The following is a 288,358-nucleotide window of genomic DNA, read 5'->3' as shown; positions in this document are numbered from 1 at the left end:
AAGACCTGAATTTGTGCCTGTAATTACCAGGATGGTTTTCAGCCTTTCTGGGAGTTCACAATAAGAAGAAAATGAAAGGTATTTCAAACTCAGAATAACTCTAATGCAAGTGCTAAATCAGACTGGAAGCATCTCATTCGTTTTATTTCCACCCCACCCCCGTTATTGGTTAATGCCCACTGGCAGTTTTGTGTTTGTGCCTAAACATGACACTTCTTTCTTCTCACTATAGATAAGGTTTGGAAGATGTCAGGGTTAACAACCTTTAAAGTAAAAAATAAAGCATCACTAGGCTCCCAAACAGGAAATTCTCTTTCATGTGTGTGTGAATGTGTCTATAAGAGAGAGAAGCCAAAAGGAGGTTAGTGATAGTCAATAAGAAGCACTCATGGTTGATGGGCAGATAATTGGAGAATAAGAGGACATGTGCTTATCGGAGTCCAACAGCCTAGAGGAAGGAGCGGCCTTTGCCAGCAGTAGATCTAACACTTGACTGGGTGTGCAGTTAGACACAGAACAATGATCACAGAATTGGGTGCAGTCAGCATTTAATACCCTGCAGCTGTGGAAACAGTAAGATAATCCATTTGGCTGTTGTGGGATTGAGTAACATTATAACTGTTGTACCACTAGACTTCAATGGGGGCTCAGAAATAACAAAACAATGGCAGTTCAAGGGAACTTCCGATAATTCACTAGCACTTTGAGACATTCTCTCTCTCTTTTTTTTTTTAATGAAAGGCATTACCCAAAGGTTAAACATCTCTCACTTCATTCACCAACAGTATATCCTAGTTACAGTACAGTTATATGCACACAATCCATACACTGTGCACAGTACTGTACACTTAATGATTTTGTCTGGAATATAATGAGACTACCAGGTGGGAGTTAAAAATATATAGTAAGTAATTATATATAATAATGTCCATCATTGTTGTGCTGGATTTGTGCTGTTGTATGCTATAAAATAAGGTTATGTGATGAACTAAACAATGTTATTTTTAAATGTCATTCTGCATTACTACATTTTACATTACTATTCACAAGTAATAAAATAAAAGTATGTAGAGCTGGTTGGGAAATGGATTTTCTATTTGGGAGGAAATTCTGCAGTATTAAAGTTTTTCTGTTCCAAAACAGAATGAAAGCAAAATATTTTGAAATTTCCTGTGAAGTGAAATTAAAATATAGATATAGATATATTTCTGGTAGTCTGAAACATTTCACTTCAATAACATTAAAAACTTTCATCCCAACTTTGACTTCTTTATATTATGATATAATTTTTAAAAAAAATTAATGAAATTTTTCAAAATGGAAAAATGAAATATTCTGTTCCAAAAAGGCTGAAATTGAACCTTTTTTCCTTATTGAAATGCTCCATTATGCTTTGGATTTTTTTAAACAATTTTGTCAAAATCAACACATTTCTATTAAATGTTTTGCTTTTCAACAAACTAGCATTGTCTAATGGGGGGGGGGGGGGAAACATTCTGCCAGAAAGTTTCTAGCCAGCTCTAGTTATCAATATAATGTGGGAAACAATTGGTCTGATTCACCACTGCATTATTCCTGCCTGACACTGGTGATACTCCATTGACATCAAAAACAAGACAAGTGAACTAAGCTAAATGGCATAAAATGGGAGTAACGTGGTGGTGAATCAGGATCGATGTTGCAATGATAGTCTTTATTTTACATATGAGTGGGAAATACAGGTTTGATTCACTGTTTGTGCCATGTGCAGTCATTTACACCAGTTCAGAGTGAGTGCAAAGAGACTGTAAGCCACTACCATCCTCATGTGATAGGCTTTTACACCCAGTTTGCACTCTCTTTGCGTGGGTGCAAATGACCTTGCAAGGTACCGACCAATAGCATATTAGACACTAAGGATATGTGTACATTGCAAAAGACTCACAGCATTGAGTCTCAAAGCCTGGGTCAATTGACTGGGGCTCAGGCTCCTGGACTAAAAATAGCAGTGTAGACATTGGGGCTCAGGCTCTGAGACCATTCCCCGTTATCAGGTTTCTGAGCCCTACACTGCTGTTTTTAGCTCCACAGCCTGAGCCCCATGAGACCAAGCTGACTGACTCCGTGCCATGGGTTTTTCTTTCCAGTGTACACATAGCCTATATGTTCAACTTCTCCACCATTAAGGCTAAAACTTGCCTTCTCTTAGTTATTGCCCTAATTTTGTGCCCTTTCCCAAAGAAAATATAACTTCCACTTCTACGTTTGCATATCCAGTCTGTAGGTAGAAGAGATTTTCTCCAATCTGAGGTATTGAGACAAGGTTTACAGGTATGGGATTCCAAAAACAAATAACTAAATAAATAAAAGTCCAATATGTTTTGAATTTTTTTTTGCCACATCGTCTCTAAAACAGCTCGTCCTAGTAACCTCCAGTGAGGTTTATCTGAAAGATCTTGAGTAGATCTAATACAAAGGACCAATTATAAGAATATATATTTGAGATGTTATTCACTGCCAAATTAAAAATGTTGGGATCTTACACACATTTAAAGGGCTCTGGATGACGAGTGTCTATCCTTCCCTATCCCTTTACCTTCAGAATGGAAACCAGATTGCTACATAGTTGTAACAAGATTTTCATGGGGAGGGGGGGGAATTCACAACAAAGCTCTTCCAGTTGTTACCTACCCAGTTGTGTCTTTACTGATACCCCTCAATCTCCAGCAGCCAAAGCTCTAAATTACTTATCTGCTGGTGGCATCTTCTTCCTCCCCACACACAACCCTCCACAGAGAACAGAAAAATCTGGTGACTTTCTCCATGTATTCCTTTCAGATATTTGTTCTTGGCATCCATTTTTGCAGTGTTGAAGCTGCAGAGGTGGTCCCCAGATATGAAAGAGACAAGGTGGATTAGGTAATATCTTTTACTGGCATCAGTGGCTATGTCAGCAGTGAAGCAGATCAAAAAATAAGTTTCACCCAGAATTTTGACTTTTCAAAGTTGTTTTGTTTCTCAGTGTTCAAAACAAACCCAATCTTTAAATTACTCCAAAATTCTTCACGAGATTTTTTAGTCAACATTTATCAAAAACAATTGCACTAAGGTAATTGGAGACGTATGAGTGTTAAGGAAGGCAGCATTTGGCTTTTCATGATTACAAATTTGGAGAAATATTCATTGTTTTGTACATTTTTTGCATTTTTCAATAGCCCTTTAAAAAAATACTATTTTATCACATGTTCATGATCAGTGCATTGTAGAATGGCTATATATCCTTTAACTTATAACAGTAAAATATATATTCAGATCCATGCACTAAACTTAAATAGGGCACCTCATTTAGGGTCCAGTCCTACTCCCACATTGCTTAAGTTGAGGAATCTTTTAAATATGTGAAGGTCATCTGTAACAGTATTGGACTCACCCCTGTGGCGCCTCTTGCTGGTTATCCTGCAAATTAGCTCAATCCAGTCTGGAGCGCTGCCTGCAGGCCGGTGATCCACCTTGCTGCTACTGGCCCCCCATGTCCCTCCCAGGACCCGGGTGCCCCTTTAACTGGGTTTCCCCCTCCCAGGGGAATCCCCACCCACTATCCCCACCTTGCCTATGTACAGGCTACTACCAGTCTTCATCTAGCCCCACGCCCAGGGACAGACTGCAGTATCAGCCTACGCATCACTGGCAAGGTTGGGTTTGGACCTGCTGCCTTGGTCTACCCCTGGGTTGCCCTCTGCAACCCCCAGTATTACTAGGCCGCAGCCTGGGTCTTTCCAGGCTGGAGCTCCTCAGCCTTTCCCCAGCCCTGCTCCACCAGGTACTCTGTCTCAGCTACCTGCAGCCAGGCCCTTCTCTCTCTTTATAGGGCCATCTGGGTCTGTTTGGGGCGTGGCCACAGCTGAGGCTGTTTCCCCAATCAGCCCAGCTTTCCCTGCCTCAGCCTTCTCCCAGGGCTATTTCAGGCCCTTCCAGGCAGGAGCGGGTATCCACCCTGCTACATCACCTTTTCTAATAGCATCAGAGTAATTTCTATGCTTTGCATCATAAATATGACACATTTTAGCAGTGAGGGTACATAACCATTGGAACAAGCTACCATGGGAAGTGACGTATACACCATCTCTTGATCAGGGACTGCTCCAGGCACCAACTTAACAAGCAGGTGCTTGGGGCGGCCAAGGGAGAGGGGCGGCACCTGCGGCAATTTGGGGGTGGCAGGTCCCTCACTCCCTCTAGGAGCGAAGGACCTGCTACCGAACTGCCGCCGCCGATCGTGGCTTTTTTTTTTTGCTTGGGGCGGCAGAAATGCTGGAGCTGGCCCTGCTCGTGATGTTTACAAATGAGGATTGATGCCTTCCTGAAAAGATACATTTTACTCAAACACAAGTTATTGGGCTCAATACAGGGGTAACTGGATGAAATTTAATGGCTTGTTCTATTCAGGAGGTCAGATTATATAATCGAATGGTCCTTTCTAACCTTAAAATCTATGTATGAAAGAGCAGAAACATGAATAAGGAGCTATGAGTTAGGATATCTACACAGAGCCTGCTCAAAAGCCCATTGAAGTCAAACAGAAAGATCTCCAGTCAGGGCTGGCTCCAGCTTTTTTGCCGCCCCAAGCAGGCGAAGCAAAAAAAAAAAAAAAAAAAAAAGATAAAACTGCGATCGGTGGCACTGCGGCGGCAGCTCTACCACGCCACTTCATTCTTCGGCGGCAATTCGGCGGCCAGTCCTTCCCTCTGAGAGGGACTGAGGGACCCACCACTGAATTGCCGCCGAAGACCCAGACATGCCGCCTCTTTCCATTGGCCGCCCCAAGCACCTGCTTGCTTCACTGGTGCCTGGAGCTGGCCCTGTCTCCAGTGGCTTCCCTGGCTTTTGGGCTAGTCCCATACTGAATAAAAATAGTGACTGAGACGTTCTAAAAATAGACTGGGCCCATTTTAAGGTTTCTCTTAGACTAGATTTTGTTGTCCCATAGGAAAAGATTGTGGCACATGTAGTTTTTATAAGAGTCAGTTTCTTCAATTAAGATTTTTTTTGTTTAATTATAGTTTACTTAGATATTAATTTTCCAGCTCTTTACTCCTGAACTGATCTGCCATAACTTGACGTAATATGTTGGAGCATGCTACTGTTTGACTTATTGCCAATATCCAACTCTTTCAAGCACTCCCATTTTTATAGGTTTTGAAAATTAAAGCATAATTTTAAACCAGTGCAGTATATCAAAAATTGCATCAGTGCTAGAGTTTAAATGAATACTCACTGGGTATGTACGGTCTATCACAAATTTAAAAGACTAAAATCCTTGTACTGGGTCACAATGAGTCTGATATCATAAGTATCCTTTATAGTTTAAAGAAACAATTATATTCTTTTCACAGTATTAATTGAGAGGAATGAGCTGGAAGTTGCGCCCATCAATCTTGGAAAATGCTCAACTACATTTGATAACTAAAACACTTGCAGTTTAATTATAAATTAACTGACAACTAAGGAGGAATGGATTTGGAATAAATCAACAAGTCTGGACTTTGTCTCTTTTAAGTGTCCCTAGGATAGTTATGCAAAATTATCAGTTTAGGCAGTGAATATTTGAATGTGTCCAAATGCCAAGCTAAAATGGACATATCCAGCATATACTGTATTGCTACACTTGTGTATTTTAGAGGCATAATTTCTAATATGTTATCCAGTATCCCGATGGGATGGCACAATAAAGACAAATCGAATTCTTGCTTGATATCTTTAGGTGTGGAGGACATGGTGTAAATTATGTAAATAGTCTTGAGAGCCTGCTCCTGCAGCCTCTACTCATGCAGCAGTCAATATGAGAAAGAAAAATTTGAAAGAGGAAGCAATATACTAGCTCTTAAGTGGCAAGGTTCAGGAGTTGCAGCTTCCCATTCATGGTACTGATGAAACATGTAAACAGTTTGGAATTCACAGTCAGATAATTAGATCACAATTACCATATTTGTTTCAAGGATGGGTTGAGAATACATCATTATCTTATACATATCAGTTTTAAATGGGCTTTTTCAAAGATGAGTATTTGTACATACTTTAATGTTCTTCCAAGGCAGTTCCTTACATGGATTAAGATATTAACTCCCACTCACCCCTGCAGTCTGGTATGCAGGTCACTGGTGTACCAAATCAGGCTTAGTGGCATGGATGTGCATTTTTGCCATGGATGGAGTCACATGATGTAAATTAGGCATTCTCCATAAGGAAACTAAGGGGACGCTGCTGTGTGCATGCACCTAATTTGGTTTCTTTAATTAAGACCTGTTTCATCACAAGTGGTACACTATTCAATCTGTGACTCCTTTGAATTCTCAGCTGCTGGGGAAATTCTAAGGGCATGATCTCATTCCTGAGTATATTGCCATTCATTTGGAGGCAGGAAGGTTCCCTTCACAAATGAGTGTATCAGCCCTTTCTGATCTGCAAATTCAAAGTAGGAGTAGTAGCAGCAGCAGCATAACTGTTATCAACTAAAACTCAATTTTTACAATCATAAAATTTGTTTCTTAAATCAGAATCCCCTCCCCCGCTCCCCAAAGCAGGGAGAGTATGACCACAACACTACCAAAAAAGAAAAGAAAAGAGTAAGGAGACATTTTTTCCCTCTCTCTACCATCAAATCCCCCCAAAAAAGGTTTCTTTCAATGTAAGAAACAAACTAAAATCCATCAACAAACACAAGACAGTCACTACGGTCATACAAATAAAAAGATAACATAGATGGGGAGATCCCTTGCCATTACAATCCAGAAATAAAGCAATTGGAGAATACACAGTAGGGCAGACATTTTCACCGATGTTGTGAATTTTTATTGTTTTCCTGCTCATGTGAGTAAAGATTAGAAATGGATCTGGTTCCTTCTTTCAAGATTAGGATCCTTGAGAAATCCTTATATGAGGCCGGTTTGAGAACCCCTCACTTGTAATAGTGAACAGTTAGTCACATGAGTAGTCCCATTAAAGTCAATGTGAATATAAATTAACTAATGTGAGTAACTGATTTATAGACTGGTCCTTCCAGAGTAATCCTATTAACACTTGATCTGTGATTAAGGGTGACAGGTTCAAATTTTGTCATACTCTTAGGGTCAGATGGAAAAAACCTCTACTCTATTAACAAATAGTCCCATTACAGAATAACATGCTCCCCATCTTGAGAAAGGCTGTTGGAACCAGGCTGTTAGCTTGTGAATACATATTGAAGCAAATAGAATTTACATTTTCATGCTCAGTTTCTTGCAGTACTGTGTGACACAAATGTCTTGTTCTTGCAAAGTAAAAAGAGCAGTTGCACTGATGGAAAAGGAGGGGGCCTTTTATTCATGGTAAAAGAGCTAACTAAAAAACACAAAGAGGAACAGTACTTGCTTGCTCTTTTGATCATGCAGTAAATATGGTGAAGGGTAAAAATTACTGTTTTTTATTTCAGTTTAGAACTGTTTATGCAGCTATAGTAGTAAGGGGGGGGGAATCCAAAAGAGCAAATATTCCAATATCTTTTCCCAATTTCTACAACTCTTTTAAATAATTATGTCATTGAAAGGGGAAGAAAGGGCAAGCTTCAATGGATCTTATTGATTAGTGTGACTGTTTTTCCTCAGGTTGGCAGCCAGCATTATATGATGCTGATCTTCTGGTAGAGTTCCTTTGGTGGACAGTACCCAGTGACAATGGTCACAGAAGCAGTAGAGACCATAACTTGCCCTATGAACTCAAGGTTCATTGAAGAACCTGCAAAGACATCAGAGCTACATCCTGTATCACGGCTGTAGCCATTAACCTTCTCTTTTAGGATTCCTTTTTTTGTTTTTCATTTTGTCTTGGATTGATGTCAAACTTTTTTTCCTCTTCATATATGGCAGCTGACTAGGGAAAGGAGACTTCATTGATACCGAGTGTGATGGGTTGGATCACAGAACCCCCCGTTGGGAGCTGCCACCCAATGTGCCAAGACTAGTTCTACCCCTGTCTTTCCTGCCAGCTCGGGGCTCCAGCATCCTGTCCGGCTGAGCCAGACACTCCCGTCTGCTCCAACACAGACCCAGGGTCTGAATTACTTGCCCCAAGAAAGCAGCTAACAGAAGTGTTCTTGTCTTTAACACTCAGATGCCCAGCTCCCAATGAGGTCTAAACCCAAATAAATCTGTTTTACCTTGTATAAAGCTTATGCAGGGTAAACTCATAAATTGTTCGCCCTCTATAACACAGATAGAGAGATATGCATGGCTGTTTGCTCCCCCAGGTATTAATACATACTCTGGGTCAATTCATAGGTAAAAAGTGATTTTATTAAATACAGAAAGTAGGATTTAAGTGGTTCCAAGTAGTAACAGACAGAACAAAGTAAGTCACCAAGCAAAATTAAATAAAAGGCGCAAATCTATGTCTAATCAAACTGAATACAGATAATCTCACCCTCAGACATGCTTCAGTAAGTTTTTTCCTCAGACTGGACGCCTTCCAGGCCTGGGCACAATTCTTTCCCCTGGTAGAGCTCTTGTTCCAGCTCAGGGGGTAGCTAGGGGATTCTTCATAATGGTTCCACCCACTTTGTTCTGTTCCACGCCTTTATATATCTTTTGCATAAGGCGGGAATCCTTTGTCCCTCTCTGGGTTCCCACTCCCTCCTTCTCAATGGAAAGACACCAGGTTAAAGATGGTTTCCAGTTTAGGTGACATGATCACTTGTTAGTGCAAGACTTCATTGCCCACTTGCCAGCACACAGGTGTACAGGAAGACTTACAGGTAAAACACAGCCATGTGCACTCAATAGTCCTGGTTAATGGGAGTCATCAAGATTCCAAACCACCATTAATGGCCCACACTTTGAGTAATTACAATAGGACCTCAGAGTTATATTTCATATTTTTAGTTTCAGATACAAGAGTGGTACATTTATACAAATAGGATGATCACACTCAGATTATAAGCTTTGTAATGATACCTTACAAGAGACCTTTTGCATGAAGTATATTCCAGTTACATTATATTCACTCATTGGCATATTTTTATAAAACCATATAGACTGCAACGTCACACTGAGATCACACAAAGTGGGGGAAATGAAAAGAGTTGTTAAGTTAGCTTGCTATTCAGAATCCACTTTAGAATAAAGTATGTCAGGTACGGTGGCTCTGAGAGATGCCGCAGAATTAAAACAATGCTTCCTGTGATTACAGAGAACTTTCAAAAGCCTGTGGTAAGTTATGGTCATATAGTGGGGGGGAGGGAGGATGGGCAGGACATAAGTATCAGGGAGTCTGTAATTAAGATGAGAGAGGATGGCCTGGATGAAAGTTTTGGCTGGATAGGCAGAAAGAAAACAAACTTTAGAAATGATTTCAGAAGTACTGACAAGACTTAGACACATCCTGTGCATACACAGTGAGAGAGGGAGGAGACCAAGATGTCCCCTATGTTATGGGCTTGGGTGAAAGAGGACAGAAGTGGCCCAACTAAAGCAACCCCTCCCCCAACACCCAAAACTGTTTAGGGGAGATTCCCCACTCTGGGGACATTCAGGACATGTCTACACTACACAGTTTTGTCAACAAAAGTCAGCTTTTGTCAACAGAACAGTGGAGGTGTACGCACTGCAATGCTCCTCCCTCCAATTTAACACTCCTGGTATGCCAACATACTAAAACCACGTGGACGAGAGGCATAGGGCTTTTTGTGACATAGTGTCTACACTGGCACTGTATCACTTTAACTGTGTTGCTTATGTCATCCTAAGATGCCTCCAGGAGGTGTCCCACAATGCATATCATGACCACTCTGGTCACCAGTTTCAACTCCGCTGCCCTTCAGTCACATACACAGGAATGCGCCCTTCCCCCTTTAAAGACCCAGGAAAAAAATTTATTCTCTTCCTGTTTGCTCGGTGTGGACAGCTCACATTGCATCTTTCCAGGTGACCATACTGGTTCCTCGCAGCAAATGCACTCCTGCCTGGAGTACACTGCAGCTCTTAGATCTGCAGGGAGAGAAGGCTGTGCAGTCACAGCTCCACTCCAGCATTAGGAACTTTTATACTTACAGGCAGAATTTTGTGCCCCTTTTTCTTCAGGCCACAAGCAGGGACACACAGCAGTGCCGTGCTGAGATCAAGGAGCTGAGGCAGGTGTATCAGAAGGCAAGGGAGGCCAATCATCAGTGTGGTGCATCACCAAAGACATGCCACTTCTACAAAGAGCTGCATGCCATTCTCAGTGGAGACCCCACCTCCACCGCTAAGAGCCCCATGGATACTTTGGGAGGGGGCTGGAGGCAGTGGCCAAAGGAATCAACCCCAAGGATGAAGTGGTGGCTGAGGAAGTGGAGTTGGAGGAGGATGTGGGACAGACAACAGGGACATCCAATGGCATGGTGAGCCAGGACCTCTTCTAAACTCTGGAAGGGTGGAGCCAGTCTCAGCACTTTGGCTGTGGCACACCTGATGCAGGAGAGGAGAGCCTTGTGAGTACTCGTGCTTTGATACCGCAGGAAGACATGAGGTAGAGCTCTGCTCTTTTTTTGTTCCAGGGTAAAAGAGGGGTAGAAATAACCAACACTAACACGGCTTGAATCAGATTCTCATTCCCCTGTGCAGTTAGGCAGAAGGGGTACTGCTGAAAAGTTTGTTGATATACACTGGGATGTCCTGGGAATCCTCCATAATGATCTCTAGGAAACTTTTCTGGAGGTTCTCTGCAATCCTTTGCAGAAGGTTCCTTGGAAGGGCAGCCCTGTTTCTTTCCCCGTGGTAGGAAACTTTGCTGCACCAATGGGCAATTACCTCTGCAGGCACCAAAGCAGCACAAAGGTGAGCAGCATATGAACCCAGTCTGTAGCTGCACGTATCCAGGAGTTGCGCCCCCAGTTTCCCTCAGGAGTGAGATATCAGCTGCTCTCACCCCCACCTGTGGAAAACGGTGCCAGTATTCAGAATAGTGGCCCTAGGTGCTTGTATTGATAGCCCTGTGAAACCCCCCCACACCCTTTGTCCCATCTTGCCCTTCCCCTTCCCCCACGGGCCAAACTCACCATGGCTAGGGCTCTCACCATGCTGTGTGCCTGCCACAGGAAAGTGAGAAAGTGGTGTATCTAACTTGTATGAATCAAGGCTGAGAGTCCACTGTGTGCAGCTGCTCTGTGAATGCCAAAAGCCGTCTTGAATTGTTTCTTTCCATGGCACACAGCAGGGCAGACACCACGGTGTCATTATCAGATTACCAGCTCATGAAATACTGCAGGATCAGCTGTGTTGTGTTCATAACGCTCGCCACAAGACTGAAGAGCAGTGCAGGATCCATGCTTTCAGACATGACAGGCACGGTTTCCATGGGCTGTTGAAAAGCAGCATGAAACATAGTCGGAAGCCCATAGAATGATGGGATGGAGAAAACTGCATCATGGGATGGTGAGCCTACCCCATGAGGTACTGCGATCCCTTTTCATAACTCCCAGCAGCAGACAGTGGTGAGGTGCACAGTGGGATAGCTACCATGGTGCACTGCTCTCTGTCGATGCAAGAGCACCAACTATGGATGTGCTCCACCATCACAAGGAGCGTTGTATGGACATGCGAAAGCATCCAGAGACTCCAGCCTATAGGAGCAGAAGCAGCCTTTCTACAATTTATAGGGCATTCAGAGAACTTTCTACAATTTTTACTCGACTCAATCTGTCCTGGGATGATTGGCTGTTTGCTGCAGCCCTTCCCCTCTCGCAGTCTATTCACCTCAGCTTCTCTCCACACCTGCCTCCCTTAACCTTCGTCCTCTGCCCTACTTTCCTTCCCATTTAGCTGATCCCCTTCCTAACTAAACCCACTAAAATGTTAATCAATAAATAGTAATAGTGGCACTAACATGACATTTGCTGCCATTTCATTGTTCACTCTGGTGTGTTACACTTCCCCCACAATGTGGGTGTCTCATCTGTTTAGATTGCAAGTTCTTTGGGCCTGTGGCCATCTATTATTCACTGTTTGTACAGTGTCTAGCAAAACTATTCTTGGTTGGCCCTTAGGCGTTACCATAATAAATATGATTAATAAATTATAGTCAATGACAAGGATTAAGAACATTAAATGTAATATGAACATCTCTCCATTATGGTATTATGCTCTCAGATTCTGTCTATATTTGTGGTGGCATGTAGAATATTGCATGCCCAGTAGTTCTCTGCTGCTGGAGTCTTTCCCCACCACCTACCTACCTCCTACAGGAGCCTTTCACTATGTCAGTAAAAGGGGTGGGTAGAGATGCAAAGCACGTTTGAGAAGAAAGATTAAGAACTCCATTTTGGCCATGTTAAATTTAAACTGATGCCAAGACATCCAAGGGGAGATGTAAGAGATTGGATGAGATGCAGGATGGACATAGGGAGACAAATTAATAGCTGAAAGCTTGATTAGTAAGTCATTGGCATGAAGATGGTAGTTGTTGAAACAGTGTCAGCAGAGGAGATCACTCAGAGTGTAGAAGAGGAGGAAAGCAAGGACAGAGCCCACAGGCATACCTACCAATAGAATGTCAGAGAGAAGAAGAGGGTAATCTATAGAAAGACAATAAAAGAATGATCAGAGGTAGAGGCAAACCAAGAAAGTAAAAAATGCCTAAGGAGAGTAAAACCTCAAGAAAGAAGGTGATCACTTAAAAAGCAACAGAGAACTCAAGGAGAAAGAGGAAGGAATATAGACTGGAAGAGGTTGGAGACTTTGGTGAAAGTACTTTAGATGAATGAGGTGACATTGGTGAGCAAAGAAGACAGAAGGCAGACTGGAAGGTATCCAAAATAAAGCTGGTCAAAAGGAATTTGAGGAACCATTGTAAATGGCACATTAATTGAGTTTGGAGTTGAAAAGAGGGACATTGCAATAGAGCTTATGTGTCTTAAAGGCCAAGAAACAGGAGGAAAGATTGTGGGAACAGCTCTGTGCTGAATGAACACTGAACTGGGTAAATTCAGAATTGAAGAAGACTCAAGAAACATTGAATATGCCTTTTTTCTTTGATTTCATCATGGAAGATGAAGAATTGATTTAGGTGAATCATTACTGCATGGTGTGAATGATTTATGAACTGAAAAATCTCTGCTTAGAGGAGAAGAGGAGAGAGAGAGAATGTAAACAGTGCCATCATATTGTGTTAGTGGTATTGCGTTATATTCAGGGTAGTACAGACACAGTAACTGTACAATTATGTGAACTATTAGAAATATTATACACCCCGAGGGCGGATCTAAAGTATCCAATCAGTGGTAACGTGTTATGCTAAACATTAAATACTTGTTCCTTTCTGTATCTGAAAGTAGGAAGATACTTTCACAGTTAGAGATCCCTGAAGCTTTTATGAACAGTACAGTTTGTCTAATTGTATCATTAGTATGTGCTGCAATCTATTGAAGACACACTTTTACAATTAAATTGAAGTGAAATATTGTGTATTTTATTGTGTATTTCTTTAAGTTATTTTGATACTTGGAGCAGAAACAGCCAAAAGCTCCCCCTCCTGCATTGTGTGGAGGGGTGCAGAGGAGCCCAGAAAGAGGTACAAAGGCTTTGGAAACAGTATAAAGGGGGAACAGCGCTCACCTAGCAGGTCACAACCCCATAGGAGCTGTTCTGCATGAACACAGCATGGTTGGCACTCAGTGGATTTGAGGGTTCATCAGCTTGAAGAGGGACCTAGCCACAGCATAGCCAGTTACATCAGTCACAGGAACAACTACTGGCAGCAAAACTCCTGAGTGAATTGTGCTGCTGAGTGCTGAAAAGAAAGGGCAGGATGAGAAATAATCTTTGCACAGATGCTGTGGGATTGGAATTTGATTTCCCATGCATCTCTGAGGCTCAAAGTTTGAGGACTGGCCCCTCCACATGGCCACAAATCTCTTCGCCTTATTAGCGGAAGGACTCCTTCAATGCAGATACTGGAGCTGAAACTCACAAGGTTTTAGGATCATTGGCGGGGAGGGGGGGAGAGAGGAGATAGACAAGTTTCTCCCCAAAGTTTGTGTTAGTTTAGAACAAAACCTTAGGGTAAATTATCTAGCAGAAGTGTCCTCCTGATAGTTAAGTGGAAACCAAACAGATTTTGGGGTAGGAAAGGCAGCGTTGATAGATTTCTAGACTAGAATGTTGTGGAGGAAGTCATCCCATGTAAGTTGTAACATTTTCAGGCTTAGCTATTGCTAGCAGATAATAGTAAATGCAAAAACAATTTTATGAAACCAAAGAGCATTTTAATGTACTAGGGGTCATTTTCTAATTACAAATGCACACCTCCACATTTCTTGAAAAATCCCAACACAACTGCATACCCATATGTTTAGAAATTCAGTGATACCCAACTGAGATTAGAATTTGACCCTTATTACTTTAAGTATGTCAAGCAAACTATTTTCATGGTGGCTAAAGGCCTTATGAAAATAAATATAAGGAAGTGAGGTAAGAATATATACCTAGCAGTATATTGGCTTGTGTAAAAATCTCACATTATGTTATATTTTTAACTACATAAGTGACAACTTTAAAAAACTGCAGTTTCCGGTTCTTGCTATAGCTATGCAAAAGTATCACTTCCTCTGTGTGAGCATGTCATGGTGTGCAGCCCTCATCACCAGACTAGCACCTCCTCCTGGTCATGCTGGAGATTAACTCGAGGTCAACACCCACATCCATGGTCTGCACACTGGCACTCTGCCTCTGCTCTCACCTATGGCTCCTCTCTCATCTCCCAGAACCTAAGAGTCCTCTTCTCAACTCAGCCCCCGGCTGGGTCACCATCTGTGTTTCCCCCTTCCAGGACAGGGGGGATGGAATCTCTCTGTCCAACAGTTCTGCCACTTCCCCAGTGGTGAGGACTCAGGCCCACCAACTACTCTGGGCCCCAACCAAGAGACCCTGTAAATAGCAGCCTCCTGCTACTCCTCTGTAACCTGAGTCAATGCTGCTCTATTTCCCTGGGCCACATCCCCATGGTCCCAGCATCTTCTTTGCCCTTATCTCAGGGCCTCACCTGCTCAGTCCCAGGAGCCAGCCACTGCTCTATCCAAGGTGCTTACAGTTATCTCAGCCCTCCAGGGACGCAGTCCATACTCCCTGGAATCCCAGCAGCAACTGACCTACTCAGCCCTGTTGCTCCTTTTTATATGGAGCTGCTGGGCCCTGATGGACTGTTCCTCACATACCCTCTCCTATTGGCTGTTCCCCACACAGCCCCCCCAGGGCTCTATTAACCCCTTCTTTGCCAGTGTGGGGCAGACACCCTATCACACACCATCTCCCTCAAGGCCAGTACCCTGCAGGGAGAGGTATTACCTCGCAGCTGGGCCCGCAGGGCATCCCTCTCCTGCCTTGCCTCTTTCAATAGGAAACAAACTTTTTCCTTCTCCTCTTTTGCATACCTGACCTAGTCTCTCTGCAACTCTAAATTCGCCTCTGCTATTTGCAGGGCCTCCTCAGCAGCTGCTAATTTCTCCCATAGCTCCTTCACGATCCCCCAATCCCTTTCCCCCCAGGATCTGGATTCCCACAGTAGCCTGCTGCACCACTGGGTTCACCTCTACCTCTTTCTGGGCTCTCTCTGTCCCAATCTTTTTTGGGAATTAGCTTTTTCTTAAACCCTGTCAAGTGCATGGGTGGAGCTTCTGCTCTTTCTGCGGTTATACGCATGTACTCTGTATTCCCAGCATGGGCTTCCTGTCCCCACTTCCTGGGCCCCCAACTCTGCACATGAAAAACATCCCTCCCCCCACTACTCTCTCAGTAGATGGCCACCCTTGCCACTCACACTTTCTGGAGATCTTCCTCATTACAACTCAAATAGGAGCACTGCCTTTTTAGGTGTCCCCTCTAGACATAGACATAGACATAACATAATTTTGGCCAGGCTTCTGGCCTCTGGCCCTTGGGTCTTCCCTCTTGTTCCCAGCCCTTACAGCTTTTCCCTTTTTTCTCCCTCTGGCACCTAAATACGTATCACTGTTGCATCACAATCTCTAAAAAGTACTCCTGCAGGTACCAGTTCACCTCCCGCTGTCTTTGCTGATTTTCAAGCACCTGCACCAGAAGGGCCTGGATCTGCCCTGGCTGCTTGTCTATCCCCTTCATTCGGGAGTGACAAGTCTGGGGCCCAGCCTGGGAGGGTTTTGCTGCCCTCTGCAAAGAGTGCCTCAGCCCAAGGGAACTCTATAGCCTTTTCTCTTCCCCCCTCCTCTCAGGAAGGTCTGTCATACATTGTGCCACATCCTTCCTTTGTATCAGGAGTGACTGTGCTATGTAGTCTCTTTCAGGTCCCTTTCCTCAAGGTCAACTGTCTCATACAATCCTTCACCTGCTGTCCAGTCCTCCACACCATCCCCTTTCCTCAGGGGCAAGGAAATACCCACATTCTCCACCATGTGGTCATGGGATGCAGCCCTCATTGCCAGACTGGCGCCTCCTCCTGGTCGTGCTCAAGGCCAATTCCTATGTCCATGGTCTGCACACCAGCACTCTGGCTCTACTCCCGCCTATAGAATCATAGAATATTAGAGTTGGAAGAGACCTCAGGAGGTCATCTAGTCCAACTTCCTGATCAAAGCAGGACCAACACCAACTAAATCATCCCAGCCAAGGCTTTGTCAAGCTGGGCCTTAAAAACCTGTAAGGATGGAGATTCCACCACCTCACTAGGTAACCCATTCCAGTGCTTCACCACCCTCCTAGTGAAATAGTGTTTCCTAATATCCAACCTAGATCTCCCCCACTGCAACTTGAGACCATTACTCCTTGTTCTGTCCTTCTAGTTTAGCTCCTCTCTCAGCTCCCAGAACCACAGTAACCTCTTCTCAACTCATCCCTCTGACTGAGTCATCATCTTCCAGGGGGTGTGGGAGAAATCTCTCTGTCCAACAGTCATGCCACTTCCGCAGTAGCAAGTTGGGGGAAAACCCGAGCCCACCCCCAGGCCCCAACATAGAGACCCTGTAAGTAGTAGCCTCCTGCTGCTCCTTTGTAACCTTTGCAAGTAATCTTATTGTGGGGTAAGCCACACTCCCTGCCTCATAAGGCTATTTTTTCTAAAGGGGTATTTGGGGGTAGGGTGTGGGAGGGGGAATTTAACCTATCCAACACAAAATTGTCCATTTATTTTTCACCCCCAAACTAGATCTAATAAAAAAATATTTTAAATCCTTCCACTTCCCCTTCTAACTTCAAAATTTAAGAGTTTGTAACAGTTTGACCAGCTCTATCATTGATACAAAAAGGAGGTGGACATTTTTATTTGTTTTTCCATTTATTTTTCAAATTTTGAAGTTTGAAATTTCAATGAACTTCACCCAACCAGTGATTGAAAATCCTGTGCTCTGGAAACTCCATATAAGGCCTGGGTATGGCAGATTTTGTAAGCCTCAAAGCTTTTGAGTTCAGAAGAAAGTCTCATATTGGGATGGAAGGAGGGAAAGGACAGAGGGATTGTGAGCAAAATTGAAACTTTGATAAACAGACAAACAATTAAGCTACTGTGCAACTCTGTATTTCCCGCCCAGTTATTTTAATTTTTTTTTTACCATTCTGCACCAATTGTGATATAGAGAAGAGCAAATGAGCATGTGGCTCAAATATCCCTTAATTTCAAGGGATTTCATTATTGCAGTCCAAAAGTTACCTACGTTCCACAGAAATCTGGAGTCTTTTTACTATGGAACATTATTTACCTCAGAAATAAAGAATCATGAAACTAGAGGACATCATTTCCATGAAAGGATGAATCTCACCGCATTTTAGATTTACTGTGTGAATAATTTTATCTGTCATTTTAAGTCCATGTCACACAAATAGTGTCCTACGTTTGGGCTTTGGCAGGTTGCGTGGCATGCAAAACAAGCCTATGATCTACAGATAATACACAGCATGTATTTTATTCCTCTATAGTTAAATATGCACAGGTACAGTATAGGACTATTTTAATTTAAAAACAATTCTTTAGGAAAAAAAGTTGCAAGGCAGTGTGACTATGAACTGGAGTAGAAGCCTGAATCCTATCTCTACCTCTGTCAGTGGGCAAGTCATGTCACTTCTCTGTACTGCAGTTTCCCTATTGTTAAACTGAGGATGATGAGACCCTCCTTTATAAAGACATTTGAAATCTCCAGATGAAGAGCACCACATAAGAGCTAAGTATTATTACAACCCTATAACAAACTCCATTTCAGTTTTTTAAAAAAGGTGTGTGGGGGGATGTTATTTATTGCTTATATGGAAGGTAGTTAGTTCTTGATGAAACAACCAGAACTGGGTGAACAAGCAGATTGATTTTTGCCTGAGTTTTCTTAGCAGCGAGATTTTTTTCACTATGCCACTAATTGCAATGCATAAAGGTTACTTTTCACTTCATTAGTGTTAATCTCATTAGGCCTCAACTTTAAAATTGTGTGGGATGTGGAATATTAAAATAATTGGTTTAATTTGGTTATCACTCAGAAAACTTTACCTTTTCCCTGTATTTGTATTTTGGTAGCTATAAAATGTTATCATAAACAGTAATAAGAAACACAATGGCACAAAATGCTTTGGCATAGTCTCAGAATATGTATTCACACCCTGACTTCAACAGGAGTTGCATACATTTACCTAAGAGCAGAGTTTAAGGCCTATTCTGGATTCTAGACATAGATGTCCAATATGGGAAAAGAGGCACAAGAAGGTCCTTCTTTGCACAGCTATCATAGAAACCCATTGATTGTGTTTGAGTTAGTATTGTTCTCCACCTGCACTGACTGGTGGGTTGTGGGCCAACAGCACTAGAGTATATTCTAAAGCTTGTGTAAGCCTCAGTGAGGCTCTGGATGACATCACTATGAGAAAGTAAGTCTCAGCCCATCCTGGAGATGAAAATACTAGGGAAGTTTCATAGAAATTGACAGCTATTTCTAATCTCCCTATGTTAAGTTTAGAGTAGATGGAAAACGGATCCATCTTTGGAGATCTACTTCCCCAGTGTCACCAATGACTAAACAGCACAAGAGATGGAATCGGGTCAATCACTGCACTGGTGCCTCTCTAAAACAGTCCAATCAGTCCTTCTAATCCAACACTATGAAGTTTCCCTAGAAAACATAAAAGAGAAATAAATCCCAAAGACTTTACTCATAATGGTGCATTCTACTTGTTTTATAGAAATCACTTGAGATGTCAGTTGTTGAAAGTTGGCCAAATAAGTCTTGGGTAAGTCATTTAGTTATCCAGGTAAGTCACAGAGATCCAGAATTTCCTTCACTCCATATTCCTCAGTGAGCCATGCTGCTATAAGAGGGGGCAAAGTCCTATCAAACCAAGCAGTATACAACGACTGTGGAGGCTCCAGGGTCCTCGGTGAAGTAGCATGGTTTTCTATGGATTCCAGTGATCCGAACTTCTCACACTTAGAGAAAAAAACTGCATTAGGGAAGAATTTTAGCCTTTCTGTACCTTCACACGGTTGTTTTCAGAGGAGGGTATGATATGGCCCCTATTTTTCCTTTAAAAATGTTTATATCCACCTCCTTTCTTCTTCCACTCAAACCATTCTTAATTGATTTATTTTAACTGGTACCAGTAAGAGTTGTATACCTGCTTCTGCAATTAGTAAGCACTAGGGAAGGAATTTTCAAAGTTTAAAGGCAAAACTATCCCACTGAATATTTCCAGGGTCTACTTACTAATTAATCTTTGTTCAATTACAGCACATATTTCAGTACAATTATTGTTGTTCATTATTTCAGGTTCCGGCAAGTTTACAGATAGCAGACATGTGGTCCAAGAATACTTTTCAAAAGTCAATATTTTTAAAAGATTGGGTATTACACCAGTTCTTCTGCAACTATTAATTGTCAAATCACATTGTTGTAAAGGACAACAAGGACAGTTGAAATTTAATCCATTATTTAAGAACAACAGCAAAAAGATCACATAGCTTTGATTTCATGTACTATAGATGCACGCTTGTGCCCTTCTAGACTTGAGTGAGAAGAATAAGCTGCATTGACTATGTAGGAGATTAATTTGAAAGTATGTATGAAAACACAGTCTTTTAGTGACTAAATAATGCAGAGGGAAAAAAATTTTTTTAAGGAATAGGATTTAACAAATGTTAAGGACTGGGAACTGGCTTTTATTTAGAGACATTACCAGTTTTACTTAATCTGTAATTTTGGTTCTGCTCATAAGAGAACATCTTTGGGAAGACAGAAGTATACTTTGGAAGTATGGAATGTATGCTAAGGAAGCAGACAGGATAGCTTAATGTACAGAGGAAGAGACTGGTTTCCAGCAATCCCCAAGCTACAATGCCATATTCTACCACCAATTGGTCTTGTGTAAATCATAAGGTAGACCTCTATTTCTCCATCTGGGAAATGGGAATAATACTTACCAACATCAGAGTTTTGAGGGTTTGTGTTGTAAAATGCTAAGTATTTAGTTCACTTAACATTTTTACTAAACATCTATTAAGCCTTGAATTAAACGTTATGACCCTGATTATTACTGAACCTAATCTGTCTGTGTTTAGGGGAAAGGACTGTGAGAGCTTACCTTCTATATAGCTTCCCCACACTTTTCGTTGTAAAGCACCTTTTTTACATACGTCACTGCAGAGCACCAAACAGCCAGTAGGAATGACTGAGCCCCCTGTTTATCTTTCTGTGCATACAGCTTAAAGCCATTTTTGGGACAGCAATATGGAGAGATGAAAGACAATGAAATAATTATGTTTAATACAATAACACACTTAAGTGAAGGGAGCTGCTCACGGGTGACAACATAAGGTGATCATCAGCTACAGAAAGCTGCACTGTGCACTGTGCCAATGCAGCACTATAAATTGGCTGCAGGCATACAACTTTCCATAAAGAAGGACATCACATGTCAGTTGCAGTGAATGATGTGTTAATGTCTGAAATTATAAGGCAATTATCACATTTTCAATTACATACCACATTTGGCAATTAACATTTTGTTAATCATCCAGTTCCCAATTTGATGTGACTTTCTACAGTAAGTAGCTTACCCTCTACCTGTGAAAAATTATTGTTTCATCAGTGAATACATAATCAGACTCCAAACTTTGCATTTGGTTTAGAGTTGCCTTTTTGGTTGTTAATTCATTCACATCTGCTGAATTGAGAAACTCTTTCCTCACCTTGCTTTAGTAGTTTATAGATATGGGCCCACATTGCCAAGATTTGGTCCTGGTTCTGATTTCAACCAACCCACAAATATGTTGCACCCCGATGCAGAATTTTGGTTCCAGGCCCAGCGCAAGTAGTTTGGGCAGGCAACTGTTGTGGCTGCTTCAAACATTTTGAATGGTTTTCTTCCCTTGTGGTTTTCTTTCACTGTTGGTTGTCTATATTTAATATTATAGCTATTAATAACAACTTACAATCACAGAGTAGTAGTATTATGGACATATCAAAGCATCAAAATATTTCAAAACCCCCAACTAATTAAGCCTCAAAATACTCCTGCAGTAGGTACAGCAAATATCATTTTTCAGACAGGAAAGCTGGTCTTCTCTGTTGACTTAATCAGGGCTGCCGGCCATCTCGTGACAGTCATGGACTTGGCATCCCTTTCACACATTCCCTCAGTCCAGCTGGATTTAGGGATTCATGCATCTAAACTAGGATTGAGGGATTGCTTTTCCCAGCCAGCAGGGCCAATACAGCACCTATTCTGCAAGAAGCCAGGTGGCTTTTCTGCTCCACTCTTGCATGTCCCTCTGCTGGAGCACCAGGAATTAGCAGTCAGAAGGAGGTGGTGCCTGCAGCAGCAGGGACAGAACATCACAATACTGGCCCCATGCTCCCTGCACCCAGATCCACCTCAAGCCAGGTACAGCACACAGACATCCCCATCCAGCCTCCTCCATCCTTCTACCACCCATCAATGCCATCCAGCTCCACTTTGAACACCACAGCACCATCAACACCTGACAACCACTCAGATATGCCCAGAAACTCCAGCTCCCCTAGCAACCTACCTCACTCATCTACTTCAGCCACAGCTGCCAAGTTTTGCCATGTTCTACCCACCGCACTGCTTAGGATAGGATATGTGGGGAAAATCTATTACTCTTACCTGTGACACATGTCTCACATAACTGCTGTTTCACATGGCCCTAAAACCCAGTAACAACATAAATCAATATCAGAGCTGGTTTTATAACCCAGTTCTCATGGTTCTGCACTTCAGCCACAAGAGAATGCTGCCAAATTCCACTTTCACCAAAAAATTTACATTTCATAGTCACCTATGTGACAGATCCTGCAATAAGCAACAGAGGGTCATGTGGCACCTTTAAGACTAACAGAAGTCTGTATTTGTGCAAGTTTCTTCATGAGGTTGATAGATTTCCATTCCATACGGCTAAATGCAGTGCCTTGCATGGTGTCAAGTATCAGAGGGGTAGCTGTGTTAGTCTGAATCTGTAAAAAGCAACAGAGGGTCCTGTGGCACCTTTAAGACTAACAGAAGATTCTGCAATGTCCCTGGTCCCATCTGTTTTACTGTATATGCACCAGTGCGTAGACTAATGCCCACTGGTGATAAGAGGTGTCAGGCTTCTCATCAGTGAAGTCTCCTTTACTACGGTAATATGCAAAAGTCATTTGGGATGAAGCCACCTGAAAATGTATAATTCTGATTCAGAGAGCAAACATAGCGTGGATGTGAAGGCCTAGAAAGAGGTCTGAGTTGAAGATGATGCCCAGCTTATGGGTCTTGCATGATGCTCAGGTTACAGCATCTTGCCCGAGCAACAGGCAGGATAATGGTGTTATCCATAATGATCAAGAAAGGAGGTGGTGGAAGGGATTAGGAGTGGTAGGGGATTAAGAGCTCTGATTTAGCTATATTGTGCTTGAGCTGATAGCTAGACATCCACTAGTAGACTTCAGAGAGACAGGCTGAAATTTTAGTATGACAGGAGACAGGTCTGGAATAGAGATGCATATCTGTGAGTCATCAGCATAGAGATGGTAGTTGAATTTGTGTTTGCAGATGAGATGACCCAGGGATAGGAGGTAGAGGGATAATAAAAAGAGCACCAGTTTTTCAGTAACCATAAAGCATGCCCAGTGGCCCCACATTCTGCTCCTTTTGCCACAATGGTTCCCAATTCTGGGAGAGCCCCGCAATTCAGTTAAACAGCTGGCTCCTGGGACCGGCGGTGCCACGTTCTGCTCCTTTCACCGCTGTGGTTCCCAGGAGAGCCCTTCGGTTCAGTTGCCCCGTGCCAGCAGCTCCTCCAGCACAGCTGTACCGGTAGTGCCCCCAGCCCCACCCCCCCAGCCCTGTCCTCCGGCAGGGCTGTACAGACCCCAGATAGGAGATGCAGCTGTGTGGAAAGGCTGGGGGCAGTACAGCTGTGCCAGAGGAGCTGCCAGTGTGGGCCTTCCTGGTGGCCCCATGTTCTACTCCTGTCTTTTTCCGGTACGGTGTACCAGCAATAAATATCCTAATGGTACGGCGTACCATACTATACCACCCTACTTGCACCATTGTCAACAGCAAATATGTTACGCCTGGGGGCATTCTGCGCCAAAAAAATTAAAAATTCTGCACACAATATTTTAAAATTCCACAAAATTCTGCAAATTTTATTTGTCAAAATAACACTACATAATCATGCCAGTTTCAATTATTTTGGTAATTTATTTCAAAATACCTGTCATCAAGTATGTCTGTAACAATACAGACAGACAGAAAAAATTCCCCGAAGAGTAGAGAGTTAAAAAATCCACTATGACAATCCAATTCCTGTTTCTCTGCCCCCTCCCCACCCCCAAAGTTCAGCCGGGGGGTCAGACATTCACAACCCCTCCTCCCAGAGCCCAGCCACGCCCTCCAGCCAATACACCCAAACCATCTTCCCCCCCAGAGCCCAGCTGCGGGCCTCCCACTTGCCCAGATACCCACCACTCCTCCCCCCAGAGTCCAGGGATCCAGAGGGAGAAATAGCCTGATGTTCAGTCCCAGGCTTGCACAGAGTTTCCTGCACACCGCCCTCTCTTTCCCTCAGGGCATGCTGGGAACTGCAGCTGCCAGGAACCCTCTATCTGCCTCCTCCTCCCCATCTCCCCTGGAAGTGACTTCTATGTGTGAGCTGGGCTCTTCCAGGTCCAGTGACCCCTAGTGGTGGCTAGAAGCACTACAGCCCATTTCTGTGGGGGAAGGAAATTCTGTACACACATTAATTTCTGCAAAATTCTGCATTGCGCAGTTCTGCAGAATTCCCCGAGGAGTAAATATGTGGCAGAGGGAACAGAACTCTTACCTTTTTATTTCAAAACACAATTTCTATATGCAATAAGCTAAAGATACACTGCCACCAACAGAAGTAACTCACACTCAAGTAGATATGACATTACATCCAGGAGAGATCAACTAAAAATAAAATAAATAAATAAATAAATGGAGATATCCTATCTCCAAGAACTGGAAGGGACTTTGAAAGGTCATTGAGTCCAGCCCCCTGCCTTCACTAGCAGGACCAAGTACTGATTTTGCCCCAGATCCCTAAGTGGCCATCTCAAAGATTGAACTCACAATGCGGAGTTTAATAGGCTAATGCTCAAACCACTGAGCTATCCCTTCCCCTACATTGATACACCTACATTGTATTCATAGTCCAGGTCATTACCAGTGGGACACAGTCAAAAGCAAACTGAATGTGGCATGTATGATTACTTGCCTTGTGGGCAGGTGACATGTGTGTGTATTCGGTGCAAGCAATCCATGGCCCTCAGAGATCAAGTGTGGGCTCTTGAGACCAGAGTGCTGAACTGGAGGAGCTAAGGGAGACAGAGGTACATAGATGAGACTTTCTGGAACACAGAGCTGTCCCCGCCAGCCTGACAGACTCTGTGTTGAGGAGGATGAAAGTGTCAGGAAAGGAAAATATCAAGTTGGAGCAGAGGGAAATGATCCCATAGTTTGGACCCTCCCTTCAAATGATGGCATGATATCTTCTCACACTGAGGATATCTCTCCCAGAGAGGGGAGGTAATAGTAATGGGGGATTCAATTATTAGAAATATAAATAGTGGGTTTGTGATGTCCAAAAGAACAGTGTGGTAAATTGCCTGCCTGGTGCAAAGGTTGTGGATGTCTCAAGACATCTAGATATACTTATGTGTAGCGCTGAGGAGGAGCCGGTGGTCATGGTACATGTAGGTACCAATGACATTGGGAAGGATAGAAGAGAGGTCCTGGAGGCCAAATTTAGGCTGCTAGGTAAGAGATTAAAGTCCATGACCTCCATGGTAGCATTCTCTGAAATGTTTCTAGTTCCATGTTCAGGGCTAGTTAGACAGGCAGAACTTTGGGCTCTCAATGTGTGGATGAGACAATGATGCTGGAAGGAGGGATTTAGGTTTATTGGGAACTGGGGAACCTTTGGGGAAAGGAGGAACCTATATAGGAAGAATAGGCTCCACCCAAAAAAAAAAAACAGGACCAGATTTCTGGCATGAAAAATAAAAGGTCACAGAGGAGTTTTTAAACTAAGGGCTGGGGGGAAATGGAGGAGCATACAGTTGCAGATAAACACATCCTTGGGGGAGAACTTATTAAAGTGGATATTCTATATCAACTTCTAGCCTCTCCTCTTTACTAAGATAAAGTACAGGTAGAAATTGAAGAGAAAACCGTCAAATGAAAGCATTCCATTCAATTATATCATATGAAGACAGACAACTAAATATTGATTAATTGTATTATTGCTTGTATACAAATGCTAGAAGTTTAAACACAAAGATGGGTGAACTTGAGTGCCTGGTATTAAATTAGGATATTATACAATAGGCATCGAAGCAACTTGGTGGGATGATGATAACCAATAGGACATGGTAATACCAGAGCACAAAATATATAGGAATGACAGAGTAGGTCACACTGGTGGAGAAGTGTGTGAAAGAAAGCATAGTCAAATATAGTAAAAAGCTTAAATGAATCAAACTCTATCATAGACTCTCTGTGGATAGAAATTCCATGCTTGAATAATAAGAATATAGCAGGAGGAATATACAACTAACCACCTGACCAGGATGATTGTGAAATGCTCAGAGATTAGATTGGCTACAAAAACAGAAAATGCCAATAATAATGGGGGATTTCAGCTATCCCAATATTGACTTAGAATGTGTAGCCTCAGGATATGATGCAGAGATAAAATTTCTAGACACTATTAATGACTGCTTCTAGACTCCATTAAAGACATACACTAGTCCTAGTATACACAAAGGGAGAGGCAATTCTCAGTTTATTCCTAAGTGGAACACAGGATCTAGTCCAAGAGATGACTATAACTGAATCAATCAGTAATAGCAAACATAATATAATTAAATTTTATATCTTTGTAGAGGGGAAAATACCAAAGACCCCTACCAAAGTAGTGTTTAACTTCAAACAGAGGACCTACACAAAAATGTGAAGATTAGTTAAGTGAAAAATAAAAGGAAGAGTCAGAAGGGTGAAATGCCAGCAAGCTTCACAGAAACTTTTTAAAAACACCATAGAGGCTCAAACTACATATACCCCAAGTAAAAAAAATAAATAAAATTGAAAAAAAAAACAGTAAGAGGCCAAAAAAAAGCCACCATGGCTAACCAGAGTAAAAGAGGCGATTACAGACAAAAAGACATCCTTTAAAATTTGGCAGGAAAACAGAAAGAAGCATGAACTTTGTCAAGTCAAGTTTAAAAGTATAGTTAGACAGGCCAAAAGAGAATCTGAAGAGCAACTTGCAAGAGAAACACAAACTATCAGCATTTTTTTTTATTTTAAGTACATTAGAAGCAGGAAGCCTACCCAACAGTGAGTGGGGCCACTACAGAGCTGAGGTGCTAAAGAAGCATTCAAGGAAGACAAAACCACTGCAGAGAAGTTAAATGAATTCTTTGCATCATCTTCGTTGCAGATGATGTGAGAGTGATTCCCACACTTGAGCCATTCTTTTTCTGAGAAACTGTCCAAGATTGAGGTGTCAACAGAGGAAGTTTTAGAACATATTGATAAATTAAACAGTAATAAGTCACCAGGACCAGATGGTATTCACCCAAGAGTTCTGAAGGAACTCAACTATGAAATTGCAGAATTACTAACTAGTATGTAACCTTTCACTTAAATCAGCCTCTGTAACAGATGACTGGAAAATAGCTAATATAATGCCGATTTTTAAAAAAGGCTTCAGAGGTGATCCTGGCAATTACTGGCCAGTAAGTCTAACAGTACCAAGCAAATTGATTGAAACAATAGCAAAAAGCATTATTAGACACATAGATTAACACAAAAAATTGGGGAAGAGTCAAGCTTCACCAATATATTAGAATTCTTTGAAAGAGCCAACAAACATGTGGCCAAGGTTAATTTAATACATATAGTGTACTTGGCCTTTCAGAAAGCCTTTGACAAGATCCCTCACCAAAGGCTCTTAAGCAAAGTAAGCTGTCAAGGGATAAGAAGGGAAGGTCTTCTGATGGATCAGTAGCTGGTTAAAAGACAGGAAACAAAGAATAGGAATAAATGGTCAGTTTTCACAGTGGAGAGAAGTAAATAGCAGGATCCCCCAAGGATCTTTACTGGGACCAGTGCTGTTCAACATATTCATAAATGATCTGGAAAAGGGGGTAAACAATGAGGTGGCAAATTTTGCAGCCAATACAAAATTATCCAAGGTAGTCAAGTCCAAAGCTGACTGAAGAGTGCAAAGGGATGTCAAAACTCGGCGATTGGGCAATAAAATGGCAGATGACATTCAATGTTGATAAATGCAAAATAATGCACATTGGAAAATATAATCCAAACTATATATGCAATGATGGGGTATAAATCAGCTGTTATCACTCAAGAAAGATTTTGGAATCATTGTCAATAGTTCTCTGAAAACATCTGCTCAATGTGCAGAGGTCGCCAAAAAAGCTAACGGAATGTTGAGAATCATTAGGAAAGGGATAGATAATAAAACAGAAAATATCAGAATGCCACTATATAAATCCATGGAACACCCAATCCTTGAATACTGCATGCAGTTCTGGTCACCCATCTCAAAAATATATATTAGAATTGGAAAAAGCACAAGAAAGGCAACAAAAATGATTAGGTATGTGGAACAGCTTCCATATGAGGAGAGATTAAAAAGACTGTGACTAGAAAAGAGACAATTAGGTGGGATATGGTAAGTCTATAAAATCATGAATGGTGTGGAGAAAGTGAATAGTAAAGTGTTATTTACTCCTTCACATAACACAAGGGGTTATGCCCTGGAATGCGGTAAAGGCCAAGAGCCCAAAAAAGTATTAGGTAAGTTCATAGAGAATAGGACCATCAACAGCTATTAACCAAGATGGTCAGGGATGCAACAACATGCATTGGGTGTCCCTAAACCTCTGACTGTCAGAAGCTGGAACTGGATGACAGGGGATGGATGACTTGATAAATTTCCCTATCTTGATCATTCCCTCTGAAACATTAGCTACTGTCGGAAGTCAGGATTCTGGGATAGATGGACCATTGGTCTGACCCAGTATGGCCATTCTTATTTTGTTATTAGAGAAAGTTTATAGTTCAGAAAGAGAGAGAGAGAGAGAGAGCATGAGTGGAAATGGTTCTGCATTTTAAGATATCTTGCCATTTTATGTTTAATTTTATAGTCTATGCACGGCTGTTTAGCTAGTGAAGGGCTGTAGATATCCAGTACAATCCATCAAGATGGTAGGAATAAACTGTCACTCCCAATCTAAGATGTGAACATGTTTATTTATAAGCCATTCTGCTGAAATCGGAAAAGGGGAATCTAAACAGCAATGTAGAGAGGGACATCTGAAATGTTGTATGTTAAAACAGCAGCTAACAGAAAACATGCAACAAAAAAAGACACTCAATCTTTTTTCTATTTACAAAGAGAAGAACAAAACTATCAAGTAGGTTTTTAGGCTTAACATTTGACCAACTTTAAAACTGTTACAATTAGGGTAGGGTAAGAATATCTTCTGAATTCAAAATACTAATTAGGTTTGCTTTGGTTTTATTCAAATCAACAGCACTGTTGCTGTGAAAATTTGTAAAGCCAATACTCATTACACCATGTTTGGTTTATTCTTGCAGAGATAGCAACACAGCACAAGTTACAATCAAGAAAAACTTCCATGTAATATAAAAGATTTTCTAAACTCTACTTCTAATTATAAAGAGTAATGTACTTTTTGTTATGTTAGACACAAGTACAGCCAACATGATTTTAACAGTTGAGTCATTTATAGAAGAACAAATAAAACCTGATGGTTTCTTCTTGGATTGTCAGGGTAAACCCCATTTGGGGTGGGGGGGTCATATTTCCATCAGAATCATAATTGTTTAACTGGGGTCTTTCTTTAAAACGTTATTACCAAGTGTCTAATTCTATTTTCATCTTTTGACTCAGGTTGTAATTTTAGATTGAACTTTAATAAGAAAACCTCCATTTCTTAATTTTTAGGGGGAAATAATGCACATTCTAGGAATCTTTATAGCTTCATAACTTACACAACCATAAGACAAAGCTTATTTTATCCTGTACAAATGAATACCAACCTGTATTTAACTTGGAGTTTGAAGTATAATGAAATTTATCCACTCACAAATTGAAGTAACATTAAAGATTACCTCTTCCAACCACTGAATATTGTTTTAGCTACATGGCTCCCACAGACTTTAAAGGGAGACTTGGGACTAAAATACCACATGATACTCTCAAATTTATCAATAAGCGTTAGACTTTCTGGTGGATAATTCTGCTAGTTAATTCTGAAGCTAGAAAATTCTGTCCTTGATTGTACCCATTTATAGAATTCTTGTGACATCCCAAAAGCAGTTGATTTTACAAGTCCTTGAGAACCATTAAAATTTATTGAGGAAGATATCTACACTTGTATTTTTGAAGACCATTCTGATATAGTGCTACTTAGTTCTGTGCAGTTTATTGTACTGGAATCATTTTATATGGAACCTTAGAAACAAAGGTCCTGTCTGCTTGGGATTTCCAACCATCCACCTTCTGCCAACTCAATTCAAGCCTGGTCTTGGAGTTATCTTTGACTCCTCCCTGTCTCTTGGCCACATCCTTATCTGCTTTAAATCAATGTCACACCATTAAATTCAACAGAGCAACACAGATTTATACCATTTAGGAGTCTTCCCCCTCACATCCAAGCTTGACACAATCCAATTTATGGACCTGAACTTCCCCAAGTTTGAGGTGATTCAGAATGAGTGATTTAATTCTGGACGATCTCTACTTTGTACCTTTTATCCAATAATCTCAAACAGCTTTACAAAATATTATTTAATTAAAGCTCCCCCAAATTCTGTGAAATAAGAATACAAGGGACCACTTAGCCTAGAACTAGCATGATGGTGGTCACCTATAAGATGGGAATAATGTATCTGTTTAATAACACAACACTATCCAACACTTTAAGACAAGAAAGATAATATATGTAATTCAAAAATGGGAACAGAGAGAACATGATTATTAGAGCTGGATGAAAAATGATAAAAATAGAGTTGCAAACATTTTCACCATTCCCCTCCACCGCCACCCCAATTGTTTCATTTACATTTTGACCAGTCCTAATGAAGACTGGATCTTGAATATAGCCGTCATGCAAGCCTTAGCACTCCTACTATTCAAAATATGCCCTCTGATCACTAACAACCATGAGTAGTCAAGACTCTGGCTTTATGTCTCTTCTCCAAGATGGCACCTCTAGCAGCATGGAAGTCACCAGCATGAATTCTTGTAGTGCCTAAATGACCTCTACAGAAGTCTCCCATCAGAGCACAGTTTAACACCCCCTTTTTTTTTTGCAAACTAATTGAATGAGAGCACAAAAGTGATGGGCCTGCATGTACATCCACTAAAGTGCTAGTTCACTATTTCCATCTAGTAAATGCTGGAGTTGCCCATAATGTTTACACTACATATTTTAAAAATATCTGCAAAATGATGTATTCCTCCACTGTATCCTAACTGTACAATAATTTGCTAGTGCATAATACCATGAGACTACAGATAGGAGGATCTAATTGTTGCTAATGTGCCTTATCTGAGCTATGGTTTCACTAACATATGCTTCATTTATCTAAACTGCTGGCTAATAATGCCCTTGGAAAGATTTGTTTTAGCGAGAATTGAATGTAGGCTATAAACAAAACTAATTATATTTTCAATGTTATCCATGTTAGATGATAAAACTAATAAGAAAGCAGCTTTAAAAATATTTTGCAGACCAGGTCTCTAGCACTGAGCAACTCAACAATACACACAATGGTGGTGGGACTCTTTATTCAAGTCCCAAATTGCCCTGTGGGCAACTAGGGCCAGCAACAGTCAACATCTCTTTGGAGGGAGTAGCAGAGGTGAGCGGGAGAAAGGGCGAGCCCTTTCTAATGTTAGCAGCAACACTTGCCAGTTGCTCGCTTCAAAGTTCTGACGTATTTTACATGGCGATCCAATTTAGTCCAGATACATGGGAACATCAATACTACCTTTAGAAAGGAGGTGAGGATTGGAAAAAGGAAAAAATGTCTTCATATAATGATATGAGAGTGCCTCAGATTTCCTCCAAATTTACCTGTGTGGTTTAGTGGTTAGTACAGGGGAATGGAAGTAAGAACTCCTAAGTTCCATTCATGGCTCTTAGGATGTGGGCAAGTCACTTAACTGAGTCTCACTGAGGTTTCCCCATCTGTAAAAAAGGGGATAATCAACCTTATCTACCTCGGATAGGTTTTGTGAGGCTCAACAAATGTTTGTAAAGCACTTGGAGATACTGAGCTCAAAACCAAAGTTTCACAGGTAAAGAGCAAAGTACTACTATTTCAGCTTACCAACAGATGGTTTAAATTGTCTACATGTTAAAACTGCTACTAGTAGGCAAAATAAAACATTTTTAAGATATCTAAAATCAACTGATATTTAGAATGCTAAATAATTTCAGGATTACACCCTGAGACTATAAGTCAATATAACATTTATATAAGGACTTTTATAAGGACTCTTTTATATTTTAGAAAAAAGTACTCAGATATCAGACACTGTCATCCGTTCACAACCCAAACACATTTAAAAAACACAGTTAATCAATCTAAATACCTACATAGTATGTGCCCATACACCCTCTACTGTCCTAGGACATGCCCAAAATGGTAATAATCATAATTATAAACAATTGTGACCAACATCCAACCACCAACTCATTTTCTTTGTTCATCTTTTAGCTTTTCACCTTGTATTCAGATGCCGTAGCTTGATAATGTTGCAATTCTCTGGTAAAGGACACATTTGTCTATGCCCTTGGACCAAGACCAAGATGGGTAGGTAGGTTACAGAAACTCTACTTTTCAATCTCTCCTGAGGAGATACAGGGGTCTTTTGAGATGTTTCCAATAGATTACCCATGCAGTAGTAATCTTAACAAAAAGAAGATTTTACAATCAGAGAAATAATGGAATTAAAACTAAAATTTTCCACATAAGGTAAGTGTAACTGAGTCCTGGTCCAACATAAGTAATTAACATATGGAGGGAGATATGGAGGGAAGATAGAATTAGGGAAGTAAACGAACCATCAGATTGAAAACAGAATGCTTATGTTAAATAAGATAAGTAAATAGGTCAGTAGGCTAAGCCAACTAAGATAAGAGGGAGAACATGCATTGAACTATTTACTATGAACTAGATAACAAAGGAAGTTAGGAATGTAGAAATGAGGAAGTCGAACCTTGGTCAGTCCATGGACAGCTCGTGCTGCACTGGGATTGTTTCCTGCAAAGTAACCAAGTCAATCCAAAAATGTGTGATGCAATGTATAGTAAATGTAATGAGATGTGTAATGTATATAAAAGGGAGAAGGTTTCAGTGTAACTTGGAGCTGTGATGTACCCTGCATCCTCTCCCCTGCGTTTGAATCTGATCAACTCAACATAACACTGCTGTATGCTATATAAAGATACCTGAGTGGTGAAAGCTGGAGTCAAACAGTTCTTGGGAAGCTGAGTGGAAAGAGGTCTCAGAGGGAATCCCAACAGTAAACTATATAAGGCATTTTCAACTTATTTACGGAGTAAAGGAAAGTGAATAGCTTATATATCTGACCACTCTTCTCATCCACCTTTCTCTATCATCTCATCCACCTGTCAGTATCAATTGCTGTCCCCAGAATCCCCTTTTCAAGTCCCCATCCCTGGATCATCTTGCATGTACTGATATGCCTCTCCTGGATGTTCATCCATCTCTCACGTGTTAGAGTCCATTCACGCACCCAGGTGAGATTTTGCTAAATTTTATACAAATGAGTCTTTGAATCAAAAGTCTTACCTGGGAAGAAGGCCACGTGACTATTGCCTCCCAATCACCTCTTGAAGTTTCCCCAAGCCATCCTATCTTCAAGGCTATCATAAGCCCCAGTGAGTTTCATTAGTTTAAATATAGTGATCAACTTTTAGTCTGCCATTGTTCCATTCTAGAGGAGCTAGCTCATGCCTCCAGATGAATACATCCAGTCTCCACCACTGATGATCACAGAGGCAGCTTGGGCATAACCCTTTTAAAAGTTTCTTTTATTCATTTCTCTTACCATAAAACAAATTGACAGACCCTAGATCTTCTGCCATATCTATGAACACAGAAAGATCTGCTATGACACAGATTGACCTAAAATGCAATGGAAAGGCCCATTACAGAAATCCACATCTATGTTCACAGCATTCACAGTTCAGAGTGGCCTGGGGAATAATTTCTCAATATACACATGTACAGTAAGAAATGCATCTCAGTGCTCTACTATCAAAAGTCTCCATATCTAAATTGAATAGATGAGTCACTTTTCACACAGACATATCTATGCCCTCTATAAGAAACCACCAACATTGTACAAGACATCACATTGTGTGCCCCGGGTACATGGCCGAGTGGTTCATAGTGAGTGAGAAACATCTCTTAGCTCTACTGCTTAGGGTGGAAACAACTCAGTTACTATCCTATAGTTGTCACACATATCAGTTCTGAGAGTGGATGCTAATATGTCACAGCAGGAATGCATTTTTGACAGCACGGTTGCAACCATTGTGGAGATATATTCACCAAGTGCTGCACAGGTGCCTTGTCAATCACTACACACAGAGTCCATCACAAATCTTGATGATGCCATGACAACAACACTCATTGAGAGAGGACGTAAAGATTTGCTGTCATCACATATGCTCTTATACGTGAATTACAAGCTGTGAGCTGCCTTGACAGTCATTCACTGTTGTCGGGCAATTCGAGAAGTCTGTTCTTTAGGTCTGATATGTGAAATATAAATATACTATGGGAGTAGCCTATAGAGTACACAATAACATGACTGTCACACACCCTATTCATGAATGCTTATATGTAGTTATGGTAGATAGGAGATGTTCCAATGCAGGTGGAACATGCTATGGCAGACTCCTTGTCGTGACTCTGAAATCTGGTATTATAGGCTCATCTAAGGCTTAGAAGCAAGTTTAGGATCCCACTGGGAAATTAGGAATCTCACCTTTTCCAATAGCATAATACTCCACTTACTACCTCTGTAGGTATTACGTCAGACAAAAAAAGAAAGATCAGGGATGGTATGGGTCTGCTGCTCAATGGAGAAGGTGAGTTGGTAACAGAAGATGATAAGAAGACAGAGCTGCTCAATGCCTACTTTGCTTCAGTCTTCACACAAAAAATAACATGTGACCAAGTGACTAGTGAGGAGATCAGGATAAGTAAAGAACATGTCAGGGATCTTCTGAGCAATTTAAATGAATTCAGTTCAGCAGGGCTTGATGCTATTCACCCCAGGGTGCTGAAGGAATTAGCTGAAAAAATCTTAGAGCCACTGGCAATAATATTTGCAAATTCATGGATGAAAGGAGATGTCCCAGAAGACTGGAGAAGGGTTAATGTAGTGCCCATCTTTAAAAGGGGGGGAAAGGAGTAGCTGGAGAACTATAAACGTGTTAGCCTGATCTTGATATCTGGGAAGCTACTAGAGCAATGTATTAAACATTCAATTTGCAAATATTTGGAGGATGAAGGGGTGATCACTAGCAGTCAGCATGGATTGATTAAGAATCAATTATGCCAAACCATCTTGATTTCTTTATTTGACAAGGTAACTGGTTTGGTGGACAGTGGGAATGTGATGGACATAATATACCTGGACTTTAGCAAGGCTTTTGACACAGTCCCACATGACATTCTCTTAAGTAAGCTGGAGAAATGTGGGCTTGGTAGAACTGCCATTATATGGATACATAATTGGGTAAACAACCTCAAACAAAGAATAAGTATTAATGGAATTATGTCAGATTGGAAGGAGGTCTCAACTGGAGTTCCACAGAGATCTGTTTTGGGTCCAGTGTTTTTTAACATCTTTATTAATGACCTGGATGTAGGAATAGAGACCATACTGATCAAATTTGCAGATGGCACAAACCTAGAGGGTTTGCAAACTGTTATGGGGAGTGCATCACCTGTTGGCTGTTGGGGAATGAGCACTGAGCCCTCTTCTGGTGGTGTCTCACCTGCTGTCACCTCTGTTCCTGAACCCATGTCACTCCTAGGACCGCGGCATCCTCTTCAGTGACACTGCCCTCCAGCTGTACCACACTCCATGCCCCGCCCTTCCAAGGGGACCCGCAGTCTACTGTCCGGCCACTCCCTCCAGTGGCAAACTGCAGTCCACTGTCTAGCCATTTCCTTCAGTGGCTCCATCACCCTCTTTGCCCTTGCATCTGGGCCTCAGTTTGCAGATCCCTTCAGCCTGCCAGGAGCTGCCTTTAGCTCTCTGGGTCTCTGCCTGTAGCACTGCTTGGTCCAGGGTTCTTGCTGCCCTCTGTCTGCAAGGCAGCCAGTCCTCCTACCTTCTCAAGCTCCAGGGAGTCACTCAACTCTGCTCTGCCCTGCAACCCTTCTTATATGAGCCTACCAGGCCATGATTGGCTACTCCTCTCAGACCCTTTCTAATTGGCTGCCTCCAGCGCAGCCTCCCTAGGGCTGCTTTTAATCCCTTTTCTGCCAGTGATGGGCAGCTGCCCCATCACACAAACACATTGGAAGATAGAGCTAATATGCAAAGGGATTTTGATAAACAGGAGAACTGGGCTATAGACAAAAATGAAATTAAAAAAAAGACAAATGTAAGGTATTACACTGTGTGTGGAAACCACATGCACAAATACAGAATGGGGGATAACTGGCTTGGCAGCAGCACTGCTGAGAAGGATCTGGGAGTTGTAGAGGACCACAACCTCAACATGAGTTAACAATACAATGCCTTTGCAAAAAAAAAAAAAAAGCAAATGCAGTTTTGGGTTGCATTAACAAAGGCATAGTATGCAAGTCAGGGGAGGTAATAGTACCACTCTGCTCAGCGCTGGTTAGGCCTGAGCTGGACTATTGTGTCCAATTTTGGATGTAGAGAAACTGGAAAGGATCCAGAGGCAAGTGACAAAGATGATGAAAGGCATGGAATGCAAACCATATGAGAAAAGGTTAACAGAACTGGTTAAGTTTAGTTTGGAAAAGAGGAGATTAAGAGGAATATATGGTAGCGGTCTTCAAATACTTGAAAGGTTGCCATAAAAAAAATGGAGAAAAATTGTTCTCTCTTGCCACAGAGGGAAGGACAAGAGGCAATAGTTTCAAGCTATAGTATAGCAGATTTAGATTAAATCTCAGGAAAAACTTCCTAACTGTAAGAACAAATTGACGAGGGAAGTCGTGAAAGTTCCTTCACTGGAGGTTTTCAAAAAGAGGCTGGATAGCCATCTTTATTGGATGGTTTAGACAAAACAAATATTATATCTTGGCTGGGGGTTAGACTAGATGAGCCTTGCGGTCCGTTCTAACCCTATGGTTCTATGAGTCAATAACTCTATTCTATGATTCTACTTAATACCTAATTTTACCCTTGCTGGTCTCAGGCTGGAACAGACCTATCTACATAGCTCAACTAAAAGCCTGAAAAAAGTCCATCTGTTATATTTAAAATATGCATGCATGCAACATAAAATGGATATCACACTACATAATGTGCTACCCCCAAAACACACATGTGTACACCTCCATTGATTCCCAACAAACCTATCAATTACTTCCTAGCGCACAAGGCATCAATACACTAATTCTTCCTCTCAGTGCATCCATCCCTTTCTCCACACAATACTGTAGAAACTCCTGTCTCCCAGCTTCTCTCTTCTTCTGCAGTAGTAGTTCTCTGCTCATCTTCTCTTAAGCCCCATTAAATGGCACTAAGCAAGTAGCAGCACTATTGCACTCTAATAGACTACCTTTACCAGTATTTCCCCAGCCTCAAAGGCTGTCTTATTGGAGAAAAGGGAGGGGCTGAGGCTGGAGAACAACCTGATTGACAGGAAAACAATAGGAGGGATTCTCAGTGATTGATCCCATCCTTTCTGCCAAAAAAAGCCCAAGACTCAGCAGGGGAACCAAAAAGTCAGGGCATGTTGCTAAAAGTTGGGGAGTTAGACAGATAGGTGTTGGAATAATGTTGCGTGAAATTTCCTACCCGGGAGAAAAAGAAGAAGCATTTCTCTGGTAAGTGATTTTAAAAACAACAAGATGGTGGCTGTTTGAAGCTAATCAGGAGTTTGGAGAGTAAGAATAAAATACAAGACGATGGATTGGCATGCAAAGGGCAGGTGAGGTGGTCAAAAGTATATAATGATTTACTATATAAAATAAACCCTTATTAAGTGGCTCTGAAATCTCTGAAATCTCAGCTACAACTACCACCAGTCTTCTCTCTCTTGACATAGCTATCGAATCTTTCTCTCAATTAGTATCATGCAAATGATTTTGTTTTAGTTAATTTAAACCTCTGCAGCTCCCCTACAACCTGGGAACCTGTTCCTGCAGACACTTCATCATGAAAGTAATTGCTCTGAGTTTGATGGGATTACTGGTATGAGTAAAAGTTTGCAGGATCAGGCCCCAGATTTGTTTTTAAACTATTTTGGAAGTGAAAAACAATACACTTACAGCTAATTCGCTGATTAAGTGTCCTGTCAAGTGCTATGGGGGAAATTTTGCATTGAGGAAGAGCTCCATATTATAACAGATAAACAAATAAGTGTTTAAAAAGATAAAATATAACACTAATGGATCACACACTCATGGAGGCCAAGTGTTGTGTGTTATCCAACTTTTTAACTGAAAATGGCTTTTCAGGTTCAGTGTCCAGGGGTTCGGAATCATAGCTTGCTGCCTTCAGAAACTTAGAATGTATCTGTTGAAGCTGAGGCTGGAAGAGTTGTAACAATAATGAATTCTCCATTAGAAGAGAATGGACAATGTCAATCCTAGCTAACAAACTCCACAGAAACAATAGAAAGCCCACAGGTAAGTGGGGAACATGGAGACCTGGGAGATGGGTTGGAAACAAGAGGGAGTGTGGGCTATATTGGCAGAGAGAAAGGAGGGTCAGGACAAAACTGGGAGGCAAGATCAAACCAGTATCTTAGATGCCTATATACAAATGCGAGAAGTACGGGTAATAAGTAGGAAGAACTGGACGTGCTAATAAATAAACACAACTATGACATTGTTGGCGTCACTGAAACTTGGTGGGATAATACACATGATTGGAATGTTGGTGTGGAGGGGTACAGCTTGCTCAGGAAGGATAGACAGGGGGAAAAGGGAGGAGGTGTTGCCTTATATATTAAAAATGTACACACTTGGACTGAGGTGGAGATGGACATAGGAGACGGAAGTGTTGAGAGTCTCCGGGTTAGGCTAAAAGGGATAAAAAACAAGGGTGATGTCATGCTAGGAGTCTATTACAGGCCACCTAACCAGGTGGAAGAGGTGGATGAGGCTTTTTTTAAACAACTAACAAAATCATCCAAAGCCCAAGATTTGGTGGTGATGGGGGACTTCAACTATCCAAATATATGTTGGGAAAATAACACAGCGGGGCACAGACTATCCAGCAAATTCTTGGACTGCATTGCAGACAACTTTTTATTTCAGAAGGTTGAAAAAGCTACTAGGGGGGACTTGACTTTAACAAAGTTCTAGACTTGATTTTAACAAATAGGGAGGAACTCGTTGAGAATTTGAAAGTAGAAGGCAGCTTGGGTGACAGTGATCATGAAATCATAGAGTTTGCAATTCTAAGGAAGGGTAGAAGGGAGAACAGCAAAATAGAGACAATGGATTTCAGGAAGGCGGATTTTGGTAAGCTCAGAGAGCTGATAGGTAAGGTCCCATGGGAATCAAGACTGAGAGGAAAAACAACTGAGGAGAGTTGGCAGTTTTTCAAAGGGACACTATTAAGGGCCCAAAAGCAAGCTATTCCACTGGTTAGGAAAGAAAATGTGGCAAAAGACCGCTTTGGCTTAACCACGAGATCTTGCATGATCAAAAAAATAAAAAGGAGTCATATAAAAAATGGAAACTAGGACAGATTACAAAGCATGAATATAGGCAAACAACACAGGAATGCAGGGGCAAGATTAGAAAGGCAAAGGCACAAAATGAGCTCAAACTAGCTACGGGAATAAAGGGAAACAAGAAGACTTTTTATCAATACACTAGAAGCAAGAGGAAGACCAAAAACAGGGTAGGCCCACTGCTCAGTGAAGAGGGAGAAACAGTAACAGGAAACTTGGAAATGGCAGAGATGCTTAATGACTTCTTTGTTTCGGTCTTCACCGAGAAGTCTGAAGGAATGCCTAACATAGTGAATGCTAATGGGAAGGGGGTAGGTTTAGCAGATAAAATAAAAAAAGAACAAGTTAAAAATCACTTAGAAAAGTTAGATGCCTGCAAGTCACCAGGGTCTGATGAAATGCATCCTAGAATACTCAAGGAGCTAATAGAGGAGGTATCTGAGTCTCTAGCTATTATCTTTGGAAAATCATGGGAGACGGGAGAGATTCCAGAAGACTGGAAAAGGGCAAATATAGTGCCCATCTATAAAAAGGGAAATAAAAACAACCAGGAAACTACAGACCAGTTAGTTTAACTTCTGTGCCAGGGAAGATAATGGACCAAGTAATTAAGGAAATCATCTGCAAACACTTGGAAGGTGGTAAGGTGATAGGGAATAGCCAGCATGGATTTGTAAAGAACAAATTGTGTCAAACCAATCTGATAGCTTTCTTTGATAGGATAACGAGTCTTGTGGATAAAGGAGAAGCTGTGGATGTGGTATACCTAGACTTTAGTAAGGCATTTAACACGGTCTCGCATGATATTCTTATCGATAAACTAGGCAAATACAATTTAGATGGGGCTACTATAAGGTGGGTGCATAACTGGCTGGATAACCATACTCAGAGATCAGAGGGGTAGCCGTGTTAGTCTGAATCTGTAAAAAGCAACAGAGGGTCCTGTGGCACCTTTAAGACTAACAGAAGTATTGGGAGCATAAGCTTTCGTGGGTAAGAACCTCACTTCTTCAGATGCAAGAAGTGAGGTTCTTACCCACGAAAGCTTATGCTCCCAATACTTCTGTTAGTCTTAAAGGTGTCACAGGACCCTCTGTTGCTTCATACTCAGAGAGTTGTTATTAATGGTTCCCAATCCTGCTGGAAAGGCATAATAAGTGGGGTTCCGCAGGGGTCTGTTTTGGGACCGGCTCTGTTCAATATCTTCATTAACGACTTAGATTTTGGCATAGAAAGTACGCTTATTAAGTTTGCGGATGATACCAAACTGGGAGGGATTGCAACTGCTTTGGAGGACAGGGTCATAATTCAAAATGATCTGGACAAATTGGAGAAATGGTCTGAGGTAAACAGGATGAAGTTTAACAAAGATAAATGCAAAGTGTTCCACTTAGGAAGGAAAAATCAGTTTCACACATACAGAATGGGAAGAGACTGTCTAGGAAGGAGTATGGCAGAAAGGGATCTAGGGGTTATAATGGACCACAAGCTAAATATGAGTCAACAGTGTGATGCTGTTGCAAAAAAAGCAAACGTGATTCTGGGATGTATTCACAGGTGTGTTGTGAGCAAGACACGAGAAGTCATTCTTCCGCTCTACTCTGCTCTGGTTAGGCCTCAGCTGGAGTATTGTGTCCAGTTCTGGGCACCGCATTTCAAGAAACATGTGGAGAAATTGGAGAGGGTCCAGAGAAGAGCAACAAGAGTGATTAAAGGTCTTGAGAACATGACCTATGAATGAAGGGTGAAAGAATTGGGTTTGTTTAGTTTGGAAAAGAGAAGACTGAGAGGGGACATGATAGCAGTTTTCAGGTATCTAAAAGGGTGTCATAAGGAGGAGGGAGAAAACTTGTTCACCTTAGCCTCTAAGGATAGAACAAGAAGCAATGGGCTTAAACTGCAGCAATGGAGGTTTAGGTTGGATGTTAGAAAAAGTTCCTAACTGTCAGGGTGGTTAAACACTGGAATAAATTGCCTAGGGAGGTTGTGGAATCTCCATCTCTGGAGATATTTAAGAGTAGGTTAGATAAATGTCTATCAGAGATGGTCTAGACAGTATTTGGTCCTGCCATGTGGGCAGGGGACTGGACTCGATGACCTCTCGAGGTCCCTTCCAGTCCTAGAATCTATGAATCTATTAATCTATATCATCCCCTCTCAGATGGCTGAAGAGAAATTGAGCAAGGAGGGGAAAGGGCCAAAGAAATTTGGACGGGAGTAAAATTGATTGGGATGGTGACGTGAAAAAGTCCGGTGAGGAGAAAAGACTATATATAAATATGTAAGTAGTTAAGTTTGTGTTAATTGCTGGCATTAATTGCAAACCTAGTTAAAGCTGAGGTGTGTGTCCCCCAATACGTCCTCTCCCTCCCCATACCAGGCCCCCCATTCCTCCTATCTCCCATGCCAGGGGCTCTGTGTATCCACACATTTCCCCCTCCATCCCCGTGCCATGGTTCCCCATTCTTTCTCCTGTGCCATAGACTCCATATCCCCCATCCCAACCCTATTCCCTTTTCCCTCCCATACCAGGACCCCAAAACTACCTTTTTGCCCCTGGAATTGGAAGGGATAGGTAGACAGCTTGAATCCTCTCTCTTCTCTTCTCTCCATCTAGGGTGACTAGATGAGAGACGTGAAATATTGGGACGTTGAGTGTGTGGGGGGGGTGCTAGCGGAGCAAACAAAAAACAAAACAAAAAACCCCAAGAGCCGGCGGCAGAGGAAAAAACAAAAACCAAGAGCGGTTGGAGCATAGGAAAAATTGGTGGGAGCTGAGCATCCACCGGCAGCTCCACGCCCCGCCCCAGCTCACCTCCGCTCCGCCTCCACGTCCCCTGAGCTGGCTGCCACCTCCTGCTTCTCCCCCCTCCCTCCAGCACTTCCGCCACCATACAGCTGATTAGCGCAAGCCTGGAAGGGAGGGCTGAGGAATGCAGCATGCTTGGGGAAGAGGCAGGGCCAGGGCGGGAATTTGGGGAGGGATCCAATGGGGGAGGGAGGGGGCAGAGTCGGGGTGGGGCCGGAGTTGGGGGAGGAGGTGCGAGCCCCCTCCGCCTGTGCGCCGGAGGGCAAAATATCGGGACAATTCGCATCCCGACCGAACATTGGTCGGGACGCAGGACAAACAAACAAATATCGGGACAGTCCCGATAAAATCGGGATGTATGGTCACCCTACATCCAGCCCTCCATCCAGTATGCTTCAGGGACACAGCCCAGTAGGAAATGCAACCTTCTCTTCTTCCTCTACAATCCCCTGCATCCATCCCACAGCAGTTAAACAATTGCCAGACATACAAGCATCCTCAAGTTCAGAGAGACATACAGAGAAGTGTAATTAAGTTGAGTGTCGGACCTCGCTTTACTCAACCACTTAAACAGGTTAAAAAATAAATTCTCCAAATAATTATAAAACAAAGTGAATTGACAAAGTGGCACTGTATTAACACCATGACAAACTGGAAATATTAGTTATGTTTAAAGGATTCATAATCTTATAAGAAATCTATGTAAAATGGAAGGCTTACATTTTGTATATTTACAGAAAATGTATACAAATTATGTAAGCATTATCTTCCAATACTTCTTCAGATCTCATGCCTTCAAAAATACCACACAATCTAACATTAAGACAATATTTAGGATTCTTGTGGGATTCAATCCACACTTATTTTAGAGAATTGTTTTGGAAGGATCTGATCCAAAGCCTATTGAAGTTACTGGAAAGAGTGTTATTGACTAACAGTACTATGTGGATCAAGCTGTAAGGGCAGAAATGCTCTCTGTCTTTGTCTCTTCTGGCCATTGTGGAAGATCACTTTTTGAATGGTACAGTGCTGCTAGGCTGAAAAATATGGAACTTAAGAACTTTATCCTGCAAAACCTTATGCCAGTGAGTAATTGTTACTTACCTGAGGAGTCCCATACTGACTTCAAAGATGACTTATATAATAGTTGAGCTGGAAGGTTTGCAGGATTTAGAATTTTGTTTGTTTTTAATTTGGATGAGGACAGTGAGGTAGTCATTGAGGATTCAGAAATGCCCTTCCTATGGGCTCAATCCTATGGAGGAAATTCTTAGCACTTTCATCGCCCAATGATATTGAAATGAGAGTTAAGTGTGTTCACCATCTCACCCGAAATTATGGTGTCATGGTCATTTTATATATTCAGTAGTAGGCCCACTGTTCTCAGTGTTTCATTCATGTGCTAAACTACCTGCCATCTCCTGTTGCAAAACTCCTTCCACATGGAAGTTCTCTTGGGTCTTTAATTTCAATCCTAGCTGAGACCACTAAACTCACTCCGTGTTATTTAGCACCTCAAGCTAGACAGCAACTTGGCTGTAGAAAGGAACAGCCAGTGTTTTATTCACCATTAAATACAGACACCTTTTAAACTGTTCATCATGTATTTTTATTAAACAAACGGCCTTTTATTGGCATAGAGCCATTTTACATAAATATTTCTTGGTCAAGATCTAATAACGTAGAACATCCTGAATAACATTAAGAGAACTATATAACAAGATTTGTATGTCAGATTATATTAAAGTGAGAAATTTAAGGTAGCTTAGTTTCAAAATTATTGTAGTGTATGAACTGAATCTTGCTTAAATATATAAAAAAAAACCATAAATACACACATGCAGACGTTAGTTATCCATTCCAGATGTATGGTTTTCTTTTCAATGTTCATAATTTCCTTCTGGTAAACCGAGTCACTTTCCCTCTATTATATTCTGGAAGGGGAAAGGAGATATATTCACACACTGACAACCTTGTAACTATTAAATTATCAGTATAATTCAGGATGTCCTTTTGTCACCATTGTGCCCTTTGGTATGAGCTGTTGGAGGCCTGTAGATCTGAAGGAGCAAAACATTGACACCTGATCTACATTACAAACTTAGGTCAACGGAATCCGCCTTATGTCAACCTAATAATGTATGTGTCTACACTACCGAGTCCCATCTGCTGACCCAATTCACCTGTTATGTTTGACTTAATTACTCCACCTCTGCGAGAGGCATAGCACTTAATTCGATGTTGATAGGTCAACGGAGAGGCAGTGTAATGCAGTGTTGTGTAAGTTGACTGAATTGGCCTTCAGGAGGCGAACCATAATGTTCCGCTCTGGTCATTGTTTTCAACTCCCTTGCAGAGCAGCCAGGTACACAGGAAACAGCCCTCCCCTGTTAAAGCCCCAGGCACTCTTGAATTCCCATTTCCTGTTTGATCAGCATGGAGAACTCACCAGCCCACCTGGTCATGGTGACTCAGTGCCCCAAACGTGCTCCAGCCTGGAGTACCCAGGAGGTGGTGGATCTTAGTGGTCTGTGGAGAAAAGAGTCAGTGCAGGTGCAGTTCCAATCCAGCCATAGAAACGTAGACATCAATGCAAAGATCGCACGAGGCATAGGGGAGAAGGGGTACAGAAGGGACATGCAACAGTGCCATGTGAAAATCAGAGAACTTCGGCAGGTGTACCAGAAGACAAGGGAGGCGAACAGTTATTCTGGTTCTGGACCACAGACATTCTGCTTCTACAATGAGCTGCATGCAGTTCTTGGCGGCTATCCCACCACTACCCCCAAATACAGCGTGGACACCTCCCAGGAGTCTGAGTCCTGGGCCACCTCAGGCAACAACGAGGAGGACATTTTGGATGAGGAAGAGGAGTAGGAGGAAAATGGGAGACAAGCGAGCAGGGTATCCTTTCTTCCTGACAGCCAGGAGCTATTTTTAACCCTGGAGCAGTCCAGCTGATCACAGGACAGCATCATGGCCGAGCGTGATGCCAGAAAGGAAACTCTGGTGAGCATGCAATTCCAATCAAACTGTAGGGGTTACATGCTCTTATGTTTTATGTTTAATATGAAGAAAAAGTGAGGTGCAGTGGATATCTGCTTCCCAGTGGCCGCTCCAGCTATGCAGGGGGTGCCCTCTGGAAAAGACTGTTTATGTGCATTGGATGGGCTGGGAATCCTCCATGGAGATCTCTAGGTAACTTTTTTGAAGGTACTCTGCAACCTTGAAGAAGGTTTCTGGGGAGGGATGCCAAATTTCTTCCACCCTGTGGGAAACTTTCCCACCCAGGTTTCAGAGTAGCAGCCGTGTTAGTCTGTATCCTCAAAAAGAAGAACAGGAGTACTTGTGGCACCTTAGAGACTAACAAATTTATTAGAGCATAAGCTTTCATGGACTACAGCCCACTTCTTCGGATGCATATCAGGACGCTGAAGTGGGCTGTAGTCCACGAAAGCTTATGCTCTAATAAATTTGTTAGTCTCTAAGGTGCCACAAGTACTCCTGTTCTTCTTTTTCCCACCCAGATACTTGTAGCATCTGCTCCCTTGCTGCCCTTGTTACTCTCCAGAGACTGATATCACATAGGGTCACCTAGGGGAGATGATAGAAGTTTTCATTACAAGTGCTCGTACCGCAAACAATAGAGGATGTGATCCCCCACACATGGTGATTTTCAGGTTCCTCAACCACAGTTTCCCTAACATGCTGGGGGTTACGGGGAGGGGGCATTGTTCACCTGCCCACCAGTGCTCCCAACACGGATTGCCCACAAGTTGCAGCACAAGGCCTGTTGCGCATGCCGCTGGGCCATGCTCACCATGTCTGGAACAGGAAACCGGTTCATTGAATAGTTAGGGATATTTATTATGTTCTGGCTTGCACTTCTGTGCTTTCACAGACAAGCTGACTTGGTTTCTCCTCTCCCAATTTTATCACACCATTTGCCCAAGATTAAATTATTTTCCTTGTCTTTCAGTTTCTTTATGTTTGTGCTATAAAAGTCACTGTTTGAGAATGAAATATTCTTTATTTATCTGAAGTATGGGAAGGTCGGGAAGGGAAGGGGAGGTACAGGAAAACTGATGCAACCAAGGGGATGGTATGGGAAGGCACAACGCAGATAAGCAGTGAACGTTGCTGTGGCTCATTACTAAAATGGGATTTCAAAGCCTCCTGGAGACACAGAGCTCCTCACTGGGCTTTTCTTATTGCCCTGGTATCTGGCTGCTCAAAATTAGCTGCCAGTCTATCCAGCTCCACACCCCACCCCTGCGGAAATGTGACCAATCTCACTGCTCAGATTTCAAATTCTGAATACTCAATACTTGCAATGAACTGCTTGCAAACAAGCTACATGAATTAGTCACTGAAGTTATTAAGTGAATATTTGAACGATACATTTTTAAAGATGTGATCTGCTCACTAACAATATGTGAACATAAGAAGGTGAAACTCATCCAGTAAATTAATCAGTACTCACTATTCTCCTACTCTAGTAATTAATGACTCATTGTCAAGTTGGCAGGAGATAGTAAGTTGGGACCTATTCTGGCTCCAGTATTATTCAATATTTTCATTAATGACTTAGAAGCTGGAGTGGGAAATATGCTAATTGCATTTGTGGATAAATCCAATGCTGAAAGGAATAAAAAAGTTGGGGTTGTGGGGCAAGGACAGGATTAAACTGTATGTTGATGTTCTTAAATCATAAACTCTTTTTTGTGGTCAAGGACTGTGTTTACCTTTGTGTCTGTACAGTACCTAGCACAATGGGATGCCAACCCTGACTACGAACTCTGGGCAGGATCTTAATATATTAATATTAACAAAAATGATAAATTGGAGAAAGTGATTGAAATAAATAATACTCAATTCAGTAAGTACTTCAGATAAGAAGGAATAATCAAATGCCCACATACAAAATGAGAGAGAACTCCCTAACTTAGCAGTACAGTGGAAGATCTAATCATTTTAGGGTGATAAATTAAATGAGTCAACAATAGGACAGTTTCAAAAATGGTAAATGGTATTGTGGGTTGTAATAAAAGGAATATCATGTAAAACAAGAAGGGCAATTATGCTATATTACATGGCACCTCTGGTTGCAGTACTGTTTTCAGTTCTGGGTACAACTCAGAAAAGCACGTAGAAAAAACTAAGATATTAGAGGAAAGCACCGATTTTATCAAGTTTGGAAAGAAAGACTTAAGGGAAAAGATTTAAGAAGTTGGGCATGTTCAGTGTAGAGAAAAGTTGAGAAACAATAAATGTAACAATAAATAGATGCTATGAACAGGACATGGCTCACAATCCTCATGTTAACCATTATTAAACAAGAAGTTGTTGGATTAAGAGAGAAGTTTAACCTAGGTATTGTGGAAAACTTTAACTGTGTTTAACCACGCACCACCTCTTGGAGTTTGCCAGCCACTGGGGTCTGAGCTTCTAAGGAGCCCTACTGGGGAGAGGGATATCTCAGTGGTTTGAGCATTGGCCTGCTAAACGCAGGGCTGTGAGTTCAATCATTGAGGGGGCCATTTAGGGAACTGGGGTAAAAATCTGTTTGGGGATTGGTCCTCCTTTGAGCAGGGGGTTGGACTAAATGACCTCCTGAGGTCCCTTCTAAACCTGATATTCTAAAACGACTACAATTAAGATGAGTACCAGAGCCCTCTGATACACCCAGCAAGCTTGGAATCAGGAGTAGAGAGAGAAGGAACTAGAAACTCCAGCTGATCTAGACATGCAGTTCACTAGTCCAAAAACAAGCCAGTGTGGGGACAGCCTGATTTTACACAAAGAAAGAGAGTTTTGAATTTTGAGAGACTGTGCTTCTCAGAGAGGCCCTGCTGATTGACCCCATCCTCCAAAGGAGTTCTTGTACTGCTGTGATATTTTAGCTGTGACTTTTCTTTAGGCCAGCCAATGCCACAGTGCTGCAATACTTGATCTCAGGACATGCAACCTCAGCTTACCTTCTGCCTTGGCAACATGTCTGGGATAGAGCTGGGCTTTGGAGAAGTTTCTGAGTCTTAGGAGGCAGGGTGTTATTTTATTTATAAATGTTTATTAATGATCATTTATTCTGAATCCCTTCCTTCCCCAAATTCTGTTCCCAATAAAGTTCCTCCCATTTTGTTTTAGTTATTTTTGATGTGTCATTCCTTTGCTGGGGTTTGTGTTATTTACCTTATTGTCTCCTGTGAGCTGGGCTTTACACTCCTTGCCAGCTTGTAGTATCGATTTTTCTCAAGGGACAGCACCTCTGTGTATCTAGCACAGAGAGGAACCACTTTGAGTGGAGGCACCAGATACCCAGGACCCAACTCACACGAGGAGAAGGGAGAAAGCAAACAGCTGGGAGATAAAAGGGAGAAAGCTTATGCCAACACCTCAGGGGAAGGGCTACATATGAGAAGTGGCAGTGGAAACAGTTGCCAATGGAATATCTTTCAGCTATTCAAGGCTGAACTAAACATGCATTTAGTAAGGGTGGTTTATGAATAGTAGAATCAGTCCAGCTACCATATAGAAAAAAGGATTATGTAATTCACTAGAGGTCTTTTTCCAAACCAAATGATTACATAGTCCATTACAATGCAGACTAATGGACCTGAACTCAGTTTTTTGCATCTTGGCTGAATAATATAAATGTCTAATAAATATTCATACATACTGAAGATGATAATAGGCCAGATTCTCTGTCTTTCGCACTGCTGAACTGGCCAGTTCTTACCACTTGAGAACACCAATTTCTGTAGAGAAGTTATTGGTCCAGATTTGTTGCTACATCCGGTCTTTACTGGATGCAGCAGAGTGGGGTTGTTTGGGGGTCAGAAAGGACCCAGTTATGGATTCCTAATTCTCAGAGTGACTCTACACTAGTCCTGGCATAATGTAGAATGACATGGAACTGCTCAAAACAATGCCAGCTGGTACCAGGCTCCAAGGGCCACCTGACAGCTGAGAATAGACAGTGTATAACTGTGCTCCAGCCATACTCCCTCCTGCCCCAGCATAATTCCTACAGTTCAACAATGACAACCTCCATTGCTATTTGTTTGCCTCACCTACAGACATCTTAATGATTTCTTCCATGCTGTCCTATGCATGGAACAACCTCCACAGCCTTATTATTTGCTACATTGGACGGTTCTCTAATTGACAATATGGGAAAATTCCCACAAAAGTAACTATATTTTTAAATTAATGCTAAGGGGATATCCATATATAATTCCCACATACATTTAGAACTCAGTGTAATGAAGAGATGCAGGGCTGACTGGACATTTCTCTTAATAAAACAAAAGTAACTAGTTTAAGGACAAAAGGGAAGAGAAGTGTGCATTTAATGTTGTTAACAATGTTTACCACACAGTTATTAGATGTATCCCAATAAACTATATAGCAAAGGAATACTCAATGGGAACTCTGAGGGCTCAGCATAGTAGGGTCACGCTGCATCTTTGCATATGTAATGTTTTGTTTGATGTTTATATCCTTAATACAAGTTATAGAAAAGTCTGGGATTTTTTAAGTGAATAAAACATACTCTCTGAAAATTATGTTATCTTTGTCTCACAATGTTTATGATTGAAAAAATCTCATTTTACCAATATTAATATTATAATATTTATTGCACATAGCATTTGGTGAGCTATATGAGAGAAAATCTATTTTTCCCCCTTGGTTTATTTTTATCTCAGTTCCCAGCTCTGCCTGTTTGGGAGTAGATGACAGAAGCATTGACATTTCCACAAGCCAATGGCACTATTCAGTGCCATAGACTGATAGGTGGAATTGATTGCCTAGACAGCACCATTTGATAACCTTGCTGAGTGACTTGCCAACTCTCAATAAACTTAGAATACAAGAAAAAATGCATTTTAAACACTATATGATTAACAATGTAAAATCATGCTGTTAACATTTGCAGTGTAGGAGCATGCTAACACTTTCAGGAGAAAAGTTCTAATATGAACTTATGAAAACTGTGTATTTTTCCAGTCACCAGAATACAGAAGTTGTGTGTTGGAAGTAAAAGTTTTGAGTCTGAAGGATAATTAGAAACAATAGTAATTATATTGAGGTAAATTCAGATGCCTAACTGAAACTGCATGAACAAACTAGAGAGGGGAAAAAATTAATTCCAATTCACAAAGGTTCCAGTAAAACTTCTCCCACCACAAAGCTGTGAAAGAGAAGAAATTCTTATTGATCATTCATGTTGATCGTATCTCAAGATCTTTCACCTAGCAACTACTGAGATTTGCTGGCTTTTACAAAGTAATCCTTTCATGGGTGACACATGCACCAAAGAAAGAATGGTTTGCCTATATCATATAAAGGTCCAGTCCTGCAAACTCATGAGTATATGAGTAACTTTAATTACGCGTAGTAGTCCCATTTAAAGTATTCATATAAATGTTTGGAAGATCTTGCCCCAATAAGGTACTTAAAAATAATACAAGGATTGAAGGAATATGATTTCCAAACACTCAGTCTACATTTCTGTGTATAGTAGCCTGTGGAAACTGCATGTAGTATTTTCTTTTACTGACATGGAAAATCCAGTACTAGTGGAAAAAATATATATTTACTTGGAAAGTAAATTTTTACATTTCTAAAGAGGTGTAAGGGAATTCAGGTACTCAAATATATAGTTGTCTACATCACAGCTACCATTTTGCAAATAAAGACATTAGTAAGAGAAGTGCCTGTGTAAATATCCTATATGTGGATAGGACATAGACCCTCTAAGATTCAAATTTATATGCCAAAATTGTTGATAGTAGCTGCTCTAATAATTAGCAGCAAGTTCCCACAACACTTGAATCATAAACTTTGGGGGTCACCTCATCTAAATCAAAACTGGAGATTGTTCAAGTCATTTTGTATTGCAGAATTATAAGATGGACATATCATAAATTCTGTTATATCCTCAGCTGGCGTTGACAGAACTCTACTGTAACTTTACATGACTTTTGATTTACTTTACAGAAAAAATGAAGTATACATTCTGGAAGTGACAATGATGTAAATTCTCAGAGGGAGGCTTTGTTGTGCTAATAAAGCAATTCACGTGGGTTTAAGCTCTCTATTATTTCATCAACTGCAGAAGTGGAGCCTGAAAGGACACTAAATTTTTTCTTCCAAAGCATAATTTGGTGACTACAACTTGAGGGCCAAATCCTGCTAGCCTTGCTCATGAGCTGGTAAACCAAATCAGTAGAAAAACCACAGAGTCAGCTAGTCGGATCCCTTTTTCCTTTAAAAATAGACAAACCTTTTATATTTTCCATCTCAGGGTTTCCTGCCCAGACACAAAGCCCTGGGCTTAGAGAACATTCTTCTTCCAGGCAGTCTCCTCCCTCTTATAAGCAGAGATGCTGCTTTTATAACACCTCTTTGCAGCACTTCAGTTCCTATCAACTCCTTGTTTGCCAGAGACATGGCATGTCTTTGTACCTACTCATAGTCCCCCTGAAAGATGACTCACATACATAGTAAGGTGACTGCACATTTTATAAACAGAGTAAAAGTAACTCCCACTTCCTGCCCACCAAACGTCTCTTTCCTTCTCCAAACCCACTTCCTCCAGGAATCCTTTCTTCCTTCTTTTCCTCACAATCTCATCTCACTTTTCCTTCCACAACTGTTGTCTCGTGTCTTATCATTGTTGGTCTTGATTAACTTAGGGCCAGATTCTACCACCTTTATTCAAGGTGAGTAGAATGTTACTTCTTAAGTAGTCCTATTAATTTCAATGGCACTACTTTCTGAGTAAGGCACTTCTCATCCTGGGGTGACAGAATCTGGTCCTTACTTTGTAGATGCTTGAGGGCAGGGATGTTTAACTTACTCTATATTAGTAAAGCACTATACGAATTTACAGCACTGAATAAAAAAAAAAATACATACACTTCTACCCCAATATAACATGACCCAATATAAACATGAATTCAGATATAACGCGGTAAAGCAGTACTCTGGGGGGGGGCGGGGCTGCACACTCCGGCGGATCAAAGCAAGTTCGCTATAACGCGGTTTCACCTATAATGCGGTAAGATTTTTTGGCTCCCAAGGACAGTGTTATATTGAGGTAGAGGTACATTATAAAATTTTAATAATAGATTAGAGCATTATAGGAATAAGTATTAAGTTCAACATCATCCTGGCCCCTCATGCTGTAGGGGCCACAGTCACAAAGAAATGTAGACCTGCCAACAATAAGCATCACCATGCCTAACTTTTAGGTGCCTAGAAAATCACTGGGATTCACAAAGCCTGAGTTAAGCACCTAGACTCCCTTTACGATGAAAGGGGAGAGAAAGGTGCCTCCGAATAGATTCACAATAACCAGCATGGCTAGGCAGCTCCCTGCCTAAAGTAGCCAATCGGAGATGCCAAGGAGAGGGGTATGTTCTAAGTCTTGCTTCTCTCAGTGAGGTCAGAACCTAAATCAAGGCTTTAGGGAGGCATCTCACTGCATTTGGGATTCTCAGCTGCTAACCCTCTCTTGGAGTTAGGACACAAATCTGACATCAGGAATCATAACATTCAAAAACCAGTAGGCGAACACTTTAACCTGTCTGGTCATTCAATGACAGACCTGCGGGTGGCAATTTTGCAACAGAAAAGTTTCAAAAACAGACTTCAAGGAGAAACTGCTGAGCTGGAATTGATATGCAAACTAGATACAATCAACTTAGGCTTGAACAGAGACTGGGAATGGCTGAGCCATTACAAACATTGAATCTATCTCCCCTTGTAAGTATTCTCACACTTCTTATCAAACTGTCTGTACTGGGCTATCTTGATTAACACTTCAAAAGTTTTTTTTTCTCTTACTTAATTGGCCTCTCAGAGTTGGTAAGACAACTCCCACCTTTTCATGCTCTCTGTATGTGTATATATATCTCCTCAATATATGTTCCATTATATGCATCTGAAGAAGTGGGCTGTAGCCCACGAAAGCTTATGCTCAAATAAATTTGTTAGTCTCTAAGGTGCCACAAGTACTCCTGTTCCTACACTGTTTATCTTTTTTGTTTGTTTTTTGGTTTGGTTTTTATAAGAGGCCAGGAGAGGCTCATGACTTTGAGCCCAGTGGTTAGGTTACTTACCTGGAATGTGGAAAACACCACTGTTCAAGTCCCCGACTCCCCCACCTGGGGGGCAGGAAGGAGGGAGGAAAGAGAGTTGAACAGGGATCTGCCACCCTCAGCTGAGTGCAGTAAGCAGTGGATTATTGGATATTCTGATGTGGGGCTCCCTCAGTCTCTCCTGTAGAAGCTGTGGATCTGGTAGGCAAGCTCTGAGCATGCTTACTGGATCAGGCCCCACAGGTAAGTTAGAGGAATGCCTGTCTTTTTCCAATTTGGACATTGCTCTGGGGCTTCGTGTGGAGTGCCCACCGCTTGTAGACAGGCAGAAACATAGGTGCCTAGGGAAATTTTACTGCAAAAATTTAGGCGCTGAGCAAGTTTAGGTACCTATGGGGTTTGGCAGCAGCTGAGCAGGGGGATTGTGAATGTCAGTGGGGCCTAATTTGGGGATTTAGGTGCTTAAGGTGGCAGTTAGGTGCCTAAGTCTTTTTGTGAATCTAGTCCTAACTGACTAGAGAGGAGGTGAAGGGCATAAGGGCTCAAAGGGTAGGCCATGGTCCCATTTCCCCTTCCATGGCAGAATGTATGAATCAGTCAAACCACTTAGAGGACTGTAGGAGCATATGCCTTCCTGTGGCGTGGTGCAACTAGTTTTGCCTAAGGGACACAGCTAAGCCCATAATTTTCAGTTACACTAGCAGGAATAAAATTATAAAGGTTCTCAATCCTAAAACATTAAGGGTACAATTTTCAAAAGTGCTTACGTGACTTCAGAACTTATGTCTCATTTTCAAACATGGTTTAGGCACTTAGGAACCTAATTCCTATTGATTTTCCTAAATGCCTAGGGCTTCAATTTTTAAAAGGTATTTAGACATTGTTGTGCTCAGAGTTACAATGACTAACTGATTTAGGAGCCTAAATCTTATTTTCAAAGGGCATTTAGGTTCTTAGGAACCTAAATCTCATTGACCGTCAATGGGAGTTTGGCTCCTAAGTGCCTGAATCCTTTTGAAAATGAGATGTAGGCTCCTAAATCAGTTAGGCATTACAACACTGAGTGCAGCAACTCCTAAATATCTTTAAAATATGGGCCTAAGTCTCTTTTGAAAATGGGACTTAGGAGTGTAAGTCACTTACGCACTTTTGAAAATTTTAGCCAAGATGATTACCAAATGTTGCCAGGCAAAAGACCATCTTCTGCCCAAGGGATAGCATTGCACAATTAGGTGCATGATGGACATTCTTCATCTTCCTTTGAAGCATGCTGACTGCTGGAGACAGGATATTGAAATAGATGAGATACTGATCTGTAGCAATTCCTTAAAAAATGCTAGTCACCGTTTTATGCTTGTCCATGTTATGCACGCTAAAGAAATGACTAGGAAGTTCTTTTGAGGCAGGATAGAGGAATACATCAGAAAGCATATAAATAAAGTCATGTGTGAGTTAAACGCTGACTATGTTTGGCAGTTAATAGGCGTTGTGCATGTAACTCAAGGACAATTTATGGCCCTATGTGTAAATCTTCAAAAAAGTAGAAATAGTCCAGGATTTATTTTCAGTCTCTCACAAACATTAAACCATATGCTGTTCTGTCTATGTGTATAACTCCAATTGATGTCAGTAGGTGTTCCACTGCATATCAGGGCCAGTCTATGGCTCTCTGTGTGTGAAAACCAATGGTTGTCTTTAATTAATTTCTAGTATAAATCCTGTCCCAAGCTCTCTCTGATTTTATGGTCTTAAAACCTGCGTATATTATTCAATAATCATTCTAATAGCATCTACTCTTCAGTGAGTGAGGTAATATCTTTTCGTGGACCAACTTTTAAAGAGTAGAGATTGTTTTTTGTATTTATAAAAGATATTACCTCACTCACCTTGTCTCTCTAATATCCTGGGACCAACATGGCTACAATAACACTGCATATCTACTCCTCAGTGTCATAAGGACCTGTACTGAAATCTGGCATGTAAGGTCTTCATATAGAGGACACCCCTGTTTTTCACTTTCAGTATTTTGTACTAAAATTGATTCTGCAGACTCAAGTTAAAGGAAACCCAAATATGTACATTTCAGATGCTTTCTTTTCTCTTCCAAGCAAATGAAAAAAACCACCACACCCCAAAACAGCTGTCATTTTTATAATGAAATTTTGCAGGCAATTAACTTGTAATGCAGAATAATCTGTTTAGGTAATTTAAATTGGACAAGATATTGAGGTTTTAAAACAGCTACTGCAGACTCTCTGTTTTCTACTGGTGTGTTTACTGTGCATTAAGTATCGCGGGTATACTGTTATTACCACACAGCAAGTCCATGTTTGGAGGGGCAATTACCATTCTGATGCAAAGGAATAATAGTAGAGATTGCTCTTTGTATTTATAAAACATAAAAGATGGTGATGTTGGAAAAGTGTCTACTGAGCTTGCTCAATAACTGCCTTACATAAAGGAGTTTCACTCTGCATTAGGTGATGCAAATCCACCATAACCATTCCATTTTATTGTGCATACACAGTCATAGTATGTGCAATAACCACTCCTGAGACTGAGATTAGGAAAAAAAATCTGCTTGATATTAGACAAAATGGTGCATCTGAAAAAGCCTGCAAACCCAATGCATTTCAACAGGACTTCCCTACACTGACTTTAAAATTCTGAGATAAAAGAAAGGAATGACAAAGAATTACGTGTAAAGTTACAAGTACATTTTCAACACCTGGTGCTGTGCACAAATGCACCAAACCAATGGCTTTTTAAAAAATTATTAAACTCTGTTGTTTCAGATCTAATTCATTGCACCCATGCTAAAAATTTACACCAAAGGCCCAATTTAAACTCGGAGCAGAAGAATTCAGAATTAAGGGCTCCGAGCAGAGCTCAGGACTGGAGTGCTACAAAGGGGCTGGAAAGCAGTTCCCATCCTATGAGTCCCCAGTCAAGTAAAGCAGACACAGTTAGCTCCTACACCACCCGCTCTGCAGCATTGATACAGGGGTTGTACAGAGAAGTGAGGTTGGCTGTGAAGAGAAGATGTGTACAACAATGGATGGCTCTATGAAAGCATAGCCAGTGTTGTATTAATTTAGTATAATAAATATAGAGAGAAGGTTAGCATAAAATCCCTCCTTGGCAGCTGTACTGAATCACTTTACCTGTAAGGGGTTAAGAAGCTCCAATAACCTAGTTGGCACCTGACCAGAAGGACGAATGAAGAAAGAAGATACTTTCAAATTGGGGGGGGGAAAGAGAGGATTTGTATGTAGCTCGCTTTGTTGTTCCCTCTCTGGATGAAGGGAGAGAACAAGCAGGTACAACATCTCCTGAAAATATACCTGGAATAATAGATCTAAAACCACAGAAATTGTAAGTAGGCAAGGAAATGCGTTAGGTTATCTTTTGTTTTAGCTTGTGAATTTTCCTATGCTACAAAGGTAGTTTTATTCCTGTTTTTGTAACTGTGAAGCTGAGCCAAGAGGGGAATCCTCTGTGTTTAAAATCTATTTATTACCCTGTAAAGTTACCTTTGATCCTGATTTTGCAGGTGTGATTCTTTTACTTTTTCTTTATAATAAATTTTTTCTTTTAAGAACCTTATTGATTTTCAGTGTCCTGAAGACAAAAGGGTCTGGTCTGTGCTCACATTGCTAAGGCAATTGGTTGGTATATTATTCTCAAGCCTCCCCAGGAAAGGGGGTGAACGAGCTTGGTGGGATAGGGATTCCAAGTGACCCTTCCCTGAATTTTTGTGTAAATCACTTGGTGGTGGCAGCAATACTGTCCAAGGACAAGGAAAGGAATTTGTGCCTTGGGGAAGTTTTAGCCTAAGCTGGTAAAATATAAACTTGGGGGTCTTTCATGCAGGTCCCCACATCTTACCCCAGAGTTCAAAGCGGGGAGGAACCCTGACAACAGTGTACAACAATGGATGGTTCTATGAAAGCATATCCAGTGTTGTATTAATTTAGATGGAATATATGAGCCCAAAGCATCAAGGTGTTAACATAACTCAGTCACTTGTCCAACATAAAACAGTTTCCAACAAGGTTTGGGGTTTGGTATACAGAGACTTCAGCCTGCTTAGTATCATGGCAAAAACACTGTTTAAAGTCTTTAACCTTTTATTAAAAATATAGACGAGAAGGAAAAACAGTTGAAGTATTTGAAATGTAAATTATTAAATAAACCTTACATTTTAATATTGTTTCCTTTAGCTGGGGAGAGTTTTTAAAAGGAATAACCCCCTTGTTTGGCAGTCTCTTGGATGGTATTAAAGATGGTAATAACTGTCCTTTTTGGGGGGAAAATAAGTTGGTTGAGATGGGCTGGAGCTGTCTTTGTTGCTGCTGTTGTTAAAGTCCAATCTCATTTCCTAAAAGACAAAACAAGATGAACACACACACAAGAGGGGAGAAAAGAATAACAAAGACAGAAAATTGAGCTTCTATGTCTGTTATTGGCTCTCACTCGCAACCTCGCTGCTAGAAAAACACAGGCACAGCACATGGTCTTAGCTGCCACTCGGAGACTGGCAAACTTATACCAGCATTGGACTGCTTACAGCATTAAGAACATAAGGAGAACATAAGATTGGCCACACCAAAGGTCCATCTAGCCCAGTATCCTGTTTTCCAACAGTAGCCAATGCCAGGTGCCCCAGAGGGAATGAACAGAACAGGTAATCATCAAGTGATCCATCCCGTTGCCCATTCCCAGCTTCTGTCAAACAGAGGCTAGGGACATCATTCCTGTCCAGCATTGCATTTCTGGTCACAGGCACACAGCAGTGTTGTAAAATAAACAGCCTTGGCCGCCTAAGACACATACTCATTAGATAGAAAGAAAAAAGGACAGAGATATGAAAGAGAAGAAATAAGGTAAGGAATGAAAAGGATACGTTTTAGGTGGGGGAGACAGTCTCACATTCCAGATGGTGATTGGGATTTAGCCAGAGGCAGTAGTGGTGGCAATGTCATCTGGTACCTGTCTTCTACATGATCAGGACATCTCTCAGGACTAGGGTCATGAAAGCTTGTGGTCCCAGGAGGTAGTGGGGAGGGCAGTCATGAGGTGAAGCTCACTCCACTAGCCAATTTTTCTCCTAAAGTATCTTTCTTTAAAGGACCTCAAAGGGAGTAATGGGTAGAATAGCTCATCCCTTTATTATTTTGTCTGCTAGTTAGGCCTAGTTTCCAAATTTTGATTATCTGATTTCTGGTCTCATACTGTTCTTGTTTACCAGGGATGATCTCAACACAATCCTTGAATTGTATCAGTAGGCCCTTTTGTTTGTACTAATTCAATCTTTCTGTCTCTCTTTTTTGCAACTTTTTCCATCAATATTTGTTATAGCTTATTGTGATATTTTATGAACCTTCATTCACTTTCTACAATTGAGCTCAAGAGTGAATCTGTAGGCCCAATTATTACAACACCAGCGAGGTATATTTTAGAACAGCGTGAGGACGGCTCTAAAATATAGTAGGGGCCAAATCAGCCATACTAGCAAGTAGCCACAAATGGCTCCCCCAATCACCTGGGCCCAGAAAATATTGAGCACAGCTGAGGACTGATGATTAATAACTGGTCTACACAGAAACTTTACATTGGCACAGCTACATCTCTCAGGCGTCTGAAAAATCCATACTCCAGAGACCTAGGTAAGATGACCTAACTCCTGGTTTAGACAGTGTGAGGTTGACTGAATTCTTCTGTATAAGCTATTGCTTCTTGGAGAGGTGGATTAATCTGTTCCCCTCACAATACAATCATATTTTAATCTCTTCCATCTTAAAAAAATACCCACCCATGACCCCATTTGCCTCTTCAACTACAGCCCCATTTCTCTTCCATTTCAAAGCTCACTGAATGTACTGTTTTCAATTGCTGCCTGTAGTTCCTTTCCTCCAATTCTATCCTAGACCCTCTCCAATCTGACGTCCATGCCCTGAACTCCACTGAAACTGCTCTCGCCAAAGTTTCTAATGACCTCTTCCTACCCATGACTCAGAACCAGTACCCCATCTTCATCCTCCTTGATCTGTCAGCCGCCTTCAACATGGCTAACCATGCTCTTTTTCTTGAAATCTTGTCCCCACTTGGCTTCTGTGAATCTCTTTTCCTGGTTCTCCTACCTCTCTAATCCTTCAGCATGTTCTTCAGAGGGTGCTTCTCATCCATATTCCAGCTTTCTGGGGAGTTCCAAAGAGCTCTGGCCTTGGTTCCCTTCTCTTATCCCTCTACACCTTATCTCTGGGTTATCTCATTCACAAACACAATTCAACTACTGTCTCTTTGATGATGACTCACAGGTCTACCGCTCTCTGCTCCAGACCTGTTGCCTCCTATCCAAATTAAAATCTTAGCCTGTCTCTTTGACATCTCATCGAGGATGTTTAGCCGTTGTCTAGAATGTCATCATCTCATGCTCAATATGGCTAAAATAGAAGACTTAATCTCCCCCCCGCCCCCGCTCAAGTCCATTACCACCTTTCTCGATCAATGTGGACAGCATCACCACCCTGCCTGTCACTCAGGTGCATAGCCTGTGTATTATCTTCAAATCAGATATTTCTCTAGATCTTCACATCCTGGGCTATGTCTAAATCTTGCTGATTCTTTCTGTATAATATCTCTAAGACATGGCCTTTCCTATCCATCTACACAACTGAAATTCTCCTCCAGGATCTCATTTCTCTTCTTAATTGCTGTAACACCCTTTTCTCAGGCCTCAACAAATGCAGTCTTGCCCTACTCAACCCCATTCTGAATGCTGCTGCAAAAATCATTCTTCCAGCCCATCACTTTGCCCATTACACCCCATTACATCCCTCCAATGGCTCCCCCTTCTCTACTGAATCAAATATAAGTTGTTTGTCTTCACTTTCAAGGCCTTTCACAGCCTATTCTCACCCTACCGATTATCTCTCATTTGCTATAAATATGTCAGTTCTGGCCTCCAATCAGCCCATGATGCCAGCCTCTCTCGCTCACTTGCTAAATTTTCAAACAAGCACTTTCATGCTTTTTTCCAAGCTTAATATCTGCCAAGCTAACACATTATCCTTCTTCACATCCTTCTTTTAAACTCTTCTTTGCCGTGATGCCTACAAAATATTTGACAGTGGTTAGGCTTCTGGTGTGCTGATATAACTGTCTATCATGCTGACTAATATTGTCTCATTATTTCCTTGTACCGTCTGTCAGTCTCCATCTGTTGTGTCTTATCTTATACTAGATTGCAAGCTCTTTGGGGCAGGGATAATCTATTATTTTTATTTGTGCCGCCCCTACAACAATCGGGCCATGGTCTTAGGGCTCCTAGGCACAACAGTAATACAAATAATTAATATTAATCTCTGGGCTTATTTATTCTGTTATTACTATTTAATGTAGGAGGGCCTTCCAGTTGAAAATTGGGGTCCTGTTGTGCTAAATTCTTTATTCATTTCCATAAATCTCTCTCCCAGATCAGTTTTTTTCCCTTTCTTTAAAACAAGAAGCATCCATTCCCCTTCCCATCAGACTCACAAAAACATAGCCACCCAGGAGAGAGCTGAAATAGCTCTCTTGGGCTGGGCACCCCAAGTTAGAGGACAGGTGTTTCCAAGAAGTAGGGATTTTTAAGTGTGGGGAGAGATGAGCTCATTTCCATTAATTCTCTTTACCCTCAGGCAGTTCTGAGACTCACTGTTGCAGGTTTGGTTTTCTTGGGCACTAGCCATCTGTCTTAGGTTGACCTATACTGTGAATAGGTCAGCCTGCCACAGAGCCATCGTCTGTGGCCTTTGAGGGCCTGCATAGCCCACAAAATTATTGATACATTGGGCTTTTTATTTCTTCTTGCGTGAAACCTGAAATCCTCCCTAACTTCCATAAGTCAAGTTTTGTGCAAATAACTAGAATAGACATCAACGTTTTATACAAAGGAATGTTGTCAAAGTATTCTTGGGGTAAATTAAGTTGCATAAACCTCTTAAGGATCTTCAAGCACTGTATTCTTTATTTAAAAATGTGTACTGTGTTAACCAATTGTGAGTTCAAATGTATGACTATGATATTTTTGTTTTATTACACAATCTTATTTTTAAAATGTCTGGGATATTACTGCAGTGTTTTTATGATTAATCCTATTTACTTTACCAATTATTGGAGGTGAATTAAAGCTAAATTTGGCCAGACCCACAAACACTTCAAGGATCCCACCTGACAGCCTTTTCCCTCTCAGCTCCTCCATCATCCCAGAATATCTCGGCTAATCATTGACTCACTCCCTTTTGAAGTCGGGAACATGGGTGCTGTCTCACGCCTGTTTGGCAGTGTGGTGTGTTTGCTTTAGTTGTCATCTCCTTAATGCAATATGTGCAACACACTGAGTGGGAATTGCTCCCACATTATCATCCAATTGTCACCTGCCTGGGACTACCATTTTCCTGGTTACGGAGGTGGAAGGGGAGTGGGTGAATACTCCCTCCTAGGTACACCTCTACCCCAATATAACGTGACCTGATATAACACGAATTCGGATATAACATGGTAAAGCAGTGCTCCGGGAGGGCGGGGCTGCGTGCTTTGGTGGATCAAAGCAAGTTCGATATAATGCGGTTTCACCTATAACGCAGTAAGATTTTTTGGCTCCCAAGGACAGCGTTATATCAAGGTAGAGGTGTATTTGAAAGCAGGGGGAATGGAAAATTACTTCTTCAATCCCATCCTCCCATTGTCCAGGCTGCTACTTATCTAATTCACTTTGGTATTTCTATAATGCCCATCTCCTTGGTAATAAGTGCCAAAACAGTTATGTAGAAAGCAGAAAGATAATCAACAGGTGTTCTGTCTGGCAATGTTTCCACTCCTGGGACAGTAGGTAGGATACTAACTTTCCTTAACCCAGCCTTTCAGCCCTGGGAGACTCTATCCATTCTCCCCTCCTCAAAAAAATGCTTCCCCATCTGCCAGGTGGGGTGTGGGGGGGGGGTCTTGGTGGCTATTTCTCTCTCATTCCATGTGAGAGTGTTCTTGAAATCTTATGTTCCTCCATCCCAGTTGATTGTGGAGGAGGGGGATGTTGGTGCTTTCCTGCAGCTTCTCATGTGAGCAGAAGTACTCCTGGTGGCTCCAAAACACTGTTAGCACTGTCCAGAAAATTCCGAAAGAAGACCTATCAGGCAGAGAGAGGTGAGCAATGGTCAGCATGTTCAGTATAAGGAGAAACAGCTCCTCAGCATGAGCTACTGCTGAGTGACCATTAGTACTCAGTGCTCAGCATTCCCTATGGCCGAAAGTCCTAAGGATCCTACCTTAATCACCACCGCCAATTATATTAGCTTTCACAATTTCATGGGAAACAGTCTTCCTTATTAAAGGCAAACTTACACAACATATTTCATTATATCCCACTTACTGTAGCAACCAAAGAGATAATCACATTGCTGTCAGCAAATAACAAGAAAACTTGGAAAGTTGTATTTTCCTCTGGCTTTTTTTCCCCTTTGTAATATCCAGTTAATCAAACAGCACTTTCCCTTTCATAGTTAAGAATCCTGGCCAATGACACAACTGAAGCTAAAACTATTTCAAAGGGAGTGCAAGCTTTTGTTGGGATTTGGCTGGAAGTCATAGCTTAGTGGAAGGCGAGAGTGCTCCTTGCATTGTAAAGGAACTTTACAAGGCAAGGAACTTTAAAGAGGGTTGACAGCAAAAACTATTGGAAGATTAATGAGGATCCCCACAGCCTGGTCTTTTATGGATCACCAGTTTCTCTTTCATCAGCTATATGAACTGGGCAAGTAAATCTACTACTAAAAAATATGAAAGGCAACTCCCACAAGCCTGCGTAAAGGTAAGAGTCCCTAAACAAAGGAGTTAATAGCATTCTACCAACAATGAAAGCCCTAATAAAACATAATAAAAATTAACACCTAGGATAATCATTCTGCCTGCCAATTAGTCATTTTGCTATTCACTGCCATGTAGCTCTGGGACTGTCTTTTCTCAAACATAAAGAAGGTAACATAGGATGGTTAATCATATTGCTGTATCGATCTTTTATTAAGTACTATGCTAAACCTCTAAGATTGTTAATAAAATTATAATGTATTTATGACACCGAGCATTTAAGTCCAGAGTTATGACTCAAAGTGCATCTAGGCACTGTCACACATTAATGAGGTGAGGCAAATTCAGACTATTCAAAACATATTTATCATGGTAACAAAATGTGTAATATATATAAAATCTTAGGGCTAGATCCATAAATGGAACTTAGACTCAGCATTGCAGCACCTAATTTTAGGCACCCTGCCACCCAGTGGAATCTATGGCCTTGAGTTAAGCACCGGGGCTCCCTATACAATGCATGGGGAAAGCTAGCCACCTAAGAATGGGATCCAGAAAAGCCAGCATGCTGAGCAGGGAGCTCTGCATAAACTAGCCAACAGGATAGGTCAAGGAGATGGATATAGTTAGTTAACTAATTCTGGGCTGGAGGGAAGCATCTATCTCTGCTCTGGATTCACAGACATGAACCCTCTCCTGTAGTTAGGTGCTTAAGCACTTTTCCCCAATGTAAACAAAGGAGGGGGTGGTGCAGGGCTCTCTACCTCCCCAGAGATTTAAACCCAGGTCTCCCACGTTTCAGGTGAGTATTCTAATCAGTGGGCTATTGGATGTAAGAGTGGGGTGATACCACTACCATGGCTGTATTTTGTGCAGGCTAGGTGTGCTCTGAAAACACCTATTGAATCAGGTCCTGCAGGTCAGATAGCTGGGGGAAAGTCTAGCTTGAGGGACCCTCCAGGGTTTCGGCATGAGTTAGAGGCTGGGCATGAGGAAACTTTGTTCAAGCCCACAGGGAGGGAATCAAGGTGCCTAGGGAATTTGTGCCTATAGGTTTAGTGGGAGACTGCACAGGGATTTTGAGGATGTAGATATTGGATGTAAGCACCTAAAGTGGCAGTTAAACACCTAAATCCCTTGTGGATCCAGACCTTAATGTTTTACCTAGGTCCTGATGTTAACTCATAATAAATTACATTTGTAACTTATTACAACAAATTCAATTCATATTATGTTATGTAATAGCCCATGGAGACATAATTAATTTGCCAGTTTTCTCATCTCTGTATGTTATTTTCTCGATGGTATAGCAATTCACACACTATTTAAAATGATCATGGTGAGCTCAAAGAGCCCTTTCCTCCACCACGGTCCCCACCTGCATACAGACCCACACCAGGGGTGAAAGTAACATTTAACACTTACCGGTACGAGGGCTGGCTCCGGCCCCCAGAAGGGGCGGGGCCTCAGGCAGAAGGGGTGGGTCTGGGGGTCAGAGTCCCCCAGCCAGCCCATCTACGCTGCCTGGCCCGTGCCACCTGGGGCTCTAGCAGGGCCAGCTCCAGGCAACAGCTTGGCAAGCTGGTGCTTGGGGCGGCCACTCCGACAGGGGCGGCAGGTCCAGATATTCAGTGGCAATTCGGCGAACAGTCCCTCACTCCCGCTAGGAGCGAAGGACCTTCCGCCGAATTGCCGCTGCAGATCGCGATCGCAGCTTTTTTTTTTTTTTTTTTTTTGTGCCTGCTTGGGGTGGCCAAAACCCTGGAGCCGGCCCTGGGCTCTAGTGTGGATTTAAAGGGCCCAGGGCTCTGGCCCTCTGGCCACAGCCACAGTAGCAATGGCCAGAGCCCCGGGCCCTTTTAAATTGCGGCCCGGGGAAGCTGCTCCTTTTGCCCCACCGGGGGTGGGGTAGGATGGGAAAGAGACAACAATGAGCACTTTAAGCAGGGTCCTTTGCCACGGCAGCGCTTTAAGGACCCTGTTTAAAGCGCTGCTGTGGCAGCACTTTAATGTCAGCTGAGTACAGGCCAGTACCAGCGGCCACTTTTTACCGGTACACCATACCAGCCTGTACCTGCTTACTTTCACCCCTGACCCACACCCATAGTGAACATGGCTATATTTTTCAGCAACTCATCGAATCGCTGAAGCCCTAATTCAGCAAGGTACTTAAGCATGTGCCTAATATTAAGCACAGGGATAATCCCATTGAAGCCAACATGACTTAAATCTACTTAGAGACCTGAGGTTCTGGAACAGCCTCCCAATAGGATTTTTGGGAGCAAACAACATAATTAGTTTCAAGAGAAAGCTGGACAAATGTATGAGTGGGATCGTATGATAGGGTTGCTATGCTTGTCAGGCAGGTCTTTGTTGACTGAGCCCACCAGCCAGGGCACAGTCCATGTGCAAAACAAACCAACCCCTTCAGAGCTACACAATCCAAGATGTCCCCCAGTATCCCACAGCCCCTCTTGGACATAGTCTTCTAAAACAGTTCAACAGAGCCCATTGCGGTACCCTCAGTTGGTGTGTCCTCCTCTGCAGCCATCCCTGGGCTCAGATTTTAACCAGTCCAACAGGGCCCATCAAGATATCCTCGCTTGGTCTAGCTAGGTTGCAAGACTCCTACTCTGGAATTGAGCAACACCTCCAGGGTTTCTTCCCTGGGGACTCCTTGCCTCTACTTGAGTCCTCAGTGATGCCAGCCTTCCTGCTGAGCCACTCATCTTGGACTCAGTTCACTGACCACAACTCCCCACTGAGTTAGTCCAGTGCAGCCCGCTTCCCTGGGATACCACAGTTATAATTCCCTTCATTAGGGCATAGCTGCTTCCCACCTGTGGCTTGTGGGGGAAAACCTGTCCCACCCACTGCTCTGGGTCCCAAATCAGGGACCCTTTAAGTATAGTGGCCTCATGCTGCATCACTTACTAATTGTTGCTCTAGGCCACTTTTCCATAGCCCATCTTAGTTGAGTCCCAGGGGGCAGCCAGAAGCTCCTTCCTCACTCTCCTGGCCCCTGCCAGTAACTAGTACTTTGGCCCTTACAGCCCCACCAGCCAGTCAGCAGCACCTCTTACTCCCCTGGTTTCTGCTAACAAACTAAAGTGAAGCTGGACCAGCACTTCCTTTTATATGGGTCTGCTGGGCCCTGATTGGCTGTTCTTTGCAGCCACTCTAGCCCACCTGGAGGACCTCTCTACTGCTCCTTTCCTGGAACAGATGAGCCAGGACTCTGAGGCCTCCAGCAGGGGGCCTCTAGTCTTAGTCCACCCCATTACATGTCCCTAACTCAAGCCCTCTCAACATACTAAAACCTTTCATTCAAGTTCAGTGGTGCTTTTAACTCAAGCCAGCTGCCCCAAGAAGGGATATAGGCTAAAACTCCAGTGAGCACAACTCATCAGTTGCTAACAGGAGCACACTGTAGAGTGGATGCAGGCTAGCCCCACTCAAGTGCCTCTAGTTCTCCAATGCCTTCGCATAATTCCAACCAGTTGCCCAGAAAGGACAGACAAGTTATCCTGCAATACACTGTGAAGGAATCAATAAAGTGGCTCTGTGAAGTTGTGCAGTCTATATGGTTTTATAAAAACATGATAATAAGTGAATATAATGTAACTGGAATATGCTTCAAGCAAAAGGTCTCTTGTAAGGTATCGTTACAAAGCTTATAATCCACAGAGTGTGATCATCCTATTTGTATAAATGTACTACTCTTGTATCTAAAACTAGAAATATGAAATATAACTCTGAGGGCCTATTGTAATTATGCAAAGTGTGGGCCATTAATGGTGGTTTGGAATCTTGATGACTCTCATTAACCAGGACCATTGTCTGCAGATGGCTGTGTTTACCTGTGAGTCTTCCTGTATATGTGTGTGCTGGCAAGTGGGTAATGAAGTCTTGCAGTGACATATGATCATGTCACCTGAACTGGAATCCATCTTTAACCTGGTGCTTTTCCAGTGAGGGGGGGTGGAAACGCAGAGGGACAAAGGGTTCCCGCCTTATGCAAAAGATATATAAAGGAGTGGAAGAGAACAAGGAGGGAGAGGAGCCATCATGAAGAATCCCCTACCTATCACCTGAGCTGGAACAAGAGCTGTACCAGGGGAAAGAATTGTGCCCAGGCCTGGATAGCGTCCAGTCTGAGAAAAATCTTACTGAAGCATCTCTGAGGGTGAGATTATCTGTATTCAGTTTGGTTAGACATAGATTTGGGCATTTTATTTTATTTTGCTTGGTGATTTATTTTGTTCTGTCTGTTACTACTTGGAACCACTTAAATCCTACTTTCTGTATTTAATAAAATCACTTTCTACTTAGTAATTAACTCAGAGTATGTATTAATACCTGGGGGAGCAAACAGCTGTGCATATCTCTCTATCAGTGTTATAGAGGGTGAACAATTTATGAGTTTACCCTGCATAAGCTTTATACAGGGTAAAACAGATTTATTTGGGTTTAGACCCCATTAGGAGTTGGGCATCTGAGTGCTATAGACAAGCACACTTCTGTGAGCTGTTTTCAGGTAAACCTGCAGCTTTGGGGCAAGTAATTCAGACCCTGGGTCTGTGTTGGAGCAGACGGGAGTGTCTGGCTCAGCAAGACAGGGTGCTGGAGTCCTGAGCTGGCAGGGAAAATAGGAACGGGGTAGTCTTGGCACATCAGTTGGCAGCTCCCGGGGGGGGGTTCTGTGATCCAACCTGTCACAGGCTCAACTTAGTGCAGCACTAAGATGTGCCCCCAGAAGTCCTAGCATCTCACATGAAGTCAGTGAAGCATCTGTGTGGATGGCACAATGCATGTATTATTTCACAGGGTGACTGCTCTCGCTCAACCTAGCCTAACTCAAGAGGAATAACTCAAGTGCAGCTAATTAGAGTTAAGTCCACAGTGAAGAAAAAAAAAAGAGGAGTCCTTGTGGCACTTTAGAGACTAACAAATTTATTTGGACATAAGACCATGAAAGCTTATGCCCAAATAAATTTGTTAGTCTCTAAGATGCCACAAAGACTCCTCGGTTTTTTTGGCTGATACAGACTAACACAGCTACCACTGAAACCTATCCACTGTGAAGAGTTATCCTACTTTGCCTATCCTTCGATACTAAAGCAGAGGACTTACTCCAGCTGCACTGTTTAGTTGGAGCACAGTACAGCAATTACTTTTTGCTAGAGCTGCTCAAACTATTGGTTAACAATATTCCATACAAATCTAGACCTCCATTTGGTTAATGGATCATTGACTGTTTTTGTATTTGTTACTACTCACTAAATAGTTTGAATAAATAATTTTCAGGCTATGGGTTGCTCGTGAACTGCTCATCTCAGCTAGTCAATATTGATGCCAAGTGGTTGGTTGATTCCATTCCTGACTGTTTGATTGAAACAACAAGAGAATGAAGTACGGGGAATAAACTCACTTATTATGAATAATTGTATGTGTAACCTTTGGGATTGACAAGCATTTCCAGAAATAGCAATTGGTTGTCAACACAATAATATAATCCCAAAATCATAGTGAACTGGGATTAGAAAATATTTCCATGAAAATATTAATGGAACAGAATTTTGGGGAGATTACTATTTGATCAGCTTTGCTTTTAGCTTTCTGCAAGAACACAAAATGGATTTATTGGTCATTGAGACCAAGTAACAATTCCAATTTTGAAAGTTATAGCCAACAACTGGAGCCTCTTTCCACAAATTTTATTTCAGTTAAAACAATCACAGTGTTGAAATGGCTTTATGTGAAGATGACAGTGGTTAATGAAAGTTGTATTAAATAATTTTCTCTATGTTTGCTGGACCCCTTCTTCTGACATCAATAATTTAACAATTTGCATTCTCACATTACCTGCAAGTACACTGCTTTTTCCTCACTCCAGATTATTTTTATATTTTCAGTTTGATTCCAGTTTCCTTTATGCAAATTTTCTACTGCCCCCAGGATGATATATGCTGTATAAAGAAAACATTGCAAGGAATTAAATAGCAAGTAAGAAGAAATTTCTGTGCAATTATATAGTTTGCCCTTCATTTGCAGGAGAGAGCAGGAAGAGTATGATAGTTTCAAAGTCTTATATCAGAACAAAATAGAAAGTTTTAAATCTTTATTCTCCACATCATATTCTGCACCTATAATCCAAGTTTATCCTGTCATCAGACTGAGTTATAGTTTGTAGTTTTCTCTAATACAAAGTCTCCTAAACAGAAGTGCGAATGAGAGATCATGTATTTTGCCATTCACATCCAGTATCTTTTAAGGAAAGACTATAAAATTCATAACTTTCAGCATAACAATAATAATGCCATCAATAATAAAGTCATCTAAAACATCCCATTTTAAACTTTCAGGCAACAAACGTTGTTAATCAAAAAAACAAGCTTTCAGTCTTGCGATGTTCATCAGATTGTACAACCATATTCTCTTCAATAACCAGTAAATAGTTTTCTGAGCACTCTGAATGTTTGTTTTATTTTAGATTGCAGAGTTTGTTGATCCTCTATCTTCATTCTATAAGCTCTCTGAGAACTTTCAATTTCTTCTCATCACCTGTTCATTTCCAACCCCTTCAGCTCCAGTTTTAAGATCCAGGATCATGTTTATGAGCCATCCATGCCTCATGAACATCAAGAAATAAGGTGCATTCATATACTTCCACTAAGTTATACTGTTATACTCATAAGTCAGACTGAGCAGGCAGAAAGGCCATTTTCTGATAGGGACCTCTGCCCCATTATTAGTGTTTGGTTGGCTCATTCACAAAGCCCCTCGTTTTTTAGATGATAGGCCATGGTCTTTAGCTTGTGTCTGCCAAAGAGCACAATTCCTTGAACATCTGTGATTCAAAGGGTATGTATTATACTGGGATCACTTTGATGTGGTAGCCATGGGATTGGACAAAGTCGAGCAGAAGGTTTCTGCAGTTTCCAGTAATAATGTCCTGGAGAGTAAGGCAACCAGGAATTTGATAAAGTGATCCACAATGATAAGGAAGCTGGATATCCTACTCTGTCTTTGTTCTACATTCAAGTGGCTTAAGACTACCAACTTGAAATCTAAGCTGGCCTCCTATCCTCTGACACTGGGTTCCTCCTCTTGGTAAAGGCCTGGCAGTCCTTCCATCCTTCGTGTACATCTCAGTTCCATCTGAACAAGTACAACTGCCTGCAAACATCCACTTGGTCTTTTTCTCCCCAAAGTGGTCAGAAGCATTGTGGAAGGCTTCAAGAATTATGTCGCCGCCAATTTGAAGCAATACAATCTGGGCAATTTCTTCATTCGTTCCAAGATCCATGCTATTACATGTTAGTCTGCCTCCCACCACTCAGTTGTATAGCTTCCTAGGGCAGCCTGTTCTGGTCAGTGGCAGAGAGTGTTGTCATGCCAGATGACCTTCTGAATTATAGGGTTTGGATCTGGACTACAGATTCTAGTACTTCTCATATGCATTTAGAGATTCCTTCCATGCTCATCCTCATAGGAAATGTCAAAAGCCTGAGAATATACCTGTACCACATCAGCTGGGCCTGGGCCAGTGACAAATAGCAGAATCTGAGTTTTTATGCTTATTGGGTGCATCTATACACAAATATTTTTTTTAAATAGGAAAGCTTAGATTCTTGAGCACAAGATGACAACCATAAATGCAAAGTATCAGCCCACTGAATCACAGAAGACTGGACCAATTCACCTCCTACCTTCACACCTGCAGAGATGGTAGAGATTCTGTGTGGTCCTAGATGTAGGGACATATTCTAGGGTGGGGCTTAAGATCAGGGGGTTTGGGTGGCAGGTTTCAGACCCTTGATCAGCTGTGAAACTGTCAGAAATAATCCATGGGGGCTAGCGGAACTACATTATAGGGCTGTAAGTAGCAATGATACAAGTGAAAATTAATGGTGCAAAAAATGCAGCTATTTGGGCGAGAAAAGAAAAGAGCCTGAATCTGACCCCTGGTTATTAAAATATTCTTACACCTAGCTTCTTCCAGTTGCAAATGCCATTAGATTATACTTTAACTAATCCCTTGAATTTTGTTCTTTGTAATCTCAAAATTTTCAGAGTTATACAAGCATAAAAACTCATCTTAAACTTCTCAATTCTGATCTCTTTGCAGTGTTGTAGTTCAAAAAAAGGCAAGTTGGGTTTTTAAAAAAAAGTTTTTTGGGAAAAAAAAAGATTCCAGCCTGAACTCTGAATACCAAATTTCAACTCAGCCTTAATTTTTATGGCCCATTTAAAAACCCCTAAAATGTAGGTTTGAAATGGAAATACTGACATACCCATAGCTATAGTGTTGCTGTAATAAGAAGCTGTATGTCATCTATTATTAATTTGAGACAGTCTTAACACTTCTTTTCTAAAACATCTCCTTCCATCCTACTTTAAATTCTCATAGTACTGTATCATAAAAATAAGTTGCCCAACTTTGTCAAGTGTCAGAGGCATTCTGATTGTTTATCCCTAATGATAATCCAAGTTTCTGACATGTAATAATTTGCTATGTTCCATGTCAATCAAACTGATTTTCCTGAACATCTGCAAAAACCATGGCTGGAAATTTCAGTGTGTTTTTAACAGTGTGTTTCTAACTGCTACAGTATTGTTAATCTGTAAAATATAACTAGACTCAAACTGGATGCATGCTTAATTGCATGATTAAAATAAGAATGCAAAAAATTGATTGTTTAGCTGAAGACTATTTAAAAAAGGTTTCCATTCTAAATGCTACTCTTAGTGTATTACCGCCACTTTGGGAGTGCAGTTAGTTTACTCTAGCGTAATCAAATTTGCTGGTTAATCTGTTTCCAAAAGGTGTTTGGAGATGCATCTGCACAAGCAAATGGGATCTTACAAAAAAATATGAATATTGATTAAGTTCCAGATTTCTTTATTCCCAAGGGAAGTGTGATTTTTTACACTAAATCTTTAAAAATTAATTTGTATTTTGCTTGTTTTATATATTAGTGATGTGGGTTGCTTATTAATCAATATTTAACAATGTAATTACAGCTGTTTTTCGTTTTACCAAATAACACAGATTAATAAATGACCTGAAACTAGTGAAGTGTGTAGAAAGGGTAATGAATTCTTTCCATCAGCACATTAATTTATTAGTAATAAACAAAGAGTATGATGAATTAGAAGAATTCGTAGAGTTTCTGGATATTGCAACAAAAATTTCCAGATGAAAGCATTTAATCATTCAGTTTTCCTTCATTTACTTCTCTTCATGTGTTATAATGGTTTGGGATTTGCCTTTCTGAGCTGCATTAAGCAGCCCATCTAAAACTCTATTTCTATACTTTATGTAGGTTCACGTTGATCCAGCTCATATTGCTACACATCAATTTTACCAACCACTGAAGTTGGTGTAACTTTGATGTGAACCAATTAAATTCTTTCTATTTAGACAAACAGCTTAATGCAGCTCAGCAAAGCACTGCTGAATTAGCCTGTCTTTCTAAACTATCCTTAACTACATTGAATTCCATTTGAAAAGGATACCCAATTGCAGGTAGAAAAAAGCAACTCTAGAAGTAGTCTGATTAATGTGACCTGCCTCTGTCAGGTAAGTGGGTTATCATGCATATCTGCATTTCATAGAGACATAACTGTTAAACCCTAAGCAAATCTCATTTTTTTAAAAAAATTCTTGTTATATCCTTTTTATGAACTCCACAGGCATTCAGATATGGACAGACACCTATTATGTTTAAAATTGCATATGAAAAGTAATGCTCAAAACCAACTAATTTCTACTTACTTTTATCAGGTTTGGGTAAGATAAAATAAAAGCTGAGAAACCCTACTGTATAGGATACTAGGCTGGAACTAAGAAGACCAGGGCTCAATTCCATTGACTCCAGTGGAGCTACGTTGAGTTACACCAGCTGAGGATCTGGCCCCCAATGCTTACTCATTGGACATAGCTGTGGAGAGGAGTTAGTTACCTTACCTCAGGCTCTGCAGTGCTATGACCAACTCCCAGGCCTACAGCAGGTATGCATGCAAAGCTTCTGTTGACTTCTGGGGGACTTACAACAAGTAAATATTACAAATCAGATCCCAAAGGTGCAGTGGCAGATGCAGCACATATTTGGAGGACTTATCAAAAGGAGATACTGGGTTCTTCCCCCTGGGGGCTCGGACAGCACTTACTTACAGGGGCTGCAGAGGCAGTATAACTTAAACATATGTATGAGATTTCAGTAGGTTAGAATGGGGTGAAATCACTGTTACCCTAATGGGCCTAAATACTCAAAATCTAGCATAATCATGAGGTTCATGGACCAAGCATATTTACAGCTGCTAAGGATCTGGCTCTTAGCATTGGCCTGCTAAACCCAGGGTTGTGAGTTCAATCCTTGAGGGGTCCACTTGGGGATCTGGGGCAAAATCAGTACTTGGTTCTGCTAGTGAAGGCAGGGGGCTGGACTCAATGACCTTTCAAGGTCCCTTCCAGTTCTAGGAGATGGGATATCTCCATTAAAATATATATATATATATATATATGGTCATGTATATAGTTTCACTATGTTTAAGTTTCTAATATGAATATGTACACCGTATATAACTAGAGATATTTTTAATTTGCAATTTTTCACAACTGCAATATAGATTTCCCAAATGCTCAGCCAACAGGCCCAAGTATGGATGGCAGTTAGTCCAGCTCAGGATCTGCAGTTGGATAAAAAGCCCCAAACCTTCTTCCTTTATGTAAAACTACTATGAACGTTCTGGGAATTGTGAAAATATACTTTGCATGTTATATACATACTGAAAGATCAGGCCCTAAACAGATATGCTTCAGCATTTTTTCTGGAAGGATAAGATATTGGGTTCTCCTCCAATTTCTGATAAAGCATCCTTCCCTTTAAATCTTTGATCGCAATAATGCACAGGTGCAGTAGAAGCAGTACAGACTTAAAAGATATGTACTGATTTCAGCAGGAAGGAATGTGACCAAATACGTTAATTTGCTGGGCCTGATTAAGCTCCCCAAATCTAGCATAATCATGCTTCAACTGCCTACATGCAATGCCCATTATATGGCAGGATACAAGGGCTGGAGCCACATAAATGGTCCTAAAAATCCTAGTTTTGCCTAGGAGAGGAGTCCTCTTGTGCAGGCACTATGCAAAACAGCCTTCCAAGTATCCTATCACAAGTTTTGGCAAAAAGGGCACGGTGGGAATGGGAAGGGTATGTCAGGGGCAGAGCTTCAGCATGCAGAGATTGCTGCCAGTGTTGCTGCCCTCAGAGCATCCCCAGAAAGCTGCCTTAATTTAGACAAGCTCCCAATGCTTTTCCAGCCCCCAAAGCATCGCAGGATCAGGTGAGCACAGAAGTGGCTGAAAGCTGTCTTAGCCCCCCTTTCCCCTGGGCTGCAAGTTCGGTGCTGTGCCTCTACATATCTCACCTTCTGGGTGAAAACATTCAATATGAACCTTGTTCTTGTTTCATGGGAAGCAAATTCCCCCCTTCCTAATGGGATGATTAGGAGGAAACACATGTTAAAACTGTACAGGGGACAGTCTAGTCTAGACTTTCGCACCAAGTGTTCAGAAAACTAATGTCTAATGACGTGTTCCTGACAGATCCATTGAGCTGTAAAACTACATTAAAACAAAATTAAAAGGTATGAAAAATCGTGGAGGCTCAGTTAGGTTTCAAATATATTCCCTATTGTTAGGATAATTATTGCAACAGACTGGTTAATTTTGCTCAGTGTTTTGGACCCTAATAGACTATAATACATGAACAAAATACTGCAGTTTACTTCAAGGTATCTTAATTCCAAATTTCCTGCTTCTATAGATTTAAATCAGGCAATTCAGATTATATGAATTCATATTTTTGGTTTTATTTCATCTGATTGTTTATGATCATATTTAAAAAGAAAAAACAAAATTAAACTCAAAATGAAACAGGAGAGTCCCTCACAGGAGACTATTCCAGAAACGGAGTTATTGCAGAGTGACAGCTAATGTTCTGACAGATTGCAAATTAGGTAAGAGATAGGAAATAAAGAGTATTAATAAATGGTAAATCTCATCACAGAAGCAGGTAAATTATGGGGTGTGCCAAAGTAACATACTATGACAAACATTGTTTAATATATTTAGTAATGATCTCAAAAAGAGTGAACAACGAAGTAGTAAAAATTGCCAATGACACAAGATTATTTACGGTAGTCAATTTTAGAAAAGACTGTGAGAAAAAGGAAAGGACTCAAAAAGCCCGAGCAAAGCTAGGCAACCAGGCAACACGATGATAGATAAATTCACTGTAGACAACTGCAAGGTTATGCATTTGAAAGAAAAATGTGAACTATTCAAACACATTGATGGGCTTTACATTTATTGCAACCACTCAAGAGAAAGATCTAGACATGACTGTAAACTCTACAGCTCAGGGACAACTGCTCATTGTGTCATCACTGATAAAAAAAAAGACATTGTATTTTAAAAAGTCATATTGAATAATGCTGAAAATATAATATATAAATTCATGGTGCACCCTCACATTGAGTACTATGTTCAATTCCTGCCACCCCTTCCTCAGAAAAGATATAGCTGAAATAGAAAAAAATCTAGAAAAGAGCAATGAAAAGGATAAGTGTAATAGAGTGGGCATTAAAAAAAAAAGATTTGGAGCGTTCTGTTAGGGCCTGATTCTGTCACTCTTATTCAGGTTGACTAGTACCTTACCTGCACTGAACTCAATGCACTACTAATGGAGTAAGGTAATGCCTGAGTAAGGATGATAAAATCTGGTCCTTTGAGGGGGGGGAAAAAAGAGGTGACATGATAGAGGTATATAAAATAATGAATAGCATAGAGGAAGTCAGTCAAGTGCTTCTATTACCCTTTGTCATACTACAAGAACAGGAGAAAAAAGGTCACTCAAAGAAATTAAAGTCAGCACATTTAAAACCAATAAAAGTAAATACATTTTTAAATAAAGCATATCTAATATGTGGAACTCACAGACACAAGATAATTTCCACAGTTACAGCACTTACGATAAAATGTATAGGATATAAAACATCATAGGTTCAAAACAATATATCAACCACTGTCTGGGTGTAAAAAGAAACATCGCAAATGGGCATGTTAGATTAGATAATGCATAATAGTTAGCAATCTATCACATGCTCAGGATCTAACTGATGACCATATGTGGGGTCAGGAAGGAATTTTCCCCCATGTGAGATGGTCAATGTTGGGGGAGGGGGATTGGCCTTTCCATGCAGCATGGAGTGCTGGTCACATGCTGGGATTATCTGGGAATAGCTCATACTCCTGGGTGCATTCTGCACCAAAAATAATAAAAATTCTTCACAAAATATTTTAAAATTCTGCAAATGTTATTTGTCAAAATAACAGTACATAATCATGCCAGTTTAAATTATTTTGATAATTTATTTTAAAATACCTGTTAGCAAGTATGTCTGTAACAAAACAGACACCCACAAAAATTCCTCCAGAAGTAGAGAGTTAAAGAAACCCCTATGACAACCCAGTTCCTGTTTCTCTGCCCCCTTCCTCCCGCACAGAATCCAGCAGATATCCACAACCTATCCCCCTGAGTCCAGCCATAGTGCCCCCCTAGCCAATACACCAAAATCCCTTCTCCCCAAGAGCCCAGCCATGGGGCCCCTAACCCAGATACCTGCACCCCCAGAGCCCAGACACCCTCCCCACCCCCCGCCCCGAACCCAGGGATCCAGAGGGAGAAACAGCTCAGTCCCAGGCTTGCATGATGTTTCCTGCACACCTCCCTCTCCTTCCCTCAGGGCATGCTGGGAACTGCAGCTGCCAGGAACCCTTTAGCTCAGGGATCGACAACCTTTGGCACGTGGCCCGCCAGGGTAAGCACCCTGGTGGGCTGGGCCAGTTTGTTTGCCTGCTGCGTCCGCAGGTTTGGCTGATTGCGGCTCCCACTGGCCGCGGTTCGCCATTCCAGGGCAATGGGGGCTGCGGGAAGCGGTGTGGACCGAGAGATATGCTGCCTGCTGCTTCCCGCAGCCCCCATTGGCCTGGAGCAGTGAACTGTGGCCAGTGGGAGCCGCGATCGGACAAACTTGCGGATGCGGCAGGTAAACAAACCGGCCTGGCCCGCCAGGATGCTTACCCTGTCAAGCTGCATGCCAAAGGTTGCTAATCCCTGCTCTAGCTCTCTCTCCCTCCCCCCAACAGTGTCTTCTATGTGTGAACTGGGCTCTTCCAGGTCCAGGGGCTCCTAGTGGCGGCCAGCAGCACTGCAGCCCATTTCTGTGGGGGAAAGGAAATTCTGCGCACACAGTATTAATTACTGCAAAATTCTGCATTGCACAGTGGTGCAGAATTCCCCCAGGAGTAAATCTCACTTTATCATTTCTCTGCTGTTGCAGGGGCCCTGGTGCACCTCAGTTCCTCCTATTCTCTAACTGTGGCCCATAATAGTTTAGTCTCCTGAGCTGTAATACATTGGTCTAGTTTTGGTTGTTGGGTAGGGTTTAGTGTGCAGCTGCTGGGTGGTGTTGGTGGCCTGTGGCATACAACAAGTCAGACTAGATGATCTGCTGTCCCTTCTGGCCTTAAAACTATCTTTCTAAAAGGTGGGGGAGAAAGATTGATTTTTGGAAGGAGAGAGAACTGATTTTTTGGAGGAAAATAACTGACAGTGTGCAGGGGTGAAGACTTCAGGGATTGTAGGAGTGATCTGGAGGAGGGGAAAGAGGGAGTTATGTAGTGGAAAGTTTTCTTTGGGGGAGCTCATTTATAAATGATAACATTTCTAGAAGAGGATTTACTTTAGCTTGGAGGGCACAGACTTCGCTAAGGAGGTGAGTGATGAGAGGCAGAGGAGGGAGTTAGCTGTGAGTATGCAAAGCTTATACATATCATGTAAACAGCAAAATTAGTTCTCAAGCTTTTCAATGAATTAATGTGGTGAGGGCTGACCCATAGTTGTGGAAAGTGAGAGAGCAAATGGTGAGGGAGGCACAGGTAAGTGGAGTTAGAGTGTCTTGGAAGGGAGCAGGTGTAGGTTCAGTGGACAGACTGGGATGTTGGTGAAAAATGGGACACTTCTGCTAAAAAATTGTCCCCTTTTGCTATGTAAAGTTTTGACTAAAAAAATCATCTAAATTTCAAATTTTGAAATGTTTCAACCATTTCTAGTAAAGATCTGCAGTCAGGGCAGAAGCAACCATTGAAGAAACCAGTTGAAGTACCATAGCCTAGCACACATCAACTCATCCACAGCCCCCCAAACACACACATTGATGAGCCTCCTCCCTAACAACCAATCACTGGAAAAAACAGACTACCATCACACATACGCATCAACCTCCTCCCCGCCCAACCTTCCCTAGCACAAATATTCATTAACCGCACACACACTTACTAACTAGGCAGTGAACCCAACATACCAAATCAACCCCTCTTTTCACCAACATTCAAACCACCTCACCAGTATCCCCACACACCTCTACCCCTCCCAAACCTAGGGAGGAGAGCACTAGAGCACCTACCACTGGTTCCTGCTCTCTCCCTCAGCTAACTAAATAGGGGGCTTCTACCACTTGGATCTTCATATTACCCACCACAGCAGGAGTTCAAGAGCTGAAAAATCATTTCTCTCCCCTCCCCCCAGCCTAGCAGGGCTCCATAGGAACTGTGGGGGGAGGGAGGGGATTGAGGATACCTGCAAGAAGAAACAGTAAGTGGAGCACAGGGCCGGCTATGGTCATTCAATTAGGGTGATCTGCAAAGAACGGGGCAGCCAAACCCGCAAAAGCTGGTGGATATTCCAATACTTAGATTCACCAAGCCACCATAAAACAGCTTCTTTATTACCTTACTGGTTACTCAGAAGTCCAAACAACACAGTTCTCTTAAAGTGATCTAGCCTCAGGCCTCCATCCAGGTACCCACCTCAAATATGATGAAATTTTTTTGTAAATCATATTTCGTCATATAAAAGAAAAGGTTCTACCAATCCCAAAGTATCGGACACATTACCTCCCAGGTTAATGAATGTTTCAGATCTTACCCAAATGCACCCTACAGCCAATTAACTAAACTAAAATTTATTAAAAAACAAAAGAGAGAGAGTATGGTTAAAAGATTAATATACATACAGACATGAGTTCAATTCATTGAGGTTCAGATTCACAGCTGAGATGGTGAGTTTTGTAGTTGCAAAGAGTCCACTGTTCAAATCTCATATTCAGGGCATACCAGTGTAACTGGGATCTCAGTCTTGCGACTCATACATCCCCTGATGAAGACTAAGCAGATCTGAGATGACAGAATCAGGACCCAAGGATCTTCTATACAATTTCATGTCTTTTGACAAGTTGGGATTTCCTCAGGGAACAAAAGGTAATTAGGATGACTTTGAAGGATGTCCATCACCAATATTTAGCTATACAAATTAACATAAGGCCAGAGTCTATGCAAATGCCCCACTCGTTCGGGGTAGTACGGCCTAGTGGCCAAAGTCCATGAAACACGCCCCTACTGTCAGGGCAGTGTGGCCCAATGGCCAGGGGGGCCACCGACAGGGGGGGCCAATGGCCCAGGTAGGGGGGCCTGGACCCACCCGACTCTACTGGGCCCCAACACAAGGCCCTAGGGGAGTCCCACCGAAACATGCCAAGCTTACCTTGGTGGGAGATACACCTCTGACACCACCCGTGGGTCACTTCTTATCGCAGTCTCAGGCGTTGTAGTCCAGGAGGCTTTGGGATCTCTTAGTTCCCTAGCACCAGCCGCTCCCTGAGGCTCTGTGGGCTGCTGGGGTCCGAGGCGGTGGTCCAGATCTCCACTCCCTTCTAGCACAGGCTGGAGGTCGTCCTCAGGAGGAGCTTCTGGCACACATCCTTCCTCATCAGCGTCTCTTCCTGACTGAGCTGGGCTGCTCTCTTTTATACTGATACACCTGGAGAATGCCCAGTAGGGAGAAGGGGGCATGGCTTCCTCAGCCCACAATATGGCATTAACCTCTTCCTGTCCGGTGCGTGGTGAGTGCACCCCATCACAGGATACAAAAATTCTGCCAGTATATATAAACACAGTATGTAAATAGTTTTCTGCACAGAGAAAAGATTATTTGGATTTGGACTAAAATCACAAATAGCCAAACCCTGTTTTCTATCATTTCTATTAATAGAGACTGATTTCTTCTCTCACTCATTGTTTTAAAACAAATATGACTGTCCTTGGAACTGGTTTTGTGGGTAGTGGCTTGTGTGGATGGACCTGTATTCAGAATCATTTTCATAAATCATGCCTGAGGCTGTTTTTGAACATCTTTGTAACCACAGTTTTGAACTTGATTTAGCCCTGAAGTAGCAAACAAAGCTTGTTCAAAATCGGCAGAGAGGGGAGCTGTGTGTGAACTTAATTTTGAAACTATTTGCAAATATAGTTCTTTCTCCAGTGTAAACTGTACAACCTCGGAATTTGGCCCATTTTTTCTACATGGGTGCTTTACTAATTCACAATAAATTATGTGACCAAATGTGCATTTTCACATTTGTCAAGGGGCTGATTCGTTGAACAGTGGTCCAAATTCTGCTGTTGGTGCAATGCTGTCAATCTGTGTAACTCAGTCAGTGCCAACAAAATGAGGCTTCATAAGAATGGCTATACTGGGTCAGACCGAAAGTCCATCTAGCCCAGTATCCTGTATTTTGGCAGTGGTCAATGCCAGGTGCCCCAGAGGGAATGAACAGATCAGGTGATCCAAGCCCTGTTCCATCCTGGCTAATAGTGATCCATCCTCTGTTGCCCATTCCCAGCTTCTGGCAAACAGAGGCTAGGGACACCATCTCTGCCCATCCTGGCTAATAGTCATTGATAGACCTATCCTCCATGAATTTATCTAGTTCTTTTTTGAACCGTGTTATAGTCTTGGCCTTCACAACATCCTCTGGCAAGGAATTCCACAAGTTGACTGTTTGTTTATTTGAAAAAATACTTCCTTTTGTTTGTTTTAAAACTGCTGCCTATTAATTTCATTTGGTGACCCCTAGTTCTTGTGGTATGAGAAGGAGTAAATAACACTTCCTTTTTTACTTTCTCCGCAGTCATGATTTTATAGACTTCTATCACATCTCATGTTAGTCATCTCTTTTCCAAGCTGAAAAGTCCCAGTCTAATAATTGCTCCTTATACGGGTAAGACGTTCCATACGCCTAATCATTTTTGTTGCCCTTTTCTGAACCTTTTCCAATTCCAATATATCTCTTTTGAGATGGGCGACCAGATCTGCATGCAGTATTCAAGGTGTGGGTGTACCATGGATTTATATAGAGGCAATAGGATATTGCTATCTATCTAAATAGATATTATTTATCTATCCCTTTCTTAATGATTCCCGACATTCTGTTCCTTTTTTTGACTGCCGCTGCACATTGAGTGGATGTTTTCAAAGAACTATCCACAGTGACTCCAAGATCTCTTTCTTGAGTGGTAACAACTAATTTAGATGCCATCATTTTATATGTATAGTGAGATTATGTTTTCCAATGTGCATTATTTTGTATTTATCAACTTTGAATTTCATTTGCCATTTTGTTGCCCAGTCACTCAATTTTGTAAGATCCTTTTGTAGCTCTTTGCAGTCTGCTTGGGATTTAACTATCTTGAGTAGTTTTGTATCCTCTGCAAATTTTGGCACCTCTCTGTTTACCCCTTTTCCCAGTTCATTTATGAATATGTTGAATAGGACTGGTCCAAGTACAGACCCCTGGGGGACACCACTATTTACCACTCTCCAACCTGAAAACTGACCATTTATTCCTACCCTTTGTTTCCTATCTTTTAACCAGTTATTGATCCATTGATCTTCCCTCTTATCCCATGACAGCCGACTTTGCTTAAGAGCCTTTGGTGAGGAATCTTGTGAAAGGCTTTCTGAAAATCTAAGTACACTATACTCACTGGATCACCCTTGTTCGCATGCTTGTTGACCACCTCAAAGAATGCTAATGGATTGGTGAGGCATGATTTCCATTTACAAAACCATGTTGACTCTTCCCCAACCAACTATGTTCATCTATGTGTCTGACAATTTTGTTCTTTACTATAGTTTCAACCAGTTTGCCCTGTACTGAAGTCAGGCTTACTGGTTTGTAATTGCCGGGATCACCTCTGGAGCCCTTTTAAAAAATTGGCATCACATTAGCTCGAGATTCACACTACTTTAATTGAGAGCAGAATTTGGCCTAGTAAGTGTAAATTTTCAATCAATAAAAAGGATTATCTTAAAAAAATCCCAGCCTTTTGATTTCATTGTTGCAGTTAACCATTTAATTTGATGGTGTTTGAATGGTAACATACTGAGTTGAATGGAATTTCCAGTTGCTTTTTTCTCGGGGATTTGTATGTGAAAATTGATGGTTATAGTCCATTCCCCTCAGGTATTTCAGTTTACTTGTAAGCAATATTTCTTCTTTTATAATCTGACCTTGTTCACACAAGGTAAATAGCAACCACTCAGCATGATGAAACAAAGTAACTCTGTACCTTCTTACGGAATAAAGTATTAAGAAACATTACCAAGAGGCAGGGGAGAAGGAAAAATCAGATTAATTGAAAAGGATTTCAACTTCTGTGTACATCTCATAAAGATTCCTTGTGGTAGAACCTGAATTCATTAACAATATTTTTTTCCTAGCTATATGACCATAAAAGAGAGGAGGTACAACAAGGGAGCTTTAAGATGTTTTACTATTGTATTTTAAAGTTGCTTCATCTTAACTGTGAATAAATCCATCACTGTCTTTAGGATGCAGTCGGTACTTAAAATGTGTAAAGGATTTTGTAAAACTGCCAAATTTAGCCCAATGTCTGATGGTCAGGCAGGCAGGTCAATTTGAAAATGGTGCTATTGAGGAAAAAATAAGTATTTTAAGAAATACAGTAATTTCATTTGTGTTTGTGAAAGAGAAAATGTGGCAGTGTACCCCATAAGGCTTTATGGGCGGAGTGCTTATAAATTAGGGTTACCATATTTAAAAAATAAAAAAAGAGGACAGTACACGGGGTCCTGGCCCCGCCCCTTTCCCAACCCCGCCCCCGCCCCTTCCCCGCCCCCACTCCACCCCTTCCCCAAAGTCCCTGCCCTAACTCCGCCCCCTCCCCTGAGCGCCCCGCATTCCCCCTCCTCCCTCCCAGCCACGCGAAAAGGGCTGCCCGAGAGCTACCGGCTTCATGGTTTGCCGGGCAGCCCCCAGACCCTGCGCCCCCGGCCGGCGCTTCCCCAGCACATCTGTAGCCCAGGAGGGGAAGCACCCAGCCGGGGGTGCAGGGTCTGGAGGTTGCCCGGCAAACCGTGAAGCCGGTAGCGCTCGGGCTTCGGGCAGCCCCCATGCCTCCGGACCCTGAGCCCCCGGCTGGGCACTTCCCCTCCCGGGCTCCAGCTGCTGTGCTCCTCCCCTGACTCTTTGGCTCTGTTTAAGAGCCGAGCTGCCCGAGCGCTACCGGCTTCAGGCAGCCCCCATGCCTCTGGACCCTGCGCCCCCCAGAACCCGGGAGGGGAAGTGCCTCGCCGGCAGCTCAGGGTCCAGAGGCATGGGGGCTGCCCGAAGCCAGTAGCGCTCGGGCACCTCGGCTTTAAACAGAGCAGAAGAGTCAAGGTAGGGAGCACAGCAGCCGCGGGAGGAGAAGTGCCCGCCTGGCGTAATTTTTTCCGGACATGTTCGGCCTTTTGGCAATTCCCCCCAGACGGGGGTTTGATTACCAAAAAGACGGACATGTCTGGGAAAAACCGGACGTATGGTAACCCTATTATAAATGTATATATGACATAACTGGAATATGTTTTGTGCTGCCTGTGCCATGTAACATATCTCCGTAAAGGTTATGGTCTACTATATCTATTCATCCTATCTATACACATATATCATTTTCTACTTGAGGTTAAGAATATGGGCTATATACTTGCTTGGTTTCTAAGTAAGCTTTGTGAGGCATTTGGTCAGTTTCTTTAGGAAGGAATTCGCAAGGTTAAGTACCTGATCAGGAAGCACTTGGGGAACAATGAATCTTGGAATGCTCTAATCCACATAAGAAGTCTTCCTGGAGACATAAAAGATACCATGTGGACAATGGCTTTGGCCTGTAAAGACTGAGTTATGCAGGGACATGTGACTTATCCAGGTGACTCCAGAACTCCATCTTGGAGCTAGACTTTGCATAGGAGTGAGGAGGGGGTCTCCACCCACAAGAGAAAGTCTATTTAAACCCATGGGAGACCCCTCCATTTTGTCTTCAGCTGGCTAAAGAAGGAGCCTCTCCACCCCCCCCCCCCAGGATACCTGAAGGAAACTGGAACAAAGGACAGTAACTACAGGGGGTGTGAGTGATTGCTTGACACAGGCTAAAAGGAGATTAGCCTGTAAAAGGGAGCATTCTGGAACTGGTGAGGATCTTATCTGTATTTAGTTTGATTAGACATAGATTTGCGCATTTTATTTTATTTTGCTTGGTGACTTACTTTGTTCTGTCTGTTACTACTTGGAACCGCTTAAATCCTACTTTCTGTATTTAATAAAATCACTTTCTACTTAGTAATTAACTCAGAGTATGTATTAATACCTGGGGAGCAAACAACTGTGCACATCTCTCCATCAGTGTTATAGAGGGCGAACAATTTATGAGTTTGCCCTGCATAAGCTTTATGTAGGGTAAAACGGATTTATTTGGGTTTAGACCCCATTGGGAGTTGGGCATCTGAGTGCTAAAGACAAGCACACTTTTGTGAGCTGTTTTCAGGTAAACCTGCAGTTTTGGGGCACGTAATTCAGACCCTGTGTCTGTGTTGGAGCAGACGGGAGTGTCTGGCTCAGCAAGACAGGGTGCTGGAGTCCTGAGCTGGCAGGGAAAACAGAAGCAGGGGTAGTCTTGGTACGTCAGGTGGCAGCTCCCAAGGGGGTTTCTGTGAGCCAACCCATCACAGAAAGTATATACACACACACACACACACATTATTATTTTTGTTGCCACATTTTGAAGGGTTTTATGTGTTCAAATAATTAACATAATATAACATATGCATAACATATAGTATAGAAAATTATAAGAATGTTTGTATACTGCAGGTGAGACAATCAAAACCATTATTTTTTTTATTATACCCAGGACATGTATATATCTCTTTATCACCCTCTTCCCTAGCTTTCCTCTAAAAAAAGCTTTTACGTTTTCTATTCTTAGCCATGAAGGCTGGGGGGGCTGCCGCACCCCCTGGCTTGAAGTGGTTTCCATCATATACAGGCTCTACAGTTTGGTTCAATGGTTCAGTTTGGTTCTCAGCACCCCACCACCAAAAATTGTTCCAGCATCCTTTGCCCCAACTGAAATTCATATATTGTTTTTTTTTTCTTTTTTACAAATGCTATATAGTGAAAATCATATTTATGACTTAGTGATCCTGAATTAAAATGTTACCACTCATCACAGTTATGCTAGAAACTAGAAGACTAGCTGGATTAAGGACTTTTTTCCATCTGGCTTTATTACAGTTATAGTGTGTGACATTTTGATGCTATATGAAAACCAAATTTACCTGTGAAAACCTGCAGGGAAATTACAAAATACCTGTATATATGGATTTAAAATAAAATAGCCTTTTAAAAAAATGTACCAGCAAACTCATTGTTTTTCTCTTTCTCTCTCTGTATGAGTGCGAGAGAGACAGCAAGAGCACCAGAAAGCATGTCACCATATTAATAACAGTATCTACAATAGCTAAAAATGATATGTTCAAGAATTTCTTGAATTTAATGGAAAAGTATTCATACTCTCACCGGTGAGTATTAGTTATTCAGTAGATGAAAGGAATACAGTAAACTTCACATGCTACCTCAGTGTCATTCTCAGAAGTAATGATGAGGCCACTGGGAAAGTGTTGAAAGCCTAGAGGATCTATTCCATTTTGGAGGTTGCTTATCAGACAGTGCTGCATAGATGATTTTTTAAATTCTAATTTTGTTTTATCTATTCAAGGATCCTATAAACAATCTCCCACATTTTAAATTTTTATTTATAACATACTGTTTTGCAGTATCAGTGTCTCCGTTTATATAAGGATTGTTTCAGATTCTCATATAATCTTGGCATTGAATTGTAGTTACATTCCCTGTGTTTCTTTATAATTATCTGCTTCCAAGATATAATCGGTTATTCAGTTTATATCCTTTAAAAGGACACAGCCAAGATATTTTTATATAATTATATAAAAACATTTAACATAATATAAAATAAATCTGTGGGACATATGCATTATAAAAGCAAAAATACCAAGTGAAGAATTTAAGAGAAGGAGAAAGGAAAGGAGAAGATCATTTAATTATTGTTATGGTCCTGCAGTAAACTCATCTGAAGAGTAGAAACTTCACATTCCTTCACAGCACAACTGTGCATCTGGTAGTTGTTGACAAAATTAGGTTGTGTATTCCATTCAGACAAAGGCCATCTGTGGTAACATCCCCATTATAGTTACCAGTAGCACTTCTATTTTCCTCTCACTCCGTCTCCAAGTCCACCCTTCCTTTTTTCATTTTTTAAAGCTTCATTTCAGGAACAGAAACTTTGTTTGATTCACCTTTTAAAAAGCAAGATATAGGTAACAGACATGTAAGGGCAAGGAGGGTGGATCTTCTGCTGGAAAAGCAATATTCAAGTCAGTGGGGGTGAACTTTGACAAAGGGAGATTTGGCAAGTTTCTTTCTTTTTCTTATTATCTCATTGTTACTGGATTACCCCTCGTTTTGGATTACACTGATAGGGTAAAAGCGTCTAATATCAATCAGATTTATGTTATCATTAACTGGTCTCTTCATAGTTTTGGGAAAGTAGGGAAATGAAATGTTAGTGTTATGTCTGGAATAATTTTAATTTTTTTTACAGAGACTTGTTTTAAGAAATGAAACACAAAACGTACAAAAAAGTTCTGAGTTTCATAGCAAAGTGTTTACTTGCTCTGTGTTATGGGTGGCACCACAGAGATCGGAAAATATAGTGAAAGGGTCCCGCAGAGGTCAGAGAAATAAGAAAAACTATCAAGGCGGAATGTTCTGCTGAGTGGTTTCGACTTGTCCAGATTTTACTCAACAAACCTTTGCTTCCTCTTTGGCGATGTTCATCGTGGCGCGGATGCCGCGATCGAAAGGGTTTTTTAAATGCTCACGTTGTTTCGGGGGTTTCATTTCTTTTCCCACTGCTTCCTTGGTCGGGGCTTGTTTAAAACTCTTGCAAACGTGCTATTTCACTGTGACCAGTAAAACACACTGCGTTCAGCACCCACTTCGAGCGGTGCCCACTCGGGGGAACTAATTTGGTGGTGGCGGCGGGGATGCTGCAGGAAAGATAATTAACAAAGTTAGCAGGCGAGGGATGGTCTAAAGAGTCAGTGTCCTGAGAGTGAATCACTTGACTTAGAGGAACGATCAGAAAATCACCGTCTCCTTAAAGACTGGGGCTTGTGCAGCCAGTCTCCTTTACGCCATCCTGAGAGATCTTGTCGTCTTTTTTAACCATTACTCTTGTCTTTGCTTTATTGCAATCCCCAGCAGTAACAAGCCTGCCTGGAGCGCGGCTCCCAGTCCTGCCATGCCCACTCCACATTCACGCCCGGCCCCGGCTACACACTCAACCTGCGGGGAATCCTGTGCCAGCGGCAACCTGACACCTTCCCCCGCTCATTGGACAGCGCCGCCTGCCCCGCCTCCACTGCCGGGGCGATTCGTTCTCCAGCTCAGCCTCCCCGGTCTAGCTTGCCGCTCCTCTTAGGCCGGCTGCGACTGCCAGTCACTTTGAGGGACGGCCCGCTCTCCTGGCTCCGGCCCCGCCCCTTCCCTCCCTAATTGATATTATTGGAGTGTGGCGCTAGCAGCCCGGCTGCAGTCGGAGACTCGCAGGCAGCAAATACGGTGTGCGGAAACGCATAGGCAAGAGGAGCAGGCAGCCGGGGGAGAGAGAGCTCCATGCAAAGGCAAAATAAAACACATAGCAGAACAAACCCTTTAATCCCCAACAAGCGGCGGCAGTAGCAGCAGCAGCGATCGTACAGTACATATAAAAATATCCTGCTCCTGCATCATGGTTTTTCAAACTAGGCTCCCTTCTTGGATTATTTTATGCTCCATCTGGCTGTTTCGCTTTGCACACACGGGGGAGGCACAGGCTGCAAAAGAAGGTAAGGTGATGCAGAAAACAAAGTTTGGGCTTATTTATTTCCGTGCGCACACATTGCAATGTTTTAGTGTTGGGTCTGTTGCACACTGCATGCAGCCCCTTCCCCTAGTTAAACAGCTTCTTACTGAGGTGGAGGAGAGGCATTCATCACGGGCAGTGTGTGTGAATGTGTGTGTGAGAGAGAGAGAGAGAGAGAGAGAGACGGAGGGAGGTCGGGACAAACTGTATTTCATTTAAGGAATTGGGTTTGCAAGGCATTGCACTTGAAGAGCTGATATATTGGGGAGGGGGGTCAATGCAGGGGATACTGTCTATTGAATTGTTAATAGTACTCGTAGTATTAATACTGCTAGTAAGGTGAGGATAAGAATTCCCCCGTCCCCCCTCCGGGTGGAAGCTACTGTAGTTTGTCAGGGGCACGCAACCCGAGTGTCACAGCCAAGACTGCAGCGGAGTTTCACGACTCTGGACGCTCCCCAAAGGGGTTGGGGGGGACTTTTTGTTAGTCCCCCAGGTAATCATAAACGGTCTAATAAAAGTCCGCTTCTCCGTTTCTTGCTGATGCGGGCCTGCAGGTCTCAGAAGCCGGTGGGACTGAGACGCTAAGCGGAAAGATGTGGCATAGATCATGTTGGGGTACAATTAAATGTATCCGAGGGATGTATCTATAGGATGCTATATACATGTATTATATCTGTGTGTCGGTATAAATTGTATATTATCTAATCATCTGTAGGCACCTCTGACTAGATGTATGTAGATAGAGATTTTTGTTCCATCTGCGTATCATAAACAGGGCTTCATAAATCCCATCACTCCAGCATCAGTCTATTTTACATAAAACAAACGCATAATATTTCCTATTAAAAGAGAGCACAGGCAGTTTTCTATCAGAGACTAACATAAAAATCAATTCAGAAAGTCAGTCCGAGCATTTCTTTTCGTATGGGGTGGGGAGGGAGAACTAAAAATGAGACCTTTTAACTCTGATAGTGTGGTATCAGTTTCCATCTTTGGGAGGAGAGGACTTGAGTTTTTTTTTTCTCTCCCAGATATGTCAATATTCGTCTTTGAACCATTGGCTTAAGGTAAAGTACCTTTCTGAGCCTGTAGCTGGAGCTTTAAAACTAAGCTCTCTCTCTCAATTAAGATGTTCTTTGTCCCTAATAGAAAAGGGGGGGAGGGGGAAGAAACACCAAAGGTCCTTCCTGGGCGGCATTTCCAAAGTTTATTTGAAGAGATTTAAAAAATGGAATAATGAACTAACTCCTGGAAGGGCGAGAGAGGCTGAATGGGGGAGGTGAGCGGAAGCGAAGCGCAGAGAGGAGTGGGGAGCTGTGCTTGGAAGCTGCTTTGTGCAGGCTGCATGGGGAGTGCGCTTGGAGCTGTGACATTCTGCTCACCGGCACAGAATCCCACGTACACCTCGAGTTTGTGTTTCCGCTTCGAGCGCTCAGCAGCTCGTGGGCTGTAGGCTGAGCTGGCAGGAGGAGGGGGGAGCAGCAGGGAGGCAGGGATTTCGGATCCCTATGGCTGTTAACCTGCTGCAAATCTCCTGCGCAAAGTAACTTTCGTTGCCACTGGATTTCACCGTCTATGGTGATGAGAGAATCCAGCCCTCTGCAGACACCTCCTTCTCCGTCGGAAACTAGCAAGGCAGAGGGGCTGGGGGTAAGAGAGGAGAGATCCGAAAAGTCCCAAAGTTTTCCCAGCAGGAGCTGGATAAATAGGCGCCTCGAGGGGGAGAGAAGGTGATGGGGGTCTGACTAGGGAGGCGGGAGCTTGCAGGGGCAGAGGTGACCCAGCCAGGCCGGGTCTGAAAAGTTTAGCATAAAGGGATCCTGAGTGTGGGGTGAATTGAGACTGGGTCCCGGGGTTGGGGTGCGCGCAGGCTTACACGGGGCAGTGAGTTCGCTGCCTTCCAGCCCTTGGAGGCATTGATTGGAATCGCAGCGGCATGGCTCGGAGGTTAGACACAGGTTAAACACCACGTTTGACTCAGCTCCCTCCTGCCTCCCGTAGGCTGCGGCTGCTGGGCTCGGGAAGGCTGCTTCAGCCCTGTTGAAGCCAAGGGGAGCCTTTGCCATTGACATGAAGCGGGGGGCGGAGGGGGCTCGATTGCACCCGTGAGCTGGGCACGGAGATGCCTTGCCAGCGCGGACTGGCGGCATTTGAACCCCAGCCCCGAAGTGAGGGCCCCGGCGGTGGTTTAGGGGAAGATCTTAGCTTGGGTCGGGGGTGCGGAGGAGGCGAGAGGCTGCCCGTGGCTCTCCGCAAACAGCGCGCCCCTCTGACTGGGTGCAGAGCCCGTGGGGGAGTCCCCAGCTCGGGGAGCGCACGGGAGCTCAGCGCAAGGGGCACCGGAGGGAGTGAATAATTCAGGCCGAAAAGGGCGGATTAAAGCCTCCCATTGACTTCCCCAGCAACTTTTCCCTCTGTCCCAGCTTTGTCTTGTGTCCGTCGTAACGCAGTGAATGAACCAGGCAGACATGCCTTTCTTCAAAACTGGATAGCATTGCTAGTCAGTTTCTGCAACAACAAGAAGTTCCGAAGCTCAGCTCCTGCTCACTTGGAGCAATGCATAGAAGAACTTAAGGGCTGCCTTGGGAGGTAGATGGAGAATGTTGCCCACCTCTTGGGGAAAGTGTCTTTATCTCAGAAACGGGACATGCTGGATCTAGATTGTAACTGTGTAATAAAAAAGGCTCTGTCACCCACATAACTTTTGAAAACTAAGACAGCACTAGGAAATTAGCATTTCATATTGCATTTTACCTATTCAAGGCATTGTACAAACGTCCGAGTAGGAAAGATATTTCCCAATAACTTTTAGTGCAGTGAAGAGCACGCCATATTATTATGTAAAGGTCATCTATGTGGCACTGCTTTTTAATGAAGAATTACTGCCAGATTACACATGATGTGACCATCCACTATTGCATGGGCATGGTGATGAAGGGGTTAAACTTGCACTGTACCTAAATTTTTAGCTTATCAGCATTGTCCTTGATTAGCAAGCCAACACACACACCATCAACTCTTCTTTACCTAGTATTGCTAGTTAAAGCCCCTTAGATAGCGAGATTAATTAATTAAGAAGATAATCTATGTAAAGAGAGAATAGCAAATTTAATTCATTAGCTCAAGTGTATGTTGTCTTACAGAAATGGAAGTTACAGTTTTGTCTTTAACATGTTTTAGCTATTCCTGTGTCAGCATGAACCTTTATGTAAAAAAAGTGTTGCAATCCTTCTAATAATGTTTTAAAAAACGATTATTCTAAATTATATTTGACATAGGCTATAAACCAAAGGTATTGCTCTACCTGACAAAAAGTTAATTGTACTGAAATCAAGTTTAAGAATTAAAGCAGAAGATCGAAATATATGTAACTACTTACTCATATAAAACCTTTTACATTGGTATTGGTAGAGCTGTAATACTTTTTTATAATTAAAATGTATATTGTGGTTATTTGAAATTGAAATGTGTTTCTCTTTTGTTAAAAATGGAACAATTATTTGTTAAGCAGTAAATATGACTTTTTTTGTTCCAAAAATGTAGCATATATAGACAGATATAACATTAGGATTTATCTCTTTCCAGTTTAAAAGGTTATTTTTTAAAATGCAATCTAAGAAGTTATTTCATAGAGTTACTTAGAAATTTCAAGGTTAACTAATGTAAGTGCTGTTTAGAAATTTTGTGAAAACATATGCAATAATATATTCTGAGGTTTAAGACTATAATTAAATATAATCTCATGCTGATAGTTGTCAAAATATCAATATGATTTTCCCCAATATGTAATAAAGTGGACATTTTATATTTATATTTAATGATTTGTTTATTGGACTAAGATTGAGAAGTCTGCATTAAATACTTTTACCAGCAAGTTACATTTAATTAACAGCTTTGTGTATCAGAACTTCTTTTAGAAGTCTCATTGGATATGTATACACAAATGAAAATATTTATTTAATAAAATGTTGCACAAAAATTAGTTCTAACTAATATGCGCGTTCAGTATTTTGAAAATGGATAATGCTACATAAGTACAAAGCCTTATTTTGTGGAATCTTATTTGTCATATATTGACTTGTTTAAATTAATAGTCTCATAAGTATTAAGGGACCATCTTTTCTTGTGCACTACCCTTGACTTCAGAGTGGGGATCCAAGCAGTATGTAGTGTCCAACAGTGTCCAAATCAGTCTGGAAAATGTTGAAATATTGCTGAATTTCATTTAAAAAAAAATCTTAATTTTAATGAAAAGTACATGGGAAATATCCTTTGTAATAAGGAGCAAGAGGAACACATAGTCACAATTAAACCTTAGAATTTTTATGACACTTAGATAATAAGATGGTAAGTATAAATATGTAGACAGGCATAGAGAAAGATGCAGTAAAAAATAAGATTTAAATATTTCTGCTTAATAAAAAATGTGAATATCATACCTTAAATAATATAAAAACTTTTCTAATTTCAAACATGCATATAATGGTGAACATACATAATATATTTATTCCTTTATTAAATAATATTGACTGATAAAAAGAAGACTTTATATACATTCTTGTTGAATTTCATCACAAAGTTTTTGATTTAGTTTAGTAAAATTCTTAAATTCTTTCTTTAATACATAGTGGAAACTTTTTCTCTTGCAGTAATATTGCTGGACTCTAAAGCACAACAGACCGAGTTGGAGTGGATTTCCTTTCCTCCCAATGGGGTAAGTACTCAAAAAAAGAAAAAGAAAAAACAAACAAACAAAAAACCCCCTCCAAACATTGCTGGGTGTCTCATCTAGACAAAATTTTAAACATGCTTTAAACAAGCTGGTATTTCCCAAATTTCCCTCAGGAATCATAGTGAGTGTTTACGGCTCTTAAGTTTCTGTTGTGAGAAGAAGCATACCTCAGGTTACAGTGTACAAAAGCAAGCCAATTACAAGGAAGAGTCTCTTCAGTAACTCACCTAAACCCCTTTATTAGCTTTATGCTTTGTAGTGTAATTCTTTGTGGTACTTGTGACACTGTATTTTAAATATATTTTCTTTTCTCTTTTTCTTTTTGGAAGCAAATATATTTGTATATGGAAACTGCCTCAGAACATGTTATTTGATATTTTCCAGATAAACAGTGATAAGAAATTTATATACAATATATTTGTTGTAATTGAATAGTGTAGTATGAAGTGCTCTGAAATATAAACATCTGTATTAGAGACTGGTCTAAACCAAAACCCAGACCTGAACATTCCCAAATTTTAAGGAGCTTGAAATCTGGCTCTAAGTCCAAATTTTGGCGCTTGGGCCTAGTTCTCATTTATACACTGCAATACCTTTTAGAACAAATGCATCCAAGATGTTCTATGAAAACTTATCAACATGCAAATAGCTGTGTCTTCAGCTCTTAATTAGAAATTGTGAAAAAACACATCCCTCATCTCTTGAAGAAGAACATTTCAAGAGAGGAGAGTATGGCCAGTTGTGTTTACCATAGAGGTCAATCCTACAAACCTGAAGTCATGTGAGTGGTAATTACTCCTGGAAGCCATTTCATTGCCTTTTTGGGGCTACTCGCATGAATTAGGGCTTGCAGGATCAGGCCCTTAATCTTCAGCGCCTTATGAAATCTGGAGCCAGAAGAGCGCGAGATGTGAGTGAGGTTATAAAAGTGTAACAAATCCTTTAAATAAGAAGAATGAAAATCTGAAAGTGTCTTAGTTTAAAAGCAAGATCGTAAAAACAATACAAGCACAAAACGGAAATGAGTCGGAAGCTTGAGAAACTATGTAATGTGAGCTGAACGCTTAAGATGGATAAATAACTTTGGCATTAGCATTTTGCATTGATTGAAGCCTTTTAATAGAGGTGTCTGAAAGATTAGTTAGAAGAGAATTGCAGTAGTCTAGCCTGGAGGTAATGTAAGTATGAACTTTGCTAATGTATTTGAGGATGAAAGGTGGAAACATAGTTGACTAATATTGTACAAATGGTAAAAAGATGACCTTTTTAGGTTAGAAATATGGATTCAAAGGAGCATTGAGAATCCAAAATAACAGCTAAACGATAGTCAGTGAGGATGGCCAAAAAATAGTTTCCTATAAATTAACAAAAAATTACAATTTATTGATGGTGTTTAAAATTAAAAATATTGTAAATTTTTTTGTTAAATTCAGCTGCATTTAATTCTCCCCTATGTAGTACAAATATCATGAAAACATGCACAAATAGAGGAGAGAAACCAATACATCATCCTATGCTAGTTAAATTTCAAATGTACTCTCTGGCTCTGAGTGGCATGAAACATGTTTTATATAACTAAAGGAATTAACGTGTAATATGGTGTAGGTATACAATATGTATTAGTGGAGGAGGAGAACTTCATGTATTTCACTCATTCATATATATATATATATATATATATATATATATATATATATATATATATATATAAAACAATGGGATAAAGAGAAATAAAAAAAGTTAAGTGTCTGAAAAATCAAATATAGTGTTCAGATCATTCCAAGATGATTTTTTTAAGCAGTAGTTTTCAAATATGGTAGACAAATACAATTATGCTCCGAAGTATCTATAACATGTGCCTATCAAAGGGAGGAAGTTTGAACCCTTTCAGAGGAATGTTTGAGTAGTACAGCTATGACTACTGAAATTTTTTAGATAAACCAACAAACAAATGCATATAAACTATCCTTATGATCTTCCCCGTGGTTTTAGAAAGATGGGGAAGGTGTGACGATGGGTGTTAGCATAAGAGATGATCTCTGCTGGATTTTTTTTTCCATCCAAAGGAGTAATCTGAGCACCTCCAAGATTAATTACATTAATTAACAAGCATGGAATCTCTGGCTCTTCTTCTGGTTTGTGTTACCCTACCCAATGCAGATTTTTGTATTTTTATGATTATTTTGGAGGATTTGGGGGAGGGAAGAAAGGAATTCAGATGATCAGTGGTCTGTATTCTGCTCTTTGAATACGCTAGGGTAACTCATTTGACTTCAAAGATGTTACACTATTGTAACTTTGGAATATCTGAGAGCAGGATCTCGATCATGATGGGAAAACTGCTTACATGAGATAAAATATAACATACTCAAAATGAAACTGAGAATGAGAGCAGCAGAGTGAAACTCTTAGAGTGAACTTAGGCTCTGAGCCCTTTTTGTGAACTGTTTTTTGAACTGCAGTAATGCCAAAAGCCCTGCTCCATGGTCATGTTTGTTTGTTGTTGTTGTTGTTTTTTTGCTAACCTTATCAATACTAGTCCATATAGGAGAAAAAAAAATCTGGTAGTTAAAATCTACTAAATGTATAATGAAGATAAGCTTTCTTCTTTTCTAAAGTGTATTAGGTTTTAAAATGTAATCATTTGTTAACTATAGAAACATTTCATAATATTTTACTGTAAGCTAATACCAGATGTGTGGTACCATATATACCATACCTATAGTAACTGAAATACTTTGAAATGCATTTTGATATGTTCAGCTTCTGCACATTTCAACACTTACAGCCATAATATATTTTGTGGTTAAAAACTTCCAGCATCAGTTCATCAACATTTACTTTTCTTGGAGTAGTAGAGCAACATTAAATTATCTCATTTGCTGTCAAGTAGGCTCATGAAGTATTGCATGCTGCATGACTTTTGGTCTGGGAAACCAGTGTCCGTTAGTGTTTGCCTTTCTTGCCTGATTATCAATAACAGCACATTCTACAGGTGTTCAATCCTGGCAGGTGCTCTGTGCTCTAGCCAATCCAATAAAGCACATGCTTAATGTTAAGCACATGAGTAGTTCCACTGATGTTAAGCATGTGGTTAAGTGCTTTGTTGAAATGGGCACTTGGAGGGATTGAGCTCTAGTTGGCTGTGTTATTAGACACCATTTAACTAATTGAACTCTTTAAATGATTCCCATTTTATTTAAGTTGTAATTTCTGCTATGAATTGAGCACTGCAATACATTTATAAAAAGTGTAAGGGCCAGATTCTGCTTTTAGTTATACCTGGGTAAATCTGGAATAAGGGTCTAACCTTAGCTCAACTGATGTCAGTGGGAGTTTTGATTTTGACTTCAATAGGTCTGAGATTTGTTTCCAACTTTGTAAAAACAGTGGAATTATTGTGCATTTACCATTTTAGCACCTAGATACCACGGTGCCTGAGAAATGAAAAAAGAAGGAAAGCAGGCCCTGACCTTATTCAAATGATTAGCCCCTACTCAAGTGTGTAACCCCATTGACTTCAAATGAAATCCCATTGTAGTGAGGTAAGATTGTTTCACCACTGGTCAGTGAGCCTATTTGTATGAGTAGGGGTTTGCAGGATCAGGTTTGTAGCTTGTAAATGGGAGCGGAAAATAGTCCTAAATGCATAAAGTGATAAAACAGCTGGAAATGTCATCTTCATGACTTCTTTTTTTCTTCATTTTCAGTTTGTTTTCCCTACAAAATGTGATGATGATCACAATAATGGTAATAAATTAAAGTGTAATAATAATTTCAAACGCAGATTACAGTTACTAGTAAAGAATCAGGGCTCATTACTTGTGCACCAAAAAGTGTCACTGAGGTTTAGATGTGCAAGGATTGCAAGATTAAGGGCTCTCAGTTTCTGAGACTTCTTTGTTGGTTGTAGATTTGTTTCTAGCAGCACATCATTGATCACCTTCTTCATTCCTGGCTTACCTAAAGTTATGATTGATGTAAGAAAATGTAGGACTGAACCCCAACTATAAGCTGTATTTGAATATCTTGTACAGTACTTTCTAGAACTTGTAATTAATGTAACTGTAAACTGTTGTAATATGAATTATATATTTTGAAGGTTATTCACATGTTAAAATACATGAAACACAAACTAGAACGCCATTACAATTTGTGATTTTCTTACACAAAACATTAGCATTTTAATAATACTCCACTATTTTTTATGAGGCTTCACTGTTTACAAAGGAGGAAGACCAGACCTGTGTCAGAGTATTTTTATATATGTACTGATTTAGTACAGCAGTAAAATGCTGTCTTGTATTAATAACTGTTTGTTGTTGTTTTAGTGGGAAGAAATTAGTGGACTGGATGAAAATTACACTCCTATACGAACATATCAGGTATGCCAGGTCATGGAACCTAACCAAAATAACTGGCTTCGGACTAACTGGATTGCAAAAGGCAATGCACAAAGGATTTTTGTAGAACTGAAATTCACTCTGAGGGATTGTAACAGTCTTCCTGGAGTACTGGGGACATGTAAAGAAACTTTTAACTTATATTATTATGAAACAGACTACGACACTGGCCGGAATATCCGAGAAAATCAGTATGTAAAAATAGACACCATTGCAGCAGATGAAAGTTTTACCCAAGGTGACCTTGGAGAGAGAAAAATGAAACTTAACACAGAGGTGAGAGAGATTGGACCTTTGTCCAAGAAAGGATTTTATCTTGCATTTCAAGATGTAGGTGCCTGCATTGCTTTGGTTTCTGTCAAAGTCTACTACAAGAAATGCTGGTCTATTATTGAGAACTTAGCTATTTTTCCAGATACAGTGACTGGCTCAGAGTTTTCCTCTCTAGTTGAGGTACGAGGAACTTGTGTCAGCAGCGCAGAAGAGGAGGCTGATAACTCTCCTAGGATGCATTGTAGTGCAGAAGGAGAATGGTTAGTGCCTATTGGAAAGTGTATCTGCAAAGCTGGGTACCAGCAAAAAGGAGACACTTGTGAACGTGAGTAAACCTACACTTTTAATAATATCCTACAATAGCAGTTGGGTTCTACAGTCACATTTCTATTGTCTTTGCATCAAAATATGTTATTAGGCCCATACTAATACTATGAGCATTTGAATCCATACACTTCACATTGGCTAATTTAAAACAATCAGCTCTTTCAGGAATGGAAGTCAGCAGTTGCATATTGCATTTCAAATATAAAACAGGCAATTCAGAGCACAGTTTAATGTAAATACAGTTGCAGAAATTACAGTTCACACAGAAATAAGGTCAGGATGACATTCCGTGTAGTTCTTTGTAATGCTACTGAGCAGATTGTGTGTTGCTAAGAAGACCTTATTAACGTTCTTGCATGTGAGCATTATATAAACCAAGGATCGGCAACCTTTGGCATGCGGCGCGCCAGTTTGTTTACCTGCCGCGTCTGCAGGTTCAGCTGATCGCAGCTCCCACTGGCCGCGGTTCGCCGCTCCAAGCCAATGGGGGTTGCGGGAAGCCGCGCGGGCCGAGGGATGTGCTGGCCGCCACTTCCTGCAGCCTCCATTGGCCTGGAACGGCGAACCGTGGCCAGTGAGAGCCGCGAGTGGCCGAACCTGCGGACGTGACAAGTAAACAAACTGGCCCGGCCCGCCAGGGTGCTTATTCTGGTGGGCCGTGTGCCAAAGGTTGCCGATCCCTGATATAAACTATTTGCTGTTGGTCCATATGTTTTGTGACAGAAAATTATAAGGAAAATAAAACTCAGGATATATGGAATTTGTGCTAAAGTATAGTGCATACTCCAAATGACAACTGAGCTACAGAGTTTTGAATCTGCATTTCATTCTCACTCCTGTGATAATGCAGTAGATTTATTTATTTTAAATCTGTTTCTTTCAAACAGAATATATCAAAATATTGAGTGGCAGAATTTCAGTCAATATTTTTCTACATAAAATTAATTCAGCTAGAATCTTAAAAATAAAACTTTTCGGTTATTTATGGATTACATTGGGTCTAGTTAAATTATCAGCAAATCCAAGACTGTGGAGAGCTTTTTATTTTGTATTTTCAGCATGTAGTTCATCTGGTAGTGTTAGGTTATTGGAAAGCAGTTACACTTCAGAGTAACACACAGGATTAACATTTTCACCCTGGCTAGTGAATAAAAATCTCAAAGTAGTTTGTTTTTTGAAAACAATCTTTTTAGGTCTTGATTCTGTCACCCGTATTCATATACTTACTCTGCAATTAGTGTCCCCACTGACTTAAATGGGGCTACTTGGGTACAAAGGCAATTCTGAACATAAGTGTGACACAATCAGGCTGTTTTGTTTACAGTGAAGGTTCTAGGATACTAGGTACTTTGTATAGTGAGTAATGGTTCCAAATATATTTAACACAGAAACTGATATCCGTCAGACTTTTCTTGTAGCATATGATAGAAACATACTTTTCTGTTTGTAGTGCTGCAGAAATAAATGATATTAAAATAAATGTGAAAGTGAGAAAACACTAAAAAGTAAAACCATTACAGGCATTGAAGAATCAAGGGAGTGACATGTACCTGATTTATTTTGGGGTTTGTCTAAGATTAAACCCTTCAGTCAATGAGTCTAATGAGAGTTTTGCCTGTGCAAGGATTGGAAAAGGACTGCAGGATTTAGCTCATACTGAAAGAAAGAAAGAAAGAAAGAAAGCTGTGTCTCATCCTGAATCCTTAGTCCTCAGGAAACTCACATGATTGCCTTCAGCAGGGGTTACAATGGAAGATTTGGTACATAGTTGGAGTGTGTGGAGTTGATCTGGGATCTTTCCAACACTCTTTCAGCATTGTGGGGGAAAGGGCCGAGTTTGTAGCATGTGGAGGGTGATCTCATTAACAGTTATAATGTGAAAAACTGCTTACACACATCAGTTCAATACGGTGTGTCTAGGTTCTGTTAAAAGTATTAAAATCATTCTGCCCCGTCAAAGCACGTTCTGAAACTTTCAAAGGTATTCTCTAGCGACACTGACTTATTTTTTTTAAAGCATCTTAGTTAACTCTCAGTTGATGATGTGAATCATGGATAGGCCTATAATTATAATACTAATTTTCTTTGACTTTCAGTAAAGGAGAGAAAGTGCCCAGCCAAAGGGAAAGCAGGGGTAATGGGGGAGGGGGAAGGGAATCAGTGTTTGGTAATTGGAATTCAAGGAAATTGTTTAGTAAATAGGCTTCTTAATTTCTAACCACAGCAATGTTGACAAAGGAATTAAATGATAACGTGTACTTGAGTTCATTTGCAAGAACATTGCCCATTTTTGGCCTGCTTCCAGAGCAATTGCTAAGAGAATACGCAACTCTGGAAGCAGTCCAGAGGCACATTGATAGGATTTCTCCTCTTTTCTTTCAGTGATCTTGTTAAGAGTTTGAAAACAAATTCTAGCTCCATATTGAGGCAAGTTAATATACTGAGGCGAGAGAGAGGGTGGGAGGCAGCCACTCGCTGAATGAATGATGTTACCAGCTTGAAGTCAAAATGATCTGGGTGACTCTGTGGCTCTATAGTAGTTGCAGTCTGTGATACTTGTTAGGATTCTCTGCACTTGAAGGTGTTATTAAGTATGATCAACTATATAGTGACTGATAATGCAGCTGACATACTGATACAGTCACTGTTTTTGTGACAGATATTGAAAGAAACTTATCAGAACGTTGACACTAATGCAAGTGGCTATCTGTTACTGTCAAGCTTTATAACAGATCAAGCAGAAGCAAGTTGGTGCATGCTTCCTTAATCCAAAGCTTTTGTGGTCCTTCTTAAGAGCTCAATGCTGCAAAAACTCAGTGCCAGGCATTCTGCATTGACTTCATGCTAGTAAGCACTGGACATAAGACCCTGTCTTGATGGGCGAAAAGGATATGTTTTTTTCTTCAATCATGGTAGCTCAATGGAGTTAATTTAACACCATTGAAAACCCTGCTAAGATACAGGCTAACATGTCTGAAGATGTATTAGCTGGCTGTGTTGTAGCCAAAGGAGAATGGCTGGTGAGAGCGTAGACTACAACATAGCCATCTAATACATAGAATCATAGAATATCAGGGTTGGAAGGGACCTCAGGAGGTCATCTAGTCCAACCCCCTGCTCAAAGCAGGACCAATTCCCAACTAAATCATCCCAGCCAGGGCTTTGTCAAGCCTGACCTTAAAAACCTCTAAGGAAGGAGATTCCACCACCTTCCTAGGTAACCCATTCCAGTGCTTCACCACCCTCCTAGTGAAAAAGTTTTTCCTAATATCCAACCTAAATCTCCCCAACTGCAACTTGAGACCATTACTCCTTGTTCTGTCATCAGGTACCACTGAGAACAGTCTAGATCCATCCTCTTTGGAACCCCCTTTCAGGTAGTTGAAAGCAGCTATCAAATCCCCCCTCATTCTTCTCTTCTGCAGACTAAACAATCCCAGTTCCCTCAGCCTCTCCTCATAAGTCATGTGCTCCAGCCCCCTAATTATTTTTGTTGCCCTCCGCTGGACTCTTTCCAATTTTTCCACATCCTTCTTGTAGTGTGGGGCCCAAAACTGTACACAGTACTCCAGATGAGGCCTCACCAATGTCGAATAGAGGGGAACGATCACGTCCCTCGATCTGCTGGCATCTTCAGATGTGTTAGCCAGCATCCTAACAGAGCTTTTCGATTGTGTTATGCTAACTTATTTGAGCTACACTAGTTGAAAAAGTCATCCTTTTTGTCTCTCATGAAATCCTCTATGAGTAAGTATTTGCAGGACCTTAAGAAATAACGTTTATCTTTTATTTTTAATTTAGACAAATTTCACTCCCAATATGTTGGCAGAGGATATCTGTGTCAGGTAAACAAATACTCTGCAAATAGTAGTAAATGATACTGCTTATCAAAGATTAAATACTGAACTTTGCCACTAGTTTTCCCCTTGTGTTCTATCTCCAGCACCAAATCTTTGAACGTGTATCCATATGTAAATATCCTTATTTTGGTTGTACATTGAATTATTCACATTATAAATTTGCATTCCAGTAGCATCTAGATGCCTAAACCAAGTTAGGGCTACATTTTGCTAGGTACTGCACAGACGTATAATAATAACGGTCTCTGCCCCCAAAGAATTTACAGTCCTAGTTTAAAGCAAGCCATAACAAGTAGGTGAAATGAAGTGTGTGGGGGGAGGGAGGGAAGGAGGAGGGGAGCTTATATTCTAGTGCTTGATCCTGACAGTGCTTAGGAAATGGTAAGCCCCTAAAACATACACAGACATACCATTTCTGTTACTATAAAAACTAATGGAAATGTTAGCACTCAGGAGCACTACATAGGACCCATTCCTGCAATTCGCACATAGCCTATGACCTGTGCAGTGGGAATTTCACCTATTTTGCCTATGCAAGGATCACATTTGGGATAATATTTGAATGACTGTGGTTTGGGGGGAAGGAGGGAAATTCTTTGTAAAGTTCTAGTATAATCCACTTTCCATATGTTTCACATTATTTAAAGAGAAACTATACCCATTCGCTCCTGAGCAGCAGTATGATATTTCAGAAGGTAGGAAGCACCTCTCAACATGAATGAACTGAAAAAATATATACGAAAATTAATTTGGCACCACGTCTGAAAATTTGGATTTCTGGAGTAAGCCAAACAGGTACAGTTTACTCTTAACTGTTTTGTAATACTATGTGCATTAGAAGAACACAACAGAATAAAATTTGCTTATCCAAAAAATGGGAGAGGGCTACAACTAGTTGTGGAATGCATATCACTGAAGTGAAGAATACATGCTTGATTTTTGAGCTGCATTGTATACTGGATGCAGCAACTTGCAACAAGCTACGAACTGCTACAGGAACTACTGATTTCTTTTGGGACATAAACTTTTGGTGCTGTAAATGTGACTTGACAGAGAGGTCCAGCCTACGAGATATATTATATATGACACGTTTGTGATATGGCATTTTTAGTTACATTTTCAGGCATATTCCACTTCTGAATAATTTTTCTGATCAGTCTGAGTTAACACTGAGCTAATGTCCTAACTTACTATTAGGAGGGATTGTACTGCTGGTGGAGTCTGTTTCTGAGACTTAAAGATTGGCCATTAAAGATCTCATGGCACTTCTAATAAGAGTGGGTTGTATGAACTGTAAATCAATGTAGAATTTGGCCCAGGGTGTCTATCTCAAGAGTTGTGGCTAACCTGTAGTTTGGGGTAATTATCTCCTGTCTATCTAAATTCCATGCTGTTTCAGTTTTCCCTGCTCCTCTTCCTTTGCACTGCTGAGAAGGCTCATACAGAGCCAAAATCACCTTCAAGTCCCTTGCTGGAGTAGAGCCAGTAAGGTTGGATCCCGTCTCCCTCCCAGTACTCCCAGGCACAGAGCTGTATTAGGTGGGGCATTTCAGGGTGGGGAGGAGGTGTGCTTGGAACACAATGCACTAGCTGTCCTCACCTGTCTGTGGTGTGATTTCAAGCAAGTTGTAGCTAAGGCAGAGCACAGGCAATTTGTAACTGGCTCTCTGATGGCTTCTCTCCTTTCTGCACTGAGCAAAAGCTGGATGCAGCAGACTGCCCCGTATTCATTTTCCTTTTCTAAAGTGTTCTGTAATGTTTCTGTGCACTGTTAAACAGTTGTTGGTTTGGTCCCCAGATGTGACTCTATTTCAGTGGGGGATGCTTCTGTGTATATCAGTTTGTGAAGAATTTAGGCAGGGTTTAAAAAATGTGGCTGATACCTACTTGCTGGAGGATGAGAAACGTAAATACAGGGCTCTGACCCCCTGCCATCCCCAGCTGTTCAGAGGGGAGGTGGGATTTCCATAGGCTTTCCTGAAGATGCTGCTTAGGGACACCCTGGTTTTTATATTGGTCTTTGGCTAGAAAGTGACTCTAAATTTGAAGCTCCATCCCCTTTCAGTTGCTAGAAAGTAAAAGGATACTGGTTTGTTTTTCTTTCCCAGAGTGTTCTAGCTGCCATTCATGAAGTGGCTGGGTGGAAGAGTGTTTTTCTGCCCTCTATCTCTCCCTCAGCATCCTAGCTGTTATGGAGACAAGGGGTTTTTACTACTCTGCTACATCCTTCTGGTCTAACTGTAGGTGGAATGGGTCTTCAGTACTGTCCTGCTCCTCTAGTCTTTTGGGTGCATTGTGTAGAGAAGGGAAGGGGGAAGAAGTTTATTCTACTTTACTACTTCTCCAGCCTTGTCCCCCTTCTCCTTCAACCCCCTGCAGAACTCCATGCTTTCCTAAGTTAAAGGAGGGAGAGGGAGTCTTGCTTGTGGTCACTGGGTGATAGGTCCCCAACACCACCACCCTTTCAGTCACTCAAGTACTTGCATGTGGGATATCCCAGGCTTGTTAAGCTGCAAGGCATAGACAGGAGGTTCCCTTGAAGCATTTCCCGATGGTATCCTGCCCCTGAAACTGGCTACTCATAGAAATCCCAAACCCTCAGAATCAATGTAGCCGATTTTACCAGTTTTACCTTCAACTACTGATCCTGCATAACACACAACACTTGCAATGAAACAAAAGTAGGTTTATTAAAGAATAGAGATTCCATTAGAAATGAGCGAGTGATGTGAACAAATGGTTACAGTACAAAACAAAATAATAAAACGCAGACTAGGGCCTACACCTATGAATAGTTCTTTCCTGTCTCATAGGAACAGGGGAAAATAGTAGGTTTTTTTCCCCCAAAGTTCAGTCTGTTGCATAGCTCACTGGCTTCACAGGAACCAGGATCCAGCTTTTCACAAAAAATACCTCAGCACAACAAAGAATCTGATCAGTGAATAGATTCGGAGTGCCTCTCCTCGCTGTGTTATACTGAAACAGTCTTTTGTCTCTATTCATAAGCAGGGCGATCCCCTGTCTGTTATAATGTTTCTTTTTTTTTGTTTCCAAGTGGTTTCGATTGTTGGCAGGGGGATTCTGGTGGTTTTCTATTGACTGTTCTGTGGTGGGGCAGTGGTAGACAACATTACGTCACTGGCTAACCAGGAAGGGAGGCAACTCCCTCCTGCCTGAATAGGCCATCACCAAAAAAAATTACTCCATGGGGACTCCTTTTAACTTTGAGACCTTAGGGCCATAAACTACAATATAGTTACATTATTCCTTCAATATTACCCCTACATGCATTATGCCATGATTATGGACAAGCTTTCAACACAGACCTTACATGTTACCCTTTATGGACAATTATCCTGTGAGCAATGTATTTGATGTAGTGAGTTTGTCATATCTGAGATTAGAGTTGTTTGCAAAGAACGGGGGATCCTTTGTCACGGAACCGGTGGCAGAGAAGCCTTCTCTGAGTAATCAAAATCAGGTATAAATCGAGATTTGTGTTTAGTTGTTGATCAAATGCTGGGTATGTGTTTAAGCCGTGAGGATCTCCAAAGTACTCCCATTGCTGTACAGCTCTGAGATCTGCACACTTGGGATACATACTTGTGCTGGTTTCTTGAGCCTTTTCCTGCACTGTTTCTCCTAGGTCCTCCTTCCTTCTCTAATTGAAAAAGTAGCCACATGCTCCCTCATTGCAGCCCTTTCTGGTGCCAGCTTCCTGGCTTTTTACTAGCCCTATCTGTTCCTTCTCAGCTGAGCTCCTTCATAAATCAGGGGTTACTTAGGCTACCTGAGGAGAATCAGGTGTGGCCTATCTGCTTAATTGGCCTTTGTCAGTTTCATTAACCCTTTCCAGGCTAGTGTGGAGTGAATACCCCATCACAGATGCCTAGAAAAATGAGAGTTAAATGTGAGGATTTCCCAGGGTAAAGAATTTTATCTTAAGAGTGAGCAATTATAAACCTGATGCTCACCTGGTATGAATTATAAAATTTAGAATTCTGATTCACTGGATAAAATGATTTCCATTTTCACTTTTTACATTTGTTTAGAGGGATCAAGGAGTGAGCTGGGGTGAGGGAGACAGGGTGTGTGTGGCAGTAATGGGGCTAGAAGGAGTTGCAAGCCAGGAGGAACTAAGGAAGCAGCAGAGAGGCTACAAAAGAGTGGGGGAGCAGATAGTAGTTGTTTTTGTGTTTTCTCAGGAGGGATGGGAGAGCATGTGTGTGTATATATAAGACCTCTGTCACTTTGGAATCTAAGTGCTGATAAACGTGTAAATGTGTTTGGGTAAATTATTTTTGAAATAAATATGGGACAGTGGGGGAGTAATAGGGATTTATTGAAACAAAAAAGAAAAGAGGCAGGAGGTGGCATTTGTTGAAAAAGTGAGTCCATACCTGCCATATGTGGCAAAGGAGTTGAAGGCAACAGAAGTTCCATGCACAAAGTTTTTGCGTGATTGGGCTAGTATTTTAAGAGTTTTGTTGTATTTCAGAGCTTCAACAGTGTATGACAGGAAATCATGTTTTCACTTTGTCCCAGCTGTCAGTTCATCAGTATTGATTAGCTCAGGCATTCTAAGAATACCTGGCTCTTACTACCTGAGAAATCATGGAAGTTGTTCTTTCTTTGATCTTTATCTGGGCCTGCAGTTGCTATTGTTTTATTACCACTGAAGATTGTTAGAGTAAAAAATCAGTCATTGCTCCCTCACTCTAGGCATTAATAATACATTATTTAAATGTTTTCCCTCCATTCTGCAAGCCCTGGACTACAGTGGTAGTCTGGTTGATTTAAAATGCTACGATGTTCATAGAATGTGAATGTATATTCACTTAACCTGAAATAATATGAATTAAACTATTAGAAACTACCGTTTCTGCAAAAGGCAAACTGGAATTTTCTAAGTGGGTTCACTTACTGAAATATTTCAGTAGCTCTTTATAAACTGAATAATTTTGTTTTACATTTTATTCTTCTGTAAATATTAGAACTCATGCTTTTTAAATATACTTTGTTATTCAGAACTAAATTTTTGTTGAGATCAGAACAGAACTAAGAAGAAAACCTGGATTTAAAAAAAAAAAATCTAATGTTGGTTCAAGGGTTCATAATAAATGTGAGAGACCCCATCACTCATGTGATTCGAAAAACTTCATATTTGCCATTGTAAGTCTTCACTAAAATGTGGTGTTGTGATCAGCTTTTTCATGAAGCCTAAGAAACAATGGCCAGCTCCTATTTAATTCAGCGTTACCTGTCATTTAATTCCCTTGCTGTTTGCAAGACTTTCCTTACCAGACAATGAGTGAACTACCCAACTTCTCCTTTGGCCTTGAGCTGGTGTAGTGAAGGTGGAAACAACATGATTAATAGATTCTGTGGCCAGAAGGAACTACTGTGTGACTAGCAACAGAGGGTCCTGTGACGCCTTTAAGACTAACAGAAGTATTGGGAGCATAAGCTTTCGTGGGTAAGAACCTCACTTCTTCAGATGCAAGTAATGGAAATTTCCAGAGGCAGGTATAAATCAGTATGGAGATAACGAGGTTAGTTCAATCAGGGAGGGTGATCTGGCATCGAGGTTTGTTGCATGGGTAACAACTTGTCAGCACAATTTGTTGCTGAGCTCTGTGACTTTATCCTCACGCACAGTTATTTCAAATTTGGTGACAATATATACCTCCAGACCAGTGGCACCAAATCAGCCACAACACCACCGGCTCATTCACCTGCACGTCCACCAATGTTATATATGCCATCATGTGCCAGCAATGCCCCTCTGCTATGTACATTGGCCAGACTGGACAGTCACTACGCAAGAGGATAAATGGACACAAGTCAGATATCAGGAATGGCAATCTACAAAAACCTGTAGGAGAACACTTCAACCTCCCTGGCCACACAATAGCAGATGTAAAGGTAGCCATCTTACAGCAAAAAAACTTCAGGATCAGACTCCAAAGAGAAACTGCTGAGCTCCAGTTCATTTGCAAATTTGACACCATCAGATCAGGATTAAACAAAGACTGTGAATGGCTATCCAATTACAGAAGCAGTTTCTCCTCCCTTGGTGTTCACACCTCAACTGCTAGCAGAACACCTCACCCTCCCTGATTGAACTAACCTCGTTATCTCCATACTGATTTATACTTGCCTCTGGAAATTTCCATTACTTGCATCTGAAGAAGTGAGGGTCTTACCCATGAAAGCATGTGCTCCCAATACTTCTGTTAGTCTTAAAGGTGCCACAGGACCCTCTGTTGCTTTTTACAGATTCAGACTAACACGGCTACCCCTCTGATAATGTGTGACCGTCTAGTGAGTCTGACCACCTGTATAACTCACGCCACAGAATTTCCCCAAAATAATTCCTACAGAATAGCTTTTAGAAAAAAACACCCTATCTTGATTTAAAAATTGTCAGTGATGGAGAATCCGCTATGACCCTTGGTAAATTTTTCAAATGGTTAATTACTCTCACTGTTGCAAATTTATAATTTATTACATAGAGATATTTCCAGGACTGTGTTGTTCTGAGTTTAACATACACTTAGAATTTCATTGATAATTTAACAGCTCACAAATTATTAAAGTTTAAATCTCATTCAGGAGCTTTCATTCCCTCACAATTCAAACTCCTTTAATTGTCCATAACCGTCATTGAAAGCATTTAGTCCCTACAGGCAGTAAAATGATTTTCTTAAAGTGTGTGTGTGACCCTCTCTCTCTCTCTCTGTCTCTTTCTTTCTGTTGTAGTTTATAGCAGAAAAGTGTTCTCAGAACTTTTCCTCTCAGGACCCTCCTCAGACGTGTCAAACATGGCAAAATCTGCCCAGAGCTTAAAGGGGCTCTTTTGATAGGGAAGAAGAGCATTTTTTTAAACCTTTCCAACACCAACTGCATTTGACTCTGCTTGAACCTCTGTAGTACAAAAATGTTGTCCAACACATTGAACAAATGACCAACAGTTGGGAAAATACACTCATGGCTTCTTGATGACATTATGATTCCCTCATGGAGGTAATTTATTATATCCTTTGAGCAATAATTTTCCTCATACAGTAAAAACTTCTGTCTTTGGGCCTCAGTCAAATCTCACTTCTAGTGGACTAAATCAGGAACAGCCCTACTAAAGGCAAAGAAAACTTGTGTAAAACTGGTGTAAGTCAAATCAGAATCTGACTCAATTATTTTACCTTATCAGCCCCTGTTTATTTGTGTGGGTAGCCCCATTGACTTCATTGGAACAACTTATGAGGTTAAAGTTAGGCACATGCATAAATGTTTGCCGGACTGGAGCTTAATATTGTTTTTTTTTGTCTTACATGTACTGCAGCTGTAGTAATCCTCTGCTGCTGATTCTGTTTTAGATTATAGCTTCATGTGATCCTTTTAGATAATAGCAGATCTACTGCAATAATAGCATCAGCCATCTTGAATGAACAGATAACTGTTAATTAACATTATTACCAATTTTTATAGTTTCTGGTGCTTCATATTTACTTCAAAATGTGTTATATGAGAGCCAGATTATTAATTTTTTTGTTTTTAAAAAGAATATTACTGTGCATAGCTCTTGGTGCATAAGAGTACCACAGATGGTGTGCCAAGTGTGAGTAAATGTTAGGTCAAATTTTCAAAAGTTGCTTTTTGAGATTGTGCACTCAAGTAACATTGTGTAATTTTTACTTGCACAGTTTTAGAGAGAAATTTTAAAAAGTAATCCCAAAATATTTCCAATGGAATTTTTTTGCCATATATGATACAGCTACAGTGGGCCATAATGATGATTTTTTCTTTTTGAGGACATTGGAGTTTTGGGTATATAATGCCCAATCTTACAAACTCTCTATTTAAAACAATGGAATGATGGGCCCAATCCTGGTCCATCAAAGTCAATGCCAAGTCTCCTATTGATTTCGGTGAAAGTAGTATCATGCTGAAATCGTATCCTTATTAAGTCCCTTTGACGTCAGTGGAAGTTTAGCATGTGTTTAAATGCTTTCCTGAATAGGTATGTTTTTCGGAATATGGGTAATATGGGTAGGAGAAGACATATACCCGGGAAGTAAATATTTGATGAGTCAAGAGTAACTCCACTTAAGTTATCACATATTATGTTCACACAACACATAGACCAATCTCTGTCATTCATGGCTGCACCACTTGTTATATATTCCTTTCTGATTTACTCATGAATATAAATGCCATCACAGAAACCATCCATTATTTACCTGTAAAATATCAGAAATGGTCTAGATTAAATTAATGTATTTATTTAGCATATTATGACTTGTCTTCACTATCGTGCTAAGTCAATATAAGTTACACTGCTTCAGTATATAAACTACATAACTGAAGTTGACGTAACCTATGTCGATTTACTGCAGTGTCTACACTGTTCTATGTTGATGGGAGAGCTCTCCTGTCGACATAGCTTATGCCTCTCGTTGAGTCAGATTACAGAAGTCAACGGGAGAGCGCTCAGCCATCGACTTAGCATGTCTTAACCAGACCCGCTAAATCTGTTCCGCTGCATCGATGGCAGTGGCACCAATTTAGCGCCATAGTGAAGACAAGCCCTTAACCATTACCCTTCTATCAGTAGTAGTAGATATAGATTGATAGGGTAAAATCCTGACCCCAATGACTGACATTTTTGCCATTGACTTCAGTGGGCCAGGATTTCACCTCTAGATTTTTAGGGCTAGAAGGGACTATTAAGATCTAGTCTGACCTTCTGCATAACACTTGGTCCAGTGTCCTGCATCAAGCCTATAACTTCAGGTTGAGTTAAAGTATATATCTTAGAAAGACATCCCATGATTTAAAGATTTCAAGTGATGTAATATCCCATGTCCTTAGGTAAATTTGTCCAGTGGTTAATTACCTTTACTGTTAAAAGTTTGCACTTTATTTCTAGTGTGAGTTTGTCTGGCTTTAGCTTCCAGCCATTCAATCTTGTTTTCCCTCTCTTTGCTAAAGTAAAGAGCTCTGTACTATTAGAAATGTTATCCAAATGTAGGTATTTATAGATTGTGATCAAGTCACCTCTTAACTTTCTCTTTGATAAACTATATAGTTGAGCTTTCCAGTAAGGCAGGTTTTCCAGACCTTGAATTATTCTGGTAGCTTTTTTCTGAACCCTTTCCAGCATGTTAACTGAGGCACCAGAACTGGCACAGGGTTCCAGTTATTGTCTCTCTAATGTATGACCTTTGCCATGGAAGTCAAAGCTAGCAAAGGTCTTGGCCAGATATTTAGAGGTATTTAGATGCCTAAAGATACAGAAGTCAAAGGGAGTTAGGCACCTAGCCACTTTTGAAAATCCCACTAAGTATCTGTTTTTATCTTTAGTTGCTTAAATTCATTTAAAAATCTGGCCCTAAGTGCACCTGAAGCTGATGTTTTCAATTTGGCCATATACCATCCTATTTGAACAGCTATATAATATTAACAATACTTATTCCTGACTGGATTTTCTCATTTATTTCTTAAAAGATCCCCTCTCTTCTTTGTAAGGCTCTCATGTGCTTTCTGACTTGTTTTAATGTTTCTTTCTTAATTGCTGATGAGATATTTTAGAACATGATCCATCAACCATTTAACTAAAGTTGGCTGTTAGAGCTGGTCATAGTCTTTCAAGTTTCAAAATTTCAACATTTGTTGCTGGATTTTGCCAAAGAATTGGGATTAGACAGCTTTCACATTTTATTTGTTTTGTTTTGACAAGCTATATTGGTTGTGTGTTATTATGCATCTGACCCCTGTACAGTAGAATTAAACACTTATCTTTTTTCACACTGAGCATACTGTCACTAGAAAATATTCTGAGTCTTAACATACTTATTTTCATGTTTGCTGTATATGAGCAATATATTTGTAACATACAAATGGAAAATAAAAATGAGCCTGGCTGCTCTTGGAACGAGGGGAAATTATTTGTTTGTTTTTTGTTTTTGCAAGACTTAGAAAGTGGCATTGCTATTTTAACTGGCAGCAAATTCCAACATTCCATACTGTTAGCTAATAATTAACTTGCCTGTAGAATTTTCAGCCAGACCCAACCTACAGCCTATTGGGAGACCAAAAAGTAACATACGGTATATATTTGAAATCTTAAGGAAGATAGAAAATATTGTCTTGGCTATGAACACAATATTCTATCCATGGACCATGAATATGCCTTTTCATTCCACTCACTTTTGCCTCTCGTTAGTTATATAAGGATGTTATTGGCTGAATGCAAAGGGATACTCTTTGGCCTTCCAGGGATCACGGTCTGTCAGTTGTTTCAATGTGTCAATTAAAGTGAATCTGTTTATCTTTGTGACTAGTCTAATGTGTGTAAAAAAAAAAAAAAGTCTTGTCAGTGAGATTGCTAGTGAATTATGACAAGAAATGAAGAAACTTAGAATAATAATGTTTTTCTAACATGTTTTTTGGAGTGGGAGGGGAGGAGTGACATATTTCCTTTTGATCTTTAGTATAAAGATTTCCTGTCAAAAGTACAGAGTTGCAGAGACACAGTATTGTGTGTTAGAATGGTTTAAAAATGCATATTCAGAAGTCTGAGATTTAAGCTTGTATAACACAAGCTGACACAAGGTTGCCTTGTTAGAAAATAAAAAACATTCATGTTCACAATAGTTCAAATTAAATATGAATCTTTTAACACAGACTTTTCTTTTTTTCTCTCTCCTAATACAGCATGTACATGAAAACACAATCTAAATTTTTCCTGATCAAACCACACGTTTAAAGTCCACCATTTTAAAGAGATGTATGTATATTTAAGCAATGACAAGGGTATTCATCATTCATTAACATTCAGGAGATAGCTGACTGCCAGTTGCCAGTCAAAATGGAGTCTGGGTGAATATTGACATTGATTGATGGACATGCTCTGAGAATATGCACGAACAGGCTGCTTAGGTCATTTTGAACACATAAAAACCACTGTAGCTAGGCTCCACAGACACAAAAAGACTCTTTGCTTGGGCTTTCCTTTCCTTCTAAAGCATCCCAGAGTATCCGAGTTTCACATGATTGATAAGGTAAACCTTAGTTTTCGAACAGCATTGTCATCAATTAAGGAAAGTGTCTAGTTTGATCTGGTAAATATGGGCGAATTGTATTCATGCTGCTTCTAGCTGTGAGCTGAGTGTCTGAGGGGGGAATCTGGTGCTTAATCATTCAGCTTGACACATCTGTTTTTTTTTTTTTTTTGGATGTTGTTTTATAATGTGCATTTTATATGCATACCTAAAGATGATTGGTTCTCTCCAGCGGGTGGGGGAGGGGAGCAACTAGGTAGAACACTAAAAATGCAGAGCTGGAAGAGTTCAAATGTTGATAAGGCACCACCCAGTATTTCACTGAAGCTTTCAGTCTCCCAAATAATGCAGAAATGAACTGTGGTTTTGCTTATCTAGTGAAGTAACTAAGTACTATAAAGGATTGATTGTGATGTTGCCGCAAACCCAAGGTAAAGGGCATTGCGGTGTTGTGCTTCCCCGGGAGCAGACTGTTGACCATATTGTGACTGCAGTTTGGTCCCTGGTTACTTCCGCCTTGGAAGAGGAAAAATTTTGCCCTAGACTTATATCTGACACAATGTTACTTCTCCTCCATGCTGGTTCAGCTGTGCTGGCTGGTGCAGGAGAGGACAGCGTAAACTCTGCCCACGTCTCACTGCTGCCCACCCACACATGTGCACGAGTAGGGACAATGGCCTGATAGAGGCCCTGTGCTGCAATCTGTGATATTGGTAGCCCATGTAGAGGAGTGAGGGGGCACGTTCTATCCTCTTACTCCCTTGTGCTGGTGTACGATATAAGTGACTTGAAGCTGTGGAGAGCTATATAAGCACTAAATATTATTATTTGCATTTTTCTGTATCTTAACACTTAGTAAAGTCCACCGGCAAAGTGATCATATTTAACTTGCATTATGTGACCAAGGTTAAACAGAAAGTAGGTTATTCATTAAGATGGAGCGGGGAAGGAAGGGAATCCCTTGGACTAAATCAGGGGTAGGCTACCTATGGCACACGAGCTGATTTTCAGTGGCACTCACACTGCCTGGGTCCTGGCCACAGGTCCGGGGGACTCTGCATTTTAATTTAATTTTAAATGAAGTGTCTTAAACATTTTAAAAACCTTATTTACTTTACATACAACAATAGTTTAGTTATATATTATAGACTTATAGAAAGAGACCTTCTAAAAACGTTAATATGTATTACTGGCATGTGAAACCTTAAATTAGAGTGAATAAATGAAGACTCGGCACACCACTTCTGAAAGGTTGCCAACCCCTGGACTAAATTATTCCCCATTGATTACCTGTGGGGAATAGACCCTCAATTTAAATCTCCCCTGCCTCAAGTGCTTATTGAATCATAGAGATGTACGGCTGGAAGGGACCTCAAGGGATTGTCAAGTCCAGCCTCCTGTGCTGAGGCAGGACTAGGTATACCTAGACCATCCCTGACAGGTGTTTGTCTAACCTGTTTTTGAAAACGTCTAGTGATGGGGATTCCACAACCTCCCTGGAATCCTATTCCAGAACTTAACTACCAGGGTCAGCTGATGGATCTCTCATTCCATTGAGGGGTCAGGCCTGTCCAAATGAAGACCCTATGTCTCCACCTCTGCTTTGGGTCACCCCCGAGCTAGGGAAGATTCTGCATTGCTGGGCCCCCTTGCCCACTGATATCCCTTTTTGGGGTTTCTGTAGCATGGAGGGGCAATCCAGTGGAAGTTTCCATAACTTCAGGCTTGGATGAGGGAACAAATCTCCCTCTCCCTGGTCTGTTTCCTCTCTTCCCGCTCCAGCTAGGTGGAGGTAAACCCCTTCGAGCTTTCCTCATGGCTGGGTGGAGTTTACTGCAGAGGCACTTCTGCCTCCTTCCATGGGCACAAATTCCCTTTCCCCTATCTCTTGGAGTGAAGCGGGGGACCAAAAGCTTCTTTCTTTCTCACTTTGTTTTAAATATAAAACTGCTTATTTTCCCTTTGGCAAAATCCTGCTTGTGTTAGACCTACAAGTAATTAGTCCACCTGTGGGACCAATTGTGGGAGTAAAAAGAGCAGGAATTGGCCCCCTGTCAGAACCATCTGTTGTTAACACAAAGAGCAAGGGCGCAAACTCGCTGTTCTTACAAAAGCAGAACTTCTACTTCACTTTAATAGGAGTTATCTTGAAAAGGGGTTGCAGGATTAGCCTCCTAAACATGCAGTTTTTCTTATTATTATCATTGTGATATTCCCTGAAGTAGTGTGGTGGTGGTGGTTTTTTTATTATTATTATTTTTTAGTGATTGCCAACAAGCGTGAGTGTTGGCATAAACTCACATGAGCATCGTATATTTTAAGTTGCAGTATGTTGTATTTTAGGCAAATAGATGGAGTTAGCTTCATATGTATTTATGCATGCTGTCATTCACAGTACATCTGTATTAAATTTGTGACTGGAGTTGTGAATAGATTTCTTTTTCTGCTGGTTTTGGGATTGAGGGAAACTTCATTTTAACTGGAGCTAGTTGAGAAATAGGCTTTTTTTCTGTGGGACATTTTGACATTTTTGGCAAAAAAAAAAAGCAAAATATTTTGATGGAACACTGAAATAGTTTGATTTGGAAATGCCATTGCGGTGTTTGATGGGAGTTGTAGTTCAGCTGCCTCATGCTTCCATTCACCTCTATAGGCCAGGGTCCCTGATTGTAGTAGTAATAATAACAACTATAAAAATGCTTTTCTTATCTAGCACTGTTGATCAGTAGACCTCAGAGCACTTTATAGTCATTCTGCGATTTATCCTCACAACTGTCTTGTGAGATAGGGAAGCATTATTTTCCCCATTTTACAGATGGCGATCTCAGGCAAAGAGAGGCTAAACAACATGCCCAAAGTTATACAAAGTCCATGGCAAAGCAGGGAATTGAACTGAAGTAACCCATGTTTTAGGCCAGTGTCCTAACCACTTGACCATTCTGCCTGACTATATCACACCTTGATTCAACATTTCAGAATTGAAATATTTTGGTTTTTGCGCATTCAGGGTTTATTTTTTTTTGGGGGGGGGGAACAAGCATTTAGTAAAAACCCAATTTTCAGTTAAAAATCAGTTTAAATGAAATTTTTTGACCAGCTATACTTCTAACTAATTGGGGAATGCATCACTGAAATAGTTTAAATATGATTCTTAGCTGTGGCCGAGGAGTGCACAGTACAACTCCAGGAGCTCCTGAGAACTGTTCTCACTTGTGCCAATTGCAAATCACATCAAGGTGATGACATGACAGATAGGATCTAGCAAGATGTATGTGGCCATGCCCCTTTGCGCCTGGCTAGGCACCTATGTTGGCCATGGTGGAAATGGCGTAGGGGTTGTTACACTGGCTATATAGCACTGGAGGACCAATCTTTCTATGTCTGGCTACACCGTTTGTAGGATCACTTTGAACCACCAGTTCAGTACAAAACAGATGTAGCACAGCCCAAAATCTGGGGCAATATGTGTAAGTTTTTGTGAGAGGCTGTTTCCACAGCGTGTATAGGAACGTAAGTATTGCTGTATTGGGGCAGACCAGTGGGGCATCTAGTCCATTATCTTTTCTCTGGTAGTGGCCATCTGTGGATGATTCAGAAGAAGGTGCAAGAACCCTGTAAATCTTTCCTCCTCTCTGAAGCGTTCCTTTAACTCTGTTCTTTTCCTGTTCTTGTACCATGCCCATAACTATGGTATCAGAATGCCGGAGGATTTAAATCTCTGATTTTTTTTTTAGCCTATCTAACATAACTGTGGGTAGTCCCATTCATCTAAATGCTTAACCGTTTTTGTGAATCCTACTAAGCTCTTGGCCTCAGTGCTATTTGTGTCAACAAGTTCCACAGGGTAATTATGTGTGTGTGTGTGGGGGGGGTTAAACTAGTTTTTATTTACACATTTGTAGCCTTTCAGTTTGATTGCAAACAGTATAAAAATAGAATTCTACTGTGTGTAGACAGATTTTTATATATATGGTACAGTTATGAGAATTAATAGCAAGTCCTTTACTTTTTGGTATTTTCTGTCAGTGAAATTAATTTGTGTAGCCATTATGTCTGGTATCAAGACAAACATATTGTTCCCTGATGGTCGCAAAATTACAATGGTTGTTTCTCGGCTTATCAGCACTTTATGAGATATGAAAGGGTTAAACTCTCCAGGCAAACCACATATCTCTTTCCTTAAAATGCCATTGGGAAACTGAGATAAACGGTGAAACATTTTCTGTGTTGACATGATGTTCGCCTGTCCAATTGCATCCTTCCCAACAGACAGCAGAGAAGCAATTACAGAAAAAGACATCTGTGCCAAGGTTTGGCTAGCCAAAGAGGGCAAGCTTTCGTGTTTAAAAGGTATAGAATCCAATCGATGAAAATGTCTGGACCTGTTAGCACCAATAAAGCTGAAGGCCACTGGGAAGCTCAGAGAGGGTCTTTTGTTATGGAGAGAGAAAGGAGGCTGAAACTGTGACACTTAGGGAGGAATAGGGTCAGCTAGTATGATCATCCATCTTCCTCTGTGGCAGCTTTTTGTCAGCTTCTAACCCCGCTCAGCAGAGGATCTAAACACCTCTATTGTTGACACCAGCCAATTCTCAGCCAAGTGTAAATGAAGTTAATATTCACTGACCTTATGCATAGCCAATGAAGGCCCTCTGATGACATCTTGGAAATAATGTTATCTGACACTTCAAAAAGAAAATGTTGGCAGTTTTTTTTCCCTTTTTTTCTTTTTTGCTGAGCAAGTAAACAAATATACATTGTTTAGCCACTTCACATTTTAACTGATTTCCATCATAATCACAAACGTCTTTTTGGCCTTAAATCAACTTTGTTATATTTTCAGTTTGTTTATCATTATATCTTACTCTTAGTCTGTGAGAGGTACCTTGGCTTACTTGCATAAGAAATGTAGAGGCCAGTGAGCAAAACTGTGTGTATGTTGATAACTGAATAGGAAATTAAAATAGTTTTCAAGAGAACATATGAGCCAAGAGAATGCCTTTTTCAGAACCCAGTGAGTAAAAAATTCAGACTAGAGTTTATTTGATTTATAGATTTATTCAGAGAAAGTACAGTATTTTAAAACAAGACTATGAAAGTCTTTTTGAGAGACCTTGTTAAAATTAATCGCTAAGATCTTCCTTTGTCTCCGCTACTGTTTGTCATGACCAAGCCTTGTTCATCTGACAGTATTTTAATTACAGAAAGTCCAACAATTTTCACAATCCTGCTTTGCCAGAAAATGTATTTAAGAGAAAAATATCATCATGAGCTTTCACAGAAGGACTTATAGTTCAGTAAAATATTAGCTAATGAAGAGACACAGGAAGGAGCATGTATAAACTGTCTTCTTGAATATGTTCTCTTGAGTGTTGATTATTATGCAGATAGCTGTATTTATATAGTACTTTTCATCCAAATGGATCCCCAAACTACTCACAGACGCACTAACTGAATGCATGTGCACCATCCCTTTATAAAATCGATTGGAAAACAGCTACCATAGTTCAAAAATGAAACACTGCAGCTGTTTTTAAAGCACAACAATGCTGCACAGCAGTGTATGGCCCTGATTCAAAGAAGCACTTGTGCTTAAATGCTTTTCTGAATAGCACCTAGCACTGGAGGTGAAAACTACCTTATCTAACAGAAATGCTTATCACCCCCTCTAGTCTTCCCTGCAGGTATGCCAGCTATCTGCTGTCCCATGTCAGGCATGCTTACCTTATAAGAGATTAGGAGATCACAGTTTGTGGTAGCAAAATATGGCTTCAGGTTGAGCAGTTATTATTAATCAAGTATGTCCAGCTGTATCCATCAGCAAACGTTGCACAGCTGCATTCCCCCTGCCATCCCTGCCATGAACAAAAAACAGCAGTAGATAACAGAATTACCTGTTTCAGAGTGGTAGCTGTGTTAGACTGTATCAGCAAAAACAATGAGGAGTCCTTGTGGCACCTTAGAGACTAACAAATTTATTTGGGCATAAGCTTTCATGGGCTAGAACCCACTTCATCAGATGCATGGAGTGGAAAATACAGGAGCAGGTATAAATACATGAAAGGATGGGAGTTGCCTTACTAAGTGTGAAGTCAGTCTAACGAGACAAATCAATTAACAGCAGGATACCAAGGGAGGAAAAATAACTTTTGAAGTGGTAATGAGAGTGGCTCATTTCAGACACTTGACAAGAAGGTGTGAGTAACAGTAGGGGGAAATTAGTATTGGGGAAATTAGGTTTAGGTTTTGTAATGACCCAACCACTCCCAGTCTTTATTCAGGCTTAATCTGATGTTGTCCAGTTTGCAAATTAATTACAGTTCTGCAGTTTCACGTTGGAGTCTGTTTTTGAAGTTTTGTTGTTGAAGAATTGCTACTTTTAGGTCTGTTATTGAGCGACCAGAGAGATTGAAGTGTTCCCCTACTGGTTTTTGAATGTTATGATTCCTGATGTCAGATTTATGTCCATTTACTCTTTTGCGTAGAGACTGTCCGGTTTGGTCAATGCACATGGCAGAGGGGCATTGCTGGCACATGATGGCACATATCACATTGGTAGAAGGCAACTCCCATCCTTTCACGTATTTATACCTGCTCCTGTATTTTCTTCTCCATGCATCTGATGAAGTGGGTTCTAGCCCACGAAAGCTTATGCTCAGATAAATTTGTTAGTCTCTAAGGTGCCACAAGGACTCCTCATAGAATTATCTATAAGTATACTATAGGTATCAGTCTTTTTGAAAATTCTGTGGAATGATGATTATTAATGTTTGGGCTAGAACCCATACCTGTAAGGAAAAAATCCAAAACTGTGACATTTTTGGGAAAGAGGTTAATGGTTGAAGTGAGTACTGTAATCACAGGGATTGCTGGTAGGGTGATTATCTGACATGCTGGCTATCATGACAATCACCAGAACAGATCTGCATCTAATTGGCATCACTCATATTTGATCAGAAAGTAAACAGTCCTAGAATTTTTTGGAAGCTGTGTATTGATTTTGTTCACCTCACCAGTTTTGTTTATCTGTATCTATTATAGCTGTGAGCATGTTTCCTATAATGACAGATTTACATCTGACATACATACATACAATGACAGCATCTGATTGGCTAGATCAGTGTTTCCCAAACTTGGGATGCTGCTTGTGTATGGAAAGCCCCTGGCGGGCCGGGCTGGTTTGTCTACCTGCTGCGTCCGCAGGTGCGGCCGATCGCGGCTCCCACTGGCCGCGGTTTGCCGCTCCAGGCCAATGGGAGCTGCGGGAAGCGGCGGCCAGTACGTCCCTTGGGCCGGCCCGCCAGGGGCTTTCCCTACACAAGCGGCGTCCCAAGTTTGGACTAGATGTTTTACTTATGGGTTTTGCTTGATACCAACTCAGATCTTCAGATGGGATTTCAAAAGAGAGTGAGTCTGACCATGTTCCTGCATTTATGAAATCACTGACCAGTTTTGTTTAAAATACAGCACTGTGTTGCATTAGCTTTTGGATAGTCACCTACAGACTGAGAGGACACATGCAGTCTATCTCATAGAGCAAATAATTAAAAGGTCCATTTTCTATTTTTGACTGATCATTCTGAAGTGGTCAGCAAAACCAATTTGTACAGACAGATTAATTAAAATAAGATGTTTTCACAGTGATTTTGGGATGGAGAATACACCTCTACCCCGATATAACGCTGTCCTCGGGAGCCAAAAAATCTTACCACGTTATAGGTGAAACCGCGCTATATCGAACTTGCTTTGCTCCACCGGAGTGCACAGCCTTCCCTCCCACCCCCTTTTCCCCCCAGGCACTGCTTTACTGCATTATATCGAATTTGCGTTATATCAGGGTAGAGGTGTATTATTATTATTCTCGAGTTACCCGGAGAAGCAAGAGAATTGCTGAAATATAGTCAACCACTGAACTGTGCAATAGGGGGCCTCATCCAAAGCCCATTGAAGACAATAGGAGTCTTTTCATTAATTTCATTGGGCTTTGGATCAAGCCATAAAATTACTAAACAAGCAAATTACTACCTACGAGACCTTTAAAAGGATCTATTTATTGTGCAGGCAATATCCAGTAATACCTAGATTCTGGGCCAGGTCTTGATTTCCTAAATCCACTGACTTCTGGCTCAGGTCTGACATTCTGTCCCTTTGTCAGGTTTATCCTGGGGAAGGTGTGGAATGCCAAAAACATACTGAAACTTCTTTGTTTTTGTTTTTGCCATTGCTTATAAAATAAACGGATAGTGGAATATGGTGTTTTGTTTAATATTTTTGGCGCAATGCTGTGTTTTGCTTTGAGGGTGAAAAAACTTGTTTCTCTGAATTAAACCATGGGGAAGTTGATTCATTTCCCCTTTTGGTATTGAATATGAGTCCTGTTTTAGTTGAAAGTTTACAAAATCTTAGCTTTCTATAGGCAAAAAACTGAGCAAGTGATCCAAAAATAATGTAAATTGAAAATGTTTGGTTTAATGTACCTTTCTGTTTGTTTGTTTGTTTTTCCCTGTAAAAAGACAGAAGACAGGTTCTTTGTACTAAATGTCAGTGGAAGATTCATTAGGCCAATAGTGAACTGTGGGTGTCTGAGGAGGTGGCTATTTTCTCTTTGTTGCTGTTTGAAGGGAGAAATAAGCCTGATAGTACCAATAGCTGGTTTAACATTGTCACTCTGTCCAGCTGTTCCTGTAGAGGAAACCGGGCAAAAGAGCATGCAGGGACTGGGGATATAACATTCTCATTGGGAGCTAGGATGATTTTACTATGATTAATCTAACTTGTAGGGGGTAAGGACTTCAGTGACAGGCTTTGGTCTGCTTCTGTTATTCCGAATAATGGGTAACTTTCACCTCCTACCTCTGGGTCTCTGTAGAAAAGATCTGTATGGATCGGTGTTCATTCTGAATTGCATTGTCAGCATAGCTGTGATTTTCTTTGACAGTTACATCAGTGGGGATGAGAAGAAAGGAATTAGGCATGAAAAATTGCTTTGTTCTCTTGAGTTCTAGACAAGATTTTGAATGTGTACCATGCAGTCTTCAGCACATCTGCAGATGATTACATTTATAAAGAATAAACATCAAAAAAGTATTTTAAAAACTTAATAGTGCAGGAAAAAGGCAAAAAAAAATCATTTTGAAAGAGGAGACTGAATATTCTATGGTGAGTAGCCTACCCTATACAATAATAATAATAAAAAAAAACAGATTATATGACTAATAAAGAATCACCTTGAAAGCTGAGTTGACCAGATAGCCCATCACTAATTTAACCAAAGTATATAATTTTACAACAAACAAAATTTGGGACATGCAGAAAGGATCTTGGTTAAATCTTAGATATTATTCTTTAATCCTCACATTTATGAAACAGTCCACCTGTTTCTACCAGTAGGGCAATTGCAGCATAATGCCTCCAATTGGTTAAAGGGCTTTTCTTTGTTTTCATACTGTAATATACCTACACTTCAACCATGGAAATATCCATTATGCTGAAGATATGCGCGTGGGGTTAGCCACAGAACAATACAGTTTAGGCCAGGGGTCGGCAACCTTTCAGAAGTGGTGTGCCGAGTCTTCATTTATTCACTCTAATTTAAGGTTTTGCGTGCCAGTGATACATTTTAACATTTTTAGAAGGTCTCTTTCTATAAGTCTATAATATATAACTAAACTATTGTTGTATGTAAAGAAAATAAGGTATTTAAAATGTTTAAGAAGCTTCATTTAAAATTAAACTAAAATGCAGAGCCCCTGAGACCAGTGGCCAGGACCCAGGCAGTGTGAGTATCACTGAAAATCAGCTCACGTGCCACCTTCGGCACACGTGCCATAGGTTGCCTACTCCTGGTTTAGGCAATAGGTTTATTTGAGAGATTCTTAGAAGTACCTTTTGGTTTTGATTAGTGACAGGTTGGTAAAATGAACGCAAGAAAATAAGTTTGGGACCTGATCCTGCTTCTCCTGAAGTCAGTGGGAGTCTTGTCATTGATGTCAGTGGGAACAGGGGCAGGCCCAGTTCCTGTTTGACTGTTTTTTTTCTCCCCTTATACTATTTCCAAAGTACACTTTGTACCTTAAGATAGCAATTTCTTTCCTCTTTTTTTTTTTTTTTTTGAGAGACACATTTTCTGATAGATACAAAGTCGTTAACCTGGAGAACTAATCTTGACAATGAAGGGCTCAATTATGAGCCTTGCTGCGCACCCATACAGTGAAATAAAGAAGCATGAGAAGCTACTTTACTGTACTGTGTGGGCTGTGTGCATCACCATACCCTGCACTGGAGGGTGTAGTAGACACCAGGGTGCTGCTACAGGCCTTCCTGCTCAAATGGGTAGGAATGGACTGGCAGAAGTGGATGAAGCTGAAGGCTTTCCCCACATCCTGCCTGTTGCCAGAACCTTTTCCAGCTGCCAGAGCCTTTCACTGCTAAAAACAGAGTAGATAGGGCTTGCACTGCTTGGGTGCACAGAAGGCTGTGTAGGATATATACCCTGTGGGTTCAGGGGTGTAGGGAACTCTACTCTATTTGCCTGAGCCGTGCCTCACCGTCTACACTGTTATTTGTACCCATGCTAGCTGGAAATGCAGTGTCTATACTCTGCACACACACACATACACCCCGTATAGGCATACTGTAAGAGAAGCACCAAATATCGCGAGAATCCCCATAAAATCATGTGAGTTGGCAATACTGTTAAATGTGTAGTTCTTCTCTGAAATTCCTGTGTAAAAATAGGACCTTCTTACTGAATACATGTGTTCCATTTGTGTATTCATAGTCAGGCCTGCTCACATTCTTGCTGTTTTTTAATGCTTTTAGCCCTACAGAGCCAACATACTTCAGAAAGAGTGAGCTGAGGATGCTATTAAATCTGATCATCACCAACAATGTTGTTTACTGAGTTCCAATAGATTATATCTGTGCAAACTGGTAGAAGACAAATGGGTTGAAGAGGTCTCTCTGAATACAATGGGATTGCACAGGTATAATCGAGGGTGTAATTTAGCTTGCAGAAACTTCATTATGCCTGAAATGGAAAGAAGCCAGTTTGGTTTTCACAGTCCAGAAGTCCAGACTGAGTTTGCATGTTGGCAACTAGCAAAAATACCTGTTTACTTGCAAACTGAGCAAATTTGATACAGAAATAATTGAAGGATGATAAACATGGATCCACATAATGCCATTTTTAGAGACCCTTTTTAGAGTAGAACCATGCTTTAAGTAGTGTGTGCTGAATACCCCCAATGGACAAGCTAAATGGGACATTCAACACATAATGGCATGATCATGCAAATCCTTCTATGGTAAACATCAGGGAGCACATGATAGTTGCATTCTATCCTCATGTAAATGGAGGCTATGTGTGGTCTCAAGTTGGGTTCAGAATTAGGAATATCCCCTCTGCACTGAGAAGAATAGATTTTAGGCCCGTGGACACCTACTCTGTACTCAAAAGTGCAGGATAAGAAAGGAATGGGGGAAGGGCTGGTGAAAAGCAAGCATATCTGAGGAAACGTGGGCTGAAAATTGATCCTCAGTTTGCAGATCAAATGCTCAGCTATGTATTTCTCCATTTGGCCTTACTATTGCTGCTGAACTGGAGTAAGTTGGTGGCTATGCAGAAGCAATCTAATTATTTCAGGGTTGGTTTCCACTGCTTTCCCTATCCTGCACATCCTCTTTTATACTGTACAACACTGCACTTACCCTGTGCAGATCTAGCCCTATACATTTAAAACTTCCTTTTTGTTGTTCTCATGTCTCACAACATCCAGCCCTGTTTGGATTTCCAGTTCCTGCTTCATTCTGATATTTGGCATACCTTATCCTGGTGACATCACATCACTCACTGAATCTCCATGGAGCAGTGGGTGACCAGTGGGGAGGTGGGCAGGTATGTCAGGTAATATAACTTCCAGTTCTCCACTTAGCACTTTGCTAAATGTGATGCTGTAGCCATGTATACCAGGGCTGAATTTTACTCACTCTGCAATGGACAGTGTTTCCAAATTGAACAATTTTATCACACGTCTTGTGATATTGTGTGTGTCCCCCTGTCCTGTTCCCCCCCCCCTCCCCCCCGCTTAAAGACCCTGTTGTTGGAGCCATGAATCTCCGCTTTCATTTTTGGTTAAGAAGCAAAGCTGGAAAATGTGACCTGAATGTACCTCAGAGGGTCATAAACCAGAGGGCAAAGAAAAAGAACCCTACACGTATTATTTAAAAATCTCACAACCTTTAAGCCAATTTCATGATTTTGGGGGGCCTGGCTCATGCTTTTTTTTTTTTTTAATGCTTGATGTTGGCAGTAGTGAACATATCTCCTTTTCATTCCCTTGTACAGCATTCTCCTCTTTCTCTATGGATGTTGGTGCCTGTCAGTTGTTTTTCCCCTTGGTGACCGTGGAACATGAATACTCTGGGTTTGATTTTGATCTGATATCACTTTTACAACACTAACTTCAGCAGGTTACTCCTAATTTTCATGGGTGTAAGTGGAATCAGAACGAGGCTGTTGACATAAACAGATTGTACCAAAGTTCTCAAGTTCGTGTGTTCATGGAAAGATGTGCATTTGCTCTGTGGGGACTACTCTGTGACAGCTGGTCCAAAAATGTGTTTCCAGCATTATTGTACCGCATACCCAGTGTGTAGGAGAAGTCTGTCATGGGATAGCGATCACATACCAGTGATATGGGATGCTATACCATGCTGAGGGAGAAGCTACACAGAAGTCCTTCTGCCCAGAAAAAAAGAACCCTAGCAGCCTGACTCCTAGAGCACAGGAGCACAAACAGGTGAAGTTACACATCCCATGGCAGGACTTTCTGGATGACTGCCACATCACTAGGCAGGGGGCCAGTAGTTTTTGTGAGGTTTAGGTTGGACTAGCTCTACCTACCTGCTAGAGCCTTTTGAGCTTCCAAGAGGAATATTCATGCCCTGGTGGGGGAAAGTAACGAACGTTTTGTGGTATTATATTTTTGGATGGAGAAGGAAGGTAGTTCTTGTTTTGTGTGGATTCATTTTTCCCCCTTTTCTTTTTAATTGCCTGTTGTGTGCTTCAGAGGTGGAAGGGGAAGAAAATTGATTTATTTATTAATAACAAATAATGGATTATATTTGTGTATAGTGCCTGTCAGCAAGAGTATCCTTGATGCAGCCCAGAAGCATCCCTATTAAACTCATTAAAATCACATAGATATGTTTATTCTTACCACCATGTATTAATAGCATTCAGAGCTATTACTATCTTGCTACTGTGCGTTTGCAATAAGTTGCATTCTTGGGTCAGCACATACACTACTTTTCTGTGATAAATGAGCAATATTTACTATCCGGGCAAGAACAGATTAAAAAAATTTAGATGTCAGCTTTTTATTTTACATTTCGGCTATTTTCTTTCTGTTGCTAAAATTCTAAGGTAAGTGCTAATTAGATAGCATGTAATGTTATTCTGGACAAAACGCACCACAAAACCAATGATATATGTTAGATACATGAATGATATTTTTATCCTCTGGACAGACAACTTAAAGTCCCTCATAGATTTCCACCACAAATTTAACAACCACGACCCGTCCGTTAAACTCTCTCTGGAACGTTCCTATGCTAGCATTAACTTCCAGGACATCAAGATGAGCTTCAATAATGGGGGGAGGGATAGCTCAGTGGTTTGAGCATTGGCCTGCTAAACCCAGGGTTGTGAGTTCAATCCTTGAGGGGGGCCATTTAGGGATCTGGGGGGAAAAACAAAAAACACCTGTCAGGGACAGTACTTGGTCCTGCTAGTGAAGACAGGGGACTGGACTCAATGACCTTTCAAGATCCCTTCCAGCTCTATGAGACAGGTATATCTCTATATAGATATATATATATATATATATATATAACCCCACAAATAACTATATTCAAGAAACCCCCAGATCACCACACCTATCTTCACAGATCCATTAACCACACCAAGAAATCTGTTATCTGCAGCCAGGGACTCGGATAACACAGAATGTGCTCTGAAGAGAAAGTCCAGGATATACACCTTAACACACTCAGAACCGCTTTCGCCAAACAAGGACACTTCACCAGAGGAAGTAGACTGCATCGGAGAATGGGCCACCCAAATACCCCAAAAGAACCTGCTTCAATAGAGAAATAAAACCCTCTCTGACCACACACTGTTAGCTGTCAACTACCATCTCACACTGGAACCTCTTTGGGGTAACATCAAACTACAACCCATACTTGATAAGGTCCCCATCCTGAAAGTAATCTTTCCTGAACCCCCTCTTCTGACCTTTAAACAACCCCCAGTCTCTCCAAGCTCACCATCAGATGCAAGCTCCCCGCAGATCAGGACCCACCAACTCAAAGTGGCACCAGACCCTGCCAGAGCAACAAATGCAAAATCTGCAGACATATCTCCATTGCCATAATGATCAGCACCCCGCACAACACACCTTTCAAGATCCAGGGTCCTTCACATGCCTATCACAACATGTGGTGTGCACCTCATCCAGTGCACTAAATGCCCCAATAGTAACTATGTGAGTGAAACCAGACAATCACTATGCTGTCAAATGAACTCACACAGGAAAACAATAAAAGACCAAACCACCCATATATCACCTGTGGATGAACACTTTTCACAAAGTGATCATTCTATATCTGACCTATCAATCCTCATTCTCAAAGGAAACCTGCACAACACTCTCAAAAGCTGAGCCTGGGAGTTTAAATTCATAACTTTGCCAAACACTAAAAATCATGGTCTTTATTAAGACACTGGATTTATGGCTTCTTATAACAATCTGTAACTCACTAACCACCCCTTTTTGTCCTCTGAGTATAGGGGTGTTTAAGGGCTACTTCACCTTGAATAGTCCTTTAGTTTAGCATAAACAGCACATATTCTATCTGTTCAAACTTGTATTTAGTTTTGACACACGTAGTACCTTTCCCAGACCTGAAAAAGAGCTCTGTGTGACTCGAAAGCATGTCTCTCTCACCAACAGAAGTTGGTCCAATGAAATATATTACCTCACCCACCTTGCCTCTCTAATTAAATAGTATATCATGTAGGTGTTGTAACTTTAACTCTTAATATTTTGAATCTGAAAGAATGATAAAACATTTCCCCGCAAATCTACAAAATTATGTGGAAAAAAAACGAGCACTTGCCTCTCCCTTCTCCCTCCACCACACATTCCTTAATCCAGTTCCTTGGTTCAAGATTGATACAACCTCACCAGCAAAGTGCCCATCATTATTCAAATAGGAGGTGGTGTTCAGAGCAAGGCAGGATAATTTGGGATTCAAGAACAAAAAAAGTAACCTTGACATTTATACTGAATGCCCTCACTTAATTTGCCTCTTTGGAGAATTAGGACATTGCTAAAGTTATAGGGATGTTCAGGTCACTTTAAAGATATGTTGGTTCCTTATGGAAAATCTAAAAAACATTCCATAGTACACAGAAATATTTCTTCATGTGTGCTGCCATGTATGTGTTCATGTATATTTATTTCTACCACTATTCTATTTAAAGGTGATGGGTCTCCTTGTGCTCCCATAGAAGTAAATGGCAAAACGATTGGATTCAGTTGGAAGAGGATTAGTCCAAATATTTGCATGAAAACTGGATCTTTGTTGCTCAGTTCCAGCTGATTGTTTCTCAGCTAAAATCAATGTGTAGAATCCTAGCCCCCATTGAGTGCAATGGGGCCAGGATTTGACTTTGAATATTCTGTTTATTGCCGCTTAATCATTTCTATGACAACTAATTGATGTCACAGAAGACTTGTGAGTTCAGATAAGAAATAACTGCAAGAGCTGAACTTCTAAACAACATAAGATCCTGTTTTAGGTAAATGTGTTGTGTAAAACCAGACAATGAAAAAAGAGAGAAGTCCATGACACGTAAGGTTTATTTCTAGGTTTTTGATGGAGTCAGCTGATCCTCAGTGAATAATGACGAGAGGTGAAAGAGGAAAATTGTCAACTTTTTGAAAGAGTTAAGATATAGGTTACTTTGCCATGTTGAATGTTGTAGCTATGAACAATGCATAGAGCACTTACCAATACATTCATGAACTATTTTTTAAAAAAAAAAATGTCTATAGTAACAGGAGAAGTGAACTTAATAAGAGATGTGATTTTACTATGCTTCTGTGCAGAAAGTTATTTGTTGTGAAGGGTGGACTTCTGAATGAAACATTTGTCTTCAGCTTCCTTGTAATCTGCCTTACACTTAAGCCTGTTAGCTCAGTAGGAATAATGTGCCGATTTTCTAAGGATAAAGAGAATTTTATCCCCTTTCCCCCTTCTAAGGTCTCTGTGCAATGTTTCCTTAGATTTCACAGTACCTGTTTAGTGTTAGCAGCTCTAATTTCAGTCTATCGCTTTCCCTGGCTGAAGTGTAAAAACTGATATGCTCTTCTCCTTAAAGGAGAATATTCAAGAAATGCAATCCCAGTGAGAGTGCCATTTACCAGCAGCAGGGATCCTTTCTTCCTGTCATTTTCTTAATTTAGACTCTGTTTCAAATCTTTATCAGCACCTGTCCTTTTAAGGAAACAGATTAAAATGTCTAGGGGTAAATGGAGGATTGATTTGGTGTGAACATAGAGCTTCTGTGCTTTTACAATGCATGCAGTTATAAAAGGGGAACCACATGTTTTAACACTCTTGCTAGCTGTGTAAGATCAGTATTCCTTGCTTGCTTACCCATGCTGCTTTTAGTTCTGCCTGGAACATTTTAGAATTAAACTGCATGTTGTATTTTAGGCTCGGGGTGGGGAGGGGAGGGGAGAAGTTTTTAGATAAAGTGTAAAAAGAGTTGCCAATTTTGGTTGGATGTATTTCTGGAGGTTTCATCATGACATAATCTTTAATTTAAAAATTAATCTTTAATTCCTGGCGACTCCAGGACAATCCTGGAGGGTTGGCAATTGTAAGTGTAAGAGTGGGGCTGTTGTATGGAAATACTGAAGAGTTCAATCATCGGTTCATTTGATGTGTTATAAAGATTAACGAAGTATGCTAATTGCAAACAGTAACAAAAATTATGTTCCTAAAGGTTATAGAACTCATTGCTGGTTACTATACCTCAGAATGTTTCAGTGACTGTCTTTCACTGAGCTAGAGATAAAAGCTCTAGATATACATTTTGTCTATTTATTCTTATTTAATTTCACTGTAACGAGTCACATAGACATCAAGATTTATTTGAGTCTAATAAGTAGTTGGAACAGAGCATCCTAATAATGGTTGTAGTGCTTTCTGGAATTCCATTTCTCCTGACTTTGGTTGACATTGTTTCTCTGAATACTGGAAATTAGAAAGGGGGTTGTGGGAAGATCCTAATTCAGAGTTCACATTTTATTCATCATTATTTAGCCTGTATGGACAAAATCATAATTAAGTTGATTTTTCTACATTGCCATATCGGTACAGTACTTTGAGTGCACTGTATTCCTTAGCAAAAAATTCCCAAATAAGTAGCAGTGTATGTTTATTAGACAGCAATTCGGAGAAAATAATTCATGAGCTCCGATTTAAAATATGACTAGATAACTTCAGACATTACTCATCAACTCAAAGGAATCCTCCAGCAGCAATCAGTGGACAGAGTAGCTGAGTCTTATTGACTCACGTGGGAAAAGTGTGTCAAACATGATCTGTTTATGCTGATGGCACTAAATTTTATACAACTGCTGCCTCTGTTACCATTGTTGATACCCTTATGAATTTTTAAAGGAAAGCTACAATGACTTCTACTATAGCTTTCTGTGATTACAGATGAAAAAAAATCCACTACAGCCTGATCCTGTGAGGTGTTGAGTGCTCAGTGGATAGAGCACTGACTGGGACTCGGAGACTGGACTCCATTCCCTATCCTGCAATTGGCCTGCTGGAGGACCTTGGGAAAGTCACTTCACCCCCTCTGCCTCAGTTTCCTCAGTATGCAAATAAGTATTTTAAAATGTCTGGAATTATTTCACTATCTTTTATATGAACAAGGAATTTGTGTAGTCCCTGGAAGCTGCCATTTTAATGACACTTCTAAAAGACAATGCCTTTCAATGAAATGAATTGAGACAGGAGTACCAGAGCTGCTGCCAGAGATACAGAAAACTATACTTAAAGGCACAGGGACGAGCAGGAATTTTTCACGCTCTTTGTAGGTAGGAAATGTAAGTACACCTCTACCTCGATATAATGCTGTCCTCGGGAGCCAAAAAATCTTACCGCGTTATAGGTGAAACCGCGTTATATCGAACTTGCTTTGATCTGCCGGAGTGCGCAGCCCCGCCCCCCCGAAGCGCTGCTTTACCGCGTTATATCCGAATTCGTGTTATATCGGGTCGCGTTATATAGGGGTAGAGGTGTATTTCATTAAACCAGACCAGTCAAAATAAGCCCCTCCTGCATGTGGACATGCTCATGCAAGTGCACACCCCCAATTACCTGAAAAGATGTGGCAATTGCTACCGCTTTACTACAGCCCTGATTTTCTTGTCTTGTTACATCCATGGCATCAGCCTGACAATATGGCTGCTTCCAAATTCATTATTTCCTATTTATTTTTAAATATATAGGTATAGTATCGAGATCTGCTGATGAAAAGCACCATGTAAGAGCCAGGTATTATTATTCTTTGAAAGAAATATAGTAATTATTTTTGTAGCTAGGTTTTTCAGTGGATCAACTGCTTAGGACAATTTCTCTATTCCACTGACATTTTCCTTTAAGCAATAAAAGTGCTTTCTGGAGCTGTATATATTTATTGAAGAAAATTTTGTTTTTAGTTATTACAGAAATATCTTGGTTCCACTGTCCTCACTATTGTACATACGCCAGTAAGAGACAATCTCTCCCCTGAAGAGCTGACAGTGTAAACTGACAAGACAAAGAGGAAAATGAGATGGCAAGTGGCAAACTTAGGAATGGAACCCAGGGCTGTTGGCTCCCAGTCTAGTCCCCTGGCCACTGGACTTTACTGCCTCACAGTGGTATCAACAACACTGACAGAAGAGGTAGCAGCTTTCACAGCATCTGTTGTGTCAGCATTAGTGCCATCAGCCTAAATGGACAGTTCTCCCAAGCAAGACAATTTTTTGTGCAAAAGCAGATCATGTAAAACTTACTAAAAACCTGTAATATTTAGCTAGCAATGGCGTCTTGAAAGTGAATAAAGAAAAGAAGGTTTGAGGTTGGAAAACTGCCCCACATAGCCCAGTGCGCTGCACAGAAACAAACACTGCTTATATATGCAATTTGTCCAGGTAAGATGGTACCCCAGTAATATAAAAATTAGTCAAACCAAAAATGTGAGTCAAATTTCCCATCTCTTCATGGGACAGATTCTCTGCTGCTTCCAGGCTGGGAGTTTGTTTGTTTTCGTTTTTTGCTTTCTCTTCTTTATCTGAGCACCACAAAGGGAGTGGAACTGGGTAGAGAATCTGCCCCTGCATACTTAAAGAAATATGTATCTTTAAAAGAAAAAGTCAGTATTACAACTTGCTGTGCTTTTTTGTTTGTTTGCATGACATTTTAAATGTGTGTGCCTCATATCAATGCCAATTGGAGCAAGGCAGAGTAAGAAGGCCAAAACCTATTTTTTTAAGATAGGTTTGATGTACCTTCTGTATATAGCTTCTGATTAGCTATATTGCCTTCCATAGAAGTTGAGGTTACTCAGCACCTTGCAGTATAGAGACCTGAATGAAGGCAATAATGAGCAGTGGAGGAATAATAGACATGTTTCAGCAGGAAAGAATTTGCAGTGCAAACTGAAACAGAAGGTCTGAATCTAAATGCCAGCTGGACAGTCTAAGGAAGAGTAGACAGACAAAAGTAGTCTTGAAACACTTTGCTAGAAGTTTCACTTATAGAACGGGAAGCAAGGAGGGTACAGATCACATTATCTTGGTCATCATCTTCTAAGAAATAGGGTATTCAAGAGAGAACCTACTCAACTCAACAGCAGTAGCTCATTGGAGAGACTTGTTAGACATCTTCAAAGACTGAGAAGTAAAGAAAATAACAGTAATGTACTTTGCGATCCCGGCCATTAAACTGTGGTTAAGGAGCAAATGGAAATGTTTAGGTTAATGAAGGCGGTATACTATCTTTATTTATAAAGTTACTTACCCCTCACTGCACCACAATATTTGGAGTGTCTATATATCATAATTTAGAGTAATTTAAAATTCATAAAATTAAACTACCCTCGGAAAGCTTAACAGATGCAGACAGTAAATGGGTCTCCTCAGAAAAGACTGTATGGGCTGTGTGACCTTCAGTAGAACAGTAGGGTACTCTTATCTCCTGGATTTAACGGGAGTAGTATAAAACCAGAACATTTATGCATAGGGAAAGGGGTGTGTGGGTACATGGGCTAGGTTCCTTCCCAATACTTAGCAGAGCCCAAAGACCCATTTCTGAAGTTTGGCTTTATCGGTAAATCAAAACCTAAAGGGCAACATAAACCTCAGTCTCGTCTTCCTTCCTGAGCTTGGCTGTCCCTGGGCTTTCCCTACATCTGTCCTTCTACTCTACTCCTTCCTGGCCTAAAGAGGCACCCTCCCATCCCACTCCTTTTATGTTGTGGTAGGAGTTAATTGGACTCATCTGGCAGTAAGGGTCAGTAGTAATTGCCCTGAATCTTAATGTGGATTGTAGTACCTGAGCCTAGGGTGACAGAATACAAGAACCCTGCATTCTTTTGCAGGGTCTTACAATCTGCTGACTTGTTATGAAGTGTTACAAAGAGAAGAGGGATAATTTATTCTCACCTGCCAATGGGCATAAATAAAGATGCTATGTGCTTAAACTCCAGCAGGAACAATTCACATTCTTTATTTTATTTTTTTATTTTTTTGAGGGGGGAGGGACAATTATAAGATCAATTAGACATTGGGACAAGCTGCCCAAGGGATGTTGTAGAAACTTCATCTTGGAGAAGGTCAAAAGTCTAGACTAGACCCCTGCATGCAAGCTGTGTGTATTCTACCCCACTCTAGTGTGGTAGACTGGACATTTTGTAGCAGGTTCAGTCAAACTAGAAGATGGTTGTGTCAATGAATTGAATATAAAAAACAGATTCAATCAGTACAGGATCCCCCGGGGTTACTTATTTTCACATTAAATTCCATTTATTTTATGCTGCCTCCCATTTTCATACTTACGTGACAGATTTTTCTATTGATGATGCACACACATTGTGCGGTGTGTCCTGGGGTACTAGTGCAAGGAGGGAGAGGTGGAGCCATACATTTGGAGCTTTGGGCACCTGTGGAAAGGTAGGAGGCAGTTTGTGGAGCAGGAGCAAGACTAAAGTTTGTTTAAGAATTAAAACTGGCTGAAAAACAACTCTCTTACAGTTGTGTACATATGTGGGCCTGATCCTGAAAATACACCTAAGCAGAGTTATTCATGTGAAAAGTCTCATTGTTGTCAAGCATGTAAGAGTTTGCAGGATGAGGCCTTCTCCTGTGTGCTTGAGGGTTTTCGGTGAGTTTGGTGTTCATTTTTAATCTTAAACCATGTTACAACTAGCCAAGTGTTTCTGTTTTACTTGGCAAAGTTATCCACCATTATAAAAAATAAATAAATGCTGCAGGTCAAACAGTGTTCAGCTTGGTCCATTTGGGTACCTTATTGGATAAGGGCAGCAAAGATAAACACAAAAATGCTTTGTGATTTGAACAATGGAGTTAATGGTTAGACAGAGGAGCTGGCAGCCTCTTCAATGCAGAATGTGATGGTGGGCTGTTAATTAGGGATTCTCACAACCTAGCATTGTATGTGCTTCCTGCTTATTGTGCCCCATGTGCATGATAGCTAAGTCCAATGTGTCGCTGTTGCATCTGAGATTTCACAGATGTCATATGTGTGATGTGTCTCAAAATTTAAAGGAAAATAAAATGGGCAAAACCAATTAAAGTGCTTTACTTTTCTAAAAGTGTCCTTGAAAACCTGAATTTTTGCAAGGCCAGTAATAACTGGTAATGTTTAAGTGCTCTTGGCTTCATCTCAGTTACTTACCTGTTCCTGTCACTTACCAGTTTAAAAATAAAAGACCAAAATAGAGCGTCATAGCACAAAGTAAAATAGCAATACATTTTGAGACTCTGTCATTGCTGATGTGTTTTACCATTGCATATTAAATAAAATAAAGGGGTCTAATGATAGCACTTCTAAAGAAAATACTAGTCAGCCAAGACTAAGGCCCCGATCCTACAAACATGCACGGGCTTAACTTTAGGAACATAAATAATCCCACTGATGTCAATGGAACTTGTGTACTTAAAGTCATTCATATGTTCAAGTCTTAATAGGAACAGCGTTCATATTCGCTTGTTACCTTTAATATAAGCCAGTGGCTAAAACTTTTTAAAGAAAGTTAGTGCATGGCATAGCAGTGTTGGTTCTGGGAATTTCAGGAGATTTAATATTCACTATGCAGATTCCTGAAAAACTAAATGCATCTTTAAAAAAACCCACACACACAAAAAAACCACCCAACAGTTTTTATTTTGCAGAGCATGTCTATTGTAAATAAAACTAATATCATTTTCTCAGCATCACACAACAAATAGATAATGAATGAGGTCTGGAAACAAAGAAAATCTGAAATAAAATTTCAATTTTTCTTGCTTTCTATAAAATTACTTATACTCCATATAGAAAATTATCAGTTTTATCATCATTCTCTTCTGCATCTTTCCAGTCCTTGGTATCACTTTCCACTAACTTTATTTAATTAAAATGGTAAGCCATTACATAACACTGTAATGCAACGTCTTTTTTTCATTTTACAGTTTAATAACAGAACTCATTTCTTGTAAGTGAAGAACAGGATTCAGGTGTTGAAATCCCTGATACATCCTTGCTCCCTGAATATCAATAATATCAATACTATCTTGTGATGTTCTCTTTCCTACAATATCTTTCTAGGGTTTAATGTGTTTTTATGCCAAAAATCACTATATTACACTCTTTTTGATAATTACTAGCTAAAAGATGTTCAGTTCTTTTAATACTTAGTTGTCTCTATGGTGTTATTTTCTACTGGCTGTTTTCTATAGTAGAATTAGATATGCTTTAATTCCCCCTTCTATGTGATTTATTACTCAATTCCTGCATTTTACTTTCTGAAAGAATGTATACTTTTAATTATTGCAAAAGCTCATAAAAGGAAAAAGCAAAACAAAATACCCTACATTTTAAGCTGTGGCACATAAGTTATCCCCTATAGATGCAATTCTTCCTTAATATAACCACACACAGAAAATCCTTAATTTAGCGCTAAGGTTGCTCAAGTGCATGTTCACTCAATACAGTCACTGAAAATCAAAGAAATGACTAGCTAAGCCAATGTTCACATTCACACCAAACTCTGTGTTTTAGTGCCTTACTATAAAAATTTAATATCTCCCAACAACAACAAAAAACCCTCTCAGAAGATTCAGCTCCATAACTAACTCACTTTCAGTTCCAACAGATAGCCAGTCACAATGCATGTGACTAATTCTCCACATGTACACTCAAATATACCAACCTCAAGTAATTAAGATCTGATCTCCACAGTAGACAGATTGTTGGCCTCATTTTAGTCACTGAGATTCTATTGGCATGACAGAGCAATACAAGTGTTACAAAAGTCTGTGTGTGGAGGAAAAATAAACAGACCCCTCTGGTATTTGTCAGGGGATGGTATGATCTGCCCAGGATAGCTTTAAACACTCTGTTTGGAGATTGATCCACTATGTCCATTTGTCATTACTCTTCATTCTTCATCTAGTGGCTCAGGTAAACTTTTAAAAAGGTGTTACTTTTGCATGAAAAAATGAAATATTCAGGGTGAAGTAGTGCATTTGAGTGTGATATGAGGAACTGGATGGGTGTATTGTGGTTGGCAATATATATTAGAACTGACATGAGTAGCTGAGAAACTAGTCTAGAACCTCTAGTCAGCAAGTCTCTGCACAGCTTTGTGTGCAGAGCGTGGCATTGGTTGTTAGCACCTCTGTTCCTGAGCTCCCTTGCATGTGTTTATTCATCCCATCCATGCAGTCACCATATATGCCTCCCTCTCAACAATCCCCCCACACCCCAGATTTCCTGGGAGTGGCCATCGGGCATTCCACTCCATCTCCTAGGCTTGTTAATAAAGAGGTAAGGAGAAAGAGGCATTTTGAGCTGTAAGTTTCTCAGGAGTGGAGGTTGCAGATCTGTTATGGAGAGACCCTCTCCCTTTGAGCATCCTGTAGTTCTCCAGAGGGCAAACCCATTCAGAAATGAGCAGGTCTATTGGACTATATTCCTGCTGCCAGATGTAATAAGCATCAGGGAGTCTCAGGTGGAAGGGGGTGAACATAGATGTAGGCAAGGGAACTAATAGGCATGAAGGCCATTGGGGGAGAGGGAGGCTGAAACTAGAGAGTTAGGCTTCCCATTGGGGCCAGGGCACTGGACTGTGTAGTGGGACTGGGGACAGATGCATGGTGGAGCTCTGAGAGGCAGCGCGGAATGCCTTCTGCCAAAGTCTGCATGTTGCATTCTGTCCGCGCATCTCCAGCCATGCCTATCGCTGTCTCTCTAGGATGTGTTCTAGCCTCTTCCTTGAGGCAGCCCACATTTGAGAATGATTCCTATAGATTGTCCCCCCAGACTGAAAGATTTAAGAGGTAAAACTAAGTTCAGCCTTAATTATGGCACTGCTAGGGAACTTCTGTAACACAAGAGTAACTCTTTAGGGAATTGCATCTTCGTGATATGAGGGCAGAAGTTAGCAAGTTGGAGAATGTTGTGTACCTGACGTAAAAAAACCCAATTTTTTACTTTGTGAATCAGCTTTCTTTGCTTACTTGTGACAATTCCATCCAATTCCTCTCAGTTTTTTTTCCTGCTCAGCAGTTAGCAAGCAGATTGTGAACCAAACACACGTCTTATTGTGAACTAAGAAATCAAAGTTAATAAGAGTTCTTGTCTCAAACCAGTGACATGGAGTAGCTATCTGAATGATTACTCAAAAAAAAGGAATTTATGTGGGGGGCAGATTATTCATAAACAGAGCTCTGAGTCATGGTCACATGTGTTAGATAAATGTATGAATTGGCTTGGCAATCAAAACTAATAGATGTAGCATGACAACATAAAGGACCTTCCCCCAAATTAAGAACTCTGATTTCTTTATCTCATTGCAGTGTCTTTAGAATGCTTTCTCCTCACTGTTCTGATGCCAACTTGCAGCGGCACAACATACACAAAAATCAGAGCTTTCAGAATTTTAAGTCTGACACTAAAATATGGTAAATACATTGGATCTTTGTAAAGGAACGCTTTCCACAGCACACCAGACAATGTAGATTGTATGTTTATAGTGGCAATTATCAAGTAAAATCTATAAATGGCATTCGAATAAATAGCCCTTTGGATGCACTATCACAGGGCTTAATCCAAAGCCCACTAAAGTCAGTCTCCCATTGACTTATTTGGGCTTGGATCAGGTCTTTAGGGCCCAATTTACTTCACTCATGTGAGTAGTCCCATTTGAGGCTCCAGATGTGCAGATACACAACCAGTGAACTGTCCTAACTCAGTTGAACTACTCATGTGCATAGGGTTATCCATGTTCTGCCGTATTTGAGGGATTTGACCCTTTAAATACAGTGTAGTGTATGAGTGTGCAAGGAAGCATTTTTTAATGTTTCAGAAGAGTACAGTCAACACTACAGTCAAGGTAAATGGCTAATGATTTCAGAATAAAGATTGCAGTTAATTTCAGAGAAGAAGAATGTTAAGTTACCTAAAAAATGAATGCCCCTGAAATCCCTAAATTGGTTTGCAATTTTTTCTTACTTTACTTTTCCACCTTTTTTTTTTTAGGGGAGCCCATGAAAAGATTACTTCTTATAGCTTTTCCTGGCGAGTGACATAGCTAAAAAGCTTGATTAAGCAGCAGTATAGAACTTTCCAATCCAAGAAAAATATTCTTTTGTGTGGGTTTGGTGAATATCTTTTTGTCTTGTATAACAGGAATAAAGTCTGTTGCTTCAGAGGATGCCATGCTGGCACTAAAATGCTTTTTCAGGCATCCAACTCCTCCACTTCGCATTGGTGTTTAATCACTTGCAAAAGCCATGTGTTGCTTCATACTCTTCAACCATGCACATTATCCCTTAATTATATACAACTAAGCCCCTCTTGACTATAAGACATTTTGTTTGTTCAAACGCATTTACAAATACATTTTCTTATCAGTTCTTTGTTGAACATTTACACAACAGGGAGCTGTTTAAGTATGAAAATAAACCATTTTAAAAAAAACCCTTGTTTGACCCACCCACCTGGCCTCCATCTGTGATTATTCTGTTTTCACAATCTGTCGTCTGCTTTTCCTCTGCATGCTTTTTATCATTTCAGATGGGTGCTGTCTTTGAACTTACTACCCCTCCCTATTTTCTCTGAGCTGCTTAGTGTGAAGTGACATTTCCATATCCTCAGGATCAGCCAGACAGATTTGATATGGTATCAGCTATAAGATACAGTGGTGATCAGGGTGTGCAATTAATAGAGACAGCTTCATTTCACAGTATTGTGCCTCTTGCTTTACTATTTGGATCTGCAGAGTTACGAGATTCTGGGAAGTTTCCCTCATGAAAACTTTCAGCAAATAAATCTATCATAGGGTTATCACCCTTTCTATTACCACAGCCTTACTGAAGCAAACCCAGAAAAAGAAATCCGTTCACATTTTAGTCTAACTCCATTTCGTACTAGTACATTACCATGATAATGTCCTTCTTCCTGAATTTCTTTCAAATGGGGGTGTTAGATTTGTTTTTATCTCTTCAGAAACTGCCTCCTATTTCTGTAGATTATTAATAAAACCTATTCTAACTTAACTTTTTGATTATAATATTAGAAACGTAGGGCCTGATGAAGCTCCTCCTGAATTCAGTGTCAAAAGTTCCTTTGGCTTCAATGGGATTTGGAGTGGGCCCATATTTTGAAAAAGTTTAATGTTTTTATTTCCTTCCCCATACCTTCTAGTCCTCCCGCCCAACTAGACCTAATTGTGGAGTACAGGGAGCTCAATTACATAATTTTTCCGCCAAAAACCACCAGTCCTACAAATGCTTATGCACTTCCTTAACTAAAGCCATGTGACTGTTCCCACTGAAGTCAATAAGACGACCTGCTGCTTAAAGTTAAGCACATGAATAAATATTTGCAGGATTGGGCCTAAATCAGGTCCTCCATTCCCCAGCACAGAGATGCAGAGAATGGTCTGTTTTGCTTTTCCTTGTCACAACAGGCTGACCTTTCTCTTGGATAGGTTGGCCAGATGTATAGTTCTGGGGGACAGCCTGGAATCCCCCAGATATATTCTGCTGGATCAAGGCCTAGAACATTAACAGTAGGTCACACTATCCAAAGGAAACAAAATCTGGTATTAAATTATTTTAATTACATTTCAATTGGAAAGCCTATAGAGATGTCTGCTGCTGTTTCACATTATGAACAAGCCCTCCGGATGTATTTCTTGCTGGCTCGTCATTAAGCATTACTACAATTAAATTAAAAATCTAATTCAAATAGATCGTGTCAAAGCATTTTTTAAAAAAATCTACACTTACTGCCTTTTTTTAAAATTAAACAAAATAGTTTATCCTGAAACAGGCTACCTTAGTTTTCTCAAGAAAATCCCTGTAATTCAATCAGAGATTTCATGCAGTGAAGCAGAATTTTGAGATTGTCCTCTGGAGATCTGTGCATGCATGTCAGGGGTGCTGGAACAATTTGTATAGTGGGGGTGCTGAGAGCCACTGAATCAAGCTGTAAACTCTGTGTACAATGGAAACCACTTCAAGCCAGGGGGTGTGGCAGCACCCCCTGTATCACTAGTTCCAGCACCTATGAAGCATGTCGTCCTTTGCATGTGGAATAAGGAGGTCAACAGCCCTGCGACACAATGCTCAGAAACTGCAGAAAGCTCTCTGTAGGGATGGGAATCCAGGACTGAAAAGAATGGAGCCAAATTTGGGGAGGGGTGGGAGTGTTCATTATGTCCTTCCCCCCCCCCAACATTGGGGAAATGTGCTCAGAAGTTTATACCCGAGGGTGCCTTAATTCTTGAAAGCACTCATCTGAGTAGTGGAGCCTCCCGTTGCAAGTTGTTCAAGGGGCTGCTATCTTTTGGGGAAGCCCAGACAGAGCTGACAGAGCTATACTAATGGGGAACCAGAGGAGAGCTGCAGTGGACAGGTAGGATGGAGGCACACGACATCTGAACACATAGACCTCTACTGCTGGCAGATCCCAAATTATACAGGGCACTGTGGGGGAATTTTTATTTTTACAAGGAGAAAAACATCCTCCCTTAGCCCTCCCACCCCTTCACCTCCCTTGACAGAAGAATTTGAAAGAAGCTCCACAAAGAGAATGTCATGGATTTTCCCTCAACCAACCGCACACTCCCTCTCACAGGTTTTTCTGCTGGAGGCAGGGGTAATGCAGATTGTCTTTGAATATTTGGATACTATGATCTGATGAGAGGAATATGGAAGGCCCAGCCACAGACTTCAGTTGTTCACAGCGGAGTGAAGGAGACGATAGTGTTTTGGGTGCTCTCCCTGGCTGACTTCATTTTGAAAGGCTACTTCGGACAGTATGGCTCTTCTAAAGCCAATCAGACAAGAATAAACCTTCCACCTGTTCACTGTGTTCTCTAACATCATTCTCATGCACCCAGTTGCCAAAGGTGTTGGTCTTTACAGAATATCAAGTATCAGGGGGTAGCCGTGTTAGTCTGTATCTACAAAAACAACAAGGAGTCTGGTGGCACCTTAAAGACTAACAGATTTATTTGGGCATAAGCTTTCGTGAGTAAAAACCTCACTTCTTCGGATGCATAGAGTGAAAGTCTAGAATATGTGACTCTAGCCCTGGGAAACAGGGGAAATAGTTGACAGCAGCATAATGCCTAAACTAGTGATAGCCGCCAAAGCAGAAGTTCCCTTTGAATTGGGAGCAGCCTCTAAGGCAGGGGTGGCCAACCTGAGCCCAAGAAAGAGCCAGAATTTACCAATGTGCATTGCCAAAGAGCCACAGTAACATGTCAGCAGCCTCCCCGTCAGCTCCCCTCTGCCTCCAGTGTCTCCCACGTGCTAGCAGCACCGCCGATTACCACCTAACCCTCCATCCCTGCGCCTCCCACCCGCTGCGATCAGCTGTTTTATGATGTGCAGGAGGCTCGGGGTGGGGAGAGGAGGAGCCAGGTCATGGCAGAGTCAGGGGAACGGGCGGGGGCCTTGGGGGAAGGAGTGAAGTAGGGCCGGGGCCTGGGGCAGAGCCAGGGGTTGAACAGTGAGCACCCTGTAGCACATTGGAAAGTTGGCGCCTGTAGCTTCAACCCCGGAGTCTATGCAAGAAGCTGCATATTAACCTCTGAAGAGCCACATGTGGCTCCGGAGCTACAGGTTGGCCACCCCTGATCTAAGGCTATGTAACAAGAAGCATCAGCAGAGCCTGTTTGCTTTTGAATTGAACATATAGTGTTAGGAAAACAATTGCTACCCAGAATTTACCACATGGTAACCTATCGTTTCAGCTCTTGCTATGTATTTCTACCTGAACTTTCTTCCTTAAATAGAAATATTTTAAAGACATCCTGGGTGAAATTCTATGTCATATGTTATGCAGGTCAGACTAGAGGATCAAAGTGGTCCTTTCTGGCCATGAAATCTATGGATCTTTTGTAGTTCATTATAAAGCCTTCAGATAAATACAACAGTTGCCAGCTTTGACTGCTTTTTTTCATTTTTTCAGAAAATTGAATCGTATTATTACTTACTATATATTATTTATTGAGCTCTGGCAGTAATCTCGATGCTATGTAGGACATAAAAGAAGACAGTCCTTTGCCTAAGCTGCTTGCTATCTAAGGCCCTGATCATGCTTTGCTCATGGACAGACTCCTGTGTGTGGACAGACACTTGTGTCTGCAAAGACCCCCACTGATTTTGGTGGAGTTGGAGTTTAATTGCAGTGGAGTTTGAAAAAGGAGAGCACAAAATGTAGCTGGTTTGTGGATTGTTCTCATTGGGAAGCTTCAAGCAACTTTGTTCATCCAAGCTACAATCAAAGTAATAGCTGATGAAAATAATCTATTTTATTGATTTCCTCACTGGTAATTTTATTGCCTTTTTGTTTGCTTTTGGAGCTATTTCTTGCTACACACTGAAACAAATCTGTGACCTTTTTTCAGCATAAACCTTTCATGAGTCTATTTAGAAAATGTCGCTGTATTTGTATTGAAAGTTTGAGTTTGTGTAGCTAGTTTTATTTCATTATAACAATGTCTAGTGACTAAAAACCAGCATAGCTAAATGATCTGTCAGCGTTTGTGTTATATAATCATAAAACTTCACTGTGAGAGCATAATAATCTAGGGGCTGATTGTTCCCCTGAGGTCCTCCTCTGATGATGGCTATCATCCTTTGCTCATGAAGGAACCATACATGCTGCTCTGAATCCCTTTGAAGAGCCTTCAGCAAGGAGAAGGATGGGCCAGTAGCTGAAATGGGAGGGCCACGATAGAGCTGGGAGGGGAGAGTCTTAATGCATCATTCCCTCTAGTTCATTCAGACTTCTCCATGGATGAGCCCTCTGAGCAAATGTGGAGGCACACAGTCTCCAAATGAATGACTCGGATTCTGGTAGCGGGAATCCACTTTCTTCTTTGGTGGGGCTGGGGATGTAGTTCTGTAGCCTGATGTTGGGTTGGGGGATGCATTTCCCACACTACCTGCATAGAGCTTGTATCCCAGGTGTTATGAATTTTACCCATAGGATAAAGGGTTGTTATTAGAACATGTTAGCTAGCATAGCTAATGGATTCTAAAATTCTAGCATACAAGAAGTTGTATTTAGCAGCTCACACTAAAGTAAAATGTGGCTCATCTGTATTAGAGTTTTAGAAACTGTTAGTTACAATGTGCTAGCTAACATGTTCTATTAAAAAAACTGTTTATCCTAGTCCACACAAACCCAAAGTGAGTGTTTTGTATACAGGCTACCTGGAAAGATTATTTTTTTGTTTGATTGTTTTCTTACCCTTTTTTCCCCTCTGGAATATCAGGAATGTTGTCTTGTTTTCCCTATTTTTGTTGGTGTACTTCTTTCATGACTCGGAAACATATTATGGGAGTTTTCTCAGCTGTTATTAGAGCTAACCAAGAACAAGTACAATTATTTACAACAGTCTTGATGAAAAATTTGTCCTCTTTTTAAGAAAATTTTGACCAAATTTTCTTGTTGAAATGTTAACATTCATTAAAATTTCTAATTGTGTCAAAAATAATTTTGAAAAGAATCTAAAATCAGAATATTTTTATCAGCTCAACCTTTTGAAAGACTAGGTATGTTAAATAATTAACAATAGTCATTTTTATACCAGGGTTTTTACTTAACTAAGTGAAAAAAACAACAACACATTTTCCATCTCAATTAATCATGTTTTCCTTCCATACTTGTAATGTCATAATACCATTAATTCCCCAGTTTAACATAGAATCGTCAGTTGACTCCAGCAGGGAAAAATAAATTTCTGTGAGGAACTGGAAAAACGCTGAACTTTAGGCACTTTTTTATGGGTATGATTCTGCAAGGTGCTTGAGTTCTGTGGCCCGATCAAGCAAAGCACTTAGTGTGTGATGAACGACAAGCATTAGAGCAAGCATCTTGAAGGTTTGATCCTTATGTTTTCATAAAAAAACAAAAATGGAAAGAACTAATCTATTTTCCTCTTTTCCCATCCTCTCTTTTGCAGAGTTTCAGCCTTTTTCATTTTCCGTTTTTTGTGAGTTTCACCCGTTACATTTTCAAAGCTGTTCGTGGTGATTTAGCTGTGCCATTCCCATGAAGGTTAATGTGAGGTCACATGTCTAAATATTTACATACTTTGAAAATGTAGGGGGTAAGCGTTAGGTACTATGCAACAGTAAAATTTGTCCAAGCACTTAATTTTGTTCAAGACTGCACTAGTGTCACTTTAATTGCCATTTAAATGCATTCTTTATTACAGCGTTTTCATTCATAGTATTTAGGCTCTAAGTAGTTCTGTTGTTGCAGTGCAGTGAAACTGTGTATTCTCTGACTTTCCCACTCAAGAAAAGAAGCTTTATCTTCTGTGATTGTTTAAGTATGAGCCAGCAAAACATTTGAGAGTATTGCTCTATAACTATTGGATTTCTTTGCTCCTAGAGAAGTTAAATAAATGATCTGGCATCTTGCTATACTGTTTGAATCTTAAATGTATCAGAAGGAATCTCTTATATTTAAGAGGATCTGTAGGAAGTAGGAATTTTCATTTAATCTTAAAAAAAACCCTCTATAGTATTATTTAAATGTTCAAAAATTTGTGCAAACAGCATTATGTGAACATCTCAGGGAAGACATTAGGAAGGCTTTGGACAACAAGGGTTTATTAGGTTTGGGAGGTGAATATCAAGTCAGAGAGATTCTTGACAGGCAACAGCAAACGTTCTGCTAGTGATGGTATGCAGTCACAGGACAGCCCTATTTAGATATGTCATTCACACTATTGCTGATGCACCATTAAAAGTCTTGTGTTTACTCTGGCTAAACCATACAACATAATTCTTTGATTGAAACATACATAATCTTTAGACACTATTGCAGTTAAAAAAACATTTGCAAGATGAAATAAACATCTTTTTCAGCTAGACATTTATCATTGTATAGCAGTTAGATAAATGAAATACTACAGTCTGGGATCCTTATAAAACACTATATATTAGGTGCCATAGAAGGCATAACAGATGCCATCTCTGACTATAAAAGTAATTTACACTGTCTAACTTAGTCATGACTGGAACACGCACATGAATTACTGGTAAAGGGGATCTGGGATTATAAAGTCTCCCTTTGCTGCTGGATTTTTTCCCAGCCCCCTTTTGCACTGAACTGTGCATTTGAGAGTTATTATAGGATGATCTGCTTCCACTTACCTAAACTTTGCAAATAGACTGACTCTAAAACTACCGGTGCTTAATGTTATGATCTATTGAGTCAAGTCTATGTTGTGAAAGAGTGAAACTTTTTCTTTTAAAAACTTCTGTTTATAACTATATTTACTGCCCATGTGATTACAAATCTTATATGTCCTGTGCCAAATTGTCATGTGTTTGCAGCAGGATAATACAGAAGGGGTCTCACAAATCTTAATGTAATCATTACACCATGTTGTTTTCATCCTCCCAGTCTGCTGTTCATTTTCATTGTGAAAAATCATTATAGATCAGTGACAGGAGGTCTGGATTTGAGGCTGACAGTTGTAATTACTCCCACTGAGGCACTGTCAATAGGATTAAAATAAAGATTCTGGACCTGTCCATCCTAGGTGAGGTCAGCAACACTAGCAGTGTGAGTACTCTTTCTGCAAGCTGTGCTTTCAGTTCTGAATTATAGAACCATGGATATTAATATGATACAAATATTTGAAAGCTCCAGTGTAGAAAGGCCAGCCTTTTTCTGCATTAACTAAAGTGTCCATCTGTAATAAATAATCTAGCAATATCCATCCCAGTCCTGAGTATATATGTATGTTAATTTTAAAATGTATTAGAACCCCAGAGAGTTACAATTACAGAACAATCCATTTTATGTTTTATAATTAATAAGCTCCTTGCAGCTGCATAACTTCAGCCAAGAAACATCTGCACAAACTCCTAGCATATACGTAATTTCTACAAGAAGAGTTTAACTGAATTACCCTTAATGTCTACTGGCGTAGAAAGTGGTCTTGTGATTTGGTTTGCGTTATCTGGAGAACGGATGTTTATGTTCAGTATGTCCACATAAAAACAAAACAAAAATTCTAGCCACTGCCTAGGGAAAAATAATAATAACTGAACAGAGAAAAACTAAAAGGTAAATGGGAATCCCTTTTGATCAAATCAATTTTTATTCAAAATGCACGGGAGGAGAGGATTAAGGGTGAAAAACCTGGGCCCATTGAAGTCAATAGGAGTCTTGCCATTGACTTCAGTGGGGCCAGGATTTCTCCCCACATTCATAAGTAAATTGCTTGCAGTTTAACCCTCATCTCACCAAGGTCTGCTTTTTTGTCACCATTGGATTATTAACTACTTAGAGTAGAGGCTACTGTTTTATTATCACTACTTTAATCTGCACTATGTATAAAACTATGCTATTTGTACCATTATAATTTGCATATGATGGCAGGGTCAATTAAACATGACATATCAAGAATTAATGAATGAGCTCTATTGTTCTGATAACATAGTGTATATTTATTCGTTTTCTTACACTGATTATTCCAATATTATATATTGGTGACAAACAGTAATTAAAGTTCCAATCACCACATGCAACATATTAAGTTTTGTTATTTTTCATGCAGACTGAGAAGTTATGATAAAAAAATCATGTTCAGTCAAGCATCCACCATGCCAAAAATGATAGAAAGAGTGGTTGCATGCCCTTTGATTCTCTAATCTAACTGCTCTCCCTAATTTCTCCACATTTCTTCATAACAATAATTCTCCTGAATGAATGTATCATTAACGTCAGTCCTCTTTGCCATCTTTCCTCCTATTATCTGAACAAGATGTATTGCTCATCTATCTTTCTTTCCCATATTCTCCCAATTTAAATTCAAACCCAGCTATAAAAAACACCTCTAGCTTTTCACAGCTTTTACACTGAAAAGTTTTTAAAGTTGCATCAAGAAATGTATATTACTTAAGTTAACACCTTTCTTTGTCCTCTTTGTCTCCCACAAATGGGACTCCAAAATGCCATATACTGCTTTCCACATCTGCTCTGGGGCTGGAGCACCCATGGGAAAAAATTAGAGGGTGCGGAGATCCACCGGCGCCAAGTTCCCCCCATGCCTCTCACGCACCGGTGACCCTGCGCTTACCAACTCCTCCTCCTCCCTCCAGCACTTCTGGAGCGCTGAGAACAGCTGAGTCACAGCGTTCAAACTCTGGGAGTGAGGGGGAAGAGCAGGGATGGGGCGCACTTGGGGGAGGAGGCAGGGAAGAGGCGGGGTGGGTGTGGAGCAGTGGCAGGAAGAGGCGGGGCGGGGACTTGGGGGAAGGGGTGGAGTGGGGACGGGCCCTAGAGCGGAGGGGGTGGGGTCGAGAACCCCCCCCGGCAAGATGAGGAGTTGGCGCCTAAGCATGATTTGTAGTTAGCCGGATGTCCGCTTATCATGGGTGGGCCCAAGTTTCCCGTGGTCAGGCAAAGTCCCACCAGTCCTGTCTCTGAGTGTTCTGTGCTGTATTTACCTCAAATTTACCCATAAATATGTCTTCTAAGAGACCAGCAAGCAGTGGCAATGTTGGTAATGCTGCTAAATGTAAGCACAATATCAATACAGCAAAAGGTGGAATTGTTGCAGAAATTGGAAAAGGGCACATTGGTGCGTGCTTTGTGTGAGTTTAACAATGTAGGGTCATCTACAGTATATGATTTGAAGAATCAAAGAATCAAATCCTTAAGTTTTTTGCCAAAAGTGACAGTAAAAAAAAGTATGAGTATTCATAAGACATTGAAAGAGGGGAAAAGCAGCGATTTTGATAGTGCGCTTATACATTGGTTCAAGCTTCGTAGGAACGAAGGTGTTAGAATTTCAGGTGAGATGGTGATGGCACAAGCAAAAATATTCCACAAAGAACTTAACCTGCAGCATGAGTGTGACTATTCGCAAGAATGGCTTCAGAAATTTCAACAGGCATGGCATTAGTCTACATTGCGTGTGCAGTGAAAAAAGAAGTGCAGATATGGAAGCTGCCGCTAAGTATGTTGATAAATTTGCACAATTAGTTGCAAATGAGAAGTTATCCCCAGAGCAGGTATACCATGCCGATGAAACTGCTCTCTATTGGTGTTGTATGCCTACAAAAATGTTGGCTAGTGATGCAGAGGAGCCACCATCTGATATGAAGGAGTCAAAGGACAGGGTAACTGTCCTTGGTTGTAGTAAAGCATCAGGAACTCACAAATGTGAGCTCATGCTTACTGGGAAAAGTGTGAACCCAAGGGCATTCAAAGGGGTGAAAATATTCCCAGTGATCTACTATGCCAACAAAAAGGAATGGATAACAACTAATCTATGTCTCGAGTGGTTTGAGAAATATTTTGTACCGGAGGCAAGAGCCCGTTTCACCTCAGTAGGTCTGGATCCGAAGTGCAAAATTGTACTAATTCTCGACAATTGCTCTGCCCACCCTAAAGCAGAGCTGCTTGTCAAAAATAACATGGTGGGACTGTATTTACCCCCAAACTGTATCTCAGATTCAGCCTTGTGATCAAGGTATCTTATGATCCCTGAAGTTTATGTACAGGTCCGAGTTTATGCACCAATTGCTATTATCGCTTAAGGATGGGAAGAGTTTGACAACATTTAGGAAAGAATTTAACCTCAAGGATATGATTTGGACACTAGCTAGAGCCTGGAAAAGAGTAACTCCATCTACTCTGAAGAATGGATGGCACAAATTGTTGCCAGCCCTAAAGTTTGAGGACAGTTCTGATGTCAATGCCGAGTCCATGTTCACTGGATTTGAAGTGTCTGAAAACCAAAAAATTATTAGTGAGTTAATGGAGTATGCCAGTGGTATGTCCCACCCTGTAATACTTGAACTGGCCAAGATTTTGGGAGAGGAAAATTTACTAGACTGGATGGAAGTCGACACAGATGCAGTCGACACAATTGCTAATCAAATGATGGATGAAGAAATTGTGCAAATGGTACAGCAGGGAAAAAACAAAGATAACGAAGAAGCCAGTGATGGTGATGAAGATGATGACGAATATGTCACAGAAAAAATTTCTATTGATAAATGCATTCAGTTGGTAACAAATTTAATAGAAGGACTGGAGCAAAGACGTTTCATTTCTGAGCAAGCGATCATGTCTCTCTACATGATACGAGAAAAACTCATTAAAGAAAAAACAAAATACATGAGACAAGCCCAGCTGGAAGATTGGTTAAAGGTAGACAAGAGGAATGTGGAGCAGCACTCTACAGTCAGAAGTCCTGTTGCCTCCACTTCATCTACTCCGGATATACCTACAGCAGAGACCGCAGATGTAACTTGAGTTAGCAGTTATTGTCACATCACTTTGGAAGGAATCATTTTAGATGAGTAAATTATAGATTTGCCTGTATTATCTATTTATTTTTCATATTATTTTATGTTTTTATGCTTTATCTACTTATTTCCTTGTGCGAATACAGTAAAATTGGGTAACAACACTAACACTTTGTTATGAAGTGAGCCATAAGCCTTGGCTAGACGGCCTTGCAAGCGTTGTTCAGTTTATTCACCTCGGTGGCGAGATAAAAATAATAAGAGACCCATAGGCACGGGAAGTAGGGGTGCCGGGGGTGCTGCAGCACCTCCAGGCTTTGTACTCAGTGGGGCCCCCCGCCAGGGGGCCCCGCTGCCGCCTGGGGTCCCAGCTGCCGGTCCCCCCGCCTGGGAGCTCCAATGCCAGCCCCACGGTCCCAGCCGCCGGTCCCTCTGCTGTTGCCCATGGTCCCAGCCGCCGGCTGCGGGGGATCTGCTGCTGCCCAGAGTCCTGGCCACTGGGCTCCGCTCCTGGCCCTGGCCCGGGCCTCCACAGCTTCCCCCAGCTGTGGTCCCAGCCCGGGGCAATGAGGTACTCGGAGAGGGATAAGGCTGAGACCACAGCTGGGGGCGGCTGCGGAGTCCTGCGGCTGATAGCTGGGATCCCGGGCAGTAGCAGAGGGGCTGGCGGCTGGGACCTGGGGCCAGCAGCCGGGACCCTGGTTGGCAGCAGAGCGGCCGGTGGTTGGGATCCCGGACGAGGGGCTGGAGGCTGGGACCTGGGCCGGCATCGGAACTCCCAGTCGGGGGGCTGGTGGCCAGGACCCCAGGTGGCAGCGGGGACCACAGGCAGGGGGCCACGCTGGGTGCAAAGCCTGGGGGTGCTGCAGCACCCGCCGCATCCCTACTTCCTACTCCTATGGAGACCCACTGGCACTCTGCATTGACCTCCTGTGGTTTGGAAAATTCTCTGGTTCGGCACTGGTCAGGTCTCGAGGGTGCCGGACTAGAGAGCTTCAACCCTTCAATTCCCAGTACAGCCATATGTGTACTAGGAAATACCCAGAGTTACTGCAATATGGTACATTGGACAGGGCCTCTGGAGACATCAGTTCTGTTCCCAGCTCTGATGTACTGTTTGACCTTGGGCAATTTGCATTCATTCTGTGTGCCTTTGTTTCCCCCCTTTCAGGCTTTTTTCTATTATTTCTCTTCAGGACACAGGTTGTCTTTTCCTACATATTTGTACAGTGCCTAGCACAATGGGGCTCTGAGCTTATGTGGGGCCTCTAGGTGCTAATGTGGCATGAACAATAATTTCTTTGTTTTGCTCATCATGCACCACGTGCCACATTTAAATGTGACTCCTGTTATATTTTCAAACACAGCAAATTGTCTTTTTCTCATTTAGGACCATCACTTATGCGAAATCTGAAATTTTAAAACAAAGCTACTTGCTACCTAGGCAAAGTATCAAAATATTGAGAGATATAGGATCAAAAGCAAACTGGGAGTTAAATTGAAATCACCACCTCAGCCTTAGCTACAGAGTAGTTGTTACAAAAGGATAATACTATACATACAGGTCTACGGATAGTATTAGTATGGGGACATTGCAGTCTGTATATACTATGTGTGCTGCCCAGCCCCAAAACACCAACATACCCCCATACTCTGTATGTTACCCCCAATGACCAATAACTTACGCTTCAAATTTTCTGTATCGTTTATTTCTTTTAAATATTCTCTAATAAAATTTAAATCTCTTTCTTTGGCAAATGGTTATTTACAATTAATGAGAGACACAGTTTGGGTGAGGCAATATCTCTTATTGGACCAACTTTTGCTGCTGAAAAAGATAAATTTTCCAGCTCTACAGACCTTTCAAATACCATCTAGAGATGTTAGTTATTTTTTCTCCATTAGATCAAAATATATATTTTAATGATTTATAATTTAAAAAAATTAAATTTTGACAATTCAGGGAAATTGAGCCAAGGGGAAAAACAATCAATAGAAAATGTCCTGTCTTAGTTTAAAAGAACAGAAACCATCTCAGATTTAAAAATAAAATTAAATTTAGAAAGGAAAAAATAGCAATAAGCTAATTTGTTTCTTTAATTCCACCAGAAAAAGAGGAGCTTTGCCCTTTTTAATATAATGTACGTTACCTTGAATATATCCCTTTTTAAATTTCTTAAAACCTTTTTGTGTGTGATATTGGTAACAATTTGCTATTAGACTTCGTGGTAGAATCAGTTGAAAGCACCTTTTTAAGGCTGTTAAGGAATGCATTACAGGAATAATGTTGCTCTATATTTATGGGGTGCTTAAGTTGAAGGAATAGTAATTAAATGCTATCACATGGGCCTCTTATTAGAACTAAAGATGATGGAGATAGTAGTATGATACAATGAGTGTCTGATCCTGCTGCCTCTGGTATGCACTGCACAAGAATAAAGAGCATTCACTTAGACTAGTAGCAGACATTCAAATCCTTTGAACTATAATAAGAAATGCACACTTACTTTAAATAACAAGTGACTGAGCATATACATGTCTAGATGAAGCCATCAGGAAAAAAGTGTAAAGAGGTTTTCTGTTTGTTTTGTTGTTTTGTCTGAAATCTCTATTTTCTTTTGGCATCTTTGCTTTGTAATGTTCCCTGCTGAGAGGGACAGACTGGATTCACAGTAGGCATCTGTCCCTTTCAAGTTGCTCTTTGCTCTGCAGAGGGCTGCATGCTGGAAGATGCAGTGTGTTTGTCCAGTGCTTTCCTCATCTTCTGAGGAACTTGACTAGCTAAGACAAAACAGGAAACTTATTATTTGGTCAGGTGGCTGGATGTTAATTGAGTGTGCTGGAATAATAGACGTAAGTTTAATTCATTAATATTTATTTATAGTTCATGTTTACAAAACAGTTTAGCATCAGTGCTCTTCACTCTTGTCCTGGAAATCTTGGAATAATTTTGAAAGAGGATGAAAAAGACTAATTCTGCATTAAATCTGAACTCCTAGCATTATCTGAAAACTCAATGTGTCAAGTTTATCCAAATGTTTGTTCCAAAACGCTCTGATGAATGCATACTAAGGCATTCTTGTTAGATGTTTGTTTTTTAGTGGTGCTATATTTGGCATGTTACCCTGCAGGGATACAATCAATAAAAGAGAACATATATTTTCCAAACATAGGGCTAAATCTCTTCTGAGGTAAATTAATGCAACTTCATTGAAGTGAAGCAGATAATTTGGCTTAGAACCCCTACTTTTTAAACAGAACAAACTCCAAAATGTCATTATGATTATTGTCTTTTCGACCTGCTTTTTCTTTAGAAAATTGAAAAAATCAGAGGTAAATCTTCAGAGATTTTTTCATTTGTTTCATCTGTAATGAACTAAATCAAGAGTGGATTTTATCAGTCCAAGTGAGGAAAATTTGACCTGTATAATTTATATCAGAGTTGCATAGTGCTCATGTACATTAAGAGGAATAATATGGCTACTACACTACAATGCACCTGATCTAAAGCCCACTGAAGTTCATCTGACTCTTTTTTCATTGAGTCTAATGGGTTTTGAATGAGGCCCAGTGTTTTTAGATTGTGCCCATCACTGTGGTATCTGATCTCCAAAACCACATGCAAATATTTAAAATATCAGTACCTACGAGACAGCCTCACCAATCAAATGTGAATGTTACCAGAGCAAATGCTTTTTCTGTGGATTTATAAGGACTATTTAACTAGCGTTTCCCAGTGAAGATTTTAACACCTGATATTAACCTTCACCCACAATAAATTTTTCACACACATAAGCAGTGGCTTAGAGGTTAAATTGTCTGTGCTGTGGTTGCCTGATTTATTGGAGAACAGAACTTGAATGAAGCAGTGCAATTGAAAGAGCCTGAGTTTCATTAGAAGCTTCTAGAGGAATTCTGTACTCTTGCGTGTTTTCTGTTGACAATGGTTGCTATATTAGCAAGTGTGCCCCTATAACCTTCTTCACTTAAGGTGAAATGGGGTCATAATCTGTTTACCATTGGTGGCATTTCCCTTTGTTCAGTACGATGCAGCCATCCTCCATTTGGAACATTCCATCAGTTTTGGGAACAAGGAGGATTACTTAGAAAATAATCTGTTTAATAACCTGTGCAGGTTGATTTTCAACCCAGTAGTTAACTGAAGTAAAGGTTAAAAATATATCCATTAATCACATTCAGGTAAGTTTTTAAATGTTTTTGCTCTATAAACAAGAAAACGCATTGTGATTTGTTTAATAGAAAATAAATGCTGGTGATTGAAAATGTGTTTAAAAATCACAGTTTAATAGCTGGTACAATAAGCAAGCAAGCAAACAAATATTGCAACTTCACAGTGGGCTAGGTTGTCCATAGCCCTTTAGTGGGTGCACAGGGGTGGGAGTGGGGATCCAGTGAGCCATTCCCCACTCCTTATACCCCTGGCACAATTGTCCAGGACAGTCACAGACTGCACATGAGGGGGAATGCTCCTTCCTAGTGCTTCCTGAGTTACTCGCCTGATAGAGTGGAAGCGGAGTGAAGGGAAAGCCAGAAGGACCAGGCTCCATTTCTTACTGGCCTTAGGTGCTGGTTGGGCACCCTGGTGAAAGCAGACTGCTTAATCCAGAATGAGGGGGGATTTGATAGCTGCTTTCAATTACCTGAAAGAGGGTTCCAAAGAGGATGGATCTAAATTGTTCTCAGTGGTACCAGATGACAGAACAAGAAGTAATGGTCTCAAGTTGCAGTGGGGGAGGTTTAGGTTGGATATTAGGAAAAACTTTTTCATTAGGAGGGTGGTGAAGCACAATGGAGTGGTTGTGGTGGAATCTCCTTCCTTAGAGGTTTTTAAGATCAGGCTTGACAAAGCCCTGGCTGGGATGATTTAGTTGGGGATTGGTCCTGCTTTGAGCAGGGGGTTGGACTAGATGACCTCCTGAGGTCCCTTCCAACCTTGATATTCTATGATTCTGTGATCCAAAAGAATGGGGTAGCATGCACACTTTCTCTGTGTACTCTAGGAACTCTCCATATAACTGAGATGGAGATGAAAGCAGGGCAGATGCACATGCAAGTGTATATCTGAGTTTTTCTTCTTCTCCCTTAGCATGTGGCCGAGGATTCTACAAATCATCTTCGCAAGATCTACAGTGCTCTCGCTGTCCTACTCACAGTTTCTCTGACAAGGAAGGATCTTCCCGGTGTGATTGTGATGATAGCTATTATAGAGCGCCTTCTGATCCACCATATGTTGCGTGCACAAGTGAGTCAGTCATGAATTTAATAGTGAAGGACGTTGCTTAACCAACTGGGTATAGCCATTTGTAGTTTGTTCTCACTAGTACTTACTATTGGCCTTCAGTATGTTTGCAAAGTAATAAATGAAACTGATAAATGAAATTGAACTGCATTGGGAAAATGTACACTGAATATAGAATCAACATAAATATAATTTCATGTTTGCCCGATGTAACCTTGGGAAAGAGAAGTTACTGGGTAAATACATAACTAGACATAATAGAAAGAATGCAAGCATAGTATTCCTACAGTCTTAAAATTGTCACAGACTGTATGCCTAATATGATACTACACAAAAATGAATTGAATGCAAAATGAAAAGTAACCTGTGTGGATTTGGACTTTGATTGAAATGTAATGGGATCTAGCTTACCATTCCATCTGCAAATAGACTAACCTACACAGATTGGTGGTTCAAGTAATGAAAGTCTCCAAAATCCAAAGCTGTACCCAAATACTGCTGTAAATCAATCAGAGCTGATTAAGGAATGCCTAAATGCATTCTGTGCTGTTTGCTTAAAAGGGGAAAAAATCCCCATACTAAAAATGTTGTAAGAGTAAACTTTTGAGGTGTGTTAACTGATCCTTTTAATTGCACAGAAGAAAAATGGCTAAAGTCAGTTGCAGTAAATACACAGACAATTGTTATCCTGATTCCTTAATGGAAAATAAATAAAGCTTCTTGCCAAGTGAGGTCAAGGAGGCTTTTATGTAGTTTGTAGTAAATGTAATGAAATGTTTATGTGAAGAAAAATGCTTCGTCTAGTTTGAGCCTCAGTAATTAAAACACTAGGTAAATGTCCCTTACTGATTTCATGTATTTACATTGTCCTTTTTGTGTGTGTTACAAAGGACCTCCATCTGCACCACAGAACCTCATCTTCAATATCAACCAGACTACCGTGAGTTTGGAATGGAGTCCTCCTGCCGACAATGGGGGAAGAAATGATGTGACCTACCGAATTTTGTGCAAAAGGTGCAGCTGGGAGCAGGGTGAATGTGTTCCCTGTGGGAGTAACATTGGATATATGCCCCAGCAAACTGGATTAGTAGATAACTACGTCACTGTCCTGGACCTGCTGGCTCATGCTAATTACACTTTTGAAGTGGAAGCTGTAAATGGGGTATCTGACTTGAGCCGTTCGCAGAGGCTCTTTGCAGCTGTCAGTATTACCACTGGTCAAGCAGGTAAGTTTTCATGACTCACTGTGAGAGCAAGAGAGACTGTGAACCTGGAAAGTGCAGGTGCAGTTTTTCAGGTTTATGTTTGATGGATTCTATCTCATGAATCTTTTCATTTTGCCACCTAATTAGCATATGTTTATACTATATCATGATAACCTGCTACCTTTTCTTGGCATGATAATTGCTTTTGGCAAATAGCATTTTACAGAATGTATTTATCTTCATCCTTTTATATAGGTTCTCTTGGGTCTGTACAAAAATTCTCTCTTCTACTTACTACAGTATTGGTGCTACAAGGAGCTGAAGAAAAAATACAGTGTGAAGGTTCTTCTGCATAGGCTCCCTTTCTGAGTATTTTAAACCTCTATTATCTTCCTGGGTGCCTGGAAGATGACTTGGGTATCTGACACTGTTTTCATCATTCATGTCTTCCCTCAGGATTACACTTCCAATTTATTTAATTTGTCCAGATATTTGATGATGAAATTCAGTGAGAATGTGACAATTATTCTTTGTCCCTTATATTTATCATAATCTGACAGGTGAAATGTCAGGGAAAATAAAATCAAACTAGCATATCGCCCATAGGGGGAAAATGTATCCATTTTCTATATGTGGAATAAAAAAAAACCCAGAAAATCTCGTATCAGGATAGTGAAATGGTAAATTGCTTGTTGATAAAAAATCGTCTTATGACTCTACTGTATTTTGCTTTGTGGCATGATCTTGGGACAGTGTAATAACCCTGCTAGGAAACTAACCATCTGAGGTTTAAGCAGAAATCTTAACCCGTGCAGTAATTATATTTGCTGGGTTTCTGAAGGAATTTTAAGTTGCAAATAGGAAATGAATGTGTACAGACTGGTTTAAGAAATAATGCTAAGTAACGTTTTAAAGTATTTCTCATAATTTATGTGTCTTTTTAGCACTTTTTATTGATCATCATAATCTGATTTTTTTAAATGCAGATATTTATTCTTTTCTATGGAAGCATTCACTATACCAGTGCATTTAATCATAGTCTACCCACTTTGGTCTCCATAGTGAATTGAAGAGCTGTGTGGGGGTCTGTGGAGATAACTAAGAAAAACAGCCTTGAAAATGTAAAATTGTTACTATCTTTTCAATGAAAAGGGGCTAAACATTTATCTAATTCTGAGATTGTCTGTGACATTTCTAGGTTCTGTGGATCACAGTCCTCAAATGTAGGCTTTGTCAGGGTAGTTCAAGTATCTCCACATTGATCTGCCAATATACCTCAGTTCTTGCCTATAGGAAATCTGTTTCCATGTTCATTCAGCCTTTGGTCTTTCTGTTGGGATTATGAATGTAGACTAATAACTGTCAAAAAGTTACCCCATTTTGGCATCCTACTTTGCTGCCTTTAAATCGCTTGGTTATGGTTTTTGAAGCTGCCACCAATTTAATTAAATGGCTGTCTCATTTCAAGCAAACAGATGGACGGTGTTCAGGACAGCATATACGTCTATTCTGAACTATCCTATGGTGAAGAGAATTAGAGTCCTCTGGTATTTAGTTGGCGAAATTGACTTCCATTATATGTACCTTAGTGATCCAGTAGCACACCAAATATGTATGAGGAAGTGTGGTCCAGTGGCTGAATTCATAGCTAAGGAGGTGGGAAAAGACCTATTAGGTCATCTGTTCTACCTGTCTGCCAATATAGGATTCCTAGTACATTTTCTAGTATTTTCATAGTCATGGATTTATAGATTTTAAGGCCAGAGGGGACCATTATGATGATCTAGTCTGATATCCTGTGTAACACAGGCTATAGAATTACTCCAAGTGATTCCTGCATCGAGCCCATAACTTCTACAATAAATGCTGTAGCTCATCCAGAAAGACATCCAGTCTTAATTTTAAAGCGTGTAAGTGGCGGAAAATCCACCATGTTTCTAGGTAAATGTTGTAAGAGTGCAGGAGTCGAGAGACCTGGATTCTGTTTTTAGCATGCTTGCTCTCTATGGCTTGTTGTGTGATCTTGAGCAGGTCACTTAAGCCAACATTTTCAAGTGTCCACTAATTTTGAAATTATGGCACAAAGCCTGATTTCAGTTGAGGTTCTGGATGCTCATCACTTCTGAAAATCAGGAGCTAGATATCTCTGGTTTGGCAATCAAATAGTGACACATCATGGGTCCGGTTTTGAAAGTTTGTCTTCAAACTCTGCGCTGCAGTTGCCCCATCTGTAAAATGGAAACAGTATATGCCCATCTTTTAAAAAGCACTTTGAGATCTTCTGATGAAAAGTGCTAAATAAATGTAAAGTATTTTTTCTGTCTCAACTACAGAAATCCTTTTAAAGAAAAGACTAGCTTCCTTTTTATATTTTTCAAGAACAATTATAGTCACACAAAAGGAATGTTCTCATTTACATTATTTTGTAGCAAAAGGTTTTGCTGCATAATGCTGATTTCTTTGGTTAAGTGTGTGTGGGGGAAATATTTTATATGGAACAGATTGATGACTATAATTGAAAATGGAGAGACTGGTTACACAAAGGACAGTGTAATGCATCTGTGCTCCTATTTTATTTTTACCATGGAGAGAAGAAAAATGTTAGATTTATTTATAGCCAAGTAAACTAGAATTCATGCAGCTCTCATTTGTGACTGGGACTCTTCTATACTACTTCCAAAAAATGATTCTTTTTGTATGCCTGTATTGGTTTTTGTTTGTGTAAATGTGTGTATGACTAAACCCTTTGCACGCTCTATTGTGTTGTCACGTTAGGTGGCTATATGTAATAACTGGGCATACCACATGCATGGAATCTTGCAGTGAGATTTGCCCTTTTTGTGTTTTGTTTCAATGAATGGATCCCTGGGGCTATCTTCCCAAAATTCAAATAACTGTGTAATGATAACTTGAAATCATTTATAAAGGAATGAGGTTACAGAATACTTTCTGCTCATTAATCTGCTTTTATTCTCCCACGTATAACGGGACCCTAAGGGGACAAAGAGATCATGTCAGGGAAGGGGATGCCAAGTTGAGTAACACAAGGGGGCTAGATGTTTAAGATCAAATTATTTGTTTTTGTGAAATAAATATGGTTGGAGGAGGTAGGTAAGTGGATAAACTGCATTCCAGCATCACAATGCTCACAATATGTATGTGTGATGCACAGCTATTGGATCTTGTGTTTAAAAACTGTGTGGTGTTATAGGCTGTATCCAGAGCCATGCAGCCTATTTTACAAAAACACAAAAGAACAAAGTCAGAAGTGGATACAAAAAGTATGTGAACCCAAAGGTGTGACCTAGCAATTTCCAAAGAACATGAATCTAAATTGAGGTTTACTGGTATGAAATGTGCAAAATAAACTCTGATCCTGCAAGCTGATCTATGCAGACCGCAGTGGCCACCAGTCTTCTAGGAGTCGGACCTATTCCTGTGTAAGCCCCAGACACAGTGGGTGAGTGCATTGGCAAGGGAGGCAAAGGAGTGGCGCACTACCCACCTTGTGGGGGCCTGTAAGAAAGTTGTTCATGGAGGCCTGTAAGAAAGTTGTTCACCTATGTTTTTGCTAGGGGTCACACAAGGCTATTTAAGACTCCATTAAATCCTCAAAATGGGGCTTAAATGTATTGGTATGAACTATGTATTAGTAATTTGCTTATAGCCCTCAATTTCTTTTGTAAAATACATGAATAATTTTTTTTGTATGTAAATGTATGCCAGTTAACTAGAATTGATACTGATAGTGAATATTGGACCAAAATTTAATCACCTGATTCCTGCAGACAATCCCACTGAACCCCATACAATCCTGTTTTCATTATGAAATGCTGTTTGGATCCAAGAGCAGACTTGCATGCAACAGCGTGGTGCCACTGAGAGCTTTGTGAGTGCACTTGGGAATGCATTTGTTCAGATGTAAGTTACAGTAGGGTTGGTGAACTTCTTTGTCTTGCACCATCCTCTTAGTCCCTTTATGACTTCCTGGACCACAGTTGGTCTTGCGTTAGTGAGAAATTCACCTTTTCGCACCCGTGGAATAACTTCTTTCTGATTGATCACAACCCCTCCCCCCCGCCTTCCAGATTTCCTACTCTCCCCACCTACCACCCACGAGACTACAAGGAGTTAGACTCCTTTTGTGATAAGTTGGTATTTATCAGGTGTGCAACTTAGATTACTTTAGCACTTAGGCCCCAATATTTACATCACTGATAATTCTATCCCATATAATTGGAGTTGTTATTTAAGGGAGTTATATATTTAAGCAGTCATCACATTTTTTACCAATATGTATTATTACCAGTGTTTTTAAAACTACCTTATTCTGTATTCTTTCTTACCCAATAAACACTGATGGATCACTCTGTATTTTCAGGAATGCCAGGAATGACCTGCTGAGTGCTTGCTCTGTCTCAACAAGTGAAAGTCACCCAGTAGTTTTGTTCCAAACCCATTCCACATTGCCAGCCCAAAACATTTAAAAATCCACAAGTTAAACCCCCTCCCCTAAAAAAGATTAACTTGAAACTCATGAGATTTTTAAAAATAACAAACTCAGGCTCTTTTTATTTGCTTTTTAATTTTTGTGCTTTCAGGATTGATGTTTTCAAGCTTTTCTCTGCAATCATTAGGGCTAGAACTTCCCTCCCTCCCTCCTCCCCCCCCCCTTTAAATGAAAGCTGAGATTCTGATGTTATTATATGATTCCAAGAGCTGGGGCTTTAAGAAAAACAAAAAATATCATGACTCACAATACAATCATGAGAGTTGCCTATTTGATATAAGATAACAAGAAATGAACAAATGGATAAAACAATTAAACTGGGTCTAAAATATCCCTATTGTAAGGTTGTGTGACATGAACTGTTTCTCTAGCATTCTTAGGTACTTCTGCAGTCGCTCTCATTATGGGTATCTAAGCCTCTGCATTCTCCTTCACCACCTACTCCAGCTCCCCGTCCTCTTCTCTCCTTGCTTCTCCTGACACTTTCCAGGATTGTTGCCTACACCTTTTCCCCTCTCTTTCCACCATCCATCCTGTCCCGTCCCCTTCAACCTTTCTTCTGCTCACTTTGGAATGCCTGCTCCAGGTCTAACTATCTCGCCACTATCCACATCCTTTTTTTGTCCTCCTCCTCATTCTCACTGAAGTCTGACTCTCCTCCTTCAAGAATGAGCTGTCTCACAGCAGAGGCAGTGAGCAAGAAAAGGTGCACTAGAAGAGCTATTGGTTTCTTCCTCTCCCACTCCAGTCTGCTCTGTAACTCCTTTTCTGCCTTCCTCCCAGACAATGTTTGCTTGGTTATGTACTGCAAATGGCTTCATGTATTTAGTTCTTAACACTTACATTCATCCCTCAATTTCCCATCCACACCTCCTGTGATTTCAGCTCTCACCCGGATGTCCTGTCTGACATTTCAGCTTCCAACTTGTTGGACCTTACTTCTTCATGTATCTTTTAAGCCTGTATTAGTTCTCCCACAATTAAAATGGCCACTCCCTGGACTTTTTCTTCATGCCGTGCTACTCCCTTTCTACATCCCAGTTCCTCTTCTCTGACCACACTCTGATCTCTCTCACTATTGTGCAGTAATCGCCAACCACTTAGCCTTCCATGCTTTAATCCATCAACATCCCTAAATTCTCTGTCACCTTTTATCCACTCTTTCCCTCCCTCTGCACTGTGGATTGCTTGGTCAGCTTTGTTCTGTCTTCCACTGTTGATTCCTTTGTACCTCTCTCTCACCACAAACTCCAGCCCTAGCCCGCACTTCACATCCCCTTCCTCAGCTCTGTTTATGTGCCTCTGAACACCTCTGGAGGAAATACAGGAACTATTCAGACTTTCTCCCCTATACATTTATTTTTTCCCCCTTTTTAACACTATTTCTCCTCTCTCATTGTACTCAGAGGTTTCAGTCCCCACCACATCTAATGTCTTTCAACATCTTCCTCAAGCCTTTGTCCTCTGCAGCACTGTAAGCCCAGATTTTCCTAACTTCTAGAGGTGCTCACATTTTTCCAAATTTTAAGTTTTTTGACAAAATGTTTTGTCAAAAAAATTTCAACTAAAGAACAGCTAAATATTTTTTTCAAACAAATTTCCAGCTGCAGAACTGGTGGAAATTTTTCAATAATCAATTTTTTTTGACTTGTTTCAAAAATTTAACAAACACAAATTGTGTGGGTTTCTTTGAATTTAACTGGATCATCAACCTGATCTACTAACTATTTTAAGGAGAAAACTGACAAAACCCAGCATGTCCTTTCTCCACCCCTTCCCATTCCTCCTTTCCGAGATATTAAGCTTTGGAATGGAACCAATTCACACACACATTAGTGTGCAGCTGTGTTCCCGAATCCCTCACATGCTTAAAGTTCAGGATGTACATAAGTGTTTGCAGGATCGGGTACATTATCACTAAAAATATGAACTTTTTTTTAATAAAGCCCCAGATTGTGTTCAGGGTAACATTCATAAATCAGTTCTGTTGAAGCAGTAGAGATCAGAAGGGTCCACGTACTGATGGTTATATTTTGGGCTACCATTGTGTTTGGTTTTTGTAGTGAGAGTTAGAAAACCACTGCTACTTCTGTTTATTAAAATAATGTCCAAGGTGTATCTTAATGTCTTTTGTTTATTTTGCATTTTCTTCAACCTTGCATAGACCCGTCTAAGCCAAAGGATGGGCAGGATAGTTCTTTATGAACTTTGTTCAGTCTGTGGCTTCACTTGAGTACAAGTAATACTGTAAAAAAATTATTGGCCCATTGAAGTTATTTTTCTCACAATTGCTATTATGCCTTTTCTGTACATTTTTAAAATTTTAAGAAATAGATCAGGTTATTTCCACTGAAATAAATACAGATTCATCTAAATCTTTTTGTCAGATTAATATTACAGGTATTTGACAAGCGGTTGTAGCTGGTTTTATGCCTGAATGAAGCTTATGGAGAAAGACAATAAGAATTCCTCTGTCTGAAATAGAGACCACCAGATCTGAGGGAGGAGTTTATTCATTGACTGATTATGTCAGTCAATGTAGCATTTTAGTGGAAGATTCACAAGTTTAAAGAGGTACTTAAAAATTCTAGCTAGGGCATTATTATAGAATCAGCCCTAAATATTATATTAAGAGTTTTAAACCATCTGAAGCATAGTAATCAACCCACTGAGATTTCAGTCACAGTAAACTAGAATCATCAAAATATGCAATTTCAGGCTGTTTTGATAGGTTAATAATCAAAAAAGTCTGAAAGAGCAAAGATTATGTTCTTGAAAACTTGCTGCAGAACATGGGATTTAAATTTGTTTTACTATTTAGGTAGATATTCCTAACTAAGAGGTAGGAAAGAAACACACGGGGCAGATGCTAGTTATGCTAAGGTCTGGTCCTGCACCATTGAATGAAGTTCTGTCATTTGCTTCAGTGAGAGATGGGTCTGAGCTTTAATGCACTGGCTAGATACTATAATGTTGGGTAAGATATAAGGAATAGAATAGAATAGAATAGAAAGCTCTCACTTTATATCACATTTTACTTCTTATTGCTAACTACAGCCGTTTAAAGTTTTCTAAATACTTTTTTAAAGTATTTTTTGTCAAAATTAGATATTTTGATGAAATATTGGCTTTTTTTTTTGCAATTTTTTTGTTCAAAAATGTTTCCCACATTTTGACCAGCAGTACACCTGACAGTTTTCAAGAGCAGGGTGCCACAGTCATTTAAAAGAATACAACAAGTATTTGTGGCACAGCATATATGAAATTTATATTATTAAAATTAATAATAATATTGGGCTACTCTAACCAATTTATGGGAAGTAGGAGATTGGCTTATACATTTGCAGCTGAATTCTATGTTGCCAGCTACACAATCAAAAAGCAATGTGAAATAGAGATAATCAAGCCTGGCAGTGTGACTGTGAAATGTTCAGTCTCGTGCACTGAAGCCACTTTTCACTTACTTTGTGCCTTCATTCCTCCTCCCTCCCCAAATTTGTTAACTAATGTCATAAAATGGTGTATAGGACACACAAAAGCAGCAGGTGCCAAAGAACATTGGCTTGCTGATGGACTGCGCAATGCTAATACTAAGCAGTGATTTCATGCTGAAAAATGGCTTTGTCCTCAACCTTGACTTACGTGACTTTAACTGTTGGGCAGTCAGATTTCCCATGTCTCAAACTTTTTTGCTTTGTCTTTTTACTACGTTGTCTTCTCTTAGTGTGGGTGGAAGATGACTCTGTATGGAGAAATTATGGGATGGGTGAATTGGCTGGCCAAGAGAGGGTAAGTAGGCTATCTGAAGATATGTTTTTATGGGCTTGTCTACACTTACCAGGGGATCGACAAGAGGGGATCGATGCATCAGCAGTCAATTTAGTGGGTCTAGAGAAGACCCGCTAAATCGACTGCAGATCACTCTCCCATCAACTCCTGTACTCCATCTGAATGAAAAGCACAAGGGGAGTCGATGGGAGAGTGTCTCCTGTCGACATAGCATAGTGTGGACCCCATGGTAAGTAGATCTAACTTGTCAACTTCGGCTACATTATTCATGTAGTTGAAGTTGTGTAACTTAGATCATTCCCCCCCCCCCGTAGTGTAGACAAGGCCAATGAGTCTTTGTAAGGGAGGTAAGTCTTGGCACATCTTCAGTGAATCCCCTTAGCTCCCTTTGAGAAATTTCCAAAGTGGGAACAAAAGTGGAACATGAAATCAAACTTCTTGGCTGAATAAAGCCAGCTCTGTTGTGGACAAAGAGAGCGTTAATCATCACCCACCATGGAGTGTCACACACATCAATTATTATTTACTGTTTATATTAATCATAGACCAGGACTTCATTGTGCCAGGTGCTGTACAAACACAGAACAAAAAGATGGTCCCTTCCCCAAACAGCTGACAATCTAAGTATAAGATGAGACAAATAGCTGGAAATGGGGGAGTACAAAGAAACAATGAAACAATATTGGTCAGCCTGATAAACAATGGTCTCTCCACACCAGCAGCCTATTGTCAATTTTTTTGTAAGTCTTGTGGAAAAAGGAGTGTTTTCAGGAGGGATCTGAAGAAGGATAATGGATTAGTTTTTTGGATATTCTTCCCAAATGTGAGCCTGGGAGAAAGCATGAAGGTGCTTGTTTGAAAAATTAACAAGTGGGTGATGGAAGCAGCTGGAATGTACCACTAAGTTCTGCTTGGATGATGCTGTAGACCCAATTTTAGAATAATTTTGGGTGGTTCCATCTAGTTAATGTATGATCTACCTACTGATTTAGGAAGTAGCTATCTTATTTTCAGCCTTCTTATCATGCACAAAGTGGCCAGCTGTGGAAATGAGCTTATTTAAGTGTCTGGCAATTTTCTGCGCTCCTTGGACAGGACCAAAATGTGTCTAGCTTTGCATATATATAGACCATTTGGTTATATAAGAGAGGACATGCCTGAGTTGATATTAGTGCTGCTGTTTGGAGTCTGTGCATTGTTGATTGTTGCAGATACTTATTAAATTACAGATACTCAGCTACTGCTGTTGTTGGGCCTTATATCAGTTCCTCCATTTCAATGTAGAGGCACTATTCCATGCCTACTTCAGCACCACAGTCGGTCTTTTTTTTTTTTCCTCTCAGCCTCAGAGACTTATGGATCTGATGGATTTTTGTGTATGTGTGGTCTCCTAACTGTTTATGGGGCAAATCAGATTATCCCTTTCAGTCAGGTGGTTGGTAAATTCACCAACATCTCACATTAACTCTGAGTTCTGTAGAAGTCTATCTCACCACAATGAAATGTGCAAAACCAAGGCAGACTCATCAAATATAGAATCAGTGACCACATCCCAATGGTGAAAACTGGTAGATACAAAGCACAGTCTAAACCCAGAGAGGAGAGATTGTGCAGCCAATGTGATTATGCTAAGTAGGCACAATCTTGCATTTGGGTCAGTGAAAAACTGCCCCTCCCAAAACAGAACACCAAGAAGTTTTCTGCATCTCTGCAGAGCAAAGGCCAACACACCCACAAACACACCGTTTTGTGAAGTGCAGCTTTTACTATCTCCTTTGTAAGAAGGTAGCAGCTCCATAGGCTAATGTTTCTGGGAGTGAAGTCATGACCCCACCTCCTTTTCTGCCTGCCTCCTTTAAGATGTAATGAGCCACTGGGGATGCAGGGATGGAGCAGTCCAAGTAGGTGCCTAAGGCCATAGAATAAGTCAGGGGCTCAAATGATGACACTTGCTTGGAATGTTTTACACATGTGTGCACCTGCATCATTATGTAAATAAATTATACATCAGTGATCATGAGCTGCATAGAAGAACTTATTCTGAAAATGTTGAAGTTCAATATTATGCGTCATATTAGTTAAAGCATTGTAGTGGTTATATTTAGAACTAATTATTGAGGAAAAATAGTGGAGAAAATAGAGGGCTGGGAGACAAGTGATTTGGGTTGTATTCTGGGCTCTGCCACAGACTTCCTGTGTGGCCTGAGTATATAGATTAGGTCCTTTGCCTCGGTTTCCTCATCTGTAAAGTGGGAATAATAATACTTAGCCTATCCTTAGTTGTAAGGATTCACTTCTCAGGATTTTCAAGGTATTTTGAAATTTGCCAGTGGAAAAAACTATGGGAGTTTAAAGTATTATCAATATAATATAATATATAGATATTTTGGTTTACTGTGTTTGAATTATACTAAACTCAAAATACTATGTTAACATGAATTCAAAGATCTGACTGAAATACTGGCAAATTTAGAATTAAGAGTTTTGAGAGCAGTCCTTGATTATAATTGTGGTTAAAGATGATGTGAAAAGTTTTTTGACACAGAATTTCCTGAGTTTTGTAGGCTTACATCACATCCTTGGTATTATAGGGTGTTTTTTTGTTTGTTTGTTTTGTTTTGTAGTTTGTATTTTTTAAGTAGTAAAGGCTCACAGTCACTCTTAGATAAGCAAATGAACACTACTGCTGAAAAACACTATTGCAAATGTATAAGCGCTCTTGTATCTGAAAGCCTAATTGAGCTCCTATGTAGTGAATTAAAATTTCTTTAAATGTAACATCTCTACATAATGAACAATGTGATGATAGAGGCAGTGTACTGTAATGGTCTCTATGGAGGTCTGTAAATAAAGAAAAGAAGATGGTTCACATAGGGATAAGGAGTTTTTACATTAAGCTTAAATGAGAGAGTATCTGTGTGCTGGCATACCTTCTGAGACCTTTTCTGCTCAGCTTATGCAGAACATCTTGTCGAGTTCTGGGAGGACACTATGTCTACAAGTTCTAGGAGGGATAGATTCCTCACATTGGTGCCTATTTAATAGCTGGATGCCCGCTGTGGTGAATTTGTCACAGCTGGCATGGTTTGTAGGGCAAATGTGCAATGAGGCAATGGATTGAGAATGCTTTGGGTGGAGTGCTTTCTTAAAATGATATTCAGAAAACTCTCTAGTGAGGATGTTCAATCCCATCCTCTAGTTCTTAAAGAGCAGATCCAAGTTTGTTTATATAGCACTTAGTTCAATGAAGTCTAGTCCTGATTAGCCCTACCATATTATAAATTATTCATAATAGTAATAACAATAATAATGCTGCTGCTTAAGGTTAAACTCTTCTTGCTTAAGTGGCAGCAGAGGTGCAGCTTCATGGGAAAAAAAGGTTTTGGCAAGGGGTCCAGAAGTAAAAATGCATGAGTCCCTGTTGAGAGAGAGAGTGAATGTTTTTTGGAAGGCAGAGGGGCTATATCTTCATTTCTTCCTCCTCTGCTTTCATGAGCGCTTAGTGATGGGCATTATAGAAAAAAAAAAACATGAGGATATATTAAGATTAGATAAATCTGCTGCTTTTGGATCCAAAAAGCCAGTGTTCAAGACCTAGCATGGACAGTTTTCTCCCAGTGCTTTTCTCCAAGCCATCAGACTCAATACACATTCTTTATTGGATAGTGCAGTGATAATGGTGGTTCTTTTATTGATTGAACTATTTTTGTATACATTTGCATTTCTATTATAAATTCTCACTGGTAAAGTCAAAATATATCATTGGATCTAGTTCTAGGGCAAAATCTGTGGGCAATCTGAGAAAGCCATGGTGGGAAGCTGCAAATAGAGAACAATAAAACTGTTATCCTCTATTCAGTATTTAATTTTAAGATAGTAGATGCTGATTATCTTCTTTGCTTCATAAGTGATGAATGGAAGCAAATTTGATGCAGACAAGCAATCTGGTGGAATGATGCAGAGCCATCTATGAAAACATCTGTACTAATCCACCAATGCAGTAAATTATAGCTACAAGCAAAAGACATTGATCCAGGAGAATCATTAACAGCTTTAAATAACTGATCCAAGTAATAGGGTAAATGAGAGAACATTATCAAGACTTGACTTTTTAGAGCTGTCAATTACAATTGCTAAAATACAGTTTCTACATTGTTTCAATTTTAAATACTTTATGACTTGAGTTCACTGTGTTCTATTGTGGGCGGCCAACAAAGTTCAATGGAGTAGTAAAATCCACAGGAAAAAATTATTCAGCCATCCTGCATTCCATTTACCAGGAGGTCAGTCACAAAGGGAGAGATAATTGCTGCAAGCCAGCAAAATTAATCGGGGATGAGCCAGAAAGAATGATGTATGTTCTGTGACAATGTACGTGACAGAGATGTTTGTACAAACCTGTAGCTGCTTGCCTTTTTGAGGACACAAGGACAGGAGAAGGAGACCTGTGAAAAACAATTAGCATGGCTTCAGTGTGAGCAATTCTTAATTATCCATAGCATGTCGACAGCAGATAATTAGTGTCCCAATTTTTAACAATATTTGGTCATTAACTACAGCAAACTAGAGAAGAGCAAGAGCAGAGACATTTGTCTGAGCTAAGTGTTACATAACTGCACCCGCATGTGAACACAAGTCAACTAAATCATGCTGATGATAACAGCGTGGAAATCCTGCTATTGTGTGACTGATTCAAATGCACTAAGTTGTAATGTACCATAAACTACATTTTATGTCCCTTTATGGTAAGCTGTTAAAACTGAGATATCAACCCACAAAACAAAAGGTTTCAGAGTAGCAGCCGTGTTAGTCTGTATCCGCAAAAAGAAGAACAGGAGGACTTGTGGCACCTTAGAGACTAACAAATTTATTAGAGCATAAGCTTTCGTGGACTATAGCCCACTTCTTCGGATGCATATAGAATGGAACAAAAATTGAGGAGATATATATACACACATACAGAGAGCATAAACAGGTGGGAGTTGTCTTACCACCTCTGAGAGGCCAATTAATTAAGAGAAAAAAAACTTTTGAAGTGATAATCAAGCTAGCCCAGCACAGACAGACAGTTAGATAACAAGTGTGAGAATACTTACAAGGGGAGATAGATTTCAATGTTTGTAATGGCCCAACCATAAGATATAACCGCATTTGCTCCAATCCCTCGGATAGAGACAAGCACCTACAAGATCTCTATCAAGCATTCTTAAAACTACAATACCCACCTGCTGAAGTGAAAAAACAGATTGACAGAGCCAGACGAGTACCCAGAAGTCACCTCCTACAAGACAGGCCCAACAAAGAAAATAACAGAACACCACTAGCTGTCACCTTCAGCCCCCAACTAAAACCTCTCCAGCGCATCATCAGAGATCTACAACCTATCCTGAAAGATGATCCTTTACTCTCACAGATCTTGGGAGACAGACCTGTCCTCGCTTACAGACAACCCCCCAACCTAAAGCAAATACTCACCAGCAACCACACATCACTGAACAAAACCACTAACCCAGGAACCTATCCTTGTAACAAACCCCGATGTCAACTCTGTCCACATATCTATTCCAGTGACATCATCATAGGACCTAATCACATCAGCCATACCATCAGGGGCTCGTTCACCTGCACATCTACCAATGTGATATATGCCATCATGTGCCAGCAATGCCCCTTTGCCATGTACATTGGCCAAACCGGACAGTCTCTACGCAAAAGAATTAATGGACACAAATCTGACATCAGGAATCAAAATACTCAAAAACCAGTGGGAGAACACTTTAACCTGTCTGGTCATTCAGTGACAGACCTGCGGGTGGCTATATTACAACAGAAAAACTTCAAAAACAGACTCCAACGAGAAACTGCTGAGCTAGAATTGATATGCAAACTAGACACAATCAACTCCGGTTTAAATAAGGACTGGGAATGGTTGGGCCATTACAAACATTGAAATCTATCTCCCCTTGTAAGTATTCTCACACTTGTTATCTAACTGTCTGTCTGTGCTGGGCTAGCTTGATTATCACTTCAAAAGTTTTTTTTCTCTTAATTAATTGGCCTCTCAGAGGTGGTAAGACAACTCCCACCTGTTTATGCTCTCTGTATGTGTGTATATATATCTCCTCAATTTTTGTTCCATTCTATATGCATCCGAAGAAGTGGGCTATAGTCCACGAAAGCTTATGCTCTAATAAATTTGTTAGTCTCTAAGGTGCCACAAGTCCACAAAACAAAGCAGCCTTAAATGAAATTTGTAACTTAAAGCTCTCTTTATAATCCACTGCCTGTTTGTCCTTAAACTGTTGAGTATTCTTGGCAAAGCATACCACAAACAACGCTGGCCACTTATCTCAAGTCACTTCAGTATTAACAGATTTGTAAAGGCATGGCTATGAGCTAATTACATGCAAATCCTAATAGTTTATTAATTTAAAAAATGATGAAAAATCCTTATAGAACCACAGTTTGGGGATGCCCCCCTTCTTCATCCCATCTCTCTCCTTCTCTCTTACACACACACAACCAACGTTTTAAAGTATTTTCTGCTCTCGCTTTCTCCTGGGTTCAGACTATATTTCCTGGTCTCTGTAGGACAAATTTTTTAGTTCCATTGAAGTCTGTGGCAGACCTCGCAGGATATAGCCCTATAGCTATAATTTTCTGTTGTTTTCCATTTCTCTGCCTTAGGGCCATATCCTCCAAACCCTTACACATACATGAAGAGTTTTTTGTTGCACACTGTTGTCCCAGCAAGTTCCGTGTACCCACTTGTGTGATAACACTGCTCTACAGCCAAAATGCTTCTGAAATAAATGTAGTCAAACTTTACTAATTCTGGGTCACTGAGAACGAAAATGATGCTTAAAATTGTTGATTGGCTCTAGTTTTCAAGATATTCTATTGGGCCAGTATATACGACCCTTGACTTGGGAATGGCAGAGGATAAGTGAGTTATAAAGGGAAGGGATCTCAGTTTAAACCAGAAATGACTAAAATACATCTTTAACTGGATCTATGAATAAATCTATGACTGGGTTTGGACAGTACTTGCTTTTTAGGCAAAACAATGAATGATGCAATCTGAAGCTGGTATTGCGTCATAGATAATATGAATTGGATCATGGTATTCATAGAAGTCATGGATGATGCATTCATAACGAAGCTTACATCACTCTGCTGAACAAATTGCCCTATATCAGCTCTAGAAATCATACAATGTCGTGCTCTCTTATTTGTCAGTGTTTGATTTTGCAAAGGGACACATTTCTGTTTAGCCAAAGTGAGCAGAGTTGCCTCGTACTTGTGTGAACAGTGCAGATAACTTCTGCTATGTTTGTGGTGAAGTGACTTTTGCATCACAAAAGCACAGTATAACCACTATGGTTAAGAAAGCTTATCACCTTTATTTTGGCTGCAAAATTGGAGATCAGGACAAGAGGTGGCCCCATACATATGCTGCAACACTTGTGCAACAAATCTTCGCCAGTGGTTGAACGGGAAGAGGAAATCTATGCCTTTTGCAGTGCCAATGATTTGGAGAGAGCCAACAGATCATACCAGCAATTGTTACTTCTCCATGGTGCCTCCAGTTGGGAAAGGGGTGTCAAAGAAGAAAAAGTGGACTGTGCATTATCCACACATTCCATCAGCTATACGCCCAGTACCCCACGGAGAAGGACTGCTGGTTCCTGATGCACCAGAATCATTCTCGCTTGAGTCAGACGAGAAAGAGGAAGAGGATGAAACTTCTGGTCCTGAACCATCAATGTCACAGGACCCACATTTTCTCCCATCCTCCTCCTCTGAACCACACCTCATAACACAAGGTGAACTGAATGACCTTGTCAGGGATTTGGAACTACCCAAGAGTAAGGCAGAGCTGTTGGGCTCCAGACTACAGCCATGGAATTTTCTGGCAGGTGATGTTAGGGTTTCCATGTTCCGTGACCGTCAAAAGGATCTTGTCCCATTCTTCTTCATGGAAGGTGATCTTGTAGCCTGCAACAACATTGATGGTGTGATGGCAGCCCTCAACATCGTTCATGATCCAGATGAGTGGAGACTGTTCATTGATTCATTGAAGACGAGTCTTAAAGCTGTTTTACTGCATAATGGCAATGTTTTGCCGTCAATTCCAGTTGGTCATGCAATCCATATGAAGGAAACCTATGACAACATGAAACAACTTTTGAGGTGCATAAACGATGACCAACATCAGTGGCAGCTTTGTGGCGATTTGAAGGTTGTTGCTCTCTTGCTTGGTGTGCAGACTGGATACACAAAGTACTGCTGTTTTCTCTGCAAATGGGATAGTCGTGCAAGAGATTTCCACTACATCAAGAAAGATTGGCCACTCCGACAGTCATTGGAGCCTGGGAGGAAAAGTATTCAGCATCCACCACTTGTTGAATCAAGGAAGATTTTGTTACCACCCTTACACATCAAGCTGGGTCTAATGAAGAACTTTGTCAAGGCCATTGACAAAACACAAGCAGCTTTCAAGTACCTCCGTGGAAAATTTCCAAGGTTAAGTGAAGCTAAGGTAAAGGAAGGTGTCTTTGTTGGTCCTCAGATTCGTGAACTTCTTCAAGATGATGCATTTGACCATGCACTGCGTGGCAAGGAAAAGATGGCATGGAAAGCCTTCCAGTTAGTGGCAATAAATTTTCTCGGAAACAATGAGACAGACAACTACAGGTTATTGGTGGAAAATCTCCTCAAGGCATACAGAAGCCTTGGTTGCAACATGTCACTAAAGATACATTTTTTGCACTCTCATCTAGATTTTTTTCCACCGAACTGCGGAGCAGTGAGCGACGAGCATGGCGAGCGATTTCACCAGGACATTGCAACAATGGAGAAACGCTACCAGGGCAAATGGAGCCCATCAATGCTTGCAGACTATTGCTGGACAGTGACAAGAGATGCTCCATTTAATGAATACAAGAGACAAGCCAAGAAGTGCCGAGTAGACACTGAATAGGACTAAACTATGTACATAATAGTTTTTTGCCTTTTGTTTCATAATAAATTTTATTTATATAACCCTTTTGCTGATTTTTAAAGTGTTACATAAACAGGACAGGTGAAATATTATCATGTGAAGCAACCATAAACACATGAAAAGACCTAGGTTTACAATTTATGATTAAAACTCTACTATCTACACAATATACATAGACATAAAATGTAAAAACTTAAATATCTTAGAAACGGTAGCCAATCAGTTGTTTTAATTGTCATATTTGAATTCAGCACATCAAAATACATAATAAATAGCACATTTTATCTCTGAAGCAGACGACTTCTCAAAAATTGTAGACCAGTGTAATATTTGTAGACTTGGACAGAATCATGTATATGAAATAAAGAACCAAATGATAGCATTTCAGAGCCAATGTACTTCTTTCTCCAGAAGCCTTTCAGTGGAATTGCTCTGGATATTCACTGATGTAACTAAGTTTCTTTAGTTGCTCTCTGATTAGCAAGGAAGAGGAAGCAGTTTACTCTTTTGTATCGTACATGGTATGTCTACACTGCAATTAAATATTCTCAGGGCTTGGGCTGTGGCGCTGTAAAACTGGGGTGTAGATGTTTGGGCTTGGGCTGGAGTCCGAACTATCTCACTCTCCCCCTGCGGGGTCCCAGAGCTCAGGCTTCAGCCCAAGCCTGAATATATAGACTGCAGTTTTACAGCTCTGCAGTCCGAAACCCTCAAACCTGAGTCATCCAACATGGGCGAGCTGCAGGTGTTTTAATTACAGTGTAGACATATCCATAGAGGCCATTGGGATAAATCAAGTAAAGAGTTTTAGGGCTACGTTCTGCCCTTCTATGTGTGCATTCCAAGTTGGTTTGTGGCCCTTTATCTCAATTCCTGTCACAACCATAACATTAATTAATTACTTGTAGGTTATATATTTAATATCTTTTGGGCCTTTGGTAATGTTTCATTAATTTTTGAGAAAGTACTAAAAAAAGAAATAAGTAAACAAGAACATTAATGACACACAATCAGTGTTTTAAAATGGCCTAAAAGGCTATTTAATCATATTAGTATGTTGTTTTTAAGATATTTACTACTAACTGAACAAAGAGACATTTTATTCAGTATATGCATATGTAGGGATGTCTTTAAAATAAGGATAATTAACTTGAGTATTTAAATACTTAGTATTATATGAATATATATGATATATGAATGTTTAAAATGTAAATAAGAGTATAAAATATTTGTTTTATTCATTTTTTCTTTAAATTTAAGCAACAATAAAAAGATGCCATAGATAAAACTCAAGGTGCCCTAACAATTAATCAGACTTATACTAATGATTATCCATCTGCAATACATATTCACAGCCAGCCAGCCAGTAGTATTAAATAAATATATACAGATAATTGTAGCTAGCCATTCAATCAGCGCAACAGAACCCTCCCTCTCCCCTTCTCCAGGAACATAGGCTCAGCTTTCTCCCCGCTTGCCCAGAAGTTATCAAGTTCAGGCTACCTTGAACCAAGATGGGGAGCAAGTTCTGAAGGCCTGGGGCCCTCACCAAAAATGTTCTTTTGGTGGCCTCCTCTGCTTTAAATGGGGGTGATCCATTTTGAGCACCTCTCAGGAAGGCAGGTCTCAGCCGATTTAGGGCTTTATAAGTCAAAACCAACACCTGAGGGCACCAGTATGCAGGGATCCCAGAGCATGAGTATCAAGTACTAGAGAGGCCCTGCTCAGTAGGAGAGCTGCTACATTCTGCTCTAACTTTGGTCTCTAGAGTACATTGTAATAGTCTAATTTTGAGGGAGAAAAAAATGGATAATGCTGGCAAATTCCCAATCTAAAATAAAATGTCCCAACCTCCAGCCAAGGAACAGATGGTACAAAGCTGATTTGGCTCCTGCTGTAATGTGCTTATCTAACAGCAGCTGGGGGTCTAGAATCATCCCTTGGCTGGGAACTGTGGCAACCAATGTCTGACACATTCCCTGAATTAAAGGGTCTGATATTACCTCTGCCAGCAATTGTTTGCTTTCCCAACCCATCATTATCACTTTGATCTTGTGTGGTTGAGCTTCAACCAGCCTCTCATATACTCCCCAGCCTTAGCTAGATACTGGCTGAGGCCCTGAACCACATTGTCCAAATAGGATGAGATAAAGACATACAGTTGGGTGTCCTCGGCATACTGATAAGACTGCACCCCATGACTCCTTCAAACACTCCTAGTGACCCCATATATGCTTTGAATGAGGGGTGACAGAATGACACTCTGCGGCACTTGATTGTGCTTCAGGAAGAGGAGTTTTTGTCCACAACTGCCCACTGAGATCTCTCCAAGAGAAAAGAATGAAACCTCTGGAAGGCAGCCCCATCATCTCCCTCTGAGGTCTGCAGATGAGACAACACCACTTTGTGATAAACGGTATCGAAGGCAGCTGATTGGTCTAATAATATCAGCATAGACATGCAAAAATATTGACCATGTGGATTAGATATTTTAAAGTTGTAAGTGGGCTGCTCTTAGCTTTTTTAAAAGAAGCACCTCATTTGTGTGCAGTTGGAATTTTGTATCCTTAGTTGGAGAAAGTCTGCATTCTGCCTTTCAGCTAAGAAAAACTAGCCATGTTAGGTGCCATTGAAAAGATTTCTGCTTCTTGTAAAGCTGCCATGACAATTAAGAGCTTGATCTTGCAAACCCTTACTCGCATGAGGCAGACTAATCCTTAATGAAGTCAATGTGATTACTTGAATGGAAAAGGATTATGAGACTCAGAGCTTGCAGGATTGGACCTTGGGGCCTGAGTTTTAAACACAAGCAGCAGCAGGATCAGTGCCTAAAAGAGCAGAGCAAATTTCACTCTGTGAATTAACAAAATAAAATTCTAACAATAGCGATAAACAGGGGTGCTCATAGTCCAGCTTTCTTTAATATGGAGAGGCAGCCATCACAACTACAGATCGTAGCATATATTTACCTCTTGATTTTAATATGTAATTGTTTTGTATAATCTAAGGCTGTGTCTACACTGCCCTGCAGTTAGGACTACAGACATGTGAATAGAAGGGTGCACCAAAATGCTGCATTGTAATGCAGTGTTCCTAGCTTGCTTTAATGTAGTCTGGTTTGAAGAGGACTGTGTTAATGCATTCTAGGAACCTTTCGTTTGCACACGCAGCATCTACATGGAGGAGTTATAGCGCAGCACTTTGGTGCACAATGCTGTTGACATCACTGAGAGGCAATGTGGACAAGCACCAAGTGAAGTTGAAATTTTAGGATATTTTGAAGTCTTTTAAAGAGCTATATAGAAGGTGGTGATTTTGTATGCCTGATTATCCTATAGGCTTAGTCCCTTAGTAAAATTCTGTATTATAAGGTTGCCTTTCTGTTAAGCTGTCCTAAGGTACTTTGCAAATTTTCAAGTTAGGAATATGTCAAGTCACTCAGCAGTAAGTCAGGAGACAGCAAAGGAACTTTATTTTCAAATATTAATGGACAAGTCCTATCTGGCTGTTTTGTCTTAACTAGATAATCATTTATAGTGAAAATTATGATTTTTCAAATAATTTTAAGCCTTTAGGAATATTTTTTCTAACTTCTTTTTTCAGATCAGTTATTCCACCCCTCCCTCCGCTTGTTGTGTCCACAGGGAGAAGCTCCCTCAAAGAAAGCAAACTGCTTTGACAGAGGGACATCTTAGAACAATAGCCTTTATTTTTCAATATGAAACATCTGTTTTGTGTGCATAGTTTTAACTCTTGATAGTCCACATACTATATCTTAACTGACAACTGAATTCTTTCAGCAACTCTTCTGTATCTGATGTCCTATGAAGATTAACATGAGCAAGACTGGGATGCCTTCTTATCCCTCCTCCAGAAACAAATAAAGTCCTGTTAAATATTAGTGTGACATCGGCAGACCAGGTGCCAGCTCATGATAAGACGCCATGTCTCCTCTGACATATACATAGCTGGAGCCAGTCTGGCTCACCCATGTGTTAGTATTGTTAAGATAAGTATTAGAGTTATAAGAATGTGTTTAGTGTTTAGACTTCATTGAATGCTTGTGAATTGCTTCATGCATTAGTCTGACTTATAACATCTGTATCTCATATTGTAAGGTAATATTTGAGCATTTACCCTTGAGGGCATTCTGCACCAAAAAATTAAAATTTCTGTGCACAATATTTTAAAATTCTGCAAATTTTATTTGTCAAATACCTGGTCTTGTGGCTTCCCTTTGCTTCCCCATCAGAAAGTCATTTTTCTGCAGGGAAGCAAAGAAATCTGTGGGAGACAAATTCAGTGCATGTGCAGTGGTGCAGAATTCCCCCGGAGTAAGTCTCTGTTACTGTGTAGATCACCAGACAGGAGAGACACATTCATTCGAGTGAAATGCTGGTCTCCAGAAGGTGTTATGTCCTGCTTGAAAAGGAAGGCCTGTTGACACCAGACAGGCTATAGTAAGGTTACCATTCGTCTGGATTCACCCAGACATGTCCGGCTTTTCTGAGTTAAAAATAGCGTCCGGGGGGGCATTTGTAAATGTCCGGACTTCCCCCCCATGCAGAGCATGCGCGGTTGACAGGGCAGCCGGCCGGATGGTGCCACTTGCACTGGGCTCCGGCAGCCAGAGAGAGCCCCTTCTCCGCTTCCCCGTCCTCTCCCCTGCAGCTGAGATCATTCCCTCCCTCCCTCCCTGCATTCGCAGATCACCGGATGTTCGGGCCTCTGGCAGTCTGGAGCAGCACTCTGCGAGGGCGGGAACTGGGCTATGCGCTCTGTGCGGGAGCTCGGCAGCGTGTCTGACACGCTGTTCTGAGTGGCATGGTAAGGGGGCCAGGGGGTCGAAGAAGGGGCAGGGAGGTTCTGGAGGGGGCAGTCAAGAGACAGGGAGCAGGGTTGGATGGGTCGGTAGTTCGGGGGGGGGCTGTCTGGGGGTTGGGGTGTAAGGTTTTGGGCAGTCAGGGGATAGGTAGGGGGTAGGGTCCTAGGGGGGCAGTTAGGATAGGGGGAGGGTCTCAGGAGGGGGCAGTCGGGACAAGGAACAGGGAGGCATAGGTAGGGGGTGGGGTTCTGGAGGGCAGTTAGGAGCAGGGGTCCCAGGAGGGGGCAGTCAGGGGACAGGGAGCAGAGGGGTTTAGATGGTTCGGGAGTTCGGGGGGGGGGCTGTTAGGAGGTGGGGAGTGGTTGGATGGGGCGTGGGAGTCCCTGGTGTCTGTCGGGGGGTGGGGGTGTGGATAAGGGTTGGGACAGTCAGGGGACAGGTAGGGGGTAAGGTCCTAGGGGGGCAGTTAGGATAGGGGGAGGGTCTCAGGAGGGGGCAGTCGGGACAAGGAGCAGGGAGGCTTAGGTAGGGAGTGGAGTCCTGGGGGGCAGTTAGGTAGGGTTACCATACGTCCAGTTTTTCCCAGACATGTCTGGCTTTTTGGTCCTCAAATCCCCATCCAGGGGGAATTGCCAAAAAGCCGAACATGTCCGGAAAAATAGCTTTGCTGGCATCCCTGCCCCAGTCCCCTGCTTACCTTGCAGCTCCCGCAGGCTGCGAGCTGCAGGCGGATTCCCCCGCGGCAGCTGCTGCCGCTCCCCCCAGACACCTCAGCTCTGTGTAGTTGAAGAGCCGAGCTGCCCGAGCGCTACTGGCTTCACAGTTTGCCGGGCAGCCCCCAGACTTCCAGACCCTGCACCTCCGGCCGAGCGCTTCCCCAGCGCAGCCGGAGCCCGGGAGGGGAAGCGCCCGGCCAGGGGCGCAGGGTCTAGAGGTCTGGGGGCTGTCCGGCAAACCGTGAAGCCGGTAGCGCTCGGGCAGCTGTTTCGCGGCTGGGAGGGAGGAGGGGGAATGCGGGGCGCTCAGGGGAGAGGGCGGAGTTGGGGCGGGGACTTTGGGGAAGGAGCAGAGTTGGGGTGGGGCAGGGGCGGAGAAGGGGCGGGGCCAGGGCCCCGTCGAGTGTCCTCTTTTTTTAATGAGGAAATGTGGTAACGCTAGGCTATAGTGGAACATTAAAGAGGAAAAAATACTTTGTTTTACTCTGTCCTGCTCTCCCCACATGAAGATAAGTTTTGCAAGTGAATCCCTCCCATCTGCTGAGTTTGCGGCTCAAACCAGAAGGGGAGAAGGAAATAAAAAACCCTAACAAGGAGGAACTGTATCTTCATGCAGCTGGGACTCGGGAGACGGGGGGCAGGCAAGGATGACTATACATAAGCAAAAGGTCCATGGTGCTTAGCCTTGGACATAAAGGACCCTAAAAGACATATAAAGCTTGCTTATTACAGAATCTTCTGTTACTTTTTGAAACTTAAGATTGGAACGTGTGGGCATATTTGCGTGCATGCTTTTACCATGTAAGTAACTGTTTTATTTCCTATTATGTAATAAATCTTTAGATAGGTTATTATAGGTTTGGATACAAGCTTTGTCTTTGGTGTGCGATATAAGGTGCAACTGACTTGGGTTAAGTGACTCCATGTTAAGGCCGGCATAATGCCTGTGGAGTTAACACTTGATAATTGGTTGGTAAAATTGAGTACAGAACTCACAGCCAATTTGGGGTGTGTGCCCTGGTTCTTAAGTCTACTCTGAGGCTGGTACTCATGCTCTTGAGCCACTGCAGCACAGCTTGACAATTAAATTTTTCCATTTAATGGTTAACAGAAGCATTTCACATTAGTATGTTTGCGGCATGACTCTTCTAGGCCTAATCCTGTTCCCACTGAAGACATTGGCAAAATGCCTGTTGCCTTCAATGGGAATGGTATCAGGCTCTTCTTCTTGGTTCAGTTTTTCCTTGATATCTCTAATGTCAGAAATAGTGTCATTTAAACACACTAGGAAACTGATGGGCTATATGTAGATTTATTTATGTTACTTAATCTACAACACAGAAAGGAAAACACAAAGGAGATACAGGTGTTCCAACTGGAAAGGTGCTAAATCACCTTCTGTGAACTGCTGTCTTGTTTCACTGATGTTTCATTATTTTCTCAGAGCCAGGGATGAAATGGACGAATGAATCTTAATTGCAGTGTCCTGTTGGCTAAATATCAGACAGTTCTCTAGATGGGTGCTTGGTAGTCTGACATTCAGAAACGTTTGTGCTTCAGAGCTTGGTTGGGATCTAGTTATAAGTAAAACATGCCGGGAGAGGTAAAAAATAATCTCTCATTAGAATGAGTCAAGTGTTTAGAGTGACTGTGGTTTTTAATGTAATCAATAACCATTAAGAAAATAGAACTACATACGGTATTGCATAACTAATCGGTAACCCCATGACAGATATATTTTGGAACATTGCTTTATTGAACCAAAAATGATTTCAAAGTTAAATTTTAAAAAAAGCATCCAAATGATTGGACTTGTTTGTATTGCATTCTCTCCTCCTGCAATTTCAAAACTTATTGACAAGCTCAGGTAGTGTGTTATAGTTAAAAAGCTGAACTTGGGATCAAATAAACTAAATTTCAGGCGAATTTGAACTTTCTGTTGCACCATGTAACATGAACAAAATATTCATCTATTGCCAACAATTGCATTCCTTTTTTTTAATCTCTCAATTTTGTATGAGAAGGGAAAATAAATGATAACGTGTGAATTAAAAAAGAAAAGAAAAAGGTCCAGAGTTCCTCTTTAGAACAGAAAATACCTATTTGTTAAATATACAATACTACTTTCTGGAAATATGTGAAAATCTTGAATATACTTTTTGTAGAAGTAATGTAATAACTTGCTGTTTCAGGAACATCGTCTTGCTATAAAACCCATTAAAGGCAATGGGAATCTTTTCATTGCTTTCCATGGTCTTTGAATCAAGCCCTGTCAGACGGTGGTGGAGGTGGTTATTATTTATTTTATTATAAAAGTTACATAGAATGGGCCACAATCCTATTCACTTACTCACATGAGTAATCTCATTGTGGTGACAGCATTTAATTGTGGGATTATATTAATTTTACAGACAATGTAAAATAAAGTAAATGTGGTCAATAGGAAAATACATTTTTTTTATAATTCTGGGGAATTGCTGTTAACAACTGGGCTGCATGTTCCAGTACTCTTTGACCATCAGATATTAAATCTAAAATCAGCCTACTATTTTTCTTTCAAAATGTGTATAAAAAGAGACAGATCTTGGAAACCTTTATTCATGTCAGTAGTCCTGTTTGAGTCAAGGACTTTATGAATATATATGGATTTGCAGAATCTGGCCAAATGCGGGCCAAATCTTATATTCCTTCTGCATTCAAAAATCGATTTACTTCGATGTATCCTCCTGCCTCAGTATGTCTTAAGAGGAGCTTTTGGCATGCCAGGAGTCCACAGTGGACCTCTATGGCTGTAAAAAGTAAAAGGCAGTGATCTTCTTTAGAATTAATATCCCGTTGGGAAATATCACTTGCACATTATTGTAAAACATTCTTTATTTTACTGTTGTTGTTTCTGGACTGTAAATACATGTATTGATGTTAAAGAGTTAATGACAAATTTCAGAAGACTTAATTAAATAGCAATAATGTGAGATACTACTTATGCCACTTGATTTACCTAATTTATAACCCTGTTTGATTACGACATCATGTCTTTCATCTGTATAGATTGTACCCAAGGGACTAGTCAACTTATTAATTCATCACTTGCCTTCTTTTATGGTTGCAGACTCCTATTATGGCGCAAAAGTAGAGAGATATACTAATCTGAAAGCTGCCAGCCAACTGGTTCCACTCTAGTTGACCTTTTGTTTGCAGGCACAATCCTGATAACTTTTCTATTGGTTTCTCTTTCTCTGAGGTTACATTACAATCTATTCTTTTGTCTTATAGTACTATGATGAGAGCAAGACAGCGTGAATTGAATTCAGTGTCTGCAGTTACCGTAGCCTCTAAAGAGGAAAGGCCTGCCTCAAGTTAACCTGTAGCTCTTTTTTTAAAATGCCTTTTGATGTATCTGTCACCTGATCCATCAGCAATGAATAATTTTCATGGAAGGTGCACTTTAATTACATTCCCATTTGACTTGCATTATCATGCCCTATCTAGGTAATTAATCTCACCAAGTATCCAATTTCGGCCTTTATTGCAGGCAGGCAGACCTTCTGAATTATGTGTGCTTGAATGGGCATTGGCCCTGTTGTTAAACCAAACAGGCCATGAAACACTATTTTGGGTGCTCCAAATTTTCTTTACAATTTATCCGGTAAGGTTTTTCCTTGCTGTGGACTGTTGTAGCTCAATTGCTGTGTTTGATGCTATCAAGCCTTTTAGAGTTTACAGAAGTTGAACTCTGTAGCAGATACTGACTGAAGCACAAATGATTAAAATATCAGAATCCCAAGAGCCATGCACTCTTTGAAGTAGTAGTCAGCAGACAGTGAAACTAGGTATAAAAAAATAATCATTTTTGGTCCTTGAATAATTTATCAAGTTCATAGCATAGCCAAAGGTCTACTTTGTAGAATTGGTGCATTCAGAGGTCATATTAGTATTCCTCCTACCACTATAAGATTAGGAATTGCAGTTGTGTTTAATTTTGAGTTTCACTGTTCTGTGGGGTGAAAAATGGAGTTTTAAGAAACATTGGGCCCTGAACCAGCAGATTAATGTACATTTCTTGTAGGGATGATTATTCTTATATCTTATTCACTGCTGCCTAGAAATAGTAGCTAAGGACTCAGGTGCTAGAAAGCTACAGAATGTGGGAAGCTGTGGAGAAAATACAGTCTTTAAGGGTAAAAATGAATAAATAAAAGCACACAATTAAAACCTTGTTGTTAGGTGTCTACTTTAATGGGGGAAATTCTGTATCCATCTTACGAAAAACTTCTTAGTGCTTCTAAAACTGTTTATTTTTCCATCTTGAAAAAGAAAATTATTTGATCTGAGTTTTAATTAAAAGGAATCCAATTCTAGTTGCTCATATTTTAACTAGAGAGTGACCCAAGTCCCTTAGCTCATATCCAGTTCCAAACTTCCCCAGAGTTCAAGGTTTCCAGGGGGTCATAGAGTCATAGAGCTTAAGGCCAGAAGGCTCAAGGTTTTGGACTGTGTTTTAGCATTTGGGAAGTATGAACATTTCTGAAGCGCATGGCCAGTTCTTAGTGGCAGTTTTTAAATTAGTTGCAGCAGGCTGTTTTAATAACTTTAGCATAATCCCCATAAAACATAAAGGGAGTTTAACATAGATGCAATGGAACTTGTAAAGCTTTTTGTTTCACCTCCCCCCCTCCCATTAAACTTTTAAAATAAATATTCTAAATTTTGGTTTCATGTCTTTCTTTAATATAAATCAGTTGATTGGCTCTCGTCCAATCAGAATAGTCTTATTTTATTTGAAAAAAAAATCTTTTTTAATTTTATCAAGAGTTCCCCATAGACAGAAATCTTATTGAAAATATATAGTTTACATATAGAAAATTTAGCTTCAGTATCTAAAGTCTGAAAAAAATTAACTGGATCCAATTTTGGGGGGTGAGGGGATAAAACTGCTTTTCCGATTGTTTAACCCACATCACAGCACATTGAAGCCTTAAAACAAAACAAACAAACAAAAATAGTGAGTGAATAACACAGGGTTGGTATTGGAATACAGAATCTTTCACCTCTAGGTTACCAGTTCAAATCCAGTCTAGTGAGATAGTGATCAAAAATTGTTACCATCTGAAAGTTGTTTAGTAGCAAATAATTATGTGGAATCAAATGAAGATCTCAGTTCATTTTCTAGTGTGTGAACATCATCATAACTGGTACTTGTGGCAGTCCCAAAACAGAAGGGAAGGATTAAAAGGCTCACGGCATGGTGAACCTTCTCATCCCTGACCATAATCCCTCTAGGTGAAGGCAATACCTGGAGAATATTATGCTGATACATTGTGCTGTGGATAAAGAAAGAACTTAATTTTTCTGCTATATACTGTTGGTCAGGACCTTCAACAGAATAGTCTTTTAAATACAATATTTTATTTTTTTAACTTACTTGCATTGTACACTACCCTAGTGTCTCTCATTCCCACTGATAGGGAGAATTACATGGTTGATACAGAGAATTAAAATGTACTAATGTCCAGTTAGCTAACATTTAAACACATTTACTATAGATTGTAATCGTTGCTTAGTGAACCACTAAAACCAGACCAGTTCACTTAACTGAACATAACAAGGAAAAACTAAAAATAGTCATAGCTTTCTCAGTGCTCTTAATTTCCCCCCCTTTAATTTCTATCTCTCTTAGCAACTATGGTTAGTGGCAAACTGATCTTTTTAACGTTACATTTCATCCGGAGTGAACACATTTTTGTACATGCACTCTCATTTTTCTGTATCCCCAACATATTACCTGTTTTCCAAAGTGCTGTGTATGAAGTAGGCAGACTTAGAATAAAGTCTGAGAAGGGCCCACTGACAGGTTGGACAGTGAAAGATTTTGAACCTGTGCGTAGCATGAGGATTCTCTCTGTCTCCTGTCTCCGCATCTCTTTGGAGGCAATCTGGTCCCTTTATTGCTGTCTCTGAAGCTAAATGGTTTTCTGATTAAAGCATTGGACTGAGACTCAACGAGATCTAGGAAAAATTAGTCAGTCCCACAGACTTTCTGAGTTACCTTGGGTAAGTCATTTAATCTCTCTGCACCACCATTCTCCATGTGAAGAATGGGGATAATAGAACCTTCCTACATCAAAGGGGAGTTGTAAAGAAAACTCCACTATTGATTGAGTGGAGTTCAGATACTCAGGTGTTGGGGGCCATATAAGTACTTTGAGAGACTGAAATTCTCAATCTTCGTGCAAATTTTTCTTTTATAAAACATAAAATAAAATTGAGCATTTGTGGTTTTATTCCTAACTTGCAGCTTTTGGCCTCCCCGATTCAATAGCAGGCAAATCCTGCCTTGCATAGACCCCCCTACTCTCTCCCTAAAGCCTCAGAAGGTCCTGAATGCAGCCCCTACCTACTGCAGAGTACAGCTCCATAGAGGTACCCTGAGTTCTAGTGTGCAGAGTTGTGGAGCAGGGTTGGGTGAGTATCGCCACAACTATGTGGGGAAGTCTTAGTGATTATCAGTGTCTACTGAAGCCTGACGACTGTGGCAGATTGCACAGAGTAGCTTAGCTACTGACTGAAGCCTGGAAAGAGGACTAGCCTACTTCCCCCTATGCATCCCCCTCCCCCTCCAACCCTGAAATAACTCCTCTGCACGCAGTACATGCTTTCATGCTCTGCACAGATAATACGATTTAGCCCTAAGGTGGTGTTTTGTTTTTGTTTTTAAATATATTCACTTACCAAAAAGTCTTGTGATTGTGACTTTTTTAAAATAGTGTACAGTTTCTGGAACTTTGTTTTTAATCATTAATCTTTTTGACACCTTTTTTTTTTTTTGGCAACCTGGTCCTTGTGAATCTGTCTGTACTGTTCTAGGTCTGACTCCCATGGGAGAAAAGTGAGTCTTTGAATTGTGGATTTAAAATTGAGGCATTGATGCACTCCACTACTCCCTGTAGGCACTTTATTTAAGGGCCCTCTTTTGTTGCGGTTAATAGTTCATCTAATGTACTAAAATAACATCATTGGTCATATTAAAGTGATCTTGCATGTTTCACTCTCCCACAAACTAGGCAGTTAATTTGGCTAGATGTAGCATCACTGCTGTTTATCTTTTGTATGAAAAGGCCTTAGGATGTTATATACCGTAGATGTCCTAAAACTCAGATATCACGTCTGTCACCTTCCTGCTGATTTGCAGTCATTAAAAAACTCAAGAGGTTGTTCTAGAGTAGAGCATATCTGATCGGTAGCCTGTGTCTGAATTGGTATGAGGTTAGGCAACTTTACATCTACTGCTCTTATAAGATAAGGCAGGTTGTAAAACAGCAGCTGAATGATTGCAGATTTTCAGCTCAATTTTATAACTTTCATTTTTGCTGTAAGTCTCATTAAAGTGAATTGCAGCTTCATAAAACAGATGTGGCAAAATCAGGCTGTAAATATATAGCTGACCATTATATTTACAAAATCATTGAGTTTTGCTTAAGAAATCATGGACCCCTATATTAAAAAGGTGTGCAGTATAAAGAAAAAAATCCTAATTCTTTATAGCATACATCTTGTCCCATGATTTTAGACAGTAAATCCAAAAACGGGGAGGGGAGGGATGAGCATGAAAGAGAGTGTGAGGGAGCAAATGCTAAATTGCTTTGGAGTTTCAAAAAGAATATAGCTTTTCAAACCTCTTTATTCAGAGAGCCACCCATAAGCACCGAGTGGAGGAAGAGAAATCTGGCTTTCTCAGTATGAAGACCAAAAAGACATTAATTAAGGAATAATGAACGTCAAGTTAATGACCTAACCATAAGCCAGCTTCTCATTGGTCAGATTTTTTCACTCCAGACTTTCACAAAATTGTAGGCTTTGCTTCTCTAAGGTTGAAAGGAAAGTAAAATATGTAGCACTGGGTGGGATGGGGAGGAGGGAATAATAAAAAGACTGTTCCAAAAGTCCCATTTATTTCTTTGCCACTGCAAATGAAAATGGGCAAGAATTAATTGCAAGCATTTTGGCTAATTTGCTATCAAATGTGCACAGTGTACAATGAGTTCTACTGTGCCCAATTCCAAAATATGTTAAACCCTTTAATATGAGTATCTGCTATGTAGCCTTTTGATCACAACAAACCTTTTACTATCACACCACCTTGGGACCAAGGAGTGGTTGTGACCAGTTCGCTGGTGTATTTCTAGTCTTTGCTTTTTCCCCCCGTCATCATACTGGTAGTTCTCCCAGGCATTTCTGATGGTGATTTTCTGTATAGCAGCACTAGTGTTTCTCCCACGCTACAGATTATTTTTAAAGTTCCGCAACTTTATTAATAGCTTCCAAAGGCTGACCAATATGTCAATCTGATTACAAATAAAATGTTAAAGAATTCCAGTACTAGTCTGACCCCACTTGTGGGCAGGCCTTGAAGCTTATATAGTAGAGCTATACTCAACTATTGTATTCAGTATAGCATATGAAAGCATTTAAAGTATATATTAAATGAAAAGTGAAATTTTCCTCCTGGTATTTGAAACAGAGGAAATAGAATTTTATCAGTGTGGTAAGTACAATATTTTTATACCAGTTTTACAAGCCAACTGAGAAGATGGAGCAAAAACATTATTTTTTAAGAGAGACCTCTTTATCTTCTTCTCTGCAGCACAGAAATATATTCAACTTAATGTAATGCTATGATCCGTTCTTAAACTGTCAGATTTCTAAATACAGGTCATGTATCATGACAGTGCAGAACAATGTACGTGGTACCAAAGTAGTGTTGTTAGTGAAGGTGAAAATATGTAAATTCTGCCTCGATCATTGGGGAGCCATGTTAATTTGCATTATTCTTTCAACCTTGAAACTGGTAGGTTGTGATCAAATTAAAAAAAAAAAAAAAACTTCCACTAAGATATATTCAACTACACAAAATGTTCCTTAGTCTTTCTATTTGATAGTATTATCAATCTGATTTGTTAGGGTATATACAAGCAATTGAAGATACTAAAAATTCCAGAGAATGTTTATTTTAATTTTTCAAGGGAACTCATTAAGCGACACATTTTCAGGTCAGCCTTAGCAGGTCTTCATTTTTATGCTCATGATTTTGCAGGTGCATACTATGCCAGTTAGAGTATTAATTATTTGATTGTACTCACTAAATTGTGGACATAAAACTGCCTACAGCTGCTTGGACTCACAAATTGCACTGAAATGCAGGCTAGAGTTTGAAAATCTAGTCGTAAGTTTTCTATGCGAAATTATAGATTAGTACATTGAGGTGCAGCAAAATTAATTGCACAGTAAAAGTGCTTAAACATACAATTTTAAATTTATTAAAACTCTTGCCAGATTACAGTGTTAACCATTTATAGCAAATGCAATAGTAATTAAAAGTCCATTTTACTAAGCCAAAGTAATTTAAGGGTAAGTGTTACAGTTTTTAACAGATGAAATATTTAGTTTTTATGTAGGTGATTGGAAATGTGAGGCATAGACAGACAAATCTCCTGCAGCAAATTTTGGAAGTAACTGGTCTGTGGTAACAGATTATGCATTAAACCACAGTCACTCAAATGTTCTCAGCACACAAAACATCTGTTTACTGTCTGTTGTGAACATATATATTGCACTAGAGCTCAAAAATAAATAAAGCATTGGTGTAAATTTAATATAGTTTAATATTTGTAGAGATTAGCAGTGATAAAAATAAAATAGAAGAGGCTGACTCTTATATGAATTTGATGAAATGTTCCACAATTTTGAGACATTAGATATTGTTATTATTTTGTTGTTTGGGGCTGGTCTTTTTAAAAAGTATTGAAGGGCGTTTTCAGACTACGGACATAATGGTTTTATCATTAATGTCAATAATACTGCACCTCAGTTTGATAAAGGAGACCTACTAATGCTTATGTTTTGGGGGTTTTATAAAGGTAAAAATATTTCTTCTGAAAAGTACAAGATTGACAACCCTGAAGAATTAAGCCCTGTGTTTATATGCAGAACTGAGATAACATGGGCATCAACACAAGCTTCTCTTTACTGTTTCACCCTTGTGATTCCATCACAGTTTGGTAGAAACCTAAAATACTTAATCCTCCAGCACGGTCCATGCAGGGCCTGTCTGCTGAGACAAGTCAGGGTACTAGTTGTAATAGTGGTTTTGTGGACACCAGCCCAGCTGACCATCTGTCTATCATGCTTATATGGCTCTTATTACAGCAGTATCTGAGCTCCTAACAATTTCTAGTGTATTTCTTCTCATAAAACCCTCGTGAGGTAGGGCAGTGTTATTATCCTTATTTGAGGCACAGCGACTAGGTGACTTGTCCAAAGTCACACAGGAAATCTGGGGCAGAGCAGAAACTTGAACCCAGGTCCCAAGCTAGTGTTTTAACTACTAGACCATTTGTCCCCTCATTGCATTGTCCTCATTCCATCCTCCTCTCATTTTTCAAGGCTGGCTGGATATCCAGCAGATGGCAACAACTTTTAACCACTGCAAATTTGTGAAAAGCTCTCTTGTTACCATTCTCCAATTTCACAGATATGCCCTCTCTATAATCAGATGGTGCTATTTTCCAGTAACTTAGAAAGATGGGGCATGTGTTGTTAGAGACCATCTATTTTAAAAGGATGAACATAGAGAAGAGAACTAGCTAGCTGAGACTGTGTAGGTTTCCTAGAGCTACATGTGAACAGGGTATTATGAAATAGAGACAAGAAGGATATTGTTCACATTAAGACTGTTGAAAACTTATGTATAAACAATGCTGACAGTTTATGTTGCTGTTTTGATATGGATGTCAAAACCTATAATAGCCTAAAATATTTGCTGCTTTTATTGGGTTTACAAATTCAGAACCAGAACAAAGCTTTTTTACCAGTTTGTTTTTTATTAATGAATGTTACATTTGTTAACCTTTAATGATTTATAAATTCTGCATTATTGATACCAAATATACATCAGGCTCTATTCTGACTTCATCCTTTTTCCTAGGCAGATTTTTTTTACAGTATGTGGGAAGAAAAGTGCTTGTCTTATATTAGAGTCAGTAAAAAGAAATGTCCAGAAATCATTACTTCACATCTAGGCAAGAGTTAGATGACTTTATATTTGGACTTTCTTTAAGGGTTGCATTAAACCATTTATGGGTCCTTCCCTTCAATCATATAATGGAACTTTACAAGCCTTAATTTTGAGTGCGTCTTATTAATGTGTTTTTAGGGTTGGCCTTACTGTGTACTGCACAGGAACTACTTAGTGTTAGAACTTCCTGGTATAAATACTAATAGTACAGTCTTATGTGATGTCCAAGTCTAATGCCTTTTAAAGGGAGCATGTGTATACTGGTGCTGCTAATGTAACCATATCTGATAACTGAAAAGCTGCTTTACTCAGATGCTGTGCTGCTAATGGCTCAGCACTGGATGGGACAAAAGAGTTTACTGGGATAGTCAGGTGCTAAAATGAGGAAGTTTTTAATCCCATTGTAAGAAAGTTACTAGAGCAGCAGATCATTGTTGTTCTATTGCACTGAACTCCTGGAGGAAGATCCAAAAAGCTATGGATAGGGAAGATCATCTTACCATATGATACAGAATAAAGTATCTAGGCTAAGGTTTTAAAATTTGGCCTGTAAATTTGGAACATACCTTTTTGAGTGCCCAGCTATTGATACCTACGGCCTGATTTTCATCAGTGATTGGAACTGAAGTTGTAGGTGATCAGCATTTCTGAAAATCATGCTTTGAGGCATAGAAATTGAGGCATCCAAACTTAGAGGCCACATTTAAGAACATGGGCTTCAGTTCATATCCCTTACATTTTATTATCTTTATCATTATTATATATTATCATTCAGCAACTTAAACAGAAAGAGAGAATGGATTTGCTTTGGGTTTTTTCCCCCGTGATTATGAAATCTTTGGTGATTAGTAACAGCTTGTTGCAGTTTTCAAGAATAATATATCCTTTAACTGCCTTGTAATGCTGTCAAGATCAGCAAAATCGTAGGTTATCTGCCAAGAGGTGGCTATAATATTGTACAGCTTTTAAACCTTTTAAAATTTGTTTTATTTGTTGTGTTTTTATGAATTTTTGTAATCTGCTAGTTTAATTTGCATTCTCCTGTTTTCCACCCTTGTTTAGACTAAGGTCTAATCTATATGGGGTGTTGTTCTGGAATAGCTATTCCTGATCAACTTCTTGTGTGGACCCTCTGCTTCCACATTAGCTTTATCTACTTCAGAAGTGGATTTAAGCTAATTTGGAATAAGACACTCTTATTCTGGAATAAAAGCAATTGTATAGGGAGTTAATAAAAACTAGCTATTCTGCTTTAAATTTATATCCTACCTTAATCCAAATTAACTTCTCAGTGTGGACGAGATCTTATTTAACAGATTAGCATCTATCCAATACACATTTCAGTGTTCAGACCAATATCTATAGTAGGTGGCAAAATACTGCTTTTTGTATAGTCAAGAGAGATGCTTTTCTGACTAAATTATGGAAAAGTTTGAATGTTGCATGCTCCTTGGATTATTATCTCCCCATATCTCATACTGAGTGGAATACTTGCAGTGAGAACCGGAGTATTGAAAGAAGTGGTGTTGGTGATTCAACAGATACTTTCTCTGTGGATCATACTGAACTCATAGCCCATCATGAGAAAAGGAATTGTGCCATTGGAGTTGCTGCCTTTCAGATGAGAGACAAAACCAAAGTCCTGTCAAATGTAGCCTTGGCATTCTTTGCAGGGTTACAGGTGTTAACCCCAGTGTCATGAACAGATTCTAGTTTGAGAAGTTATGTCTTGCATACCTGTAAGTTCAATTGGATAAGCTATTAATTTCCCATCCCAAACTCTTGTGAAGTATTTCCATCTTCCAGGTGCTCTTTAGCTGTTTGCACATTTCACCTGAGACCTGATTGAAGTGATCTTTCTCTGTCTCTCTCAATCTTTCCCCATACACACACAAAGTAATTGTGAAGACCCTTGCAAGTTCGTAGAGAAGCTCACCAGAAGCCAACTACAAGCTCAAGAAATTGAAGTTAATATTCTAGACTTTGCACAATCTGTATCTAGGCCAAAACATGGAACTGAAACGTCTTTATTGGTACTGATGGATGATCTCCTCCTGTCAATGGATAGAGGAAAGACAAAGACATCCATTCTCATCTTCTGGGACCTCTCTGCAGCGTTCAGTACTGTCAACCATGAGATTCTGCTATCTCACCTGAGAGAGGTGGCAGGGGTCCAGGGAAATGTGCTAAAATGGTTTGGGTCCTACCTGGACCCAATAATATTGGGTAATATTGGGAAAGTGCACCTCCATTACCAGACCCCTCACTTGTTGAGTCCCACAAGGAACAATTTTCTCTCTGGTCCTTTTCAACATCTACATTCACCTTATAGGTGAACTGGTCAGATGACATGGACTCAAATGCCATAAACATGCAGGTGACATCCAGCTCTACATATCCTTCACCAGACACGACCACCCCACTCCACCAAGCCTGCACAGTGCTTAGACATGATAGACTCATGGATGAGGTACAGCTGTCTGAAGCTGAATCCAAGCAAGTCAAAGATGATGCTGGTGGACAGAGGAAAGAATTTGCCGCCACGGTGCAGTCTCCTTTGATTGAAGGTTCACATCCACAATTGGTTGATTCAGTCCATGAATAATGCTTTCTGTCTTCTCCAGCTGGAGACTGAATCCCACCCTGGCAGATGTTGACCTGGCCTCAGTTATTCACAGCTTTGTCTCTTCTCAGATGGACTATGCAATGCAATGTACCTGCGCATAAAGACTGTAGTGCTTAGGAAACTCCAGCTAGTACAGAACACTGCAGCATGTCTCCGCAGCAACATAAACAACCACAAGCACATCACACCTGTCCTCCTGTCTTTACACTGGCTATCCATACAATATTGAATTAAGTTCAAGGTGCTCTGTGACCTGGGCCTAAACTGCCTAAAGCTCTGGGATAAAAACAATGGTCAATAACTTTGCTCCTCTGGCACAATGGAACCCTCTACAATATCAGTAAAGCTCATCTGTAGGGGAGACAAAACTTCCTTGGTGCTGGTCAGACACAGTAGAATGAACTCCCCCAGGAACCTAAGGACTGACACAAACCTCACCACCTTCTGCTCCAAGTGCAAGGCACATTTCTTTGACCTGGTCTTTTCTGACATAAATACATAGCAACATATATATTCAAAACAAAACAAAAACACCCTACCAAAATAAGACGCTCCGCTGCCCCTGGGGTGAAGATGAGACAACAAACACCACATTGTCACATCTCTTAATGCACTATGGACAGGCACTCAGACATTCTGGTTGTCAGTGTGGTATAAGAACCTATACAGAATAGAATCAAATTTGGATCTTTCTGGGTGAGAATCCTATAGGGGTTAACATCCTCAGCTAGTGTGAACTGGTGCAGCTCTCAAAGGTTGGAGATAGTTGGTTGGATTAGGTGGCTGATAAGCTTCTTTCTAAAGAAGTTGCTAAACTATCTTTAGTTGTGCCAGTATTCATGAACATAAATAACACAATATTTACATTGAAATTAAATACCAAAATAATAAACATTGTGACATTCAATAATTTTTACCTAATATTAGTCATTTTGCTGTTGCAGCGATATTGGGTTCTCAGGGAAGAATTTGAAAAACAATCTCTGTACAGTCAATTCTGCCTGTAGATACTATTCCTGATATTTTTCTTCAGTTTCTCTGTTACTGAAGGTGGTGGAGAGAGTATTTTCACATTGTTCCCCTAAGTGCCTAATAGAAATTGTTAGATTATACCTGAGATCTGGGACTCTCATAGGGAGGTAGCAACTGAGATTCTTTTTCATTGCCTCCTACATCAAGCACTTCACGGTTAAGGACACAACATATATGTCTTTCTGGCTATAAGAGCTTTCAACTAGCAAACATTACAGCAATAAGAATTTAGTCCTAGTGTGTCTGATATTAACAACTTTGTTAGAAGATGCTAGAATTAATCAATTTGATCTCATAGGATAATATTCTAGCCCAAGGTCCTTTTTCCGTCTATCACTTTATAAAATTTGTTCTAGTCTGGGCATACAAATTAGAGTTGGGTGAGTCAGATAGGACAAAATATACACAAATCTTTGAGTAGAACTCTGCTCCCTTTTCTGATGATCTAAAAAGCTCCAAGGGCTTCTGTATCTGATGCTCACCAGAGGTGTGTAAATTGTAGAGCACTTTAATTGCCCTGGGTAGACCCTGCTGACACATTCTAAAAGGTACCTAGTACACTTTGATGTAGTCCTGGTAATGTAGAGCATGTCACCAAGGTCTTCATGGGACAGGGAGAGTGCAACATTTTAGAACACTCTACAGTTTACTGCCTTGTGGTGCACATTGCTGCATGTGTAGACAAGCCCAGAGGTGGTTTTTTTTTTTTTTTTAAATCTCTGCATTCTGAGAGACTTTTCTGTCTGGATTTTACACTTGGTAGGAACCAAGAAATGAAACAAACATTTTAAAAAAATCTGTCTCCTAAGAGTCACACACTAAAGAGGTTCAGGTACATCTGAATAAGCATCCACCCTTTTAATTGCTTATCCAAGCATCTTACCCATCATTGCATAAAGTCTATTTGTAGATGATTTTCTTATATCTTTTGGCAATATGGAAATATTGGGAAATATGACTTTATAGGAGCCCATGCAAAAAAAACCCAGTTTTATAAGAGAAATTTTTGTTTGGTGAGGGGAAAATCAAAATATCCAAAATACTTAATGCAACTTAATAGCATTTTTTAACAATTATTTTCATGCCATTGATACTTCTAGTATCTGCACTGATTGCAGATTTTCAATGGTAGAATTACTGTTTCAGTAGAATTACTCTTAATTTGCATTAGTGTAAGTCAGAGGAGCATCCAACCCTTTATTTTTCTAGGTTTCCATCAGGATGTAATTGTGTTTTGATCCAAAATACACCTGCATCTCTGCCCTGCCACTATACTATTTTATAACAGAGGTTCTCAACCTTTTTCTTTCTGAGGCCCTCCCTCCCCCCACAACATGCTATAAAAACTCCATGGCCCACCTGTGCCACAATAACTGGTTTTCTGCATATAAAAGCCAGAGTCGGCGTTAGAGGGTAGCAAGCAGGACAGTTGTCTGGGGCCCCAGGCCACAGGGCCCCCCCACAAAGCTACATTGCTCAGGCTTCAGCTTCAGCCCCAGGTGGCAGGGCTCAGGGACCTGGGCTTCAGCCCCATGTAGTGGGGCTTCAGCTTTCTGCCCTGGTCCCCAGCAAGTCTAATGCTGGCCCTGCTTGGAGACCCCCCAAACCTGCTTGAGGCCTCCTAGGGGGGCCCAGACCCCTGGTTGAGAATCACTGCTTTATACTACTGTATATATTAGAAAATCACCCCATACATCCCTGGCCCTGTTTTTTTCCCCTCAGTTCCAAATGAATTTCTATGTGGATCACTCAGTCAACCATTGTTCTCATTTTACTCTCTATTAAAACCAGAGATCATGTCAGTTTTCAGGCAAAGTGAATTCAAGGATTTAATGCAGTGGTTCCCGAGCACGGGTATGTTTACCAAGTGGTACTACCTGCCTCACATTCAGTTAGTACGCTCTAACCTACAGAGGAGTTGTCCGACAATACTGAAAGAAGGACAGGAGCCACTTGATAATCAGGCCGCAAATTTATTATTAGATACCTGGGACTACCTGGCAGATAAAAGTGTACAATGCAGGAAGCACATGTTCATTCGATAACGGCCCAGAGGCTTCCTTCAGCCCCCCCTTCATTTTCCATCCAGGTGCTTCAGCCAACCTCCCGCCTCGTAGGAGGGTTAAGGTGAGCTATAAGAAAGGGAGGTTGGCTCTCTGTTGTACAAATCATAGCAGCCCCCTCCCCTACCCCATTCCGTTCCTTTAAATAACACCTCCTTCTTAAGTCCTTTACCAGTCCATTTATCCGATCACTGGATGCCTTCTCTATCGAGAACCTGCACTGGACATCCTCTCCACACTTACATAATGAGTTGTGACATATAGCCTAACCCTCTTTCCCCCTCACCAGAATAGGTCCTCCCTGAAACCCGTTGTGGGGAAGGCAGATAAATAAATAAATTAAATAAAAAGCACACACTTCACCTAGGCCAATCTGGTGGCAAGGGGAAAATTCCTTCCCAGCCCCCTCTCCCCCCAGTGCAATGCCCACAGCAGGTCCTAGCCAAACCTGATATTTGCCACCTCAGTGGGAGGGAAGGAGGAAGGGAGGGTGGATGCTGCTTTGCCTGCTGCATGGAGAAAGAGTTTCTAACACCCAGGCTTGCCCCTTTTAAAGCCTTCTGCACTTACATTCCCAGGGAATGAGTCAGCATCACCACGCTGACCCCCACCCACCTTTTTGCAGTGGCTTCTGACCTCCCCCACTCCACTACCCATAAAGAACTGCTACCCTTCCTTTGGAAGCCCGGACAACAGCCCCCTGGCTTCAGGTGTGATGCGGTCATTTGAGCTGTTACATATCTTAATGGTGGGTTAGTGCGTGCACAGTTGAATGGAAAGTCATGGGTACTAGCTGGTACAAGTTAGGTGTTAGCTCTTACTAACACATGGTAAACTGACTCTGTCACTCCAATATAGTCACAACTATGGTTCTAATGGAGCCCTCATTACTGTGGTGGGGCTTTGCTTGATTACATAACTTTCAGTATTTAAACAAACTCAAGCCAAATTCATGGTTCTGAGCTTTCAGGAATTTGAAAGAAATTAGTTTGTCAAGGGAAAAGGAAAAATGGACATTTTTGTCAGTGAATTTCTTTGCACAGTAAAATATAAAAGTAAAAACGCCAAAAGAGTGAATATTAGGACTAGTGATTTAGACCCTAATCCTTCAAACTCTTATGCACATGATTAATTTCACTACTAAGATTTGTCTCATTAAAGTCAGCGGGATTTTTCATGATCATAAAGTTAAGCAAATGTGTATATGCAGGCTTGAGGCCTAAGAAGAGACAGCCTGAAAAAGGTTTCATCAGCTCTGGAGTTCTACATTTGCACATCCGCTTGTACTTGCACCAAAGTCCTCCCCATAAAGTTCCTTGAATTTTGAGAGTTTAAGGCTGGCTATTATTGCTACATAAATAGCTTGTTGCTTTTGCTAAATATATTCATCAGAGGAACAGAAAACTGAAGAGCCACCTGGAGTGAAGATTTTAATATTTCGTTGTTACAAACTGACTCCAAAACCAGTGTATTTTTTTCCCCCAGCAGATTTGGTGTGAAAATGTTTAGCGTAGCAGATGGCGCTACAGCTGGTAGTGTACATGTTTATCAGGATAGCTGGCATTTAGCTGTATCCAAAACTGATATCAAGCTATAAGAAGCTAAAATGCAGCAGTGACTGGAAAGTCAGACGATACTTTATTTGATCAGTTAGGAATAAAATTCTTTAATTTTCAGCACTCCAGCCTCAGAGGAATAGTTTCAATCTGGAGAAGTTTTAAATTTAAAAATAAAATAGAAAAATATATCAAATAAAATATTTAGATACTTACTCTAACTTTGTTTTAATAAATAGCCTGGGGCATTCAGAGCATAACCTTGGGTGCACTGAAATTGAAGGTTTAAGTGACGAATAACATGCATCTGCAAATGTTTAATTATCATTTATGTTTTGCAGGGAGAATACAGAATCTGCATGGTCTGTTATTATACAGCAGAGAATTTAGTTAGAGCTTAAGAAGGGATGCATGACCAGAGAGGAATAGGAACTGAACAATTGCAAATAAATTACTATCATTATTAGTAGTAAGACAATAGTGCTTAAAGGCCTCAAACACAACTGGTGCCCCATTGTGCCAGGCACTATGAAAACACATAATGAGAGTTTCTGTCCCAAAGAGTTTATAATCTAAATAAAGAGGTCAGATACATGAATTGAAAACTTACTTACAAATTGCATATGCAAATGAAAGCTCCTAAGTCAAATTTAAGACATACAAGTGACAGAAAACTTAAGTTTATGTACCCCTGGCTAAATCCAAATCGGGTACAAAAATGGATAGAACAATTCAAGCCAAAGTTACACCCATTTATTAATTCGAATTTGGACCACTGACTTTGACAGTATTACAGGAATAATACTGTACTCAGGATGACAAGATCAAGCATACTTTCTTTCTTCCAGACACAATTTTTCTTTCTGTGCTGCTTGTTTTCCTTTGGGTCCTCTGCAAACATAAGACCTATGGAAGAAAATTCTGACAGGTGCATTAGTTTTCCTGGTCTCTATTAGATACAATATTCCAGAATGTTGAAATGGTACAGGATTGTGTTACATAGTGCTATTTTGTACAGCACACTTCCGTATAATTTCTATATCTAAGGAGTTGTGTACTGCAACTGAGATCTGTTCATCTTATCCTTCCATACTGTAGACTGCAGTACTAATTTCCCTTTTTTGACATGTGAATTTCCAGAATATACTACTTTACTTGTTGTTAGTGGCACAAGTAGTAGAGATAAGTGTCTCTCTGGCCATCTGAAGTGGCAACATTATAGATGACTGAGTTGAGACAGTTCTGCTCTCTTAGCCTGAACCATAGCACTAAATTACTCCTACTCACTGCACACAGATGCTTGTTTCCTCTTTGGTGATGAGTAAACTTTCTGTGTCATGGATCTGACCTTAAAATGTGAGGGTGCCCTCAATAACAAAACAACAAAAAACCTGAAAAACAGGAGCTGATTATTTTATATACTTGGTACAAAGGCGGCAGAGCTGGGGCTGCCAAGACTTGACCTTTTGTTATTATCATTGAGATAAGTTAAAATAAAAAGCATGGTGAGATCCTCTGGGCCCTTTATACCGGGAAAGGGCCAGAGCAGCATAAAAAGGAGTCCTAAAAGCCCCAGTGCAGGCACTGTTCTGGCCGCTGAGGACTGCTTGGAAGCCCTAGTGTGGAGGGCATGCTGGAGGAGAAGGACAGTTTGCAGCAGACAGCTCTGCAGAGATTCCATACAGCACTGCAGCTCATAGGCCAGCCCTGGGCGGCTACTGTAACTTAGACAGACCCCCAGGGCTGTAAAGGTTACACTTGGGACCTCTCTAGCCCCTGGAATAGTCTAGGATTGTGAGGGTGCAGTGGTGGCTTAAAGCCGCCCTGACAACCCCATTTCCTTGGGCTGCGCCTCTTAAAAAGTTAAACGTGCAGAATTTTGGGCCTTTGATTCTCTGTTGTTGAAAAGCCCCTTATAAAAAAATATCTATAGGGCAGTAGGAAAGCCCTTATGAACATTTAAAAACTGAAAAGGTTAAGTAATTCTATTTCTGTACCAGACATTTTAAAAAATTAGTCAGCTTCAAATAATTCAAACTGGCAGTGTCCCTTTTAAGGACTATGCATCCAACACTCTCCTCCAACGGTATTGGGCAATTACATACAGTTAAGTTATAATTATGCAAGTCAAATGATGGTGAGATAATATTTTATGATGTAAACAGCCATGATATTTTATAAGGCAATGGCTGTATTTAATATATTCAAACTTCTACTCTTTCCATCGAGCATGAACACAGTTACTTGTATTCAGGAACATGTGGAACCCTTTAAAAATGAGATTATGCTGTATGGAAATCCAGATTCTTTTTGTAACATGTGGTTCAGTAAGCTTATTCTTATCTTGCCTTTTAGCTTTTTAATGTTGTCTCTGAGCTTCACTAATTGTGTTGGGCCATGCTGGCTCCAGAGCACTAAACATTAGCACAAATATGCAAGCTTTAAATATGAACTTGGCCAAATTATATTTTTAGACTAATGCTTATGTAATTTAGTATATTATGGATAAATGAAAAGGAATATCCCACATTTTTATTTTTCAGTTTTTATAATATACTCTTAATTGTATCCAGATTAGATTTTTTTTTTGAGAAAATAGAAAAAAGAATATATTGCGGATATGGCACCTTTAGATGCTCCACAATGTAATTTTCATAATAAAGTAAAGAGAGTTATGTTTCTCCCCTGTGTAACGAACTTGCATTAAAATGTCGTGTGTCCTAATGGTCATGTTATTTTAAAGAAAGCCAATATAACTGGTCTCCAGCCACATTGCATATCATGGTAACATAATGTTCACCATCCAGAAGGCTCTTTTCAAGGAGGAAAAAATGCACAAATGGGGCTGCTCAATAAGCACTTCCATTAAAAACTGCAGTATGTTAAAAACACGCTCATTTTTCTTTTCCAATGAAACTAAGCATTTAATAAACCAGTGCTGAGCAAAAAAAACAAGTGCAGGTGTGAAAAAAATATTTATTTCCCACTCTCAGGATGCATCTCTTATTTTATTTTGATGACAGCTTGCAGCGTACATCAAGTTGAACTCAGCAGACGGCTCTTGGGTTAAATCCAGATGCTGCTTTGCACTAACAGCTGGTGATGAATACTGAAGTCAAAATATATAGCAAAATGTTGAGATTTAGGGCCAGATCTTGCTTGCCGGGCTTTCTTCATGGGAGTTTTGCATGGCGACGGTCAACAGGATTTGGCTGTTACTATAAGAGATCAAAAGAAAAAGAGTATGCTAAAGTGTAGTCCACGGTAAAGATAAGAAGAATTATTCTTCTAGGACAAAGCCTGTATTTCACTTAATAGTTTGTAATCCATGATTGAAGGTGAGAAAAATCGACTGGCATAGTGGAAAGTTTAACCATTACAAACAGAGAGACAATAAAAGGCCCTTTATAATCCATTTGTTATGATTAGGAATTGAAGATTAAAACTTAATAGGCAATACATAAATAAATTAGGGCTGTAAAGCAATTAAAAAAAATTAATCGCGATTAATCGCACTGTTAGACAATAATAGACTACCATTTATTTAAATATTTTTGGATGCTTTCTACATTTTAAAATATATTGATTTCAATTACAACACACAACACAAAGTGTACAGTGCTCTCTTTATATTTATTTTTGATTATAAATATTTGTGCTGTAAAAAACAAAAGAAATAGTATTTTTCAATTCACCTCATTCAGGTACTGTAATGCAATATTTTTATCATGAAAGTTGAAGTTACAAATGTAGGATTAGGTACAAAAAATAACTGCATTCAAAAATAAAACAATGTAAAACTTTAGCGTCTACAAGTCCATTCAGTCCTACTTGTTCAGCCAGTCACTCAGACAAACAAGTTTGGTTACATTTGCAGGAGACAGTCCTGCCCTCTTCTTGATTACAATGTCACCTGAAAGTGAGAACAGATGTTCACATGGCACTGTTGTAGCTGGCGTCGCAAGATATTTACGTGCCAGATGCGCTAAAGATTCATATGTCCCTTCATGCTTCAACCACCATTTCAGAGGACATGCATCCATGCTGATGATGGGTTCTGCTTGATAACAATCCAAATCAGTACAGATTGACACATGTTCACTTTCATCATCTGAGTCAGATACCATCAGCAGAAGCTTGGTTTTCTTTTTTGGTGGTTCAGGTTCTGTAGCTTCCGCATCAGAGTGTTGCTCTCTTAAGACTTCTGAAAGTGTGCTCCACACCTCATCCCGCTCAGATTTTGGAAGGCACTTCAGATTCTTAAACCTTGGGTTGAGTCCTGTAGCTATCTTTAGATATCTCACATTGATACCTTCTTTGCATTTTGTCAAATCTGCAGTGAAATTAATAGAAATATGTTCTGAGAAAGAAGGGCTTTACATAAAATTCACCATTTCAAAGGATGCTATGAATTTAGCTAAAACATATGACTTGATTTATTTTACTTTTATGTGTGTATGACCAGCCACCATGGTGTATTGAGTATTGTCAAAATGCCAGTGAGTAATCCAGCATACCTGGATCAGCACAATGAATGTATGAGTGGAAAAAGAGAAACAGATCTACAAACTAAAAACCCAAAGTTAATTTTTAGATGTGCTGCCAGTAAAATCCACCAGTTTTTTTCTTATTGATCAAGCCTTGGCACCACTCTTGTTGTCTCTATATCCTTCAATTTTTTTAAAGCTATTAGAGACTGATCCTACCCTTATTGAACATAAAAGAGATGGGCAAGTGCAGGCTGGGATTAATGTACACTGCTACCTTATAAAGGTAAACCAGTGGCTGGTTTATAATATGCTTTGCAGTGTGGTTTGGGAGACTGCCAGAATCGAAGTTATTTTAGTAAGTTTGGCCCTTCTTCTGAGCAGTTTGCATTTATTTTAGTTTTTGTTCTAGTCTTTGACTTCTCTGTGTTCTCCAAATTAAACCAATGCCGTTTTAAAAGTCTTGTTTCTCTTCTTTTAAATATCACGAAGAAAGCAAGAAAGTTGCTACTGACAAGTGCAAAGTGGAGTGTGTGCTTTTTACATTTCATGAAATGAATAAACCCTTTAAGAGATTTTAAATGTGTTCCCCTGTGCCATATATTGATGCCTAATCACCTCATTTCTGGCAAGTGATGAAATATCCTTCGGGCTAGTGAATGCTGATTCCCCCCTCCCCCTACAGTGATATATTGGGGTGATTTCATAATAGTCTGAGCCTTCAATTGCAACTTTCTTTTGTGGTGGTGTAGTGTTAGCACACTGGGCTGTAATACACAATATATATGACTCTTCAAAGTGAAAGGCTAATAGTTGTTCAAGCAGGTCAGGACAAGGCTGAGGGCAGAGGATGGACACCTTGAGTAAATGTGTTAAGCATAGCATGATTTACTTTAATAGGCTAAAAGCTTTTTAGCAGTAAATTCCCTTTCCCTCTGCAGATTGTGGAACCAGGTCCTCCCATTTCTAGCTTTTAACATGTAAAAAAATCTGTTCAAGGCCTAGATTAATGTAAAAAACTCTGGATAAAGTTGCCAGATAAAACAACCGTGTTCGCTTTCAGAAATGGTAGCGTTGACAACTTTTGCAATATTACTGTGAGTCTCACAATATTTAAGTATCAGAGGGTTAGCCGTGTTAGTCTGGATCTGTAAAAAGCAACAAAGAGTCCTGTGGCACCTTAAACACTAACCGATGCGTCTGACGAAGTGGGCATTCACCCACAAAAGCTTATGTTCCAATACATTGGTTAGTCTTTAAGGTGCCACAGGACTCTTTGTTGCTTTTCACAATATTTAGTGAGCTTCTTCCCTTAAAGCCCCAGCTGCTGGAATCAAGAGATCGTATGAGAACCTAAGTTCTCATTTTAAAAGAAATAGTAATTCTTCTTCAAGTGCTGGCTCATGTCGATTCCATGTTATGTAGGTGTGCACATACCTATCATGGAATGGACATGAGCAAAACATCTTGAAGAACAAAAGTTACAAGAGGTAGCTAACCATTTTTTTCTAACCCTCATGGTCATGGAGAAAAGCTTGAAAACCTAAAGTGAGTGCACCCTAATGGCTGAGCAATCAGAATAAAAACAATCCTAATTTTATTTTTTATTTTTTTTAAATCTCATGATTTTTTATGGCCTGACTCATGCATTTTTTTGGATGTCAGACTTGAAGTTGGCAATACCATGATGGAGTAGAATACAAAAGGCAGAGTGTTTCTTTAGCTCCCACAGAAGGTCAAAATGTCAGAAGAAGAACCATTCCTCATAACAAGGAAGATTCAGTAAATAATTAGTTTCATGCAAAAGTATAGTAATTTCAGAGTGAAATATCTGTAATAGTGGGCTTTGAATGGGCACCTATTGAAGTCAATGGCAAAAGTTCTACTGTCCTTACAAGCACATTAGTTGGATGTTTCTTCTTAATATTTAGTTGTGAATAATTAATAATGTGGACTTTAAAGAAATGTTATAAAGTTTCAGAATTAATAGTACACTGAAATGAATAGAAGAAGTTCACACATCTTAGAACTACTGTTTCAGAGTTTCTGCAGATGCAAGAAGACACCACTGCATTGATTTGCATTTTTTTCATATTTGAACATTTTCCTTTGCCACCAGGACTAAAAAACAAATTGTTTTGAAAATGAAATCTTAAATTCTGGAACCCAATTCCGTAGCATCTTCCCCGCTAGAAGAAGAATATAATATTTGGGGTCCTGTTTAAAGCACTTTCTGTGTTTCTGTTTTAAAGCATTACAATTGACCAAAGAAGAGTCACTGTTTCTCTGATCATCTCATATCCTAAATTTATAAGAAATGTCTTAACATCAAAGACCATGTAGGTTCCTAAAATTAACCTGTTCACTGATAACAATAACGTTCATAGAAGGAAACAATATGATGATTTTGTCTGACTTTTGCACAGGTCATAGAATTTCACAAAGTGATCCCTGCTTCCAATTTGATTAATGCTGTTTTAGTTCTTATAAAAAATAGATATATCAAACATCAAAACAAAACTATTCAAAAACATGAAAATACATATATAGATATATGTGTGTGTGTGTGTGACAGAAGTAATAAACCCATGAAAGGTATGAACACTGGGCATCAAATGTGACTTAGAACAGAAAATTGATATATGAAAGGAATAGATATGTTAAAATCTATTTTCTGTGTACCAAACCAAACTATAATTAATAAAACAATTAAAAATTGAAGGAAAGTCTTAAACAAAGATTTGATTTCAGCATCAGGGTAAGGTATTTAACAGGCTTTTTCGGTACATCTTGCTGCTTTTCTGATTTTAAAGCACATTTAGTTAATATGTATTTTTTTACTGTTAAGTATCACTGCAAACTAATTTAACATCTAATAATATCCTGAACATGTCATTCAGAAGTATCAGAATGCTGCAGTCATAATCAAACAAGTTTGCTTTGAACCCTCGTTTGTCTCTCATTCCTGTACAAATACAGTGATTTAAGGGATGGAACCGCATGATTTCTTTTCAGAATGTTTGCATTATGTCAAACATTTTGCTATGAATAAGGTTCTGGGTTTTCTTTTTCTTTTTTTGTTTGTTTGATAACTGGACATTTGAAGTGTTTATGGAGCCTCATCAGTTTAATCATGGTGGTATCTTTGTTTTTTTTACAAATGTAAATGAATTTATTTTCTCAACATCCCTGTTACGTGAAATGGTTTTATTATCCCTATTTTACAGATGGGACACCATAGTGCAGAGAGCCAGATATTTAAAAGTATTTAGGCACCTAAAGATGTAGATAGGGATTTTCAAAAACTCATAGGAATTAGGTGCTTAGGCACTTTTGAAAACTCCACTAGGTGCCTATCTGCAGCTTTAGATAGAGAGAGATCAAGATCAAAAATATCCATTAAGTTTGGGTGCCCAGTTTGCTGGAGATACACATATAGATCCAGATTAACTCCACTGAGGATTTGACTGAGTATAATTTGACTCATTATAACTGCATATGGATAAAACAAAGATAAAAAAGTCAATGCAGTTTGTGGGACTATCTATTGGACTATCTGTTGAACTGTTGAACTATCACCTGAATATTTTACAGAAGTGAACCAAAATAATAATAGCACTTGCTCCTGACTAGTTATTTTGTACAGGTAGATTGTTTGAGTAGACACCAGGTCCAAATTCATTCCTAGTGCAACTCAGAGTTCTACCAGAGATGAATTTGGCCAAGTGTGCTGCAGATAGAAAGTATCATTGCTTTAAGTAGTAATACTTCAGTATTGCTTTCATGATTTTAAAATTATTTTTGTTTCAGAATTAGCATTTCAATAAAAATAAGAGAATGTTCGTGCAGAAAACAGTGTTTTCTGGGAGAGACAGCGAGTGTAAATGTCATCCTCTCTGTATGTTCTCCTACTCTCACTTTATTTGTTGAAATGCAGAGCTAAAGCTGCTTTTCTGAGCAGCCGGTGTTTTAGCATATTGAGGAATTTCAGAAATTACAGTTTTTCTAAATGTAATCTCTTCCAGGAGGAAGGGAGGGAAAGGATCTTGCCAAACGTTCATCCTGTTAAAGAATGACTGTTTTATAAAGTAGCATTCAAACTGATTTTATTGATGAGGTCGGAGTGGATCACATCCTAAATTTATTGCAGATTAGGGTCGATTAATCTATAGCCCGGCATTCTACCAGCTGTGAGCTTTGCTGCAACTTTTTTATTTTTTAAAGGCAGATTAGTTTTGATTTTGTTTGGAGGGGGATTGGAACCCACATTTTTCTTTCTAAAGCACGCTGCTAATAAAGGACAATCCTTTGACAGGTCTTTCATTGGGTTTATTGAAACCTCTTGCACTTGCCAGAGCAGGTGATGAAGGAACTATGTGAGCTCAGTTCAGCAAGCCATTGAGAAATATGTTGTAGTTTTCAGAGGCAATAAAGGTTCGGTTTGGTTAGATCCTGAGATGGTGCTTTGAGTTATCAAGTAGCACATCACTCAATAGTGATTAAACCTCAAAGGCTTCAAAACAGTAACCATTTCACAAGACAGAAAGAATACATTGTCTTACTAGGACCCCTTCAGTTTTTACTGTACAGCCGATCTTGTTTTCTCATCTGTCTTTTAAAACAATGCAATTAGAAGGCTTCTATCTCACTCTATCCTTTTATATTCCATGGTACGGGAGCCTACCAAAAAGTTCACCCATCCATATTCATAAGAAAGTAATATTGAAATTTAAGAGCTAAGTAGAGGGTTTCAATATTTTCATGAGAATAGTGTCCTCTCCCTCTTTTCAAATCCTCTCTTTAATTCCCTTCATCTCAAAGTACGTAAATCAACATGATAGAAATTATGATCTCATTGAAGATAGGCACCATAAAACTAGTCAAAAACTGTGGGTATATTTTTACAGCAGTCAGCTTAAATCATAATTGTGCCCTATTTGCTCAAGTTGGTTAGTGTGGTCCCATGGGAGGAGCACAGAATAAACATAATATGGACATAATGTGTTCCAGTATTTTTTAGTTATTATTCCATGCTGAAAATGTACATTGCATGAGACTCCTCTCCCTTACCGTACTGCTGTTATTATTGAGGGCTAGGAGACATAATGAAAATGTAAAACAATTCATGTGTGTGAGTGAAGCGAAGACAGGAGAATGCTTTTGCTGAGTTATAGCAAGCTGTATTTTTAAGGGTATATTGTGACTTCCATGACATACCCATGCCAGAGAGTAAGAGGGAAGAACCATTCATTTTAGGCCCCCTATACAGGCTACCTGTGTCTTGGGCAATTAGGCCACATGCTTACTTACGCCCTTCCTGAGACAGGTGGGTGCAGTAGGGCAGGGAATGGGAGGAGCCTAGTCTCTACTCCACTCCAGTCCATTCACTGCCCCATGCTGCTGGGCCAAAGCAGGATAGTTGCAAGTGGGAACAGATGTGACGTTTGGGGTTCACCCAGGCCACTAAGGGGTTTGGTCACCATCTGCCTTGTAACCTTGGGTGTCTTGTGGCTGTGCACCTTCAGGCCAGCTCTCTGACCCCAGCACTTCCCAAGCCTCACCTTGGCTTTGCCCAATCTGGTTGCTCCTTGCAGGCTGACCTTAGTACGCTCCCTGCCCCGAATTCCTCCCACTGCAAGGACCAGTCTCTCTCACTGGACCCTCACAGAGAAAATATTAGGTTTGCTGCCTTTACAGAGACAGTAAAACACTCCATGCTGTCAGCTTTCTGAAGCGCACACTTTACTGAACTTACACAGCAATGATGATTTATAATGAAAGCAAAACAAGTTTATTAACAAAAGAACATGGATTAATTATACCAAGTAAAGGGGACAAAGATTGAAATGGTTACAAGCAAATCAAAGCAAAAACGCGTCTAAAAGACTAAGCCTTAATATAGCAAGATACAGTTCATTCAAGAGGGTTTCTCTCATCTACAATCTCTTTCCCAGGATTTGCTAATCAGCCTGGACTGGACACATCACGGAGACCAAGTCACTTGGTTCCTTTGTCTCACAAGGTAAATGCGCAAGCTGGAGATTCTCTCTGTTCCTTAGATTCTTTGTCTTACAGATCAGGAAGGCCTCCTGGGGACTCAGTCCCGTGTGTCTCTCTGGGGTGCAGGAGCCATGATACTTCTGTTTCTCCAGTTGAGGATCAGAATAACATCTGCCAGTTTAGCTTGATGGCTTTATCTATGGCTAGTATGTAAATTGCGGTAAACTAATATTCCTTTACCTAGGCTAGGCTGTTCTTAAACATGTTCTAGTAACATCATACAGACAGAATTCATAACTTCACATATAATGTTAACACCTACATTTTACAAGGATATTAATAACCAGTGTGGTGTTAGCATTCATATACCTCACAAGGCATATTATTGCAGCAGGGTATAGGGTATAAATATAGGTGCCTAAGATCACATCAGTGTGGTTAGTACTTTATTGTTTGTGAAGGCCAGAAGTAAATCTCTACAACCTCCACCTCTGAGCTAGGAGAAGGCAGGAGAGAAGTTGTGACTCAGAGGGATTTGTCTGATGCCTCCTGGGGCTACTTCTTGAAGGCTGCAGTTTACACATTACCCCCTGCTCAGGGGAATGCCTAAAATTGAAATGTACTCCATACTATCATGAAGAGAATCATTCATTTTTAATAAGAAATGCTCTGTGTTTTTAAGGGTGGTTATCTTGTCTTGCAGTGTATGGATGGATCCTGTTTTTTTTAACCCCTTCTTTTCAGTGACCTTTCATATTAACAAATAAAGCTCGTCAACTAAGAAACCCGTAATTTTTAGATGCTTTTGTTAGTATGGGTAGCCATGGTGAACCCTCTGGGTAGCCAATAAGAAATCTGGTTATTTAGTATAGAAGGAATAAAATAAAGTAATAAAGGAATATAATAAAAAAACCCAGAGCCTAATCCAGCCATGACTCAGATGAAGTCAGTGGGACAAGCTTTGAGTAAGTGCTGTAGGATCAGACCCCAAAATGTGGACTCATAACTAAGCTGATAATAAACAACAACTGAAACAACTGTATAAAGCCATACCTGCCTGAAATGTGTTTGGTTCCATGGCTATGCTAGGGCAAATTGTTTCCAAATTGTGGGGTATGGCCCAAAGGCGGGTCACCACACAGTCCCGGGTGCAACTGCATTCTCCAGTCAAACGGTTTGGTTTCAAAGATCTTAAAGCATTTATTTGAGTGCATATTGCTAGGGATTTCTGTCACTAAAATTGTTTACATTAAAATGAAAAGGAAACATAGATTGTTTATTTGCAGTGTTATTGTTCATATGTATGCAATAATTAAATTAATAATTTTCCTCAATAAACTTTTACCTTTATGGCTGTAATTTCCAGACCAGGTCTCTGACCAAAGGTAAGTTTTTGTTAGTTTGTTTCTTTAAGAAAGAAGGGACTTGACTGTTTAACAGAAAATGTTTCAGCTCTTTGGAGATATAAAAAGAGTGGGTGAGGAAAAATACACTTTTCCGCTGTAAAAAAAGAATCTTGCAATATTATTTGAATAGCTCTGGCACCAAAATTCCTTGGGGATAGAAAGTTAAAATTGGTCTGGAAAATAACCATGACTAAGGTGACATATCCATGATTATTTTGGTGAAATTTTTCTTTGATTTTGCAGAGTCATGAGCCTTTGTAAATTGTATGTAATTCATGTGGAATACCTTTTGAGGAGCCCTGCTTTGTTCACCGCTTGTGTTGACATTCATGGACTCTGTTTGGCATACATAGAGTAGTAAATAGTAATAAATTGTACACATGTGGTGGGACCTTGCCTTCTTTTTTGTTTGTACAATGCATAACACGTAGGATCTACTAGAAACAAATAAACAATATTAATAATAATCAGACCAATATTTGGTTCTAGGTTACAACCTATGTTATTGGATACCTGATTTTGCTGATAGTAGAGTAAGATAAGAAAGTATACTAGTAGAGTTTGTTACACAACTGTTTTGCCTATTTATACCAAAAGCAAACATGGCAGATTTATGCCAAAGGCATGATAGTTTAAAGAATCTTTCATAGGGGTGTAAAATTTAGAAAAGCACACTTGTATTGGAACCCATTTCAACTGACTAATAATTGTCCTTTCCTCCACTCAATTTACATGTATTTCAGGTATTTTTGTTTGAATAACTGCTTTTCCTTCCACAACCCATCTCCTACTGACTAATCCTTCAGGACAGTCAGAATCAAGTTTTCATGATGGTCTCTTACTATGAAAATTAATGTAATACACCTCTACCTCGATATAACGCTGTCCTCGGGAGCCAGAAAAATCTTACCACGTTATAGTTGAAACTGCGTTATATCAAACTTGCTTTGATCCACTGGAGTGCGCAGCTCCCCCCCTGGAGCACTGCTTTCCCGGGTTATATCCGAATTCGTGTTATAGCGGGTTGCGTTATATCGGGGTAGAGGTGTATCACAAATCAGGTTAGTGATTGCACTGCAGGCTCAAGTCCTGCTAAAGAAGATGGGAAGAGATGTAGACTGTCTTGTTTCAGCACAGATATCCTTGATAAATTGACTAAGTGGGAAGAAGAGTTGTCCAAAACTAGTAAAAATAAATAGATTTGTTTAAGTCTGTTACTTACTCTGCTTTGAATGTGCCTCTTTAAATCCATGGAAATGTGGTTTGCAAAGCAACTTCCTCATCTTGCGTTTGGAAGTGCCAATGAAAATATCAAACGACTGCAGGGCCAAATCAGACAACGCTGCCAGTCTTGCATAGAGGGAGAATCTAAGTTCATGATTAGGCATCCTTCATTATTAGTTATTGGATATATGTTGTTTGTGTTGTAGAGTCTTCTGTCAAGTTCTACACCTCATTATTCCAGGTATTGTGAATACATACAAACAACATAATAAAAAAATATCTGACCCAAAGAGATTTTAAGACTAAGTAATAATGCCATCACTTACCAGGGACACGTTGAAGTGCTAGTGTCTTATTTACTGCTCATGCTGCATGGGGAATATGAGCGTTATGCTTCTTATTTCTTGAGTTCCCTCAGTAATTAGGATATGTCCCTCTATTATGGCACTGTCTGGGCACATCACAAGTTCCCCACTTTTCCTTCCACCATTTTAAAAGGAAATCTCCATCCCGTAGTTAAGTACATATTGCCTCCTTTCTTATCCTTTTCCATGGTACTGAATCCTTTCAGCAGATACAGCAGAGAAATTTGGAGTAGGTGAGATTGAGAGGGTGTCACAACAAATTTTAGGCCTTACTGTGGGGAGCCCCAATCAAATGGCTTTCCAGGTAGCCACTGATTTACTTGAACCAGCCTTGATCACCTATATCATCACATATCTGTGATGTGAAGCATTATGGGTCAAAAACATTTGATTTAACATATCCACATAGAACTAGGAAAGCGAAAATGTCATTTCTCTGGAGGATTTAAACTGATGCATTTACCAGCCTTGAGGATAACATCATCATACACAAGACCACAGAAATATACTTGTCTTTTCTAGAAAAGTTACTGCTGTTAACTGTTTTGATTGTCGTCCTATTTTGAGATTTCTGGATACAGTGAACAGGAATAATTGACCGATAAATATTCATAACAATGATTCATAATTTTTCCACAAACAAGTTTATTACAAGAAATGCAGTGGTATTGTTGCTTGTATCTCTATTTTTGGCTAAAACAGGAAATATTTAAATAGTATTTATAAAGATTTTTTGGCAGTGGTTAATCTATTTGCCAATTTCAGTGTTATGCAAGTTTATTATGACAATACTCTTGTTTTATCTTTTATCTTGCTATAAACCATATATCAATATATGGTTTTCTTATAAAATAGAATAAAGTCCTTATTGTTTTGGGGTAACTCTTTTTATTTATTTATTTAGCAATTGACTTTTCTTAGTGGTTATCAAAGAATACAGATCCATTCTGCTCCTTTCAAAAAGCACATTAACATTTCAGCATATGTATTTATCACATATATTGTTAAAGATGAGAAATTGGATTAAATTCAAAGAGATGAAGGACACCTTAATGGGGTTTTTTTGTATTCTAATTGAAATTATAATGAAGAAAAAATCTCTCTTAATCACAGCATCTGTCTGGGGTGGAGCAATATTCTGGTCTCAGTTACTCCGTTAGAGAAGTTGCACTAGTATAACAGAGAGCAGAATTTGGCTCCTGTACTTAAAATAGATCAGTCTTTCAAACACATTATGAATACATGTATGTAAATTAATGTACAGTACTTACTGGAGCTATTTACACCAACTGAGGTTCTGCTTTAAGTCTGCATAAGAAGGGCCACAGTCAACCCAGCTATCCTAACATAAGCAGATAAGTAGCCGTGACCACATCCCAAATCACCTTCCCTTACTCCCTAGGGCATCCAATTCATATGGAATCAAAAGACAATAGCTTCTTTTTTGACTAATACAGAGAATTATGATGGTTGCCATCAACAGATGCTATTTACACAGTTACCACACAGATATCCGAGATATCTCATCACTGTTTCCCTACTCTTGGCAAAACTGCCAGTGACTTCAGTGGGAGCAGGATTGTGTCTGTAATAGGAAATAACCAGAATAATCTTGTGTGACGATAGAGGGTAAAAATTGAATGGTTAATATTGACCATTGTTCTATTCATAAGGAAGTGTGTCCTACGCTAACTTTACCTTCTTCTTGTAGTAACAAGATTCTTTAGACACTGTCAAGGAAGGTAAAGTAGAGTCTTTAATCACCAAGGCAAAGATGAGTATTGTGTGTTTGATATGTTGAAAAATGGGGGAGCCAGTGAAGGGATGCAAAGAGAAGGATGTCATTGGCATTTTGAATGGATTTGTAGGGACAAGGTTGTAGAAGTCAATGCCAGATTATAGTCCTGACAGTTTCTTTTCTTCAGGCCCACTTGCCAGAATGCCCTTTCTTAAGGTCTAAGGTATGGATTGACCATCTCCCCCGCTCTGTGACCAGCTTCACCTTTTTAAGCTCCACTTCTCCAGGTAGAGCATGCTTTGCAGGTGCACCTAATTGACACTACCTGAGTGGGATGGGGGCATATCCTATCATGGATTCTCCTAAGAAATGTCCCTACTGTGCAACAGACACACCATCTTCCACCTCAGAAAGCTAGTGATGTTTCCCAGGATGTCGGGAGCACAGATCTTCTCTTGTTAATTGCTGAAATCAAAGCCTTGGCAATAGAGAAGTCAGGCAACCCTTACAAATAAACTATTTTGTCATTATCTCAACAAGGATGTAAAGACTAAAAAGATTATTAGTTTCACACCATTTTCTTTGTCACCAAAGCACAAGTCATTAGTAGCTGTGATTACTTGTGCCAGACAGCAATATAAAACAGAACAGAAGAACAAAGTTCCGTGCATGGTTGATGTTTCAATGAATCAGATTGGCCAACAAACTAAATGAAAAGTAAACATATAAAAAAAAAAAAGAAAGAAAAGGAGTCAGGCATTATGTCTTGTATGAAAGCACATTGTGTTATCTCTGTTGTGCTGGAAGTTTGGGTTAAAAAATGTCCTGGTACTTAGTTGATTTTGTCTGTCTCGACTAGGGCTATTGAGAGAACACAAATACAAAAGCAAAGTAACCTAGAAAGTTAAAAATAAAGGTAGAGTGTCCAAATCAATAAATAATAGCATGTCACAAACAGAGTGCAATGGTTTTAGAGGACAAATTAAATGAACCACTTTCAAAGCTTGAAAAATTACAGAAAACAAATTTGGGAAAAAAACAAAGCCTTTGAGTCTGATAAAAAGGTGAAGAAAAGACTGTGAAGAACAAACTGAGAAAAGGGACCAATGGGAAAAAAAGAAGGGATACAGAATTCAATTTTTTTAGGATTATCATTTCATACCATAGGCATAATTCAGCCTTTTCAATCTATGGTTTAAGGCTGGATTGGATGATTCCAGTGATTAAAAGACCAGAATTTGTTTTTCAGCACTTGGCAGACACTCCTGCCTCAGAGCTTGCCTCCTTTTCACCAATACACACTATCTTCATTTTCCTTCTGCAATGCTGGCAGATACCTCCCGTGTCTCTCAATGACTGGTCTGTGGACAGGCGCTGGTCCCTGAGATCTCCCTGACACAGTTTGGGAAGGCAGCAAGCCGGTCTCTGGTATCAAAAAGATTGAGAAACACGGCTCTAGACCATCTGTGAGTGGCTAGGCTCAGAATGATATTGCAGTTACTGAAAAGATGGTTCCCAGGCTTTGAGGAGTGCAGTGAGATTTTAAAGGGAAATGATGAGTTCAAGTGAGAGCAGGTGAAAAATGATGATAGAGTTCAGTTTGGATGGAGGCTGTGCGAATCAGTCCCTTTTGGAAACCCTCTCTTCAATGACCTGCCCAACAGCCCTGGCTGCCTCTTCTCATTTGGATTGACTTCTGGACTCTTCACTCACTTCCAGGGAATAGGCTCATTGCCTTTCTCTTCTGCAGTGGGACTGGAGGAGAACCAGGACTATACTTTCCCACTTCTCTGATACTGTAGCTTGGGCCTGCTCCTCCCCTTCTTGCAGTCAGTGTGGCTTAGGGCAAAGTCCTCCTTCCCTCTAAAGTTACCTTGATAGAGCAGGATGAGCGGGGACTCATGACTCTCTTTTCCCCCCTTGACAATTCCTCAACAGGGAAGAAGCCTATGATCTTTCTTATCACTTCGTGTAATGGCATCGGTGAGATTCAGCCTCTCAGCTGGGTCCTACTGTCACCCAATTAAAATTCCACACTCTCTGCTGTTAAACCTCAGAGTGCAACCTGCAGACAACTTAAATTTCACATGCTCAAGTGGTCACTGGATCAAGACCCACAGAGAGGTGGCTAGAAATAATGCATGCAAATAAATAAAGGAAAAGTAAACGGGAGGGATCAAGGATGGATTTATAGAGTTGAAAGGAAACCAGAAGCATCCTATTAGAGAGTCACAGGAAAGGGAGGAGAGAGAGTAGGAGCTATGTTAATATCTTCTTCCATCTTGTTCCCATTTTTCTGGGGAGGGGGAAAGATGAACATCCTCATGCAACACCCGTGGAAGTCAGTGGACTGACTCTGTGTCCACATCGGACCCTTCGTGAAATTTTAAACTCGAAGCTATGAAGTCAGTTCTTATTTGAGATTAATTAGAGAGGCAAAAGAGAAAAGGAGATTTACTCTTTTAACGAGAAAGAGTGGAGCAAAGGATGCCGCTCTAGTCATAAACAGCATTCCTGAAATTATGCCACTGCATGGATAATTAGTGACAGCCGGGCAATCTGGATTGTAAGGAAATGGTAACACAGTTGATCCACCTGTCATTTCAATAATAAATAGACTCTCCGTTTGTTCCATTTGTTTATCTGTTACAATACCATAGTATTAAAGTTCTATTGATTAAATAATCCTTTATTTCATCTTTTTAAAAATTATATTACTGCAATTTAAAAGGAATTTTAAATACACTAGTATGCAATTTGTTTTTATTGATGTTTTCACCCTGGGGACTTTATTCCTTTGCAGATAACCTTTGAAATTAACTCTCTGTTAACGTGTTAAATGCTTTAGGTAATTAGATTGTTCCCTGAAAAGCACTAAAGAACACCTGCAGTGTCTTAAGGTAATAACTATCAAACTGTCACAGACTAAGATGACAAGCAAAAATGTTCACAACAAAGGGAAGGAGAAGACAGATCTGGAAAGGAAAACAAAACATAGTATTTATAAAATAGATTGTAAAAAATGTTAATGCTAAACATGTGATGTTTGTGCCAATAGAATGAGTCAGATCTGCTTTGAGTGAAATACTGTATTACATGCTGCTGAATGTTACCAGTGCCTGCAGGGATAGTTTGCTAACCCTCCATGAACATATACAGCCAACTCTTCAAAAGAAATTTCCATTATGTAATATTAGAGCTTTAAATAAGTCCTTTATTTATTGTGTTTGTGCACGATTTGACTTGTTAAACACTTGAGTCATAGGCAAGATTCCTCTAATAAATATCACTACTATATGGGTAAGAAGAGTTTCTGCAGTCTAAGCTATATTAATTGATAATGTGCTCTAGTTATGCTGATTATTTGTTTTTTTGTTTTGTTTTTTTGTTTTTTTGCATTACATCTCACAAAGCTGCAGTAATCACAATACTATGGTACATATATATTTTTAAATTCCTATGGAAAGGGTTTTCAGAGCTTTGGGTGTTTTAGTGTATAAGGGATGAGAATTGTTTCCAGAGACCTCAGAGAGAAAAGATCAAGGTGGAGACTTGAGTGAAGGCAGAATGAATAAAGTGACATTGTCCATCTATGCCAGAAGACAGGCGAGGCAATAGATGTGGTTTAATTGGGCCACAACATTATTCGCTTCAAATAGCCGGGCGTATCTTGCAATAAATTGTACAGTGCAGATGGTTATCATGTCCTTAATCATTTCCACACAATCCCCAACCTGGTCCCAGCCATCCCATGGCTGGGCACCTGCCGCCCTCCCCTTGTAAGAGGTTAAGAGGGCTAGAGAGGGGGGATGGCTCCGTGCTCTACCAGAGGCGGGAGCCTAGAACCACACTTCCTAAGCTCCCTTAAGGAATGTTTTCTTTTAAATTCTTTTCCAATCCATTTTCTCCAAAACTCATCTCCCTTCCATAACAAATACCTACCCTGGACACCTGCCACAAGGAGGTACCAGCACTTTAGTTTGCTGCCTCCCTCCCATTCCCCACTGGGTTTCCAGATATTCTGTGGCTACATTGGGCTGTCCCCAGGGCTGGCTCCAGGTTTTCTGCCACCCCAAGCGGCAAAGAAAAGAAAAGAAAAAAAGCCATGGCAGCTCAATCGCGCCGCTCCACTCTTTGGCGGCAGTTTGGCGGCGGGTCCTTCTCTCCCTCTCTTCCTCTTTGGCAGCACTTCGGCAGCAGCTCAAAGAGGAAGAGAGGGACTGAGGAACCCGCCACCGAATTCCCGCCGAAGACCCGGACGTGCCGCCCCAACAGTGGGCGGGGTGCTGCCCCTTTGTATTGGCTGCCCCAAGCACCTGCTTCCTTAGCTGATGCCTGGAGCCGGCCCTGGCTGTGCCTCAACTTCCCAAAACCTAAAAGAAGTTCAGATATTTCAACCCCAGGTAGTGTGCCCAAATCCTATTTGTAAGATGCTCTCTTTGTTGTTACCCAGGAGATACCTGTTTTATTTTTGAAAAAAGTACTTCAAGTTCCAATATTATCAGACTCCAGATGCACCTTTTCACAAAACCCTTAATTCACTTAGGAAAGGACAGATACTGGGTAAAAAAAAAACCTTGAGAAGGGTTTAAAATAAGATTTGTCCTCATCCTCACCAGGTATATTTTATGATTAATTGAGCCACTGATGGTTAATTGGAACAGAAGGTGAATTCTTTTGCTTCTTTTATTATTTCTGATCCGTGAATGCAGTGAAGCTTTCAATGAGTGATTGAATAACTGTCTCTCTAATTTTGAATCCAGCAGGATTCATGCAAAAGCTAGATGATGGACTCAGTAGAAAACTGCATCCTGAGGTAATGAGTCAATGAACATTTTTATCACTGAGTAGCCAGGGAAGTGTTTTAGCATAGCAACATTCTAAGCGGGGTTTTTACATATGTATCCAAGTAAAAAGAACTAACATGCACTATATTTATTGCCAGTCTGTGTTGCACTGGGAATCATACATAATTTATTTTTCTATTTTATACAAAGAGCAGCAGTGAAAACATTAAGTTCAGTACTTTAAATTCAAATTCAGGAAATAAAAGCTATAGTTGACCATGCAACTTTAAGTCTACCCATGTGTGTGCATTCGTTATGATACAGGGCCTGATCTCACTTATATTGCTGTGAAAAAAAGGAATTCCATTGAAGTGTGGTCACATAGACAGAGCACAGGATTAGCAGTCAAACAACATGGGTTCTGTTTCTGACTCTTCTGTGGGTTACTGTGTGACCTGAAAAAGACACTTAACCTTTCCGGCTTCTAGTTCTGTTAAATGTGGACAATAATGTTTATTATGCCCACCCATATAAGCATATTGAGATCTCTGGATGAGAATTATGGAAGCATTAAATATTATTATTTGGTTGATATGACTGGTAAACACAAACTTTTTATGATTTTTTGTATATTTAGAAATATTACTGTTTTGTAGCCTCGGGGCCTCTTTGTGTGATGTTGTGCTATACAGTCTACATAGAAAAACATCTGCTATACTGAAGAAGGGCAGGGAATCCTAGATAATAGGAGAAGGTTGTAGACAAAACTACTTACAGAATAATAATATAATCATACCTTGGCAGAAGTCACAAGGACATTTTAATCTGGTTGTGAAAAATGAGAGACTAGCTGATTAGTGATGCAGCTAGGTTCATGATCAGTTGCAATAATTACATTTTTAATGGCATGGAAATGCTTCATATTCCATTCATTTAAAAAAATGCAACTGTGCTATAAAGCATCATTTTACTTCTAGGGCCTGAATCTGATCTTGTTTACAGTGGTATAAATGAAGAGTAACTCAACTGAAAGCAATGTAACTGAACTAGTGTATAACTGATGTGAGGTCCGAATCTGTCTCTGCTAAGAGTGGAACTAATCAAAAAAGGAAATTGCACAACTGACATTTTGTAATGTATAACAGCAGCAAATTTGATGGGGAGTAATTACACAAAAAACTTAACCTTTGGGCAATAAACTTAGGTTCCTCTCATATCCATGATAGCTACACTAGTGTATAGGAAAATGTAGCCAATAAGAGGTGTGTAACAATTTGACAATTTCCTAGTACCCTAAAATCATTTAGTTAAGTCTTTCACGGCATGACTTATTTCTGTCCAGTCATACATTTTTTTACATCATGCAAGTGCAAGTGTAAACTTCTGTTATAAGCAGAAACTGGAAAGGGAGCAGACTTCTTTGTACACTGAAATGATATAGGGTAACATTTTCAAAAGCACCTAAGTGACTCAGGAGCCTAGGTCATATTGAAAGTCAATGAGACCTAAGAATTTTTGAAGATAGTAGTAGTGTATTGTCTATGCAAGAGGAAGGTCGGATACACAGACAAAAAGAGTATCTTTTAAACTTATGCTAGATAAATTCTTAGGGCTTGTCTATAGAGTGCAGCAATACACATTACTGTAGTATGATTTCTAAAACGCACTGACCCATGTAGACCCTGCTCGGGTGCACTAAAAGTTCCCTAGTGTACTTTACTGTAGGGCTGTTTGAAACTAGGGGTGAGGTAGGGTTGTGATTCCAAGCTTGTATGCACATACTCTCACTAACTCTTATACAGCTAGCTCAAGTATAAATAGTGGTATAGTCAAGCTGTGGTGAGTACAAACCCACCGGAAACCAATGGTACATACTCAGCACAGCTAAGCCATGCTGCCCTTGCAGGTACAACCTTGGCTACACTGCTATTGGTACTCAGGCGATGAGGACTGGTGAGAGTATGTGTATGCAGACTGGGATCACACCGCTATCTCGTAATATAGATGTAGTCTTTGTGCTCACTAGCAATGTCTACAGAGATCAATTAATTCACAACACATCAGTACATTTTATAAATCCCCTCCTTCCCCACCGTAGTGTGCATTACACCACTGTATATATGTATAAATGTATAAACTAGCTCTTAGTAAAGTTACATAAACCCTGGAAATGTGTTATTTTTATCAGTATAATTGGTTGAACATTATTTGCAGGAAACCAAGACAGTATAATAAACTTCAAGTATTTGCATATATTTTGGGCATGACTTTATTAAAGGAATATATATATTCTCTCTTTGAAATATCTATTATTCTGTTTATAAATAGAGATTCTTTTTTAAGTTTGAATGCATGTTCTCTGTCTTGGTTTGCCAGATCTAATTTATGGAATAGTTTATGGAAAAAAAGATTCTCATGCTTGAAATGACTTTCATTTAACATTTTGTTTTAGGGATACATCAAAGTAACATTGTATCAAAGGGAATTTCTATCAATGATCAGGAGGTTTGTACATTAATAGACATAAGGCCAGATGCTGATCACCTTATTCACACTGGTGAGCAATTACTCAGAATAGTAATCTCACTTCCATTAATGGGACTACTGTTGTGATTAACTTTGCATCTTTGTCGGTAAGGAGTTCACAGTCTGGCTTAATTTACACCAGTTTTATAGCTGTGTAGCTTCATTAAGTTCAGTAGAGTTATTCTGATTTATAAAGGAGAGGAGAATCAGGTCCATAGTGTGTACTTGCGAGCCCTCGGTTCCGGGAACTCTCACTGCAATCTCTGGGACTGCCGCCTGCTGTGTTTGCATAAATGTACTCACTATTAGCAGCGCTATTATAATGAATTTCAAATGAAATTGGAAAGATGAAATAGAAATTGTACACATTTTAGGAGTGCTAGCAAAGAAAACTTTTTTTTTCTCCAAGCACACAATTATGTCCTTGAATGTGGCACAGTACTAATTATTGTTTTCCATTGAAATCTTTATGGACTATTTATACATTTTGCAGTTAATATTTGATCAGTGATTTTTTTTTAATGGCACTCATCTCCAGGGTTTTGTTGGCTGTGTCTGAAACAATTTTTTTTCCCCTGTGATTGGAATGTATTCAAGTATCGCTTGGACATCCTACTCTAATAAACATAATCATACCAGGGTGCAGGCCTCTGAAACCATTGTTTTATTCGTCAGGCATCATATTTCCCTTCAGAAATATCATTCTTGTTTGTGGACAAGTTAAGCGTGAATGGTATTACCAACTATACTGTAAAAATCAACATATATTAAGATATTTTTCCATGACTAACATCCTTGAAGTTGACATCTTCTTGTGACTGAGTAGAGAGCAGCAAGGAATTCAATTACAGCGAACAGTCTCTGTCATTACACCTGTCCACTTCCACGGGAAATGATTTGTAAATTGTGCTTTATTTTTTCATCCCATCAGTCTTTTGCCCATAATTGACACTTGTCACTAGAGATGAATAACAAGAGAAAGAAAACATAAAGTAGATGAGTAGCCCACTGGGAAAACAATGTCTCTGTGTTTGGGAGACTTTTCTAAATTGCAGGACCTCTGGGTCAGGGTTTTAATCCAGAGGCAGATGTTTTGCCTTTGAAGAGTCAGTATAAGAGCTGAATCTCAAAAAAAGGCAGAACAAAAATAAAAAACCTAATTAATATAAAAATATTTCTTCGGTGGAAGAAAACAAACACTGCTAGAGAACAAAAGCCTTTCTGTGTTAGTTGTAAGGCTAGTTTATTATTCTAACACATTTGTAAGAATCCGCTTTGTTCCCGACATGTCAAAACCCATTCGAGAGGGAAAAGTTGTGGATGCCTTGGGAAGTGGTATTGTCACTTGTTACACAAGTCAGCATCAGTTCGGCACTGATTGATACCCATGTCAGCAGTTTGGGACACAGAGATGCCAATAATATTTGTACCAGATGTCAGGCAAAAGAAACAGGGAAGTCATACAACAGGTCTTGGAGCAGATTCTGGCCAGAAATACTTGACAGACAAACATTTAGCTCTTATCTTCATAAACTGTTTTTTGTTTGTTTTATGTCTTTTTGAAGGTTGGAGTTTTTGTTTTGTTTGTTCTTTTGTCCTTATTGGTTTCTGTCCTACGATTGTGTCACTGTAGACAGCACACATAACTGATCCCAGGGCTGATTTACAAAGCTTGATAATAGGAATTAGCATTGAACCTCTAATTATTCTGAATACATCAGCAATAACAAACGGATGGGAAGTTACTAAATTATTGCACATCCAATACTAAATAAGGGCATTTCTTGCAAATTTGAAACTGCGTAATTTTAGTAAGAACGGTGTGAATATGATCATATTTAGCTAATATGTGAGGTGGGAAGCGGAATTAATCAGAATGTAGATTCCTTTTAATCTATTTCTGATTCCTAGTTTTTCCTTAATCGATTTGCAGATATATTCAAACAGCCATTCTTACTGTTGCTCCCCATAGATCAGCAAGTAATTTGGGAGCTTTTCAACCGCAAAAACAATGAGAAAAAGCTGTAATGGAGTAGTGCAGTCAGCTATTACTTGAGTTTGTGCCTTTTACCATCTACTACTTAAAAATCCCCAAGTGGTTCAGTGAGCTGGTTGCCTCTCTGCCTACAGCTTACAGAGCATTGTAAGCACACAGTATTATATTTATGAGCCAGAAAGCAAAGTGTATCTGAGGAGAAGTTAAAGTGGCTTCTCTGTAGGATGTTGTTAGTGTAAAATAACTGATTTATTTGGATATGTTTCTGTATGCTGCAGCTTGTAAACACAGTGGGGAATTTCTCTGTCATTGATCCAGAGCAATAGGTACTAATGGCATAATACAGTGGTACTCAATAACCTTTTATCACAGGCTGCTTTGTCATGTGGAGACTTAACCGAGGGCCAGAGATATACGCTGTAACAAAAGTGAGAGTGCTGTAAATGTTTGTCCATCTATTTTAAAATATTCAGTTTAAGAGCTGCCATGGTTTCTGCTGCCACTTCTGTACGTATTACTGTGTGATTTTGGCACATTAGCGCAAACATGAAGACGGATATACACAAATGTTTCAAAACAGACAAACACTCTTAGGAAGAGAGGTAGAACAGATCACTGTCATAAGCTGAGCATCAGTGCCATACTGGAGCACAGGCTATTTTGGTTTGTTCCTGAAAATGCTTTGCATGTGTGTGGGAAATTTAGTAAACAGATAAGGGAAATATTTACACCAATAAAGTTATACAATGCACGCAGACATGGGGCAAGATTTGATTTTAGCTATGCCTGTGTAAACCCAGAGAGACTTTGAAGTCAGTGCCGGCATATACTCTCTGGGTTAAATTGTGGTATTTAGCTACAGTCTAGCATAAGATATGGTGTGGAGCTGCACCATCTTCCAAAATTACCTAGTTGCATTGGGCAGGGGGGGGGGGGGGAATAATTTGCTACAGTTCTTTCACAGGACTGATAATGGAGAAGTGGGGAGATTTTTATTCTCTCCTTTAACAGCCACAAAAGGGCTAACAATAATCTAGTCCAGTGGTTCTCAATCAGAGGTACATGTGCCACTGGGGGCACACAGAGGTCTTCCAGGGGGTACATCAACTCATCTAGATACGTGCCTAGTTTTACAACAGTCTACATAAAAAGCACTAGCGAAGTCAGTACAAACTAAAATTTCATACAGACAATGACTTGTTTGTACTTCTCTATATAATGAAATGTAACTACAATATTTATATTCCAATTGATTTATTTTATAATTATATGGTAAAAATGCGAAAGTAAGCAATTTTTCATTAGCAGTGTGCTGTGGCACTTTTGTATTGTCATGTCTGATTTTATAAGCAAGTAATTTTTCAGTGAGACGAACTTGGGGTACGCAAGACAAATCAGATTCCTCAAAGGGGTACAGTAGTCTGGAAAGGCTGAGAGCCACTGATCTAGTCTTGTCCTAATATTTTCCTATTTCAGTTTCTTTCTACGTAGATCTTTGCATGCACTGTATATAATGGGCCAGATACTGAACTCAGATAAAATGGTTGTAAATTCAGAGCAATTCCAGTCAGGGTGGGCTTTAGGAAGTGCGGGACCGCATTCGAATACCCGGCGGCGGTCCGGGTCTTCGGCAGCACTTCGGTGGCGGGTCCTTCACTTGTTCCGGGTCTTCTGTGGCACTGAAGGACCCGCTGCTGAAGTGCCGCCGAAGACCCGGACCGCTGCCAAGTGAGTAAAAATTAAAAAGGCGCCTAAGTTAGGCGCTCTTCTTTGGGGCTCAGGGCCCTCTTAGGTGTGGGGCCCAATTCGTGGGAAAATTCCCTAAAGCAGGCCCTGATTCCAGTCTACAATAATCTGCACAGAAAACAGACAGACTGGTATTCAAATATATATTTGAAAGAGAAATTATTTAAATAAATATATAATAAGTAATGGTATGATCGGTACTTCCATTTATGTTTTGCATTTTTAGGACTGATACTGAATACTTCGTCAATTGATACAATATGCCCTTATAGTTAATATTTCATGTAATTTTACTGTAGCCTAAGATAAATATTTACAATGATATACAAGCGGATCTGAACACGGCATTACAAAAAATCTACCATTTCTGAATAATTGCAGCATACCTTGGGGATACAAAAAAGTACAAGGCCAAAAGCCACACAAGAAATGCTGTTAGGGTGCTGTACCATTAAAGTGAATGGGAGTTGTGCCACTTACTTCAATGAGTATAGAATCAAGCCCCAATTGTCCTAAGTGTCTTATTTTTGTCATAAAATAAAAGGCTATACTACAAACAGTCAACTCTGTTCACTTACTGGATATAATATTATTATGGCAACACTGATGAGGAAAGCCCAGTTGCATCCATAGTTCCACTATCATTTTATAATAGGGAACCCCCAGTCTTGCAGTATTTATTGTCATTAATTCAGCAGGACTTCTTCGCATAACCCATGGCTGCAGAACTGAATCCCTCATTCCTTAAGGATTTGAGCAATTTTGTTTAATGCAAACTCCACTTCTACATGACTATTTCTTGCCTGGAAATGTTATTTCAAGACAGATTTCTCACAAAGCATATCAAATGAAAAGTTTCCGTGACTGATGTTGCTGGGTGTAATTGCAGTGCATTGATGTACAGGACTTTAAGTCTAACAAATCTTGGAGAAATGGCTGAGTAGCTCTCTTTTGCGGAGTATTTTTATGAAAGCTGCATTTCAGTTGATTTTGTGCTAAAAGTGCCCATGCAATGCCTTACTTGCTGATACACAGCAAACTCCAGCTTCCCATACTTTCAGTTTTTCAGCTGACATTGTTTTGTTTTGTTTTTTAATTCTGGTTTCAGGTTAATATAAAGAGGAAAGCATTTCATTTCACATCAATCACTGTGCTTTGGAAATGTTATCACATTGTATTGAGGAAAATTCTAGGACTGAGAAGTAGACTAATTTATTTAGCTCAGGATATAGGTTAAAGGCATGGGCAAGTAGTGTGTTTAAAAAAGTGTTAAAAAAGTTGGGTGTAAAGGATTACTTTCTAACACTGTTGTTGCAGTTTTCTATCTATAAATATTCATATATATTATTAATAATGTGCCATGTGGTTGGTTTAGGGAGATGGATGTAACACGTTGCCCTACCGAATGCAATGTTCTCTCCGTAGCAGAGTATTTCCTTGGAATATCCTGCTCCTTTTGACATTTCAGTTTTAATTTTCTCTACAACCTGATCTGAAAATGATGACCAGCTTGAAATCCATATAACTTGAAGGCTTTATCAGCAAAGCCCAGCAAAGTTATATTTCTCTATGGCTAAGATGTTGAAACCCAGTGAAAAATCAATTTTTTCTTGTGCTGAATGGTATATTTGAAGCTCTTAAAAAACGGTGTGCTGAGCGCCTGTCATGCTAGCAGTGCTTTCTTCTGCAGCATGTGTAGGGACATCCACCTGTCAGTCCTGGTAGGTGGAGCATTTGATGTACTCTTTGTTGTGTCAGCACGAAGGAAGGAAACGGGAGGTGAGGAACGTCAGAAAGAAGGTTGATAGCAGACATTGTTCTGAAGAGCGTGTGTTCCCCAATGGAGCACATCATAGAAATAATTAGCTGGATTCTGAGAAATGGTGACTCTTGGGAGCAATGGTGCACTGGGAGTTGAAGAGTGCACAGCACACCGCCCTACCATCAGGTTCCTAGCTGACTGGGAGTGCTGTCAGAAATGTCTCTACCACAAGCTTTGCTATGGAGCCTTCTGCAGTTACCAGTTTACTGGAATGAAGAAATACTCACTGTAGCAGTGTAGCCATAATTCTAGTTCGTTTTTGTTGCGTAGGGTTGTTTGGAGGTACGATGATTCTTTTTTTTTTTTTTTTTTAGACTATCTTTTAGCTATACCGGTTCTTTTTAAGGGATGGATTAACATGGTTTGACAAATTTTCAACTCACAGAAACATTGTGAATTAAAAAATTCTATTGGTTTATTAATGAATGTTCAGGTCCTTCAGGAGACACTGTGGGGAGGTGGCTGGGCATGGGTTTAAGGATCAGAAAGAAGCCAGAAATGGGGTCGTGGGGGGGAATCAATGAAAACTCGAATACAAAACAGATAGTATTAAGAGAGCAACAGAGAGTCCTGTGGCACCTTTAAGACTAACAGATGTATTGGAGCATAAGCTTTCGTGGATGAATACCCACTTCGTCAGACGCATGTATTAAGAGAGTGAGACTATGGGGGAAATGACCATAGAGAACAAGAGAGAAAAATTGTAATGGAAAAAAATGAATACAGAGGCCCTGATTCTGAGCTGCATCTCTCAAAAGGAGCTCAGAAAATGCAGCCCAAGAGGCAAGGTAAGGTGGCTTAAAGTCACCTCTGTGCCTGTTGAATTCTGGGACGAGCACCCAGACGAAGTTGCAACAGCCCACATTGTTGCTCTAACTCACAGTGGCTTCCTAGAGGCACCAGTGAACTGCTCTGCGTGCCAGGGCCGGCTCCAGCATTTCTGCTGCCCCAAGCCAAAAAAAAAAAAAAAAAAGCTGCGATCGCGATAGGTGGCAGCAATTGGGAGAAAAAAAAGCCGCGATTGGCGGCGGCAGTTCAGCAGCAGGTCCTTCGCTCCTAGAGGGAGTGAGGGACCTGCCGCCCCCAAATTGCCGCAGGTGCCGCCCCTCTCCCTTGGCCGCCCCAACACCTGCTTGTTAAGCTGGTGCCTGGAGCTGGCCCTGCTGCCAGCCCAGAATAACCAGGGTAGAACACTTATCAACATCACTTCCCCCTCCCTCTGCTCTATGTCAGGGGCTTCAATCAGAGCTACAATGTGTCTTGGGGCCATGTACACCAATCTGGGAACAACTTTGAACCATGGAAATTACTGATTGTGGCTTTTCTTAGCACTAGTACACAGCACAGTCTTCCCTTTAACTAGGAAAAGAACAAACCCGTATTTTATTTTGCTTTTAAATCAAATCCGTCTTGGGAGAAAATAAGGCTGCCAGTTAACAGGAAATAGGGTTCACCAACTCAAACTAGTTTTGCACATCTACAATATAACTTGGAAGGTTTGCAAAATAATCTAATTTTCCTCCCCTTAATTTGTTTTCTCTAAAGGAAAAGATGAAATAATCCTTTTTTTGTCTTAGGCTTTGTCCAGAGGTTAAGTGGGAGCCATGCATGGCACACATTACTTTCCCAATATCCCCAGATAAGCAAGGTTAACTAATCCCAAAGGGAGTAGTTCATATTGCTTCCTTGGTTAAAAGAAAAATAAATAGGATGACCAGTGGAATGAAAAAATTAAATCAGATAGAACCAAAGGGAGTGAACATTGGGAACAATTTCAGATGACCTTAGTACTGTATAATTGTATTAGAATAAGTATGAACATTAACAATTTTGGACATCTAAAATTTTAAATTAACAGCCTGAAAACATTTTACTGGGTGAAATGGAATATGATACATGGAACACAAGGACCCCTCTGAAATTCAGCCAGCATGCTGTTGCTACTCATTTAGACAAAGAAGACAACTAGTTAATCATCACAAAGAAAATTAGACAGAGTAAATTGGTTTGCTGCATTCCAGAGTCTTAGCTACCAAAGGAGTATTTGCCACTAATTAGAGTGAAAATACTCCAAGCATGCAGTTATCGAGAGAGAGAGAGAGAGAGCTTGGATTTGGAATGCTTCTACTAAACCATGAAGTTTGTGTGATACAGTTAGATTTTATCAGTTCAGCAGCCTATGTTAAGGGACTTCAACTTTGATTATATTGACTAATGACATAATAGGTTAGAATGAAAATTATCAGGCATGCTTTGAATCCTTTGTTTCCCTGGATTCTCTAAGCCCTCTAATGAAACATAAATAGGTTACATTTTAAAAGATATACTAATGCACAATTAAAATAAAAAGAGGTTAGAAATGCAGAAATTGAGTTTCCTAGAGCAACATTAACTTGGCCATGCAGAGCATATTTTGACTTTTTCGTTATATTTGTACAACATTTAATTTTGAATTAGCATAAAAGTTAGAGTTTAATTTGCGTATTCTTTAAATTAAGAGAAGAAAAATGCCCATGCTTAATACTGGAATGGAAAAGGTTCAAATTAGGCTTTGGGTGAAGGAAAACAAAGTTCACCCAAAGCCTAATTTGCTGCAGCAAAAGGCCCCAGATCTTCTCTGGGTTCCTTATGGATAGAGCCAGAATCCAATGACATCAGTAGGATCAGGCCCATTAGTTGTCTAGAGATACAGCCATCGCAGTGTGAAATGATGCACTATCTGCATATCTGAAAACAAGGATAACTTTTTCCCCTAACTAACGGTTTATGACTTTCAGAATCTCAGAGAATGCAGGAGAAAATCATGGGATCCACAATATTTTTTTTCACTGATGATTTTCTCCTGTTGCTGATATTAACCAGTCATTTTTTAAGGCTTGAGTTTTGTGCATTTCCGTGAGAATTTTACCATTTCCCCAGTGCAACAGCCCCTTCTCCTATCAAAGAAGAGAAACTTTATGATATCACAAAAGGTGTGGGTTTCATCAGGATCTTCTAAAAAAAAATAGATGCCAAGAAGCATTCTCAGAAGTGATTTTCTCCTTTGTTGTTCTCATTTCTTTTGAAGGGTGTCATAATTCATGTGTATTCCTGTCGAGCTCAAGTGAATGGAAGCAGAATTCCTTTTTTAGGAGTTGGATCTTCCTGCCTGTTAGCACGCTAATCACATCTTCCCCAGTCTTATCTTCTTTCACAAAGTTATTTTAGACTCCCATTTGAGGCTTATTCTAACAGGCATATGCAACATCTTGGGTGGGTGGGTAACATTTTAAGCCTGGTTGTCAATATCTGCTTTTTCTAACAATGGCGAAACTGAGTTGCTAGTTTCTTCGGATGCAAATACTAGATTTCAGATCCTTCAGTCTGTTCTAAGTGCCCTGATTTCAGGTTGAAAATTTGTGATATTCAAAGAAGGGATGAAATTTACATATTATGTAATTTTATGCATAAAAAAAGAGGGTGCAGGGATTCCTTCTGGGAAACCATAATTTTTTTAGTTTCAGAACTACTTGAATAGTCTTTACTGCATCTTATAAATCTCAGACTATTTCCATCTTCTGAAAGGGTTACTAAAGTGATTCTTTTTCTTTGCCCCAGAGCCACCCATTGCCTTTGTTGGTAGTGACTATTTTTGTGGGTGTTTGCTATTTTATTACTTTCCATATGTAGTGGTCACTTCTCATGAATTATGACATCTGACCAGAGCAGTGGATCCTGTGTCTGACAAAGGTAAAATCAATTTTATTTCTAATTTTGATTTCTCCTAGTATGTATGGATCCATTGCTCTGAATAGATTTTCTGGATCTGATCCAACTCTCATGAACAACAGTGGGAATCTCACCGTTGATTTCAGTGGGAGGAGGATCAGACCATCTCAATAACCTTATTCTACATGAACTTGATCCTGCATCATTAGAGTTAATGGGAGCCTTTCCATTGACTTGAATGGTAGTAGGATCCAGCTCTGATGTGCCTGGTATACCATGGGAATCTTTTGTCTTTTGTCAGGACAAGAGGTAACATCAAACAGGGCTAAAATGTCATACAACTGACATTTGCAAAATGGTTACATTTAGGTAGTTTTCTATTCCACATTGTAATTTTTTGTCTCCACATCTTTGGAAGTACCCATTAAGGGGATGGCGTCACTAGATCCACTTAATAATAAATAAGAAAATCTGCCACCTTTCAGTATCATTAGACAGGATTACCCATACATTATTATTTTTACCCAGAACTTGGATCTGTTGTAAGAGAAATCAAAATTACTTGTGCAAAAACCTTTTCAATCACTTATAACTTAATTATCACTTTATTACCTGACCAATATATTTTTAAATGGGACTGTGGTGTCACACTATTTGCATACCATGCTTCAAGTTCTAAAATTCACCTGGTTTTTGTAGTATGTGTATCGAAAGAGTGGTGCAGTAGAAAAACATAGAGTATGGGGGTTTGTATTTTTGTTTGTTTGCTTGTTTGGGGTTTTTGTTTTGTTTTGTTTTACCTCTTCACTCTGCAAGAACATACTGTATTAATTAAGCCTTGAAAATTTCACCCCAAAAGGAAGAAAGTTTCAGAATGTTTTGAGTGAGTGAAAACAAAGGTTTATAATTGAAACAGGTTTGCAATCTTTACTATGTAGATTTCATTACCAAGAAAATGCGGTCATAAAAGAACATTGCTGGTAATTGTTTGAACAGGATCTAGAAGCAGCCGTTTGAAATCAGTCCGAATATGATAGTCTTTTTGTTTCTTTCTCTTCATTTTTCTTTTCTTTTTTTTATAAGTGTTGTCAAAACATGTGTAATAAATATTTGGACTCTTAATTTACCACAGGAGATTAATCTGAAAATCTATTTTCCTGGCTTAATTAGAATTCATTTGCTTAATTGTCATTCTGATCCTATCAATTCCAGTTTTGCACTAGCTTGAACAATGCTATCTTGTTGCTGTTTGCACTTTAATTTAGATTTCTATTATGGTTTATGAACAGTAATAAGGTTCTGCTTGAATATTCATTAACTTTTGAATTGTGAACTATGAAAAGGTGCTTTCCTTTACCTTAATGAAAGTGGCACAGCATGGGACTGATCGGTAGTGACGTTTGATTTGAGACATCCAGCAAATTTGCTCATTGTTTATTGACACATCTCGTCCAAACAGCTCCCTCGCAAGTTAGCGAAGTAATGAAAGAGAGAGTGCTGCAGAGGAGCGTGGAGCTTTCCTGGCAGGAACCAGAACATCCTAATGGAGTCATCACTGAATATGAAATCAAGTATTACGAGAAAGTAAGTGCATGTGAAATGCACAGCAATGTGCTGTTTGCATCATGTCATCCCACTCTTCCGTGGGCAAATTTTAATGCCATGGTAATTATACCATACTATTATCTGTTGTGTCATTTCAGGTTGTAGTTGATTTTTAATAACCATCTTTCTATCCCATTAATTTATTATCATGATAGGTTCTGTATATTGTATTTGTATATTACACAAATGAAAACATCCACTCGATAGCTTATCTTGCTTGTTTTTATATGATTACAATAAGCAGGGCTCTTGTTTTTGCAAGAGACTTGTGACTTTTCTATCTCTTATCCCTTGTTTGTAATACGTCTAGGCTGTTGGAAATGTGCTGTTGCGATCAGACATAAAATAAAGCCCCTGATCACTTTTGGTAATAAAATAACCTATGGCACTTTTCCAGAGTTGGGCATGTTAGACCTGATGTCTCAAATCTTGATCCATTTCCCCTGAAATTTCAGTTGGATGAATTATCTTTCACTTGATCCCCTAAAAGCTCTCAATAGTGTGTTGGTAGTAAGTGGTTGCATTTCCATGGTGGGTGAAGTTATCCTTGTATAGGTAGCATGAACTCCTGGCCCCAGTGAAGATGAGTGTTCTTTTGCCATCGACATCAGTGAGGCAAGGATTTTATCCATAATCTCTAAAAAAAATTTGAATCCTCCAGAATGAAAACTGTTCTATACATGCAAGATATTAATTAGTGCTATAAAGGCTTCTAAAAAAAGGCTGAATTAAGATATAATAAAGGAAGGAGCTCTTTTGTGATCACTGTGGAGGATGTATTTTAACTCCATATCCAAGCTAATAATTATATTTATTTCAGAGCTGAGTATGTCAAGTTTCTAGGTAACATACAATTAGTTAAATTCATACCAGATTGTATCCAATATCAAATGTCTCATATAGTTTTTTGTGCTGAATAACACAAATGTACTTATCTGATTATTTTTACTTGGGTTACAAAGAAGAGTAAAAGGTAGATAATTGAATGATCATAACTCTGAGTAACTTAGTTTAATTACTCTTATTACAACACTTGTCAGAGAGCTGCATACCTCAATTTTTAGCTTGCAATAAAAATTTTACTGTTTCTACAAGTTAATTCATTTTTTCACAGACACACAATAGTGAAATTCTACCTTGGAATAAATTATAAGTTTTCATATGTTTATCAAATACTAAATAGTGCTATTTTTTGCAAATAAATGCCATTTTTACATATCCTAAATAGTTTCTTGCCTGTAAAAATCATCACTGGTCTTTGTAAAACAGTGAAAATGCTAGATGAAATCACAGAACATTTAGCTTTTTGTGAATAAGACTCATGAGAATATGATTTTATTATTTATTCAATATATTTGTGTTGTTTCAGTGAGTTGTGCAAGAGATTTGCAATAAATGTATTAAATTACTGCTATAGGGGAAATATCTGCCAGTCATCAATTAAAATTAAATTAGTTAATGAGAATTCAAGACTAAGGACCTGATCTTGCAAATATTCACTCAGAAACTAAACTTTGTACCTGTGAGTAGTCTTTTGAATTCAATGACACTGCTCACATGCATGTACAAGCAAATGTATTTTAATTTGAAATATGCGTCTGACTCTTGCTTACAGGAACAGTCACAGTTAGATAACTTAAAAAATAAAACTTCCTAAAAATTCACCTTGTTTTAGAACCAAACTCATATCAAAAGTTTCTGAGGTTCTGAAATGTTCTGATTTCTGACTAGGGCTGAAATCTTACAGGTAAGTTTGTTCTTGTGAGATTTCTAGCCCAGTTTTTTCCGAAAATTCAAGAGGTTTTCAAAGTTCAAATAAGCTTAGTTTATGTATTTGAACTCAAACTCTGAACTTCTGGAGTTCTACTGACATTTACAATACTAGAGCTACAGAATTATTCACCATTTCCTGATATTTCTGCTTCCTTCTCCTCCACATCCCCTTTTCTCTCCATTCCCCCACATACACATACATTTCAGCATCCCTAACCATGCTTATAGATGATTGATTTCCTCTTGGGGAAGATATGAAAAATATTTCTACACTAACTGACATGCTCACTCAAAAGACAGAGTGGACAGACCATGGGAGAAGGCATTATCACATCTTATACAAGAAATCTGACACATCATATGAAATGCTATATTTCAACACCAGGGCTTTGTTGTTACACTGAAACACAGTGGACAGAATTCTCCACTGGTTTAATTGGGCAAAATGCCATTGAAATCAACACAGTTGCCCATATCTACACAGAAAGAGAATTTGGCCCAGCAAATGCCTTGTACGGGTTGCTATCTGAATTGTTTTGTAGTTTCTGATACAGCTTGCGTAGCATTTTAAAAAATAATAATTATGTATAGATATTGCTATTTTTAATTTTTTCTAAGCCAAATCCTGAACTCCCTATTCAGTTTTTAATCTGTTTTACCTTATGCAATGGAATCCATGTTAATTTGCCTGAGTGAAATCTGAGTTAATAACTAGTCAAGGACCTCAGTGTTTAGCCCTGATGTTGATATATTGCTATTGGCAATAAAGGGGCAGTATAGAAAGCTGTAAAAAGGAAAGCAAATAGCACTGCTCTGATGAAAAAAGAGAGCTTCCTATCTCTTTTGAGGACAGTCGTAGTTGTCTGAATAAGGGGTTCAGGATGTAGACTATTGACTGTGGAACAATACGAGAAATTGTTTTCATTAAATGTAGGAGCTGAATTGTTAAGATACCACTTTAAATGTTGTTCCTCAACCAATAGAGAACTTCTTTGGAGTTCACTGATGATCAAACTGTTCATACATCAGAATCTGAGGAAATGAGGCACAAAGCCAATCATTTTATCTCTGGATTTTTATGACTAACAGCATGTGCTTCTCATTTAAATTTTATGTCATTTTAAGAACCCCTCAATGAATGACACTGTGTTGTAATACTCCACGGAGTGTGCTACATTCTTTATGTGGGAGAAAAAAGAAAAGAAAATTGAAATAAACTGCCAGGACCACTTGTCAGTTGCTTATGTGCAACAATAATGAAATCTGACCTGGAAATATAATTTCATCCTTTGTTTTATTGTTTCTAGGATCAAAGGGAGAGGACTTATTCAACAGTAAAAACCAAGTCCACTTCAGCTTCCATTAATAATTTGAAACCAGGAACAGTGTATGTTTTCCAGATTCGTGCTTTTACTGCTGCTGGTTATGGAAATTATAGTCCCAGACTAGATGTTGCCACACTAGAGGAAGCCACAGGTAAAATGTATTCACGTTTGAAGGCAATTAACATTTTTAGTAGAAAAAATGAATATACTGTAGTGTTATCTGAACTAGAAGGGATGGAGTTTGTACTATGAAATCTTATACTTTGGGAAGACATGAATTACTACCATTGTATTTTGGTATGGGTGATGAGCTGCCTATTGTGTTTTACCATAGTTACTAGTAATTATAGTGCTGTACATAGCCAGGGAAGAATTGTAAGTTATTGGGCTACTCCTGTCTGATGGCCCCATTCTATAGGGAGAAGGGATGTTTGGCCCAAATACTACCCTATGCTCTCCCCACATAAAAGGAGATTGGTGGAAAGAGGGAGGACCCCACAGGACTTTCCAATAATAGGGAATGTGCCTCTACTCACACTTTGCCAGATCATTTAATTTTTTCTAAGTACATAGCCTTCTTTTCCTCCTAACCCTTCACCACCACATAGCTACATATGTTGAGGACTGCAGAACTACAGCAATTCTTCCATGTTTTGTGGGACCAGATGGGAGAGGAAGCAGAAGAGCAAGGAGCCTGAGAATGTTAGTCACTGAGCTCTAGAAACATTGAGATCCCTTACACGAACTACCTACCTGGCAGCTCCACAACTCTGCTGCCTCTAAAACAAAGGTTTCCCTGTTTTGGGTCATCTGCTTCAGGTAGACCTCTCTGCCAAACAGCTCAGCCTGATGTGCAGCCAAAATTTGTAGCCTGCGATTGCTTGCAAGGTGGAAAGGCCATGGAGTTAGTATGCTAAATGTGGTATTCCTTTATGCTTTGAAGAATTCCTGTACCAAGATACACATTCAGTGCCTGACTTTAATTGTATTTAGGTATTACAACCATGAGACAGAGGAAGTTCATAGTTAAGTCTTGCCGCTGACCTTTATTTGTTTGAAATAATGGAAGACTGTGAAAATGAAGTTCCGTGCAAATTATAGTACATCCTATTCTTTCCATTTTAGCCAATCTGTTGACAGATTTTGCTTTGAATAGATTTCTGGCAAATAAATTTAATGTTTAGTCCTTATTTATGATTCTCTCTGTTTTAGGCACCCATCACCTTGGTATTTAAGTTCAATGTCTCTAATTTAGTGTCTGTAATCTGTTTCATTTTGGTTGACCAATCAAGAAGAGGAAGACCATGTTTATAGTCCAGGTTGTAGACCAGAATAGTCACTAAGATTAGCAGAGATAATTTTAGGAGCAAACATTTTTGGCAGGATCTACAAGTACCAGTATGTATGCCAGTGGTTCTCCACTTATTTATCATTGGGGCCGCATATGCCGCAGGAACCGGGTGGCAGAGCAGCAGCAGCCTGGACCCTTCCCACTGTGCAGGGCCGGCCGGCTGGCTGGCTGCCCCAGACTCCTCCCGCCATGCGGGGCCGGCCTTTAGCACGCAGCGGAGCTGAGCCGCAGCTGTGTGATAATGGGGCCGCATGTAGCCAGTGGGCCGCAGGTTGAGAACCGCTGATGTATGCCAACATTTGACAGACCAGGAAAAACAATAGTGTAAATATTCCGTAGGCTTTTTTATGTATCCCATTTTTGACTCTTATAATGAAAAATTTCAGACAGACTAACAATACAGTTACAGTTATCCAGTACGCACTGCAAAACTTTGAAATTTGAAATAGGCAAAAGCATGTCACAGGGCAGCTTTCTGTTGTGACATACCACATAAGCTGCCTCATTCCTCAATTAAAAAAAAATTGGTTTTCACTTTGAAAGGAATGCCACAGGACACAATTCTCTCTCTCATCAAGAATAAGCAACTTCTCCTCTCTTTTCTTCTCTTCCGTATATGTTCTTCCATATACCGTTTTTCAGAAACTGGGGTGGAGGATATTTTATGTTAGTTATTTGCACTGAATTCTCCTTTGTCACATGTATCTGTACTACTGGCCTTACCATATCATTTCTGGTTTATGTCTTATGTTCCTATAGCTCATGCTTCAGAGCTTCAGACAGCCAACGGCAGCAGTCAACAAGGGATTTTTTTCATCCGCAATATATTTAGGGTTTATTTATCTCCTTTCTCTGAAGCATCGGGGACATTGGGTGGGGTGGGGCGGGGCTCTGAAGTGGCACTGAGCATTCTTTCTCCCAGGTGCTTAGCTGGGAGGTTCTTTCTCATATGATCAGGGTCTGACTGTTTGCCATATGTGGGTTCTGGAAGGAATTTTCCCCAGGTTAGATTGACAGTGACCTTGGTGGGTAGGGGTTGCCTTCCTCTGCAGCATGTGGGTACGAGACACTTGCGAGGATTATCTGAGTATATCTTACTTTATCATTTCCCTGCCATTGCTGGGGCCTTGGGCATCGTGCCCCTCGGTCCCTCCTGTTCTCTGCCTGTGGACAGAATAGTCTAGTCTCCTGTGGGTTGTAGCACTTTGGTTTCATTTCTGTTGTTGGGTTTAGTGTGTGGGTGCTGGGTGATGTTGGTGGCCTGTGATGTACAGAAGAGCAGACATGTTCTTGTGGTCCCTTCTGGCTTTAAACTCTGTGACTCTATTTCATAATTTAATCTAATTGAGGCTTTGGTAGCATTTAGAAGGGAGACCTCCAAGAAAACTCACAATGCTTCAGGGAGCTGAGTAGATAAATTTGTATGTGACTCCCATCAATGCGAGAGTATCAGAGGGGTAGCCGTGTTAGTCTGAATCTGTAAAAAGCAACAGAGGGTCCTGTGGCACCTTTAAGACTAACAGAAGTCTTAAAGGTGCCACAGGACCCTCTGTTGCTTTTATCAAAGTGAGACGCACACTAGTGTTCTGTAGTAGTGGTGGTGGACCACTGTCAGGGTGACCAGTCATCCCAATATTAGGGGCTTTTTCCTATATAGGCAACTATACCCTCTTCCCCCCCAAAAAAAGGGTCCCTGATTTTTCACACTTGCTATCTGGTCACCCTAGTCACTCTACTGCTGAGGTGCCATCTTCCACATGATTTCTTGAGCTGGTTCTTGGATCTGGCTGAAGAGATCAGATCCCATGAATGACATTTTTGAAATAGTGATGGTGATAACCCTGGTGTTCAGCATCCAAATTCAGATAAATATATTTTGCCCACCTAAATTTTCCATCGAGTTTCAAATGTGTTTTCACTTATTATCCCAAATTGCTGTGTGAACAGTGGTGCTGTACTCACTAAAACAGATATTATCTTCCATTCTGGATGGCAGCAGTTCAGTAGTGGGAGAAGGAGACCCTTTTACAAACACAAATTTCCGTGCTGTATATATTTGTATAAAAGGAGTTTAAGATTATCTGTAAAGGAAGATATGTGTATTCTGAATGTCACAGATCAAAGTATATGAATCATTATAAGTCATTCATTGATTTGTAGAGACACAAGTCCCCTGGGGAGTGTTATAAATCTACATGATATCCCTCAAATGATCATTTTGTCTTTTGATTTCTTGGATTTATTTGAAAGATAGTTTAAATCACTTACAGCCAGTGGATCTGAAGAGGTTCATGGGCACTATTTATTCCAGTAAGTATATGGAATATATTGTGCTCCTAAATTGTACTCTTGAGTTCAAACAGAAATAAATAGCGAGCTGGTTGAAAAACTGGATATATTGATATTTTAATCAAAACTTTGATAGGAAAAAAAGGAACTAAATATTTGTGAATGTATGAAGACATCTGTGAAGTAGAGCTACAATCTTCCTGCTTTTATCAGACCACACACTGTTTGAGGGATCTTTCACCACAGACAGAGCATTAGACAGGGATGCCTGTTCTTAGATGGGGATGTACACACTTGAGGACTTCAGTATCAAAGAAAGGTTTTGTGGGGAGCCTGTTTTAACCCTTCTTACACAGGATTCCACTGTGTGTGGGAGGGAGGGGGATAGACTGGGATCAGAATCAATTATTTAATATTCCAGGCATCCAACTGTAGTTTTTAATGAGTTATCTATCTCACAAGCATGCAAAGTGAAATCTATTTGGTCTAGAATTAGCATTTCAAAATTATGGGCTCTGATAGGAAACTCTATCCTCTTCATAACTGTGGCAATCAAGGAAGGTTTAGTGCAAATAACTACTCCATAACTGGCAGTTAGAAGTTTAAGTCCATCTCCATATATTCCCATTATCCACTACAGAGGTAGTCCATTAGGCATCTCCATAACTTTTTAACCCTTTGGCTTGTCAAAGCTGACCCAAATCATAGTTACTCATGACTACCTTTAATAACTTCTCATCCTTATTTAATGCTTTTTATCAGTAGATCTCAAAGTGCTTTACAAAGCAGGTTAGTATCATTATCCCCATTTTACAGGTGGGGAAAGCGAAGCCCAGAGAGGTGAAGTGACTTGCTCAAGGTCTCCCAACGGGGCGGGGTAGAGCCAGGAATAGAACCCGGGTTTCCTCAGTTTCAGAGCCGTGCTCCCACCAGGAGGACCTGTTGCCTCTCTGCACTGTGCAACAGACATTCATGTGCTCCAGATTAAAGAGTAGACATGTATATGAATAATGAGATCTTCCAGACTTATATCAGATAGGAAGTTTGAAAAATATAGTTCAGAAAGGGTTTGTATCCTCATTGTTCAGGGAATAAGCATTTTCCAAACTTAGGAGAGTTAGGAAGAAAGGTCACTTATTGGCAGTTTATTCCATAACTGCCTATTGAGTGGTTTCTTGCACTTTCTTTTGAAGCAACTGGTATTGGCCACTGTAAGAAGCAGAGGAATCATGCTGATTGGCTCACCTGCTGCCAAACAGAGCAAAGAATATCTGAGTTTTGTTTCCATGGGAATTCTGGAACAGGAACCTGATTTTGAGGTCATTTCAGTGGCCCCAGACCTGTGGAACTCACAGGGCCTTGGCTCCAGCAATTCTTGTTTAGTTAACAGTACAAATCATATAATCATATATATTATTACTTAATCATATAAAAGTACCACCTCAGATGTATTAAATGAGCCATTGCCACACTTTCTTGCTCTTATCCCTCCACTGCCTCCAAATGACTCACTTCCAAAATGCTTTTTTCAACAATGTTGCCTGACATCTGTTACTTGAGTCTAAAGTTCATGGGCCAGATCCTCAGTGGTGTAAATCAGCACAGCTCCATTGACTTCAGTAGAACTCTGTTGATTTACCCTTTCTGAGCATGTGGCCCGCTCAATATATGGTGAGCAAGCCATATAAATTTCAAACATAGAGGTTCCTCAAGCAGGGTGCTTATATCCTCAGTTTACATTAACCTGACATATATATTAACAATAGTAGGGTCACTGAATAAAAAAAAATGGAATCATGTGCAGATTTCTTGGAATGTAAGTCCTTTGAAGCAAGGATTGTGTTTTCTCTTGCATTTGGAAAGCACCTAGCACAGTGGGTGCATCTGGAAACAAATGATAAATAATGGTAACGATAATTATAGCGAGGAAAATGATCCACAAGAGACAAAAACATGATGATTCAGAAATTGATGCACATAGGGCTCCTTTAGGTTGGGTCCAGTCCTAGAAAATAGTTATTGTGTGCTTTCAACTAAAACAGCCTCACTTGTAAAGTCCTGTTCCCCCTGGATACTCATTAACTCACACAACATTTCTGGTGAACTTAGGATAGATGCCTTTCTTTTAGACCAACATTATCGTAACATTTAATGTCTGTACAAAGTTTCATGTTACAGAAGAGGTAAACGATCTGTCTGTGATTTATGAGGGTTTATTTAACCTTTGCAGTTCCTTTCTACAGTATATTTTGAGTTAATCTGTAGCTCTTTGCTCTGTTTGTAGCCACAGCCGTTTCCAGTGAGCAGAATCCTGTCATTATCATAGCTGTGGTTGCTGTGGCAGGCACCATCATTCTGGTCTTCATGGTGTTCGGATTCATCATTGGACGAAGGTACTGTACGTTGTCTAGCTGTCAGCATTTCTGGCCCCGCTGTTGTAGAGTCCTTGGAATTATACCAGCATGTATCTTAGAATCTGTAAATGGAAACGAAAGCAATGTATAATCTAATATGGACAATTTAGCTCTAAATTCCATTATAGGATGACAAATTAGCCCACTTATTTTACATTTGGAAGGACTCCGTTAGTTTAAGAAATTATTTTTGTCTTATAGTAGGTGTCTTCTAAATATTTGCAGCTTCTCTGATCTTTTTCGTTGAAGTGTGCTATTTCTGTTGAATTGTTCACACATAGAGAACTTGCCATTTTACCTATTCAGCCATTCAAATAACACTTGCTTTTGGGGACAAGAGGCAGAGAAGTAAATTTAAGAGCAGCATCATGTCAAAAATACCAGCCTTGTCTCTCCTTCTTCAGACTCTTTAATCTTCAGGCTATTTTGCTCATAGCATCACAGAAAGTTTCTAATAAGGACTGCAATTTTGTTGTTTAAGCCTTTAGGACTCTTCCCAGCAATTATTAGATACAAAAGCCTTTTGATTGGAACTGTTCATGTTTTGTTTTAAAACCTGTTATTGAAAGAATTACAGCTGGGATATTTTTAAAATGCCTGTTGGAGTTAGGCTGCTAACTTCCAAAAATTCCAATCTGGTAGAACTTTAAATATGATGCAGTAAATCATTATTTTCCTGTAAAACTGACCTATTTTATTTATTTTTTTTCAGGCACTGTGGCTATAGCAAAGCTGATCAAGAAGGGGATGAAGAACTTTACTTTCATTGTAAGTGTTTTGCTTCCCCCCCACCCCTCAGGAATTTGCAACCCAATTATAAGACATTTGGACTAGCAGTACTGGAATATAGACAATACCAAAATCACATTCCTATGGGCTATAATAGAAAGGGCTATAATAAATCTGAAATGCTGTGTAAACAGCAAGTGTGAATTTAGAAACGATAAAAATATATGACCTACACAGAAAAGGAGACAGATTATAATCAACATTGTTCATGCCATGCATTTTATTTCTGTACATTTGTGTGATATACTGTTGTTCCCATTCTGCATTTTTCTTTTGAATAATTGTTTCACACCATCCTAATGATCCCCCTGGAGATGCTGTAAATTGATAGGTCCTTGGCCAAGTGACTGTGTGAGCTTTCCCTCAGGCAAGCTTCTGATTAAGAAAGTAAGGGTCACTGTGTCACCCCAATAGTGAAACTGTTCTGGTCAAGAACTGTTTTCTGTTACTGTGAACATTGCGTCACTGACATCTGTAGATCGTAATATTAATAGAAAATAAAATAAAATTATGTGAAAAAGGCTCATCTCTGTAATTCCCAATCTCTGCATTGAGTCGCTTGCCTCGTTGCAAAAATAGCACTAAAATCTGCTCCCACTGAAATCAGTGGTGAAAGATTGGCCTAATACCTGTTCACCCAGTATTGGAATCAACATTTTATTTTAAAAACATAAGCTAATTGTATTAGAAATAAATTCAAAAACTTAAAAAATGATCAAAAAAGGAAAAAATGTTACAACTGATGCAAACAGAATTTGTTTTTATGATTATTATTTTCAGTTCACAATTTCTTTTTTTAAGATTTTTGTTACAATTTAGGACAGGCTTTTTTTTTTTTTTTTAACTCAAAAATTTTCACAGGACACGAAAACCATTTCCTATCCAGCTCTAATTTTAAGCTGTGATACAAAATAATTTTCTGATTCTGCCAGTATCCTCTCATAACTTGTAATTTAAATATCAATAGAATACTCTGTTGATTCTTACCATGCCACCAATTATCTTTATCACTTACTGTCACTAGTCATAGGTTCATTCTTACAAATGTCTGCTAACAAAAATACATTTTTTAATCCTGTATTGCTTTGTGTTAAAGTTACTGTGTCAGTAGTTTATCAGGGTCTGGTATCACATAGTGAATGAGGCAGTTACTAGTCACAAACCTTACTTTCTAGCATCTTCTTAGTGCAAAACTCTTTAAATTAGTAAGGCTAGCCAAAGACTCAGGTTGAAGTTGTGTCAAGATTTCTGTCTGACCTTTCTAGTCTAACAATATTAGGTCAGCTTGGACTCCCTGAGTTTTGGATGTGTCTCTACCTTAAGTCACTTCATTTATGTGCAGGGTGTATTAAATCAAATGGTGACATCATTACAGCCTTAATCAGACAACCTACTATATTGTACATAAGAAGTGGAAAATATAAATGGGAGAAAGATTAATTATCACATAGCCTGCACTCTAGCTTATTTTTAAAAAATGCATCACAAATCTAACGCTATTTAACTGTAGCTACTCTAGAGGGTGACGGATTTGAAAATTGCCTCTTTTCATTTACAATATAAGCTTTATACATCTCGAAAAGATCCACTTCTTTTTTTATCCAGGAGGGGAGAAATCAATTGCATTTTTTTTTTGGCTATAAAGGCAAAAGAATATACCAGCTAAAGAATTCCTTCCCCCAATATAAATTATGAATGCTCATTTTCAGATTTTAAGTTTCAATGAAGATGTAAAAAGGTTGATGAGGAAGCTAGTGCTTAATATTCAGCAGCTAATCAGGAAATTCTCTTTCTTTCTTTCTTTCTTTCTTTCTTTCTTTCTTTCTTTCTTTCTTTCTTTCTTTCTTTCTTTCTTTCTTTCAAGAAATCTAGTTATCTAATATTCAATAACTAGAAAATATGTCAGAACAGTTAACATACACTGCCTTTATTAATACTGTAGGATGAAATATTAAAAATTACTTTTTTACCAAGCTATTTTTTAATGTTTTTGATGGAAAGTTTGGTATTTAATTTGATTTGATGACTGTATCCCCCGTGCGATAAAACACAACACTGTGGTCACCAGCTATTTACAATTTGGTGTCCTTTTGTTCCTTTAGTATCCAGACAATTTTCTTATGTGCTAAGACACAGATTCAATTTTCACAGTAACTTGAAAGCAACCATTTAACTAGCTTTTAGAGCACTGCATTTAATAGAATGTCCAATCTTTTATTTCAATCCCCCTCAACTTTCCATGGCCCCAAGTGCTACATTTAAAGATATAAGCACAATGGAGGAGTTTTGTCAAGCAATTCCAATTTACATTTTGTTTCCTCCTACCATTTCTTTTAACAATGTGTTCGAATCCACAGCAGCACTATTTCACGTTGGTATGCCAAGATAGCTTTGGCCTGTCAAAATGTTTTATGACAGCTTGAATAAAGAACCATCAGAGCCCCATTTGAGATTCACAAGGTTACCTCCAATCCAGGCCCTTATCACAGACACAAGAGGATGGCTCATTCTCCATCTGCCTGCCTGAAAGCACAATAGAGGAGGTTAACCTATTGTTTTCTTCTTTCTTTCTCTGATCTTCTTGTTTCATTTAAATGACAAATAAATGTTTATCTGCTCAGAAACTTGAAACGTTGTCATTAAGATTATAAATAAATCTGTCAAAATACAGATCATAGCAAAAATTTACTTCGAGGTGAAATCTTAAATAATTTCTACAGGAATTTGGTATATTCATTTGGCTCTTCAAACTTCCTATATCTGTTTTTGCCTTTTTCCATTATATGATCTTTTTTAATGATTTTATTTGAAACATATTAACACATACCACTAACTGAGCTATTATTAATTACATTTCAAAATTTGCAATAGATTCATACATAACTAAGAGGTTGCATAGCACCCTTAAATTATCTGTGTTTTGTATTGACTTCTGATCCAATTCCTACATCTCAATATTTCAGCAATTCAATATTGTTAGAATAAGAACATTCTTCCCTAATTTTATATAGAGAACAATTATTATATCTTTTTAAATAGGCTGATTTGATTGCAGCCAATTATTGTAATGATTGGGATCCAAACTTCTTCCATAACAATAATTTGGTTAACAGACTTTTAGTATGGACCCTCAAACTTATTTTGGCTTTACCACAAGTCCTGAACAAAGGGCAACGTGTAGTTGTGTTGCCCCAGGAGCAAAGCAGAAACCGATTGTCCCTTGGTTACCCCTCTGCTCCAGGAAGGACGCAAACTGCGTCAGCCATATAACTGGTGCCCCCTACATCTTCAACTGAGATAGTTGGTGCATGCGGGAAGGGGACTGGATCCAAGGTTCCACCCACTTACTCCCTTGCTTGGGAAGGGGAGTATTTATCCCACAGAATCTGCTCTCCCATCCTGTGTTTCTTCCATTGATGTGGGTAGCCCACAGAGAGTAAGGATGTTCCTGCTGTCCCCTTGCACACCAGCTCAGGAGTGTAGCCAGCCTTCTAATGCGGCCTATGAAATGATGGTTAGCTTCTGTAACGGTAGCCTATAAACACTGTTAAATTCTGTTAAAGTATATTGAAACTGGAGCGGGAGCTCTCATCTCCCATCCAAAGACAAGGGGTAGTTGTGGGAGAGTGCTGCTTACCCAGGCCAGGAGAGGAGGAGGTGACTCCTCTCTACATTTTTTTGCAGGGAGAGCTGTCCCTTCCTTCCTCCCAGTTCCCTCTTACTTTAATCCCTGATTACTTTTCACCCATTGAAAACTATTTAATATTCATTACTTTTATGAAATACTTCACATTTCCAGCCACAGATATAGTTGCTAATGACAAAGGATCATGCACTTGTGCGAGGAAGCTTACAGATGATGCCTCAGACTAAAGTTGCCTCTTAAAGCTGCTCTGATTCAGGTGGCATGGAAGCAGGTTCACTGTTCCAAGGAGCATTCTGCATAATGAAATTCCTGGGCTGACTGCACAATAAGTGCTTTGCTTCATCACAGTCATGCTTTCTTACATCATTACAGTTAAATTTCCAGGCACCAAAACCTACATTGACCCTGAAACCTACGAGGACCCAAATAGAGCTGTCCATCAATTCGCCAAGGAGCTAGATGCCTCTTGTATTAAAATTGAGCGTGTGATTGGTGCAGGTAAGGCTGCTGTGGCTTCTGTATTCAACTGTTCCATTTAGCTGGGATCAAAACTCATACATCATAATGACAGGCAAATAATTATACCTCGGGTATAGAACTTTTTGCATTTACCAGAGCGAATAGCGCAATGAAGCTGCACTTGCTTATAAAATGTAAAAAATAATTATAGAAAAATAAAGAGGCTTGTGTGGGATTAAAAGCTTGTATGCTTCTAATTCCAGATTTATTTTTAAAAAATTACAAATAATATTATTACTTTTTTTAAAGTAATGTTTTTACCTGTTGTTCTTTGTCAGAGTAAAGAGGTTGGATGTTAGTGTAAATCCTGCTCACTTTACTCACATAAGAAGTTCCCTTGATTTCCATGCATTAAGAAAGCAGGATACAGCCTGTAATGTATGGTCTAATGAGGCCTTTTTAATAGAACAGAATCCTCCTTTAAAACTTTTTGTTGCAACTGTTCTACCCTTTTTAAAAAAAATAAATATATTTTATTAGTACAAAAAAGTTCTTGTTTTACCTCTCATGCCGGATTGTAATTGTACTGGCATTACATTGTTTTTCTTCCTCTTGAACTGTCTACCACCTACTTAAGCGGTGTGGTGTTCATACTCTAAAAAAGCAGTTTCATTTGTTTGCATTAATGAGATATGTGACATTTTTATTGCACTAGTCGATGTAGTGAAATTAAGTTTTCATGGGTAAGAAAAATATCAAATACTTTGGATTCCTGGAGGAAACATTCCTTTGCCTTCCTGTTCTTTTTATCAAGTATTGTTAGAATACTTTATCAATCACCCTACTATGGTTTGTCAAGCACTGTATATTATGTGTAACATTGCTATTTAAAAAAATATCTCTACAAATATTAAGTTTTAGGCTATAAAAAAGAATGACAGCACTTAGAATTAGCTAATGTTCCACTCTCAGAATCATGTTCCTTAGGTACCCATACACATGATGAATGTTACCTTACTTTAGGTGTAACCCAACTGAAATTAATAGAACTTCTTACGCAGTAAGCTGCTACTCAACATGAGTAAAGGCATCAGAATCAGGTTCTTGGGTCTATACTACCACTTTCTTCGGTATAACTTACGTCGCTCAGAGGTGTGAATAAGCCACACACCCCCACACTCCCCGAGCGACGTATGTTACACCGACTAAGCACCGGTATGGACAGCACTATGTCAGCGGGAGGGCTTCTCCTTCCAACATAGCTACTGCCCCTCGTGGATTTATGTGCGGCTGCACCAATGTAGCGCTTCTAGTTTGGACTAGCCCTAAGTAAGTGGCATTTAGCATGATACTAGAACAACAGTATCTCTTTCAGTACAGCATTACTCTTTATGCTGCTGGTTTTAAATTCTAGATTGGCACAGTACAATCAGTAAATATGGTCTTTGCTGGTTTGCTAATCCATTGTTTGAGATGAGAGACTACCACATCAACAGGTTCAAGTAAAGGCTCCTCCTTTGATTAGGCTGAAATGATATTTGTCAAGCCACTTTGAGCGAAATCCTGAAAAACATGACATGTAAACGAGGTGGAATTTAAGACAGAAATCCAGTTCTGCTGTCACTTACAACAGTGTAAATCCAGAATAACTGTTGGCATCCGTGGAGTTACTCTGGATTTGTACACACATAAGCAAGAGCAGTTTCTTTTCAGTGTGTAAAGTGGGCTTTCTGGAGCATGTAAATTAGAAGCAGAGTTCTATTGTGGTGCAAGTGTCATTTTTGCTGGGTTTAGCTGTGGTCCAAATCAGTGGATGCGATTAGCTAGCAAGATTGAAAGGGAAGGTATACCTCTTACAGCAGGCTGACAGAGACACAAAGGAACTGCTTTACTACACAGCAAAGAAGACTATAGAACGTCTGCTAGGGACAGTCAGAAAAGCACCATAGAATTCTCAGTGTGCCTCAGTTATTATGGTAGGATAGAATACTGAGCCTGTCTTGGATGAGTGCTGTGTGAGCATGTGTTTGTTGATTTTCACAAGGGTTATGGGATTTTTCTTGTTAACTTTGTCATTGCCATCCTGCTGATGCCACCTGTTATATGCAGGAGTTGGTGCCACTGTGCTGAGTCTTTGTTCTACACTATAGCCTTTTGTTTCTACCCAGTTCCCTGGTGACATGCTGAGCCAGTGGATGCTTGGCTGTGAGTATTACACACTCTGTAACATATCTTCTGGGGCCTTCTATGGGCATGGCCTTGAATGCCTCTGCCAGATGACCAACTTTAGCAGTCATTCTGATTGGACAAGCAGCGTTTGTGAAGGCGTTTAGACCTTGCCAACGCATGCTGTTTTACTGTGTGTGTGTGTGTTCCTGTTGTGCTGACTGGTAGAGCTGTTTGGAACAAATATGCACTTTCATCATTTAATCAAACAGAGCATTTTGGTTTCTGTGAAACTTTCATGAGAAAGGTTTTGATGTTGGGGCATGGGAGAGAGAATTTACCCATTTCATTGATTAATTAAATCAATATCTTCCATTTCATAAACTTCAGTGTGATTATTCTATTTTTTGACAGTCCTTTACAGCCTGATTCTGACCTCATATGAGTATAAATTAGAAGTAACTCGAAAACAGGTATGAGTTAAGAATCAGGCCTAAAAAAGCAAGGAAATCCATCATCCTTTACAAAACTATTTTATTTTACATATTTAAAGAAAAAATTACTGATATTTTATAAAGACACAAATATTGGGGGGTGAGGGGGGAAGAGACTGACATAAAATGTTTGCTGTTTAGACCCGATTCCTCAAAGAACTTAAGCATGTGCCTAACTTTAAGCTCTTGAGTAGTTCAGTTAAAATCAATGTGACTATTCATGGGATTCAAGTTAGGCATGTTCTTAAGTGCCATGTTGAATGAGGGCCCCAGAGAGGATATTATATAAATGAAATGTCATTCATAGTCAATCTGCTTTATTTTAGGAGAGTTTGGTGAAGTGTGCAGTGGGCGTCTGAAACTTCCAGGCAAGCGAGATGTTTCAGTAGCCATCAAAACCCTGAAAGTTGGCTATACAGAAAAACAAAGGAGAGATTTCCTGTGTGAAGCAAGCATCATGGGACAATTTGACCATCCCAATGTTGTTCATTTAGAAGGGGTAGTTACCAGAGGTAAGTAGTGACTAGATGTATCAGTCAGATAATAAGCAAAATGGCAGTAATTGCTATAATGTCCATGGTCAAAGATTCAAATTAGAAATGTACTGCATACTCTTAATGGATTTTCTCCCGAGGCGTAACTAACTAAAACAATATTCTTTATGCTACAACCTGAGGAAAAAATTAAGATGCACACATGATTAAAAGATGGAGTACTTTGAAATACACTATTTTTCTAGGTTCAATTAGCCTCAAAGACCATGCCGGAAGATAAGGTTTCTTATGTCCTTTCATATTATCTGAAGTGTCATTTTCTCAGAGTCCTCGTCACACAGCAGGAGTCAGGAGAACACGCTGACATTTTGATTTGTATGGTTTAATTTTGCGAATCATGACCATGCTCCATGCAGACATTTAAGGACTTAGAGCTCAGTAACAGTGCTGGAGGCTTCAAGAATGTTGGTCTCAACTATTCAGCCCTTTTATAGGAGCAATATGTGTTTTATCAGAAAAAGTCACTCAGTTCAGATTATGGGTTTTCAAACAAAATGTCCTTTCTTTTCCTTTAGGGAAACCAGTCATGATTGTAATAGAATACATGGAGAATGGGGCCCTAGATGCATTTCTTAGGGTGAGTACCTAAGGGAAATATGTACAGTACTTCAAAATATATATTATGTATGTTACCAATTTAGCATAATAAAACATTTTCGCAGTCTTGAAATGTGAACATGGCAAACACCAATAGATCTTTAAATTGTCCCAGCAAAATCAGATTAGAAATCAGAAGACCAGACAGGATCAAACTGATACATTTCTTGGCATTTAAATGATCCAATGTGGTACAGAAATTGTGGTTTTGATTACCATCGTAGATTGAGGTTAATACCACAATACCTGAAGCCCTATCGTGTGAACACATTTGTTTAGAGTAGCAGTTTATTTTTTTTAGCATAGTCGAAGTCACTGCACAGGAATCCCTAAATGAAGTACAGCAATACTTCAGAGAAGAATGAAGGGAAAAGAAAAACTACTTTTTGACAATTTAGCATTTGCTGAGTGAGTGCTCAGAACTGCCAAGCAATGTCTTCACCATGTTAGCATTCCACATGTAGAAGCCATAAAATGTAGAATGACTTGCAAGATGGTAGAGAAAGCAGAAAGATGATGATGTTTCCTTGATAAGTTCTATGCTGTAAATAAATCTTCAGTATTTAGGATAAACAGAGGCTTTGATCCCAAAAGTGTAATACAGTTTATTTTTTTATATATATATTGATCATTGTAAAAGGTGACGAACATGGAGGCAAGTTACAAACCATGCTATATAAAAAGAACCTGTCATGTCACAAGTTAATTAGGCTTTTATAACTTTTAACAGGTTCCATTAATTTTAAAAGTTTAGCTATTCAGGCCTTTCTCAACTATGTGTCCTGCTTTGTGGCTAAAACAAATACAATTTGGTTTAAAGTGGATTGCTTTGCCCTGAGATGCATTGCCTTTGGGGTAATAAGTGACTAGAGTGAAGAAAGTGTGCAAAGCTGATTTTCTTTTTCCCCCTCAAGTGCATTAACCAAGTGTGCTGCTTCTGTCTTCCCTTCAGAAACATGATGGGCAATTTACAGTCATTCAGCTAGTGGGAATGTTGAGAGGAATTGCTGCCGGAATGAGATATTTGGCTGATATGGGATATGTACACAGGGACCTAGCAGCACGCAATATTCTTGTCAACAGCAACCTTGTTTGTAAAGTGTCAGACTTTGGCCTGTCCAGAGTTATAGAAGATGATCCAGAAGCTGTCTACACCACTACAGTAAGAAACACAGCCATTTGACAATATTTCTTAGGGGTTAGGAGATCTTTTTACAAACTGGGCAATAGCCTCTTTCAGATATGGTTGAGGGAAATACATTAATGGCCTGAGAGGTGCTAAGTAGTCCAAGGGAGTTACAAGTTGTCTTCAGAAACCTGGCTTTAAATAACTTTCAGTAAATGTCTAATAACATAATCTTCTAGTGGGGAGAATTCTTGGAATTTTTTACTGGCTTTAGTGTCTCACGCATCTCTTTATAATTTTCTGAATGAATGGATATGGAAGGTTGATTTATAAAACCGTTTATCTCCTTTTTGAGCTAAGTAAAAGTATTTACACAGAAATCCAGGTATACTTCTTTTTCAGAGCTGAATTAATCTCACCTGAAAGCTAACTAATGTAAGGCATGACTGAAACTTTGCTGCTACTCCCACATAAGGGGTAACAATCCCCCCCCGGATCTTCCCTTATTCCTGGTTGGGATCACTTTGCCATAGCTGTTCATAGGACACAGCTTATTCCTCTACTTTTTTGCCCTGCCAGCTCCACTCCCCATTCCTCCCTACCCTCACCCTGCTCACTTATGGTGTAGATAATAGCTGCCTCATGGAGCTGATCCCTCACTGGAACAACAATCCAGAGAGAACGCACAGTGGGCTAGAGTTGGCACTTATGTCACATTAATACTAATGACAATCTGGCCCTACATGATCGGACATGGATTTCGAAGGAGCCTTAAGAAATTTCAGTGGGATTTGAACACCTAATTCCCTGAGACCCATTTGAAATTGAAAATTCCAACATCGATCAGCTTTTGAGAATAGCATAATTTTGGTGCTAGGATTAATGGAAATAATTGTAAAAATGCCCCTAAGAAAAACACTATGGAAATTTTATTTATAAACAAATCTTTTTTTTTAAATAGGGTGGGAAAATTCCAGTACGATGGACAGCTCCAGAAGCCATCCAATATCGTAAATTTACATCAGCAAGTGACGTATGGAGTTATGGAATAGTAATGTGGGAAGTAATGTCTTATGGAGAGCGGCCTTACTGGGACATGTCAAATCAAGATGTAAGCTATACATTTGCTATATTTGTATGGTTGCATACATGTGTACATATCAATAAATGTTCATATCAATTTTTTTTCTTTCTACACACACAGACATAACTTGTTTTAATGCATAATAATTTTTGTATCAATATTCTAGGATTTTTATATAGTGAAAAATTAAATAGATGATTACTTAGCCAACAACATTAAAACTGTGTCATTTTCTTTGACACAAGTATGGGTTTTAGGTTTATATCATGAGTCTGAAACAGGATTGGGGCTCCAGAAATGATAAGACAGACAAGTACTTCTTATTTTATTACATTAAGCTTAGCAAGAATGACATGTTTTCATTCAAACAAGAATTCTTAGTTTCTTGAACGCATAATTATGGTTAGTCAAGTGGAAAAAGTTGTCCAAAGTCCAAGGCAACAGTTAATGACATACTCTAGCAATTTCACTATATTTTAACAATATTCTTGTTTGTATAAAATGTGACCTAAAGCAGCAGGTCATCAGTAATAGCACAGAATAGTATTAATCTTGAATTTCTTACAAGGATATTTGTTCACACTGACTCTATACATAAACATATGCCAGAATGATTCTCATTCCTAGTTGTTCATTTTTTTGTTTTGTTTTTTTATCGAATGCTCGACATCAGAGTTTAAAAAAAAAAAAGAATATGAAAGTGTAAATGATGAGTCAGTTTGGCAGAGTGCAAAGTTGTTAATATTTGACAGGTCTCAGTGTCAAAGATTTCATGGACTGTCAAAATATGGGCAAACAAGTCCTTGGGGCAACGAAAAAGAAATATTTACATTCCCTAGATGCCCAGTAGAGTTTCATTTCTTTTGACACCTTCCTTCTGTACTAGAGTCAAACATAAAAGGGGTCTGACAGGAATATAAGATACCTCAAAGGCAAAGCTTACCTATCTTTCAGGGAAGAGTAAAGAAAAACTTTAAAACTGAAAAAAAAATCCAGTATCTTCTTGCTGAATTTTGGAAATGTTTTTAATTTATTTCCTTGTGTTGTAAACAGCTGAGGGAAGCATGTAAATTATCCTTGTTCATAAAAACACTAATCTCAAATCCTTACAATGACAAAAGAAATGAAATGACAAGTTATATCCCAATTAGCATGTAGATTAAGGATTTATAAATTCCTACTAAAATAATTTCAAACACTGATGTGTACTGTGATATGCAGGTGTGCCCTACAACGAACACACTGTGTGCACATGCACACCAACTAACCCTGGAGACTCACCCGTGAGGCTAAATTTTAAAAACTGCCTCTAATTACCCACAATGAATTACAGTTACAACTAACTGCAGACACAAATGACAACACTTAAATGTGTCTTTACCAGATTTGCAGACACTGTCAGCAGTTTGTTCACTTAAATGCATCATTTGTGCCTACAATTGAGTATGGATGCAGAATTACAGGCCATGCTGTGTTTCCTTTAAAAATATGCCTCATAAAGTTTGCTGAGTTTGGAGTGGGTTTTTTTAGCCTCTACTATACTGTTTTATCCTATACTAGCAGTTTCAATGCCTTTGGATAGATTTGTGCGTAGCAACACAATCATGACTGTCTAAGCACATTCCTGTTCTCAATGGATATATCCATACAGAGCTGAGAAGTACTAGCTGAGCATTCAACCCAAAAGCAATCCTGCAATTGCACAGCAGGACGGGTCAGGGTGAGTGGCACAGAACCCTGCTCGCCGCCTTTCTGCAGGCACAGTGCCTGTGTGTTCCTAACCCTGGCTGCCAAAACTAGCAAACAATAGTCACTAACTAGCCCAACTACTGCGCATAACCCTTCTCTGGTACCCATTAGAGCTTTGGTGTGTGACCTGTAGAGGACTACTGGTGGACTTATGTGGAAGGAGTTGTTCACTACACTCCCTTTTCTCCATATTTGTGTTCCTCATAAGGCAGGATGTAGCCCTGCAAATGGATGTTTTTCCTTCAGTTGCTCAACTGTTTTTTGTTGTGGCATTTTAAAAAAGGAGTGTCCCTGGCAGTGACCTGTTACAACAAACAAAGCATCACAGTACCCAATTAACACAGCTCTGTCCCCAGAGATGATAGCTCCTTATCTGAAGCTAGGACTAGGCAAGTCCTCAGGCAGCCTGGGAATTTGGGAAGCACAAAGGTTTCTAAAAGAAACAATGGGCCAAGCACAGAAATGGAGGGACAGAGAATTGAGGCAAATGTAAGTGATACAAGTCTGTGCTATTAGCATGAATCCTTGCTGTATTCGATTAGCTATATTTGTTTCTATAAACTATAATCATATAGTTTATAGAAAAAAATCCCTTAATTCATTCATTTTTTTATTTACTGCTTGTTATCTAGTTTAGAACTGTTTTTTTTCCCCTTAGATATTAGTAATATTTTAAAGGCACGAAAGTTGCTAAAAATTTTAGCTATTAACCGTCAGTTTAGTTCTTTAAATCTTGAACACGCACAGACTACATTTTTAATCTTTTGGGAATCACCTTGTTCCTACTCCCACCATTCTGGCTATAGCCAAATCCATCCTTTTTTGTTTCCCAATTTGATCTTTCAGACTTGTTTGCTCATACCAGATGTCAAAGAAACTGGTCCTGCTGCATCCCTAAGGCCTTTCTAAAAATAATGTCATTATCATAGTCACTTCCTATCTTCTGGGATCTCTCCAGAACAAAGTGAGCATGTAAAAATACCTACTAATGTGCCTCTCATTTCATTTGCCACTTCCTCTAAAGCTCTTGAATGTATGTTGTCATTCCTAGGAGTCTTGTCAGTTTTAAATCCCTTTAACCTTTTAATGGCTGTGGTGGTGTTGTCTGGATGCATTTTTATTATTCACTGATTGTCTCTACAAGCCTGACCTAAAACTTTTATAACGAGAGATACAAAAGAAGATTTTGACGTGTGTTTTTCTTCTATCTGTAATTCCTGTATTCATTCTTTAGGATATCAGAATAGTGCTTATTTTTTCATTTGAATCATTTGTTGCTTTTAAATTTGAGGATTTTCCCCTTAAATCTTACTAATGGATCTTATCTTTTACTCTTTAAAATATTTTCCCTGTGTGTATACAGTACAACTCTTTCTATTATTTGTCCCCTCACCCTCCTGTTATCTGAGTGGCACTTGTACTATCTCTGAGTATTCTTCATCACTGTCTATCTTAGGTATTTATATAGCCTCCATTACTGAAGAGGCTGAGAACTTGACAGTTTTTAATGTATTTATTCTCACAACACCCTTCTGAGGTATGGAAGTGCTATTCTTTATTTTACGTATAGAGTACGCAAGCACACAGGCTGGGTGACTTACCCAATGTCAGAAAGGAAGTCTGTGGCAGAGCATGGTCTTGAACACATCTCTGATGAGGGCCATTTCCATTAGACCATGTTTCCAGGGACTTCACTTCCCCTCTGTAAAAGATTCTGATACAACCATTGATTCCAACCAACTTTCTGAAGTTCATTCTGCATTTGCAGTTGCCTTTAGTTTGCAGTCCAGTGCTCTTGCACTTTCTCACACATCCTATGGAGTATTTTATAGATGAAGTTATTGTGTTGACTAAACCCTGGATATTCACCAACTTTTATTTATCACGGCAGATTCATTTCATAGGGCTAAGCCCAGACCTGATCTTGGTTTCTCTACAAACTGAGAGGAAACAGCACCCTTCCTTAGCAATTCTAATACAGTTATGTCAGTCAATGTCACTGTACTTGAAATCTCCCATGAACAGTGTTTTAGCCCTTTTTTATAAGCCTTTCTTTTCTGCATTGCTTCCTGACATGCTTTCTTATCCTGCCCGCAAGGTGCATAGCAGTTTCCTGTGATTTTTCTTTAATCATTTCTATCTTTCTCTTAAATCCAAATGGACTTGACTGAGGAAGTCAAACAGTGGGTGTAATTCTTGCTTCAGACATTATGTCCTCCCTCATATCACCATGTGCCACCTTCTCATATTAAGTCTGACCTTGCTTTAGACTGTTACATTAAGATATCAGCCAGCCAGGCCTCACAATGCCATTTCACATTGTGTTCAGATTGCTTGTTTGCCTCTAATAACACAGATTGGCATAAAATGCAAATTTTTCATCTTAATAATTCCCGTCCACTAAATATTTCCTGATTTTTTTTAAAGTCTTTGGGCTTTTTGGATTTTGTGGGTAAATGCACAGACTCATATCCATTTACAAATCAATCTTCAACTGCATGCTCTCTCTCAAAGGCCTTTGGGCAAATAATATTGCTTTCTAGAATATCTCCATCTATCCATTTATCTATTGCACCCTAGGTGAATTTAATTGTTGCTCCCTGCTGCTGATTTGACTAGGTTATACAACCATGTTCTGCACACCATAGAGTAATATGTTTAATAATCATGGAAGATAAAAATCAAGGGTATTATATGAAAACAAGAATGCTAGTGTCAAAACAACAGACTCTGCTTTCATAATGCTTTGACTGCTTAATTTAGTTGCTTGATTTTTTCCCAGTTATTAAAATTCATTCTCTAAATATTTCTGCCTTGACGAAATCCTCTTGTTCTGGCCATTAGGTTATAAAAGCAATTGAAGAAGGCTATCGTTTGCCAGCACCCATGGATTGCCCAGCAGGCCTTCACCAGCTCATGCTGGACTGTTGGCAAAAGGAACGTGGTGAAAGGCCAAAGTTTGAGCAGATAGTTGGTATTTTGGACAAAATGATTCGGAACCCAAACAGTTTGAAAACCCCTCTTGGAACCTGCAGCAGGTAAGAAAACTGCCAGTGAGGATTTATAATTCTCTGAATATATATTGACTCTGAATGTGTTCTGATTAGCTGTTGGCTCCAGCTCCGTCCAGCTGCTCATTCTGCTACTCTCTTTTTTTCCTTCCCTTTTTGTTCCTTCTCTCCCCATTTCTCCCCTACATGTCATTCAGTAAAAATAAAATCCACACAAAAATGACTTAACTAAAACAAAAATACTAAATAAAAGAAAAAAAAATCTTGCCACTAAAATTCATCCTGTTGGCAAACCATCACTCTGTTCACTCTGCTTGTATGTTCTATCCCATTTCTGCCTCTCTTCTCCCTCCCCTTGTATGTCTTGTCTATTGAGACTATAAATTCCTCAGGGCAGGGACCATCGTTGTCTCTGTGGTTGCATGACGGGGTCCTGGCCTCTATGCACTGCTGCAATAAAAATAATAGTAGTAATACAGTTAAGCTTGGAAGAATTTGATTTTTATCGGTAAACTTCAATTTCACTGTGCTCACACGCAAACCGATGACAAAATATTTCCATCAGTAATAATCAATGTTTACAAATGCAAAATGAGAAAAAGGCAGCTTGAGAACTTAATTAGAGTTTGATTTAAGGATATTTATTTTGACATGTGATGTTGACAATTTTTGTTTCAGTGGTTAAAAAGCTTTAACTTTTTGAATCTCAGTGTCAGCTGTCATTAAATAATTATTGTCTGATCCTACCATTGTCTGAGCGCCTCCCCCCCCCAATTTCCCAGAACTGAGAAAATGTAATCAATAAAAATAAAAAAATGCTTAAAAATAAACATTGATATTTTCTGTCAAAATTATATAAAAGAATCAAATTCTGCCAAGCTTAAATACAATGTCTATATAGCCACCCTTTTTATACTGTGCTACAGAGTGAACTCTCCTTTTTACCCTCATGACTATTTTTAATTCCATTCAGCCATTTCATCATTAATTCCTTGGTCTGACTTCAATGTTTTTTTCTTATGACTTGCCTGCTCCCATGAGTTACTCAGTCACAGTTATCTTGTGTCAGGAGACCTGTGTTCAGTTCCCAGCTCTGGCACTGACCTCATGTGTGACCTCAGGAAAGTCACTGCAACTTTCTCTCTTTATGTTTCCCTCAATCCTTTGTCTGTTTTATCTATCTGAATCACAAGCAATTTGGGGAAGGGACTCTGTCTTTTATGATGTGCTTGTACAGTACCCAGGACACTGATCTTCTTTGGTGCTACTATAATACACATAATTATGGCTGTTGATTAATCAGTTAACTCATGCGATTAACTCAAAAAAATGAATCATGATTTAAAGAATTAATCACAATTAATTGCAGTTTAATAGCACTGTTAAACAATAGACTGCCAATTGAAATGTATTAAATATTGTGGATGTTTTTCTACATTTTCATATATATAGTATTCTGCGTTGTAATTGAAATCAAAGTGTATGTTATTTTTTATTACAAATATTTGCACTGTAAAAATGATAAGCAAAAGAAATAGTATTTTTCAATTCACCTCATACAAGTACCGTAGTGCAATCTATTTGTCGTGAAAGTGCAATTTACAAATGTAGATTTTTTTTGTTACATAACTGCACTCAAAAACAAAACAATGTAAAATTTCAGAGCCTACAAGTCCACTCAGTCCTACTCCTTGTTCAGCCAATCGCTAAGACAAACAAGTTTGTTTACATTTACAGGATATATTGCTTCCCGCTTCTTATTTACAATGTCACCAGAAAGTGAGAACAGGCATTTGCATGGCACTTTTTTATCTGGCATTTTAAGGTGTTTACATGCCAGATATTCTAAACATTCGTATGCCCCATCATGCTTCGCCACCATTCCAGAGGATATGCTTCCATGCTGATGATGCTCGTTAAAAAATAATTCGTTAATTAAATTTGTGACTGAAATCCTTGGGGGAGAATTGTATGTCTCCTGTTCTATTTCACCCGCATTCTGCCATATATTTCATGTTATAGCTAGTTCTGGGGGAATTCTGCACCAAAAAAACTGCAGCAGAAAATTAAAAATTCTGTGCATGATATTATAAAATTCTGCATATTTTATTTGTCAAAATAACACAATATAATCACTCTGGTTTCAATTATTTTGGTAATTTATTTAAACTACTATAAAATGGATGGAGAATTGAGGTGGGGAGCATTGGAGAAAATTCCCAAACCCCCTTGCCTAACAGTAATGTAACTAGGTTTAACCCTTTATTTCTAGTTATTAGTCAACAAATATATGCAGCCACATGCTCGGTGTTACATCATAGCCAATTGAAGACCAAGTGAGGGCTGGGGAATCAAACTCACAATTTAGTCCAAAAATTTAGACCAATTCTGATCACTAAAGCATCATAAGCAATTATAAGGCCATACCATCCTTTACAATAGTCTGGCAATGTAAAGGAGCTTTAAAACTTTTATACCTATTTTACTCCTGGGGGAATTCACAAAGAGAATGGGAACAATTCACTAAGCAAGCAGGCTGCTATATTCTGCCCCGCCTGTGGGGATAATGCCTGTCCCACACCTACCTCCTCAGAAATACCCCGAAGCCCTGCCCCTGTACACAAAGCGTGCTACAATAGTGAGCGAGAGGAACAGAGTGTCTCTCTCACACACACGACTGCGGTGATTTATGTCTCTATTGGCTACTCCGGTGCCTGAACCAACCTGCCTCCGCTGCTGGAAAAGGGTGCGTGACCGCTCTTGCGGCTTCTCTTTGCTTCCCCGTCAGAAGTCATTTTTCTGGGAGGAAGAAAAGAAATCTGTGGGGGGCATGAATTCTGCACACACGCAGTGATGCAGAATTCCTTCAGGAGTAAAAATTTTAAGAACACTTTCACTGCAGATTTGACAAAATGCAAAGAAGTTACCAATGTGAGATTTCTAAAGTTAGTACAGCACTCAACCCAAGGTTTAAGAATCTAAATTGCCTTTCAAAATCTGAGAGGGATGAGGAGTGGAGCATGCTTTCAGAAGTCTTAAAAGAGTAACACTGATGCAGAAACTACTGAACCCAAACCACCAAAAAAGAAAATCAACCTTCTGCTAGTGGCATCTGACTCAGGTAATGAAAATGAACATGCGTCGGTCTGCGCTGCTTTGGATTGTTATCGAGAAGAATCCGTCATCAGCATGGACGCATGTCCCTTGGAATGGTGGTTGAAGCATGAAGGGACATTTGAAGCTTTAGCGCTTCTGGCATATAAATATCTTGTAACGCTGGCAACAACAGTGCCATGAGAACACCTATTCTCACTTTCATATGACATTTTAAACAAGAAGCCGGCAGCATTATCTCCTGCAAATGTAAACAAACTTGTTTGTCTGAACAAGAAGTAAGACTGAGTGGACTTGCAGGCTCTGAAGTTTTACACTGTTTTATTTTTGAATGCAGTTTTTTTGTTCATAATTCTACATTTGTAAGTTCAACTTTCATGATAAAGAGATTGCACTACAGTACTTGTAGTAGGTAAATTGAAAAATATTATTTCTTTTATTTTTTACAGTCCAAATACTTGTAATCAAAACCAAATATAAAGTGAGCACTGTTTGCTGTGTATTCTGTGTTGTAACTGAAATCAATATATTTGAAAATGTAGAAAACATCCAAAAATATTTAAATAAATGGTATTCTATTATTGTTTAACAGTGTGATTAATTGCGATTAATTTTGTTAATCACTTGACAGCCCCACAGATAATAAAAAAAGAATGTTGATTTCCAGTTGATAACAGTAGCCCATCAGGTTGATTTCACTCTTAATGAACTTTTGTCGTGCATTACAATATATTAAGGAGAAAGTTACCAAAAGCTGCAAAATACTGTTACATACGTCATTGCTAGCCATGGCAAAGCAATTAACAGAACAGGTGAAACTGAATATTTGACCCTATTATTTTCTATTCCTTAGGAATTTTTAATACCCCCCACCTTCTTGACTCTAACTCTGCCAAATACTCCCTTCTGTTTAATTATTTTAAGAAACAATTTATGATACTGTTTTCTTCTGCCTAGACCAATTAGCCCTCTTCTGGACCAGAACACTCCCGATTTCACCACATTCTGCTCTGTAGGAGAATGGTTACAAGCTATTAAGATGGAAAGATATAAGGATAACTTCACAGCAGCAGGCTACAATTCTCTTGAATCAGTAGCCAGGATGACTATTGAGTAAGTTGGCCCTGGGCATGTTTGACCTACATTTAGCAACCTTCTAAGTAAAAGCCAAATAATATTAAACTGCAAAGTATTAGACCCAGTACAAACTCAGTTCATAGGGTGAGATTCTGTCCTTCACTGAGGCTTACTCAGCACAGGAGAGTGAATCCAGGAAGCAGTTCAAGGCTTCTTAATTCTCTGCCCTGCACAATTAGTGTAGTTTAGAGCAGCCCAGCAGCATCTGTAACCTATTCCAGTTAGTAACAGTCATTTTAGGACTGTCTGCCAACTGAAAATTGACGGAGGATATCAGTGGAACGAGAACAACCCCCTTCTCCTTCCTGGCATGTCTTCATGCTAGGGCTGAGAAGGCAAGAGGCTTAGAAGCTGCCCATGCCAGCTGAGAGCTCCCCCTAAAAGGGGGGATTCTTAGCTGCCCAGCTATGGCCAGTGTTTGAATTTTGGGGCCACCTGAGCAGTACAAATGTGCTAGACTCTCAGAGAGACTGTAGCCCATTTTTTTATTTATATGAAAATCACCACCCCGACCCCCTTATCACTCCCTGCTAATGAGCATATCTCAAGGAATGGAAGATTTTGAGATTTCCCTTGTAGAATGTCCTACAGATTTTTGTGTGCTGTCTGTGTTGTGGGAGAAAGGGGTTTGCATCCTTGCAACGGAAGTAGGCGGTTAGCATGAGGCACAAAGATTTGCTGGAGGTCGAGTGTACCTCTATATTGGCTCTGCGGTCTCTTATAGGTCTTCTTGGCTTCCAGGAAGCAGAGCCCCAGGCCCTACCCATTCCACCCTATTCCCACAGAGGCTTTGCAGGTCAGAACGTAGTGGGGATGGTGTTATGGAAGCATCTCTACCCTACTTTCCACCTAACATATGGCAGCGATAGATCCATATGCAGGGGGTTCCTACATGCATGTCTCTAAAGGGCACAATGTAGTCACAGTAACCTTCCCCTTATACAGTGACTTTATCCTGAAAGCATCCCAGTAGGAATGTTTTCCTACACTGAGTTTTCTTCATAGGAACAGTTACACATGATAAATGATGCAAAATAATCTCGTCTCACTCCCAAAACTAGGGAAATGTACATTTCTGATGAAAAGATTGAGTAGTGTTTTAAGCATGATTCACAGTATTGATACGAGGCTCCAGTATAGCTTTGGTATATTCAAACATGGGTTCCCAGAGTACTACTCAGTTTTAAGTGACTGCTTTATCCCATATAAGTGCACTGTACATTGAATAATGAATACATTTATCTTTCCCAGTGATGTGATGAGTTTAGGGATCACGTTGGTTGGTCATCAGAAGAAAATTATGAGCAGCATTCAGACTATGAGAGCACAAATGCTACATTTACACGGCACTGGCATCCAAGTGTGATAGATATTTCTCCCTTATGAGGGAGGTGACGGACTGAGAGAACAGCACTGGCCTTCAGTATACATGAAGTGCTGCTAGAAGACACTTGATCTCCTGGGTCCTTCCTGCAGTGAAGAGAAGATCTACAAGAAGCACCTACAGACTTGAACTCCTAAGTGCCACCAGAGGTTACTAAAAGGGAATTGGGATCCACCACTGATGGCAAGGCAAACAGCAGTGACAATAAACAAAGTACTACCTGAAACACATACAAACACCTTGAGTTCTCTAACCTCCTTTTTATCTAATAGACTTTTTAAAATGTACATAAAGAATTTAAAAAAGAATATATTTGTCAGATAAAATCATGATATTATTGTTAAATTCAGCAAAATATTTTCCTTAAATCTTGATTTAAGAATCTTTTTTTAATCATTTGTGTTTATTCTTCATAAAGACCTTCTTTTAGTATGATGTTTATATCTCTGGACCTTTCTAGGGCTAATTCTATGACACATTACTACACTGGGTACCTCTGAAAGGTTACTAGAATTTTTAGAAATGTAAGAAGCATGACTGAGCAACATATATCTGTCCAAACATTGGTATCCCTTTTTATGCCATTTTATTCTGTTAAATCAACACTGTATTGACATGGTTTGCTAACTGGCAGGGAGTCAAGAAAATGCAAGTTGCTACGAGCTCTGATATTTTTTAAAGAATTTTTTAAGGTTAAACATATATTATCTTTTAAAGAAAAAAAGGAAAAAAAAGCAATAATGACCCCTAAGTAGTTCTAGGCACTTTTAACAAATTGTTTGCAAGATGATTTTAATGGACTAGATTTAAGGTGAGATTTTCTAAGGAGTAGATCCGTAAGTGTAAACCTACTGAGGTATTTTATGGAGTGGATGATAATAGGAGTGCCTCAGAAGTCAGGTGCAGTTCTCCAGTGTTACCTAACTATTTTAATCTGAGCACATTACATTTTTTTCAATGCTCTGCATTAGCAAATCTGAGCGAAATGGCTGGCATATATTTTATATGCATTTCAGTTGAGTGCAGTCCAGCTGTGAGAATAAGGATTTACCTTTTATATTAGAACTGTAGAGCATGAGGCAAGGGGCAGTTCAGAATTTTCACATTTTTTACTAGCTTTCATTGCTCTCACACAAACACCATACACACAGACATTCATTTGGGAACTCGAGCGCAAAAGTACTTGCTCAGTTAAAAACTTTTACGCCATTTTTATTTATATATGTACCTTATTTTACTAAAACATTAAAGTACCATAAGCAATAAGGAAGTGTGGCTACAGATATGGCAGGAATGTATACACATCAGAGAGAGATGCTTTCAGAAATTATGAAAATCGTGAACTACCCCTTCAGTAAAATGCTGAACTTCCAAAGAGAATTGGGCTGCTTCTGTTGATTTTGATAGAGAACGATCCCAGGGATCAGTCATAATTGGTCTTGTTTGATAATGTGGGCATCCACAAAAAAACTGTAAATGTTCCTTTGTAAAACTTGTAAATTTAATTTATACTGTCTTGTTTTGTACACACATTTCTGTGTAGTGAGCTCTGAATACATTGAAAATGCACTATATTTTTCTATTTTACTTGCAGAGCATCACAAAAGAACATGTATTTTCAGTGCTACATAATGTGTTTTCCCACATTTAGGACCAAAGACAGCTACAGAAAACTCAAATGGATCATTCCTCTTCCCCCTCCCCCCTTTTTTTATTCCTGTACAGTGTTACATTTTCCATTTTATTTATTTGTTTGATTAGAAAAATCAGTTTGATTATACCAATTTTTTTCTCCCTCTGCCTTTATTGAAGAAAATCTGTAAAAAGCTTTTAATTAGCATAATCCCGTTACATAGACACTTCCATTTGTAATCTTTGTAATAGACTGTAAATATATTTTTGGAACTATAACACAATGTTCACAAGGATTATTTTTCAGTGTCCATATATGATCGTTCATGCAATTCACAACACTTTGCAGTCATGTTGAGAAGCATACTTTATGGCCTGGTTTGGCCATAAGAAAGAATGGCGAAGATTCTTATTTCCTATTAGATTATCAACTCAGAAGAAATGGAGTTATTTGCATACACACAAGTCAGCAAGCTTTTTTTACTGTTAATAATTTTCTAAAAAAATTTAATATTAGAAGACAAAATGCACCGCAAGCCCAATTTTCAAACTAATGCACCTAAACCATCAGGCACTTAAGTTAGCAATTGGGAATCTAACTGTAGGCAGCCAGTTTTGAAAATTTTGATACTAAATCTACAGTAAGGAACCTAGGCTGGACTTTGCAAAGGGGCCTAATGTACTCAGATGCCCACATCCCATCATATTGCAATGGAATTTGGGTGCCTAATTCCACTAGGGCCTTTTGAAAGCCACAGTTCTAAATATACACATCTCATGGGAGATGTGGACAAACCCTCTTTAAATGGAAAATGAGGCAAACACCTGTATGCGACTGTGTTCAACAGGCACATCATATCTGAGTGCCCCCTTTGTTCTTTCACCAAGGGCCCGAAGTACATTCTCCAGCTCACTGCTGCAGCAATATGCGGCTATCAAATCTAGATACAAATTTGTAATCATTGCTACCTGGTCAAGCTGTATGAAAGAAGAAGTTCTAAATAAATGGTCTGACTTTCAAAAGTGTTGAGCCTCCTCCAGCATTCAGTCCTTGACTCAGCAAGATATAATCATGTGGTTCACTTTGTAGACCCTTCATGGGGCTTGAGCACATGCTTAACCTTAAGAAAAAATTTAAGTGCTTTACTGAATAAGGGTTAACTTAACATGTGATTAAATGCCTTGCTATATTGGGGCCTCATAGTATAGAAGCTGTAGGGTGATCAATTATTTTCCATATCAAGCCACTTACTTAAGTACCTAACTATGGATTTAGGAGTTGAACTTCAAGCACCCACTTTTGAAAATTTTGGGGTTTAGAAGCTTGATCATGCAAAGTTCAATGCTACTTTTTAATAAGAGTTGAGGGCCACTCTGCACCTTTAGGAGTTGCTGGGCAGCATGGAGCCATCAATGCAGGTTTGAAATGTTAACGTTAGGCAATGAAATTTTAAAATGAGGCTCATAACATTGCTTATGGCTACCTTATCTTTCCCCTTTACAGTCATAAAGCCATCTGCTTTGAATAGCTGATATAACATTGATTGTTCATCTATATATCTTGACTGCCTTAAAGTTGCTACATATTCTTATGCCTTTAGAAGGGGCAGGACAGACCTTCAAAGCACAATCAATATTCAAATACTTAGTCTATCTTTCTGTCTAGAACATTATTGCAATTAGGAGTATATGTATGCATATCCAATTTTTAACTGGCAAAGCATCAACATAATGTTGCTTTCAATTCTCTATGTTTGAAGGAGAGATGGAACAAGGAAAACAATGGCAGTAAAAGGTTCAAATCGTGTATTGAGACTCAAGCATTTGGAGAGGAATGGAAGAAAAAGTAGAAATTTAAAAAAAAAAAAAAAAAAAAAGGATTCCAGTTGGTTAGATAATGAAACAAATCACTTGGGTCAAATTCAAGCCTTGTACCCCATCCAACTATTTTGAAGTCACTGGGATTGTACAGGGCATAAATCAGATTAAAATTTCTCCTTGTGTGTGCTTGACTGCTGGAAAGTTATTTCTTCCCCATGAACCAAATTTTGGTTTCATAATTAATATCTTCCAGATTGTATCAAAACACACGTCACTTTTTCCTTCCAACAGTGTGCAATGGATCATCTACCTGCAACTGTTAAATAAGATATTAATTCTTTATTGCTCTAATTTTGTTGATGTTCCAGTGAAAGACCCAACTGGCCCACTGGTAAATTGCTGTTCTATAACACCTAAAATAAATTGAAATGTTCATTTACATACAATTTCACTCAAGAGGCTACATGGTCATATATGATAGTTATTGTTTGGATAAAATCATGTTTAACTGAAACTCTGACATGGCCATGTTAACAAACTCCAGGAAGGAAAAAATGCTTTGATGTATCTAAAAATGGAGCATTGTTCTTAATATCTCAATAATTCAGCTCTCTTTGTATTCTCCATTTTAAAATTAGTTTTTGATATGTTTAAACTGGAGTAATTTGGCATCCACTGAGTTAGTTTAGAGACATTATTTTAAATTACATTTGCTTTTCTCCAATAATAATTCACAGAAAATAGTTTTCCAGTGTTTGGAATGTTACAAAAATTTACTTTAATGTAGGAAATGAGTTTTACTTTACAATTGTCAGGTAAGAGTTGAAATAAAGCACAATTTTCCCTTATCTTCCAAAAGGATTGATATATAGCAATATAACAACAGTATAACAAATTATATTACTAATTTAGGGTAGATTTGTGTCATTTATGCATAGCCCATAATTAGAAGTGATGCAGAAGTACATTGGCCCAGGGTGAGTTTCAGCAAGCATTCTACCACTTAGAAACAGAATGGATCAGATCATTGGCAGTAGGCATGGAGTATGATGCTACTGAACCAAAATAAGAGTATGTCATTTTTTCGCTTCACTTTAAAAAAAAAAATACTTAAAAAGTTAGAGATTAAAACCTACATTTTTTAAAGCCAACCATACCAATTCTGGAGTTTAAAATGATACAATTCTTTTCACAAATGTCTGTGATTTTTCTATTTCAAAATTATTTATTTAAATAGAGCGTATATGGAGGGCAGGGAAGAGAACAGTTCCCTGGTCCAGGTTAGAAATCCCGGTATAAGAAATGTGTGATACAAATGCTTGCCTACAATAACTCTGACACCTGAGCTGAGGCTGCAGTAATACCAGCTCACATTTCAGGTGATTGGCCCAGGAAAGTTATTGTTTTTATCAAATTTGGTAGCCACCTGAAGATGGTAGATTCTGTATTTAGGAGACAACTCAAAGTGTCTGAGCTTTGAGGTAGCCCATAGGACCAGAAGGGACCTCCTCAGTCATCAAGTCCAGTCCCTTGCTATCACAGGCAACCCTGTCATAAATCCCGTATATACATTTTTCAAGCAAAAACTAGTTAGATTGTTTGCCCCCACAGCTATTGGAAGACTGTTCCAAAATCTAACTTCTCTGTTTGTTAGAAACCTTATTTTAATTTCCAACCTAAATTTATTTGTGGCCAGATTTTACCTGTTCTTGTGCCAACATTGTACTTTATCTTAAATAGCACTCCTCCCTTCTTGCTGTTTACTCCTGTGATGTACTTATACTGAGCAGTCATATTCTTTCTCAGCCATCATTTTACTAGGCTAAACAAGCCAAGCTCTTTTAGAATCATTTTAGTTCCCGTAAAACACAAATTCTGGGCAGCAACATGTTTTTCTCCATTATTCCCCTAAGAATCAGAAGTCTGGCCAACAGTTACTTTCAAGCAAGAATCTTTATTGCTTGCATAGTGCAGCCTTCCATCTACCGTATTTTCCGGCGTATAAGACGACTGGGCGTATAAGACGACCCCCAACTTTTCCAGTTAAAATATAGAGTTTGGGATATACTCGCCGTATAAGACTACCCCTCTTCCAACTCACACCAAAAAAAAATTAAAAAAACATCAGATTTGATTTCAATATGGTAATTTTAATTCAAATGCTTATGACATGCAGGTACTTAGCAGGAAAACTGTCACTTATAAACATAAGGCTGTTTGTCATCAAACATGTAAACATAAAACAGTGCAAGTGGATTAAACTTTTCCTAATTCACTCTAAAGCTGAAAGGAAGGATAAGACAATAAACCCATGGGAGCTGCCATGCTGTTTGTTTTCTAAGCTGTCAACCAAACTGGAACTGATGATGATAGGAGGAAGATAACAAACAAGAGAGAGAGAGCAAGTGCCGGGCAAGTCCCTGGCGAGTTAGCAACGCCCATCATAACTGCAAGCTACGGTATTTTTACAGGTTTTGCTGGCGTGAGAGTTTCCCTTTAAAAGCCTTCAAAATCCTCCTGTTCGTCATCTGATATCATAAGTACATCAATGACATCTTGTGATACATTTGTAAGGCAGTCATCGTATGGATCGAATTCCGTATCAGATGGTGTGGTCTCAGCTTCGGCTTCCTCTTCATCTTGCCACAAGTAGTCGTCCTCCATACCATCTAATGAATTTGATACGCCACACTTCTTGAAAGACTTGATTACTGTTTCTGCATCAATATCATTCCAGGCTTTTATGACAAACTTGCACAAAACATCCAACTGTGGAGCACGCATGTTTCCTCCTTTTGTGAATGACTTTTCGCCGCTAACCATCCATTCATTCCACTGTTCTCGAATGCGATCTTTAAATGGCTTGTTTAGGCACACATCCAGTGGCTGTACCAACGATGTCAATCCTGCAGGAATAACTGCCGCATCTGTGTTTAGTCTTGCAAGCATTTGCTTGGTGCTGGGAGTTAAATGAGCCCTGAACATATCCCACACCAGTAGACTACATTTTTGAATAAGTCCACCTGGTCACCTGCTCCATACATTATCAAGCCATAGCTTTACCCCTTCTTCATGCATCCAGCCTTTTTCATTCACATGTACAAAACAACCAACAGGGAACTTGAATTTTGGCATTGTTTTTCTTTTAAAAATAATCATTGGTCTCAGTTTGGCGCCATCAGCTGTGCATCCTAGTACCACTGTAAAACTGGACTTCTCATGTCCTGTTGTTTTAATTAAAATTGTTTTTTCACCTTTTTGATGGACAGTTTTATTTCCAACCATATCAAAATTCATTGGAGTTTCATCCATATTTCCAATACTACTTAACGCATAGCCATGTTTAGTGCGCTGTTGTATTACGTATCGATGGAAACTATTTACTTTGCTATCAAGATCTGCAGGTAATTTTGGGGCAATTTTCATCTTTTGCCTCCGTACCATATTATGCCTTCCCATGAATCTAGTACACCAGGATACAGTGGCCTTAAATCTGTTGCTGTGATCTGGGTTAGATTTGGCCCACTGAAGTGCAAACAAATGTATTTTATTTCGTGTCACTACATAACCGTTTTGGCGATGCTCATTCACCATGTCTGCTACATGTTTTTCGAGTTCTGGCCAATGTGGAGTGCCTCTTCTTAATGCACACTTACCCCTTGGCATACTCTTTAATGCTTTTTCATTTGCTTTCCAGTCCCGAACCATCTTTTCTGTTACTCCATATTGTCTTGCAGCAGCGCAGTTATTATGTTCCATGGCAAAGTTTACAACTTTAAGTTTGAAACTGGCTTCATATTTCTTTCTTCTTGCTGGTGGAGCCATGATGGGGTTTTGACTGTTGGACATTTGTATACTGTACTGTATGTACTGGTGCTATACTGTATGAACAGGTACAGATACTGGTGCTGTACTGTATGTGGTACCCAGTATACAACAACCAGCCAATCACGGCAAGCGATGTACCTTACCGGCGATTGGCTGGTTGTTGTATACAAAGCCTGCTTGGATTGGTCAGCTCTCCCTGCCTGCCCAGCCCTCCCTGTCTCCAAGACTATCAGAGCGGTAGCGCAAACACGCCTCTTTCACCCGTCTGGCCCGCCCTTGTATCCTATTACCTCCTTCTCTGCCTCTCAGATCTCGCACATGCGCATCTGTGCCGCTTCACTGCAGTCCTCAGGAGCGAGATCTGAGAGGCAGAGAAGGAGGTACGGTAATAGGATACAAGGGCGGGCCAGACGGGTGAAAGAGGCGTGTTTTTCTGGGCACAGCGCCGCTCTCTCTCTTTTTTCCATACCCCGGGCGTCCCGGACGCCTGCAGCTTGCTCCGCCCTTCACTTACACCTTCCCGGTGAGGCGCCCCCTCACCTCGTCATCGGGCGGGGATGCGGCCGCGGCCGTTTTTGAGCTCCCCCCACCATATGCGGCGACCGCAGATTCTCCAGTCCGGCTCGGAAGTTTCAGCACCCGCCCTATAAGACGACACCCGGCGTATAAGACGACCCCCGACTTTTGAGAAGATTTTCCTGGGTTAAAAAGTAGTCTTATACGCCAGAAAATACAGTACTTAGGAATATACAGTCTTAAATTAAATTTCCCTTGAAAAACAGTGGTTTAAAAAAAGGGGGGGGAATAAGAGATTGGTGAAAAAATATGACCAAAAAGAGACCATAAATGTCATGAAACCCCAAATATTCCTGGGTTCTCCTGTCCTTATTGGTATGGCATTCTATATAGTGCTTTGCAGAACATGCATAATTACTGAAGCATATTACATACCAGTTTAAAAGACGGAAATAAAAATACATTGTATCCTAGAGCTGAAGGGAAACAGAAAGCAAACTAGATACTTTTTGTTTGTTTGTTTGTTTTAATGAATATATTTAAAATGTGTTTGGCTGGGTGGCTTACACATGTTAAGGCAGTAATTCTCAACCAGGGAGTACATATTTGCCCAGTTTTACAATAGGGTACATAAAAAGCACTAGTGAAGTCAGTACAAACTAAAATTCCATACAGACAATGACTTGTTTATACTGCTCTATATACTTTACACTGAAATGTAAGTACAATATTTATATTCCAATTGATTTATTTTATAATTATATGGTAAAAAGAGAAAGTAAGCAATTTTTCAGTAACAGTGTGTTGTGACACTTCTGTATTTTTATGTCTGATTTTTGTAAGCAAGTAGTTTTTAAGTGAGGTGAAACTTGGGGGTATGCAAGACAAATCAGACTCCTTAAAGGGGTACAGTAGTCTGGAAAGGTTGAGAGCCTCTGTGTTAAGGTATCAGAGGGGTAGCCGTGTTAGTCTGAATCTGTAAAAAGCAACAGAGGGTCCTGTGGCACCTTTGAGACTAACAGAAGTACTGGGAGCATAAGCTTTCATGGGTAAGAACCTCACTTCTTGTGTTAAGGTACAGGCTTCTATAACCTACGGGCCACAACAGTGAATGTATGATATCCGTGAAACTGGGGATGGGCGTTTAGGACAGATAAATGGTGAGGAGTTTAAGAGTGATGGGTATTATTTGAAGTTTATGAGATTAAGAGACCTGGTAGGTTATGTGCAGTAAGATCATGAAGAGCATTAAAAATTAAAAAGGAAAAATCTTGCCCTGCGCTTGACTGGAACCAGAAAGTGAGTGCAACAATAGGGGGAAATGTGAAGATGTTTAGAATGTGTGACTCTTACGGTGTGGAGTTCTATAATGTGAAGTTTCCAAAGCTTGCAGGGAGGTCAAGAAGCATCAAGATTTATTTTTAAAGTCTCGTAGTTAATAAAATATGGCTAATAACCTTGAGTGGAGTGTTTTTAATACTATGATTTTTCTGAAGGCCAGATTGGAATTTGTCAAAGAAACTAAATTGAGACAGATGGGAAAGCAACTGGTAATACACAGCCCATTGAAGCAAACTTGAAAAAGACATGAAAGGAAACTTTTACATTAAAGGCATGAAAGTAAAATGTGAAGTATGATGATATTTCCTCTCAGAGGAATCTAGAATGGATTTCTTTGACTGGTGTAATGATCGCAGAATTCAGCACTGATGGTATGTAAATTGGGCAAAGTGAACTCTTGATTAGACTTGATTAGACCAGGAAAGAATCCCAAGTCAAGGAAGAGTCAATCACAGTCATCATAGACAAAGTATGAAGAAGATGAGATATAGCCATGCCAAACTAACCCAGTCAGCCAAATGCATATTGGATGAAGACAAGAGAACATAATTTCTAAAACCTGAGAAGCTAAATAAAAAATGGCAAATGTAGTCATCTGCCAAACTGTCTGCGTTAAATTGAACTGAGCACCTGATTGTAGAAAGGTAAGAGTTTATAATGAATAAGAAGCAATAATTTAGGGGTCATCTAAAATAATGTGGGTAACACGGGAAAACACACCCAGTGATTAGCTCATGTTACAGCCAAAGGCCTGCCTGTGCCACTGAAATTAAAGTAGGATATCAGAGCTCTCAAATGCTTTATTCTAGTTGTGCGCCAGAGAGATACCCAGTTAGTCAACTAAATACTCAAAAAAAGAGTGGGGGGGGGGAGAGAGAACACATTAAAGGAACAATTAATGCTCTGAAAAATATATTCAGATTTATAAATATACATCTGACTTTACTTAATATGTTAAAAGGCAGGGTCCCTGTCCCAAAGACCCAATCTAAGTCATAGGGCAAAATATGGCTCCTATAGAACTCAACTGGAGTTTTGCCATTGTCTTCAATGGGATCAAGATTTTGCCTGGAGAGAGGAGATCTGTAAACAGAGGAGAAGAAAGAAACACGACTACTGTAATGAGCAGCATTTTGTGCAAGGGGATATGTTACTTAGGAAACTAGTGTTTATTTAACCTAGGATTATGCTGGCTTCCACTAACTTATTGCAGGACTATCTACAGGCCATCTTTTGAGGTAAGTCTATGTGAAGGCAAGTTTCACTGGCTCAAGGCACCAAACCCCTGGTTCGACAAGAAAGTAACTACTGCCAACCAGGGACCCAGCTTCAGGGGTTAGGTCATTAGCTTACAACTTGAGAGAGCTGGGTTCAGTTCCTTGCTCTACTATTGATTGCCTGGCTGGCTTTGGGCAAGTCACTTAACTTCTCTGTGCCTCAATTCCCAGTCTGTAAAATGGGGATTGCATCACTTCCCTACCTCACAGAAGTGATATAAAAATAAATACATTAAAGATTGTGTGTTACTCAGATGGTAGGCTGATGACACCCATAGAACTATCTTAGAGAGATGTTGCCCACAAGACACAGAGATTCTGTTCATTTGTCAGCTAGATTTTGTCAATGGTGTTCGTTTGGAGCTGCTCTCCCATTGACGTTGCATGTGAAAAAGCTGCAGTGTCTGTCCGCATATACAGCTGATGCAGCGAGGTGCAAATTGCACCACCGAGGAGTGAATGTTAGTCCTATGAGTTTAAATTCGAGTTCCCCTCCAAGGGAAATGACCAAGAGCATGGCCATGCAGTTGAGTATGTCCCTCCTGCTGAATCAATACTCTGGGATCCCTCTAGGTCTTGGTATAATTATTGTTGGGCTCCTTTTCCCTGGATGCCAGTGCTGGTATTAATTACCCAGCAGAACCTGTGGTCTAGGGCTAGGAATAGGAACCATGGAAATGGGAAATAAAAATATTAATGCCATAGTGAGCAGCGGTATTAACTTCCATTGGGGAATTTCTGAGAGTTTGGTGTTGTGTACCATTCCTTGCCACTCCCCAGCAACTCTGCAAAACACCAGACTCTGGACAAGAGGGATATTACTGCTGGGACCCCTATATTTGTCCATCATCCATTCCATGAAAACACTATGTTTGTGTGTGTCAGGGGAGGGAAGGATGGCATGGCCCTAACTAGGAACAGAAACAGTTAGTAGATTGGCAACATGAGAAGACAATGACAAGAATAGGTGGAATATTGAGTGGTTAAAACAACAATGAACTCTTAACGCAACAAGAGCCCTGATAAGATGAGATAATATGACACCTTTAGAAATAATACCCAAACCCACTCTATCTGAACATTTTACTATTTAACACACAATCAAAACAATCTCACTACAGTTAGGGCTGAAATGAAGGAAGCAAGGGGGGTGGTTATTTATTTAACTTTCTTTATTGCTATTGGGGCATTTAGTGCACTGAATGAGGTAAAACACATGTTGGGATAGGTATGTGTAAGACCCATGTATCTTGAAAGGTGTGTTGTGGGGTGTGCTGATCATCATAGCAATGGTGATATATCAGCAGGTTTCGCATCTGTTGTTCTGACAGGCTCTGGTGCCATTTTTAGTTGGTGTGTCCTGGTCTGCGAGGAGTTTCTGATAAGCTTGGAGAAGTTGGGGGTTGTTTGAAGGCCAGAAAAGGGGGGTCAGTAAAGGTTATTTTCAGGTTGTGGTCTCGGGGTGATACCACCAGTGTGAGGTGATAGGTGGCAACTAGGGGTCTTTGGTCAGAGGTGGTTTTATTTCTGTAGTGAAACAGATTCTCTCTGGATAGATGGATGGCCTATTCCATGAGGTGATCTACTTCTCTGGTGAAGTTTCCCTGTTTGTGAAGGTGATTGTAAACGTGTTGAGGTGTATATCCCAGAACTCCTTGGAGCATATTCTGTGGTATTTGAGTGCCTGATTGAAGATAACAGATTTTTTGGTGTATTCAGTGTATTCAGGGTGGTTACTGGATCTTCAGAAAGTCATGGAAGATGGAAGGGCAAATATTGTGCCAATCTATAAAAAGGGAAATAAGGGCAACTCGGGGAATTAACCACTCAACTTAACTTCAGTACCCGGAAAGATAATGGAGCAAATAATTAAGCAATCAATTTGCAAACACCTGGAAGATAATAAGGTGATAAGTAACAGTCAGCATGGATTTGTCAAGAGCAAATATGTCAAACCAACCTGATAGCTTTCTTTGACAGGGTAACAAGGCCTGTGGATAGGGGGGAAGTGGTAGACATAGTATATCTTGACTTTAGTAAGGCTTTTGATACTGTTTCACATGACCTTCTCATACAAAAACTAGGGAAATACAACCTAGAAGGAGCTACTATAAGGTGGGTGCATAACTAGTTGGAAAACCATTCCCAGAGAGTAATCACCAGTGGTTCACTGTCAAGCTCAAAGGCATATCAAGTGAGGTCCCGCAAGGATCAGTTCTGGGTCAGTTTCTTTTCAATATCTTCAGCAGTGATTTAAATAATGGCATAGAGAGCACACTTATAAAGTTTGCGGACAATACCAAGCTGGGAAAGGTTGCAAAGGCTTTGGACGTTAGGATTAAAATTCAAAATGATCTGGACAAACTGGAAAAATGGTCAAATGCAAAGTACTCCACTTCGAAAGGAATAATCAGTTGCACACATACAAAATGGGAAATGACTGCCTAGGAAAGAGTACTTCGGAAAGGGATCTGGGGTCATAGTAGATCACAAGCTAAATATGAGTCAACAGTGTAACACTGTTGCAAAAAAAGCAAATACCATTCTGGGATGTATTAGCAGGAGTATTGTAAGCAAGACACAAGAAGTAATTTTTTTTATTCTACTCTGCACTGATTAGACCTCAATTGGAATATTTAATCCAATTCTGGGTGCCACATTTCAGTAAAGATGTGGACAAATTCGAGAAAGTCCAGAGAAAAACAACAAAAATGATTAAAAGTCTAGAAAACATGACCTATGAGGAAAGATTGAAAAAAATGGGTTTGTTTAGTCTGGAAAAGAGAAGACTGAGAGGGGACATGACAACAGTTTTCAAGTACATAAAAGGTTGTTACAAGGAGGCGGGAGAAAAATTGTTCTTGTAAACTGCCGAGGATAGGACAAGACGCAATGGGCTTAAATTGCAGCAAAGGAGGTTTAGGTTGGACATTAGGAAAAACTTCCTAACTGTCAGAGTAGTTAAGCACTGGAATAAATGGTCTAGGGAGGTTGTGGAATCTCCATCATTGGGGATTTTTAAGAGCAGGTTAGACAAACACCTGTCAGGGATGGTCTAGATAATACTTATACCTGCCATGAGTGCACAGGACTGCACTAGATGACCTCTTGAGTGCCTTACAATTCTATGATTTTATGAGGTTAAGGCAGCCAGACATCAGGGTCCAGCTGCCCAAGAAAAGTGTCAGACACAGAGAGTGTGCCTGAGAGATCCAGAGGTAAGAACAATGACCACACACTGCCCAAGCCCAAGGGGTTATAAGCACTTGGGATCGAGCACTTGTGTCTGTGCAGAGAGGTGGACTGAGCCAGGCTGGAAAAAATGACATCTATTTCATCCATTTTGAGACCACAGCACCACCAGATAATTAAAAAAATCAAAATGCATATAAAATATTTATGCCTGTTAGACATTAAGGATAGGATTTTCAAAATGCCCTCAGCACTGAAAATCCAACTACAAAGGACTTTCAGAATTCCCTCAAGGTGTTCCAGAATTCATGGAGTCAGGAGACTTAGCTTCAGCAGTCACTTCCAGAGCAGCTTAAGACTCATTAATTTTTCCCTTGATACATATTTTTATACAACCATAATCAAAAAGCTCAACCTAAACATGTTTTGCAAGTGACTTAGTTTTTCACTGTGCCTTAGAAGTATATAAGATACTCTGAATTTTTAGGGAGTTTCTTAATTAAATTTCCCTGCCAAGAAAAAAGGAAGTTGATCTTCTTTGCCCAGTTCATCAGGGATCTGTTCAGAACTGGCAAAAGACTATTGTGTATGGAGTGTATAAATTAGAAGAATTCTTCAGCATCACTTGGACTCGTAGCTTATTTCCCCTTTGGTTGCTCTGCTAGTACAGCATGGACTCAAGAAATGTAGTTTCCAAACTTCCCTCTGTTAGTGTAACTTCAAGGTGATCATGTGTGATATAACAGCTCTGCCATGGGGATATGTCTGCACCCAGATAAAATACAGTTTTAATTGTGTAAGTATGGGGTCATTAAAGAGGGTCTTTCTCACAGAAAGAAACTTTTCCATATATGACTGAACAAATACATCTACTTTCTCACTTGTTTTAATTCCTGCCCCTCCACCCCTCAAATTTGCTTATAATCAGAATTATTTTCTGAGACAAGTTTCTGCTCTTGCAGTGAAGTCATCATTCCCTGCATGTGTTATCAGCTATTTCCAAGTAAATAGACCTTGGTGTTACAAATTCAGGAGGGGAATGAAGTATCAAACAGAAGGAGAAATGGGACCCTCAGGGACGGCAACCTTATTCAAATGCAAATATCCCCCAACAGCTGAAGACTAGAGATATATACAAGAAAAGTAATATCCTATACAGCTGTTCCCCTCGTTCATCTCTTTTGTACATCTTTACATTTCCTTTGATATTTACCTAACAATGTGGTTTCCATTTGTTTCAAAGAAATTAGTATGACTTTTTCTATTTTGCTCTGATACCTGTGGCCACCACTGTGCTATCTGGGTGCCTCATTTATCCTTATATCTGAATAAATTCATACATCAGTCATCTTTGCTAATTCAAGGAGTAACTCATTTGTCCTCAAACTAAATAGAAAGCTCTCACTGTCAGGGGCAATGTTGTGTTTATGATTTCTTTGCCACACTTTTCTCCAATTCATTCTCTATATTACCAGCATTCTAAGGGCAGGTGCAAAACAAGTAACAGAAGATGGATTTATCTTAGCTACAGCCTTCTAATGTACAATTACTTGAAATTATGGCACCTGGGTACATAAAAGTTCTCTCTTCATCAGATCACTTCCTACGGCTGTTGCTGAACCTCAAACATGTATGGCTATTAATTCTCTTTCGAACTTCTAATGAAACATCTGCTGTCTTTTTTCCAATCTGGTGATTGAGATGTATGGCATGTTATAGAATATTAATAATGTTCTTTTCTTTTCTTGAATGAAGATCTTCCCTTTGATTCACACCGTTAAATAATCTTCTAATCTGTGAGCCAGAATGACAACCAATACTTTGGAAACAATCCTAAGCATATTGGTTGGGCTGATGAAGGGGGAAGTGGAGGACATTCCTTTGCTGGTTTATTTTTCTTTAGTATTAGTGTTACATTGGCTTGTCTCAAAGTCTGTAATAAATTGCTTTTCTCTCAGGAATTTGCAAATAATTTAGTTAGGGGATTGCTAACCATATGTATGGTTTTTTTTATTTTATTATTAAATCCTGGCCTGAATCCATCATTCTTTGAGCTATATTGTTTTAAAGATATTTGGCTGGCCTGTCACTAGAAGCAGAATATAATCAGCTTCTTTTCTTGGTTTTTGTTTCTTTTGGCAACGTAAGCAGTTTAAAAAGTTCTTAGAATGTCTGATATAATGTAATGATGAGACAAGTCAGTCGGTTAAGGTTTTTGATAGTACTCTTCAGTGATACTGTGCGTTTCTGATCACATCGTCAGGAAAATTGAGATGCTGCCCTTTTGGAAAATATGCACTGCTAAATGCCAATAGTGTGTGTATTTTAAAGTGTGATCTAGTCTAGTTACTACACAGTAAATAGAAACCTTTCCCCATTTTTTTTATGAAATACATGTTTGAATATTTGAAGTGAAGGATATCTATGAGGTTAGGAATGTTTTTCGAAGTGTCATGTGTGATTTCAGCCATTTTACTCATTAAAGCCTAACACAAGATACACATCAGAAATCCTTACAATATACTAATGTTAGGGTCAATTATTTGGGAATCTTTGGTTTCTATCAATATTTATCCAGTGAATCAATGAGAACTTTTAATGAAATTTTGGTTTATTTATCAAATTTGGCGAGTGGCAATATATACACGGAATGGCAGAAAGAATGTAATTTGCCTCTACTTCTTCCTGATATCAGCATTCTGTCAGGCTGCCAGTTTCATATCTATTACTATTTGTTTGACAGCACCCAAAAACATGCCAGGTGCATTGCAAAACATGCACAAAGATGCATTTCCCAAGGAGTTGACAGTCTAAATAGAGATAACATGATTCCAGAAGATGACGGCAAAGAGAGCAGCTAAGGGGCAGCAGAACAAGAGTTACAAACATAAGTTCATGAGCTTTCTTTGGAGGCTCAGTGAATGTCTGGGTGTGTGTTTCAAGCATATAAATTACGTACTAAAGGGGATGATTGAGATCAACAGGCAAGCAGAAGAAGGGTGTGAAGGGAGGAACAGAAAGTTGGGAAATAAATGGTTGGCAATTAAAGATGAGGGAGGAGACGAGGAAAAGAAGGATGGGGAGGAGCACAGAGGACAAGGAGGATCAGATTCACAGCTGGGGGAAGAATGTGGTAAATATTGATGAGTGGTGGAGAAGTGAGACCACACAATTGACCAACCTGTCATTGTGAAATATGCTAAGAGTCAAAGCAGAAGTTTGAAGAGCTTGATGATTCCATTAGGACGACAAAGGTGTGATCTCCTGCTGATGACAGAGAGAAAAGATGCAATGAACTGGGTTTTTAAGACTGTCACTGGAACTCATTCCACTTAGTTACTCCCTTCACGTTGGCTGAGAATTGGGAGGGAAAGGGGAGGCTGCTGGATTAGTGTTCCCAGGCAGCTCCCACATGAACTGGTGGGCAGAAAGCTGGACTCTGAGTAACAAGGATTCATGCCCTGCTGCTACTACTGCTAGCAAACATGTAGGTGACATTTGACTTATTTTTGTCATGCAAACAGTGTAAGTGAAGTCACTGGGATTAGTAGCAAATAGAGCTGGCTGGAAAACAGAATCTGCTCTGAGGAAGATTCTAACATTTCAAAGTGTCCTTTCATTCCAAATCAGAATGAAAAGGTTAAATTTTGAAACATACTGTGAAATTTGCTGCAATTCTGAAACATTTCATTTTGGAAACACCAAAATGACCTTATTGAAACATTTTGTTTATATATTGAAATGTTTTGATTTGATGATGATTTGACTGGGGTGAGTTTGTTGTCTGTCTGTTGTGTGCTTGCTGCTTGTCTATGGTATATACTGTGGTCTGTGTGCTGAGCCTAGCTGCCTTCTAGGCAAGGCTGAGAGCTTCTTAATGAGGCTTTGATCCTTAACCCCTTTAAGAACCATTAACTCTTAACCAAGGGGTGGGGGCTACTCAGGGAGAATAGGGGTTTAAAAAGCCACTTCCTAAGCAACCATAGGAGCTAGCAAACAGGGGAGTTTAGAGTGGGAACATGAGAGCTAGGTACACTTATTAAACGTTCTCTAAACATAGGCCAATAACCACTCCCTGCGCTCCCCCCCCAGCAAAAAAAGCAGAGGAGTACAAAAGAATTCTGGCAGAAGTCCAGCAGCAGCAGCAGCGGGGACTATCCAGTTTATTGCACTCAATGCAGCATGCATTATTACCTGCCTTGTGGGCAGGTGGTGTATGTGTGCATTTGGTGCAAGGAGTTCATGGCCCTCGGAGACCAAGTACAGGCTCCTGAGACCACAGTGCTGAACTGGAGGAGCTAAGGAGACAGAGGTACATAGGTGAGACTTTCTGGGACAAAGAGCAGTCTCACCCCCAGTTTTTCAGTGCCAGTGCTATTGAGGAGGATGAAAGTCTCAGGGAAGGAGAACACCAAACTGGAGCAGAGGGAAATGATCTCATAGTTGGGACCCTCCTTCCAGATGATGTCATGGTATCCTCTGACACTGAGGATACCTCTATGAAGAAGGGAATCCTTGTTATTAGGAAGGCATGGGTAATAGTAATAGTAATAGAAACACACATAGTTGGGTTTATGTTATCTGAGAGAACTGCATTGTGAATTGCCTACAGGGTGCAAAGGTTGCAGACCTCTCAAGACATCTAGACAGACTTATTTCCAGTCCTGGGGAGGAGCTGGTGGTGGTGGTACATGTAGGTACCAGTGACATAGGAAAAGGTAGGAGAGAGGTCTTGGAGGCCAAATTTAAGTTGTTAGGTAAGATTAAAGTCCAGGACCTCCATGGTAGCATTTTCTGAAGTGCTTCCAGTTCCACATGTATGGACAGAAAAGCAGGCAGAACGGCACGGTTTCAATGAGTGGATGAGACAATGATTTGGGGCGGGGGTTCAGTTTATTAAGAAGTGGGAAACCTTTGGGGGGAGGGGAGGAAGGAACCTAAACAGGAAGGATGAGCTCACCTAAATCAAAACAGAACCAGATTGCTGGCATGTAAAATTAAAAAGATCATAGAAGAGTTTTTAAACTAAGGGATGGAAGAAAGCCTAAACATGCAGAGGAATACATGGTTTGGACAGATATCCCATAGGGCAGTATTTATTAACGAGGATTCTCTAAATCCTAATAAATAGGAGAGAAGAGTCAAAATGGCTTTTGAAAAGGGAAATCATGCTTCACCAATCCATTAGAATTCTTTGAGGTGGTCAACATGCATGTGGACAAAGGGGATCCAGTGGATATAGTGTACTTGGACTTTCAGAAAATCTTTAACCAGTTCCCTCTCTAAAGGCTCTTAAGCAAAGTAAGCAGTCCTGGGATAAGAGGTAAGGTCCTCTCATGGATCAGTAACTGGTTAAAAGTCAGCAAACAAAGGGTACAATTAAATGGTAAGTTTTCAAAATGGAGAGAGATAAATAATGGTGTCCCCCAGGGATCTGTACTGGGACCATTCCTATTAAACATATTCATAAATGATCTGGAAAAAAGGTAAACAGTGTGATGGCAAAATTTGCAGAAAATACAACTTTACTCAAGGTAGTTACGTCCAAAGCAGACCGTGAAGAGTTACAAAGGGATCTCACAACTGGGTGACTGAGCAACAAAATGGCAGATGAAATTCAAGGTTGAGAAAAGCAAAGAAATACACATTGGAAAACAGGTTTCAGAGTAGCAGCCGTGTTAGTCTGTGTCCGCAAAAAGAACAGGAGTACTTGTGGCACCTTAGAGACTAACAAATTTATCAGAGCATAAGCTTTCGTGGACTACAGCCCACTTCTTCGGATGCATATAGAGTGAAACATATATTGAGGAGATATATATACACACATACAGAGAGCATGAACAGTGGGAGTTGTCTTACCAACTCTGAGAGGCCAATTAAGTAAGAGAAAAAAAACTTTTGAAGTGATAATCACGCTAGCCCAGTACAGACAGTTTGATAAGAAGTGTGAGAATACTTACAAGGGGAGATAGATTCAATGTTTGTAATGGCTCAGCCATTCCCAGTCCTTATTCAATCCTGAGTTGATTGTATCTAGTTTGCATATCAATTCCAGCTCAGCAGTCTCTCGTTGGAGTCTGTTTTTGAAGTTTTTCTGTTATAAAAAAGCCACCCGCAGGTCTGTCATAGAATGACCAGACAGGTTAAAGTGTTCTCCCACTGGTTTCATAATACTCAAACTGTCTGTACTGGGCTAGCTTGATTATCACTTCAAAAGTTTTTTTCTCTTACTTAATTGGCCTCTCAGAGTTGGTAAGACAACTCCCACCTGTTCATGCTCTCTGTATGTGTGTATATATATCTCCTCAATATATGTTTCATTCTATATGCATCCGAAGAAGTGGGCTGTAGTCCACGAAAGCTTATGCTCTAATAAATTTGTTAGTCTCTGAGGTGCCACAAGTACTGCTACATTGGAAAACATAATCCCAACTATCCATACAAAATGATGGGGTCTAAATTAGCTGTTACCACTCAAGAAAGAGATCTTGGAGTTATTGTGGATAGTTCTCTGAAAACATCCACACAATTTGCAGCAGGAGTCAGAAAATCTAACAGAATCTTAAAACCCACTAGAAAAGGGATAGATAGTAAGACAGTAAATATCAAAATGCCACTAGTAGTGATAGCTCAGTGGTTTGAACATTGTCCTGCTAAAACCAGGGTTGTGAGCTCAATCCTTGAGGGGTTATTTAGGGATCTGGGGCAAAAATCTGTCTGGGGATTGGTCCTGCTTTGAGCAGGGGGTTAAACTAGATGACCTCCTGAGGTCCCTTCTAATCCTGATATTCTATTTAAATCCATGGTGTGCCTACACCTTGAATTCTGCCTGCAGCTCTGGTTGCCTCTCTGACGTTGCACTCCATATGTTTTATGGAAATATGCTTATGAGTGTAAATATGATGCAACTGGAATATGCTTTATGCAAAAGGTCTCTTGTAAGGTATCATAACAAAGGTTACAACCTACTGATTATATTCCTCCTATTTGTATGTATGTGTCATTCATGTATCTGAAGCTAAAAATATCAAGTATAACTCTGAGGTCCTATTGTAATTATTCAAAGTGTGGGCCATTGATGGTGGTTTGGAATCTTGATGTCTCCCATTGACTAGGACAATTGGTTGTAAATGGCTCTGTTTACTTGCAAGCCTTCCTGTGTCCCTGTGAGCCAGCCCTGGAAGAATGGAGGTTTGAGTCTCACAGGACCTGTGACCGAGTCACATGATACTGGAATCCATCTTAAACCTGGTGCTTTTCCATTTAGAAGGAGGGATGGGGATCCAGAGAGACAAAATAGTCCTGCCCTGTGCCAAAACTATAAAAGGGGGTGGAGCAGGACAAAAGGGGTCCCAGTCATGAGAAAGCCCCTGCTTTTCACCTAAGATGCCTGCTTGAACTAACAAGGACTATACCAGGGGAAAAGATTGGGCCCAAACTAGGAAGAAGTCTAGTCTGTGAAAGAAGCTTATTGGAACATCTCTGAGGGTAAGATTTTACTTGTAAACAGTTTCTTAATGTATTAGGCTTAGACTTACATGTTTTTGCTTTATTTTGCTTGATGACTTGCTTTGTTCTATTATTACTTGAAACCACTTAAATCTTACTTTTCATACTTATTAAATCACTTTTGTGTATCAGTTAACCCAGAGTAAGTGATTAATACCTGGAAGAGCAAACAGCTGTGCATATCTCTCTATCAGTGTCATAGAGGGTGGACAATTTATGAGTTTACCCTGTATAAGCTTTATACATAGTAAAACGGATTTATTTGGGGTTTGGATCCCATTGGGAACTGGATGTCTGGATGCTGGAGATAGATGACCAGCTGAGCAGTTTTTGGTTAAAGTCTGCAGTTTTGGAAGCGTGGACCAGACCTGGATCTGTGTTGCAGCAGGCTAGTGTGTCTGGCTCAACAAGGCAGTGTTCTGGAGTCCCAAGCTGGCAGGGAAAACAGGCTCAGAGGTAATCTCAGCACATCAGGTGACAGTCCAAAGGGGGTCTCTGTGACCGAACCAATCACAGCCCCATCTCAAAAAAGATATCTTAGAAATAGAAAAGGTACAGAGGAAGGCAACAAAAATTAGATTAAGGGTGTAGAACAGCTTCTGTATGAGGAGAGATTAAAAAAGACTGAGATTACTCAGCTTGGAAAAGAGAAACCGTAGGGGGGATATGATAGAGATCTATAAAATCATGACTGGTGTGGAGAAAGTGAATAAGGAAGTGCTATTTACCCTTTTACATAACACAAAAACCAGGGGTCACCCAATGAAATTAATAGGCAGCAGGTTTAAAACAAACAAAAGGAAGTATTTCTTCATACAATGCACAGAGTCAACCTGTGGAACTCATTGCCAGGAGATGTTTTGAAGGCTACAACTGAATTTAAAAAAGAATTAATTAGCCATTGATGGACCTGTGCTCCATGAGCCGATTAGCCAAGATGGCCAGGGATGCAAGTCCATGCTCTGGGTGTCCCTAATCCCCTGACTGACAGATGCTAGGAGTGACTGCCAGGGGATTGCTCACTTGATGATTGCCCTGTTCAGTTCATTCTCTTTGAAGCACCTGGCATTGGCCACCATCAGAAGACAGGATACTGGGCTAGATGGACCATTGATCTGACCCAGTATGGCTATTCTTATGTAATGATAATATCAAAATGAAATGTTTTAAGCTTATGCAAATGAAATGTTTCAATAATTTTCTATTGAAAAATGTTGACAAAATCATACTCTCTCATAAAACACTTTGATTTCATCGTGGTAGCAGTGTTAGTCTATATCAGCAAAAGCAACAAGGAGTACTTGTGGCACCTTAGAGACAAACAAATTTATTTGGGCATAAGCTTTCAGGGGTTAAAACCCATTACATCAGCCTTTTCCTACAGAAAACTGTTCTGTCAGAACATTTTTGACCATTTTAGAATATAAGCATTGTGGGGCCTGTGGGGAGAAATGAGCAAGCCCCAGAGCAGTCAAGCCTGCCCATCCCTCTCCCATGTTCTCTTTTCTTTTCCAGACCAATCAAGCATCTGTCCCATAGCTAAGATAGTTGGCGAAGGGGAACACTATTGCCAATGTCTCCCCAGGAAAGGCAAATAGCCAGCTTCTTAAAGAAGCATTTGTTAGACCTTTGCACAATAAACTATTTACTGTCACAGGCAATTTCTCTTCTACCTTCTCCTCTCAAGTCTCCTGTTCTGGGTGGGGAAAATGACTGAGAACATTATGGTGAAATATTGCCAGACATATTTGTAATCCTCACATCTTTGTTCTGATTCAAATTGTTTTTAGATGTGGTTATAGTATGGAAACTGCATTGAATGGATGCTTGAGGATCTATTTCTGCTGCTGGATGTGTCAATGCTGACTCCTTTAGCTGTCACAGATTCCTTTGGTATTGACTGCAAAATGTTGATGCTTTTGTGGACCCTAATAGAAGCCAATGAGGTCACTTGCATGGCTCCACTCTTCTTTCTCAGAACTTCCAGAGTGCAGTGTCAGGCAGCTGCTCTTTTCTGCCAAAGGGTTGTATGTGTCACTTATCTTGTTCAATGTATATATGGCAACTGAAGGAGGGATACAGGTTGCTGTGTTTCCTCATGCAGATGATGCCCATCTTTAAACTTATGTATCTTCTAGCAGTGGAACAATTTACCCATTGGACATTAGGGTTTAGATAGAGACTGGCTGGCTGAACCTCAGTTCAGCTAGAACTCAATATTTACATATTGGGGATAATTAGTGAAAAAAATGGCTGAAATTGTACCACCCTCCAACCCCTGAATGACTGGTTTTCTCTGTCATTTGTTTCAAGGTTTCATAAAATGGTGGTTTATTGGATTCCCAGATAGCAGCAGCTGCCAAGAACACTTTTTATCCCCTGCTATTTGAACTTTGGCACAGCTGTCTAAGCTCTTGTCACCTCAGGGTATGATTCCAGCAATGAGATTTATGAGGGCCAATACCTTCAAACTATTCAGGATCTGAAGCTAATACACAGTAAATAGAGAAAGTATGCACAACACCCAGTAATGCTGCAGGACCAGGACCCTAGACAGAAACCCACCTCCTCAGTCAAGAGTCATTCCAAAAAAGTTTTGTTGAAACAAACAAGGGCATTTGAGTTAAACCATATGGCGAATACTCATTTTGCAAAATATACCTTAGTTAGATTCCTGTCTCCTACAGTTCACAGTAACCCAAAAGGACATTACATTCTACATATCCTGGAAAAAAAAAGATGACAAGGGAATGTCATAACATGTCACAATAATGCAGTTATTAATTATATAGACTTGACAGGAACCTATTACCATATCAGTTACATACCTACAATGCTTGGAATAACAGAATTAGCATAAAGCAATATTATATTTTCAACATTTCTACTAATTATATGTAGGCAAGAAATGCATAATATTGCCTCCACTGACTCACCTGGGCCTTGGGCAAGTCACTTTACATCTATCTCAGTTTTCTCATCTGAAAAAGAGTAGATAATTATATTTACTCACTTACCTCACAGGAGTATTGAGGATTAATTAGTTAATATCTGTATAGTGTTTGAACATTTACAGTGCTACATAAATGCTAAGCATTATTGCTGTATATTAAATTAAGTAATGTGGGTTCCCTCTCTACTTGTACTGAGATCTCCATTATTATTATTAATTTATTTATTATGCAGTTGTTCTACAGCATCTGTTCTTACCAGGGAATCTTTGATAACACTTTCAAGTAGGAAAACTCAGCACTTAAACATGGAGGTAGAAATCCTGGCCCCATTTGTGTCAATGGCAAAATTTCTACTGACTTCAATGGGGACAGGTCTTCACCTGGAATGTTGAACTGTGGGCACAGACTAGAAGAGCTGGTAGAAGTTTTATTTTTATATATACACATCATACTAGAATCTATACCACAGGAAGAGGGTGCAATTCAAAAGCAAATTACATCTCCTCAGACATATATTTTTGTAGTGTTCAGCTATATTCAAACTAAAAGCTTTATCTAACTCCCACTGTAGTTAATGTTTCTCCACTGATTTTAATGGGCCAAGATTTAGTGACATGAAACACAGAAAAAGAAAACTGAAAAGGTCAAAGTCTACCAATATTTGCTCCCTGCAATCACAAGAAATTTATCATGTGTTTGCCCATCTTATCCTAATGGATGAATACCATTCTATTTTTTACGGAAAAGTCCTTGCTAAGATACCTAGGAAAGAAGGTGAAAACACTGTTGACCCCTGACTTGGCAAATCAGCTTAACCCAATATCTTATTTACCCTGAAATACCACTGTAGTAATTGTCCAAGACCTAATTGTGCACTCCAAGTTAAATAGATTATACCCACCTACCCTAGTTACCATATACAAAATCTGAAAATGCATGTCCATACAGGTAATAAGAGCCCATGCTATATTCACAACATATTTAAAATACTCACATAGTGGGGAACGTAAGTGGTTGGTGACTGACATTTGGAATTTGCTGAGCTGTGTCTTGGGATAGTTGATGTGAGGAATGAAGAGAAACCCTTTCCTTTATAGAGACTAAAAAGCAAAGGAAGAAATGCAGTAGTAGGTCTATTTCCCCTTAGTTACAAAAATGATTATTTCAAGAGCTGTAAAAACTTCACTGGCTTGTAACAAAAGAGGACTAGCTGTCATAGAACATCTTTGACTTTGCTAGACAAAGCATTATGAATTTTGGTCTGTTCCATTACAATCTATATGCATTGTTTGAATTCAGCTGAACTCTGAAAAGTAATGTGCAAAAAATTGATGACCCTACAGATTAATGGGTCATCCAACTGCCATATGCCTTCCTTTTTAACTGTTAATGATCTTTTAAGTGTATAGTCATAAATGCTTAAGTATGGGTAACTCCAACATTCAGAACTAATATTGTATCCCCTCAGTTTATTATAGGAGTTTATTGTCTCAGTCTGAACACTGCTTCTGTATTTTCTTTTCCTTCTAAATCTTATGTTCGATCTAGTTCGTTCCACTTTAAAATGTGGTACATATAAATAGTGCAGCAAATAAATGCAACTATAAAAATACGGGGGGGAGGAGGGGAAGAGGATGAGAGAGAGTCTGAGAATAAAAAAAGATCTGAATCATTCTGTCTTTCTCTTGTGTGTATTGGATGTGAACTTTGGAACTTTGTGCAGTACAAGAATGATCAATAAAGTTGATATTTATGTACCTTAGTATCAAGTTTCTGTGTTTTGAGTGAATTCGGAATACGATTCCAAATAACCTTGCCTACAACTCGGGTGTGAAATGTATCTTTGTCACTGAAAGATGAACATAATTTTCAATTCACTGTTTGATTACAAGAATGTGGCTTTGATGAAGTGATGCAATCTTTGAAGAAAAGGAAATAATTGTTTTCCTCTAGGTTTACAAAAACAAATATATTTCTTATTGGCATTTCCTGGAATGTGCATTTGGGCCACGATTTTTAAAAGTGGCTAGCAATTATGGGTGCCTCCATTTTTGGGTGCCCAACTTGAGACACATTAAAGGGATCTGTCTTTTTTTTTTTTTTAAAGACCTGAGTACCTGCCCTCTGAAATTTAGGCTTCTTCAAGGTACTACAAGTTGAGCATTCAAAAATTACGTTGCCCCAAATCACTAATTACTTTTGCCAGTCATGGCCTTGATTTGTTGCAATATACACTCGCATACACATACACATACGTATTTCTGCGCCCCTGAAAACAGAAGACATGATTCCCTCTCCCCCCCATCCACTTTGTTAACATTACATGTGAAACTTCAGCCAGTGGTTAGCTATTTTATCAAAGCTGGGTTATCCAGAAAACAAATTGAGATGGCTGGCTTGGAGGCAGGATTTCTAATGAATTCTAAAGGTTGGCTTTA

The 288,358-nt window shown here is 39.9% G+C and overlaps 1 protein-coding gene across 11 annotated transcripts; it reads left to right on the top strand.

Annotated features, from left to right (window-relative positions):
- The first annotated feature begins 87,860 nt into the window (after positions 1–87,860).
- On the top strand, positions 87,861–263,761 carry EPHA7 (EPH receptor A7). Of its 11 annotated transcripts, none has more exons than XM_065588208.1 (18): positions 88,159–88,483; positions 93,153–93,217; positions 96,946–96,985; positions 97,567–98,236; positions 155,429–155,584; positions 156,472–156,807; positions 231,243–231,367; positions 234,469–234,637; positions 240,411–240,519; positions 241,253–241,308; positions 245,348–245,473; positions 248,421–248,606; positions 249,164–249,225; positions 250,198–250,407; positions 251,333–251,482; positions 256,049–256,242; positions 260,287–260,442; positions 261,718–263,761. In XM_065588208.1, exons 2-18 carry the CDS (start codon positions 93,213–93,215, stop codon positions 261,830–261,832), a joined length of 2,865 nt encoding a protein of 954 aa, XP_065444280.1. In that variant the 5' UTR covers positions 88,159–88,483; positions 93,153–93,212; the 3' UTR covers positions 261,833–263,761. The 11 variants fall into 11 exon arrangements, 9 of the variants coding, with proteins under 9 accessions (XP_065444280.1, XP_065444284.1, XP_005301210.1 ...); XM_065588209.1 differs by lacking the exon at positions 88,159–88,483 and adding an exon at positions 89,930–90,153; XM_065588210.1 differs by lacking the exon at positions 88,159–88,483 and adding an exon at positions 90,532–91,092.
- The last annotated feature ends 24,597 nt before the right edge of the window (positions 263,762–288,358 follow it).

The sequence above is a fragment of the Chrysemys picta genome, chromosome 3 (genome assembly GCF_011386835.1).
Source record: "Chrysemys picta bellii isolate R12L10 chromosome 3, ASM1138683v2, whole genome shotgun sequence".
NCBI classification, from domain to species: domain Eukaryota; kingdom Metazoa; phylum Chordata; order Testudines; family Emydidae; genus Chrysemys; species Chrysemys picta.
The sequence above is the reverse complement of the archived record's forward strand: the minus strand, read 5'-3'. Positions and strand labels throughout refer to the sequence as shown.

Excerpts from the sequence above, each read along its gene's own strand:
- EPHA7 (XM_005301151.4), top strand. The coding sequence starts at position 88,387 with ATGGTTTTTCAAACTAGGCTCCCTTCTTGGATTATTTTATGCTCCATC. Across the intron at positions 241,309-245,347 it reads TGAAGAACTTTACTTTCATT|TTAAATTTCCAGGCACCAAA; the intron begins GTAAGTGTTTTG and ends ACATCATTACAG. Across the intron at positions 249,226-250,197 it reads CCCTAGATGCATTTCTTAGG|AAACATGATGGGCAATTTAC; the intron begins GTGAGTACCTAA and ends TCTTCCCTTCAG.